Source organism: Crassostrea angulata, chromosome 8, assembly GCF_025612915.1.
Source record: "Crassostrea angulata isolate pt1a10 chromosome 8, ASM2561291v2, whole genome shotgun sequence".
Classification (NCBI taxonomy): Eukaryota; Metazoa; Mollusca; class Bivalvia; order Ostreida; family Ostreidae; genus Magallana; species Magallana angulata.
In genome coordinates this window covers 4165225-4375000 of record NC_069118.1, presented here as the reverse complement: position 1 = coordinate 4375000, position 209776 = coordinate 4165225, and the positions used below count along the sequence as shown (strand labels likewise).

Below are 209776 nucleotides of genomic sequence, written 5' to 3'. Positions count from 1 at the left end.
GAGGAATAATATCTTTGGATTAAGGTGGGGATCTCAATGGTTTTTATGATATTTGATAATTTCAGGAAGAGCACTTGGGATCATGACCTACATACCATCTTAAATGCCTTGAACAAAGAAACAATAATATAATATGTACATGATATATGATTCAATTTAAGAACCCAGATATAGATCAATCATCTGTTTTGTAATACTTCCTATGTATATATACATGTACATGTATTAGTTTGTGTTTTGTTCTATACTATTCATGTTCATGACTGTAGTATGGCTTAGTCTTATTTTAAATTACATTAAAAAATTGTCAAATATATGACTTGGAACCCCCACTCCCAAACAAACTCAAATATAAACTGTTCTCTCTCCCCCCCCCCTCCTTGTCGAATAATCTATTAAAATCAAAATATAATTTGGGTGTCTAAAAACTTTTATAAACTGGTAAAAAATGTTATTCTTAAAAAAAATTACATTACACCTTGCATAATTGACAAATGATCTATTGAGATACGATCAGAGGTCATATTTCTACCTTGGGATCAATAAGTAGTATTCATTGACAAGTTAAAATTAATTAATAACAATAAATGATTCAAATTATAAATGTTTATACTCCACATTCATCCCCCCCCCCCAATCTAACCTGCTTATAAAGATTCAGTCTTCTTAATACATTCTTACATGTGTACAGTAGCAAATTTTAAATCATTTCTTGATTGCTTTTTCTCTCGTGATTCACATTAACATTTTGGAAATTGCTTCATTCAATTTTTAAGATTTATAAACAAAATGTTATATGCATCACTGCCATGTGTATTCACCTATTTGGGGCAATTGTAAAGTCTCCTAAACAAAGCAGTGACATCATTAGGCTAGGAATTACCCACATGGATCAAACACTACTGTATAACATATGAATAAGATAAAATACATTATTATTTCTAGTTCTAAAATGTCAGGGTTTCTCCAAGGGGGCATAATCTTACAATACAATTTTACGCGCAATGACACAAAGAGCAAAAATAAATTAAACGGTTTAGGGATGAGGATCTCAGATCTCAGAAGTTAACAAAATATAAAGTGTATCATATCATTTCCTATTTCATAAAGGCGGGGGGGGGGGGGGGGGGGGGCGGTGGGTTAAAGACAACACCTGGGGGTCATTAATGTACTTTACACCAGTTGATGCATCATAATGACTTTAGAAGATATTTTGTATTTTCCTGTTTCGTGGGGTCAGAACAGTCCCATAAGGTCATGACCTACATTGTATTTGATGCATTATAATACATTAAGAAAGAAATACTCCTTCCTTCCTATTATTACTCATATAAAAAATATAAGTGTCTACACTTACTTACATATGAAATACACAAATTTAATAAGAAATTGTTTATACAGGGTCAATATGGGGTCAACTCAATAGTGCATGCAGTCTGACATATGAAAAAAATAACTTTTGCAACTAAAATGACAGAAACTTTACAAATGCGATAGGATAGGTAACGATGATAAGCTTATTTAATTATTAAAAGATGATGATACAGTATGCTGTCAAAGGGAGATTACATTTAGAAAGTGAAAGTAGAACTTATATACATGTGTATATACATCTAATTCTTTGGCATTTAAATTATATCAGGGAACGATCAATTCCAATTCCTGGACTAAGAAAATTTATGGCATCCTAGACAATTTGGGATTCTCAAACATTAGTAATTATAAAAGCACAATCCAACACTTTTTACCAAACATAAAGCAAAGAATCATTGACCAATGTATCCAAGAGCAATCATCAAAAATTTTTAGTTCAGAAAAACTTTCATTTTTTCAAAAATTATATATGAGAAAAAGAAGTCCTTATGTTGATATACTCAGGAAAAGATCTGAGAGATCCTCTATTAGTAGAATAAGATTAAGTGCACATAAACTTGCAATAGAAAGTGGTAGATATAATGCCACAATTAGGAATGAAAGATATTGTAATGCTTGTAAAACTGGTGCAATTGAAGATGAAACTCATTTTCTTTTTCAATGTAAAGCCTATTCTCATCTAAGGAACAATTATTTTAGTAATTTTTATAAGATAAGTAAAATAAATATTGCCAATAACTTGGACAAAGAAAGATACATTTTACATGTATGTTTAAATAGTGAAATACATACTATTTTAAATATTACTGTTAAATTCATTAATGACTGCTTTGAACACAGATGTTAATTAGTCTAAGGAAATGTTAAACTGATCTATATAGATCAGTAAATATATATATACTGTACATGCAACTATTGTAAACATACAATGATGTTCTTATATATTCATTGGGCCTTTGCCAATTATTGTAATTGTGTCTGTGCCAATAAAATATTTGTATTTGTATTTGTATTTGTGTATGTATGCTGGCAGGAATCCCATGCTGGCATCTTATTATATTGTGCTACTGCTACTACATGTATTATGCTTACCTAAATTGGTCAACATCATAATGATAATCCAATTAAAACACAATAATGAATTCCTTTAGCTGATCTTAACTACCGTAATCCTTTTCTGCATACGGAAAACACAGACATGTATGTATGGGTGTTGCTAAAACGCGGAACGGAAAACGGAACGGAATGGAAAATATCATCACGTTTATCCCTTAAAAAGGGTATAGACTGGCCAGAAACGATTTACTTTGTATCTTTTATTTATATCTAATGAATGATTATCAACATGTTGCTATCTTATTAATATTCATATGAATGTCTATCAATTATAGCATTGTATTCATTCGGCTTTAGTTGAGTACGAAACAGAAAAATCAAATGTATACGAATTGTGAAACATTTACATGATTAAACGAGCAAATTAGCTATAACTTTTTACTTATTTCTCTTATATGGTATTGCTGGCATATTAGCGTAACGTACGCAGTTAGTGAAAGCGTTTTATGCGTGTTTTGAGTATTTTTATATTATTTTCAAATATGATGTACATGTATATACTTACATCAAAATTGAATTTTCGGTGTTCTAGACGATCTTTTATCATACAGACGATACAGTATCATTGAGATGAAAGAAAAAAACTGTAGGACTGACGACATTAAAAAATTAAAATACAGTAAACATTAAAATACCCGGTAATTTGTGAAACTAGTAATTTGTGAAACTAGTATTTTTAGCAATGCAATTTTTTTTACGTTTGCAATACAAAGCATGCAGTTGCTTATTCCAGCAGCTATATACATATGATCCGAATAGAGAGCTCTAGACGTTGCCTGGTTTGATTTTCCGATTATATATTGGGACTATAGTCTGTCGATCCCAAAATATTCATGCAGCACATTTGGACGATTTATAATGGAAAATGTTGACATCTTTTCTCCATTTGGAAGTCACTCAGAAGACCTTGCACAATTTTTCAACACCATCATCCGGGTCTGTTAAAATGCAAAACCCCGTAGACTTCTTTATTTTTAGCCGTGTATTTATACCAGCTGATAAGCTAGAGAGGACGTTTTAAAGAAAGAATAATGAAAATGTTTAATGCTTCTAAAAGAGAATCGCTTGAACCCTGAGGTATATATAAATATACAGCAAAAAGTGAATCGAGGATATTTTGAGACAGAATATAGTGGTCAATGCATGTATTGTTAATTTTGAGGAAATAAATATTCTTGAATAAATAATCTAATATTGCTAATCTTTCAAAAAAAATTAAAAAGGTACATAAAGTATATCGTTTTAGCATACTTAACAAATCTACAAGGTAAATAACATTAGATAAGATTTTCCGTTTTCCTTCCGTTCCGTTTTCCGTTCCGCGTTTTAGCAACACCCATGTATGTATACACGTGAACCCATCTAATCGAAGAGCTGGGTAAAACTAGTACCCGCTAATGAGACATGCAAACCTGTGTTGTGTACGTAACTTCAGACAAAGATCAGTCATTTGTAACATGCATGTATTTTTATGACCTATTCTTCAAATCCACTTGCACTATTTTATTAGGTAAATAACAGCTTTAAGGTGGTGCAGGACACCTGCATATTGTGATGTACATGTATACTTCCTATTGAGATAAACAATAAAGTATGTTGACTATTGATTAAATATTTACCCCCCAAATAATGTTACCTAACATTGAAGCGCACTGGGTTAGAGCGTTTACATGTCTGTAAGAGCATTGGGGTCCAAGGTGTATTTTTGGTAATTTACGAATTTTCATGGGGAGGGGGGTCTGGACCCCTCACTCCCACCCCTTCTCTAAATCTGTGCACACGATGATGTTCATGTAGGCACACAGAAGCAAATCTAAAACCGGCAACCGCCACGGGGAGGGGGCATAATTTAATTTTTAATTTTGTTTGTAATAATTATATAGACCATTATACTTCCTATGACATAAAATGTTAAGATTATTGATTAACTGAAAATTCACTGCAAACAGTTCTACCCCAAATTGCACATAAAGTGCTGCTCATGTCATGATGTGTATTATCATATGGGCAGGGATCTCATCCTTCAGTTATGAAAATTATAATTTTTAAATGTATTACCGGAGTTTGCATGTAGCCTTCATTTTTAATTAAACTGGTATAAAACAGTGTTATTTAGGGGCAAACACATGGTGCGGGTATTACTGTCTAATGACAGCATCTAGTTTATTTTTATTTTTAAATTTTATCTTAACAGAAAATGTTATCATCAAAGTACTATAAAAATTCTTTGTCTAAATAATATTAAAATTGACATCAAATTTAAGATATTGTGTTGTTTTAAATGTTAGAAGGTCTATGACATGTCATTATTTCTTTTGGTTGAATAAAGTGTAGTCTAATTTGAGTGCAGCTTTACTTTGCACATATTTTTATTTTCATGCACTTGTTGGTGGAAAAATGATAACTTCCTTTAGTACTGTATGTTTTTAAACTTAACATTATCCAAAGAGTTCATGTCTTTAAAAACAATTTATTAAATGACCTGAAATTGGTTAAGATGTTAGCGTGGCGCTTATTTTTTGCACAGCCGATGCAGTTATAACTTTTCAAATTTTTTTGGAGGCCATGGATTTTTTATGTAGAATTCGTCCATAATTTGACAGAAAAAGATTGCGTAAGCCTAAAAAGCTTTGTGTGGAGTAATTAGAGAAATAAGATATTTTGATTTACCAATCGACTGTCAATTTGATCTGTTTAATAGTGTTATTAGTCCAATCTTATTTAATGGCTGTAAAGTGTGAGGCTACCAAAACACAGATATTTTAGAGAAAGTTCATTTGAAATAAAAGATACCACATAGTCTGCGTCATTTGTTTCATATTTGGATATTTTACTGGAAATGGACATTGATGGTAACCTAACAACAAATCTTTTTATTATACTTTCATCTTAAATACTGAAATCTGATTGGTTTAGACGCAGTTGATAATCCGTTCTATTACCCTCAGCGTTAGCAACACACTTAGCAACGGGTAACACAACAAATTGTTACATGCGCGTAAATTATGCGTGTACGGTTCGCCGTAAAATTCACATCATTTCTATATAAAAGCAATATAAAAACTCTCTAAAATTAAGACATTCAGTATAATGAAATAAATATTGCCTGTTTGTGAGGATAACAGTTGAAGTGACACCTCTCGAAAACCATTGTCAACCTCCGCTTCGCGTCGGTTGACAATGGTTTCCTCAGGGTGTCATTTTCAACTGTTACCCTCCCAAACAGGCACTATTTATATAATGATAAACGCGATGACTTCAAATTTTCTATAGTCAACTGTCCTTACTTATGTAGCAATATACATTAATCACCTGCATATATTGTTTTTGTCTCTTAGTTAATTCTAATCACAAGGACATGGTCTTCGTATGAACAGTTTCTTAGACGAGGCAAGCTACTGACAATCAAGTTGATAAAACAGGACTACATGTATCAACAGTCTCGTTTGAAGTCATCTTTTCCATGTTTTCGTAAGTTCTATTGTCGACACAACGACCTTGTCAGCAAATACAATCGTCTACTGGGTCGCATGCTGACTGAAGTTTTTCATACTTATTGTCAGACCATAATTATTCACCTAATTGTCTACGGACTTTTCCGGTTTTTCCCCGATTACACAAAGAGCACACGGTGGGTGTGAGCGGTCAGCAAAGGATGCTCACTCCTCCTAGGCACCTGATCAAATTTCTATCCTTTTAGAGGTCCGTGTTGCTCTGCTTTGGATTTGTATTCCGTTTAATGGATTTTTGAGATGGATGACAGTTTGTTATTGTCATTTTTCCTTAAAAAAAATTGAAATTTGTACTATTAATTCTAGAACCTCAATTTGTATGGTTTATGGGGAAATGGGCGATATTCTTTGATAATCTTTATCAAGGTACGAATAATTACATATTGAGCTAAACAAGATAGGTTCAGAAATGTAGAAAATTCATTCAAATGTTTGAATTGCAGAATCTTCAAGAAAAACTTTGGACATGAAATTTATCTTAAGAAACTTCCAAGATGTCATACAATTTGTTCATTATGTAATAAAAACACTTTGGGTGACGAATACCACTATGTTATGGAATGTCAGGCATTTTCTTTATTCCGCAACATATTGGTCAAGAAAAATACTCATCAAATGTTAATACTTAATATAAATTTGGGGATCTTATGAATACCATAGATATTGATTCATTGAAAAAATTTCCATATTTCTTTTAAAAAAATTAGCTCGATTTATTTAATTCCTGTTCTCTTCCCTAACATGACCCTGCATTTGTACATTTGTAAATATTTTTGTTTTTTGTACCTCAAGAACCATTGTTATGGTTTGCGAGAAATAAGCATCCATTCAAAAATGTAACCGGTGTAATAACCTTAAAGGGGCATTGTCACGATTTTGGTCAAATTTTATTTTTCTGTTTTTATTACTTGCAATGCTTTAGGAATGCATTTCTAATGATCAGATGAAATTTGGGTGCCAGTCGTTGAGTTTTAAGCAAGATACAGGGCTTAGAATTCTTCGTCATGTAAACAAGGCTCATGTCCTGTTTTTGTTTACATAGGTTCAATATACCAGTACAAAATCTTTTTGAAGCTGGTTTGTGTATCTTATTATTCATTTTAAGCATAAATAAACAGTTCGTAACGATTAACAGATTCATTTTAGGTCTATTACTTGAATTTTCACTTCAACATTCAAAATGTACACAAACGCATTGTTTACATAGCGAAAAATGGTAAGCTCTGTAACTCGCTTACGACTCATCAAATGACACTCAAACTGTTGCCGCCTGTTAAAAATGCCTTACTTAAGCATTGTAATCATTAAAATCGAAAAGATAATTTTTGACCAAAGTCGTGACCATGCCCTTTCAATGGTACAGTATTCATTATTAAAATAATAAGATAAAACTGTATTAGTTGTCAAAATGGATAACATAAGATTGATTGGTTTCAATAAGTTGACGATTAAATAACAATATGGGAGGATAATTAGAGCGCACGTTTTTTTTTTTCTTTTATTATAAAACAAGTTCATTCACATATTCATTATTACATCATCATCATCATCATTATCATCATCATCATACATCGCACATTTAGTGTCTACAAATAATCACCTATATCGTGGTAAATATCATTTCTAATACAACTAGTCATTTTTAGAACAGTATTTTGCATACACAGATTACTTTTCAAACTAAATAAGAGGTTTTTCTCTGACATTTTCTCATCCTTTAATCTACATTTCATCTTATATTTATACATACTAAAGGTAATAAAAGCTATTAGGTTGTTTAAAAGCAGTGTTTTGTCGCTTACTTCAGCATAGAATCCAAGTACAATAATTTTCCAAGTAATATCAAATTTTAGAAAGGAGCTGACTTTCTCCCAGATAGTCTTGATAATTTTACAGTCATATAGTAGATGTTTAATATTTTCTTCATCTTTACATATTTCACATAGCGGGGATACATCTTTATTCCACTTGCTTACATAAGCATTTTTGTTCAAAATACCATGTAACAATTTGTAGTTAAATTCTGATATTCTTTTCTCATACATACTCTTAATTTTAGACGTATATACATTTTTCCAAATATAACTTTCTGTAATGTTAAATATCCTGTTCCATTTATTCTCTTTGATCGGTTTATGAAATTTCGTATTAATAAATATAGAGTAATAAAAATTGCTTTTTACATTTCTTATTGATTCTACAACATTGTTTTTAAACAAAAAATGTACATCTTTTCTTATGTTAACATATTTTGCATATGAACAATCAAATTTTTGTCTATACATTTTAACAGCTTTCTTAAGCATTAAATATTCACACAGAATATTATTCTTTTTAATCAGTTTGTTTGAGAAATACGTAATTTCATACAATTCCCCTGTTTCGTCAAAAATGTCTTTTACATACAAAATACCACTCCGTATCCAATTATTAAAAATCAATGGTTTTGAATCATATTGAAAAAGTTTATTATTCCATATAAATTGGCTTAAGAACTCATCTCTCGTTAAGTTACCAATTACTTTTTGCTTCTTACAACTATTAAACGCAGTAATCACATTTCCATAAAATTGAGGAAGTTTAAGCATTTCAAAAAATTTCAAATCATTTAATTTACTCTCATTAGTCTTGGTAATATCAAAGACCGAAATATTATATTAGAGCGCACGTTATTTATTTTGTCTGACTACCTGACGGCAGTTATTGACAGGATGACGTCAGATATATATATAAATCATACGATGTTATAATATATGGTAAAATTAAAAAAAAACTATATATATATATATATATATATATATATATATATATATATATATATATATATATATATATATATATATATATATATATATATATATAAACACAAAAATAAGTCCAATGCTCAAACAACTTTTATCTATAGCGCTTTCGCCCTACCGGGCTCTTCAGTAGATTTAAAAATATATATACATGTATATACAGTGTTACCACTTATGTTGATATCAATGTTTAGGCTTTCAAACATGCAATGTTGCAGGCATATCAAATTTAGTCTGATTCTTCCGACATCTGTGTAATTACTAATTTCCAAAGGTCAAAATATTTACCTAATATCACCGGAAATGTCAGCATGCATCAAATAATACCCATCTCATCGTTATCATTAATAACGACTTGAAAAATTAAAATCTTAATGATGCATGGTTTTTAGAATTTAAACTGGATCGAGAAAAGTGTAAAACTTTTTCAACAAATAGAAATGAAGATGCAGTTAACCACATGCTGACTGCTTCAATTAAAAATTAAATGAGTACCATTAGATGTGTTTATTTGGCATTATGAAAGCGAAGTTAATAATTCAAGTTCAGAACATTTATATAAACCCTAATTGATCCATTAAATGAAGATGACCAATTTTCCATGGATTATACAGTCGGCAAAAAATAATAATTTGAACCAGATACATGTATAAATACGCTGAGAGTATTGGGAAACTCCGTAGTGGTCTACTTTTCTTTAAATAAAATGGTCATGTTGCCCTTAATTGCAGTCCTTCTATCTGCAGGTTCCCTCTGTCACTCTCAATTTACATTTAAGTACTCGCTGACAAGGTAAGTCAAAGTGGATAGTTTTCAATAAACGACAATCTAGCTAATGTTTTTCCGTTGGTTGTTATGCTAGATAAATAGTTTGCTATTGAATTAAACAAAGTCCTGAAAATACGTTCTCCGATAAGCTAGGCATACAATAATATAAAAAATCAGTTTTGACATCGTCGGAGAACAGTGATAAAGAGATAGAGGGCAAATATTTAGTAACATATCAACGTTTTTGGTTACTTAGTTCCTTTGGTTTAAGTCTGATATTTGCTGTTTCCAATATTGTACGTATAGAAATTATTTTGCATTTGAATTGAAGAGCTTGACATGTAAGGTGAGCAATAAATACTTTTTTATGCCAAAAGAGATGAGAGTTCATGGAAGCGAGAAGAGACTGAATATGGACATTCAACCTTCAAGAGGAGTCTTGACTGCCCAAAAGACATCTATTTTTGTCCAGAAACATCACCAATGGTCTTGCAGCCAGGAGATCCGAGTAAAGGAAATGACGTCTTTAGAGAGGGTTACTTGATGATGTATGCAGGTAATTCACTTAAAAAACAATAATGTAAAAACCCCTCTATTTCTGGAAAACGTAAGTGTGAACATCAGAGTTACCATACATGAAGTCTACATAATCAGAAATTTTATATCCTAGGAAAAAAAATTGTTTATGTTTTGCATTTGTAGCTTAACTCCTGTTATGATATTTATTTTCAGAAAATTAGGAAAATATATATTCATTCTAACGCTGCAACAATTAATAGATAATTAGCTACACCTTCATTAGCTATTATTGCTACATGAAGGCAGAAACAGCATTTAAATATTGTAGTTGATACACTGCCATTTTGTGCGTGTTATTCAATTGAAATTCCCTGTCCAGAGGTTCCAGGTGAATATTCAATAATGTGCTAAATATAATGAAATGTACGTTTACGTAGATCATGTAGTGTATTTTCTTATTCATTGGTTTAAACGAACACCGTCTCCAATAGAGTTGTCAGCAAACATTGAAACACACATTGAAACACGATTGAAATTCATTTCATATATACAAAGCCATTGATCATTTATTTCAGCTACTTTCCAGAATTTATTGAATGTGCAAAAAATTATCAATATAAATCCAACCCGTCCTGCGAAGATGACGTTCGAGACTACGCATCCATTTTGTCTCTACGAGAGAGAACATTGTGCAAATCGCCTATACTTCCCGGTAAGTATCATCAGAAACAGGCAACTTACATTATGATAATATATATATATATATATATATATATATATATATATATATATATATATATATATAGATAAATCCAATATATATAGAACGGACCAACAAGTAATTTCATTTTTATCATTAATCGTCATATAGATATTTGTTAGTTCCATTAGATTGAATTCCAACTGTGTGTGCACCTACCTATGTGTATGCAATATGTACAATATAAAAAAGTGGTGATTTATCAATTTACAGTTGCAAAAGAGATACGCGAGTGTCTGAATAATAAGGCCACACAGCTACTACCTTTATATAAGCAAGTCATGAATCTGATCCATGCGGCGGTGTGGAATATTGAAAATCAGGCATCCAAGGAAACGTTTTGTCCGTAAGTATACGTTGTATTGTATATCACGTTTTATAGAAATTCCAGCAAGACGTATTTTAATCTAAGTTTTAAAAATAATTAGATTGCTTATTGGCACGAACAATATACTTTTATATACCAAGATATCATCGATTCACATTTAGCTTAATTACTCGAAATACTTCAGGGTTCAAACAATGTTCATTCAAAAGTATGAAAAAAGTTCATAATTTCTTCTTTGAAACGCCCCTTCTAGCTTATCACGTTTCATTTCATTGCTAAAAAAATGTAATGTCTATTGTGATTTTGCATTGAAGTAACCCCGATGTTAATGTTGGAAAATAGTGCGAGGGGAAAAGATGTAAACATTTCCCTTTATAAATCTCCATTCCTGTTAATTTTTTGAGTGAAAAATGATAATGTCTGAAAGAAGTTCTCGTGGATATTATCCCTTTCATCTTTTTCAATTACACTTCGTTCACAGGTATTTGGGTGTTTTTTTTATATCAAAAATCGTCCAAATTTGCTGCATAAAAATCATATGACAGATATAGGATATACAAATTATGTAGGATATATAAATTACCAAACTTGTTTTTTAATACCCATCGTTAAAAATCTTTTAGGCATTTGAAATTAATTTTAAGATTTTTATTGGTTGAAGTAATAATTTTTATTTCTTTATTTTGATATATGAGAAAATTAGAAACTTCTGTTTAATATCTTCTATTTTAACCGAACAGGCCCTACAAAACGATAATAGAAGAAACAATCACGGAACTGAAAACTTGTGACAAATACAGATTCCAGTGGTCAGAAGAGAAAGAAACCATCCTAAGGAACTACTATTACCCAGCTCTTTCGTATCTCGCTTTGCCGTTTCACTACGACGATCTGTAATCTTTATAGTGTTGAAAGAATTCTTTGGAAAAAAAAAATCAAAACAGAAACAGTTTCCAAATCCTCAGTTAAATATTTCTTATTTTGGTTCATTTCATAAACCTTCCAAACATGATTTTGTTTAGTTCTTCTTATTTATCAGTGTGCTTTCGTTTGTAATTTTTTAAACATTTATTTAAACAATAAAATGCTTTCTTTGGTGATTCATACGGGATATGAATGTGGCGACATTGGAGAAAAAAGACGTAACCCGCGTTAGCTGGTAATGTAAACTTTTTTTTTACAAAGATTGCTACCTTCATAACCGGGCGTATAAATAATCATAGAAAGCGTTTTATTTTTTAAATTTACATCTTTCTTTTAACAAATTAATAAATTAACTGCAAAACGTAAGTTAAGTTAACTAAATGTCTGTTAATGTACATCAGTACATTAGCTAAACGAGTCAGCAAAATCGTCTCGTATGTGAATTTGAGTCTGACATTATGACGATAGTTTTGTGCAATCCGGGATTTTTCTTAGGTCATTGTAGGTTTCCAGTGACCACTTATCGATAAACGGGGCATGTAAATTAATTAACTTTGAATTTCCGTAACAAACAGAGGGAGAATTCTACTTGGTAGATGAAAATTTTTTAAAGATGTCACTGATATGACAAAATTCAAAATATTAGACATTAAGGTCAGACGAGCCATATCTTTTATAACTCATCATTTTTAACGTGAAGAAGTAACACATATTATAGACCTGGGTTTTGAATGAAAAAAAAATGTTGGTAAATTGGTTCATTGTAGATCCTAAATCAGTCTCTGATATACGGTTTGTATAATACATTAACATTTGTCTGTTAAATTAAAGTGCCCTTCGTTTATTAGTAGGCGAGCAATGTAAAAGAATTAAAGCGTTGTTTTAGTATATTTTTATTTTGATCTACATGATATGGAAAATATAAATATTGAAGAGCAATTATTTTTCAGCTACAAACTTCTTGTTTATTATGGAAATGCATAGTTTTTATTTGCTATTTTGTTTGTGTATAAGAGTGGAATAGCATGGAAGATATTCACCAACTATTACTGACAGTAAATTCTGTTTTCTTTTTTAAGTTATCAAATTACCCGGTATCTTAAATATTCTTAATCTTGACTCCTTCCCAAATATCTCTTATTCCTATTCTTTTAAATTTAAAAACGGTCATTAATTCTTTTTTGGCAATTTGATAAACCCCTTCCATGTATTTTGACGAACTACTCTTATGTACAGAAACATTGTCCCAGTTTATGACAAGGACGTGAATGTCGACCGACGCAGGACAGCATCTTAAGAAAAACCTCACTAGGTTAACATTAAAAAAAAAGATTTTAATAATTTTCGAAGTATACCGACGTATTTATAACGTGTGATATATTTGTACAAAATGTTGTATTATGTAGTATTCTACCGAATTGGAGTCTTAAAAGTAAGTAATGTTTTGAACGTCGAACAAAAATTGATCGTTTGCATGATATAAATAACCAGGAATTAGTTCTTGTAGTGTTGCTTCATACTCTAATGTGTCAACTTTTAAGAGTTTTCTTGTCTCACATATTTAGTCGTAAATGCTATTGTCCTTTTTCAAGTAATTTACTTTAATTACTTTAGGTAACAAGTAGTTGCAGATTGCTCAATTATATACCCTTCAATTCATTTGCACAAAGAAAATAAAATCTAGTTCATGCATATTTTTCTTTTAATTCTCAACAGATCTGATCAAGTAGGAGTTACATTTTTGAAAACATCTTGTTTGATAAAAATTTGTTAAGTTTTAAAAATAGCCTTTCAACACATGTCTCTGTCACAGCTTTTCCAGCAGTCATTCCTCCTGGAACCACATTTTCTCCGATGACCGAAAATTACGCCCGTTTTAAAAACAATATAACTCCTCTGACAGCCTAGCTTGCAGTATTTACATTGGATCCGTCGGATGATAGAACCCTCTGAGACACCCATTGTCATCATAAAAACGGAAAACAGAAGCAGAACGGCAACCATCTACGAACAGAGATACACATTTTAAAGATGACCCTACACACTGCTTTATTTAAGTGTCTCCCAATTTACCCAAAGGAGAGCTCTGTGTGACAGAGATGGGACAGGAGACAGTGAGGCTATGTATAAAGGAATTGATTCAAAGTAGTCATCCTACTATCCCTCTTTAAATTTACATCGAGTTTTGGGGCCTTTTTTGCATTTTGAAGCGATTAGCGTTTCATTTAAACGCTTTATGTCATATTACCCAAAGCATTACGCAGCCGAAGGTGCTATCTATATTGAATCAAAATATTGAGAGCACCAAAGCTGAACTAGTTTAATGTATATATTTAAAGCAAGAAAGACAAATGATCTATTTTATACTGAAATAGAGATTATTCTTTTTAATAAAATTCTTTGTCAGAATTTGCCAATGAAAAGATATATTTCATAGAAAAATCCTTTGTGGAAAAATTAATATAATTGTAGTTGCGTTACACTGCGTTTAAAAAAGTTTAAGAAAAAATATGTATACTTGATGACACAAACCATATTTTATGGTATATAACCTAAAAATATTTTCTCAATTTAATAAAAGTGTGATCATAAATTAAACACATACATTTTGTTCAAAAGCGTTTGTGCTTTAAAATGAAGTTGAACACATATTGGGCATATTTTACTTTCGTTTTCTTTTGTTTTGTTTTTTTAGAAATCGCGAAAATAAATTAATAGCTAGGTGATTGCATTTTTTTTACTTTTAATGTAAGACTGACTTAAAAGATGATTTAATTAATTTGAAATGTAATCCTTTATGCAGTACTGTGTGAGTTTAAATTTAAAACGCTGGGTTTTATTTAAGGTGCCTCACTCCACCTTGAAATAGTTTCTCAAATCAGCAGAAAATTACTTGATTATGATAGAAAGGATGATAGATAAGAAGTATATATGTCAAAAGGCGAAAAAAATGTGCAATTTTAGATAAAAAATGATATTTTCAAAAATTTCATTCAGTAAACATGAAGAAAAGCCGCAGGTGGAATAGAGCTCGTGACCTGCAGATCACAAGCCTAATACTTTAACCACTGAGCTATGACAATATACATCTGAATCGATTGATACGAACAATTTATCAAAACATTTAAATCGCCATCTTGTGACGTAGTGTCTAAAAAAGTATAAGTTTCGGTGTAGTGAAGTACCTTAATTGACAATCGCAAAAAAGTATTAATAATGAGATGATTCCATCCCCCTATATCACCTGAAAGATAATTTTTTAATTTAAAATGCAGTCCTTTTCTTGGTGCAAAGTGATTTTAAACTCAAAACTTTTAAACTAATCATCGGTAGACACTACATAATTGAATCTTTTGAGTCGGTAGTTTTTCAATAATGTTAGATATAAAACATGCTTGTAATCTAAAATAGAGAAGATATTGGCAGGTCTATCACTAAATGTTTTAAAGATCATTTATTGAGACAATATACATTGGGCCAAACTTTTTCGGTATGAAAAATGCAAGACATCAGTGTAAACTCAAGCAGGTCATAAATATTCAATTGATTATTAAATGTATTTACCGACTTTTGCATGGTATTTTTGTCTTTGTTCCTAAAAAGAAATGTACCTCGCTGTATTGTACTAAGTGAAAAGTGGTATAGAAGATAAATAAAGAAACAAACGGGACACAAATATATATATATTTTTTTCAATGTATGGTCCTCTGTACTCTGGAGATGAAGGTCTTCGCTACAATGGCGAGTTCTACTTGTATTTATGTATAAAATAGACAAGCGTGCGTTATTATGAATAAACACGAACAACACTTGTGTATGACACGAATGCTAATATTACTTATTAGGTGAGTTACTGACTCACTACGGAAATATATTGGGTTGATCAATCTCATAGACGGCTCGGCTTCGCCTCGCCATCTATGAGATTGATCAACCCAATATATTTCCGTAGTGAGTCAGTAACTCACCTAATAAGTGTTTTGTTTTCCGGAGGACTATCAAGCGACATATTAATTCACAAATAGCGATGATCCACGCAAACCCATGTACAAATGTCTTACATCTCGTCCAAGTAAATTCATTTAAACTCTTCAAAATTATCAATACCACCTTTCAAATACTCTTTAAAAATCTTCGCTTCACCCATATTACTTATAATGTTTTGTTGCTATTCAATTTTAAACATTTTCTCCCTTTCCTATGCAGAGATTTGAGCAAATTTCGACGCTGCCATTTTGTTCTGCTCCAGACAAAACAATGTGACGTCAATATTCAAATTTTCTCTAATTTAAAAATAATTCCAAAAGGCAACTACTCTAAATATTTTAAGAACTTACGGAAAACGATTTTTGTGTTAAATTATATGAAATGTCGAGATGAGTAGGCGAGGCGGCAGCCAATGACGGCCATATTGCCTAATATTAATCCTCACAGAACCTACATAGAGATATATGAGGCAATCACGTGCCATGTTTAAACCAATGAAAGTGTGACATTTCAGTCTGAGGGAAAACAAATTAACGTAGGTGAACAGATTTGTATCTATTAACATTGATGAATGCATGTCATTTCAAAACACGATATTGCTTCGTGTTGTTCTAAATCAACTTGGTACAGTATTCCATCAGTCCTGATGACTATATGCTGGCGCTACGTGAGCGAACCAAAATCTTAATAAATCAACAAGTGCTAGAAAACAATTGTGTCAATGATTGCGTTGGTAACTCCAAATTTTTTTTTTCATTTTTTTTTATTAAAATGTCCATTTATCAGAGAACGTTGCTATCGACGAACTATGAAAAACCTATGTCGAAATAACACTAAAAATGACATAAAATCTTAAAAGAAATTGTTATGATTTAAATGTTACAATATAAACTGACTTGTTGATTTTTTCAAATTATTCAGAATAATGCATAAACCTTGACATCATGTTGCAACCTGAAATGTTGACCTTTGCTAAATATCACTAACACTTCCGTTTAGGTTATATTTTGCTTATATGTTTTGGATTGTTTTGAGTTGCCGATGAAAATGATATTACGCTTACAAAATAATATATATATATATATATAAATAAATAACGTTTCCCTTGCATTGCTTGATATTTAAAACAATATCAAGATCAAGACAAACGGCAAATTTAAAGTGAATACGATCTCTTGTGGACATAATGCAGACACCAATCAACTGGCTGTGTTTGCAGTGATTATGTTGGCCATGTGAAGTGGTTTTCCTTTTTAACTATCACTAAAGACTAAAACACATGTAGTAAAAAAATAATAGCATTCATATTTAGCATGCGCAGAAAAATACCAATTTTATGTTTTGACGTTTTGTCATTCGTAAATGAAAACTGTATTTGTTGATTTTTAATAGTTAAACGTTAGTACTGCAGGCAAATATGTATGGCGTTTAATAAGTGATCCACAGACAATTGTGCAACTACTAATTTCAAAATGCCAAAAGTCCACCAGATGGCATCAAAAATGTCAGTATCCAGCAAACTGAACAATGTCCATCCTCATTATCGCAATTATGATAATAATAGTTACGACGAGATAATGCCTTACGGGAATTTAATCAGATTTGTGTAAAAAGTTCAGTAAAGATAATTCAAAATTAATTTTTAGTTTCAGTTTACAAATGCATTAAGTTTTATGATTTTGGTTTTTTTACAATCCTTAGTTTAAAATCTCTTCTTTCTTATATACTGCCGCAAAGCTGAATCACGAGTTTATGTAACTATTTAACTATTTAAAATACGTTTATTCAAAGTAAATTATTTCCGTCTGTCAAAATTATAGAAATATATTCTTTCCATGTGCAAAAGTGAAGAGAACCATTCTTTTAGACGCCGGGTTTACTTAACTTACATGTTCGGGGTTGACATTCAATATTCTGCATACAAACCATTAACAGTTTTTTGCGCGTGGCTGATCACTAATTTCTAAGAACAGATTTTAATCGCAGAACTTCCAAAACCGGTAGTTATGAGTAATGAGTTTATATGGGAAAATTGGAATTTGTAATCTCATCAAATTTATAATAGCATACAGTTCATTTTAAGTTCAGAACAATTAACATTATAAATGCAATTATTGATTCATTTAATTTACAGATCCAATTATCTTTGCACATCGATGAATAATGATTTGAAGCATATAAATATATAATTAAGTTTAAGACACTTTTGTAGCAAAAGATTTTACTATGCTTAGAATGAATTGGTTTTCTGTGAGTATAGTCCTTCTAAATTCATGTTCCCTGTCCGCGGGGGTGTTAAGGAAGCATATGGAATCTGAGTTACATGTTATTCCGTAAAATCACAAATCTTACTAATTATGTACATATTCAAATACCAAAACAAATAAAAAATACTGAAGACAATTTTTTTTTCAGAAATTAGTGTGTATTACGTAGATTTACACATTGATGACGTCATGACTATAAGTTGAATGTCGTGTGAATTTAATCGGAAAGCATTGTAAACAGAGTCAAAATATAACTAATCTAAGAACTCTAATAAAGTATTGTGGTGTGATTTATTGAGAATTGAACATAAGAATACTGGGAAAGAAGTTAGTTTTATCAATCATTCGCTAAAAGGTATGTAAATTTGCTTTTATTTATCGGCCAGGCTTTCCTCTGTCGTTGTTTACGATATAAAAATCCGCCTAGAACAACACTACCCCGTATATATTGAACTTGAAATTTTATACGTATCGTTAGTTTGATCAATGCTTTATTTGAAAAGTGCTGCTAGAATCCCATGGTTTGTGTTGTTTTGATGGAACATACCGTTTTCCGTGCAAACTTAATAAAAGTTGGGAAGGTTTTACGAGAGCCGGATGAATAACTATTTAATTAAGAAGAACATAGAATTCTAGCAGCGGTTTTGATTAAACTGAGATGATTTGCCTTCACTTGGTATGTTTATTTTATTTTAGAAATCGCGGGGTAGTGTTGTTCTATCACGTTTTACGTTAAGGAATATACGTAAGCTATTTATAGTTGTCACGTGATAATGCACCAATGTGGCAGTAATGTACTACCCGATTTTATTGCACGGACATCTGTTTTAAAGGATAATACAAAGTTTTTGATCTTATTCAAAATATTTATTTAATTTCACGATTTTGAATATAACAGTCAAAATAAGACGCTAAATTGTCCATATGCTTCCTTAACACCCCCGCGTCACTCTCAAAGTACTATATGGAATAAAATCTTAATAATGCAGTGTTCAATTTAAAAGCAGTTTTTTTCCCAAACATTCATAAGCCATTGTTTCAACTTCTCTGTCAGCCTGAAAATAATGAAATCATACAACAACACTGTGTGTTGCATAATGTTTGAGTTGCTGGTGTTTTCTTCTAGGATATATGTAACTTTATTCTTATAGACTTAAGTAGATAAATAATACTCAAACACAACCTTTTACAAAACAGAATGAACATTTGACATTCGTTTTTACATACATGAACATTACCTCACTGTCAAATAACTTGAATCTATAAACACAAATATTCATTGCAGGATACTCTAAACGAATGGATTAAAGAGTCGTTCTTGGTTAAAAAATTTTATACTGTTTATCAATTATATGGTATAGTTGAAAAATTTTATTGCAATCGCATCGAATGTGTTATTTAATATTATGAGAGCAAAGTTCATATCACGTTCAGAACATTTATGAACCCTTTAACTGATTCATTAAATGAAGTTGACCTTTTTTTTTCACAGTCGACGAAAATAATTGTTTAAAGCAGATACTTGTATAAATACGCTGAGGTCATCTCTATAGTGGTCTATTTTCTTTTGAATAAAATGGCTATGTTGCCCTTAAGTGTAGTCTTTCTAACCGCAGGTTCCATTTGCCACGCTCAAAGTACTATAAGGTACTTGCAGATAAGGTAAGTCGAAGTGGAAAGTTTTTAATGTACTTATATTAAGCAAAAATTATTTTCCCTTGTTGCAATGTTGGAAGGCAATATTCTTAACTACCTTGATTTACGATTAAAGCTTTGTCACAATGGGCAATGAAAATAAAGTTTTGATAATACCTTGTTTAATCTGTACTGTATACAATGATTTGATATTGGACCTCAGATTTGTCTCAGAACATATTGATAGTGAACTTGTGTAAAATGAGATGTAAAAGTAAATTGGTTTGATGACTTGACTAGTTCATATAAGCTACTATTTGGCAATCACTTCTAACAATGATGAGTACTACAAATATCACATTTTAAAAAGACACGGGCGAAGTGCACTTGTTAGCATAGGAGATTCTAATGATTAATGTGCTATCAAAAGTCTCTTTTCATGCAAACAGAGAGGAAAGTTTATGGAAGCGGAAAGAAGCCGAACATGGACATTCTATCTTCAAAAGGGGTCATGACTGCCCTAAAGACATTTACTATTGTCCCGATACCTCGCCACTGGTCATGACACCGGGAAATCCGAGTACAGGAGAAGAACTTTTCAGGAAGGGTTATTTTGATGACGTATGCAGATATTTTTATTAATTCAAAGCTGATTAAAGCTTTCTTGTTCCTTAAAAAGGACTCAGCATCATCACATTAACAGAAAGTTTGTTTGGCTGAAGATATCCATCTGTGTTTTGTTACATAACTTGTTTGCGTTGCATTATGACGCGCATACAAAACGTATTATTAAGCTTGATGTAAATTTTAGATAAAATCTACGTCCTTTTAAGGATAATGTGTCTTTTATCTCTGAGCATAATATTTAAAAAATAAGTTATAAGGGATGTTTGATTTCTGCATATGTTATATATGAGTATGATATATCTTTCAAGAGTTTATGGTATTTTTCATAATCTACGTCACAATTATAACATCCAAAGTTAATGTCCCAATACCATTGATAGAAATTAAGTTCATTATTTAAAGATAAAGAGATCGGGGTTTTTGTTGCATACTTTATTTAACTTATATCAGAAATATACGTTCGGTAATCACGTATTGCTTCTAATGCTACATGAAATATCAACTCAATGGTGAACTGTTTCCTTATCCTCTGGTGAACTTGCCCAGCAACACCGTCCTATAATTTCTCATAGACACGCGCCTGACATTTTTGACCTAAAATTCAATTTACATCAGATATAAATGAATTTAAAAAAGATGTTTGCCTTTATCTCGAATTTTAGAATGTTGTGAATTTCACAAGATATTGTTAATCGGGATATCTACAAATGTATAGGGGGGGGGGGGGGATTTTTCACACCATGTTATTGGCAAAACATTTTATGCACTTGTCGAAATCAACTATACCTGATGTTTTTATAACCTAATACCCAATAAGAAAAGCAAAAAATTCTTTTTGCATTCATTCACCGATTAACATTTCCATTTAGATAACAATACCGTAAATGATTCTCCAGGTACTTTCCAGAGTTTATTGAATGTGCGAAAGATTTTCAAGACGAAACCAACCCATCTTGTGAAGTAGGTGTCCGATCATCTGTCGCATTGTTTTCTTTACGAGAAAAGAATTTGTGCAAATCTCCCATGCTGCCCAGTAAGTATCTGTATGCACAGATTTTACGGTCAGTCTGCATTATGTTTCAGGATACATATTCACAAAAATCGTACGTTCCAATGTGGACTTAAGATATAATTTCTTTTGGAAAATTTTCATCATTCACAAATAGTAGTTTGCTTAAGCAGTTTTAAACACAGGCGACTGTAGAATATACGATTTGAGGCGAAAATTAACCCGATCCTAAGTACGTCAAACTTCAGCCAAATTTGAACGATAATTTTACATGACATTGTGTCTACAAACTGACCATTGAGAATAAACATCTTATCTTTTAAATGTCTTTGGAAAGAGACCTCTAAACAAAAACATAGTCTTTATTAGGATTTTTGTAGTCATAATCGTTGTCTGCCGCAAGTTTTATTTGCACTCAGGATCTTTTTGTTGTATTTAAAATCGTAGTATGTCGTAAGTTTTTGTTTTATTCATAATCGTAAGTTTAAGTCATACATAATAATGTAAATGTAGCATTTTCTTGCTATTAATTTTAGGGAACTAGATACAGATAAGATACAAGCATGATAGATAGTGTCCACACATTTTGTTGTTATTATTTAAATGTTGTCAGAATGACATATTTGAAGTGTTGAGATAGAGGTTAATATAAAGAGTGCATTTTAAAAACTCAGTCGCGTGTATGTTCGTAATGGGAGTTCAAAGTGACATTTTTTTTAGATGATGATCTGATGTTTCATATACTTAATTGTCTTTATATGAAAGTATTAGAGCCTTTGAATTTCAAATTACTAGTTTTGCCATTTTACAGTTGCAAGAGAGATACGGCAGTGTTTGAACAGTAAAGTCTACCAGCTAGAACCTCTTTTCGGTCAAGTCATGGATCTCATTTATAAAGTTAAGTGGGACCCCGAAAACCAAGAATCCAAAGAAACATTTTGTCCGTAAGTATGACCGTTTTACCAGATAAGTTGTCTGACATATCTTTCAAGTTTATAGAAATAGATTTTTAAAAGGATGAATAAAGCGGACAGTGTCTTTAAAGAAGGCTGATAATATAAAATAATTTTGTTTGTTTGTTAAGGAACCTTCTTTTTTGCATGCTTTTTGTTACGAATAATTTTACATGTGTATGTATTATTAGTATTTTATCTATAAGATAAAAGTATATATATATAATCAAATAAGAGCAAAAACCACAATTTGATTGGTTTTATTTGTACCGAACAGGCCCTACGAAAAGGTAATTGAAGAAACAATCATGGAATTGAAAACTTGTGACAAGTACGGCTTCCAGTGGTCAGATGAGAAGGAAACCATCCTGAGGAATTACTATTACCCTGCTCTCTCCTATCTCGCTTTGCCCTTTCAGTGCGATGACTTGTAACCTAGAAATGGGTTGAACAAATTCCCTTCAAAACGGAAAAAGGTTTTATCTATGATATTCAAATCAATAAAGTTTCTTGATACATCTTGAGTTAATTATTATTACATAATATAATGAATCCACATTTATACAAAATTATATGTTACCGCAGGCATGTAGCATCGTTTTTGAAAGTCGGGGGGGGGGGGGGGGGGCAGACTCATCCAAAAAATCTTGACAAGCAAAAAAAAAAAAAAAAAAAGGACATAAGACTTTCACAAAATCTTCAAAATCCTAATCCGTGGAGGGGGGGGGGGGGGGGGGGCTGGCATAGTATATAACTTCAATTTCAATCCTTATTTCCATATCAATTTTTTACACCCTCAAAAAAAGTGGGGGGGGGGCACTCCATGCTAATTCAATTTTTTATATGTAAATTTTAAAAAATTATTTGCTGTGAGAATAAGTGGGGGCAGGCCCCCCCCCCTGCCCCCCCCCCCCCCCCCCCTGATGCTACGTGCCTGTACCGAATAGATCAATAAAAAGGTTTTGCATAAAGCGACAAAAAATTTGAAATACACTTTGAATACTTGATTTTAAACTTTTGTTAGATATGTAAACAAAAAATACTATTTCAAATTATATAGAAATTTAAATTACTTCAGGATAGTATTATTGTTTGAAGGATTCTTGGCGCTTGGTGCTAAACATATGTTTAACAAAAAAGTGGCTATAAAATTTTTGGCACACATTTTCTAAGCATGCGTATTGTTAATTTCAGTGTTTAAATTTAAAGTACCAACCATCGAACAAGAAATTGAAACATCGATTCTTGGTCAAACGTGATTTTTAACTTAAAACATTGTTTTAAGAAATAATATAGCACACATTCTAATAATTTGGGAGGCATTAGATAACAATCTATCGATTTGGTAGTTTTTGAATCATTTTACACTTAAAAAACGCGTGTAATCCAGAAAAGAAAGGATATTGGCTGGTCTATCACTGAATGTTTTAAAAAACATCTAATTGAGGCAATAAACTTGTACAACCTTTTAAGTGTGATAATGCAAGACCTCGGTGTAAAATCAAGCAAGGCATTAATATGCAGTTGATTATTAAATGTACTTACCGACTTTTGCATGGTATTTTTGTCTAATCCTAAAAGGAATGTACCTCACTGTATCATGCGCAGACTAGTTAATAAAAAAAAATGATGTAGAAGTGAACAATAGAGGCACACAGATACGATACCTTTTTTAAACAGCTGTATGGTCCTCTGGGGATGAATCCCTTTGCTATAATGGTGAGATACACGTATATAAATACCATATAGACAAGCATGCGTTGTTAAGGTCAAGATCTAGTAAATGATTCCAGAGTGTCTTTTTGGTGCTAAAACCATTATGACATCATAATTGATCTGAAGATTCTTTTTCCCGTACTTTACGGCTTTGAAGGAATTATGTAGAAAATTAAACAATCATGGTTAAAATAATCCCGGTACCTATATTCAATTTGACATCCTTTTAAAGAGGTCAAGAGCTTGTTTAATTCCGGTTGTGGGGAGACTGTAGGCATTCTAGATATATTTTATTTGTCCAAGATGGACAAAAATCCTGAATTTATTCCTATATTCCTTCATATTTCATTGAAAATGACAGTTTAAAACATGATTTTTCATTTTGTATACCAGAATTGTTAGCCCCGGTACACCCTGTCAAACAAAGCTATTGTTATGAAGCATCATCGAAAGAAATTATATCTTAAATTTTATAAAGCTGTAGACACCTTACATTTACTAAATCTTGACCTTACGAATAAGTTACGAACAACACATTTATAAGACATGAATACTATGACGACGTAAATAAACAGGTTTGTATTTACTAACATTGATGAATGCGTGTCATTTCAAAACATGACATTGCTTCGTGTTGATATGTACTGTGAAGAGGGAAAATGCTGAATGATTGATAATTAACTGATGTTAGTGTCAGCCGTTGCGTTGATAATTCCTAAATTGCATTTGTTTTTATTTTATTTTTTTCTTAAAATTACATCTTAACAGAAAACGTTGTTATCAACGTACTATAAATTTTCTTTGTCAAATTAAGATTACAAATGACACCAAAGCTAAGATATTGTTTTGTTTTAAATGTGAGAAGGTAACTGACATGTTACTAGTACGAGAAAAGTTCGCGGACAAAGTGATTACGGCAAAATTACTGTGTACTTTGTAGGATGACGTATGTTTTATTAAATGACTATCAATTAAAATTAGTTTGCAAAAAATCATATGATTTTGAAGTTGATTTCAAAAGATACAGCGACTTTTATTTTGCATGAATTGGATTTACGGAGCAGCAATTCATATTTTCACGACGTCAGGTGACGTCCATGACGTCAGGTGACCTCCACGACTGCAATTTGAACCTGTCACTCCTTTTTAAAGTAAACACCTTTTAGTTCAAACACCTTTCTTGCCATTAACTTATTTAAAAACGCATGTTCACATCATCATTTGTCAATTTTTTGTATCATGTCTTTTGTGTCATATCGTAGGTCATTTAAGTCCGAAAGTCGCCGTCCACGCAGTTTCGACTTCAGATAAGGAAATAAAGCGATATCCATTGGTGCAAGATCCGGGCTGTAAGAGGGGGGGGGGGTCGGGATGCTGCAAGAGCTGATCAAGATATCAGTATTCCCATTTTCAAACTTTCAATTCCAATTGTGGTCCCAATTTTAAACCTTTGTCCTATAAAAAAAGCAGCATCTAGGAACATTTTGGTCTTTTTTGAAGATTGAACACAAAATTAAATGACGGCCTGGTGCTCCGTGGTGTCCAATCCATTAACGTTTTTGACTCATTTTCTAGCGTTGGTCGTCTATATTTGGCGATGAAACTGAAAGAAATTCTTCAATTTAATTGAAACTTTCACAAAATGACCTTCATAAACTACTGTGATCTCATATGAAATATCGTTTATTTACATGCTCTTAAACTGTACATTTACTTAATAAGAAAATATGCGTATAAAAAATAAAACGATTAAAAACTGACATGCTCTGTGAAGCATATCTTATCAAAATAATTAATCTGTATATTTTTAAGGTGCATTTAAAATTAAAAAATATTTTCATATTTCTAAGAAAACACGTCAAGATTAAATATGAAAAATTTCGCTGGTATCATGCGAATCGTCCGCTCACAATCAATCCGCGAACTTTTCTAACAACCCTTGTATTTATTCCTTCTGGTTGAATAAAGTGTAGTCTAATTTGAGTGCAGCTTTACTTTGCACATATCTTTATTACAAAAAAATGCATTTTTTTGGTGCAAAAATTATAACTTTCTTAAGTATTATATGTTTTTAAACCTGATATTATCCAAAGAATTCATGTCTTTAAAAACACTTTATTAAATGACATTAATTTGGTTAAGATGTTAGAATGGTGCTTATTTTTTGCACAGTCGATGGAGTTATAACTTTCAAATTGTTGAGGAGTCCATTGGTTTTTAGTCCCCTACCGGTTTTCACCGGAGGGGACTATAGCTTTCCTCTGCGTCCGTCAGTCCGTCTGTCCGTCTGTCCGTCCGTCTGTCTGTCCCACTTCAGTTTTCCACTCTTTTTTTCTTTATGCGTTTGGGGAATAATATGAAATTTGCTGAACAGCTTCAAAATGTCAAACTGCAGATCAAGTTTTGACTTTTGCAGCGTCTGGTTGACATATTTTCGAGAAAATTAATTTTTTTATATTCCAATTTTTTAATGTTCGGGTTCGATATTCTGCATAACAGTGCATTGTTTTCACAATTTCCACAAACCGGTAGGGGACGTGTATTGCTTATGCAATACTCCCAGAATGCTTGTTTATGTAGAATTCGTCCATAATTTGGCAGCAAAAGATTAATTGTGTAAGCCTCGAAAGTTTTGTATGGAGTATTTAAAAAAATAAGATATTTTGGTTTACCAATCGACTGTCAATAGTTTAATAGTATTATTATTAGTATTATTAGTATTATCTTATTTTACGGCTGAGAAGTCCGCCTCGCCTTCTATGGACTTTACCCAACAAATTTCTGTTAAGAGTTAGTATCAAATTAAACCTAATAAGTGATTTGTTTTGTCGAGGACCTAAAGTTTTATATGTAAACAAACAAAATATCATATAACAAATATAATGAACGTTATAAACTCTACAGTGATAAACAGTTTTTAACAATTTTGTTTTGAAGAAAAACAGCCACATTTTTTTTGATTAATTGTAAGTTGATGGATGGGAACAGAGCAATTGCTGAACAGGGAGGTTGGTTGAAGGCTGGTCTTATTTACAGAAATTGATTGGGAACATGTGACTTCCTAGGCCTGATCCTCAAAATCATTAAACAGCTCATTCATATTGATGTCGGTCAGCTCAATATCAACATTTTGAATTTCCTGGAGAGCTTTATTTTTGTGACGGACAGCGCAAGCTAATGATGCGGGCCCAGGCAGAATAGCAGGCTTGTTTAAGTCTGGCAACGCTGGCATTGAAGGCAGAATGTTTTTGGTTATAGAGTCGGCCATCATCATCTTTCATTACTGACTCTTTGGTACACACTTAAGCTTTGAACCGATTTATGTCCTGTGACTACCATCACCTGTGACGAACCAAACTTGGACTTTGACAAAATGGACGCACTGGTTGCTCTAATTGAATAGTTGGTATATATTTTAGAGGACCAGCTGCTTTACTAATTCGGTTTAGAAATGTGATGAGGTTTTTTCACCAACCCGTGCGTTATAAAACCAAATACTATCTGGGTCAACAAACGATTCTAGTGGTCTTTGCCATAGTCTGAAAAAAATTCGACGTTTAAAATTGACAGGCTGAATTTGCATTACTTTCTATTTTTATGAAATCTGTCTTTAATTGTGTTAAATTTATAATATAAACAAATACATGTATATACAATTGATCTAAAAATCTATTTTTTTAATTGTTTTTACACTTACTTGTCAAACTCTGGATGCAACTTTGATATATATACATCACATTGGAGAGTACTGGACAAAAAATGGATCCTAAAATATGATTTAATATCCATGTAGAAAGTACACTTAATAACAGTTTGTTGTACATTATTTGAATCTATATTTTATGATTCAAAACAAAGATGAACAGTTCACCTACCTGGCACTTCTGGCATTGTTCATGAAGACGATTCTTTGTCAATTTTATGGTTTTTCGTTAGCTCGTCCAATACCTCTTTCACGTACTTTCGGCCAGTTTTGTCATCGGTGAAAACTTTTAAAGTGTTTTTTTGTCATCCCGTGTAAGTTTTCATTGTCCTTGCTGCGACAGAAGAACATCCGTTCATCAAACTAAACTTTGTTGAACAGTCCTTGTGGAATATTTATGGAGAGGTGCATGCTTGTGTACAGTTTCTGTATATCAGGCTCTGAAATGATTTGGGTAGTGCTCAACATCCCCTTTTCCGACACCCTTTGTCTCAGCAAGAACAGCTTTCAAACAAGTATTACTGTCCGTAAAAGTAGGGTCCTTGATTATGTCATAATTCTTGTTGAATGGTGGAATTTTCAGGTGTCCGTTTAGTCCGTGACGAATGCCCTCAAGTGAGTTTACCTTGTAGTGACTGTCATCCACTTTCCTGAGATCCATATAAAAATAGCCAAGGCATTCGTCCAGTCTCACGTTGTCAAATTAATGTTTCAAAATCCACCGATTCCCCTTTTTGTTGCAAATATTCTTTAAACACTTTCGCTGCTCCTTTGTTTGATTGTAATGTTTTCTCTGAACTGAGCTAAATTCTCTTATTTTTTTGGCTCCTCGTCCGTCGTCTGCACGGACCTGGATGCCATTGTATGTGGTATTACGTCACGGGCAAAGGGGGTCCACTCTAAATATTTTGGGGCTAAAAAACCTAGAGGTATGGTGAAACGTTTGTGTAAAAAATCAGCTCAAATAACGTTCCACGATGTTGCCGTATAAATTTTGACGTTTGCCATGTAAAGAGATTTATAAGGCAATCACATGACGCGATTCATCAAATGACGTCTTGACATTCTAGTCCGAGGCAAAACAAATAACAATATGGGAGGATAATTAGAGCGCACGTTATTTATTTGTCTGACCACTTGACGGCAGTTATTGACAGGATGACGTCAGATATATATGTATAAATCATACGATGCTATAATATATTTGAAAAAAACGAAGTTATATTTATACAGTGTTACAACTAATGTTGATATCAATGTTAGTCTTTCAAACATGCAATGCTGCAAACACCTCAAATTCAGTTTGATTCTTCCGACAACTGTGTAATTACTAATTTCAAAAGGTCAAAATATTTACCTAATATCACCGAAAATGTCAGCATGCATCAAATAATACCCAGTTAATCGTTATCATTATTAACGACTTGACAAATCAAAATCTTAATAATGCATGGTTTATAGAATTTAAACTGGAGCGAGAAAAGTGTAACAGCTTTACAACAAATAGAAACGAAGACGCAGTTAACCACATGCTAACTACATCAAATATTATTTTAAATACCATTAAATGTGTTTATTAGACATTACGAAAGCAAAGTTCATAATTCAAGTCCAGAACATTTATATAAACCCTAATTGATCCATTAAATGAAGATGACCAATTTTCTATTGATTATACAGTCGACCAACAATTATAATTTGAAACAGATACGTGTATAAATACGCAGAGAGTATTGGGAAGCTCTGTAGTGGTCTTTTTACCTGAATAAGATGGCCATGTTGCCCTTAATTACGATTCTTCTAACCTCAGGTTCCCTCTGTCACTCTCAATTTACTTTTAAGTACTCGCTGACAAGGTAAGTCAAAGTGGATAGTTTTCAATAGATGACATTCTAGCCAATCTTTTTCCGTTGGTTGTTATGCTAGATAAATAGTTTGCTATTGAATATAAAAAGTCCTGAAAAATAAGTTCTCCGATAAGCTAATTATACAATAATATTTAAATCAGTTTTGACATCGTCGGAAAACAGTGATAAAGAGACAGAGGGCAAATATTTAGTAACATATCAACGTTTTTGGTTACTTAGTTCCTTTGGTTTAAGTCTGTTATTTGCTGTTTCCAATATTGTACGTATTGAAATTATTTTGCATTTGAATTGGAGAGCTTGAAATGTAAGGTGTGCAATAAATACTTTTTTATGTCAAAAGAGATGAGAGTTCATGGAAGCGAGAAGAGACCGAATATGGACATTCAATCTTCAAGAGGAGTCTTGACTGCCCACCAGGCATCTATTTTTGTCCAGAAACATCACCATTGGTCTTACAGCCAGGAGATCCGAGTAAAGGACATGACTTCTTTAGAGAGGGTTACTTTGATGATGTATGCAGGTAAGTCACTTAATCACAATAATGTAAATGCCTCTCTATTTCTGGAAAGCTTAAGCGTAAACATCAGAGTGACCATACATGAAGTCTACATAACCAGAAAGTTTTGATCATAGTAAATAGTTTTTTATGTTTCGATTTTGTAGCTTAACTCGTGTTAGGATATCTATATTAAGAAAGATTGGAATATCTATATCTATTCTAACGCTGCAATAATAAATAAAATAATGAGCTGAACTTTTATTAGCTATTATTGCTACATGAAGGCAGAAACAGCAACTAAATATTGTAGTTGATACACTGTCATTTTGTGCGTGATATTCACTTGAAATTCCCTGTCCAGCAATTCCACATGAATACTCCATAATGTGCTGAATATAATGAAATCATGATATACGTTCAGGTAGTGTGTTTTCCCTTTTAATGGTTTAAACGAACATTTCCTCCAAAAGAATAATCAGCAGACATACAAACACACACAACGATTGAAATTCATTTCAAATCAACAAAACCATTGATTATTTTTTCAGCTACTTTCCAGAGTTTATCGAATGTGCAAAAAATTATCATTATAAATCCAACCCGTTCTGCGAAGATATTGTTCGAGACTACGCATCCATTTTGACTCTACGAGAGAGAACATTGTGCAAATCGCCTATACTTCCCGGTAAGTATCATCAGATACAGGCATTTTTCATATAGATATTTGACAGTTCCATTAGATTGAATTCCACCTGTGTGTACACCTACCTATGTGTATTGAATGAGTGCGATTTTAAAAAAAATTGTGATGTATCAATTTACAGTTGCAAAAGAGATACGCGAGTGTCTGAATAATAAGGTCACACAGCTACTAACTTTATATGAGCAAGTCAGGAATCTGATCCATGCGGCTGTGTGGAATATTGCAAATCACTCCAAAGAAACGTTTTGTCCGTGAGTATACGTTGCAATGTATATCACGTTTTATAAAAATTCCTGCAAGACATATTTTAATCTTAGTTTTTTTTTTTAAAAAAGATGGCTTATTGCCACGAACAATATATTTTTATATACCAAGATATCCTCGATTCACATTTAGCTTAATTACTCGACATACTTCAGGGTTCAAACAATGTTCATTCAAAAGAATGAAAAATGTTCATAATTTTTTTCAATTACACTTCGTTCACAGGTATTTGGTTTTTTTTTTTATCAAAAATCGTCCAAATTTGCTGCATAAAAATCATGGGACAGACTATAGTAGGATATATAAATTACCAAACTTGTTTTTTAATACCCATTGTTAAAAATCTTTAATATGTTGTTAGGCATTTAAAATTAATTTTAAGTTTTTTATTGACTAAGGTTAATGAATTTTTTTTATTTTGATATATGAGAAAATTAGAAACTTCTGTTTAATATCTTCTATTTTAACCGAACAGGCCCTACAAAACGATAATAGAAGAAACAATCACGGAACTGAAAACCTGTGACAAGTACGGCTTCAAGTGGTCAGAAGAGAAAGAAACCATCCTAAGGAACTACTATTACCCAGCTCTTTCGTATCTCGCTTTGCCGTTTCAGTGCGACGATCTGTAATCTTTAAAGTGTTGAAAGAATTCTTTGAAAAAAAAAATTCAAAACAGAAACAGTTTCCAAATCCTCAGTTAAATATGTCTTATTTTGGTTCATTTCATAAACCTTCCAAACATGATTTTGTTTAGTTCTTCTTATTTATCAGTGTGCTTTCGTTTGCAATTTTTTAAACATTTTTTTAAACAATAAAATGCTTTCTTTGGTGATTCATACGTGATATGAATGTGGCGACATTAGAGAAAAAATACGTAACCCGCGTTAGCTGGTTATGTAACCTTTTTTCTGCAACGATCGCTACCTTCATAACCGGGCGTATAAATAATCAAAGAAAGCGTTTTATTTTTTTAAATTTACATCTTTCTTTTAACAAATTAATAAATTAACTGCAAAACGTAAGTTATGTTAACTAAATTACTGTTAATGTACATCAGTACGTTAGCTAAAGGAAATAGCCAAATCGTCTCCTGTGAGACTTCGAGTCTGACATAATCTTGATTATTTTGTGCAATCCAGGATTTTTCTTAGGTCATTGTAGGTTTCCAGTGACCAACAATCGAAAAAAGGGCATGTAGATTTCAGTCCTGTTAGTTTCTATAGAGCTTTGAATTGACTATGAATTTCCGTAATTCTTCAGTTTCTGATTTCTGAATATGAATATACTTTTCAATCTTGTATCTTTGATTTAAATAATGTAAAAGCCCCACAAACATTCGGCGTCTGATTTTGTTTTAAACATGAAAATAATATATAGTGCTTCGTATATAGGATTACAAAGTTTAGAATTTTGTAATCCCAATCAAGGGGATAAACACCAAATAATACATTACAAACATTAAAACTAACATTTTTGTTTTATTTCGCATATGAAAATATATGTGAATTCCATAGAGGGTGTATTTTCTTGCATGTTGCAAAAACATGTTGTATAGTTTCAAGCGTATCATTACAAAAAGTACAGCAGGCAGAGGTAGTAATTCTGATTTTTTAAAGATAATATTTAACAGGAAGAATTCTATTGAGAATTGTATATTGTAACCAGTTACCAGTTGAATCAGTTACCAGTTGAATCATTGGATGTTCTAAAACAGATTTTTAAAACATCCTGTGCACAGAGATCATTTGGCAAAATATACATAGCTCAGCATTTCATTTGCTGGTAGCTGTAGGTACACAATTATTGGAGGTTAGACATATGAATAAATGTTATGTTACCTTTTCTTTCAAAAAACAGACTCATAATAAATTGGCATAAATGCAGTACAGTCTCTCTTCAAAGTAGACTTATCAATGGACAAATAGGTAAAGTACTTCGATATTGCACTTACTACACTATTATATAACATTGGAGGTTTATATGAAAAATGGAATTTTTCAGTAAAATTTATTCTTGATAATACATTTAAATTTTCATTCAAAAAATCTCCAATAATTTTAACCCCTTTCTTATACCAATGTTTGAGAAATACATATTTAATTTTTATATTAGAGTTGTACCACACAGGAATATTGAAAACATTCTTTGTATTTGATGAGCTTTTGATCATTTTCTTAGTAAGCAGAGCCAAAAATCCTGCCAAAAAATATTAGTTCGTTGAACAACCATGTCTGATAGGAAATCACCACCAAAATCAATAAGTTTGTTTACAAAGTCATTAGTTTACAAAGTCATTACCATTTATTGATAAAAAGAAAAGTCCATCCATGGTTTGTACCCTTGAGTAAATTTCTTAATCCATGAACATTTAAGAGATGCCATAAAGTTAGAAATGTTAACTATTTTTAAACCACCTTTTAGATAATCGAGAGTAACAATTTCTCTCTTAAGTTTGTCATACTTTGATTTCCAAATAAATTCGAACAGCCTTTTAATACGAGATGAAATAAGATCTTGTTTTGGATTTGGAAGTGAAAAAAAAGTGGTTTTGGAATAATCAAACTTTTTACAACTGTGATGCGACCAGTGGGAGTTAAAATTCTCCTCCTTCGCTGAATCGGGGAAAAACTTTTGACAATTGTTTGTTGTAATTTATTGATGTCACTTTATCTAAATCAACCGAAAAATCTATTCGAAGTAAATTAGAAGAAGTGGAGCCCCGATCAAGTTTCCAAGGCGAATGGTGAAAAACTTTGTTAGAATTTTTTTTACCTATCTATACAATTTTTGTTTTAGAGCTCTTTATCCTCAAACCTGAAATGTGTGGAAAAAAAAGTCTAAAGTATCAAGAGGTGCGAGAAGTGATATTGGTGAACCATCTAAGATGAGTGAAGTATCATCTGCATACTGAGAAATCTTATGTTCGTTGCCATGGACAATCATACCTCTAACATCAACGTTTTGTTTTATAAGAATAGTTTAAATTTCTGCACATATAAAAAAAAATAAGGAGCTACTGGGTCTCCCTGTCTACATCCTCTTTGGATTTCGAACTGTTCTGACAAAAAGCCACATTGTAAAACAGAAGCCTTAAAATCTTTGGTGAGAATCTTTATCCAATTTATAATATTATTTCCAAATCCAAAGTATTCTAACGCTTTGTATATAAAGGACAATGAAACAGAATCAGGGGTTTTTCAAAGTCAATGAGAACTAAAAGACCTGGTATGTTTTCATTTTCAGTGAACGACATTAAATCGTAAATAATTCTAGTATTTTCTATATAATGTTTAATTTTCTAAAGATGTCACCGATATGGAAAATATTAAACATAAGACATTGAGGTCAGATGAGAACTATCTTTTATTACTTTTCATGTTTCCCTATCTCCGCAATGTGAAGATTTCCACAACGTTATTCCATAATTATATTAAAACGATATATGATATTTTTCAATTTGAATATATAGTTCCAATTGAAAATATAATTATATAATATGACTTTATTAAGCATTATTTAATATTGCATTTTAAATGTTATTATAAGAAAAGTCAAAATATTCTAACACCACCAAAAAAAATAACTTTTTCATTTTTTTTAAAAGAAAACTTTTTTCATGAATTAAAAAGGATGCCAAATTATAGAGAAATCGATTTAGTATGCGTAATGGAAGTTATAGACGCTAGGCATTTACTTCTATAAAATCGGTGGCTATAAGAGTTTTTTCCTTGTACACCTTCTTTAAGCATATTAGTGAACCCATCATTTTTAACTTGAAGAAGTAACACATTTTATAGACATCGCCAAATACATTGCAGACGTGGGTTTTGAATGAAAAAAAAAAACTTTGTGTAAATTGCAAACGGGTTCATTGTAGATCCTACATGTAAATCAGTCTCTGATATACGATTTGTATAATACATAAACAATTGTCTGTTTAATTAAAGTGACCTTCGGTTACTAGTAGGCGAGCAATGTAAAAGAATTAAAGCGTTGTTTTAATATATTTTCATTTTGATCTATATGATATGGAAAATATTGATACTGAAGAGCAATTATTCTTTCAGCTATTAAAATTTTCAGCGTGACAACGGGTGCGTTTAGAGTACTGCCGTTGGCAGACAAAAGTTACCACTGGCAATTTTTTTTACCATTGGTATACCAACGGTACCAATGTTTGCCGATAAAATTTACCATAGGTAGACATTTCTGCAGACAATCTAGAGCTCTGTTAGCGATGGTAAATTTTTTTTATGACGTCACAAAAATGGCGGATATTTTGTATGTACTGAAGGCAACAGATGAATTTTACAGCTTTTCCACCTTAAACCTTGTTGTAGCTGAACAATTCCTTTAAGCATTGTAATATTCCAAAAATATATTAAAAAAAACTTTCTGTATATGTAGGCATGTTGCAGGCGTATGGGGGACATTGGTTGGAATATGACTGCCATCTAAAGCACCAAAACATTTTGAAATTGAAAGTTTTCTCCAATTATTTGCTTAATTGTGATGAAGGCTATCTATTTGGCCTTAATATTTTTTAAGGAGGAGAAAATACTCTATAAAAAACTTCCTTTTGGAGATGTTCTAAAACCGTTCAGCCATACATCGAAAGTTCTCAAAAACACCAATAGTTCCTTTTCAACATTAGGGGTGGGGCCATTTAGATTGTTGTCGGTATTAAGCATTGACTTTCAAATGTGTCCCTGGACAAACGGTATCAAAATCATCGGGTGTCTATATTATGGTATTAAAGTAATCGCATAGTTATGACTCGCTCTAGCCATGTTTTTCCAAAGATATATACACACGTTTTGCGGGAGATGAAAAACTGTAAAAAAAAATTCTTTATTGTACACAAATTATAATGTTGAATGTATCCTTTTGGTGCAAAATGATCAACGAGGCAAAAATATTGCATCTTGGTTTGACATTTTCCGCTATATAGGCTAATCAGCCAGTGTTAACAATGGTACACCAAAGGTACCATTGTTAACATTGGTAAATTTCCTACTATCTGTACCCCAAAACTCGTTCAGAGTATACATGGGTCCAATGGCACCAATGGCACAAATTGTTACTATTGGCAAACTGGTATTGGTACCACTGGAAATACTCTGAACGCACCCCATGGTTTTTTTAACACTCATTGACATGTCTATTTACAGCCATACAAGTACTGAAATTTACAAATTCAAAATAAAATATGATAACCCGTTATTATGTATGTGATTAAAATATTTATGCTCTTGAACATGTTGAACTGCTGACATATTAAATATTATAATGAGTGATTACACTGACAGCTGTGTAATTATTAATTTCAAAATGCCAGAGATTCAGTAAATGGCATCGCTGATGTGAGTATGGAGTATAAGAGAAATCACGGTTCGTCGTTGTTAACAGGCTATCATAGATTATAATAACCTTATTGTTGTATGAGTTAAAACTGAAGCGTGAGGAGCACAATGCCTTATGAACAAATGGGTATAGACAAGTAATTTTCCTCGTGGAACTGCACCCGTTAAAGATTTAAAATATTACGATACGCCATAGCTTCAGTAAATAAGTGGTGTGCAGTGGTTGAGTGAATGATTTCATGATATCTTCAAGATCTGGTCTTTCAAAGACGCCAGGTTAACTTCTAAACCATTTGCATGTTCATATGGCAACCTCTCAACTGCAATTACATCAGTTTGTTTTACTAATCTGAGCTGAAAGCTCAAGTGATCTATCCTGATCTCTTTTTGTCCGGCATCCGTCTGTCTGTCTGTCTCTCCGTCCGTCTGTTTTATCTTGAAAATCATCCGAGGCACTTGGTCTGAAAGGTGTCTATCCTTTTTTCCTATGTCTTGGTGAGCATCCAAGTGTCATGTTGTAAATTTTGAATTTACTGGGCGGGTGTAAATACAAAATTTACGACATGACAACTAAATTTTGTATTTACACCCACCCAGTAAATTCAAAATTTACAACATGACACAAGTCTCGCATCCATAAAGCAATACAGGCAGGACCAGGCTCTTGTAGGGGAAGACTTTGGTCTTTCTACCTATATCCGTGGTGTTCCAGGTGTTTGTAGCCTCCTGAGGGATGTGCTAGCTAGTGCTTTTCTCTCTACTATATCAACCATGCTCCCGCCGGCCTTGGTGACATTGGCGCAAAGGTGTGTGAGCTGTCAACTTCAGCTTCACTATTTCTCACCGTCAGGCTGGCTTTGCACTTGCTGTTAACCTTCAGAATTAGCACTTTGCATTTCTTGGCATTTATTTTCTAGTCCGCTTTTGCTGAGTTGTCTTATAGCTTTGCTGCCTTGGATTGGAGTTGGCTTATTTTTGATGACAGTAAGACAATGTCGTCCTCAAAGTCAAGGTCTTCAAGCATGGTGGTGAAGTTCTAGCAAAGCCCTGTTCACTCATCTTTGGTTGTCTGTTCCATTACTCCGTCTTTTATTATAATTTATTCACAAACTATGCATGTGCAATTGTAACACAAAAAGATGAAAGAAAATTGGAAACTCAAGTAACTAATATTTTTGAGATGATCCGCCAAATATCCTTTCTTTATACTCAGTCTTTGATGAAGAGGAACAAGAAATCTCACAGGCAGCATCCTTATTTGACCCCTTCATCACATGAAATGGGCTATAATCTCGTTGTCCTCAATCACAAAGCGCTGGAGCTCATCATATAGGGCTTTGATAATCTTAATCAGTTTTTGGGGTATTCAATATTTTTTCATGATAACCCATAGGCTGTCTCTGTGTCCGAGTCGAATGCTTTCTCGAAGTCTACAATATGGATGTACATGGTAGCATTCCACTAGCTAGCTTGCTTCAGGATGTTCCTGGGGAAAAAGATCCTACCGACAGTCCCTGTCCGGATCCCTGCTTGTTCTTTCCAAAGGGCGTGGCCAACCCGACCTGTATTCTGTTGATGAGAATTCTGCTAAGTACTTTGCTGACTAGTGGTAGCAAACTAACTCCCCTCCAATTACTGCATTACTGTAAGTTGTCTTTCTTGGAAATTTGGCATATCAATCCCTTTTTCCATCCCTTTGGCACCTTTTCATTCTTCCATACTTGGTCAAAGTTGTGTTTTAGGTTTTTTTTGCTGGTCTGGTCAATATCTGCTGAAGCATTTTTGCTGTTATTTGATCTGCTCCAGAGGCCTTCCCATCTTGAGTAGGTGACTCTGGGGTGTTCCTGTTAAGCACTTCCTCGAAGTGTTCCCTTCATATAGCAAGGCTTGCGTCTTTATTCTGCAGTAGTTCCCAATTCTTGCTTTTTACCGCCGCTGTTTGTCGGTTACGCCTTCCTGACAGCTGTGTTGAGGTGTTATACAGCTCCTTCTATCTTCCGTTTTCTGTTTCTTTCTGCTCTCTTTCGGCTTTCTCTGCCATCCACCTCCTTTTGTCATCTCTCACACTTAAATTTTATTGACAGTGGTCATCCATCAATCTAGTCTCGACTCTCTCGGAACTTGTGCTGTCTATCTTTGTCGTGATGTTTTTTTTCTTTTCATCTATCAGCTTTCATGAGTTTTTGCTGATCCTTGGCTTGTTTTTTTTCCCTTTCCTGGGGCCTACTTCCCCTGCTGATTTCACATATGCCATCTACTGCTGTTCTCACCAATCCTTGATACTAGTTTCTGCAGTCTCTTCTCTTAGTATTTATATCTTTGTTCTTGAGGCACTCCACATCCAGTCTTGGTTTAAACTTGTTCTTGTATGTACTGAGTTGCAGCCTAATTAGGGTCTTCACCAAGTAGAGGTCACTGTTGGCATCTGAGCAGCTTTGGAGTCTAGAACAGAATATCTCCATTGACCTTTTGTGAGAAGATGGTCTAACTGATTTTTCACTCTTCCATTCGCAGATTTAATAATGATGTCATTCTTGTTGCATCCATCTAATGTGTCCTGTAGCCTCTGATAGAACTGTTCATTTTCTTCCTCTTCCTTTTCATTATGTGGTGCATATGCTTGTATTTTTGACACTCTCATGTATCTGGTATAGAATCGTGCTGTTATGATTCTGTTATGATTCTGTTGCTGATGGATGTCCATTCCTTGAGTGGGTTTACTGCTTGCTAACTGATCATTATGCCAACTCCACCCTCATATGTAGTTCTTCATTCCCGCTGTAGATGGTGTAGCTCCTGTCCATCGGCATTCACTGATTCCTAGAATGTTTAGTTGGTATCCTTCCATCTTTCTCGCAATTTGTGCTGATGCCTTCCTCTGTACATATGGTTCCTACATTCCAGTGTCTGATGGTAAATATTTGTTTGGGTGTCACAGGGGATCTAGTCGGATGTTGAGCATGATGTTCATTGTTTCTGTAATTGTGTTGTTTTTTCCAGGAGGAGGTAGTTGGCCTCCCGTCCAACCCCACCCCCTAGCTTTAAGGCCCAAGGGTTTTTCTGTTAGGGTGTCCTTCTCTTAATCACGTGTTCCGATGATTTGGAGGCGCCGGAGGCTCGACTTTCGGCACTGTCACTCAGTTGCCATAGCATTACCAGGGTCACACCAAGGCAGGGAGGTGCGACATGTGACTTGAGACGGTTAACATTTACTCGAAGTTTTGTTGGCGAATCTGAGCTGTGACCGAAAAACACCGATGGAGATCCTCATCAGCATTTTGGAGGGGGGGGGGGGGGTACACCTTCCCTTTAACTTCAATTTCACTGTTATTTCCTAATTTTCATGCATGGTCCCATAAAAGTGAGGGGGGGGGGGGGGGCAACTCCATGTTAATTCAATTTTTTATATGTAAATTTAACAAATTTCTTTGCTGCGCATCTTGTGAAAACGAGATATTATCTTGTGAAATATCGTGACCGTAAAATATATCTCGTTCTTACAAGATAATACGTTGTTTTCACAAGATAATATTTTTTTAGAAGATATCATGATGTCGTTTTCACGAGATAATCAATATGCATGTCAATTTCACAAGATAATAAATCGTTTTCAAACGATAAAATCTCTTTTTCACTAAAGAATTACCGATTTTCACGAAATATTTTTGCCTGATATCTTAAAAAATAAAATAATTACGTGTCATAAATGTTACACCGTAGATACTCAACCGGTCCAGTCCATGTCCTGGACACGCCCCCCCCCCCCCCCAACGGGCAATTTTAACTTAAATTATTATAATGTTCTCAGATATATCTATTGTCAAAAATAACCCTTACTTTTCCCGCCCTGGATAAATTATCCGGATCCGCACATGGTGGAAATATTTGACTACAAGTCATTACTTGCGCTCTTCATTGTAGGAGGTACTTTTGGTGGTTTAAATCGAAAGTAGTCAAATTTGGTTGTTTTGAGTTGAAGCGACAGACCCGGTGTAGAATTAAGGTACTATCGAAAAATAAGTGATCGAATTAAGTAACATAATCTTGGCAATAATATTTTTACACTGATTTTTATGTTCAATGTGTCAATGGCTGAATTCAAAGCATGGTCTTTGATATAACTTATCTGGATATGTCGTAAATTCCATAATTTATGTATTTTAAAGGTTTATGGACAATTGTTTTCTAAATAATAAAACTATGTGTCATGTTAAACCAAACTTCTGACTGGAAAACTCTTTTGCAATGTGAAAATGAATTGTTGATTCATTTTGATAGTTTCATTTAGATTTTATCGCCAGCGTTTTTACTGTATTCTCGGCAAGATGTGACTTGGATAGTATATTTAGATTCAAACATTCACCAAATCTTGGAACAGTTCCTAATAAGCTTTTCTGAAATTTGAAACTTAATTGTTTGCTTGTTGTGATGGAAAAAGGGTTATAGAAAATTTTGGCCATTATCAGATTATTGCATCTCAATGTTTAGGTCATAAATTGCAGTTGGAAGCACTGCGTCGTCCATCCGAACTTTTTCAGACCAGGAGCTACAGACTTCAGCTATGCTTAGGCCAAAATAATCTTAAACATTTTTCTTTTTTTGGCCAATATTAAAACTGACATGAATTCATAAATGTATTTGGTTGCCATATTAGTTTTGATTACTCCTCAAATGTCACTGGGGTTTATATATTCTGGTTGCATGGACTTCTAAATATTAGAACTACACAATGTAGTAATATGCTTGTTAAAAAATGAATAAAAAAAACTATCATCAATAAAAAATAAAGTATCGTTTAATCTTAGAAAGAAATCCCAATGTATCTGCAACATCTTGCACAGACAGTGCTTTGCTGTCTTACTTCGCATGCAAATCAAACACATGTGTTGTTCATTGAGAGTGCATAACGTCTGCATCTTTTTGTAGACCCCGGTCGCACTACATCCAACACAGTAGATAAGTGATAGTTAATCCTAGAATGTATGTAACAACGTAATATCGCTTTTATTAGTTCCTAAAAACTCCGTTTTCTGAAGTCAACGCTGTCACTGAACGACCTGCTATAGTGTGTGGTTTGAGCATGTGCGATAGTATAACAGTACAACACTGGAGAGCGTTCTACAATGATCAAGGATTTTTTAAATATGTGTACCTGGATTACATTCTATTTTGTTTTGTCTTTTATTTGATATTCCTCACCAGTGCAGTGATTATCATATTATTTTTGTACAAGGTGCTTTCATTTAAAGCTTTCTGTCCAGTGTAACGTATTCGGATGAATGAAATAACCGAATGCGGTGAAGCATGAAGAGTGCTCTCGGCCTTATATAGGGGGTGTGTAGCGATGAGCGAACAATAGAAATCCACTACTAATATGATGGTAGTCGGACAAAAAAGGAAAGTAATGCATATTTATGAATTCATGTCACTTTTAATATGAACATTCTTCTTCTTTTGGCCAAGTTTCTGGCAGAGTTAAGAAGTGCTAGCCAAGTAAAATCTTGAAGAGAATAGCACGTTCAATATTCTCAAAGTTATTTTTCTTGTTGCCGTTGTAGATCACCTGTGAAGGAGATCACCTGTGTAGGAAATGCATCAGGACTATTCTGAAGAGGATTTTGACCCTGATGATCAGCTCAGAGGAAAAGACGTAGGAGTCAGAAGTCCTACCCAAGATGTATGTGAGAGAATATCACAATGTATATTACATGTACATATATAACTTGAAGCTCACTACAATGTGCATATGCATGTGCCCCGTGCTAAAATTAATTTTAGGTGTGACCTGTGGAGTGAGCACAGAATCTGAGGAGGAAGAAGGGGGGGGGGGGGGTCTGAATCTGTTTCCTTACAAGAGGATAACAGTACCCCGGTAATTGTAGTCAAAATGAAGAAATGTACATACTCTACTTTTACACAGAAACCATTATGATATATTCTGAAAGCATTCAGGAAAATTCAACTTTACAAATAAAAGGGCAAACCAATTCAGCTATTTAGAGCTAGGGACCCCTTTTTAATTTTGTTTGAAAAATTAATGAAAAAAAAATATCTAGGACTGGCAAGCATCAAAACAAAAGATTATCAGTTCTTCCCTTTCACTTGATGTAATTTTAATACATGTATTGGTATTGGTTAGCATGTGAATGAGAGTGAATTTATAATTTGATAAAATGATAACATAGAAACTGGACTTATACATCTGTTGAAATTTTATTGGACTTCAGGTGAACCCTTCAAGCCAGGAAGCCAAAGACAAAAAAATGTCCCTTGAAGAGCTGAAGAAAATGGGACGGGCAGAAAGACAGAGAATGAGAGAAGAAAGGAGGAGACAAAAATCGGATAGTGACTCGGAGTCCGAGTATTTGGTCGGGAAACTTGCGGAAATCGTAAGAGTTAACCCCATATTAATTAATTTTTTTTTAAATTAAATAAATTAATAAATTATAAAAAATATAGTCATATTTATCCCTTTGTTGTGTTATTTTACATCATGAAAGATAATCTTAGATTTAAGTATGATAAGTTGAACCAAATCATTTTGTTGTTGATTTGTCATGCTTTAAATTTGTAAATATTTTTATTTTGTGTATTTTTTGATTATATGAATGTATGAGCTCTTATTTGCAGGCCTTGACAGTAAGAGAACCGGACCCTGTTGAGGGGTGAGTGTGAATTTTGAGCCAAGGGCAAAGCGCAAGAGGGTGGGTAGGGCAATCTTGATGGAATCTGAGCCCTGGTTACAAAAGAAGCAGAGGATGGGAGGGTAGCTGCAGGGCAGAAAGAACGGCCAGGATATTCTTTGAATTGTGAAACACAATTCAGTCCACATATTGATATGTTTCCTAGGTTTGGATTAGGGATAGTAGGATGTTTCTGTTTATGTTTTTTTCTACAAACTCATGGTCCATGAAGCACAAGAGATCAAATTTCACGAAATTTAATGAATTAGCTGCAGAGTGTCTCAAGTGTCTTTTGGTATAAGATATTTCCCCAGAATGTGTTAGGAAATTGGAAAATAATGTCTTGATCATAACAATGTCATATGTTTTTGCGCACTGTATTGCTAGTACCGGTATTTAGCATGAATGGAACTTTTACTCTATGGCCCAGCACCCAATATTTTCCCTGATATTCCCAGATATACATCTAGACTGAACTATGAAGTTGATACACCGTTTTATTGAAGGACTGGCTTGATATATGATGAGCGGATGTTGAAACACAAAAACCTGTGGGATGACCATCACCCAGAAAACCCGGCCAGAATCAGTGGCCCATTCAAGCGGTGCTGTGAGCTCGGCCTCATCGACAGATGTGTTCGGCTGGAGGTTAGTAACCTTAGATCTATTGAATACCGGTACATGTAGTTAGAAGATACAATAAACTTTTCAATTTTAGATAAGATATCCTTAATTAGAAAATAATTATTGTGTCTGAAGTGATTTAACAACAAATTCATTTGAATTATCAAAACTGAAACAATTTTGTGTGTTGGAAGTACCGGTAATTTGGGAACTTATGTTGCATCGATAGGCTCAGCATACTAAACTGGAGTTTCATTAACTTTTTCTGTGGATTTGTAGGCACAGTATTCTACAGAAGACATGATATTACTGCAGCATTCACAAATGTTGATTGAGACATTGAAACATACAACAGAGATGAACTTAGAGGAGCTGAGAGCTGAGGCCATTAAATACGACTCGATCTACCTCAATAATGTAGGCCATCACTCTCACAATATTTCTAATATGCATTTTTATCAAAAGTCTTTTATAGAAAGCAAATATTATCAATTTTTTTTTCATATGATTAATATGATTTGTTATAGTTTTCAAATTACAGAAAAAAGATGATAAATTTGACTTATAATTTGCTTTATAGCAAAGTTATAATTTACATGTACCTGAATTAATTACTTTAGATATCTATTTATGTCCTTTTATGAGGGTTTCAGAAGTAACTGTTCCTGAATGTTTGAACATATTTTGATTGAACAAGGTTAAGATTATTGAAATAAATATTATTTGCTTTTATATACATGTACTAACATACACTTACATATGTATATGTGTAATACACAGAGTAGCTATGAGTGTGCCCTGTTGTCCCTGGGGAGTACAGTGGAATTAATGGAACAGATCCTCAAGCGGAAGGTCAGTGTTAGAGCTTTCGTTTGCCTGGTACATCATATAATTGTAAATCTTAATCAATAAACCACATATCATATTTTTACACAGATCTTTAAAATCTAGAAATGATGTTGTCTGGCATGTTGAATTTCAGAAAAAAATAGCAATCTATTTCTTTATCTGACTACTACCGTAGATTCCTAATTACACGCAAGGAATTAATATCTGTGTAAAATTGCGAGAAGGACATCTCGCTAATTTTACAATCCTGCTTTAATTTTACGGATACATGTTAATTACAAAAAACTATGATACTTAATTGGCATTTGCAAATTTTTATTCTCGCCATTTGATGAATTTGAAAAGTTTGAATCGCGGAATGAAGTACCCGCGTAAAATAAGGAATTTACAGTATTTATTTGATCTGTGTACGCAATTTCAATTTTCTTTCCCAGTTTCTTTAGAACAATAAGGGAGAAAGGTTGAAATGATGATGTTAATTTACCACCACAATCATGTGACAATGGTGACAATTATAAATAATGTTAACAATATTGCAGTTATTTTTCTTATCCTTATTTTTTGTGTAGGTGCGGAATGGTATGGCTATTATCAGGTGTGTATAACTCTTACACATATTGTACATGATTCATGATCTAATCTCATGACCAGAAGACTTGAAGCTTTTCCCACACTTTTCTTGTTTACATAGTTTTCATCAATATTCGTGGGCATCACTTTTCTTTGATTTAGTTAAAGTAACAGTTTTAAGGATACAGAAATCTGTAAAATGTGTATTTAGATACTGCACTTCATTGAACATTTAATTTTGTATATTAACTAACAACGCAATCAATGAAAATTGACAATAAACAAAATATTGATATAACCAGAGTATGTTGTTGTAATGGACAGGGTTCTAGCTACCTGTATAAGTTACATCTAACTTTGTTATTCTACTGTGATTATTTGTGGAACATCAAGTAAAGCAGAGCATAATCCAAAAATATCAGATTAATTTGATGTTTAAATGATATGGCATCTCAATATTTGTGACAAAGTTTGAAGACTAAGAACGGTTACTATGATGATTTCTGTCTTATGCAATGCTTTTCATGCAATTGTTTAAAGCATTGCTCTTTCTAGAATGGGGAAAAAAGATAGGGTCTATTATTTGTTAATCAATCCTTTATATCCATTTTTAAAATCATATTTATTTATAACTTTTCGTACTATTTACCTTATCTATAAAAGCAGGTTTAAAATGGAAACATATATTACAGAGTACTAAGATTACTTATAATATTTTGTTTTTAGACCGCCTGGGCATCATGCAATGACTGAGGAATTCAATGGATTCTGTTTCTTCAATAATGTTGCCATTGCTGCTAAACATGCCTTGGAAAATCTTAAATTGAAAAAGTGAGAAAAGGTTTAATAAAAATTTTCAACTGTACTTGCCACTTGTTCGAAAAGAAACATTTATAGTAATTTTTTCATCATTTTTTTCATTTTTATATTTTTAACTAAAAATATTAAAGATGTGCCTAAAAAGTAAAGAAATTTAAACCATTGAAATATTAGAATCAATGTTAAACATCTATAGTTCAAATGACAGTAGGTATTGCGGTTTTATGGTCTGGTTTTTTGACAGGATTTTGATCATTGACTGGGACGTCCATCATGGGCAGGGGACACAACAGATGTTTTACAATGACCCTCGGTAAGGGAATAACCCTCGTCCTCGTACTACTCTAAATGAATTTTGTTTATGTGTGTGAAAAAAATTGTGAAGAGAATATATCTAATTAAAACAAGAATAAAGCCGTATCTTGAGACAAAGTTGTTTTTTTATGACAAAACAGAAAATGAAAGGATTTCGTATGTAAAATAATATTAAATTTTTCTTTGCTGTGATTTTTTCTGATTAGTGTTTTCTTTAAATCTCATGAAAATTTGCATAAAGGAGAATTAGAATGATAAGATGTATTAACTTAACGTTTCATATTATTTGATTAATAGGGTGCTGTACTTTTCCATACATCGATACGAATTTGGAAAATTTTGGCCGAATTTACGTGAAAGTGATTATGACTTCATCGGAGAAGGAAAGGGCCTGGGATACAACATAAATGTCCCTCTAAATCAGGTCAGGGCGAGTACTGCCTGCTTGTTTAACAAATTCTGGCGGTATCAAAATCATTTTAGTGATATGTTTAAAAGATTTAAGTTTGAATTTCTAAAAAGCTTTGTTGCCATGACCTTAAAAGTGCATAAAATCTAATGCGACATTTGTGCATGTGTAATCGGTTCATGTTTGATTATGAAGATACATGACTTGTATATAATTTTTACCTTTTTTTAACTGATAGGAATGGCTAATTCTAAATAAAAATTATGTGCATGTTTAATGGGTTCATGTATAATTATGAAGATATATAATTCTTACCTTTTTACAGATAGGAATGGCTGATCATGACTACTTAGCAATTTTCCATCAAATTCTCATGCCTATAGCATCTGAGGTAAATATCACATTAGTTTTGGTATACATTTTTGTTCAATAATATCTTAAAACTCTATCAGAAATTTAGAAAAAGAGAAATTTCATAGGAAATAAAACTGAATACCATTTTGATAAACTGACATGTATTTGAAAATGATGGAGAAATTTTTCACAAAGTAAAGGTTATTTTATTTTAATGTTAGATAATACAGATGTGTTGTTTTAATTTTGTCACATATTACAGTTTGACCCAGAACTTGTGTTGATTTCGGCTGGCTATGATTGTGCAATAGGTTGTCCAGAGGTAAAAGAAGAGACAAATTTTAAGCTATTTCCTTTGTGAATAGTGGGATGCTGCAGCTATTTAATTGGCCTTGTGGATGGAAATTAGCTTATTTAACTTTTTTTCTACTAAGTTATACCTGACTGTATTAAGAAAATTTCTGTGCAAATATAAAGTTATACAGGTACATGTATTTTTATAATTTATATGTCACTGGGTTAACAGGTGTGTGACTATCAGTTATATATCAGGTCTCAAAAGCTCAGTGGTTAGAGTGCTGGCACAGAATGCCAGAGGCCCTGGGTTTGAGTCTGGATTGAGACTTGAGTTTTTACCACCTGTTACATATAAGTGAAAAGCAATATTTCTATGGCAATTAATTGAATATTTATTTGTATTTATATCTGTCAGAAAAACATATCAAATTTTGATATAGAGAAAATATTTTCAAACATATGTGTTAGATTTGAGCTTGTAAAATGCAATGTACATGTAATGGTCATTATATTTTGCACAGCAATTTTTGTCCCCCGCCGCAACGCGGTGCGGGGACATAGAATAGCCGGGCGTCCGTCCGTGTGTCCGTGTGTCCGTGGGTCCGTGTGTCCGTGGGTCTGTGTGTCCGTGGGTCCGTGCGTCCGTGTGTCCGTGCGTCCGTCCGTCACACTTTTTTGTAAGCGCTCTCATGCCTACAAATTTTGACGGATTTTCATTAAATTTATACCAAATGTTTATACAACTATTATCTTGGTCAAGTTCGAAAATCAGCATTGGTCAATACTTTTTGTTGGAGTTATCGAACTTTGACCACAATAATGACTCCGTTTTATGAAAAAATTGACCTTGTAAGCGCTCTCATGCCTACAAACTTTGACGGATTTTCATTAAATTTATACCAAATGTTTATACCACTAATACCTTGGTCAAGTTCGAAAATCAGCATTGGTCGATACTTTTTGTTGGAGTTATGGGACTATGACCACAATAATGACTCCGTTTTATCCAAAAATTGACCTTGTAAGCGCTCTCATGCCTACAAACTTTGACGGATTTTCATTAAATTTATACCAAATGTTTATACCACTAATACCTTGGTCAAGTTCGAAAATCAGCATTGGTCGATACTTTTTGTTGGAGTTATCGAACTTTGACCACAATGATGACTCCGTTTTATCCAAAAATTGACCTTGTAAGCGCTCTCATGCCTACAAACTTTGACGGATTTTCATTAAATTTATACCAAATGTTTATACCACTAATACCTTGGTCAAGTTCGAAAATCAGCATTGGTCAATACTTTTTGTTGGAGTTATGGGACTCTGACCACAATAATGACCCCAGTTTATCCAAAAATTGACCTTGTAAGCGCTCTCATGCCTACAAATTTTGACGGATTTTCATTAAATTTATACCAAATGTTTATACCACTAATACCTTGGTCAAGTTCGAAAATCAGCCTTGGTCGATAGACTCGATACTAGTATACTGCTTGTTTTAATATATATGCATGTATATAGCACAGTATGTGCATTTATAGACATTCTATATATTCATGTTGAACAGATGTATGGGTAACTCTGCAGCATCGAGTGTGCATGTGATTAACCAGTGCAGCTTTTTGCAAACTATCACTTATCTAAGTTTCTGTTATATACACATATTTGTTTATAAATTGATTTTGTTTGTTGTGCAGTTTGAGCCTGAATTAGTCATTGTATCGGCCGGTTATGACTCTGCTATTGGAGATCCTAAGGTTATAAAACTATTTGTGATGATCATCATAGAACTTTAAAGTCAGACTTTAATTGAAACAGTTACTATGAAGGACTAAATAAGAAATAAAGATGATAAGAGTGGGAGGGGTTATTTGGGCTGTCAGTATGCTGTAATGTCATGTACTGCAGGAACATAACAAATTATAACAATAACTGAGAATTCAACTTGAAATATGGTTATTAACTTGATTATATTCAGTCAATTGCTAGTTCAAATGCACACTTTTGAATGATTAGTAGTTATGTTGTATAATTTTCTATTATTTAACAATCATATATATTATAACTTTTGGTAGCTGGCACATCCATTTGGATTTGAATTTTAAACACTGTTAATTGGGAATCGTTATATGATTTTTCTTTCATGAGTTAAATTTTGTTTATCAAGTTAAATGCTTAAATTCCTTTAAATACATTAATTTTATTGATTCAACTCATATAAGTATGAGACTTTATAGTTCTTATCTCCTCCCTGCAGGGGCAGATGGGTGTGACCCCGGCAGCATTTGCTCACCTTACCCACAAGGTCATGTCCTTGGCTCAAGGTCGTGTAGCTGTTATCTTGGAGGTAACATCAGTCATTCTATTTTCTAAATGACACTAACAGTTACTGTACATGTTTATGTGTTTTATGTTTAGATCTGCTCTGTTTGGATATATATGTAAACATGTACATATTACAGGGGGGATACTGTTTGAAATCTCTAACTGAATCAGCAGCCATGACCCTCAGAACGTTGCTTGGCGACCCATGTCCCAGAATTCCTCCGTCACAGGAACCATGTGACAGGTATAAGTGTACTCAAATCTTACAAGACTACATAATTAAAACAGCTTATTATTCTATTTTTAGTCAACTTCTATTTATAATTAACTTTGGAGTAGCTGAAGTGTGAATATTTTGCGTGAATCTTTGACTTGGCAGCGTTACGGAGTCCATACTGAACGTGATCAAGGTGCTTCGCCCTCACTGGAAGTGTCTGCAGTATCAGGGATTCACCTCTGACCCTTGCCCTTATGAAGAGGTCAACCAATTACCTCCAAAGTAAGATTATGAAGACAACCAACTGAATATGACTTTTATTCCTTCTTTTTCGATTGAAATTGCATGTGTCACTGACAAATGAGATATATGCAGTAGTTTAAGAAAAGTACTAGCTATATCAAAGTTTTTTTTCAAATCACCGGTAATTTTAGTGAAAGTATTGAGCCAAAAAAAAGAGTTATTAGTTAGATGAATCATCATATTTATAGAAATTTACATATGAATATTACGTTTGTAAATTCCAAGTAACTGAATTATTAGTAATGTTAATTAATTTAGGTTAAATACTTGCACACTATCTATCCTATTTTTATCGTCAATACACGTATTTGTTTAACATCAAATGGCATATTCTATTGAAGGCCTGATGTTCAATTTATGGATGTGGAAAATAAACCAAAGGAATACCCAGAATGCTTGGAATCGTACCCAGTGGAGGAGTACTATGAAGAGGACAGGAAATGCTCTCCGGTTATTGATAGACTTATAGCTAAAACGAACTTAGACAAGGCCAAACATAGGTAAATTCCCTATCCATCGCAAACAATGAAATTTTAATTCTGTGTACGATAATTTAAAAAAAATGTAAATTTAAGAAATACAGGAATCGTCCTTGAATTTTATGGGAGAAATAACTACTCAAACTTTTAAGCTAAACTATGGTAGGATTTTTATTTATGAAATGACATCTCATATTTAGAATTTTAAGTTAGATTTGATGGGTAAAGTGTTGCATGTTAATTCTGTTACAGAACCTGCATTGCCTATGATGAGGGAATGAGGGCACATTATACCAGCTCTTCCTACTAGTGAGTTATCAACATCATCAATCTTGTTCATAGTTAGAATTAGAGACCATATTCATGTACAAACTGAATTTTTGAATGTTAAAAAGAACAGATTACTGTAACTCTGATAGGATGCATAAAAATACAGTGAATGCATTTATTGCTCGTAAAGAGTCCAATTTCTTCATTACATCTTTAAAATATTTTTTATGAGTGGGGAAAGGGGATATGTAAGGAAAATTTAAAAACCATATTTTGAAAAAAATTATTTAACACCAAACTTTCTGCAGCCACCCTGAGGCCCCAGACAGGATAACTCGGATCTTTGACAAGCACACAGAGTGGGGACTGACCCAGAGATGCACTAGGGTTGAGGTATGAACTTCTGGTATTTAGGAACAGGATTATGTGAACTAGGAGAACTGTAGGACTGGTGTAGAGAGTATGAACTAGAACTGGAGGACTGGTGTATGAAGTATGAACTAGAACTGTAGGGCTGGTGTAGGGAGTATGAACTAGAACTGTAGGACTGGTGTAGGGAGTATGAACTAGAACTGTAGGACTGGTGTATAAAGTTGGAGAACTTTAGGATGATGTGAACTAGGAGAATTGCAGGACTGCTGTAGGATTGTATGAACTAGGAGAACTGTAGGACTTGTGTAGGATTGTATGAATCGGTAGAATTATGAGGTAAAATATACATGTATGAATTCCAATAAGTATAGGGTAGAGGTATGGACTTGTAGAGCTATAGGTGTAGGATTTTATGAACTGGGAAAAATACAGCTTAAGGACTATATGAACAACAGGATCTAAAGGTGTAAGATATATTGTCTGAACTAAGAGGACTGAATGAACTAGGAGATCCAAAGGTCTAGGACTATGAACTAGGTGAGCTGTAGGATTGTATGAACTAGGAGAACTCTAGATGTAGGATTTCTTGAACGAGGAGAAGTATAGGTTTTATGAACAATGAGAACTTTACATGAAGAATTTTGCAAGCAGTGATATAAAAAACTTTTGAGTTAGGTTACAAATGTACTAATATATTGTAATAACTATTGTCAAAAGTTGAAATTTTAAATTTAAGTAAATATTTGATACTATGTGTTTTTAGACAAGGATGGCAACAGAAGCAGAACTGGCCTTAATTCACAGGTTAGCCAATTAATAATTCTAGAATATATCTTGTGTACAATATATACTTAGTCTTGATTGATCTTACAAGTATACCAAATAATAACATGCTCCAAGACAGATAGCTCGATTCATACTAAATTTAAAAGATTTTTACATATTTATTTGATGAATAGAAAATTTCTTACTCTTTGAGACTTGAGGTACATGTATATGCAATCATATTTTGATAATACATGATATTCAATGACGTCAATTGTTTACTTGAAGTACCACCTACTTGGATGAGATAAAGAGCCTTGAAGACAAAAATCCATTTGAGCTGAAGAAACTGGAAAGGAAGTTTCAGTCCATCTACCTCTGTCGGGTAAGCGTTATGGTCATGCATGTATTAAGTGGAATGTTTCCAAATATGTCTACAAATTAAGAGAGCTGAATGGCTGTGACCTTTTTTTCAAAGACTGTATAAGTCTCCTTTAAAAGAAGAGCCCTGTATAAAGATACAGGAAAAAACTCAAATTCAAAAGCTATTTTCCTTTAGTTAGTTATGGTGGCATAGATCTGCCACCACTTGTCAGATAATTATGTCGACTTGTCAGATGATTATGTCGACATGTCAGATATTTATGTCAACTTGTCAGATCTTTATTTTGACATGTCAGAAAATAACCATATTGACTAGAAACTCAATATTTTGATGTTAAATCGTGTTAGTGCCACTAACTGCCATTTACTTGGCATCTTAATTTCTGACAGGTCGACATAAAGGTCAGACAAGTTAACATAATTATTTGACAAGTGGACATAAAGATCTTGCAAGTTAACATAATTATCTGACAGAAAAAATATTATGGCCACTAGTTTAAAGAAAATTATCATTCAGATTATAAGTCGACTTGTCAGATATTGATGTTGACTTGTCAGATGTTATGTCGTCTTGTCTAATAATTATGTTGACTCGTCAGATTATAATGTCGACTTGTCAAATAATTATTTTGACTTAATAGATGACTATGTCGACTTGTCAGATCCTTATGTCAACTTGTCAGAAAATATTATTTCAACTGGATGGCACAAATTTGGCGTGGAAAGATTATAGTGTTAAATTTTCAAACACGTGAATAAGTGACAAGTCGACTTAAAGAACTGACAAATCAACATAATTATCTGACAAGTCGACATCAAGATCTGACAAGTCGACATAATTATCTGATAAGTGGTGGCATATCTATTCCACTATAGTTAGTAAACGTTACAAATTAACAGTTTATACCTAAACAAATCCTTCTTAAAAACTTTAAGGTACATTGTAGATCTAATGAATAATTTGTTGACTACCAAACCTCCATAAAGTAGACATTGACTGTTCCTTATGATGCTTTAGTTGCTTAATCAACATAATTCCAGTATACGATTGTGTGAAAATTACTGGTTTTCAAACAATTGTTATGTATATTTCTCATGGTTATAAATAAATGTTACAATTACAATGGTGAGACTTAAATGCTTGGAATCAAGTCCATTATTGATATATGATGCAGTAGGTTTATTCTTTAAATTGGCATGCATCAATCATATGGTGTTCCATAGGGTGTTCCACTGGGGCAACTCGAACCATTGCACTTAAAATTCAGCGAAATGCAACAGTGAAATGCAACTATTAAATTCATTAGGATTTCTTAAGCTACACAATTGTTAGTATATATATTTCTCATGGTTATCTCCTGCTGATTGTAGGACTCGTATTTCTGTGCGCGGATGGCTGCCGGATTTGTGCTGGATGTGGTGGATAACGTGATGACCGGACAGGTGGGTGTGTCAACACTTATAACGAGTGTTAGGTCGTGGATTTAACTAATTTGATGATTTAATCTTAACATATGTACTACAATTAGGAACAGTGCCCTTCTGAAACAAAAATAACTACTCTTTAATTAGATGAATAACTTACTATTCCTTACAAAATTGACAACTCTCAGACTGATCACGGGTATGATTACTTAAATCTTTACATGGAAGGTTTTACAGTCAGGTAGAATTTATTAAGCTATTTTAATCCACTTTTAAATTAGCTTAATTTCATGTGTAGTTCAAGAAGGATATTGCTACATAGATTGTTTTTTGTGTTGTGAGCTATTTATCACTGGCAGATGATCTGTATTTGTCAGATGATACATGTAATTTGTGTAATTTCATAAAAACCCAAAATTGTATTGCTTTGTAATAATTTGCATTAGATAGTATCCAAATACAAGACAAAACTGATATTACTGATGGCTGGATGTTTTTCATTGTTTGTGAGAACATAATGTGTTTTCTTAATTCCTGTAGAATTTCTGTTTAACTCAAACTGTGTTTATTTTGCTGTTGCCATTATCAATTTTTAATTTTTTGGTTCTCTTCTGGCTTTATGGATTACAGAGCCAAAATGGAGTTGCAATTGTGAGGTATGTGAACTAACTTTAATACACTAAGTACACTAAGTAGATGTATTCCATATATTGTTGAAGTAACAAAAGTAATATTAAACAAATGATTTCCATGAAACTACATACTTTGAGAACAAACTCATTTTTTAAAACATGCTGAATATTATTGTTTTCTGAATCCAAAGAAATTTTTGAATGAAATTCCAGGCCCCCGGGACACCATGCAGAATGCACGGAGGCCATGGGATTCTGCTTTTTTAATAACATTGCCATTGCTGCCAAATACGCCCAGAACACATACAAGGTCAAAAAGTAAGATACTGTAAACATGGAAACCACTAAGTGCATCCAGATATAATGTGATGTGAAAAAAGTCAGATTTGTGAACATTGAAACAAAGAATTAAAGTTAGAACTACCAGGTTATTTAGGGTTGGCATGATAATGTACAATAAGAAAAGTCATATATGTTAACATGAAAACAACAGTGTACATTGTTGTAAAATACCACAAAATGTAAAATGATGGACAGGTTGGAAAGGAAATGTTTGATTCTGAATCAGTGTCAAGAAAAATACATTTCTGTATAAAGGTGTGAAATTTTTAAACTGTCACACCATTGATATTGTAGAGTTCTGATTGTTGACTGGGATATTCACCATGGAAACGGGACACAGCGGCAGTTTTATGATGATCCAAGGTAATGTCTGATGGTCACTTGAAAGGCGTCTTCTGTACATTTGTATTCATAGAATTTTTACCCTCTTCTCAAAAACATAGAATATTATTGTCTTAGATAACTCATCCCAAACCTTGATAATAATATCCATTACAACAATAATTGATGGGTGTCAAATTTGGCTGCTTTCTGAATGCAATAGTTTAATGTTTAGATCTATTTCAATAACTGTAATTTCAACTGTTTTATCATTCTCTTTTATGCAAGTAGAGAATTCAATTTAACTAAGAACTTTCATTGTCTTTAAATTTTGGCTATTTGATCTTAACTGCTTAAATAAGTAAAAAAAAATTTACCATTATCCTACTAAAATAACCTGTATTGTGCATGTATAACACCTTTATGAATATTCCTGCTGGAATTTGTAATTGAATTTTAATTTTTAATTTTTTCCTGAAACTTTGTAGAATTTTGTTTTAAATATGATTTTGTTGCAGTGTGCTGTTCATTAGCCTCCACAGGTACGACCGTGGGTTCTTCTATCCATCCTCACCCCAGGGCTGCCCTACCATGGTGGGGAAAGGGGAGGGGACAGGGTTCAACGTCAACATTGCATGGGACAATGTAAGCTATAGTGTTACAACAATGTCAACATTGCATGGAACAATGTAAACTGTAGTGTAACTACAATGTCAACATTGCATGGAACAATGTAAACTGTAGTGTAACTACAATGTCAACATTGCATGGAACAATGTAAACTGTAGTGTAACTACAATGTCAACATTGCATGGAACAATGTAAACTGTAGTGTAACTACAATGTCAAAATAGCATAGAACAATGTAAGCTTTAGTATAACAACAATGTCAACATAGCATAGAACAATGTAAGCTTTAGTATAACAACAATGTCAACATAGCATGGAACAATGTAACCTTTAATGCTATTACAATATCACATAGCATGGAACAATTTTAGCTGTAGTGTTACACAACAATGTCAACATAGCATAGAACAATGTAAGCTTTAGTATAACAACAATATCACATAGCATGGAACAATTTTAGCTGTAGTGTTACACAACAATGTCAACATAGCATAGAACAATGTAAGCTTTAGTGGTACAACAATGTCACATTGCATGGAACAATGTAAGCTTTAGTGTTATAACAATATCAACATAGCATGGAACAGTGTACCGGTAAGCTATATTGTTACTACAATGTCAACATAGCATGGAAAAGTGTAAGCTATATTGTTACAACACTTTCAACATAGCATGGAATAGTGTAAGCTTTAGTGTTACAACAATGTCAACATAGCATGGAATAATGTAAGATATAGTGTTACAACAATTTCAACATAGCATGGAACAATGTTAGCTAGGGTGTTACAACAATGTCAACACAGCAATCAAACAGTATAAGCTATCGTGATACAACAATGTCAACATAGCAGGAAAAACTGTAAGCTTTGGTGTTATTTCAATACCAACATAGCATGGAATAGTGTAAGCTACACTCTGTCTGTGTACAGTGTTGTTTGTTCATCCTCAAGAGGCCTTTGTATGAATTGTGCAATACATTGGATACTGTGGAATCATCATTTTTTGTTGAGGACCAATGTTAGTGGTTTTTGTGGGTAACCCTTTCACACGAATTTACATCACAACAAACATATTTACAAGAATTGGTTTGATATCTATTTGCAGAATAGAACTTGCCACTGACAAATTAAGTCCCCATGAACCAGGAAAATTTTGGCTACCCACAAACATCAACTTCCACAAATAAAAATGATTCCACAGTATCAAGTATAAATGTTAGATTAACCTATTGTCTGATTTGTGCAAATATCTAATAAGTATATTTTGATTATATGCATGCAATTTTGTTAGCCTTTCTTGACAAATCTTGCAAATTTGCAATTGCCTGAGTGTATATTTAAAGAAATTACAGTGCACGTTTGTTGAAAAAGACGGCCTCCAGATAGCAAAATTAACGGGAAACTGTATATGATCAAATGTACTAATTAAATAAAAAAATTCAGTGAAAAAAATTCAATTAGAAATTGGTTAATCTTTTACAGGGTCCTATGGGAGACTCAGAGTACATTGCTGCATTCCAGCAGATAGTGATGCCTATAGCCTATGAGGTAACTCATAATTAACCATCAAAAACATATGATCTAGTTTAGAAATGATTTGATTTGCAATGCTCCCACATTTATGTTGTTTCCTTGCCCCAGGATCATGAAGCAGACTTAAACTTTATGTACTCTAGCTGTCCTAATTTCTATTGATTGAATACATTGACGAATATGAAATGCTATGAAAATAGTCTGATTAAAATTTTAAGTTAAATTTGAAATTGTTTTATGACCCTATGACCTGAACTTATTCAGCTTTGGTTTACTTTTACAGTTTGGTCCTGAATTGGTTCTGGTCTCTGCTGGATTTGATGCAGCCTTAGGTGATCCTTTGGTAAGTATAGGGATTATTAAGGTTTTATTTGATAAAGGAAACAGTGGGATAGTTAAGTAAAATTTCAGGTTACATGTATCTAACTGATTACAGGGAAACTACTTAGTGACACCTCTTGGATATGGTCACATGACACACATGTTGTCTTCATTGGCCAATGGGAGAGTGATCCTAGCTTTAGAGGTAAAAAAAAAACATGCAGTTTTCTGTAAAACTCAGTGCTTTATGATTAATATTTCAGAAAAAAATTAGATTTTTTTTTCCATTTTTAAAAATTAGGAGAAGCTTTATTTGCATGTAAACTGTAATTAATTGAACTATTGAAATGGTGTTTTTAGGGAGGGTATCATCTGGCAGCCATAGCTAACTCGATGGCAATGTGTACCTCCATTCTCCTGGGAGATGCCTGTCCTCACCTTCCTTATACAGAGCCTAAAGACAGGTAAGTAAGAGAAATAAAGGAGATAACTAATGAGCCTAAGGACAGGTAAGTAAGAGAAATAAAGGAGATAACTAATGAGCCTAAGGACAGGTAAGTAAGAGAAATAAAGGAGATAACTAATGAGCCTAAGGACAGGTAAGTAAGAGAAATAAAGGAGATAACTAATGAGCCTAAAGACAGGTAAGTAAGAGAAATAAAGGAGATAACGCTTCATACATATTGGCCACATACACATGCATAACCTAAATACAGGTCAGTAAGGGAAATAAAGGAGATAAAACAGACATTGGCCACATATGCATACACTGATACAGAGCCCAAAGACAGGTAAGTAAGAAACATAAAGGAGATGACACTTTATACACATTGACCACAAACACATACAGAGTCTAAAGACAGTTGACTCAAATAGTCAGGTAATTAAAAATTTTATCTACAATGACCAAATATAGAACATAAGTTATGATTATGATTGGCAGGTAAATTACGCTACCTCATTTAATATTGAATTAGAAGCAGCACTAAGTCTTATACAAAATGTTTATTTGGCAAGGTCTCTGAAATCAGAGAAAAATTTTAGTTGTTAGACATACTTTTTACACATTCTGTTCTATTTGAATCAGGTCAAGGTGTAACATGTATAGTGCATGTGTAGTTATTTTTTTTTTTTACACCTAAAATTAAAAAATAAGGCACAGTATTTAAAACACTTATGTTAATATGTGCAACATTAAAATGTAATGTCAAGAGGATTAATATTTTTTGCACGTGTCATATTGCGACGTAGGCAAGTTATGTTATACGATATAAATGAATTTGTTTAGCCAATCAATTGAGGCCTGATAACCAGTATAACATCATAAAGAGATAAAAACAGAATAATGTTAATCAAGCAAAGACAATCATTTGTATAGCTTGTTTAAGAAAAAGGCATACTATTTGATATGATTTGGAGCTTTCAAACTGTGACATGAATTGGTGATTTAGAAATGTTTTGTATGTGTAAAAGTTTAAACATCTTTTGGAAATCTAATCATCATATTAAAATTTTGTTAATGAAGTTTTTTTAAGTTTTGGCAAACTCAAAATTTTGCTATTTTTATTCCATATTACATTAGTTTAGTAGTTAAACACCATGCAATATAAGGTTCAATGTTTTCTAAAACATTCCTTGTACAAACTCTGCCTCCAAAGCCATCAAAATTGTTTCTCTATAAAATGGGTTGTCTTTCTTCAGATGACCAATGTAAATGAGTAGGAGAGCTTATTTTAGTCTTTAGGCTATTATATGTGTGTGACCCAACACAGCATGAAGTTGTTAAATCTTTAAAAGTTTGTATTTTCATATCAAAAAGGAATTTCCCCCAAAACAAAAATGTAGTTAAGCTTTATATATATCCACCATACACTTGACGTTCTGACAATATTGCCTGTGCTATTCCTTTCATTTCTAAAGAAGACCAAGAGAAAGTGGGCAATGACCTACATTTATGACCTTGCAATGTCAAGGTGGTTTATATGAAGGTCAAGGCCTAGATTTTCAGTAATCCAGTTAAAAGCAGCAGTAAGAATTGCTTTAAATCATTTTTTATAACAGAGATTTTATATTGAATGAAAAAAAGCATCTGAATCATTCTTGATTTTAGCTTTACGTATTGAAACCTCTCTTTGGGGAATTATATAATCACCTTAGACGAATTCTTACGCAAGAAAATCCAACAAGATAAATCTTTAGTGTCTAACAAGAAGTGAATGTTAATTCATATGATACAAATGAAAGTCCTTAATTCTTAAGGGTTTGCCTCATTTGTGTGGGTAAGATGCAATGGTTTCCACTCTTTACACAATTATATAATTACTGATGATGTAATGGTACCAATTCATTCCCCAGTAATTTGCTGTAATTTTCATTCTCAGTGCTGTTCAATGCATCAGAGATGTCTTAGATGTACAGAAGAATCACTGGAAGTCATTAAAATTCCGAGGTAAGACCTTTTGTCTGTTTGGAACGTGGAAGCCAAATCGGTTCAGAGTCATGTAAACATTGACAGCATTGCGGATTATTGATGCAGACATTGAGATCAGCAGACAACACCTGCAGTAGGTGTACCTTGTACATCTCAGCATGTAGATAAAAACCTACACAGACACAGAGTAAGCTCCAACACCTGTTAATGACATTGATCTCCAATATATCATTGAAATTTTAATATTGAGAAGAAAAAAATGCAGACCATGAACACAAGAAATTGATGTATCAATGATTAAGTTCTTGTTGTGATGTATTTCATTTACACAATAAAAATGCTTTCTTTGGGGATTCATTTGGGATATGAAGGTAGCAAGATGAAACAGCCAAATCGTCCCCTAAATGGATTTGAGTATGACATCAACATGATTATTTTGTGCAGTCCATGATTTTTCTTAGGTCGCTGTTGGCATCGACCAATTGATAAACAGGGCGTGTCAATTTTAGGCGTGTCAATTTTAGCCCTGTCAATTTCTTGTCAGTTTCAGCCGTCGTAGATTTCGACCAATCCATAAACAGGGTGTGTAGATTTCAGTCTGGCTTTTCTATAGAGCTGTGAATTAACTATAAGTTTCCCTAAGAAACAGAGGTAATAATACTTGGTAGATGTAAATATTATTCTATAACTCTGAAAGAAGTCTCAGATTATTGCAATGAAGTTTTAGTCAACAACCAGAAGAAATTGATGTAAAAAAAATCAGTTGTTTTGATCTCTCTAAATGTTTAATGCTAAGACTGCAATCTCAGAATCATTATTGAAATTCGATAAAAAATTGTGGTAAAAACAACAAGAAATTGATGTAACAAGTAATTTAAGTTAATGTCAACAGAATGATACATTTTAATGATATTAATTGATAAATATCTACTTGCAAAGCATGTATATGAAATTCAGATCAAAGAATTTGGGTTTATTTTCTATGCTCATTTAATATCTCTTTGCAGTGAACATAAAGACAGAGGAAGATAATGAGGAAGATCATCTTAAAGTGAAAGAAAGGTCAGTGGAGTAATGATGCAATGATTAAACAAAGGAGGTCCATATCAGGCCATATCAAAAAAAGAGTCGATAGCTCTACAAGCAATGAATTGAGTGGGAGGCAGTTTCCGGGTTCCTGATGTCAGGTTGTAATTAAGTGAGCAAAGACTGAGCTCAGCTATTATGTAATTCTTAGAGGCACTTTTAATTAGATAAAGTCATTCTTTGTTGGCCTTGCATGAGGAGCCACAACTTAATTTCCAGAATGTGTCAGCCCATGATAAAGTCACACTTTATGGTTGCTCTCTTTGACTTACTTTTGTTATATGTGGGTTAATACCAAACTAATCAATTTGTGACTTGGAAAGACCAGCTTTATATGCCTTGTTTTTGAGGTTTGGTGATATAAGGAAATCAATTTGTTTTTCATTGGCAATAAAAGATCACTTAAGGGGCTTCCACACGTAAAAGTACCTTAAACCAGTCCGAACAGGTGAATTTTTTAAAAATGTTACCTTCTAGCATGTGTACCATTTGAAAATGACAGAAGCAATTGCAATTGGTTAAAATAGCAAAATTGCTTAAAGTTCTTTGGAATGGATGACTGAAGTACCTTCTTGTGTATTCAAATTTGAATTCTACAGTTTCAAGTGTGATGCAATTTTTGGGAGGGGGGGGGGGGTAGTTTGTTGACCCCTAGCCTTGTTTATCGACCAACATGTAGATACATGTAAATTCATGCATGGGTACATGAAAATGAGATTTATATATATGTTGACATAAGAAAAGTCATCTGCCCCACATATACCTTTAGAGACATTGAGAGAACACATATGTTTATAATGTCTTTTGTGAGACATGTTGGATGTTAGTAGATGTCAGTGATAGTCTAGTTTTTCCTTATAGGTCTTTCTGTGTCAAATATGTGGCATCATTTTGTAATCAGTTCTGTTAATTTCAAATGTATTGTGCGTTTAAGAAATCAATTGTTTCAATGTCAGATTTGTGTTGTCATTTGGAATTCAGGTGTTTTTTTATGTCAGTTAGGTGATGCCATGTTGAAATTAGTTTGCTTATTGTGACATCATAAGATCACTTAACAAATAATAAGATGTGGTGACATCATGGTACATGTAGTAACAATTAAGGAACTACTCTTACTGGTATGTTTGACAAAACGAAACTAAATTGTCCCTAATATTATGAAACTTACGCTAGAGACCAACTTGTTTGACTTTCCAAATGTTATTTTTTCTATATGGCATGTGTTAACATTTTTAGAAGTCAATTTTGTTCTTCGTGAAACAGTGAGATGTACTATTTGACCTGTGAATGTGCGTAGTTTTGATATTTGGTGCCATAAGTAGAGTAACATGTCTATCACCTTTCGATGTGTCTGCCTTTTTCCTGTTAAAAACAAAGAACTGGAGACATTAGAGTGATACCGGTAATATCTGCAGAGAAATTATTTGAGTTTCATATATCCTTATGTTGTCTTGATGTTGTAACAGTGTGAATATCAGTTAGAGCAGAGATTTGCCTGTCTATTTCAGTGTCATGTTGGAAGCCACAGGCCAATCTTCTTTTATCTTTGGGAACTGTAGTATAAGAAGCCTACCATGACAACAGATTCTGCAAAATGACAGTCTGCTTGTCATTTCTTTTATCAAGTTCCATTAAAAGAGGTTGTACATCTTAACTGTTACATTATAACAGTTCTTTTTGTACTTTTTGGTGCAATTCTCCATACTGTTAACATATATCATAAAACTATCTAGAGCTAGCCCATTTATTAATGCTATGGGAGTAGGTTTTCCTGTTGAATGAATTTTTTATTCTCTTAAAATATCTCTAATCACTGCAAAAAGATGATGATCAGTTACATGTATATAGACTCCAGTTTAGAAAAAAGTACAACTGAAGTATATATACAATATTCATGATCATGAAATTGATATCTCATGATACTTGGCTGGGTCATGTAAACTAATAATGATTTGTAAAGGTTCAGTTTTTCACCCAAAAAAGTTCTGAACAAAATTCTTATCAATTGGATACCTTATTGGACCTTTGAAATGAAGTTTGCATGATAGCTTGTGTCATATTAGCTTGATCATTTTTAAAAGTATGCTGCGTTCTCAATGAATTATTGATAACTCAATGAAATAGAAGAGGAATCTGGGTAGAAAATTTCATTTTGTCAGGTTACCTGCCTCATAATCGATGAATGGCAGGAAAGTTCTGAAACTGACACCTGGCTATCAGGAGGTAGTGTCTTATCACCTGTCATTTGTCAGGTTCTAGGGTGGTAGTGCCTTATCACCTGTCATTTGTCAGGTTCTAGGGTCGGTGCAGCAGCCTATAGGAAACGCCGCGAATCATCTGCTGTCCTGTTATTACCGGTGCTGTGGAATCATTTGATTTCGTATTGGCTCAATTTTCACAGAATTCATGGGTACCTCTTATCCACGAATTTACATTCTCCACAAATTAAAAAATTAGGGTTTTAAAGTCAAATTTCCTTGTGTTTGCATAAGAAATTATGTCCCCACAAATCTGTAAAATTTAAGGAAGCCACGGAAATGGCCCCCCACAAATTTAAATGATTCCACAGTACCTGTAGATGGAGTTGAAGGTAGAATTTTTTCACTTTCACTGTTAAAGAGCTAGATTTTGTCACCAAGGATGTTGATGCGCTAGATTTCTCTCACATTTGTTGGAGTGTTCTTGCATTAGACTCCTAAGTCTGTGACTTTTTTAGAGATCTTAAGTTTTAAACTTTTAAGGCACTAGATTTCTGCCACCTTATATAAGGGGTCTTAGGTCTTAGGTTATTGATGCAGTACTGTAGATTTCTATTAGCTTATTTCTTTGGCTTTAGGCTGTGATGTAGTAGCTTTGCAGGGGTTCTGAGGATATCAATGTAGTAGATTTCTGTCACCTTTACTGGAACATTGAGCAAGATGATATATCTGTCAGTGACTGAGGTTAAGCATCCGATGTCCCTCTGGGAAGGTGAGATAAATCAGGAGCACTGAGAAGGTCAATGGGGAGAGAAGTACCTGGTTATTGTCTTGTTTGTGTTGATGGGGTTGTTTGTCTGTGTTTTCGTACTTGCACTGAAGAGGTACAGACATTAACTGACTGGTAATCTCAGGAATCGCTCTCACCGCCAAAACACAACATGTGGTTTAATTATCTGAAGTGGCTCTAATTATCTTGATTACTTGTGTTTCTCTTTGTCACTTGCAATATGGTGAATTTTGTCACACTTCATTCATGCTGTAGCAGCATGGGATTAAGTTTTGTTCTCTATCCAACATACCGAGAGGTGATGAGCTGTTCTATTATCAAATCAGTCATTCTGTAAAAATTCTGCTGATAATGGTAAAAATATAATGGGTACTAAATGAAGAAACTGATTCAGAAATTGTGGGCTGTTCAGCATCTCTCCTAGAATATACTTTTCATATTCTGGCAATGATTTTAAGAATTCCTATGATGATTGAGAAATCTGACTGATTCAGAAATTTTATTGTTAGGTTAGTTATCCATAGAAAAATGGTTTTCATAATTTAAGTAAATAATAATGATAGGAAATTCTAATAAGCAAAATTAATTTTGACTAGCAAAGGCACTAAAACTTTTTTGTCTTATATTTTTAACTTTTATTTCTGAAATAATATTACCACAATCAATGAATAAATCATGAGGAAAAAGGTGCATTAATAATTCCTGAGGACAAAATTTCCTGTACAACAATTTGTAGAATTTACAAACTCAAAAGAGTTGTGGATCACTTAAGTCTACATGTACTATTCTTATAGATCAGTTATGCACTTTGTGTACTTATGTAGAACTCACTTTGTACTATTGGTGGAAAACTTCACAGAAAACAGCTACAGAGGAATCATCACTGATTTAGTAAGATTAAAAAGAATTACAAGAGCGATCTTGCTGCCTTTTTTGAAAGGGTTTGCAAATGATTGAATCATGGTACCCTTATGATACGATGAAATGAAACAACCAAAGGAATATGATGCCAAATCTCTTTGTTTCAGATTTGTATGAAATACAGATGTATCAAATGTTGTGTATGATTAAATGAGGGAAAGGTTTATCATTATATTGTATTTCTTTAGTGTGCATTTTTCTTCCTTGATCATCCTATCCAATCAAATCAATGATTATTTCTTTCTTTTGTTTTTGAATTCAAAGACCTCAAGTACCCAATGTAGGTCACTGTAGCTAAGAAACAAGTCAATATTTTAGAATCAATTAGTAAGCATTCATTGATCCCATCTTCTTTTAATGTGTTGAAACAAATTTTCTCTTCCTGTCAGTAAAAAGGACCATTAAAAAGATTGTTTACTATGGTAACATCAGAAAAATCCATTGTCATCCTAGAAATTTATTGATAACGATCAATTTATATGATATTTTGATTTACATTAATTTTACAGTTTCATGATTTTTCCTTGTCACCAAGAAATTTAAGTAATCTTTTTTCAGTAAATTGTATTTTTCGCTGTTGCTAACACAGAAAGGTAGTCTTGTGCCAATTTTTATACAGTCACAATCTAACTGAAATATGTTCAGTTTAACGTGCACAACCTCAAAACACTTCAATTTGTACATTTAATAGCTCTTCCATATTTTGTTGGGTGCATGATGTTATCATATTTTACATCAAATGGCAGATATGACTCAAACTGTGCTAAATACCACAAATTAAACTAGAACTCGCTTTACTGTACACTCAGGGTATTGAGAGACTCTAATCAAAACTAATGAAACAGAAATTTAGTATCAAAATGACTGAAATTTGGTACAAGAATGTCATTTTGGAATCATTTGACAACTAGAATACAGAAAATATGCTGTAACATTATTATCTTTTTTGTTGTTGTTAATGTATTGATATGGTACAGTTATGAGCATGTTCCACTGAGATCATGTTGTTAAACATTGGAGTGGAGGGTGGGTGTTTAGGGGTTTTAATGATAGCTTAATGAGGACATGTGAGTCTTGAAATATTAAACCTAAACAGATATAATGAAATCTTCATTTTTGTTTTTTTACAGTAAACATACTGTTTTGAACAAGATGGCAGCTAGTTCTTCTTGGTTTTAATAATTGTGAATTTTAAGCTTGCAACTTTGATAGATGGAAATATAACACAAGTACTAATAACATTACTTAGATGATGTTATAATTACAATATGTTCATATAACATTGGGGCTAACGAACTGGAAATCCTTGGAAACTTGACTGGATCAATAATGGATGTTTCTGATCCTCGCACCTCCTGGTGAACAAAATGTCCAACAAGCTCTTAATACTAAATTAGAAAATGATGTCCATTTACTAATCTCCCGTCAGGACCGCTGGTAGATGGTGTGAAATGTAGGATAGGGTCGGTCCTTTCTTCGTATATTAGCCTGTCAATAGAAGATTAAATTGGGCTACTGTGGCCTAGTTTTAGGAATTTAAATGATGACTGCAGCTATAGGGATACTAATAGAATCTCATCACATTATGTTAAATCACCCAATTTATTGCATTTTGTACATGATAGAATAAGGCAATGATTTCATGCCTTTGAATATAGCTCAGTGAACTCTCTGATACTTGCAAATGTGGCTAAAGTCATTTTTATCTAAATAACAAGATTTTTTATTCATTTATAAATTAAAAATGAAATATGTCTTTTTAAATTTTGAAGTTTTTAGTTTTGATTGGATCTACTAGAATAAGAATGAAGATAGTGTTGCCAATATAATATCATGAATATCAAGAGAATTTGAACTATGTTTGCAATGATGCTGAAGGTATAAGGAATTCCGTGCAGTGCATGTTGGATATCACTGGAAGAACGTAAATACGTAGATAGAGTAGTTAAATAGATAGAAAAGCTGACATGCCAATGCCCCACTCAATTAAGAGGCTTTCCATCATTTTTCCAATCATTTTGAGTGAATACATTCTGAGGTTGCCCACTGGAGTCAGAAGGTGAAATTTTCTCATCACCCAAGAAATATTCATTTGATGCGAGTTTTAACGGTGGAACTGGATGCTAGAATTCTTTTTTTATCCATGTCACTCACAGTGATGTCATTATATATGCTGAATCATCGGATCCGGGGTGTAAATGTCTGCGACAGATGAAGTCGCAAGGGGATTACCAACTAATATACCAGCTCTTTTGTATCTAGTTTGATGATTTATATTATATAATTGTTGTTATGTTAGAAAATATTCTCTGGGAGAAAAGAGAATTTGAAAATGATAATATTTCGCAATTTTTTTTTTTTTCAACAGTGAGGTTAAAAGTTTCATGATTATTTAGCATCTTAAATGATATATTCTAATCAGAAATTTGGTTTCCTCCTCATAAGACAACATTTTCTGTAGCAGCACAACATTTTTTTTAAGTTGAAAGATATATATCTCTAATCTACCAAAGGTCATTTACTTGATATACAGTTTAACCAGCTTCATCAGAGTACATCTGAAACTCGGTCTTAAGTGGAGAGAAGATTTGCATCTTAATAAGATACCAGCAATAAATATGCATCACAAACACATTTTGTATTGATCAGGAAACTCAAGTGAAACAAAAGAAGACAGAAATCACAATAGTGGCATTAACAAGAATTGGTCTAAGTTATTCCTGGCCAATGTCCTCCATAGCTATGAATACTAAACACTATTGAAATCATTGACAATCTAGGAAACAGGCATCAAAATCCAAAAGTTCTCACCAGCACTTTCAGAGTCACCCAAGTTATGAGGTTATAGGGTCTTGTGAACAATGCTATTTGTAATTAAGAGTAAAACTTTAAGATCTTCGTAATGGTGTGTAACACTTGTACTTTTCAACACACTTTTGATTCTATTTTGTTTGTATATAACCTTTATCAGTTGCCAAGTGAGTCAATAGATCAAAACTTTAACACATCTCAACTGTTTTAAAGAATAAAATTAGTCATGATCAATTAGACAGAGCCCATAACCAGAGAGATTCAGTTTGTTGGACTCTTTATGTGAGGTTGGCAGATGTTAAGGAAGAAAGTTCTTGGCTGAATTTATCCGCAGTTTAAAAACAAAATGGTCTTGCGGATAATTTGTAAATTTGTTCAGGATCATTACATTTTTTTCTCCTGCTTAATATTCATTTGGCATTAGACTATTCAAATGATGCTTATATATTATTAAACTAGGGTAAATAAATCTATTTTCCCCCTTAAATTCATCTGCTGGTTTAAGAAACAATTATTGATTTGTCATTTCAGTACACTAATTTGTTCACTGAGACATTTTCCTTTCATCTTAATATGAGATGACAGTAAAATTCACAGGTCCTTTTTCAAAAGAAATGGTGAAATGTCTTTTTTTGAAGTTATTGCCTAAAATACCAATTATTCTTGAATGATATCTATAATTGATAACATGATTGAAAAAACATTATATCAGCCAAATTGATGAAGAAATATTATTCCTAGTATAATCATACAATGTACAGTTGCATTTTTTTATTTGCCCAGTGCCAAATTTTTGTGTCTTAAAATAACCTTTCTGTATTATAGTAGCTTGTCAAAATTTTAATTTTTCACCTAAATTTGATCACATGATCAAATCCTGTGAAGCCCAAAGAGTTTCTCAGGAATTGTTGGTCATGTACATGTACCATCCAAGTTCATATTCCAGTGAACTTTTTAAGAAAGCTGTTATTAGTTAATTCTAATTACATTTCAGTAGTAATTTTAATTGAATTGTCAATTTTTGATCTTTTAAATCCTTATAAGGTGACACAATGTGTTTATTTCCCTAAATAGTGGAGAACAGGAAAGTTGCCTGGCACTGTCAGTATTTTTGTATTATGGACTACACCTCACTTACAGACCAGCGTAAGAGTTTGTCACACTGATTTACAGGATTTGTTGCAGGAAGTTGATGAGTATAAACCAGGCCATACTGACCACGGTTGCAGTGATTTCTGTAATGACTTCTCCTATATATGAAGGGATCCCTACAATTAAGGACACCATCTAATATGTCTACATATGCAAGTCTGTAATTTGTGGTCATTGGAGAGCTACGCTCAGGGTCAGAGAGAGGGCAGTGACAGACCGCTGGACTGCCATTGGTCAGATCCCCTCAGTGTAAGGTTTCATTGCTTCATTAGGTGTTATTGACCACCAATAGAGAGCCACTGTTTGCTGATTAGTGGTACTGAATGCTAATGTTTGTGCCAATGGAGTGGGTTATTTGTTTGTGAAGGAGATTTTCAGCTCAGTGTGGAAGTGATGGTTTCTTAAGTAGGGGATTAATTGCCCCAGTCTGCTTTTATGTTGTCAGAATCTTCTAATGTCGGGAATTTGAAAGTTTTTTCTTTCACAGTTGGAAATTGTATATTTGCAATTAAGAAGAGCAACTAGCTGCCTGCTGTTATTAAAAGTACCAAAGCTAGATTCAGTAGATGTAATGTATTATAGCAACCAATAAACTGATGGCTAGTTCCTTTTATGAAAATGAATACATTAACAGAGCTGGCACATGGATTTTTGTTGCAAAATTTTAAATCACCGGTTTAAGATGCAGTATGCAAAAAATACTATTTTTAATTTGTGATTCACTAAAACGAGTTGGATATTGAATCATTTAGCCTTTGTTGCATGGTTCCAAGGTTTTCTTGCTTTATCTGATAAATGCATTGAATGAGTTTATTATTGATGCAATAATGCATATTTTATAATGTAATAACCATAAAGTCCATTACAAAGGTCACATTTGGCAAATTATTATTTTTGATAATTATCAGATTCCTTTAGATAGAATTGTACGAGACCATACTATAAATAACTTTGGTTACAAACTGGTTGAATTCTGTAAGAATAATGATATTTATATTATGAATAGCAGAGTTGGTAACGATAAGAATATTGGTGGTACCACCTGTAAAGATAGTAGCACTGTGGATTATGTTTTAGCCAGTGCCAATTTCTTTGCAATTGTAGAATCCTTTAATATTAAAAATTTTTGTGACTTGTTCTCGGATGTCCACAATCCAATTTCTTTCTCATTTTCCATTTGTATTAATGACGCTAAAAATAACATTCCAGGTAAAAACCAACCAAGCGTGAAACTCTGGTGTGCGGACAAAGCAGACGATTTTCGCAATAATATTCAGATGTCTGCGGTGTGTGAAATTGAAAATGAACTTAACGTTCTTTCCTCTTGTATCGATAATATTTGTAAAGATAACATTTCCAAAATAGCAAAAGATATATGCACTGTATTTGTCAACACAGCCAGAGAAACGTTCGGCATGAGTAAACACGTAGATAATTTTAGTAACGAAAAAAGTAGTAAGCCGTGGTTTAATCGGGTTTGTAGAACAGCAAGAAGGAAATATCATTTAGCAAAACGACTATATAATAGAAATAATTCAACAGATAATAAAGAAAATCTGAAGGTACTAAGTAAGCAATACAAGAGAACAATGGATGGCTGTATCAAAGATTATAAGAAAAATATTACTAAGAAACTTGTCAACTTGCGTTCTACTAGCCCGAAAGACTACTGGAAAATTTTACATGGTTCAAGACGGGATGAAAAATGTGCTGTTAGCATTGACGATATGTTTCAATTTTTAAAGGATATGAATGAGGGCTGTGAGAACGATGAATCTAATATTGATAACCCTGATTTTATTGGTACATGTATGTATGACGATATTCTTAACGGTGACATTTCTGATGAAGAAATTGTTGCGGCAGTTAAGAAACTTAAAAATAGTAAAGCCGCTGGGTATGATCTTATTGTAAATGAACACATTTCATCTACTCTGTCTATTTTTCTACAAGTGTATAAGAAGTTTTTTAATATTATTTTCTGTAGTGGGTTCGTTCCAGATGAGTGGCTAATCGGTATTATCAAACCAATTTATAAAAATAAGGGGGATCCTACTCAGCCGGAAAATTACCGCCCGATATCTCTTTTAAGTTGTCTAGGTAAACTTTTCACTAGTATTTTGGCCAATCGTCTGGAAGCATACGCCACTGAGACAAATCTTATTTATGAAAACCAAGCCGGGTTTAGAAAAAACTACTCAACTTTAGATCATATTTTGACATTACAATTTCTCTGTGATATTTTCATGAAAAGAAAAAAGAAATTATTTTGTGCTTTCATCGATTTTAAACAGGCGTTTGATACTGTATGGAGGACCGGCCTGTGGAGTAAACTTATTTTGAATGGAATTAACGGGAAATGCTTTAGATATATTAAAAACATGTACATGGGTATAAAGTCACTAGTAAAATTAAATGGTATTGCTTCTAATTTTTTTGAATGTAATGTAGGTGTTAGACAAGGAGAAAACCTTTCCCCTTTCTTATTTTCTTTGTACATTAATGACTTAGAAAACTTTCTTTTGGAAAAAAATATTGTTGGTTTACAAAGCATTAGTAATGAAATCGAAAACGAGTTATTATTACATTTGAAACTACTTATTTTATTTTACGCTGACGATACCGTCATAATGGCGGAATCGACAGAAGACCTTCAAAACGCCCTCAACGAATTTTATAGTTATTGTACTCAATGGAAACTTAATGTCAATGTTAATAAAACAAAAATAATGGTTTTCTCCAAAGGTCCAACATCGAAAAAGCTTTTTTATTATAAAGGAGAAGTTATTGAAAATGTTAAAGAATTCAAATACCTGGGTATCGTTCTGTCAAGAACTGGTTCATTTATTAAAGCAAGAAAGCATTTGTGTGAACAGGCTCAAAAGGCTATGTATGGTGTTATAAGAAAAATTAGAAATTTTAATTTACCAGTAAATTGTCAATTTGATTTGTTTGATAAGGTTGTTTTACCAGTTTTATTGTACGGCTGCGAAATTTGGGGCTTTGAAAATCTAGATATTATTGAACGTGTACATCTGAAATTTTTGAAAACAGTACTTAATTTAAGAAGCACAACACCGAATTTTATGATATATGGAGAAACAGGGCGCTACCCGTTGTATATTAATGTTTATACAAGAATAATTACATATTGGGGGAAAATGCTAATAAGCCCCGAGAACAAAATTGCATATACAGTGTACAGATACTTATTTTCACAACATTTTAATAGCGATTGTAAAAGCCCATGGATTGATTGTATTCAAAGAATTTTGAACATGTGCGGGCTACAATATGTCTGGCAGAACCATAATTTTGTCAATATAGAATGGTTATCTGCTACTGTAAACCAAAGATTAAAAGACCAATTTATGCAAATATGGTCAAATGATATAAATTGTTCTTCCAGAGGTCAAGTGTATAAAATTTTAAAACCATATTTTGGCTTTGAGAAGTATCTTGATATTTTACCTGTAAAACTAAGAAAAAAATTCATTAAATTTCGTACATCAAATCATCGTTTCCCTGTAGAGACAGGCAGATGGTATAACATTCCTTTGAATGAGAGGTTATGTCTTTTGTGTAATAAAGGTCTTATTGGAGATGAATTTCATTATATTTTAGAATGTTCGGCGCTAGAAGAAATAAGGAAAAAATACATAAACACAAAATATTGGAAAAGACCAAATTTTTTTAAGTTTTCTGAACTCATGACTAATTGCAATTGTAAATCGCTAAGAAAATTATGTGTATTTATTTCAAAAATTTTTGATGCTGTCTGCTCCTCTTAGCTGTTTTCCTATTATGATCCTTTATACTAAAATCTAATATAAGTAGTGATTCTATAGTCTGTTCTTTTTTATTTATATTTTTTCCCTGTATGAAAATGTACCTGTTTGTCTGTACCTCTGACGATTTGTATTTGTATGTATTATATATATGTTCCTCTTGTACCAAATTATTTGGTCTGAGTGAATAAACTGAACTTGAACTTGAGCACAGCGCTTCATCCACAGTCCGTATTAGCACTGCACTTATCTAGCTGAAATATGAATGAAAGGCGTGCAGCCCATACAATTTAACAAGCTGTAAGAATGTTCAGGAATCTGGGCAATTCGTTATAAACAACGAAGAGATATTAACTTTTGATATTTCTCTTTAATGATGCTCAATTCAGATTCCAACGTGGAATGTTAAACATGAACTAATACTGGAACAAATCACCTCATCCTTCCCTCCACTCCGAAAAATCAAAAACATCAACATCATTGTCTTTGTAATTAAAAAAACATAAAAATAATTGAACTGATCAATAAAATATACAAACAGCAAATATTACAATGAGAAGTGGCACAGAAAAGCACAAATTTGTAGCTAAAATAGATTCTCAACTGTCCCAATTAACAGATCCACCAATATTGGAATCAATACACTATCATTACAAAATTGCAACATATGAGTTTTTTAGCACCAATTAAAACAGTCAATATGCACAAAGAAAATAATTTCAGGGCTCATGGCAAGTGACTTCATTTATGTGCACATGGGAATTCTCACTGTGAGCTATTTTGATTGAAACAATACTCCCATATATACAAGGATGTACAAAAAAAAATAGCCAAAAGCTATAGGCTTTTTGTCCTCATTAAAATGCAACTATGTCAAGGTTATCACTAATTTTAGCTTTATAGACACAGATAAATCAGCAATCTAATGATGTCATAATCAACAATTAAGTAACTGTGACATCATAATAATCTCAGTATCAGAACCATGGCGGGTCATCCAGGTAGCACTAGACAGGTGTGGGTGGTGGAATGAATGACCCATGTCTGTGCAGTGGTGACCGTTCACAGTCTCCCATGAGGAACCGCCGGTAGGCGGTGCGGAAATTCCGGTCCATGACGGTGTACACCACGGGATTCAAACAATAGGACAGCCATCCTAGCACCGTGGTCCACAGATGATGGATAGGCTGCTCAAAGTTCCTGTCGTAAACATTAACTGTGAAATACGGAAATGTTCCCACGAAAAATATGGCAAATATACACAACATCATGGCGGAAAGTCGCAGAGCTTTAGTCTGTGTGGCGTTGGTGCTCCATTGTCCAATACGTTTGGAGCTTCCGTAAGCCACGCAACCTATCCGCGCATAGCAGAACGTAATGAAGAAACAGGGAACTATAAATCCAGCAGTCACTGTCACATAGCGATTTGAGTGGCTGGCCTCACCATTATCAAAGAATGTACAAGCCAGAACTTTTTTATTGAAAGAGAAGGACCCCCATATTGACAGGGTAGGAGGCAACGTGAAAAAGAGGGGAAATATCCAACTAAGAGCGATGGCTATCACCAGGGATCTGGTGGTGGAAAGTTTGTGGTACAAGTTAATGTGGACAATGTTCAAGAATCTGTAGAACGCTATTACACTCAGGTTCATCAGAATTGTTCCCACTAGGCTGTATCTCATCCCCGCCATCACACGGCAGAAAATCTCGCTGGTAATGTCCTGTACTTCAAAGTATATAACCGCCTGGAGAGGAAGAATCACGGAACAGTACAGAAATCCGCCCATGCTTAAACTTCCGATTAAAATGCAATTCACATTACTTCTTAGGTTGGAGAAAATGATGGCCAAGATTGTGATAAGATTTCCGAAACTTCCAATGGCACAAAATGTGATGGCAATCACCATCAATACAATTAAACTGGTCTCCTGCTCACACCACCAAAGTGCATCCACGGTTTCACACAAACTAGAATTGTTGGACCGCATTTTGAATATTTGCATTCTCTGCTCATCAATTTTGAAGAATGTTGAACTGAGTGCTCAGCTTTTTTTTTTTTTCACTTTTTCTTAATCATATAATCTTTTAAATCAATTCTTCATGAATTGATCAGATGCTGAGCCTCTAAGTTTTCTTTTTCTTTCCAAATTCACAACACCCATAGAAATGGGAGGATTTCTTTATTCCTTGTATTTTACTCCACTGATATTTTCCTTATTTAGTGATTTGTAAAACCTTATATAAACCCATCTTGATTACCTAGAAAGGAAAAAAAATTATTAAAGTTTACTGTGAATTATTTGTGAAATTGATAAATAATTGAAAATCACACAAGCCTAACAATCTTAGATAGCATATCTATTCAAAAAAATGGCTGGTTTTATGTTGAAGATAAATATGTATCATAAGAATGATTTAACATTGTACCATGCTGTTCTTACATTTACCGAAGAAAAAATATCATAGATTGTAGATATAGAGCGATGTATTGAAAACTTTAGGCTGCGTGATAGATACACTCTGTTGCTTTCAATGGGGGGTTCCAAATTTAACCTTCAAATCATCAGTTGGTTCGATAAACTGATTTTTTTCTTAGATAGTGAAGAAGTTTTGAATAGAAAAATGCAGTATTTAAAGCAGACTTTATAATTCTCCCTTGATCTGCTCATGCAGAGAGGAAAACACGTGGGTTTGTTTAGAAGTGGTTTGCATACCTTGTAAAGCGGCCTGAAAGTCAGCCATTTATTCTCATGTTGTTTTATTCCTATACCAAACTCTCAGCAATTGTTCTCTTTTAACTCTGACACCCTCGTTGTGCCTTTTGTCTCTGTGTCGGAGATTTATGTAGAATCCCCGGGATTACGCAGTGAGAGATTTTCCTGTCGGTTCTAATTAGCTAGTGTTTCCTAATCCTCCGTTGTGATAGAAATTTTTTTCGGAATATATGTCTTCGAATACCAACTGTTCTCTGATGTCTTTCCGGTTGTCACAGCTACAATTCAATGTATTCTCCAGTGAAAGTCACAACCTCACTTATATCAATTTACAGAAAGAAATAAGTCACCACAGTATGCTAAATATACGTCTGCTGTTGTCAACTTCTCGGTCATTCTAAAGGAGTGTCAAAACAGTGTCTTCTGCTTATCTAAACGTTGTCTCCAAGTGCTGTCTCTTGGACTTCATCTGGAAAAGACAAAAGGTTCAATAATTTCCCTGTAGAAATATATCTACCCCTAAAAAGATGACCTGTAGATGACAGTATGACATTAGAATGTCACAATGTTTATCATTCTTTGCTTTTCGTTTCAAGCTATGTTCGCATCTGCTAATTGAAATCCCAATAAAATTAACAGTTTGATTTACAGTTTTGTTTTTTACCTGGATAAATATGCAGGTAGAAATGGAATTACACAGGTGTGTTCTATTTTTCAAGCTGTAGTACTAAATATCAATGAGTAATATTTTAAATCCTAGTTATGTACCGTAAATGTAAATTCCTAATTTTCAGGCCATGCTAAGTGAACCTTAATTAATCAGTCCTTCATGATGACGTCTGAATTGTCTTACCTTTCTCTTTTGATATGTGTGGGTTTTTTTTATTTTGATGAGATATATATAAAAGTTTAAAAGAAATGTAAATTAGGTTCCTTGAGATTTTAAGGAATGGCCTTTGTATTAATTCCTTTACACTTGTAATCCTCTGAATGCAATTGATAATCTAGAATCTAACAGATACCATTATCTCAGTTAGCTTGCTGCAGCATTATCTCTCAGGAGGCATTATCTGTATGATGGTCTTCAAGAGAAAAAGTAAATCCCAAAGTTTTCATCATTCTCCTAAAAGGTGTTATTAAAGCATCAAATCACCAGAAAGACCTTCAGCTCTCAGACGCAATTGTCAATATCATTTCTGAATTATGTAACAGACTTCATATTTATTTTGTAAATAATCAGAGTGTTTCAGCAGTGGTTGAGTAAAATCGCATATTTTTTTCCCCTTATGATGAAAGCTTGACTATAATAAAGTGATTTATTGCAGTCAAAGCCCGCCTGTTTTATGAGAATATGACAGAAGGATAAATTCACTGCTTTATTTTCCCAGAAAGATTCACCATTGATATATTCGGAGTGGGCAGCTTTCATTTTTCGTTTAATATGCACTGTTAATGCTATTTCTCTGCATCTGACAGATTCACTGCCAGTTTATGAGAAGAGTTTGAGAAAAGTCCTCATAAAGGAGCATGTAGGAAGTGCATTAAACTGCAAACTAACAACTGGAGATAAATCAAAAACTGCAGGAAATTATTAAAGATGCAGAAAATCAATAGATCCTGCAAGGCATAACACTGTATTTGTAAGCACTCTTTCCTCACGGACCTAATAACATCAAAGCAGCAGAGATGGAGCTTATAACCTTGCCACAAAAAGAGCTAAAGGAGGATATAGATCACACTCGTTATTAGCTAAACATTTTGAAATTAACACAATGTAAAAAAAAAAAAAATTAAATGGCGATCGATGCTTTCATGGGTAGTGTTGTACCCAGATCAGACTTGGTGTATAATCTTTTTTTACATCTTAAGCATCAAACAAGGTTTTGTGTACAAACTGATTCAGCATCTATCATGTCTAATAATGCAGGTTTGATGAATTTGATGAGGATGAATAGCAAGGTGATCAATGTTTTTTGGAATCATGCATTATCTGGGGAATACCCAGAAGTATGAAGCATTAAATTTTACCCAGACTATTACAGCACTATATAATAGCTGAGACCTTTACTAGCATGAATTTGAAGTAATGTTTTACTCAGAGTATCAGCTAATATCTATGCGACCTTGACCTTTAAACATCCCAAAGCTTGTACTTTAGTAATAAGGATATTCAAAGCAAGCTAATTATAAGTGTGACCTCTCAGAGTCTTATATATTCGTAAAGAACTCATTAACTGTATACTCAGTCTGGTATTCCTGGTTTGAGCTCATATATTTCAATATGCCCTTTGTTTGATTCATTTTATATTATGCAATCGATTTGAAAATGTCTCAAGCTGAAACAATATACAAATTTTAAGTGTTTTTTAATGATTCATTATTTAGAGAATGGAAAATTAACAGACGTGGCTTGTAATGATTAATAAGACATTCACATTATGATATAACAATTACAACATCAAGAGACCTGGAGTTAGATATTATTTTGATAGCTGTTTGCACTAATTAACTTTCCAAAGATATATCTTGTTCAATGTTATAGGTAGACATCAAATTTATTCATAATTTCATTACCTATAGCATTAAGTTTAGAAAATTAGATGTGCTATTTAAAAAAAAAAATGAAATTCAACTTGTACAGAATTAAATGTATTACTTTGAGTTGATTAAATAATTACATTAACTTTGGCATTAGCGTCGTACACATTAAGACATGATTTAGGTAATAATGGTTTACAATGAGATTTGAATTTTATCATATATATAATTGAAATACTCTATGTATTACGGTCTATCATAAAAAAGATATTTTAAAAGTATATTAATTATTATATATAACAAGCCAGCACGCATTATTTAATTAGTATGCACACACCAATTTGCAGTAACTATGAGACAACTTCTTTTAAAAAATAATGATTCAATGCTTAACGAGGCCGGGTCTAATTTGTTCTGCCCTAGATTTTTGGATGAAACTTTTTACATGAATTTCTACTGATATAATTATTATTTTAAGATTAAAATATAAGACATTTACCACACCGTTTGTTTAGAGGGTCATCTCAAAGTGTGTTAATCATAAACATAGGACCCTATGGGATTTTGCTTGAAATGTATCAATTTTGCATATTTTTTACATTTTTTCAAAACTTCTGCCCTAGGGATTTCTTTTTCTGTGCTTCATATTAAAGTTACTACTAAAAGGCATATAATGGTCAAATAAAAAAAAACTTTTACCTCCTGGTTTGTTCCAGGGGTCTTATCAAAGTTGATTTTTGTATGCCCAATTTCTTAGATTCGTCAGATAATAGCTATTTTTTATTTGACAAAAGCGGAAAAGGTGATCTAAATAGTATTATTAAAACATTCAGACATATTTAAGTAATAAGAAAATATATAACATCACATATTAAGGGTCACTGATATAAAGTACATGGTTACTGTCTTGAAATATATGAATTAAGCTATATTTACGCGGGTTAAGAAAACGTGACAGAAGGCTAGGCTTGCTGAACCCTCTTCACGTTTTCGACCCGAGCCCAAATATAGCTTATACTTCGAGACATTTATGTTCATTCCACAATATAACATTATTTTTATGCATCAAACGAGATATTTTCAACAATATCTGCAGTTGAAACTATCACGCCATGGCGTCAACCAAGCAAAAAGATGACGTCACAATACAAATGAAACGCTGCGCGAAAGCGTGCGTACTCGTTCTGTACTCGGCCTCGTTAATGCCAGCATTATATCTATAGCTGCCTTAACACTGCACTATAGTGCTAGTCCTTTTGGGCAATGTGTTGCTGTATGCTACAAGTTTATGGCGGTCCTGTTGAGAGTTCAGGCTTCCGCCAGTACGTGCCAATGTTTCTGGATGTGGCTCTGGATGTGGCTCGATCGGTTGTTTTATGGAAATATCTACTCCTGTGGGGGAACTATTGTATGCACCTTCTTGTTTTCTCTCCATTGCTTGGTTCCAGGGACACTTTATTGTAGGGAGAAAAAAATGCTTGCAAAAAGCAGGCAATCACCTCTCTGTGTGGAATTTCAGGCAATGTTGAGAGACAGAATTAAACAAAATCTTGCATCTGTTCAGTGTACAGAATGGAATGATTGCCATTTTATGGGCCTCCAGACAACCATAATTCTGATGGGTGGCAATATTGTGTACAAAGTATGGATATATTATATGATATGAGCACATCAAGACAACCTAAGAGAGAGAGAGAGAGAGAGAGAGAGAGAATTTAATTTGAACATATGTACTACACTATACTATTCTTGTACTATGTAAAAGAAATCTGAGAGAGAGAGAGAGAGAGAGAGAGAGAGAGAGAGAGAGAGAGTATTTAATTTGAACATATGTACTATGTAAAAGAAATCTTATAGCTATTATAGCCCTCCTAGAATTTGTTATTTGTTTTAAAATGTCAACCAAGTTAAATTATAAACACCAACATAAGAAGTAAATAAAATGAGAGCCCTAGACCAGCAAAAAACTTTAACAGTCAGACCACAGCATATACTCAGTGCTGATAAATATTGATGCAATTTATTTTTAACCTTGTTATCCTTAATAGATCACTCATAAAGTCTGAGGAATTATGTGTTAGGTTGGGGAGGGGGTCTGTGAACTTCCTCATGCAGTACTCAGAAATTGGATGTTAAAGAATGTACAAGAAAGTACGGGAGGTACTTGAACTTGTGAAATCCCCCTGAAGACAATTCATAGAGACAGGAAAATGTGCGATGTTTGGCAGATTTGTGCATCTGTGTGGCTTCGTAAACATGCAGCATCATCAAGCAATGGTTACATAAGGTGTCGCTTGCAATTACTACTAATCTGAATTCTTTGTTATACCTATCCTAAACTCTGTAACCCTATCACAGTTTGCTTCCCTGTAGGATGTAATGTTGGATGTGATATCAGACTGCAGAGTTGTGTTCTGTGTCATTATCTTCATACTCAGTATCCTAGCTTATAAGATGTTGCATTTCTTATTTTTTGACTATAAGATTCAGTCTCTGAACTGAAACTCATATAACAATGCATTTCCAAAAAAAAATCTCATTTGAAATAAAAACCAACAATTATCAGGCATATTGGTAATTCTTTATCCAATATGTCTGGTGTCTGAATATTTTTTTTCTTGCCACATGCAAAATAAAAAATTCCAAGCATTCAAGACATGAATTCTAAATTAAAAGTGGAAATGACCTAAAATTCAATTTGCAACCAGACAAATGCCAGGGCCTCATGTAAGTCTATTTACAAAGCTATGAATTTGAGGCCAGCTGATGAGTGCTGTGGTAATTAGTGAGGTCTTGAGGAGCCACAAGCTCTAGTGGCTGGCTTATCTATGAACTTAAACAAAAGATTAACTACTGGTGATAGGAAATGGACATGAAAAATGTTTTTACAGATGATATGAGAGTTATTTCAGATGATGGTTATCAGAGGGGCTGGATCACCCAGCCACTATAAAGATAGACAGAATATAGAACTTAGCTATAGTACCCAGCCACTATACAGATAGACAGATTATAGATACAGGGTGTATAACTTAGCTATAGTACCCAGCCACTATAAAGATAGAATATAGATACAGGGTGTAACAGCTATAGTACCCAGCCACTATACAGATAGACAGAATATAGATACAGGGTGTAAAACTTAGCTATAGTACCCAGCCACTATAAAGATAGACAGAATATAGATACAGGGTGTAACACTTAGCTATAGTACCCAGCCACTATAAAGATAGGCGGAATATAGATACAGGGTGTAAAACTTAGCTATAGTACCCAGCCACTATACAGATAGACAGAATATAGATACAGGGTGTATAACTTAGCTATAGTACCCAGCCACTATAAAGATAGGCGGAATATAGATACAGGGTGTATAACTTAGCTATAGTACCCAGCCACTATATAGATAGGCGGAATATAGATACAGGGTGTAAAACTTAGCTATAGTACCCAGCCACTATATAGATAGGCAGAATATAGATACAGGGTGTAAAACTTAGCTATAGTACCCAGCCACTATACAGATAGACAGAATATAGATACAGGGTGTATAACTTAGCTATAGTACCCAGCCACTATAAAGATAGGCGGAATATAGATACAGGGTGTATAACTTAGCTATAGTACCCAGCCACTATATAGATAGGCGGAATATAGATACAGGGTGTATAACTTAGCTATAGTACCCAGCCACTATATAGATAGACAGAATATAGATACAGGGTGTAAAACTTAGCTATAGTACCCAGCCACTATACAGATAGACAGAATATAGATACAGGGTGTAACACTTAGCTATAGTACCCAGCCACTATAAAGATAGACAGAATATAGATACAGGGTGTATAACTTAGCTATAGTACCCAGCCACTATAAAGATAGGCGGAATATAGATACAGGGTGTATAACTTAGCTATAGTACCCAGCCACTATATAGATAGGCGGAATATAGATACAGGGTGTAAAACTTAGCTATAGTACCCAGCCACTATATAGATAGGCGGAATATAGATACAGGGTGTAAAACTTAGCTATAGTACCAAGCCACTATACAGATAGACAGAATATAGATACAGGGTGTAAAACTTAGCTATAGTACCCAGCCACTATAAAGATAGGCGGAATATAGATACAGGGTGTAAAACTTAGCTATAGTACCCAGCCACTATACAGATAGACAGAATATAGATACAGGGTGTAAAACTTAGCTATAGTACCCAGCCACTATACAGATAGACAGAATATAGATACAGGGTGTAAAACTTAGCTATAATACCCAGCCACTATACAGATAGACAGAATATAGATACAGGGTGTAAAACTTAGCTATAGTACCCAGCCACTATACAGATAGACAGAATATAGATACAGGGTGTATAACTTAGCCATAGTACATGTACATGTAACAGTATACAATTATTTAATGCTTGAGCAGTCAATAGACCAGAATATTTTTCCCGAGGTGCAGGGAACAGCTTAGTATGATCTATTGCCCGAGGCCAACGGCAGAGGGCAATAGATCATACTGAGCTGTTCCCTGCAAACCAAAACAGCGTCTATGTAAAGCAATATACATTCCCTGAGAACTATCGAAAGGATGTAATATTAACATTCCCGCGTTCTGAAATACGTTGCAGGTTCAATAAGTCGCAGTCTATTGACCGGCGGTCCAATAGATCGCAGTCTATTGACCGGCGATCCAATAGATCGAAGTCTATTGATTGGCGGTCTAAGCTAGATCGCAGTCTATTGACCGGCAGTTTAAAATAGACGCAAATATTTAATTTGTAATAAAACAACAAAATCCCTTTGATTAGGTAATAAAGTCAGATATTGCATCTGCACGGGTTTGAACCTGGGTCCTTCTTACAATCTAGGCCAGTGCTAGAGCTACCAATTCAGCCAAAGAGTTAACCCACAAGCTCATAAATCCTAGTGGGAATGTCATATGTCTGATTCTACCATGAACGTAGCAATATGAATAAGGGAGATTACTCTGTCAAAAGGAATTGAATTTAAGGAGAGAGAGGAGGGTCATCAATATCAAAGGTAACAAAATAAAATGTTTTAAAGTATTGATATTGCAGACTAAGTACATACTACAGAACCTTAGAAAAAGGGGGGGGGGGGGGGAGAAATCTCTCAGAATGCATTAATTTTAATCAATAATAATTATTTTCATTTTTAAAGGAGAAAATTACAGAGTGTCCTTGATAATATTAAGTCTCTGTGTTGATAAGTGAAGAACTCGGTCATATTTCCTACGCCGGAAAAATATTGTGCCATAAAAATTACCTGATTTTAATGTGAAAATCTTTTATTAAAATAAAAGCTTTTCATACAATTACGTAAGTAACAAAATGCTAGTTCACACTTTCAAAATTGGCATGCTAGTGCTGTAGAACTTCCAGGGATTTGGTTTTAAGGGGTGCTAGCATATAGAAGTTTTACTGTACTTGGGCTGAACTGACAGAATTTAATTTTGCTTAAGCTTGTAGTAACACAAGTTTATAATTTGAATGCCACTCTTTTATATTTTTAAATAATCTATTTTTACCTCTTAATAAACATTTTACAGTCACTATAATAAATCTAAAATGTGAATAAAATTTATTAGTTGAAAATAAAACTGATTTATTTTTTGCTATCTTAGCCTTAAAATGAATTGGGGCTGAATTTCGTGAACTGGTAAAACTTGTGCCGACAGGGAGAGATAAGGGGAGGCAATTTATGTCAGTGTTGTCTAATATGTGATTCTCTATTTACGTCATCTTTTTGATGTAAACAACAAAATTCCTCACGTCAAACGCTGTTGATTGCTATCCAGCATTATATTTGGTCAACATAGGAAAACGGCATTAATGGTGTTCCACCTGTTTAGCATCCAGATCGGCACTTAGAAAATATGGCAAAAGAGCATTTATATATTAGGTCTGTATGATGTGGGAAAAATCATTAGGCTAGTAAGAAATCTTTAAAATCATGATATTGTGTTTACTTTTTAATTTCAAGTATTTTTTTGGGGGGGGGGGGGGGGGGGGGATAATGAATTGGAGCCTCTTTGACAAATGAAAATAACCAATGGAAGCTTTTTAATTATAGGGACAGGGTTGCTAAAAAAATATACTGTATATGTACTCAAATGTGAACCTCTAGAATTATGATTAAATTATGAAAACCTAGTTATAATTAGTTTTCTGACAGAAATAGTTCAGTTTTAAAACAAGACCAACTTGCAGTCGACAAAACATTTTGTTGCTATTTCTATATGTAAGTTAAGTTAAACCCAAGTGTACAATTACTTTATGCAAAGGTTTAATGATTTAATTCATTTATTCCCGGCAATGCTCCAGATAAATTGCAAGCAATCAATCCAATTTGAATAATTCATTGTGTTAGATATTTAAGAGTTGATTCAGCTGAAAATTACAAAATATTATTAAACCTGCTATAACAACTTGTCTCTACAGGTCTCAGCATCATTCTTTATTTCAAAATGGTTTTTTCGCGGCCATAAAATACTTGCAAAAAATGAATGTTTATTGAATTTAAGAGATAAGAAGTAGAAGCTATATCTCTGAATTTTGAATGTCTGATAGCTGCACCATGACAGCTGTTGATAGTTGATAGTTATACTGCACCTATCTGTAAGGTCTTTGATTGAAAATTTTATTTGGTTCTTCACTGGCAGAGTTGATTGTGTTAACCTAATTTTCATTGGTTGGCTTTAAAGGGTGGCAGTTATCAATTCTATAGATTCCATTTGAAAAATCGTCCATTGGGGAGGGGGCGTTTGTTTGAGGGTAAAAATTGTTTAATTTACAGAATTTACATTCCATGAATAAATTTAAGTGAATCCTCCATTCCATTTACAATTGTTGTAAACTCTTTGATTACATTATAGTTTTGATTACATTATAGGTTTCATTTTTCAATCAAGTCACTTATACTAATCTTATTTCAAGTCTATAAATCAAAATATATCTTTTCAAGTCTTAAGTACTGTAGAAGCCCATATTTTAGTTGGGTTAATATATATTAACTCTATATTTATTAATACTTGGGTTAAAAATTCGTCTTGGATTTTATTTCATTGATTTTTACTGCCAACGAAAATAACGAAATTAAATCTCCAAAGAATATTTCTGCTTCTATAGTATACCTTTGATAAAATGCAAACTAGTTTTGTTAGTTAATTGCAACACTTAGAAAATTACATTAGTTTTCAAACTAATCAAAGTTATTCACAGATGGAAATCATCTATATTATAGTTGAATAGCTGATTTCCATTAATATTATAATTGTCATTAGATTAAACATTTAATATAGAGATAATAAAGATTCAACTTATTTTTGTGATACATAATACCTGGTAATTGTTAATTCTCCCTATGAAGTGTCCCTGCCCCTTTCATTTAAATTGCCATGGCAACCTGGACCCATGAATCTGAATCGGCATTAATTTCATAAAGTTGCAATTCTAATTCAGATGTAACCTTTACCATTGTGATTCTCCGTTTCAATATATTTCATTATAGACGAATGAAATGTTGTTTTTATTGGTAATATTAAAATAAGATTTTCTGGAGTCTTTGGGAGTTAATTTGATATTCAACAGCTGATACAAAGTCTGTTTAAAATTAAACAATTTAGTGATACATGTAGTTAAAAAAAAAAGATGCACCAGTTGTTAGATATCCCATAACTGTTTTGGTTTTAAGATTGATGTAATTATAACACTAATAATCAGACGTTAAGAATTCAATCTTTTTTTCTTAATTTTTATTTTGTCAAATGAAGAAACTCAAGCCTTTATTTAATTTATATGATAATTCCTTGTCTTTTTACATTTTTTATGCACCAAAATGGCTTATGATAAAGCATGAATAAAGATATATAACTGAAATCTGCATGTCAATTAAATTACACATAATAACAGAAATTGTTTTATTAATGTATAGAAGCAATTTGACAGATACTGTCAAAAAATAGTTTTTGTTATTTTCTATGGAGATGGAATTATTAAATTTCATAATGTGTTTTGATTGAATGCAGAATTTTAAAGAAGCTGTAACTCAAGGGACAGACTCTAATGAAGAATTCACTAGGGAGTTCATTGGTAAACGATCCTTAAAAGGAGGTTTATGCAGTGATCCTTTAGTCAAGTTGAATCGATGTGGAAATTTTGTGATATTTAAATATTAAGTGGTAAAAGAAGTTTGGAACTGAGTAGAAGTGGGTATTTTGATCACCTATTTGGTAATTATTTTTATAGATCATTGAGAATTCTGTTTTGTTGAGAGAACTTTCACTGTGAGGTAAAGTGAGAAGTTTAATCAATGGAAAAAAACATATACCGCTAATACTTCTAGGAAATATAAATTTAAGAACTGGTTTTCAAAAGATTTGAAATACCTAAATGCTGCAGTCTTAGGAGGTAAAACACTATGAAGTATTACTGCACACCTTTGAGTGTTGCATCTTTCTTACCTTACAGGTTGTATTTTTTTTATGTCCCTCCTGTATATTGTCATAGTATTGATCATTAACAAGCACTACAAAGCATCACTATACACAGACTGCAGAACACCACTACAATCGCCTATTTATACCCAGCATCCTCTAGCTGTGAGTGCATCGCAGACACTCATGCCTCTATCATACCACTGTAAAGTGGGCTTCTCCAGTCACTTAGATCGCGCACCAGCGGGTATATACCAGCGATGTAGATAAATTTACTAGTGATAGCGGGTTTTAAAATAGTGCTAGCATCATGGTGAATCAAATAAAACTGGTATTGGAATTTTTAAAAATTAAGATGAGGATTAGAATTATATGGCTTTAAATGAAGTTTTGTTGTACAGGCTTTCAATGCATGGTCCTTTGAGAAAGAAGATTAAATGAAAATTTCTCTTGTGCTGAAAATGGATTTTATGCTAATACAGGAAGGAGAGAAATAGCTCTCTCTTTCCTCTGAATCTTTATTAGGTCTAGATATTAGAAAAATCGTTACTTCAATGGCTTTTTCTTATTAATTTTTCAGAAGTTTAATCAATCTATTGATCGAGATATTGGGAAAATTTAGGATAAACTTTGAAAGCATGGAATCATTTAGTAGTACTGATAATTAAGATACAGTAAATCACTTGGAAAATTGTAAGCTTAATGCACATGTAATCAAATATTCTCCAGATTTGCATATCAAATGTTCTAAATTTTTGAATTAATGCTAGTATTACAGGTATTAATATGTGTAATAGAAATGAATGGTTTTTTTCTTTCATCAAGATATATATATAAGCTTATGATGAATTTAACATCCCAATTTAACATTTAAACATCCCAATTACAGGTAACTTTGAATAAAGTATATTCATTGAACCAAATTTGATATGATGTTTTTAAATCATCATTTTGGGATCTAGATACATGTATACTGTTATCAAATCTATCAAATAGCAAGTATCAAATGTTAAAAAGAAATTTGGAATGTTGATACAGTTCTGACAATGTCTTTTTAAGTAAAATTTCCTTTATCATGATAATACTAGCTACATGAATTGTCCCAAATGTTCTTAAATAATCATTCAAATAATAGTAAGCTTTAAATAATAATCATTTAATATTAAGCTTAAAGTAATACATCTGTAATTGCCTTACCTTTTGAGTGAATTGAGAATGTATAATGCTGCCAAACTCCAGAACATTAGGATTAAAATGCTGAGAATGAATGAACAAAGATGTACTTTAATAGACTATAAAGACATCACGGAGGACCAATGATTGATTCGCACTAGTATACAGTGTACATTGTCAATTACTTTATGGGAGGTTCGACCATGACTAATAAACAGGTGCTTGGAGTTTCCCTTGGTATTGACCTGCCATATTATAGTTTGGGTTGAATTACAGTAACTGTACGTCATTATAAGGGGATGTAAATGAATTGTTGAGCGTGTGTTTATGATGTATGGACAAATTCTTGTGTCTTTTTATGGTTTATGGTGAGCAAACATCACACACATCAACTTGAATGCATGTGGAATTCTACGTATACATTTCAAGACTCGGTGATGCATCACTGTAAAATATAAAAATTCAAATAAAATTTCTTGATTATAATACTGTTAATGTTAATTATACATGTACATTGAATATATGCATGTATTAATATAAGCTCTATTGCACAAATGCGGTATTCATCATTTAAAACTATCGGTATTTGTTTTTTGTATACTCAAGTGGAACAATTTAATCATTTTATGTGTTGCCTTGCTGTCTATAACACAATTTGACTTTAAAAGCTTAAAAAAAAATAATCAATACGTTTGTCAGTACGTGTACCGGTGTATGTATTTACATGTACCTGGAATAATACTATTTCATATCACTATTTCCTTTTCCTCACTGCAATTGTATGGTAGAAAATAAAGAATTTGCAGTTTACACAAATGTGTAAATTACCTTTTATTTAAATAACCTAGATTACTTTCATGCGATTGGGTTTCCTTTATTGCATAGGAAATGTTTGATATCTATAAGTAATATGTAATACTGAACATTATAGTATGTGGTTATGTTTAAGTGAACAATTAATATTGCAAGTGGAAAATTATTTCCATGTAATTACTCTATAGTATTGTTTATTGGTCAACAGCTGTATACAGCTCATTTAAACAATAAAATGTTTTCTTTGGTGATTCATTTGGGAAGATAGCGACATTGCAGAATTTTTTTTTTTCTGCAATGATCACTACCTTCATAAGCCGCATGAATCATTAAAGAAAGCATTTTAAATTATTGTTTATATTAAATTAACATCTGTCTTTTATCTAAATGATAAAGTGAATATGAAATGTAAGTAAAATTCACTGAATTACTATTAAATGACATATTAGGTACATTATCTTAAAAAAAAAAGGCTAAACCGTCTCCTGTGAGACTTTGAGTCTCAGACATCATCATGATTATTTCGTGCAGTCCGTGATATTTCTTAGGTCGCTGTAGGTTTTGACCTTTCGTTAAACAGGGCGTGTCAATTTCAGTCCTGTCAGTTTCTCGTCAGTTTCAGTCGCTGTAGATTTTGACCAATCATAAACGGGGTGTGTAGATTTCAGTTTGCCTGTTTCTAGAGAGTTATGAATTTAAAATTTAAGTTTCCTTAAGAAATAGAGGGAATATTACACTTGGTAGATATAGATCTATATTGTAAATATACACATATACAAGATTAATATACACATGTTTATACACATATGAACGGGTCAGTTGAAAAAAAGCAAGTTTATACTTGGAGTTTTCTGAAAACAAAAGCATTCCTAATACTATTTATCTAAATTGCACAAATCTCTTACATTACATTAATTTAAAGACAGGAGGTTTAATGTAGTAAAACTTAAGGAATTTTTCTCTTAAGCTACAATAAAAGGGACATTTACAGTTGAAAGCACCACACAATTAAAAACCTTCAGCAAGATAATTTTAAGTACATATTCATGAAAGTGTTTTATTGACAAGAATTTAAAGGGAAGCTAGGTACAGCAAAACTGAGGAAATTCAGACTTTTAAGCATGATCAGAATTTAACCAACGATTGACCTCAAGATGTTGGTTTTTAGTACAGCGCTTTGATTTTGAACCTTGCAAACTCGGAGGGAAATCATCAAAGTGGAGGTAACACAGGTCTGTTTAGACACCTGACTTTTTATCTGTGAACACTATCCCTACAAAATCCTGATCCCCCCAATCACTCACATCTCAGCGACCACAGATTAGGGAATAAAACGAAGGGCAGAAATTACGTATATACATTAATGCCAGGCTTTTGAAGATTAATTTTATTTCTTTATTCCCATTGTAATGATTACAGTCTGAGTGGATATATATATATATACAGCCATTGTGTAAGATCGAAATTGCTTTCTGATAGACTTTACTGGGAGGATGAAGTCAGAAGATTACAGCAGTAATGTATGTTATATGTATGTAATGAAAATGAAGTCTGGGTGGCTTTGTACTGTAGGGATCTCAGTCATCAATCCAAACTGCTGATAAAAAAAACTGCGTATCAGGTTAATCTTCCTTAATAATATAATTTCCTGATCCCTTGATTTTATTTGTACATGTAATAAGGTTTCTTGGTAAGCAATATACCTAACAGCAGACAGTACATCATTTGATTTTTTCTGCTAATTAAGTTGTAGTTCATTAATCATGGGACAGTCAGTTGGAATATATTGCTTAAAAATTGTTGGAAGGATACTTATTTTGTTCAAGTTCAGGAGGCAATTGGCTTCAAAAAACATGATTTGGTTTTGTTATATTTTATCTTGTACAAATATCATCATGGTGTTGTCTTTATAAAATTTTAATTAATTTGCCATTTTGAAAAGGGGTACAGTAGTTGGTTCAGTACTTTGGACTACAAATGAAATCCCCCGATTGTTTGCTAGATTGGTGCTATAAGCATGATACATGTTATGTTCTCTCTTCACATCAAATGCAATGAATCATGTTGACGTCTGCTGATCTGGCTCTGGTTAAACATTTCAAGTACCAGTGATGTGAAGGGGTATACATTTATTTTGATTTAAATGATTTGTATAGATTCTATTTAGAACTCTATGACCTGAAAGCCAGTAAACTCAGACATATTATTTTTGCATCTCTAAGTCCCACAAGCTTGACCACATCTTATTTATGTTGAAAATGTTAAAGTGATATATGTATTATGGACATTTGAACCCATGAGTACATATATATAAAGAAATCTATCTCATTTTTGGAGGGAAATCTTGTCTCAGTGTTTGGAATATCAGCGTTTGATTAACTTATATATAGATCATCCTTAAATTGACATGAGTGATTACGAAACATTATCAGTGTTATCATATAATGAAAGATTGATGCTTCGATCACCGGGAAAAACAAATGGTTGTGATATATATCCTTCAGTACAGCTGTAGTCAATATTTCTTCAGAAAAATGAGACATCTTATCTTAGTATAAAAGTGATCAACATCAAATGGGACCTTCAATACCAGATTAAATGTAGAATTTGAGAAGAATGGAAACATTTTAGGATTGTGACTGATATATCATCTTGATCGATTTTAACAGTTCAGAATGTTTGTCTATACATATAAAACTTTCTTTAGTTATAGTCATGAACCATGCTCTCATATACTCTCACAGAAGTAACAGAATTCTGGTTTTATATGTATTTTTAAGTGTTTAGAGTGATAATCTAAGAGTATAAAATAATAACAGTATATTAATCAAGAATTTGACAAATTCAATGGTGTGAATTTCTGTCTGTCATTTTTATAAAACAGAATTGTATGACTTCTGGTACATGTGTATTTTAGATTGAATTAGCACCCAGAAACATCTGACTGTACAATCTGCAGTTGGCACATCAATTCTCTTTCAGTTTCTTTTCAGTGACTAAATGTTTGAGTATTTTTCCATTAAACAGTAGAGAAGTTGAAGTGACATGAGTCTGTATCATTAGATCAGACTGTCTTTGAAAGTTTTCCGACTGTTTCAGTTTTGTGGCAGTTTCACATTTTCACTCCTGCTTGTTAAACTAAATAATGAATGACTGTCTAACCTTGATTTACATCAGTGGGGCCCAGGAAAGTGAGATCCAGTGATTTAAGGAAGCAAGTTAAGAGCTTTCCATCACAATTAGAGTGTACCAAAGCAAATGGCCTAAAACACAGCTTCCCTATCCATTCTGTGAATGAAAACAATATGAAACAGACGGATTCCCACATGAGGATCATACATTTAGAGCTATTAAAAGGTGGACACAACATTATTGGCATAACTTGTATCTTGTCTACAATTTTCAAGGGCCCTGATCTGTGGTAATTTTTACCCTTCCAGATATTTGTCTGTCCATCCATCTGTCAGTTTATCCATCATTACTCTTTCATAGCATATTTCTCTCCTCTTGGTCAAATCTTGATAATACTTCACCCAAGGAGTATTCTTTATATAATGGGCATGCAGTGACCTTGAACCAAGTTGCTGATTTCAAGGTTAAAGGTACAGCAGACCTTAAGTTTGAAACTGTGTAAAATCCTATTCTCCTGATAATAATATATGTTCTCCCCCCTTGCCCCAGTCATGTATTTCATACTTCACAAAGGAACCTTTGGTTTAAGGATATGTTATCTGGACTCTTTATAAAGTCCTTGGCTGGACCAATACTATAATTCCACTTTATTCTATGTGGCTCATACATTAATTTACTTAACATTAAAAGTGTTTGTGTGTAAAGGGTGTGCAGAGACCTTGAACCTAAATTCTATCTCTTTGAAATCCACTTTTGGACCAATAATTAAATCTTTCCCCTTGACTTAATCTTGCCCAGAAATTACCATGAAGCTACTTGCTAATCAGGTAAGGAGTGTACATTGACCTTGAAAGTTTAAATCATGAATAAAGAAGAATTTTCAAAAAACATAAACTTTCTATCAATGACTTGTGTCTTATATATTACATGTTCAGTACAAAACTACAAAATTTACTGCAGCAGCTGATGATTTGAAAAGAATGCGAAGTTAAGGAGGCCAGTTTGGGTTTTTTTGTGTAAAAACTACAATAGCAAAACTCTTTATTATTTTACCATACATAAATTACACCAATTCTAGTAAATTTGTGAAATTTTAAGATAATCTGCCATCTGGTTCTTTTTAGGAGTCATCTCAAAATATTCTTTCAACACTTCGAAATAGATAAGAAAAATACTTCAATTATCATAATGATTTTCCTCAAATTGTAATATTTGATTAGGCTAAGTAATATTATTTCTACTATCCAGTGTAAAAAACTATATCTTGTTTATAGTGTTCAATTTAATAGAATGATGGTAAGTAACAATTTCACCAAAGGTATATATTATATATACTCTGTATTTTACTTGAATTTGCAAATATATGTGCAAAGAAAACTTAAAAGTTGGCCGCCTTGAATAATTGGTATTAGTTCTCAACAGTGACTACATTGCTTCTTAATTTGTTTGACTTATAAAATTGAAAAGTTGGTCTTACCATCAAAATATCCATGCCTTCCAGGCCTCTAGGGGTGCAATATAGGAACAAAATGGTATGATGAAAAGTAAATAATTGACAAGAGAAGTGAAAGAGTGACAGGCACTTTAATGTGTTGCTAGGATTTTTGCGTCCAGAGTCAATTTGTGAGTGCAATCTCCTCATCTTTCGTCTCTAGCGGTCCAAGCAAAAAGCCACTGGCCTCCGTGATACGTATTAAAACACAGAGATGTATGATTTTGTGTCAATCAACGACCAAGGTTAGAGGTCTGTTGGGAAGATTTTTTAAGGTCTTCATAAAGGCGCAGCAAATCAGTGCAAAATGAGAAATACCCATATAGATTACACGGTGGATGATATTAGTCCATCGGATTAATTTAATCTTATGCTGAAGCAATCAGCAATAGGAAGAAAAGAATGACAGAAAACAAGCATCAGCCGATTCCACAAAGAATCAAAAGACATAAAAAAAAATAATTTCACTGGAATGAATAGAAAATGGTACTCAATAGAGTAATTTCTAGTCTGTGTCAAGGAGATTGAAAAATTGGTCCGATTCTTGTTTCTGAACATATCATGAGAAGGCCAATTACTTGTTTTGATCTGAAGAATGTCGCAGAAATTTTCATGGTTAATGGAGTGGTTAATAAATCCTTAGAAATTGCACAATGTTCCATGGAAAGAAATTGTACAAGTTCCGGCTCTAATGAAATTTTAGCGAAGCTTTTAATGTTATGTCTGAAAGGGTCTCTCTGATTATTTTCATGATGGAAAAATACTGCATAATCAAACTGATGAGTCCAAATTAAATAAGTTCAATTTGGTTTTGCATGAAACTGCTGGAAATTAAAAACAAAATAATCATTGCTTATGGTAACCTTGCGTTACCTAAAATGGCGATAATTATTATTTAAATTTAAATCCAAGAAATCCTCTCTCAGTGAACTTTCTGTTTGGCTTGTCTGTCTAATCAGTCAATGACCATTACCTTTTGAACTTATAAGTATGCAGAAAAAATTCATACTTGATCAATACATGAAATCCCAGTGGGTCAAATTGTCATGAGAGAAGGCAAAGGTGTCATTTGTTTGTTGGAACTTTGGCATCGTCTTAACACATTTAGTGTTTATTTTCACACCATTGACCTTGTAACATATTGTTAATATCAGTTTAGTCTTACTAATATAGAAAGCTATACAATTCAATCACCTAAATGGCTGAAATATCCATTTAATATTATACAGTATGATAGAAATTTATTTCAACAACATGTTTACACTGTTCTTATTGTGACAATTTGACTTTATTTCAGTCAGAGGACCATGGAAGATGAAGAAGATGAGGAGAAGATGAATGAGTTGGCAAAGAAACTAACAGATATTCAAGGTAACTTCTCTACTGCAGTTATCTCCCTTTGTTTCTATGAAAAAACTTGTATTGTTTTTGAAAAAAATTAGATGCTTAATTTGTGTTTTATACAGTTACAATGAAATGCAAGATATGTTATATTCATTGAACTCATTGAACTTGCAAAAAAAAAAAACCCAGCATTTTAAATTTTTTTTTTTTTTTTGATTAAGAAATATTTAAAGGAGAGCTACTTGTTAATATGAAATAATGGATCTTTTTTTTTTTAAAATTGCGTAACATTAAGTAACATTTTACAACATTTATTTTATATGAGAATTTTTATAATCATCAAGATTGTAATCAAATACCATGATGTGCAATACTTAAACCCACAGGATATAATTAAATGAGAACGTTGAATTTTACATTGGAAATTCCAATTGATTTTCCTCAATGTAAAATGAAAGAGGAAAAACTGTTTTAAAGCCAAAAGAAGCAAGAGTCAATTAAGGATATTAAACTATCTGCTGCTTTGTGCCGTAAAGATGATATTAATTTTTAAAAAAGTTTTAATATTGGTGTTGATTTTCCCCTGACTAATACCTTGATGGGAGTGGAATTGTTTTGTGGTGCTTTGAAATGAGACTCTGATTTTCCTTTTTATAACTGCGTAGTTCAGGTGACTCTAACTTAAAGAAATTCTGAGAGAGAGAGAGAGAGAGAGAGAGAGAGAGAGAGAGAGAGAGAGAGAGAGAGAGAGAGAGAGAGTATGTACTATATACATGTATGTAGCTTTGAGCCTTTCTGAAGGAGTGTTAAAAATATGACCTTTTATCATAAATTGGACAGAATTTACATAGAATCACAACAGGTGTCTTGGCAAGCTTAGCTGAAGGAACTTTTACCTTTTAAGAAGTCCTTCCTTTGAGTTTCTTTGTTTCTAACTAGCAATAGTTAAGGTCACGCTAATTAAACTCATACGCATAGATTTATTCGCAGGATGATGGCTAAAAATATTTTTTACAATTATTGCTGTTTTGAGGTCAGTACAATGATTATAAGCTAACCAAGAAGTACAATCATTCATATTATAGTCGAGTTACCTGAGAAGTACAATATTCACTAAGTCGAGTTACCTGAGAAGTACAATATTCACTAAGTCAAGTAGTTACCTGAGAAGTACAATATTCACCGAGACAAGTTACCCGAGAAGTACAATATTCACCAAGTCGAGTTACCAAAGAAGTACTATATTCACTAAGTCGAGTTGCCCAAGAAGTACAATATTCACTAAGTCGAGTTACCCGAGAAGTACAATATTCACCGAGTCAAGTTACCTGAGAAGTACAATATTCACAGAGGCGAGTTACCCGAGAAGTACAATATTCACCTAGTCGAGTTACCCAAGAAATACAATATTCACTAAGCTGAGTTACCCGAGAAGTACAATATTCACCGAGTCAAGTTACCCGAGAAGTACAATATTCACCGAGTCAAGTTACCTGAGAAGTACAATATTCACAGAGGCGAGTTACCCGAGAAGTACAATATTCACCGAGTCGAGTTACCCAAGAAATACAATATTCACTAAGCTGAGTTACCCGAGAAGTACAATATTCACCGAGTCGAGTTACCCGAGAAGTACAATATTCACTGAGTCGAGTTACCTGAGAATTACAACATTCACTGAGTCGAGTTACCCAAGAAGTACAATATTCACCGAGTCGAGTTACCCGAGAAGTACAATATTCACTGAATCGGGTCACCAAAGAAATACAATATTCACTAAGTCAAGTAGTTAACTGAGAAGTACAATATTCACCGAGGCAAGTTACCCGAGAAGTACAATATTCACCAAGTCAAGTTACCAAAGAAGTACTATATTCACTAAGTCGAGTTACCCGAGAAGTACAATATTCACCGAGTCAAGTTACCTGAGAAGTACAATATTCACAGAGGCGAGTTACCCGAGAAGTACAATATTCACTGAGTCGAGTTACCCAAGAAATACAATATTCACTAAGCTGAGTTACCCGAGAAGTACAATATTCACCAAGTCGAGTTACCCGAGAAGTACAATATTCACCGAGTCGAGTTACCTGAGAATTACAACATTCACTGAGTCGAGTTACCCAAGAAGTACAATATTCACCAAGTCGAGTTACCCGAGAAGTACAATATTCACTGAGTTGGGTCATTCAAGAAATACAATATTCACTAAGTCAAGTAGTTACCCGAGAAGTACAATATTCACCGAGGCGAGTTACCCAAGAAGTACAATATTCACTAAGTCGAGTTACCAAAGAAGTACTATATTCACTAAGTCGAGTTGCCCGAAAAGTACAATATTCACTAAGTTGAGTTACCCGAGAAGTACAATATTCCCCGAGTCGAGTTACCTGAGAAGTACAATATTCACCGAGGGGAGTTACCCAAGAAGTACAATATTCACCGAGTCGAGTTACCCAAGAAATACAATATTCACTAAGCTGAGTTACCCGAGAAGTACAATATTCACAGAGTCAAGTTACCCGAGAAGAACAATATTCACTAAGTCGAGTTACCCGAGAAGTACAATATTCACCAAGTTGAGTTACCTAAGAAATACAATATTTCCCAAGCTGATTTTGATTTTTTTTAATGTTCGTAAGACTTGTATTAAGCAACATTGTTATATTGTTAAAAATGTAAGGTATATATAGGGAAACCATGATATTTAGATATTTAAGTTGAGATCAAAATCTCAGCTATAATTCATGAGCACGCAGTGAGTATGACAGTATCATAGAATCAAAACACTGACTGTTTTCAACATTGTTTTTCAATGCTTACAGGAATAAAACATTAACTGCTCATTACAGATTTTGTTTGACATTTTGAATCTAACAGAAAGCTTGTGTATAATTGCATTTTACCCTGTGAATGCATGTACGTGACAGCTACTGTCATAACCGGAAAATTCTTGGTGCTGCTTCACCATCAGATGATTATGTCTTGGGGTAGAAAGGATGTTTACTGGTAGTTATGTTGGACAGAGATTTAAGATGTAATCAAGATAAAACAATTTGTTAATTCAACTTGTGTCTGCTTTGAAGTTTCAATAAAAATTTGATGAGTGCTGTCACAGTTAATGATGGTATATCTGCTGGCGAAAAAACCCCCAGATGGGGCAAAGTACATTTCTACAAAAAATAATGTTGTTTGTTCTGTGCAACCACATTCAGTGCTGATGCGTATATATCTTTTATAGGATCACTGGACAATGCAGCATCAATATGATATTTTTTTGTCTAACACAATGCACATCTAAGCTAGGGTCGTCTTGGGATATGAATGAATGAATGAGAATAAGAGATGAACCAGGCATCTGGCAGCAGATATGATTTAATTTCTCAGAAATTAAGGGTATAGACCTAAAGGACCTGTACCATTATCTGCTGATTATCTCCTTGCTGTACCTGAAGTCCCTTTCCAACGGCGCAGTTTCTGAGAGACAATTCATTTATTTTGAAAATAAGGTGAATTTTGTGCGTAATTCTGTACCCTAAGGTTTATACCATACATGATAAGCAAGTCTGGTTGTTTCTCAGGCTGTGTACAGTTTAGGGAAAAGGGGCTTTAGATAGGCTTCCTGCTACTACATTATTACCTTTTCCTGATTAAGAAAAAGGTACTTGAGTATTGGTTTAATATTGCAGTGACAGAAGATAGCAGCAATCCCAGAGAAGATGTAGTGATCCAGAATAGTGATGGAAGCTCAGGTGTGTATAGGTGTGTTACAGGTGTGTATGAGTGTGTTACAGGTGTATATGGATGTGTGGCAGGTGCTTGTTGGCACTCTCTGTAAAATATTGTTTCAACTGTACGTTCAGTTGTACAAATTGTAATATACTTTAGATTAGCTTCAGGTTAATTGCTAATTTAGTGATGCTTTTATTTTTTTTTTTTTTTTGGGGGGGGGGGGGGGGGGGGTTATGAAGCTGACAATTGTTATAATTGAAAGTGAAATATTTAAGACTTTTACCTGTACATATGTGTACATACGCTATTCTAATCTGTTAGATTGTGCACCATTAAAACGAATGTTCTTAACACCAGTAGCTTTCATTTGTATAAATTATTTTCCATTTATGCCATCTTTAATTTTGTTTCAGAGAAAAGTTCTAAAGAAATCATGGATGAAATGAAAGAACCCATGGAGGCAAGCACTAAAGGGGCAGATAACCCTGTAACAAAAGGAGAAGGTGGTAAAAAACACACTGTTGAGGGAGAGGATCCAGGTTCTCTCTGTGCGAAAGGAGGGGAGGTACGGAGAGCAGAGGGAGGGAGACAGCCCTCAGACGCCACCCCTTTGTCAGCCAATGATGTTCTCAAACAGTTAGAAACCCAGGTATCAGCTTACAGATTTACACAAGGAAATTTGGAAATGGAGTTTTTCCACAAATATACACTTACTGATTTTCACATTCATTTAAGCTGAGTTTAATTACTGAATCATAGGAATTTGAATTAAAGTTTCAGTCCGTCATTATCATGAAAGTAGGGTAGAATGGCGGTGAACGCTTTCAAAAATGACTTTTTTACCCATGGCTTCCAGTGATTTTTATTTAGAAGATTAGCCAATGGTGAACCTGTTTATTAATTTGAAATAACTGCCTCATGTTAGGCAAATAAACAATTTAGACAGGCATCTGAAACAACAAAGAACTGCAGGTGAAAGACAAAAAGAAGGAAATTACGAATTGAGGAGAAAAATAGTTGAAGACAATTAAAGGGATAGGATGAGGGAGGGAATTTCCTTGTTGCTTTTATCATGAATGTATAAACAGTATAACTGGTATCCATAAACTTTTATTTAATTGAAAGTCTTCTCTTTTTATTTTCCTCCACACATTTATGAAAAGTTTTTCCATCAGGCCCAAACTGGTGATTTTTTTATTTTTAATGTATCGGTGGCTGGAACCCATTTACCTGGGTCTCACTGGAGCCACTAAGCCAAGCAGTTATTTGAATACCTGATCCTTATATTAACATAACAAGACTAATTAAATTTGTCAATATAAAAAGCAGATATATGGTATGAATAAAAAAATCCCGAATAATTTAGAGTTATTGAACGTTGCTGAGGATCGAAGATCATTAAAAAGAAGTTAATGAGTTAATTCTGAAGGTCTTCTTATCTGTTATTACAGAAAACCTTAATTTTTTCATGTACATGAGAAATGCATGAGATTCTCTAGTGTTATCGCAATGTCAATATTTGATTTTTATCAATTATAAATGAATAATTTTGTAATCAGAAGTATTATAGATGCATATAACACTTGATACTTTATATGGACAGGGACACACCCAAATGTTTGCTGTGACCCCCCTCCCCTGGTGCGCCCACCTAGATTCAGTGACCCCTGTCCCCAGTGGTCGGATTGATACAGGTGCCCCCTGTGAGGAGTGTGGGGATGTCACAGAGAACTGGATCTGCTTGGTCTGTTATAAGGTACGACTTCTTCAATGGAGTCTAAACTCATATCAGTACTTACCTATTGTACTTTTTACTCAAATTCTAACGAAATGGGATCCTAGAGTAATCAACGACAAATAACCCTGACAAACACATCCCCCATATTTCGATGAAGCCAGATTCATATCTTTAGATCTTGTATTCTCCTTCAGATCTTATCATTAATCACCTGTCTAGCTTTTGTCAAAATTTCAACTTGATAGTGGACAACAAAATGATCAACTAAAGAAAACACTGATAATATGTCTGAATCTAGTGAGCAATCAGATATTGCTAAATTGTCCATTCAAAGAAAAATAACTCTAGTGTGTAATGACTGTTACAGGTTTTCTGTAGCCGCTTTGTCAATGAACACATGTTGATGCACGGGGTGATGGAGGAACACCTGATGTGTCTCAGCTTCTCCGATCTGTCCGTCTGGTGCTATGGCTGTGACCATTACATAGACAATGTGGTAGGTACTTCTCCGATCTGTCCGTCTGGTGTAACGGCTGTGATCATTACATAGATAACGTGTTAAGTACTTCTCCCATCTATCCATCCAGTGTTATGGCTGTGACCATAACATAGATAAATGCATAGATAAATGGTAGGTAACTCTCCAGTCTGCCTATCTGGTGTTATGGCTATATCAATACACACGTATAATAAAAACCGATTGCTTTTCATACTGAAATGGGGGAGATTGAAATCTACACGATTCAGATTAAAATCAAGCTGTTCTTGTATGCATTCTTGTAACTTTTAAAAACTGCTTTCAAAATTGTTAGGCAAATGATTAAACATCTCTAATTGTATTGTTTTTCTACTTGCAGGCCCTGTTCCATGCCAAAAATGCTGCTCACTGCGACAAGTTTGGGAGCTCCCTACCTACCCCTCCGTCCCTGTCCCAGACATGAGTGAGGCGCCCGATAATCTACTCCTCGTTACTCCCGAGGATCTGCTTGTTTAACATATTCAGAACAATTTTCAGACAAAAGCGCGACACAGATCATTTGTTATATGAAAACAGTTTGAGCTGGGATTGTGTTCTTTGTTGAGGATTTTTCATTCATTGTTACTAGCTTGGACTAACACAGAGAGACTCCCATCCAATGATGTTTGAGATACCTACCGGTAATCAGAAATACATATACATGTACCACATGTAATAAGAAGATAGCTGTACTGATTCTAACAACCTGTCAAGAAAATGTAGAATACTGTATACAGGGTTATTTTTGCCCAGTGTATTTTTAGCCCTTCTACCTTTTCTAACAGTTGATTTCGCCCAGACACAGTTTTGATTAAAGAGATATAAATTGAGCCATCGGAATTCACCCAGTCTTAAATTTGCCTGCTGACGAGGATGAAAGGAGCGGAAATAAGACGGTGATGAATAATTCCCTCTACACAGTATCAAATCGACTTGTAGTTAACTTTCTATTTGATATTATATAATCTGCATACTCATTGAATGTACATTATGGTATTTATTACATGTTAGAATAATATGATCATATCTGTTTTATTTCTCATTTTAGAAGCTTATACTTATAAGTACCTGGTACCTCACTACATCAAGACCTTTTACGACACTATGTCACAAGATAGCTATTTAATTGTTTCGTTAAATTGTATCGTCATAGTTCAGAGGTTACAGTATCTGGCTTCTGAACTGCAGATCACGTTTAAATCAATTTTTTTTTCGAAAATTGCAAATTTTCTTTGCCTTTTTGACTTGCATGCTTCCGAGGCATAATGCTGTCTTTCATAACCAAGTTATTTTCTGCTGATTTGAGAAACTATTTCGTAGTGTAGTGAGCTACCTTAATGCAATTTTTGGCAGATTTCAGTAGACTACCAATCAAGTCATATTATGTTTATTTGCAAGTATTACCCAAGTGGGTTTATACTGGTCATTTGATAGATTTTTAAAAGCATATAGTCTATGTGCCTCTCACTACAATAAAAAGTAAAACTCAATGTTATTGATATTTTTAATGGTAAAATTAAAAATAAAATATTTGGGACTATATAGCATTAATATCACATTATCAGTTCATTTACTGATACTCTATATAATATACATAACAATGTTAAAACTGTTCATTTAATACATGTATAAATAAATGTATTGCACTTTTGATTGCACATTAATCATTTAAAGTAAGACAATTTCTCATCAAAATTAGAAGAAAAATGTTGGTAGGATTGATACATTTAAAAATCATATTTAAAAAAAATCAATGCAAAAGCAACAACAAAGACAAAAACAATTGTGTAAGCACTAGTACAATAGAAACTCAATTTTTGATTAAGGATTTTCAAAGATGATCTGCATGTACAACAAAAATCACACTTTTTGAAGGAGGAGAACTTCAGTGGCATTACATGCTATGTAAAACAAATCCAAGGGTTTCTCTCTCTCTCTTTCTCTATAAAATACATTTGTATCACTGCATATTGCATAAACATGTACAACATATTGTCTGGAAACCAACTTATCTGCATTGAAGAAATTTCCGTGAGGTTCGAGAGAGCCTCGTCGTCGGAAAGATTTCTCGCTGTGAGCCAGTCCTCAAATGACCCCTACAATTGTTCATTTAATTTTCCATATAATCTACATCTTGGTTGAAAAAAATAATCCCTGCAGCCAGTTTATCTCTGGTAATTGGCAAATTAAGTTGTTGATTAAAGTATGGAAAGATGTAAATTGAAGACCACAGAGATATGCAAACAAAACGCTGGTAAAAATGACAGAGAAATGTCATGCTGCTGCAGTGTATAGTCCTTTGAGAATGTCTTACCTATTATTCTAGTATAATATTCTGAATATATGAATAGTATTATTCAAGAGTATACCGGTACTCTGATATTTTTTTTTCATCCAGTTTCACGATAATTGATTTTGGTATATCACAACTTTCTAAAATTTAAATTTTCACTATGTCACTTTATCATCACATACAACATGCATGCAAATGGTTAATAATCCATGACGAATATTATTAATAATCTCATACGGCAATGAATAGTCTTTACATAGGAATACATTGTTTAACTTACAACTGTTACATGTACATGTATATATAATTAACAGAAGTACTGTATGTGAACTTACACAGAAAATGCTGTTTAACTGTTCTGAAAATTCATATGAAACATTGGTTTGAAGACATGCCTAAGACAGAGGAAACATGCTGTCCAAACAAGGCCTAACAATACATGTACTCTCTTTCAAAGTGAATCAAACATTTCATTTTCTTGCAGGGATTGCTCTGCCTCATTTTGACATTGAGGATTTTCTGGGCTCTCCTCTTCAGACACTTCCTGTGTACATTGTTCAAAATTCTGCAAGGATTCTTCGCTCTCACCATGCCTTAGTCCCGAGTTCAGATGAATGGGCTCCAGAGACTTGCTCAGTTTTCCCTCTTGGAAAGCCTTCACAAAAGCAGCCCTTCTTTGTACGCTGGTCTGAAGTTCTTTAGCAATCCTCGCAAAGTGTTGGTCCCACAACAGAACACAGCCTAAATCGTCGTCTGAAATAAAGGACAGATAATATCAAATTAACACTGGAAAAAAACTGAACATGAATATTTTAGATTGATTCTAATAACAGAATATAATCATGTTAAACTTTCATTTATGACATTGTTTACACTGTATAAAATACATGTATACTGAAAAAAAATGTTTATACCTTCAGAAATATGGGAATAAATAATTCATTATCTTTATAGAGCAAGTCCTATAGAGAAAATACAACCATATAATAGGCCCCCTTCTATTTTCAGTTATTACTATCGTTCCTTTAAAAAATGGTATATCCATTCATTTTCATAATTTGATTTCCCCTTCACCTAGGAATGATATAAGTTTGGTTGATGTCGGCTAGTGGTTTTTCAGAATGAGTGAAAAATGTTATTTGTTTCCAGAAGGACAGTTGTATGGATGATGATCCTTCAGTTTAGTTCACCAAAATTCCAATTACATAATTACCTCTGTCTTTCTTGTCAAAGTGTTCTTGGCTGTTATAGTAACCAAAACCTCCACTAAGCACACCACAGAAGTTGCCTCTCGAATGTTTATTTTCTGAAATAATAACACACATCAAATATCTTTATCTTTGTCCTTAGATGACTTTCCTCTGTATACTGCCTAAATCATTTTTTTTAACAAAACTACAGAATTTTTATTCATGCATAAGTTGAAATCTGTATTTTAAATTTGCTAACATTTGCTATAACTAAGGCTGTACTCTTCTCCAATGAATCTTATGCATATAAGATTAATGCGACTAATTGAAGGCTTACTTTTACATGCGCTAGATTTGAGTGCTCGGATCGGTCCACAGTATCTGTGAGTTGAGGCGATGGTTGTTCCAGACTTGCTGTCAATCAAAACAATTCTACCATCTCCTGTTCCTGCCCATAATATCCCATGATTCATTGCTGCAATTCCGTGGTTTTCTTGAAGATAAAGGGCAGTAAGCCTACACTGTGTGGACTTCAGTCTGTCAACAAAGTGCTTAAACTGTATTACCAGTATATCCTCAGGACTTGTACATGATTGTATATACCAGTAATAAAAAAGGCCATGCATCTAACAGAGAGATACATTGAAGTGAAAAAGTGGTTATCCGATTATCTTAACGTTGCAATATCATTTATCTGAGCAAAGATATTCCTTTTTCACATCTATTAATTTTGATAATCATTTAATACCATAATATCATTTGTAAAGAGTCTGGCTGATAAAAGGTTAGATAGAAGACCCTAAAAGTAGGTTCTCTTCTTGTGTGTTCAACAGAAACTACATGATACAGAAACATGAAGTAGCATGAAAGACAAAATGAATGTACCACAATAATCAAATAAAATTGATACACAGAATTTCCTTGAATTATACATGTAGAATCCTGACACTGGTACTTACCCGACCAGTGAGGAGACATCAATCTGGGCCTTGAGCATTTCCTTGGTGATGTCCCACACCTGGATGACAGGTTGACCTTTGTGACAGACAAACACCTGGGACTTGTTGCTGACACACAGACCATAGATCGGCACTGATCGGGGACTACAATGTCAAATACAACAAGATATCTGTGAGCCAATGCTCACTAGTGATACCCCCGCTCTGATGTGAATATGCAAAATAAGCAAAGTCGACATTTAACAGAAAGCTGGCATCCGATTGGTACAGAAATATATCCCACAATATGGCATGCCTAAACAAATAGTGTGTTAAAATTTCAAGCATCTGCGATAAATAGCTGCTGAGAAATCTTTGAGGAAAATTTGTTTGAAAATTTTGGCTAAAATAAACAAAGTACTCATTTAACAGGAAGATGACGTCCGATTGGTAAAAAAATATATCCCACAATATGGCATGCCTTAACAAACACTGTGTAAAAATTTCAAGCATCTCCGATAAATAGCTGCTGAGAAATCTTTGACGAAAATTTGTTTGAATATTTTGGCTAAAAATAAACAAAGTCATTATTTAACAGGAAGTTGACATCTGATTGATACAAAAATATATCCCACAATATGGCATGCCTAAACAAACACTGTGTACAAATTTCAAGCATCTACGATAAATAGCTGCTGAGAAATCTTTGACGAAAATTTGTTTGAATATTTTGGCTAAAAATAAACAAAGTCATTATTTAACAGGAAGTTGACATCTGATTGATACAAAAATATATCCCACAATATGGCATGCCTAAACAAACACTGTGTACAAATTTCAAGCATCTCCAAAAATAGCTGCTGAGAAATCTTTGATGAAAATTTGTTTGAAAATTTTGGCTAAAAATAAACAAAGTCATCATTTAACAGGAAGTTGACGTCCGATTGGTACAAAAATACATCCCATGATATAGCATGCCTATACAAATACTGTGTAAAAATTTCAAGCATCTGCGATAAACAGTTGCTGAGAATTCTTTGACAGAAATTTGTTTGAAAAGTTTTGCTAAAAATAAACAAAGTTGTCATTAAACAGGAAGTTGACGTCTGATTGGTACAAAAATATATCCCACGATATAGCATGCCTATACAAATTCTGTGTAAAAATTTCAAGCATCTGCGGTAAACAGTTGCTGAGAATTCTTTGACGGAAATTTGTTTGAAAAGTTTTGCTAAAAATAAACAAAGTCGTCATTTAACAGGAAGTTGACGTCTGATTGGTACAAAAATATATCCCACGATATGGCATGCCTATACAAATACTGTGTAAAAATTTCAAGCATCTGCGATAAACAGTTGCTGAGAAATCTTTGACGAAAATTTGTTTGAAAATTTTGGTTAAAAAATAAGCAAAGTCGTCATTTAACAGGAAGTTGACGTCCGATTGGTACAAAAATATATCCCACGATATGGCATGCCTTAACAAACACTGTGTTAAAATTTCAAGCATCTGCGATAAATAGTTGCTGAGATAAATGCGACAGAAATTTTTGTTACGGACGGACAGACAGACAGATGGACAGATGGACAGACAGACGGACGGACAGACAGACACACATGGGTAAAACAGTATACCCCTTCTTCTTCGGAGCGGGGGTATAAATACATATGGGGTGTTAATGTATAACATCAAAACAATATCGAACTAATGATAGGCACAGCTTGTGAACTGTATGGCAAATGTTTTCACCATACATCAACTTAATATTAATTTTAAACAATGTCCAGCCTTCCACAAGGTTGCCTATCACATTTATTTAACATTTAACATATCATTGTCTTACTAAATCAAGTGTACATTTGTTATCCAATACATTTGATATAAATCATTTTGTCTGTCCTACCCTTCTTTCCTGGTTTCCAGGATCTTCTCCAGGGCTATTCCTTTACGGACACTCAGCACCACGATCTTGGAGCCACAGGAGCTGTAGACCCGCCTGGTCCGGGGGTGGGCCTCCAGGCACCGCACTGCCTCATGCTTCTTCCCTGGAGACAAGTACATGGGGGTGGCATTGGGTTCCTGAAATACACAATATAAAAGTATAAAGATCCCATAGAAAGTTTTTTAACATTTATGACCTGGGTACATGGAATATGGTCATTTCATTAGTTCATCCAAATCTGTTTAGTATATAAACATTACAAAACAGAGGCCTTTTCTCTACTGTACATCTAAGGAACCCTATAAATGAATAAGCTTCATTTCAATTTTTAAATGTTGTTGAATCCATTCCATATATCAGAACATAAAGTATTGTACTTTTTAAACTGAACGTATACATCAGGTAATGCATTCAGATACCCTCTAGATAACAAAATTAAACTTACATAAAGTAAATCAGATTGTGGGAAAACTGCCAGTGTGCCATTGGCAAGGCCTACAAATATCAGATTGTCCTTCCTGGGTCTGAAATAGAAATAACCATTGGCTTTAATAGGAAAATCCACATTATATGACTGTGTAACAAAACGCAAAACTAATAAGAGCTCTGTCATACATGTACTCATTTTTCTAATTGGAAGCAAAGAAACAAGTCCCTTTATCGTATACAATGTATACTGTAAATTCCTTATATTACGCGAGTACTTAATTCCGCAATCCCGCTGGTTTGTATCAAATCGCGAGAATATAAAATCGCGAACGTGGAACTTTTCTCCTTATTTCTTATAGTTCTGAACTCTCTCATATAATAATGGCGAGATTTTAAAATCCGCAAAGGGTGCTTCTCGCGATTTTACGTGGATATTAATTCCTCGCGTTTTATTAGGAATCTACAGTATAGAGGGCACTTACATGCTGACATTAAGCATACAGAGTACAGCGTCAGGCAGCAGTGAGGTACAGTGGAGGAACTCCTGTCTGACCGTGTCGTACAGCCACACCTTACACATCTGTGTACCGACCAATAGAAAGCCCTGACTGATGGGCAGCAGGGCCAGGATCCGCCCATAGCGAAACATGGCCCCCTACAACGCAATCAACCAGTGTTAGTCCAGTCTGTCAATAGTATTGGGTTATAACAAGCCAAGCTTATAACAAGCCAACTTTGGTAACATTAAATAGCAAGTTTTCATGTAACTTCTTTAGCTTTACATTATTCTAATATCAACTAATGATTAAATACACTTCGATTTTCATATATTAAAATCTAATACAGATTCATTCATTTCATCAAATTTTCAATACCAGTACAAATAATAGGGCTGTCAAGTTTAATATATCAGGGTTGATTTTGTTCCTCATTTACCAGGTATACATTTATATCAGCTATAAATTGCCCTAATACAAGACATCAGAATTGTTTGATCTGACCTTGACCTCCGGCTTGCTGTCCTTCAGGTCGAGGCGTGAGAGCTGTACGTAGTCACAGTCCCCACTGGCCACCCACAGATAAAGTCGACCCCCCTCCTGCTCCTACAACACACAGAATAAGACCGGTTCACAGCACAAAAACATTTAAGAATATACATGTAAAATCATAAACTTTTACCTGAGGATAATTTGAAACACACACTTGTTTTAAGGTCGTTCACCCTCTTCTAAGAGAGATTACTCTTTCATAAATAAATGACCGAAATTCCTTAAAACTGTAAAATTTAATGGTAACATCCGTCATTATTTGCTTTGCAAGGTAGATGCCAAAGTCTTTACATTTTAACTTTATTACATGACTGTATAGAACTTATCATTCTTGAAGCGAAATTTGGAAACGATGCAGATACTGAGGTGATGCACCAAACAAAAAACCCATATACTGGTAATTTTTAATGCATATACATGACTGAATGCATTTACTGATTTATGAATATTTTATTTTTATTTCTGAATTTTTTAAAAATCAATTCCAAAGTTATTGAAAGGATTTCCAAATTTATTAATAGAGGGACACATTCAATAAAGATGTGTACGTATTATTCCATCTCCTGGACTCCTCCTTACCTGGATGGTGAAGCACTCCACCGTGGTGCCCTTAGATATAGGAATGATTCTCTTCAACCCCAGAATCTCTGGATTCTTCAGCTGCTCCCAGACTTGGCTTGACTGACAAAAAAACCCATAGAGATAACGTTTATAATAAAAAGCATACACTCTGGTTATTCTGTATAATTTAATGCCACTCTAAAAATTTTACACAGTCTTCCATATTCAAACAGATATAACTAATATAAACCTTTGATTTTTTCACTTAAATAAGCATTTGATTTTCTTAGTAGCACTTCTATCATTCACCGACCAGAGTATTTTACACCAGACAGTGAAGACTTACAGTTGGCCGTCTGTCAGGGGATTGGTGCATACAGCTAGCCAGGATCTTCTGCATGTCAGGCCAAGGGGCACAACCCTTGTGTGTGATGGGCGGCGGCAGATGTCCCTGTCAATAAAGACAAGAAGTTTAAGTTTTAACAGAAACCTAACAAAAATTAATGTAAAATAAATAATCTACAGCTATTTCTTCAAAACATTAGGCAATTAATTACCTCAGCTACGACTCGATCCATTTCACTTTTAAAATCATAGTCATCAAAGGGGTGACGGCCGCCAGTAACCAAGGCGTACAGTGTGATACCAAGAGAGAAGACGTCGGCCTTTTGACCAAAATAAAACTTGTTGTAACATCTAACTAATGCCATTACTGTATAAAGCCAATAATTTATCTTGTCTGTAAATTGTCTTTTCAAAATAAGAATGATTTGGTAGATGTACCTTAAATGAATAAGTCTCCCCCCGGATGACCTCAGGGGCACGGTAGGCAGGGGTTCCCTCCTGGGCCATCAAACCGTCAGGTGTGGAGAACCGGGAAATCCCATAGTCTGAAATCTTAGCATTTACCTACAACACCAAGAATCACACTAGTTAAGTCTTAATGGCTCTAGATTTACTCTGATTTCTGACAGTATAATTGACCTTAAGTAAGTATCTGGAAATGATTGGCAACTTATTATGCTATTTTCATGATACAATGTACTGTCTCTGACATTGAAGGATAACTTGTTAGATCCAACATTCACTTCTATTCCAACAATGACAGGCATTCTACTACTTACTATCTCTGACAGTGACAGACTATAGATGAGGACGTTGTCTGGTTTCATGTCTCGGTAAACTATCAAGATCTTGTGGAGGTAAGATAGGCCTTCTGTCACCTGAGAACATAGAATTACTAACAGTAAGACACTGAACTTAAACTTTAACCTTCATAAATGTCATAATCATGTCACTTCAAATTTCACTTACATGGAAAATTGAACCAAGAGCTGATAAAAAAAAACATTGGTAGCGATAAAAACTACCATTTGCAGCATCTTCCTTTAAAATCACAATGAACTTTACCTCTTTTATTAATTAAGTAACAGCATTATTCTATTAATATTTATTTATTTCTTATCAAAATAAATCTAAAACAGTGCCTGTAGAGCAATTCTGTGTCGCGCCATTCTATCCAGTGGCGATTTTCTCTTCAGAATGGTTGCCATGGATCCAAGAGGAGCTAACTCCAGCACGATGGCTCTGGGTTGGATAGAGACCCCCAGCAGAGACACAACACTCGGGTGACGCAGACTTCTCAATATGGTGACCTGGACAAACAACATTTGTATTTCAGAAAACTCATAGCATTTCAATAACAAAGATTAACCTAATATATATATATATATTACAGTAAAACTTGTTTAGAATGATCACATACATGTATACATGTATATTGAATTCACAACTACAGCAAATTTTTGTAGGGTCGGCTGCATTACTTTTGGCAATGCCTTTTTTCTATTTCATTGAAACAAACTTTATATGATCAATTTATAGATACAGAAATTTGATTTTGAGTCCCGAATAAGGGAACATACACAAAATAATGTACATTCATGTGGAGTTTTTCTGTTCCAACTTAATCAAAGTAAATCTTTAACCTCAATCATCTCTATGTGCATTTAATAACTCCCCTGCCACAGTACCTCTTGTCGGAGCATCTTATGTGGATGGATGTCCCCGATGGCGGAGAATATTTTGACAGCTGCATCCTGTCCCATGTAGTTCATCTGGTAGACATTACCAAAGCCCCCATCTCCTAACAAGTTGTCAGCACTGTCAAGTACAAAAAAACTATGTGTTCACTCTACAACTGTATCAAAATAATTCTCAGCAAAAATGTTCTTATTTCCAGTTTCAGTGTGTTCTTTCAAGTACCAATGTTTTAAGAAAATTCGAATGGAAATAAACACAAAAAGTCTTACTCTTATCTAAATCCATTAAATATGTCTTAAAGGAGGGCAAAATATTCCAATGAACAAAAAAATAATACAACATAAAATTCTGACCCTGCTTCTGTATAAATGTTTAAAAGTTTTTATCTATACTTTTATAGAGTTAATACATTGTATAATTAATGTTCTACTACACAGCCCCACAGCTGTTCTGCTGCTACACAGTTCTACAGCTGATGTGCTGATATACAAACCTTTCCTGAATGTCTAGTCTTCCTATAAGGAGTGAAGAAGGGAGGTCACTCATCATAATATCTGGTACCTGAAATTTTCAGAAAATCATTTTATTTGCAATGTCAAAATATGAACATTCTCTTGTCAATATTGATTAAGAACTTTGCCAACAATGACAACTTTAGAATATCCCTATTAATCATTAATCATGTTTACTGGGTTGTTGTAAAGTATATGTAACCAACTGTAAGATCAATTCAATAATTAGCTTGATTCATCTTGCATATATATACATAGGTACTTCAAAATTTTAACGAATGACAGAGGGGCAGAAAAACTGATCACAAGGTCCTCGATCTTAAACTCTGGGACGTAAAACAAATTACCTCTAAGAAAACAAGAGATTTTTGTAAAACACTCATGCCCCCCTCCCTTGGAAACATCTGCGAAGAAAATGAACGGAAACTACAAATAATTGAAATTTTTGTAGGTCCAAGGGGCATAACTCTGTCAAAAAATGCTTGAACATACCCACAATTAAACTTGACCTAGATATTATTATGATAAACCTGTATACCAAATTTCATTTCAATATGTGCATCCTATGCGAAGAAAATGAACAAATACTGCAAATAATTGGAATTTTTGTAAGTCCAAGGGGCGTAACTCTGTTGAAAAACTTGATCTAGATATTATTATGATAAACCTGTATACTAAATTTCATTGCAATATGTGCATCCTCTGTGAAGAAAACGAACGGAAACTGTTGGTGGATCGACCGACGGACGGCAGCAAAGCAATATGCCTTCCCTTCATCGAAGGGGAGCATAAAAATTATTATAATCTGATGGCAGTATAAAACTTACTAGCTGAGCGAGAGGCACCAGGTTCTTGCACTGGTCACACACGGCATCAACACTTGTCTCAGATATCTGTAACAGGTCCTCTACTTTGAAGAGGAAAGGGTTGTCATCTAAAAGTCGACGAAAAATCAGTCTGATATTATTTGTTGAGTAAAATAAAAGGAAAGCAAAAATAATACACGCATCATTTCATTTACCTAGTGAGCCTCTCTGCTATAAACAGTTGAACAGTCATTAGATGCTCTGAATTTTTTAACTCTTTCAACACAATCAAACTCAGAAAAAAAGTTTCACAAAGTAAGACTTTTGACAGTTCAACAGATTCTACGCAATTCGTCATCAGACCCTTACCCTTACAGTCAACAGTATGACATACCTGTACACAGACATACCTGTACACAAACATACCTGTACACAGACATACCTGTACACAGACATACCTGTACACAAACATACCTGTACACATGAAGCAGGGGACATATTTCATCATCAGGTCCTGTCCCTGCATCGGGTCAATTGTGGTCAGTCCCGGGTACCATTCCTCTATCAGACCGTCAATGTGGTCCACCACCAGCCCCAAGATCCTGAAGAAAATCATATTACATATAAAAAAATCGCTACAGTAATGTAAATTGTTTACCTAGATATGGTGATCTTAATGAGAATTGGGGCAATAACTTTAAATGGCCTTCTGTTCCAATGGAAGACCTTGCTGTATTTCTATCTATTAATTTTTTTTGGAGGGGGGGGGGGGCAGCAGTGTGGGGTATTTATATTCATCCTTTTATAATCAAGATTTGCTTTACCTAATATCAGAAATTAAAGATTTTTTTCAATATTTCAATGTTAAGCAATAAAATTAACGAATCAAATATATACAGACACATATCATACAATTTCATCATTTGATAGAAACAATCCAATTCCAGACCAAAACCATGTGAAGATGTAGTAAATCTTACATGCTGCCTTGTCCAGAAATTGGAACAGTGATGGCAATTTCCTCCTTGTTTTCAGAGATGCCCTCGCAGTCCACTAGACAGAAGGTCTCCTTATATATTTTAAAGTAAATTATCATAAACAAAATTTGAATAACAACTGTGAAATTTCCTTGTACAATCATGAAAATTATAAAAAGTTTCTTGAGGAACATGTGTATATTAATCCAAGTAATAAATTCTGAATAAATGTCAACTCAATGGGTACAGCTACACTTAGTAATTACCGGACTCCAGAACATGTAGATTCCTTTGTTCCAGTAGGTTAAGGTTGGCTCATGTCTTCCTACAAGCACCTTAAATAGAAATCACAATTGTATAAATAAATGCATGCAAATATAGGATATAAAACACAGATGTACTGTCAACACTAAATGGTCACTACTTTCTGTTACCTCGGTGACTTGACTTTTGGAGAACACGATCAGCCTTGTGATTAGTCGAGACCACATTCCCAAGGGAACGTACGTCATCTCATAGTAACGACATATCTTTTCTGCAATGGAAAACACATTACCCATCAGAACTACATTCAAAGAGAAAAATACCCAGTTTTTCAGCTTTCATTTTGATTACACATTTCAATGGCCAAACATGCACTGATAAAAAAACAAGTAGGAAAGTATGACCTTATGTTAAGACAATTATCTTTATACTAAAAATACAACAAGCATTTCAATGCAATTCTTTTCTTCCCTATTAAATGGTCAGAACTTGACTACACTATAACCTTTGATATCTTAGATAATCTCTCAGAACACATAAAAGTTTACCATTTCTGGATAATACTGGCATATTCAGCATGGGTTTCCTCTCAGGCAAATGGCAAGGCACCAGAAGTTCTTGTTCAGAATGAGGTAAAGCAATTTCAAATCTAAAAGCGATAAAAATGATATAAACATTACCTCAGACCTGATATTATGATAGAATGTTTTAAACCTACAAACACATACCTCCTGTCTTTAGCTCAAGTAAATTAAAAGTCTATAAAAGTTTTAGAAATAATTTCCCTTGATATATGCTGTAAAAACTAAATAAATGTTGGTAAAATTCAATTAAAAAAAAGAGATAATAATTGACTCTTGTCGATTCAGTTATGCATGCGTCATAAACTCACTTTTCCAGAAGCCGTAGATACTGGGGAATCAGATCCTTTGGAAATACAAAGTTTTCCAACTTCTTTCCAGTAAAAAGCAAGTTCACATCTTTCTTTCTCAAGATCTACAATGTGTACAATAATTCAAAGCATAGAGCTGATAAAATTTAAGCAATAACATTGTTACTAAATAGTATAAGTGTAGCTTGAAAATATTGAAACTGTAGTAAAGAGGTAGAATATGAAGTACCCCATTTTTGATGAATGGGTTGATCTGGTGAACCGTGACGATTTGGGCCATCATCCTACACAGCCAGCCCGGGTCTATAAAGTAGAGGTCCCTCAAGTTGAGTGCCTTGTCTGGGTAGTGTAGGAGGACTCCACACTCGTGTAGAAATCTCACCGCCTGTGGTATAGGAAAGTCATGTTTTAGAGAACACTAAAGGAGTCCTGAATAGCATCCCAATATATGTAATGATATCTATGAAGACAGACACGTTGCAGTTTTAAAAAAAACATTATCAATCATATCTTAAATAACCTGGTGAATCTCCTGTAAATTATTTTTTGTAACTACAGATTAACGCTCTGTAAAGTTCTACAGATTACCTAGTGTATCTCTCTGTACCTCTCTGTAACTATAGATTACCTGGTGTACCTCTCTGTAACTATAGATTACCTGGTGTAACTCTCCGTACCTCTCTGTAACTATAGATTACCTGATGTACCTCTCTGTAACTATAGATTACCTGGTGTAACTCTCTGTACCTCTCTGTAAGTATAGATTACCTAGTGTAACTCTCTGTAACTACAGATTACCTGGTGTAACTCTCTGTAACTATAGATTACCTGGTGTAACTCGTCCTCGTCTAGATCCAGTCCTGCCTCCTGGACCATCTTCAGCAGCTGGTTGTGTTTAATGACTGGGAAGAAACTCTCCGTCTTCTTGGCTTCTGCCAGCAAGTCAGCCAGTTTCTGTAACATAAAAACGATATGCTTGTTAACTATCTATACTCTTTTTTTTTAATTCTATATTCAATGCTTCTTATCATTCAATGCTATTGAATGTACATCAATTACCACATAACTGGCTGGCACCTTCTGTCCCATTACGTATTGTCCTCTGACTTTGTACCTAAAGGAGTGTAACAAAAACGTTCATACAATAGTCTTCCTACCCAACAGTAGTAATGCAGATACTGTAATACATAAAGATCACAGGGCTGGCACATGTTTTTTTCAACACTGTATACAGGGTTATTTTCGTCCCATGTAAATTTGTCCTCCAACAATAGTAAAAGTTTCACCCAGTCTTGAACACAGTTGTGTTTAAAGAATGATAATATGAGATTTTGGAATTTGCTCAGTCTTAAATTCGCCCGCTAACAAGGAGGGCGAAAGGGGCGAAAATAAAACGGGGGCGTATATTTCCCTGTATACAGTATATGACAGAATCACAGCACTGAAGGTAGCTTATGATACTCGTCCCTAGGATACTCACTCGTCCACGACCTTCTTGATGGTCTCCCTCAGCTGTTCTATCAGGGCGTTTTCTCTGGTACATATCACGGGCACACAGTGTCTGACCTCTGGATACCCTGAAATATACACAGGACATGTTAAATATATTACTCAGTCATTTACAGTCACAAATCCATATTTTTCGATCAAACATTAATTTTTGTAAAATCAAAGTTGATTGAGAGTATATCTATATCTACTTATCTCCATTACGTATGGTCTGATTTGATAGATTTACATTTTGTAGTTTATTAAGAATGTACCTACACCTACTAAGTCCCTTATTCATAATCTGATTTAATATCAACACCTACTTACCTCCCTTACCTTTGATCTGATTTTGATTTAGTTGGTTTGGAGAATATCGACATCAACTTACCTCCCTTACTTACAATCTGATTTAGATTTAGTTGTTCGGAGTATATTGACATCAACTTATCTCCCTTACTTACAATCTGAGTTTGATTTAGTTGGTTCGGAGTATATTGACATCAACTTACCTCCCTTACTTACAATCTGAGTTTGATTTAGTTGTTCGGAGTATATCGACATCAACTTACCTCCCTTACTTATGATCTGATTGAGGCGGTCAGTCATAGCAGTAACCAGCTCCACCTGTTTATCATCAGGGACCTTGTCTAAGTGGGTCATCACCACGACAACCGGACACCCCGGGGCCCGGGCCTGTATGTTACACAGCCAGGGCTTCAGCCGATCGATCTCAGAGGTCCCTCCTTTAATGTTGCAGACAACCTGGAATCAAAGTATTCAGCATATCTTACTAAAAGTCAAAACAGGGCTCCATCATCACCCAAATTCAATCACTCAACTAAGATCTCAATTTAACTAAAATTCTTTAAAGACTAGTTCATACATTTGAGGTCAACACTCAGATTTGAGGCCGAGAAGAAACTCTGTAATGGTGAAGTCTAAGTTTATAATTCAAAGCCTTTTGTCTGAAGCTTACTGAGCCTCAATTTTAACTTGAAATATCAATGATTTTAAGATTTAGAGATTAAATACAGAATCAGTGGTTCAAACTTACTTCCACATGTCTGTGGTATTTTAAAACACAGAAGTCTGACTGGACATAAATTGTAAAAGTTGTTCAAATTGAATTCTAAATTGGTTTAAATTCATGTCTTGAGTAAAATAGCGAGTAATCCTATGAAACAAACTAATATTTGAGATTATTTTAAGCAGATAGAGGGGCCTATTAGACATGTAACATTTGAGATTATTTTTACCAGATAGAGGGCCCTATTAGACATGTAACATTTGAGATTATTTTTACCAGATAGAGTGCCCTATTAGACATGTAACATTTGAGATTATTTTACCAGATAGAGGGCCCTATTAGACATGTAACACTGGTGGGTGCTGTAGAACTCCTCCTGACCAGCAAAGTCCCAGGTACTGAGGGTGTAGGTCACCGTCCCCTTGTTCTCTCGCCGTCTCTCATACCTGTACAACACATTCAGTCACTGATTCATCTGAGATAAAATATCCTTAAACTTAGCAGTCTCTGATGCAGCGATAAGAACTTTTTTTCATGATAAAATAGAATATAACTGAAACAGGCTTATGATATGGATTGGTAAAGGATATATTGAAAAAGTTTATGATAAAGTCACCATGAACCAGTTAAGCCCTGATCAGAACTAAAGTCATCACAAAGGAAAGATAGGTTACAGTTGATTGGAATTGTCTGATGTTGGATCAGAAAGTGTCCAAGACATGTGTAGAAACTAGGGCTTACACAGATGTACGATCATTATGATTTAAAGTATGTATTAAAACACTGAACTCGTCCTTACTTCCAGTCCTGCACTATGACCCCTACAGTGGCCTGGTTTGTGGTGGAAGTCTTGTACTTCTTCATCAAGGCCTTCAGCAGTGTGGTCTTCCCTCGGCCTCCATAACCAATCACCATCAGCTTCATTCTGTAGTACTCCGTCGCCTGTCAGTATTATGAGATTCACAACCATAATGACTATAGTGTCATGGCAAAACATTACGGTCTCAGTTTAGCAAATGAGTAGCAAGTAATAATATCAGTAAAAACAATTAACAGACATGAAGATCAAGAAGAAGTCGATCACAATTTTTTTTAGTTTTGAAACCTACCCTCTTGAGGCGGTGGTGGAGGTATATGATCAGGTCTTTCACCTTGCCCTTCAGGAGAGCAGGGTCAAGGTCAAGATTGAGGCCACTCAGAGGAAACTGGAAAGGGAGAAGTTCTTTACATAACACTATGTCAAAAAGAGATTGAATAAATGTTGATGACTTATTTACATTACATGTAGATTGATGTTACTGTATACACCTGTCAACTCGGTGACATTTGCTAGTAAATTTTTTCCAGAAGAAGAAACAAAGACACAATGTACAGTGTACCTCCCACATCTTGTGACACTTTCCGAGTTCGTCGGGGAGAGTCGTCAGGGGATTGTGGCTGACATCTAGGGATGTCAGAGAACTCAGCAGGCCAATGTCCCCGGGGAGCTGTACAACATGTAGTACAGGTACAGTAAAGTAATAAGAGGCACAGGTAACATGTGCATCTTCATTATAAAGGGCACAGGTAAAATGTAAGTAATAACAGTTAAAGTAAATGGAGTAAACTTTCTCTGTTCACACAATGCCTCTGAAAATGAACAACTGACACAAGTCATACCTCAGTCAGCCCATTGTTGGAAAGATGTAGAGACTCTAACTTGCTCCAGCTTTTTCCTCCCTCAAGATTTATCTACAAACAAAAACATGTACAATGACAAAAAAAGGTTACTTAGAATTTGCCTTATATTGTCATATTTTTAAATATGAATGGATGTATTTGATAAGAATAAGATTTGCCTGCAAACTACATGTAATTAAATATCAATGAAAATATAATGAACCTCATTGCTTAGAGGAATGTGTCTAACCTTATTAATCTGATTTCTGGAAACCAGCACTTCTTTCAACATGGTAGATTTCCAAGATGGAGGACTGGGTAGACCAGTCAGCTTATTACTGCACAGATCTATGAACTTCAACCTAAAAAACATATCAAAGCATGAATCATTTCAAATTTACTAAAACTGATATTCTAATGCTTATTATTGGTTTAAAAATCATTAATCTATTAAGGTGGCTCTATACACCACTTTTTGATGACGCAGAACGCAAAAAAGTAAATCTGGAAGCATGCAATTCCGATACTGGCTGATTTAAACTGAGGCGAATTGTATGGGGTCCGCTCTATTAAAAAATTTGTTAAATGAATAGTCTTAGATTTAATTTGTTAATTGGAAAAATCATTACTTACAAGTTATAAGACACCTTCATGTTGTGACGTATTATTTATCGTAAAAAACAATAAAATCAAGTATAATTTTTTAAATGGTTTCTTTCTGATAATCGATATCTTACAGCGTAGCTTAGTGGGTTAGCGGGTTCACTACAAACCTGAAGGTCATGAGTTCGAATCCCGTTGAGGACATGCAATTAAATTTTTACCTTTCCAAAATTTTCTAAAACGTATTTTTGGTTGAATACTGGGAAAGAAAATTCTAAACCGGTGAAAGTATTTTGATTATAATATACTTTAATCTACATTAATATTGACAGATGTTCCTAACCATCATAAGAGGGTGGGAGGGTAGCTTTGCATTTCTCTCAGGTTAGGATACATAAATCCTAATAGATTAGTTAATTTTCCCGTTTATTTATTTGACTTAGTTTGCATTAAAGCGAATAAATTCACTTGTATAGGCCTATAATGAAATATGTATGTATTCATCATTCCATCGTGATGTTTAGGAAATTTTCTTTCACTCAGAAATGAAAAGTCCCCAAGATGTTTGGGACTTGGGACTTAGGAACGATAACTCTTACCTGAGGAACTTTCATACCAAATAAAATTTAAAATATTTTTTGTATTTATTTGCTATGATTTTTATTCAAATTTGTTATGTCACAGTTATTAAAATACATTTTCTTATTACATCAAGCAGCTTTTTCAGATGATTTGTCAACAGAGTAAGAAAATATGAAAAATTATGTTCTGGGGAAATACTAAAAAAAATTGCAATAACAAAATTTTTGAATGTTAAGAAGTATAATATTTATTTTTAGGTGTCCGAAGGAAATATCCATCATATGACAAAAAAATTTCTCTCAATTTTTTAATAGTTAACTTTTTAAAAATTATTTAACAAAAACACGATAAAACATTTGAAAATTCTTTATACCTATAATATCCCTATCATCATTTTAATATTTGATAAGTATAAGTTTTGTGGTCTTCTATTGAAAATTGGAATAAACTGTGGGTGTATAGAGCCACCTTAAATGTAGTTTAGTTTCTTTAGTTTTTGCAGGTTGTCTAATATCATGGAAGAAAGTCTTGAGCTTACGTAGGAAGATCAAGGATAAACTTGGGCAGAGACAGCAGGTCGTTTCCAGTGATGTTGTTGTTCCTCAGTTTCAGACGAGCCAGTCTGGGTAGATGCTGGGCAGCAGACTCAGTGGGAAGCTTCTCTGTAAAACAGTTATAGAAAAATATTCAACACTTTTATCTTTCAAGCTATTGTCAACTATTCAAAATCCAAATTCTTGTTGAGATAAAAATTTTCTTTTTCTTAAGACTAACATGTATTTTTTGCTATATTCTTTTCTTATCTGCACACTAACAAATGTAAGTTACTAATCAATTTATATATTTTAAAAGTTTTACTATTAGATATTACCTATCTTGTTAAAGGCAGCCTCAAATACATCTAGTTTAGTACAGGCGGTCAAGAAATCCTCTGGGATTTCTGTTAAATTGTTATGATTTAACTCCAGTCTCCTTAGATGAACCAAACCCAGCGAAGAATTCAAATTCTCTAGGTTGTTACTACAACAAATATTCATTACTATATAAACCAACAAAAAGAGTGTTTCTACAACTTGTTTGATTGAAGAGTATCTTACAACTCAGAAAGAAATGATTTCTGACATTTTGTTTTACTTCTAATGCATATAGAAGAGAGGTTTCTGTAGCTTGACCAAATCTTATTTCTAATATACTTTATCAGATGGCTCCTTTCCAAACTTGTAACTCTGATGTTTCCTGAATACCATAATGACTTCCATATTTCATTAAGCTTGAATAATTAAATCCAGGACTAACACATATCATTCTTTGAGGAAATTTTTAAAGTTTCTTTTAAAGCATTATGATTAAAAATTTTCATTTAAAGTTTTCAAAATAAATAAAAAAAAAGGTTTTTTTTTCCATTTCGATTTTTTTTTTTTTTTTTTTTTTTACAAAAGCCTGTTTTTGACGAAATTGGCCTGAGAACCAAGTAATTAAATTTTTTTAAGGGACAACTAAAACTCAATGATTCTGGGACACTTACCTGTTCATCTGCAGCACCTCCAGACGAGGGAGAGCCCGGCCAATCTGAGAGGGAATGGCAGACAGAGAGTTATGATTCAGAGTGAGTTCTGTCAGCTTTGAGTGGACAATGTGAGAATCCAAGTCCCAGTGAGTCATCTACATAAATACATGTACAATGTTATCATTAAAGAACTCCCAACGTGCGTAGAAAATTGCATGCAAGAATACCAAGTTTGTAATTTATGATAAAAAATGTTTTCAGAACAGTAGTTGGGACTATATAGACAATGGATATTGGACAGGGTAGCTCAGTGGTAGAACTCCTGACTCAAGTTGCAAGGGTCCCTGGTTCTATTTCTGATCAATCCATATATTTTCATAGTATTTATATGCTCATTCCTCCTTTCCTACAACATCAGTTTTGTTTGAGAGACCATTACATTGTGTGTATGTATACATGTAGACTTGCCTCATTGTGTGTCAGGTCCAGTGAGGTCAGATTTGGACAACACAGCAAGACCTCAACAGGAAACCGTGTCAATTTATTCCTCCTCAGGTCTACTACATGCAAGTTCTCCATCGACTATAATAGAAATTCACATATTACAGTGTATAAATATATCATAGTTATTATATCACATGGAAGATTTTTCACAGGTATTAAATTTGGCATTTTCATTGCTTGAAGATACTATGTCAATCATTTTGGCAAATTATGATTTCATGGACATAGACATTCAATATGTTGCTTGTATGTTCTGATACTCAAGGGTAAAATTCAGCGGTGAAAATTTTAGCAGGGTTGCAACAAACTGAGAAAAAAAATCAAAATTAGCATCACTATATGGTATTACATGGGTGTCTGCTAGCAACTGTAAATTAAAAATAAAAACTCAATATTTGATTCTTACAAATTCAAAACCGAATTCAATTCAATTTAATTTGTCCTCAAGGGGCAACAGAATGATTGTACTATCATAAAAAAACACTTTGAACAATAAACACATACACAAGAAGAAAAGAGTTCAAAACTTACTTTAATATGTTAAGCAACTGCCCATTCTTTTACATTTATCAAATAAAATTATATTCATGTTTTAATGTTATTAAAATTCAAAAGCTTTCTTTTCAATATTTGGATTCAAAAATAAATATGATCACACTCTTGGCATTATCCTCAATTCATAAACCCAGCAAGAGTCCTTCATACATAGCAAACGTAATATCCACATTGATACCGACCTCAAAGAACTTGTCAGGGATGGTCGTGATGAGGTTATCAGTAAGAGCAAGTTTTTCTACGGAGGAGAAGAATCGCAGGTGGTGGTTCTTGGTGTCCGAGAGATGATGCAGTGACTGAATGCCATTGGACGAGAGATCCAGTGACACAAACAGGTCAGCATCATATGATTCACTCTCTCTTCTGGACTCATCTGTAAATGCAACAAAGTTCTAATTAACTCTTTACCCTTTCAGGCCCCCCTCTGACCCATAGGCCATAGAGAAAAAAATACATGTAAGTTCAGTTATAAATATCTTTTACTCTACTGAAAAGCTATGTTCATAAACCATTTCATCTGAATGTAAATTCCAGATCATCTGTCTGCATATATAACTGTTACCTAGGAAATCCACATCCTCTGTTTGCATAATACATATTCATCTTATTTCTTAGTAGTTGCTTATATAAAATATATATATATATATATTAGTAAAGTTGTGTTTGGTCCATATTATTTGTTTGCATGAAATACCTGATCCAGATTTTAATCCAGATAATGTTAATCAAACACACCTGATCCGGCCGTATTATCCAGATCATCAGCCGATGGATAATATCCGATGTCGCTGGACTCGCCATCACTGGATTGGTACATGGTGTGGGAGCGCCTCTATAAAGTCAGATTAAACTACAATTAAATTGATTCAAAACCTTTTTTTCAGCTTATCAAAAAAATAACATTTTAACATTCTTTTGTTTTCACAGTTTCACAGATAGATAGAGACTTGTTTTTTTTTCCATTCATTTGATAAAGTATCTAACTGGTATCTAACTGGTAATAAGTAAAGAACACTATACACTCACTTTGGCAGGAAGAAAGACATCTTCTATGGTCAGGTCAAGGTTGGTCAGGGAGGGGGAGGGGCTTCTCATCTTTCTGGACCAGGGCCCTGTCAAAAACCAGAATTAAATATCAGTCAAAATGATCTAGTTAAAAGATCACCAGCGGTAAAATTCAATCAAGCTTCAACATCAGTCAAAACTAGAACTGTCCTAATGGGACTAATACCCCCGCTAGGCTAATTTCAAATGGGACAAATAATTGAATTGAATAATAATTAAGGTTTGGAACACATAAAAAAAAATATTCTAGAATGATAAAAAAAAAAAAATAGTTAACAAAGAAAAATCAAAATTGTCAGAATTTCACTGTAAATACATATCTATAACAGTAATACATTTACAAATGTATGTATTTAATGATATATTTTTTTTAATTTAATTGATTTAAAGAAAAACCAACAAAATGACAAAAACCCCTCCCTTTGCAGTGAATAGAAATACCGGTAGCCAAGCAATGCTCTTCTGTTGATAAAACTTTCAATATCTTTCTAATAAGAGTCTTGACAGATGCAATTAGTTGTTTCAAATTTTCCTCACTTTCTCCTATGGCACAATTGAACTCCATATCAGAAAATTGATCCCATAGGACTATGATTTTCTTTGATGAGCTTGTTAAATTTATTAAACTCCCAAAACATTACCATAATTACCATACTATGTAAAAATATGTAAAAAAGAAAATTATTACAAACAATTTTAAATTGCCAAAACACTACAATCATATCAGTAATTTTGAATTTCATTTAAATTAATGCCCAATAGGGTCACTTCATCAAATTACTTGACAAATAAATTTAAACAACCTCTAAAAATAGTTTAACTTCTGTATTAATAATTGTATTATTTATTTCCTTATAATGATAGACCTTTTGGTTTACATGAAACAGTTTTAAAATAGCCCCAAAACCATCACCCATTTTACAGATTATCAATTTCCCCTAAACACATGCTCCATCTGAACCATGGCTCAGATAATGGCTCCCTTGGGACAAATGAATTCAGCCACACTTGTCTTTGATGTTCTCATTAGCTCCTAAGAATTTATCATTGACAAACAAAAACTTTGCATTGACAGTTGATAGAATACTTATAAAAAAATAATTTTTTTTTATTAATTAAGACATAAAGACAAAAAACTCCATCTGGATGTATTTATATAAATATATTTTAGAGTGTTTTCTATTAATTAATTGATAAAATCTGTAAGGATTACCTCCCTTACTTTTCAACATTAGTGTACAATATATAGAATAAGGAAAATGAAAACTGTCACAAAATCATTAAATCTTGTCTGATCTTAAAAAAAAATTGCAGGTGCACATCTTCAGATGGTGTTCAACATATGTACAAATTTTCAAACTGTTCCATGCAGTAATAAAAAATTCTATAAGGGGGACAAAGTTGCGTCTACAGACAGACGGACAGACGGACAGACAGACAGACGGACAGACGGACAGACGGACAGGGTGAAACCAATATACCCCCCTAAACTTCGTTTGCGGGGGTATAATGAATCGACAAATCTACTCAATAGCTACATGTACAATCTAAGAGAAAATCAAATACCTGAAGTACTGGTACCTTGCAATGAGAAGGGCCGGCTCTGGGGGGTGGGGGTGACCCGGGGGTCGTTCTGACTGTAGGGGAGATTGGCCCCAGTAAGGGACATCTGCTTCCACTCCTGTACTTCTGTCTGGGAACTCTCAAACATCCAGGAATTCTCCTCATTTTCTGGTGATTTTGATCAATTACATGTACATTTATTAATTCATTATTTTATAAAAAATAAACTGTAACACAGTCCAGTTTACATACTGGTGTGTCAACACACTAGAGGTGACATAGGTGTACTACATACTTGTAATAAAACATAAGAAAGAATAACCCAAAGACAAATGTCAATATAAGATTAGCAAAATAAATAATTCTTTTCTTTTTAACTGCTACAATACTAAACAATAGGTTCACATATGTGTATTTTATAAATATATATAAGACTTCTACAGTCATCACACTAAGAGCATTACCATCGGTCTCACTAAGGAAGAACACAGGTTTGAGTGACTCGTCCGTTACTGTGATGCTACTGGCTGGACTCCCTATGGGAGACAGCAGTTTCCTCCTATATGGAAGGTCACGACCTCTTGGGGCGTCGTCAGGACTAGAGCGGCGGCGGGGAGACTCTAAAACAACAGGAACAGCTGATTTGTAAACAAAATCATATTAAATCACCAAAATTATCTTTGTTTAACATAAAAAATTCTAAATATAATGTGACATACAGGCATCCTAATTTTTAATTTCAATGGAAGATTTGTAAAGTGGAGTTACTGAATTTTAATATTTCAAATAAAATTTTAAAATCGAGTAATTCTTCTTTTCAATGTGGCAATAAATGAATTTATACAAAGCATATGACCTGATGCTGTTGTGTCTGAGAATAAAAAACCATTATACCCGGTAATTGAATGATGTATAGCAATTTTGCTCCAATTCTATGCATTTCCTTTGCTATAGTAAAATTTTCTGTTATAGTTTTACTTGCAATATCCCATGCCATTTAACTAACAAATATATCACATTATAATTACAATGGTATTCTCCATTGATAGATTGATTTTCAATTTCCTCATTGTGATTTTAAGTAACAGTATGAATCAATGAAAATCTAAGTCAGATCAAACCTTGGGCCCCGGAGTTGATGATTCCAGGGAGATCCTCATAGCTCTGCTTGAAGCTGTATCTGAACTTGTGCCTGTTGGCGCCGATACTGGAGTCACTGATGGAGTGGTGGTAGATGTTCTCTTTCCGCTTCCTCCTCTTCTCCTCGCTCTCCTTCACCTGACTTGTTATGTGTTTCCAGGACCCATCGAACACAGCTGTTAAAGCCAACATCTCTTGTGAGTTATCTTATTGATCCATAAAATTAGTTTTAGCATCTCTTCAATATAACTTTTCCCAGACCATTATGCAATAAATCTAATAAATAACAAAAGCTTACAACCCAAATAAATAGCAAGATCAACCTTACATAGAAGCTATTTGTGTATACATTATAATTACTGTAAAATTATATCATATATACTGTATATTATTAATTTTTCATTTTCAAATGCCGCTGCATAACTATTCTGCAATGATAAATTTCTGTTAGCAAGTTGATATTTTGCATTCAAATCTCACCAATATTTATTGCAAAGTGTTGTGTCATATACTCTGTAAAAAGTATTACTATACACTATTTGAGGGCTATTATAATTACTTATTACACTAATACTGTAAAGACATTTTTGAACTCTTGAAATACTTTGTTTACTGTATAAAGTACATTATATACATTCTTTCAATTGATATATTTTAAAATGATACTCAATTTACAGTAATACTGTAAACAAAATTTACAGTAATATTGTTAACACAATTTACAGTAATATTGTTAACACAATTTACAGTGATATTAAACCACAATTTACAGCAATACTGTAAACACAATTTACAGTAATAATGTAAACATGGTGATACTGTAAACACATTTTACACTTATACTGTAAACGCTTACAGCTGGTACTGCTCCTGGTGGACGGTGACCAGTCAGCAGTTAGTGATCGGGGCAGAGCTACCTCTAGCCACACAGTGTTAAAGTCCGATGTCCCCAGTCCCAGTCCTCCCCATGGAACGTGGAAATCTGTTTAAAGTCATACAAACGAGAATGATGGTCGCTTTCACATGATAGCTTTAGAAAATTATGGAGCATTACAAAATTAAATCAGCCCAGCATTGACTTAATTCTGTATAAATAAATAATTATCATAATTTCATAATCAATCATTAAATTCTTATTCTAGACACAGTTGCACTTTGATAGCTCGAACAATGATATTTCGAATACAATGAATATGTCGAAGTTAATTGTAAGTCCCAACCAATTATTTTTTAAGTATTTTACCCTCGATATCTCAAATACTCTAATATCTTGAAATTTTTAAACAGTCCCATCTAGTTCGAGATAACGAAGTTTGATTGTACTGGTAAATGATCAGTACAAAGATATATGCTTTAAATAAGTAAATTTCAGAGAGCAAAGTTTCTGGAAGTCTTACGTGATCTCTTGTGGCACAGAGCCCCCAATAGCAGTCCCGTGATTCTGTCATTCTTTTGTTGTAAACTTTTTGCAAGAGCATCTTTTAAGTCATTCACACCCTAAAATCAAAGCAGTAAATCTACTGTATTTGAAGAATCTAGGACTTCACATCAAAAGTAAAAAATGTAATGATAGCAATTTTAAGTATATATTATTATTCCTTTTTATGATTTGTTATCTAGACGGTATAATTTGTATGACATAATATTCATTCAATTCTAAAATTGATGGAATCGTACAACTGTAAAACAACTTAAATACATGTATGGTGGATCCTGATGTTAAACAGTAATTGAGCCTTTTCAGTGCAATACTTTTGACTGTTTAAGGAATACTCCAACTGAGTCATCGTGACAATGAAATTCCTGCTCGTTAATCTAACTGAGCTGTCCACTGGCTATGAAATCCAACTTCCTTACCTATCTAAGCCTTCCCCTGACAATAAATTCCTGCTCCTTTACCTTTCTGTGTTGCCCCTGGTATAATATCCTGCTCCTTTGCCTACCTGTGTTGGCCCTGGTATGATATCCTGCTCCTTTGCCTACCTGTGTTGGCCCTGGTATTATATCCTGCTCCTTTGCCTACCTGTGTTGCCCCTGGTATGATATCCTGCCCCTTTGCCTACCTGTGTTGGCCCTGGTATAATATCCTGCTCCTTTGCCTACCTGTGTTGGCCCTGGTATGATATCCTGCTCCTTTGCCTACCTGTGTTGGCCCTGGTATGATATCCTGCTCCTTTGCCTACCTGTGTTGGCCCTGGTATGATATCCTGCTCCTTTGCCTACCTGTGTTGGCCCTGGTATGATATCCTGCTCCTTTGCCTACCTGTGTTGGCCCTGGTATGATATCCTGCTCCTTTGCCTACCTGTGTTGGCCCTGGTATGATATCCTGCTCCTTTGCCTACCTGTGTTGGCCCTGGTATGATATCCTGCTCCTTTGCCTACCTGTGTTGGCCCTGGTATGATATCCTGCCCCTTTGCCTACCTGTGTTGCCCCTGGTATAATATCCTGCTCCTTTGCCTAGCTGTGTTGCCCCTGGTATAATATCCTGCTCCTTTGCCTACCTGTGTTGCCCCTGGTATAATATCCTGCTCCTTTGCCTACCTGTGTTGCCCCTGGTATTATATCCTGCTCCTTTGCCTACCTGTGTTGCCCCTGGTATGATATCCTGCTCATTTACCTACATTGGGATTTTTCTGACAATGAATTCTTGCTCCATTACCTTACTGAGGAGTCTCCTAACAATGAATTCATTCCCAATCTCTACAGCCCAGGCCAGTGGAGTCTCCCCAGTGGAGTTCACAAAGTTTACATTGGCATCCATCTCCAGGAGACATATCACACCCTACATAAATAAGATGATGAACTCAATATCTCAAAGTAAACTTATTTTAATTTTGGCAGCATATCACAAAGGTTGGAAAGAGATCAATAATTAGTTTTGAGTTCATTGTTAGCAAGGCATGATCCAACACAATGCATATTATTGTTACTAAGTTTTTTCTTGTGACAAATTTTTACAACAAATTAAATTCAAATACTGCTTGGTTAAGAAATTTTAGCATCATCCCAGATCTTCAGAACTTTGCAAAACATCCTCACACAAGAAAATTTTGATTATAACATAAAAAAGCCTTAGATTTAAAGACATATATCATTTTATGTATTATACATACTGCTAAGTTTCCTCTTTTACACTCAGCCAGTAGCATGTTCCCCTTCACAGTTTCATTGAGACCAAAGATCACCAGGCACTCCCCAGCCAGATCCAGTAAATCTGAACAACAGACAGCAAAGACTCCAAACACTGACACGTCAAGAGTAAACCAATCAAATATCAAAATCAATTCAATCATTTTTTTTAAAGAAGATAAAGAAGCTAACACATTTTGGCGTAACAACGGAAATGAATGCTCTAGACGTGTTCTATTAATATTTTAAGCCCTGATTTCACTACTGAAATAATTAAATATTTTTTGAAAGAAATATATACTTTTTTTTTAAAATTCAAACTACCCTGCCTAGAGACAACTACAATGTAACATGTCTATATACTACTCTTTAATTTTATGACGAGTTTAGTTAAAGACTATTGGTAGTAGAAAATTAATGTATAAGCATCAAGAAAGGAAGTAAAAGATGGACAAAAGCTAATTACTTAAGGAATGAATTTAATTTCCACCTACGTTATACCTTATAACATAACTAGGGGCAGTTTACGCTTAAGAAACAGCGAAGCGGTTAATAAAAAAGCATAAACTGTCCCAAGTTACGTTATACTCGTATAACATAGGTAGAAATTAAATTCACTCCTTATAATTTAATTTTTTACAACTAAATAAATCAAAGTACTGAAGAACTGACGGGAGTTGATTTTGTAGTTGTTTATTTATTTTAAAATCAATGATATGTTATTTTGCATGACAAGTACATGTAGTTTCTAATTTGAATTACGCACATTTTTATAATATGAATTTTTGGACTTTTTCGACAGGAATGTCGAGAAACCTCCATATGAATCATGTTAAAAAATATTTAAAGATAAAATTAATACAATCAAACTATGTATCAGTAATAGAAATATTTCGCGAAAATTGTATTGCTCCAAGCAATATTGAACTCTAGTCTCGTTCAACCAAACGCTCGGCTGACACCGTAAATCTCCAACAAGGATTTACGGAGACAGCCGAGCGTCGAGTTGAACGAGACTATATTGAACTCTGGCGTAGGAATACATACGACTACAAAAAATATTTAAATTGTTCGTACCATTTAAAATCTGACTATTTTCAAGGTATTTATCAATAAGTTTCCTTGAAAAACAATGCTTTTAATTAGCATACATTACATCGAATTTATCATTTATTTTCAAGAACTAGGACTTGTCAGCAGCAATGGTTTGTGCTGATGTCCAAACACTGTTTCATTTTCGGTACGTCCGAGTAACTGCATAGGAGAGTTGATTAAAATCAACTCCCAAAAATAAGGACAATTATTTAGTAAAATGATGTTAATTGGTACAAAATTTAAACACAACGTCAAGCGGATTAACACTTTTCGCCTGCGCGTCGTATTGTGACGTAGGCAAGTTATGTAATATAATATATATGAATTTGTTTAGCCAATCAAATCAGGCGTTACATCCAGAATTAAATTTTTAGTAAACCTTAATGAAAGATCGCAAGTATCAAGACAATTTTACCGGTAAGCACTGACCTTGAATAAACTTGATTGAAAATACTATATAATCTTATTGGTTTATACTACCAAGCACTGTAGTGAATGCTGATCAAGTGAGTGACATCTCAATTATCAAGAATTATATGTAAAGCTGCACAGTAATAATATAATGTCAAAGCATGAAATGCTGACAAAAAGAGACATACATGTAGTCTAAGAGCATGGTACTGAATTCTGGCAAGTAAAAGACAGTGTCAACACACAGAATGCTGATAAAGTCACATTGTCAAAGCATTGTATTGAATGCTGGCAATCATTAAGACAATGTCAAAGCATTAAAATGCTGGCTATAAACTGACACTAGTCTTGACAAAGTGTTGGTCATAAGGGACACTCTCAGTGCATTACTGTACATTTAATGCCAGCCAAATGACAGCAACACTGTCAAAGCATTGCTCTAAATAAATACCAAGGGAATCTGACAATGACATACAATTGTATTTGATGCTGGCCAAAAGCATTAAACTGAATGCCGACCTAGAGCAACACTTTCAAATCATAACATTTAATGCTGGGTTTAACTGACAATGTCAAAGCATTGTATTGAATGCTGGCCAATAGTGACACTGTCAATTTGTCAAAGTGTTATATTTAACACAGGCCAAACATATGCAAAAACCATCGAAGAACCGAGTTAAATGCTGGCACTATTCAAGCATTGTTTTAAATGCTATTTATCATTAAATGATGTCCCTGTCAAAACATTGCTTTACAAAAGAGAGAGACACCGTTAAAGTATTGTATCAAATTTTTCTCACCTTTCTGATGTTCTATTTAGAAAAATGAGATAAAAATTGATCAAAAAGAAAGACTATATTCCTAATATCATGAAGTGCAAAACCTGGCAGTTTAAGATTTGCAAGATGCTTGCAGAGCAGATAACTTGATAAATTGTACTGTTATGTGTAAAAAATAAAAACCTTTTAAATCACTGGGTACAGTACCTTGATCAATGTGGTCGGCTAGAATATTGAACATCAGCTGGTGGCAGTTGACCTTGACAAATTCATCACAAAGGTCATGGCCAAGTTCAGATAACAGGTGAACAGCAACACAAGCCTGTAACACGACAGAAATTTCTGTGGACAATTTCAACAAAAAATTCTCATAGTCATAGGTTTTTTATACACCTAAGTAAAAGATACAAAATCCAAGGATAACTTACAACAAACAATAAGGATTTCTTAACTCAATTATCTTATTCTTAAAACCAAATTTTATTTGTGACCACTTTATTTTGCAATTCAGAGGGGGGGGGGGGGGAAATTTTCATGACAAAGCATACTGTAAATTCCTAATTAAACGCAAGGAATTAATATCCGCGTAAAATCACGAGAAGCCAGTCTCACGAATTTTAAAATCTCGCTTTTTTGGGGGGACACATGTAAACAGCATAAAAGTAAGATAAAATTTCCGAATTCGCGATTTTATGTTCTCGCAATTTGATGGTTGAATCATGGAATTAAGTACTCGCGTAAAATAAGGAATCTACAGTAAATATGTAGCATAACCAATACTGAACACCGTGAAGAATTAGTTCAAGGCAAGAACAATATGTGATGGTGAACTGTCAATCTAAGAAAGGCATCAAGATACCCCAAAGTTAGTCATTAATTATACCTCTTTGAGAAGTCCCACATGTGATTGGTAGTTTTCCATGGTCTGGGTTATGACCTTGATGAGACGAGAACAAAGGTCAAAGGTGTTAAGAATAGAAGGCTCACACAACATCTGGATCAGCACCAAGCCTTTCCTTTGGACATCTGAAAAAAAGGGCAATGACACAGAATAACAAAGCAGCACATTGTCAAATATGCTCCAACACAATGAAATAACTATCTATTGAAATAAAATATAAAAAATATTATCTTTCTGCAGATATACATGTACATATTTCAAATTTTTTAAACAAAAAAATAATACATGTCTCACAATTTTAAATTTTAATAATAAATTTAAATAATGAAATGATAGAGAGTTTTAAACATTAACATATACAAGCGAAATTTGAAGCTTACATAAAATATCCGTATATTTTTCCATTGTTTTAATCACATAATCAAGGGCACCTGCTGAGTTGAGGATTTCTGCAGCTTTGTCTGAATTACAAAGCATATATGTACAGTAATATATAGGCAAGTGAACATGTCATGCTAAAATAAATATTATAAACTTAAGCGAAGTTATTCTTATTACTCAAAGTTCTAAAATGATTTAAAAAATACAGGATATAAAGAATCACAATTCTAATGAATCAAACATTTAATAAAGGCATTGTTTTATTGTTAAACACAATACTGTTTGCAAATTTAATAATATTTACATCTGAAATAAAGTGAAACGTGTGCTAGAATAATGCAGAAGAAGAGAGGGTAAATGCAGGAGAGGATTCCAGAGAAGTTAAGAAGAAAGACAGCATGAAGAGAGAAAGAATAAGGGGCAGGGGTCAGATGGATGATATGTGGGGATAAGATCAATGATGTTGAGATGGAATACAATGGACAAGACAAGATTGAGGGTGGAATAAAATGAATGAGATGAAGAGAGTATGATGGATGAGATGTGGGGAGAGAAGGATATTAGAAGAGGCAAAGAGATGTGGGGAGGAGATGAGATGTGGATGCGGATGAGATGGATGAGACTTGGAAGAAATGATATAAATGAGATATGGAAGTGAATGAGATATGGAAGGAAATGAGATAAGATATAGAAGAGGATGACATGGATTAGATGTCAGATTAGAGGATGTTATGGACAAGGGGTGAAATAGGGCTGAAGTTTTCTGACCTGCAGCAGACAGCACACACAGACACTCCAGGCCGGCCTCCTGCATCAGCTCATTACTGAGAGACTTGTTAAGGGCCGCCAGGATACGGACATGGAGCCTCTCTACCAGGCACTGATTACAGAAAATATCTGTAACAAGTCAAGTCTCAAATCAAACACTGATTACAGAAAATATCTGTAACAAGTCAAGTCTCAAATCAAACACTGATTACAGAAATTATCTGTAACAAGTCAAGTCTCAAGTTAAACACTGAATACAGAAAATATCTGTAACAAGTCAAGTCTCAAATCAAACACTGATTACAGAAAATATCTGTAACAAGTCAAGTCTCAAATCAAACACTGATTACAGAAAATATCTGTAACAAGTCAAGGCTCAAATCGAACACTGATTTCAGAAAATATCTGTAACAAGTCAAGTCTCAAGTTAAACACTGAATACAGAAAATATCTGTAACAAGTCAAGTCTCAAATCAAACACTGATTACAGAAAATATCTGTAACAAGTCAAGTCTCAAATCAAACACTGATTACAGAAAATATCTGTAAAAAGTCAAGTCTCAAGTTAAACACTGAATACAGAAAATATCTGTAACAAGTCAAGTCTCAAATCCAACACTGATTACAGAAAATATCTGTAACAAGTCAAGTCTCAAATCAAACACTGATTACAGAAAATATCTGTAACAAGTCAAGGCTCAAATCGAAACACTGATTTCAGAAAATATCTGTAACAAGTCAAGTCTCAAATCAAACACTGATTACAGAAAATATCTGTAACAAGTCAAGGCTCAAATCGAAACACTGATTTCAGAAAATATCTGTAATGAATCAGTCTCAAATCAAACTTTGGTTAAAAAAGATATGTGTATTAAGTCATGTATATTCAGATAATTAAATAAATCTTTAACAACTCAGATCTCGTGCATACAAAGTTAAACACTGTTGACAAAAGTGACTCAAGTTTAAGCACTTGTTACAGAAAATATCAATAAATAAATAAACAAATATAAAAACAAAACATAGACACCTAGAAGTAGGTTAAAAATAACTCACAATATGATAAGTAAAGAGAAGTATGAGTAAAAAAAACCCCACAAATATCCATGCATCCATATCATCACTTCATGTTCATCAAATGATACGAATTTGCATTCCATCACACCTAATAAGCCACAACAAGGTTAACTATTTCAAACCATGCTTCTTAATGCACAATCACCATCAACTTAACTTTCTGACAGTCTTGTGGCCATCAAAATTATGTAAAAATTGTAAACTTAAATAAGATAAATTTGTGGCAATTAAAATCATAAAAAAAATTGTTAACTTGGATAAGAAAAACTTATTTTGATTTTCAGAAAAAATATTTATTCAATTTCTATAAAATGTTCCAAACTCCCCTTTTTATTTTTCTCTTCATGTAAGTTTAAATGACACCAGCTAAGAAAAACCTGCAGAATACCGTGTATAAATGGCAATTATAACAAATTAGCATGCTATCACACGTTTCTTGATTCATAGTATACCTTATCATGAGCTGAAAACCAAGTCATGAAATTACAGTCTTCATTAAAATTCTATTTGACAGTAACTGAACAAAAAATTCTTTTCACATTTAATTTCTTTTGAAGATTTATTTTCATACACATACGTACATAAGACATAATTATTTGTACATGTATTCACAAAGAGCAAGTTCTTATATATTACAATTAAGGTCTTTTTTGATTACTTGTTTTTTTTTTTCTATTTTCCAAGAAAACTTCAGTCGGTAAAATTTATAGTGCATGTAATACACTAGCCATCCTACACCCCAAATGATTGAAAACATATCCTAAGAATATTTCCTTTCTTGATGTGTTCTAATCTTATTTCATATACCCGGGTAGGTATGACAATTTTTTTATGAATATGATTTACTCATCTATATCCACACACAATTTTTTCCCCCCAAATTTTGTATAATTTGAGTCGGTTGGCCTTAAAAATAACTAAAAACTACTAAATTCTAAATAGTATCAGAAAAGTGACCCATTGATATACATGGATTATTTGACTTTCTTACCGACTTCTGCAAGGCAAGCAATGGTGCTGACACACTCCATCACCACATTGTCTATGTGAGCATGCTGAATAAAGGCTTTAGTGAGAGTTGCCTGAATTTCCTCTAAAATCAACTTTCGCTTATTGGCATTACTGCAACAGAGCAAACCAGCATGCACCTGATGTCTAAACATACACGGAGTGAGTAAAACATGAACATTCTACTAACTTACAAATTAGTTACTGTACTTCACACTGAAGTCATGCATGCATAGAGTGTAAAATAAATTTAGATTAAGGAATATGATAAATCACTCCGAACAAAAAAAATTAAATAGCATGCAAATATATATTTTCTTCAAAGCAAGATACACACACACCAAAATATACTGCAAGGATTGAGATGATAATATCCTTTGAACCTTGAACTTATTAATTCCTGTTACCAGATGTTAGAAAACTACGATCATAACTTCAATGAAAGTCTAATCAATAAAATAAAACATGACACACAAATGGAGGGCTATTCAGCTGATGATGAATCACTCACTGAAATATGATCATGGCCCTCAGTCCTCGCAGTCCGCACTCAACCACGGGACCATACACAAAATGGCGCCGAATCCCGTCCAGTACCACAATGTGGGCGTTCTTCTCCATCAGGTTCTCACAAATACGTTCTGTTGAAACAAGATGAAATTATAATCGGGTTCTGTTAAAATAATCAATGACAATTTAGTTTCCTCTATATTTCTTATTGCTGTAGAATCATTTAAATTGCAGGGGGCCAATCATCTTTGATTGTCAATTTTTAAAGTTTTTTAAATTTAATGGATTTAATATGTATAATAAATATAAGGGGTTCCATAATTTGTTTGGATGATGATACATGGATAAGAGGAACATACAAAATCCAGGACATTTGAGCCCCAATGAATAGCAATTTGTTATTCTACAGTAAAAAACAATATGTCTCCTCTTTGAAAGGGGAGACATAATAATGCTTTATGTGAAATTTGCTTCTAATATTTTGGCAAATCCTATTATAACATATAACATTTAACATTACCATTATCTGCTGCTAGCCAGTACAAAGCTTCACAGGCGCAGGCAAAGACTTCAGTGTCAGTTTTATACATCAGTATGTTTCCTACACACATAGAGTGGAGAGGAGACCTACAGCAACAGTAAAACATGTCACAACATAGAGGTCACTGTGACAACATTACAAGAAGGTAACTCCATTCGGTTAATGTGACAACATAGGGGTCACTGTTACAATATTACGAGAAGGTAACTCTGTAAGGTTACTGTGACAACATATGGGTCACAGTTACAATATTACGAGAAGGTAACTCTGTAAGGTTACTGTGACAACATAGGGGTCACTGTTACAACATTACAAGAAGGTAACTCCATACGGTTACTGTGACAACATAGAGGTCACTGTTACAATATTACAAGAAGGTAACTCCATAACGTTACTGTGACAACATAGAGGTCACTGTTACAATATTACAAGAAGGTAACTCCATAAGGTTACTGTGACAACATAGGGGTCACCGTTACAATATTAAGAGAAGGTATCTCTGTAAGGTTACTGCAACAAAATAAAGCTCACTGCAACAACATGACCGACATTGTAACATGAAAGTTAATAACAAATTAACATCAAACATATTAACATAAATAAATTTTCACTGTAGAATTATAACAACATGAAAGTTAAGTACTTTAAGATCATTAAAGTCTTTGTTACAACATAACAACAAAAATGTCATTAGACAATGTAACAATGTAAAACAATGACGATCACAATCACATAATGAAAGTCACTGTAGTAACATGAAGGTAACTGTATCTATATGAAGATCAATCTTACCACAGCATATTGTCTGTACGACTATAACATGTACCCAGGCTTAATAACAACTAAAGAAAATGTACACATAACTTACTGTGGTTTATTGTTGATAATGTTTTCTCCTATCTCACTGTGTGCTTTTGGACAAACCTTCAACAGTTCCACTACTGCTTTACAACTCAAGATCTGTGTACAAAGCATATTTCTCATTCTTAATTTTAATTCATGCACAGTTTAAAACAATACACTAGAATATACAGTATTTGGTAAACATTGAAAACAACATCAAGTTCAGTTTTAAAAAACATTCCAGTATGACTCACAAATAAACTTTTCACTTCTCCAAAAATAAAAAAATTAAAAACTGTCAATTTGAACCTGTAATGCATTGAAATCAATATAAACAGTGAGCCTATTACCTGCACTTTTTTGTGATTCATCAGTTTCCGCATGGCATTAAATAAGATCTCACACCATTGCTTACTCAGCCTGGATTCCTCTTCTTCTGTTCTATCTGCAAACTCATTCTGACCTGAAACAACAGAAATATACAATAAAGAAGCAACTTGGCATTATCACTTGTAGATCTCTTAACAATTGTTCTCTAAAGTTAAAATCTTATGCAAACACTTGTTATGGAAATCAGGTTAAAGAGTTTTCATCAGGAATTTTTTTTTTAGAAAATTAAATGTCACATTAGGTCTTCTAAATTGAAACAAGAGGCCCAGGGGCCACATCGCTCACCTGGGCAACAATTGCCTTAATTCTGATCAAATTAGCATAACAGTATCAAAATATCTTGACAACTAAGTACAGTAGATCTTGCTAAAAAAAAATGAAAATCTGCCAATTTAATTTTTATCCACCTCTTTTTTTTTGGTAAATACCAAGCCCCTTTTGTTGTTGTACCTGTAAGAAGATTTTTCTTTATTCCTATATAACCCCCCCCCCCCCCCCCCCATTTCGTGGCCCCACTTTTCGTTATGGAATCATGGTTTCATCAAACTTAAATCTGCATAACCTGTGCTTTCACACTAAGTACCGAGTTTAGGACCGAAAACTTTCCCAGAATATTTCTAAAGATTTTCTCTATATATTCCTATGTAAAAATTCAAACTGCCATCACAGCCCCGCCCTACCACTAGGGACTGTGATTTTGCAAACTTGAATTTACACTACCCAAGGATGCCTCTACACAAGTTTAAGCTTTTCTGGCCAAATAGTCTTTAAAAAGAAGTTTTTTAAAAGATTTTCTCTATATATTTCCTATGAAAAAATTCATCCCCCATTGTGGCCTCACCCTACCCCTGGACTTTTAATTAAACAAACTTGAATCTATTCGATCTGGGGGTGCTTCCACTCAAATTTGGGCTTTCCTGGCCTAATAGTTTTGAGAAAAAGATTTTTAAAGATTTTCTCTATATAAAAATTTATCCCCCATTGTAGCCCCACCCTACCCCAGGGACCATGATTTGAACAAACTTGAATCTACACTACCTGAAGATGCTTCCATTTTAATCTGGGCTTTCCTGGCCTAATAGTTTTTTAGAAGAAGATTTTAAAAGATTTTCTCTATATATTCCTACGTAAAACTTGACTTCCAATTGTGGCCCCACCCTACCCCCAGGGACAATGATTTGAACAAACTTGAATCTACACTACCTGAGGATGCTTCCATTTTAATTTGAGCTTTTCTGGCCTAATAGTTTTTTAGAAGAAGATTTTAAAAGATTTTCTCTATATATTCCTATGTAAAACTTGATCCACCTATTGTGGCCCCACCCTACCCCCAGGGACCATGATTTGAACAAACTTGAATCTACACTATCTGAGGATGCTCCCATTTTAATTTGAGCTTTTCTGGCCTGATGGTTTTTGAGAAGAAGATTTTTAAAGATTTTCTCTATATATTCCTATGTAAAACTTGATCCCCATCTAGTGGCCCCTCCCTACCCCCGGGGACCATGATTTGAACAAACTTGAATCTACACTACCTGAGGATGCCTCCACATAAGATTCAAATTTTCAGGCCTAACAGTTTTTGAGAAGAAGATTTTTGAAAAATACCAACAAATTTTCAATAATTCTCAATTATCTCCCCTTTAAAGAGGGTGTGGCCCTTCATTTGAACAAACTTGAATCCCCTTTACCTAGTGGTGCTTTGTGCCAAATTTGGTTGAAATCTGCCCAGTGGTTCTTGAAAAGAAGATGAAAATGTGAAAAGTTTACGACGACTACGACAACGACAGACAACGGACAAATTGTGATCAGAAAAGCTCACTTGAGCCTTTGGCTCAGGTGACCTAAAAACTTACAGAAAAGACAGAAGAGTTCCACCCCTGCTGCTACGACTGATGAACTGTAGGGGTGAGAGGACATCAGCGGAACAAGGGTACCGGACAGGAAGTTCACGGAACTCAGCGTCTCCAGTACTGAACCTGGAAGGGGAAAAGCATTACTCATTACTAATAACACAGAGATCTACACAGTTTGTGTTATACTGAAAACGTTAGTCAATATGAAAAACACAAAGAAAACTAAAACTTAAAAGAACTTGGTATCCTGTACAGTTCCCGAAAAAGTAAGCATAAAAATCACATTATTTTACTCATAATGAAAAATTAAATTAAAGATAAGAGACTTTTAGAAATTCACCTGTATACATGTTGTTATAACTGCAGAGAAAGTTCCCCTGAAGTTTTAGTACATGTACTTACTTTCTTTTTTCAATTCCATGAGCAGATCACAAGCTGCCTCTATCACGCGAAGGTCTGCTGAGGTACTGTGGAATGCGTCTATCACAAATTTGTCTACATCATGTGACATCAGGCACTGGAGGTGACCTGAGAAATCAAAATTGGTTTAATTCTAACGACAACCTTAAATATAAAAGCTGTTCAAAATCTAACTGAAAAGTAGAAATGGTAAAATGGCTTAAAGTCCAACATTTCTCGGGCATATATAAAAGAATTCCAAATCAAACTATACAAAACTTTAAAACCCTCTGAGTTTTATTTTTTTCCATTTTAATTTTTTTTGGGATAAAAGTGATGATTGCCATCAAGAATTATTCTTCTTAACCTTGTTTGCTTTCTGTTTATATTGAATTTACATATTTATACGGACAATATAGACAAATGGTTTTGTACAAAAAAACACTTACTTATTTACGTGGACAATATAGACCAACGGTTTTGTACAAAAAACACTTAGAATACTTATTTATGTGGACAATATAGACAAACGGTTTTGCACAAAGAACGCAGACGTAAACCACAGTCTTCAGGAGGATGTATTAAATTCTCCTATAGAACACTTACTGTAAGCTTACTACATATGGCTGTGTGTTCTATTTATCGCCTTTGGCGGAAGGTGGCTTCCGCTAAATCAACTACATTGCTAAATGCCATACATATGTGTATAAGAATAGTCACATTCGGGAATACGCTAATTTAAATCCACACCAACTTGTTCAAAAACTAATTTCCACCAAATATTGTACATGCCAAATATAACAGGTTTAAAGTACCTTCTGATCTGGCGACAACTTCTAAAACTTTAAACATGGTTGGTAGGACTGAGGCTTCTGATAAGAATTCCTTCAGGTTCTTTATGAATGATTCCAATCTCTCCTCAACAAATGTATCCAATATATCGCCATCTATAAAGGAAGCAGGTACGCTAACGATAAATCAGAGGTTCATACAAATTATGCCTAGTGTGACAATCACTGTTCATATCAAACACACCCGATTTTTTTTTCCCCATAATTCTTTGCAACGTGCTTGGCCGACCCTAACAATAGGCGCTAAGTTATACCCGGCCGAGCTGTCCAGCGATTAAGACGTGCTTACTGTGTGAAGGGGGTATCGTGTTAAAAGCCTGTGTGGCATGTTTTAGTTTCACAAGTTCAGCATTTGACGCGGACACGGATAGCTGACCGTGGTAAGTATTTATTTAGTTTGGTGTAGTTTATTTGTAAATTTTTGCCTTTTGATTAGTTTTACGCAGTCGTTCTATAAAGTCACCTTGACCATTGTTCACTGTAGAGTCACCTGTGTGTTCACTGATGTGTGACTTTAGCGAGAGTGTTTAAATGGAATTCGTCTTTTTCTATAGTACAGTTTTTGCTATTGCTGTATAAAGAAACGGTGATTTAAAGGGCTATTTTCTATGCGTTATTTTATTTTACAATTTATTGTCACTTTTTCAACTTAACTACTTGGGCGGAAGTGCGTCACCGGAAGTTTCAGACGCCATATTGTTTACTGTAAACAATAACTTAGTTACCATATACTTACAATATTTTGAGATGTTGCCATTAATATAATACTATTTATACATTATCATAGTTTGATACTATCAGTGAGATACTTATATAATGTATTATACAATATTGTTTTTATTATGGTGTTATGGTGTCACTTGTACACTTATTGTAGTGTCATATTGTTGATGTTGAGAAGATGACGATGTGATGGTGCTGTTGATGACGACGATGATGTTATGGTGATGTCGACAACGATGATAATGATGATGATGGTCATGTCGATGATGATGATGTAGATGATGTCGTTCATGGTGACGTCGGTGATGATGATGAAGTAGATGATTATGGTGATGACGATGATGTCTATTATGATTATGGTGTTGTAGGCGATGATGTTGACGATAATGTCGACGATTATGACGATGGTGATGATGATGATGATGATTGTGGTGACGTAACTACTTTAGTTGTGGTTGTCCGTAGTTGGTCCAGGACTACAGCCCCGGAGATTCGGACACTCTTCTAATATATTTTTGGTCATTTGTATAAACATCATATTTTTTCTTGTTGAGTGAAAGGTGTGTGAGTGTTTGTGTGGTTTAGTGTTTATATTTCTGTCTTTTCTTTCTTTCTCTTATTTTTTGTTAATAAATTTTGTTAAATTTAAGATGTCTTGTTGTTGTTTGGAGTAGCCTCCGCTCATCCTGTTACATTACATGGTTTATTTCAGATTTTGAAATTCTTGGTGTCTACAAAATTAAAGCTACTTATGGTATGTAGCAAAGGAAAAGATTGAAAATTTGTTCAATATTTTGCAGATCCTGGTCTTTTAAATCTCTTATCAATAAATTTTGAGATGCCCAAATATTTTTTTTTCCAACTACTGATCCCACCGTGGATTCCTTTTTTTTTTTAAATTATGCATTCTAATAAAACACGCTCCTCTACCATTCAGAATCTTGTATTATTGAGAGGCCTGATACACAAAAGCTATACCTATATTAAATCTAATTAGACAATAAGAAGTTATGTACCCTCCAAGAGAATATAACGTAGCACAGCACAGCTGGAGCACTGGATGGCTGTATTGTGGTTGTACATTTGCATGGCCACCAAGGAACAATCCAACACGGTCTCAAATATGTCATCCACTAATAAATTGTTCCTCAAGTTCTCTATCGAAAGATATCAGATGCATAATATATGGTACAGTTAAAATATAGTATATATATATATATATATGAAAAAAAAAATATTTAAGGTTTAATCTTGTGTTGTTATGTTAAAAAAAAAACACCACTGATGAAGTCCAGTAACATTGTCAAAATCGATATTTCAATCAGTGTTTGAAAGTGTTTTTTAACAACAAAAAAAAGGTATACGTTCTGTAAAGGAATTGACAAGCCTAAAGATGCTATTCCCTTACCTGATTCTAAAAGAAGACAAAATATTTGTAATCCTGTTTCCTGGAGTTCCTCATCCCCTGAGAAATTTTCTAAAGCCTTCAGTAAGACTCTACAAATTTATAGCAAGGAATCAGTTTTTTAGTATTTATTTACAAATAAACCAAATTGATTAAATACGGTATAAATTGTTGTGGTACCTGTATGCTATGTCGGAACACTGGAACTCATTGCAAACGTCTGGGGACAATTTCATCAGAATTTCCATTAACTTCAGGCCAACCTACAGACAGAAATAAGGTCAAGGTCTTTCTTCACAATGCTGAAAGAATTTTTAAACGGCAAAATGCTTTCACTTTTTATTCACCTAAGAAAAGTAAAATTATTCGTGTCTATGATAAAATTGAAAACTTTATTTTTATTTATGTTTTATAAACTATATAAGACAAAACTTTACTTCGCATGAAATTTAGAAAATAATTGTTTTATAATATCAACACATTCCAATTTAATTAATATGCATATTAGTTGAACCAACAAACTGATTTTTCATTTTCTTCATCTAATCAAAAATTGTAGTCCAGTTTTCTTTAAACCTTTTGAATTTCAGTGCTTGATGAATATACATCTAGGATCCTTGTTATGTGTTTCTCTATATTTCTGCTCAGCAAGCCTTTCAATAGCTCATCTGTAGAAAAAAGTCTACATGTATCAATAAGGTTTCACTCACAAATACAAGTTCTCATTTGGCTTGTTTTCAAATCTGTTTGCATCTTTATCATAAACTCTTAATGAAGTATGTATCTCCAAGCAACATCCCCGCAATTTGGGCTATCTTGGAAGTGAGAGTAAAGAAAATAAATAAACTAAATTTTATCCATAATCTGTATGCCATAAAATATTTTACTTATACATGTACCCGGTACAAAGAATTTAAAATTTTACATTTTTCAATCTTCAATATCAATGAATGAAATATTTTTTTTTGAACTATAAATGATGATCAGTTTTTTAGTAATTAAAGAAAAGAGTTCAGAAAAGACTTTACAGTCTTTATTCTTCAAAAACGATTTGACAAATATAATGATATTCCAGGGTTTATTCTTTTAATATAAATTCATCAATTCCTAATTAACTCTTACATTTATTAGAAATTAAGTAACAGAATCCTACCATTATTGAGACTGTCCTTGATTCTGTAGAGAGTCAGCATCAGTAGTTCCTCATTCAGCGACCGCTGCAGGGTCAGTACTATGGACTGAGCCTCCTCTTCCTCCATACTGTCTATGCTATCACCACTGTCCAAAGCAGAGGGCAAACCAGCTCGCTTTAAGACATTGGTCATCACTCAGACACCACTTACATCACACTGAATAGAAAATCTAAGAATTAAAATTACTTTCATATTATCGCGATCTACTAATAACACTGATCAGGATATCAAATGACAGCTGATATTTATCGAATACAATCAATAAAATCAGGTATACATTATTACATATGAGTACAAAAATAGAAGTGGGCAAAGGGCTAAATTACAATAAAGATAACATTGTTTATAGTCTGTCCTAAGTTATTGCTTCCTTCACTTTTTGATGATTTTTAATAAAAATACACATACCTGTGAAAGAAGTACAGTTGAAATTGACAAAATGGAAAATATCCAAGATATCTTCATTGACAAATTATCCCTTTTCACTCATTAAAGTTTACAGGAATGAAAACAAATTTCTTACGGAGATTTATAATGGGAAATGTTTACATCTTTTCTCCATTCAGAAGTAATTGGGTTACCTCATGCAATTTTCAACGTTATCATCCGGGCTTATTAATGGCTGATGCAATGCAAAATCCCCGTAGACTTTCTATTTTCGGACGTGTATTGAAACCTGAAGCAGTAGAGGGACAAACAGATAATCTGGACATTTTTCATATAAGTGGCTGATCGTAGTTTAAGCACAAAGGTATTTAATTACAATATTATTGAAATATCAAGCGAAAAGTACTAGAAGCAAAAACTCGGGACAGAGTATGTATTTATATATATGTTGATCCAAAACAAAAACCGGCTTAACATGTTATCTCAGTTCAGCATCCAAGAGGTATTGTATATATTTCACTGGTGAAGTATCAAGATCATTGCACCCAATGTTAGAAAAATGATCAAAATATTTCTATCTTTGTAAATGAGGGCTTCCATTGAAAAATGTTCATGTTCCATCATTCTTAATTCGTCCGAATTCACCAGTTAAATTGTACTGTACAAGTCATTATTACTCGATAAATGAAAGAACACTGACCGAACTAAATATCCAAATAAGTTATACATAATTCGAAACATAAGTAAAAGTTCCCACGATATAAACTGAAAATTCGTCTATTTGAGCTGTACGGTAGGCCTACAGTTTAATTTATTGTAACCGGCTTACAAATTTGACGTATTGGGAAACTGAACCTTTTTCTTATATATGCATCGGCCCGAACCTTGGGTAATGGAGCATCAGAGACATCGAAATACCACTTCGTCAAGAAAACCTCTCCAGCAGCCGACTTTCCCGCGATGTTGCACTTTCCAATGTTTATTTCCGGTCATCACTAAATCACATGATACGCCAACGCCACCTTCAGGGAAAAAATGGCGGGAATTTTAAACACGACAGCAATGCACATGTTGTTATTCTGCAGACTCGTGGGCGTCGGTACCGTCTTTTTTTGCAAAGTTAGACCTAACCATCAGGCACATAGCATCAAGGTGGGTCAGACCCCCCCCCCCACTTTTTCTCCTAAATTTACCTTTAAAAAACTGAAATATTAATAATCATATAAATTGTGATCATGAAAATCAAAGTACTGAAGTACTGACGGGAGTTGATTTTATCGATTATCATTTACTTTAAAATCAACTTATTTTTCATGGCAATTAGTTTCTATACTCTGTCCCGAGTTTTTGCTTCCACCACTTTTTGCTTGATATTTCAATAATAGTAAATACCCTTGTGCTCAAACTACGTTCATCCACTAATATAAAAAATGTCCAGATTATCTGTTTTGAAACGCCCCCTCTACCGCTTCAGGTTTCAATACACATCCCGAAATTGAAAGTCTACGGAGATTTTGCATTGCAACAGCCATTAAAAAGCCCGGATGATTACTTTAAAAAAATGCGCGATGTATTCCGAGTGTTCCGAATGGAGAAAGGTGTAAACATTTCCCATTATAAATTTCCGTAAGGAATCTGTTTTCGTTCCTGTGAATTTTTCTGAGTGGAAAGGGATAATTGTTCAAAGAAGTTACCTTGGATATATTCCCTTTTAACGATTTCAACTGTATTTCTTTCACAAGTATGTGTAATTTTATTAAAAATCATCAAAAAGCGATGGAAGCAATAACTTGGGACAGACTTATAGTCTGTATTTGAATTACGCACTTTTTTATGAATTTTAGACTTTTCCGACAGGAATTTCGAGAAACCCTATAAATGAACCATGTTGCCAATGTGTAATATTTAAGATAGATTTCAAACTATGTATAAGTAATCGAAGCAATTCTAAAAATTTTATGGATCAAAGCACTATTGATATCGAACTCTAGTCTCGGTCAACCAGACGCTCGGCTGTCTCCGTTAATCTCCGAAAAGCAAGAGAGCCTTTCTGCTTGTCGGAGATTTACGGAGACAGCCGAGCGTTAGGTTTATGGAGGGTAATCGTGTTCAAAAATCCAGACATGTGAACTTGTAAATCCGAATATGTAATCGTGTTGGTGTGTGAGTCTGAGTATGAATGTGTGTTATTCTGGTCGTGTTACCTATAAAACTTTGTTGTGTTCCATACAAACCATTTATCTTAGAAAGTTATGGACTTTCTCCTATTTAAACGAGCAGAATCGGTCTTCTTTCAAAGTTAGAAATATTCAAAGTAAATGAAAATAATTTCTCTTTGGGCAAATGAAAAAAACAAACTAAAATGCATCATGGGATGTTTAAAAAAGGAACTGTTTGGTTTAGCCCCCCCCCCCCCCCCCCACGAATGATTAGGGTTATTCAATCAATAATTCAATACACAGGTTTATTTGTAATTTGTTTGAACATTACGACATTTATTGACAGCGATGTCAAAGTCGTAACACAACGAAGTCAGGGGTGAACTTTAACATGAGGCGAAATAACGCAATACCCTATTTATGTCGTTTAATTTGTTAACAAATTTTGTGCATATTTTTTTCATTGAAATTTGTCTTAATTGACTAAGCAAACTACAGCAATGTCTATTATTATAAATATACTTAGCATACCCATCGTTTAAAAACGTACCCAAAATTTGACATCAAATCGGACCAAGCAGCTTTAATAACAATAAGTTAAATAAACTGTTTCATAATCTTGGTGAATTTCATCATTTCACAACTTGTACAGTCATATACAGGGTCATTTGCATTTCAAGATAACGAATATATGATACAATCTTAAGAATCACATTAATCTATCAAGATCAAGGCATATAAACAAATTTGAAACTCAAATTCTACTCTATTTACATTGCGGGCATAGATAGTGACCCCTTATCCGGACTACTCCGATGTCAGTGCAGTAATTTAAATGCACCCAATGTTTACATTTGTCACACTGTACCCACTTTACAAAAATAATGGATGTGCTATTTCGAACAGTATGTGGGGTGAACATTTTACAGATACAATACAGTTCTTCCTCAGAAATAGAGACGTCCTCAGAGTCTTCGGATAGGAAGTATTGCCTTGAAGATGTGTTGTCAATTGGCTGAACATGGGAGGGTCCAGGTTCCTGTGAATGACTTTTGTTTGAGCAGGTGTTTTCCTCCTCTTGTTTCCACACTTTAGGCTTTTTCGTAGAGGTGGTAGGGAGCTTCTGATTTTTTATGTTTTTTCTCTGTTTTGGGGCTGCTGCTGCTGAAACATGCTCCATAATTTTTGCTGATACCTCCGGCTCAGTAATTGCTCTGCCTAATGTAATCTTACTCAAGGTTTTGCGTTCTTTTTTGGCCTTTAATCCCTCGGATTTTATAGGAACAAGCTCTCTGGTTCGCTCTGCAAAAAAATCCTGACTGTTGTTGTTTTCATCTGCATCCAAATCAGAGTCACTCTTCTCTTCTTCCTCGTTCCTTTGAGTCAATACCGAAGAAGGGGCAAGAGCTTCTGCTGGCACCACATCAGCATTAAAAGGATAAATTCCACACTTGCGGAAGGCAGACTGAAGATTTTGAGCTGATAAAGCTTTGCAGTATGCCAGGGCACAAGCATCCTGTTTGATGATTACTGTTGACGTTGTTCTCATCTTTTGGTGGCACAAATTGTTATAAGTTTTCTGTTGAGGGCCATAGCAACCAACATTCATGGGTTGAAGAATGTGACTAGTGTGCTCTGGCAAATGTAAATACTGAAGGAATATAACAGAATTTGACCATCCACTCTCGATCTGTGACATCACCAGCTGCTCCAGGTGTTGAACCTTCCATCAACTCTGACCTCATCCGCATGCCAGGAAAGACAAAATATGGTGGAATGGCAACCCCACAGGCACTACCACATCCCAGTATGGTAACCGTAGAGGACTTTCCTGTTGTTACGGCTTGTGGCGTGTCTCCAGTGCCGGATACTACATGAGGAGGTGCATGGTTGTGTGTAATCTCCTTCTCTTCCACATTAAAAATTCTATGGAGCTTATCAAATAAGTTGTACTTTGTGAGGATCGACGACAGTTCAACAAAGTATCGTTTTACATTTCCTGGATTTGATGCTTTTGCGCGTTGATACACCAATGCCCGTGACTTAACAACCTTCAGATCTGGCCATCGCTTCATGAACCCTCTAAACCATTTTAATTTGAGAGTATTTTGCTGCTTAATTGGTTCTCTTACATAGCTGAATGACATAGTCAGATGCCATGTGGGTCACCTCTTTTCGGGTATACCCATAACCAAATGATGCCATTGCTTTCAAATGTGAACGAGCATAGCCTCCTCTTTTTGTCCAAGCAATGGTGCTGGCCCCATAGTTACCTTCTCCAGGTCTACTTTCCCTTTGGCCGGCCGGTCACGAAGAGTTTGAGTTGGAACATTATACTGCATTGCAGCCTTGCGAACACTTGTCCCATTTTCCTTGACAGCTAGATGTGCATTAATGAGTCGAGTCGGACTGTACTGTCTAAATTTTATTTTGGGTTTTTTCTTTGGGGTCTAAAAATATGAAAAGGGATCTTTAACTTGCTTTTATAATTTTTCTTCTTAATACAAAGGAATTATTTTATTTAATGAATAGAATAAACATTTGTTATAGATATAAACTGGACAAATATTTCCTTATTAAAATGTAAATTCATTCAAATAACTTCTTTTTTGTATTGTAAATATAAATTTGAATATTTTTTAATTCATATTAAAGGTATAAAAGTGTTTTTCCTTCAGTTAAGATTATTGTTTATAGTCCCTCTCTCTATTGAATTTATTCCTGCGTTATAAAAACGTCTACAAAAAATGTAAGGAATATCAACATTTTCATAACCCAACAATGAAAATGTTTGGCCTGTAGAAACAGTCGATAAACATTGTGACCTCTACATTTAGATATGCTAATTAGCCATGTGCCTTTCATGTCTGGAATGTACGCTTCAACCCATACATTTTTATAAATAGTAAATTTGGTACTAACAAAATGGCGGATTTTATATACAAAATATATGCGTGTATAACTTCCTACCTGTTTATTCCGCATATTTAAATCTTCGTTTCTGTTTATACGCACTTGATAGCAACCTTTCAAAATCAGCCGTTTATGACGTAATATTTTGGCAAGTGACCAAATTCGACAACAAACAAAATGACGCACGACCACAGGGCACGCACGACTATAGGACCTTCAACCATATATATATATTCTTGCTATGAATATTTGTTAACAAAGTATGCCTAACTTTGAATCTGTTTCATTTAGGCAATTTCGTCCACATATACATGTACAATTTTTAGCACTGCTTTCTTTGCGATTTATTGAGAGGATCGTAAAAAAATGATGGCGTCACATATTTTTAAATATAAAGGAATTACTAAGTATACAACTAGGCGTACAGCTAGCGCTTTCAATACACATGACCAGAATTATCAAAAACACTTATTAAATTCTTACATAAAATAAATCGTCAAATAAAAACCAACAAATATTAGCATGCAAATCGGGCTCTCGCTTCTGTATAGTTCAGCAATTTAATTTTGGGTCAAGGAAGCATTCATTAAATATGTAAAAATTCGCCATTTTATTTTAATTCCTGATATAAATTATATAGTTCTTGATATTAAAAAAAAAACAAGTCTAAATTTCTGATATCAAAAAAATGAAATTAATAATTCCGATACCAGAAAATGATTTTTGAAATCAGAAATTTGAATTCTTGATACATGTATTAGAAAATACTAAAAGCGGCGCCCCATAGAGCCAATATCCATAAGACGTCGCGCACGGTGTTGGTGTTAATTTCGGTAACGTAAAAAAACGTCAAAAACGTCATTTTCACTCATAACGTAATGATACATTTCATTAACCACAACATACAAATAAATTAAAAAATAAGACCGTTAAATTGATTTTTGTCCACATGTAAGAGATTTTATATTTCAAAACTGTTATATACATGTAAATAAATATTTGTAAGAAATATCAATGTTCAAAAGCATGCGATTCGCTCACAGCTTTCAATTCTTTTTCTTAAATTCTTAAATGAACTTCCTCTGAAATTAGTCATGTATTGTAAAGAATAGCTCTTGATTCAAAAAATGATATACAAAACTCCTTCATTCCCGAGTCTGTTCTACCTTTCTATGTTTCCGTTTTTCTTCATTAATGTTAATTCGTAGTGTAGCAGTCAAAGATCCCGTTGAAATCATCAAAATACATGTTCATCGTCGCATCACGTTTAACGTCATTGCGTCATTTTACATGTACCCATGTCGTCTATATCTTATTCGTAAAAAAAAAATTAATTCGACCGGTTATGTTCAGATATTTGAAATCAATTTTGTCTTTTATTTATTATTCCTATATTTTATTATTATTATTTTTATACTTTTGCTACCTTCTTCACAAAATAATTTGTAGTTATTTATTATTTTCTCTAAAACTGTTTTTATGAAGAATAAAAACCCGCACACATACTGCATGCCGTAACGTTTAAGTCCTTGCGTCATTTTACGTGCCCGTGACATATGATGTTGACATCATTTTTTTTCTAAAAATCAATTATTTTTATTCGCAATACTTGTATATTTGGCATTGAATTGTTTGGGAGAAAAAGCACATTTCTAACTGCTATTCATTTTTGTGAATTTTCTGCGCGAATTTTTAAAAGAAGTGTCTAAGTTACTTTCTCTTTTCATTGCTTATGTAGTTTAATGTGTTTTTATGAAAGTGTGACATTTCATGTTGACATTTTAAAATGTTTCTATTAAGAAAATTTGCGGACACATTTGCTTCTTTTCAATGGCTATACAACCTATGAAAATGCACATTCTAAAATGATTTCTATTATTATGAAATATAGCCAACATTTTTTTTAATGGGCATGATACTTGTGATCGCCATGCTACGCATAACGTTCGACTGTGAAATGTAACTCTTGTGACACGTGTCTTGAATAAACTCTAGCATAACGATTTTTTTATCATAGAAAATTAAATTATTATAAAATATATATTACGAAAATTTTACACAGAAACAATTTCTCTTAAATTTTTTTTAAAAAGTCATATATTTAAAAAAAAATACAATAGATCATTGCTAGTTCCTGAATCACAATTCATATTTTGGTAATTAACTCATCTTGCCCTGGCCATTTTCGAGGATTTTTTACGCATCTACAACTTCATTCTGGGAATTCTTTGATCCGGCGTCGATTCCTGGCATTGATTACGTCAAAAACGCTATGACGTATATCTGTTACATTATCAAAATAATAAGTCCACCAAAAATTTCCCTCCCAAAATTAAAGTTCACCGAGATACTGTTGTTTATTTGAGATATGTACCCAAAAAGTGTTACCTATCTACATGCTATTTCTAAAAAAAATTTCAGTTTTTAACACCGATTTATGAAATATAAAAAAAAATTCCTACATTTTATTACATGTTTTGTTGAAGTCCGTATACATTCGAACAGATCGGTATATAAAATTACATATGTCCAAATTTTTGTTTTTAAAAATAGTCAAATACTGTGCGCGCACCCTGAAAGGACATTTTAACACCAACACCGTGCGCGACGTCATAAGGAAGCCATCTCCAGCCAATATGTTACAAGCTTTTGTTGACTGAAATCTGTTCACTTTTATCACCTCTTTAAAAATTATATCTTAACCAGTATACTAGTGCAAACTTTGCTAGTCGTGAAAGTCCCCGAATATAGGACACTTTGGCCACAATTGATCATGCATACACTTTAAACCACATTACTATAGTCTATAAACTGAAACGATTATCGATTTTTACCTAGGTATAGCAAATGCTAACATGTTTTTTTTAAATTGGCAGATTTTAGACCTTGACCGACTAAGTTAATTTTTTTTCCACCTGTTTGCTTGGATATTGAGCTATCTTAATCTGCTGCATTTTGTTTCATTGTCAATGGGCAGAATAGCGACATACAATTTTTAACCCTACGTGTAAAACTGTAAATAGCATATACAAGGGTCGATTCAAAAGTAATGTCACATTATGCACCGCATTTCATACTGGCGCAAAAGATAAAACAATTTTTTTTATTATTAAAATTCTAATTTGAAGTAAAATGTTGATTACCTCGATGAATATTTATTAAGATAATGATGTTTATAGAATGATATATATACGAGACATTGTCGCATCATGAATTTACGTATTTTTTAAGGTTTGTATTTATGTATGAATTACATGCTTCAAATTAAAAAAAAAGACCCAAACAACAAAATATTTTGAAACAGATATATCATAGACTTTTTCTAACTGTTTCAAAAAACAAAAAAACAACTAGGGAATGTTACCGTCCATTTTGGATATTTACGCATTGCCTTTTGTCCCTAGATCAAGGAAGAAAAAGACTGGACATGTGAATCATGATACGAGCATTTTTTTTTTTTTATGAATAGAAATCACAAGAAAATGTACTGGAATTGACACATCAACCTATAATTAAGAACGAGTGAACAGAATACCCTAAACGTGGTTCCAATATCTGATAAAAGCATATGTCATGTTAATAAATATTTCAAATAGAGAGAAGATATACGCTCTGAAGGAAAGTTAAACTAGGTTTTTACGTCATTAGCTATATCCGGTACCGGACACCTCATCGAAAAACAACTCATCGAATGCGACAACTCCTCGAAAGTCAACTAATCGGAAGTAGAAATCGCCGACGCGACATGTCAACGAAAGACAACTCGTGGATGACGACAACTCATCGATATAAAAATTAAAATGTTTGAACATTTTACAGATTATTTTCTTGATTTTATACTCAGTCACGACATGGCATACTAGTACTTATTAGCTATTGTGTTTCATTTTTCACTTTTGATGAGATTCGATGAGTATCGATGTGTTGTCGTATCCATGAGTTGTATATTCCGTGACTTGTCGTATCGATGAGCTGTCTATTCGGTGAGTTGTCACATTGATGAATTTTTTCGATGAGTTGTCATAGACCCGATATATCATAAAGCTACTTTTATGACTCCTTGAAGAGATCTTAAATGGTGGCATATCTCTGCCCCTGGTGTGCAAGTTATTTTTCTACTAATTATGTCGACATGCAAGATAAATATGTTGACATGCAAGATAGTTACTTCAACATGCAACATAACTATGTTGACATGCAAGAAAACTGCAATCAAATAAGAGTTATAAAAAATCTCAAATATCGCCAACATGTGACATCCAAGATGCTAGATACGCTACTTATTTATGTTAACATGCAACTTCTTAATGTCGACATGCAACTTATTTATGTCAACATGCAACTTAGTTATGTTAACATGCAAGATAAATATGTTGACATGCAACATATTTATGTCGACATGCAACTAAGTTATGTTGACATACAACTTATAAGTTATTTATCTTGCATGTAAACATAACTAAGTTGCATGTCAACATAGTTATCTCGCATGTCAACATAAGTAAGTTGCATATTAACATAACTTAGTTGCATGTCGACATAAATAAGTTGCATGTTGACATAAAAAGGTGGCATCTAGCATCTTGGATGTCACATGTGGGCGATATTTTTTGACATTTTGTATAATTCTCATCTAATTGCAATTTTCTTGCATGTCAACACAGTTATGTTGCATGTCGACATAATTATCTTGCATGTCAACATATTTATCTAGCATGTCGACATATTTGATAGAAAAATAACTTGCACACAAGGGGCAAAAATATGCCGCCATAGATCTCGACAAACGGATAGCACATTAAATAATATCCAATATACTAATCCATCGATTACAAAATTATTACATGTAATTAGTTGCTTTTTGAAAAAAATGTAAAATAGAGCATCGTGGCCACTTTTATTGAGTATTAAATTATGATATTCTACTAGAACGCCAAAGATCTAGAAATGAGGTCGCTAGCGTGCAGCGACTAGCCTTGCTTCACGCTCAACAAAATATATTATCTTCAGAAATCTTTGTCAAGATGCATTAAATTTTTCAGATCTGAAATGAATTAGGTAGATATCTCAAAGCACATTTCTTGTCACTTTACGCGGATTTTTCCCGATTTTATCGCATCTGTGACATTACTTTTGGATCAACACTTGTATGTATGTGGACCTAGTAACGCGACCCTCACTGGCCTGCTATAAATTTAAAAATATAGGCCAATTGACAGAGTTTGGGAAACCAGAAAGTCAAGACAACTCACCCCCAATAAAAAAAGATATATTTTATAGGTATTTCATTGACATATAGTGTTAATTTTTCGATGATTTTTGAAAATTTTAACAGGAAGTCAAATATTAAATTTCTAAATTTCATTGTTAAATACATCATAGGATTCAGAGCTTGCAAACATTGATAAGTCGTCATTTTGAAGAATTATGTCACTCTAATTATTTACAGCTTGGGTTTTATCATATTTTTAACTAATTATCATTATCGCATGAATAATATAATGCGATTGTTTGATCGCTGATTTCATAATTACGCTAGTCATAATTAAGTTATTTTAAAACTTAAAGCAATGTGCTCAATCTAAGTTGCTCCGGTTTCTTATATCATAATTTTTAAAGTATATAACTTGCCAGGGTTTATAACAGGAAAGAGAATGACGAAACAATATGTTTTAATCATAATACATACAAACTTAGCTGATTACAGATGAATTTGAATAAAACTGCTTAAGTAAACTGTGATTGAAAGTTTTAAAAGTCTGTTAGAATTTCAAATTAAAATCTATCAAAAATTGATATAAAACCTAAAGAACATAAATTGCGTTGCGATATATGAGGGAAAATTAATTTTCATTATAAATGTTGTCGTAATACGAAAAAAATGCTGGGAGCTAATGTTTTTATGTTGGGGGCGAGCTGTCTTGAGTGGTGGCGAGTTGACCTAAATTGGTTGCGAGTTATCTTCGGTTTTACTGGGGGCGACTTGTCTTGGGGGCGAATTGTCCTGATTAGGGTAATTAAAATTGGAGCCATTTCCAACACGGGTAAGGGTTTGTAGAACCTACAGCCTTGGGGGAAAACACTGCACAAGATCATGAATTAAATTTGGCTTTGTTGATTCTATTCGGTGCTATGCTTTATTATGTCCACAATATCTCGCACATATTTAGCAGTTTGCATGTAGAGACTGCATGTATACATAAACGAACGAAACAGTTTAGAATATTTTCATCAATTGTTTAATGAAAGTCAAAGTTAGTACAAAACTGAAAATATAGATCTATGAATATTTCGATAACGATTATAGAATGTGGAAAAGTGCATATTTAATTGTAAGTTTATTCAAACTCTGATTAAAATGTCCATTAAAATGCATGATAAAGTTTACGGCAGAGAGTCGATGTTTTCATGAACAGTCGTATTTCTTTTTGTCAACTATTCCAAGGATGATCTGTCGAATTGCCCTACGATTTGGCTTTCCATTTGCTAACAGTGGAAATTCTTTCAAACTTATGATCACATGCGGGACATACAAGCATCCAAGCAGCTTATTCTCTGTAGTTATGTTGAATTCTTTTCGGAGGTAGTCTTGCATACTCTCAGTGGAGTCCTCACTCTGTGGTCGGTAAATAATGGCTGCGCTGGGAACCAAATCTCCAGTTTTCATGTCCTTAATTGGCATCACAATGGCTGCGATGACATTGCCCTTGGATTTGATAACATTCTCAATCTCGACAGGATATATTTGTCGACCAAACACTTGTATCATCTCTTGACGCCGTCCCTCTACAATCAAAAAGTTATCATCTGTCACAAAACCGCCGTCATCTAGTGAGAACCACCCGCTTTTCCTAAAATATTCCTCGGATTCAGATAAAATTGTATGATTGAGATATCCAGGAAATCTTTTAAAAGACCGAATCCATATTTTGCCTTGTTGACCTACCGGCTGAAGTAATCCGTTGTCATCTGTGACTTTGATCTCCACTCCAGGAACTGGTCGACAGCTAAGGACTTTGTATTTAACACTAGCCTTATCGTCTGCAGTGTAAATTCTGGTCGATATAAAGCCCAATTCTGTCGAAGCGTATACAACTTGATATTCATCACAAATTTTGCCAATACTTTCCAAACTTGAGGAATATACTACCATGCTTCCCGTGATAATTCTTTGTACTTTTAAATTTATGTTTCTCTTCAATATCAAATCTATCATAGAAGGAGCTAGAAGAGCTTGTGTTGCGTTCTCTCTTGCTATGATACCACAGGCAGTTACAGCTGCTTCAGCCATCGAAGTAAGATGGAGTGTATTTTTTAATGTTACCCGAGTTCCACCACTACCCACCTCCCAATAAGGGTACCCACCGCCCCAAAAGAACGGCCTGTCATTGTACAGTACCTCTTTTTCGTTATTTGTTTTGAATCCATTAACGAAATGAAAAGAAAGAACAACCAGGGCATGGTGTGAATGCGGTATTGCTTTAGGAAGGCTGGTAGTACCCGAAGACATGAGAATAATTGCAATGTCCTCGGGGTCAATTCTCGGAAGAGCTGCGTCGATCTCATCGGAGCACAAATCTTGAACATTGTATAGGGATGGTAAAGACTCGTGAGGGAAAAATAAAATAACTTGTTGTAACCCAGGAACATCCCAAGAATCCATTTTATCAATGATGCTTTTGACAGCGTGATGATTTTGTCCATCGGGACCTGGATCAGTAATGAGTAATTTTACATTACCAATGCTATTGAACAATAGGACACAATCCTCTTCTTTTTGTTGGTATGGCAAGCACAGTGAGCAACCACCCGCCATCTGCACTCCCAAATCAGCAATTAACCATTCTGGAACATTTCTTCCACTGAGTCCAATTATGTCTCCTTTCTTAATTCCCATTTGAACTAGTGCTCTTGCAAACTTTGTTGCTTTGTCGTAAAGTTCTCCGCATGTTAAGACGGACCTTTCATTGTTTTCATCAAAGAAAATGCATATCTCTTTAGTTGGAGTATCCTTTGCTCTCTTCTTGAGTAAGTCTGGGAAACTGATGTACGGAACATCCAAAACATCGTTAGAACATAAGTAGCTGACAGACATTTCGATCGTTGAAGAGAGGTTAGGCTGCTAACATTTTACACCTGTTTGTATGAATGAACATATACACGAAGAGTTCTTAAATATTATAAATGAATGTAAACGGAACATCGCTATCGGGGTCAGATGTTTCTAAAACGTGGAACGGAATTTGGAGTGGAACGGGGAACAAAAAGATATCAAATCAACAAGAGAAAAGAGTTTTAAGACAGAAGTTATGTCTGTTGATAGATAAATCATCTAATCAGTTGTAAATAAGATGTTCTTTAAAACTCCCACATATACAGCATACGATCTGAGGAAAATAGTTTTAGATTGACTTACAGCAATACTTAGCATTAATTCGAAGTTTTTGAGGTCCGTTCCACTTTTCGTGCCATGATTTAGTTACACCATGACCGGATATGCACAATCTAATAACCTTTCATCATCAGTAGGTTAAAGCCCTATATAATTCACCCCTTTAGAAAGCCCTATATATTTCACCCCTTTCGAAACGTGCAGACGAAATGTACATGATTAAAAAATTAAGAAAGACGAACATACACACTATTTACAATTAAATTTTAGTGATTATCTACCAATCTACCAATCACACACACTGAAATTGCAAATTATAATACATAATTATAAAAACTGAAGAATTTTAAAAAATTCCTGTGGTTTGATTACCACAAATGATTGAACATATTGTAGATTCCTAATTAAACGCGAGGGATTGATATTCGCGTAAAATCGCAAGGAGCACCCTTCCCGGATTTTAAAATCTCGCCATTATTTTTATAGAGTTAAGAACTATAAGAAATAAGATGAAAAGTTCCGCGTTCGCAATTTTATATTCTCGCGTATTGATAGAAAACAGCGGGATCGCGGAATTAAGTACTCGCGTAATATAAGGAATTTACAGTCCTTTGACATTCTATCTTATATCAGCGGCGTAGCTTTGGTTTGTTTAATGTGACAGCAAGGAAGAGGGTTTGGGGCCGCCTTGAGGCCCCCCAATGAGTCCAGGGCGAAGCCCCCGGAAGCTGGCGAGCTTTTAGCATTTCAGACACTTAATTTTGAGTATCCAGAAAAATGAGTTTCATCAAAATAACTACAGTTTTTATGTTTATAATGCTTACTTCATCACCATCATAAAATTAACGATAAAGAAGAAAAAGTTGAGTCTGATTTATGATGAGATTAATTTAATTTTTATCAGATAAGTCTGTGCTTTCTCTCCTACTGGTTTATAACATTTTTGTCCACAAAAATACTCTTATAATACAAAAAAATAATTATATGTTTAAACTTTAAGATTCCGTTAATTAATTCTCGATAAGCTATTCATAATCATTGTCAACCTGTCACTCAGGTTATGGAATTGTATGCAAATAATAATATAAGATATCAGAAGAGCAATTTATAACTTTTGTTATTTATTGAAAAAAGGCAAGTCGTCTTTGCTTTTTCTTGGCAAAATCTGAGATAACAGCTGCTACATTGACTGGTATGCCTGTAAATGTGTATAGTTGCTAAATACGACATTCTTTGTCCACTCATTGTTGACCTGAGTTTACGGGCATACATGCAAGCATTTCCAAACATTTGAAAATGTTAGGATAAAACAAAGCTACAAGCGAAAAAATGAAATCAAACTTTGTAATTGAACAAGCTTAAGACCTAGCCATTGCCCTGTTGTTCAAGATCATCTAAAGAAGATACGACAACGTTGTATGCGGCTAAAAATGTACTCTTATTTATATTAATTTATTTGTGTTCAATATTTATAATATTTTAAATACTAAATTTTTTTTATTTCCCCTTTTTTTTTAATACAAAACAATGTGGAAGCACGTGCTTCCGTGCCTCAATGAAAGCTACGCCACTCTATATTATATGAATTCCATGTACTCTCTGAAAAGAGAAATGATATATTAAATGAATGAAAAAAGAATAAGTGAATGAATGAATGAATGAAAGAATGAAATAACATTCGATGTTAAATTATATTTATTTAACTGCATCCGAGTCGCAAGGTTTTCAAGATATGGACATGTGCAGTGTTTAATCTTTAGAATGTCTTTTTAAAATCGGTTTCTTCTTACTTTTCAGGGCCATATTTTTTGCTTGGCTAGAGGATGTTATACTGTGCATGCCTCCGCTGAGCATGCCTTCCAGTACAGCAAGACCATGCAATCTGGGGATCTCGTAAGGGCATCGTCTGTCCGTTAAGCCGCCACCGCACCGCTAAACGCATAGACACACAAGTCACCGTTCCGGATCACTGGATAAAACATATGGAGGGTAATCGTGTTCAAAAATCCAGACATGTAAACTTGTAAATCTGAATATGCAATCGTGTTGGTGTCTGAACCTGAGTGTAACTGTGTGTAATTCTGATCGTGTAACTTATAAAACTCGGGTATAAACACATGTAAGATTTGACTTAGTTCCTTCGTATGATGCTCATTATGCAGCATTGTTGTTTTCATTAGTTTATTAAACCTTCAACTATGCACACTTTTAATCCGTAGTTTCTGCATTTGTATCATCAGAATCGGCAATAGCACATCTGGCATGATACGAATTGACAAATGTAAAAGTCTACAAGTTTGTCGAATTTTGACATGACCATATATGGCAACTGCCTTGCTACGGGAAAAGGCATGCCGTAATCGCCGGAATGGACGAAAATAAACATAAAATTCAGCTAAACTGTTGTAATAAGCTTTTAATGAACGACATTTTTCTATCGAAAATACCGGTATTATTTTAAGAAAAATGATTGAGGTATGATTGAAACTGAACCAAACAGGAAGAGGTTTATGTATATAAAAATCGTTGCCGATGTGACGAATGCGCTAATTTCTAAATTTTTCTAAATAAAGTAACAAAACTGTCAAAACTGCCAATCAAAGAGTACGGATGTAGGATTTCAGTCTCCGAGTCCTGAGTCTCCGAGTCCCCCACCTAGGTATGAGGCATCACTTACTCATAATACGTTCATTCATACATGGCATAAAAGGTTACAAAGGTTAATATATAGAATATGCAATACATGACTCAATATAGAGTACTAGGGATATCGTTGCAGACACAGAATCGCCAGATATGGCACTTGTTTATAAACTTTCAATTTGGATATTATTAAGCCCGTATTATTCACCTGGTTTATAACATCATTTAGGAATACTACGCAGTGCTACAAGAGTCACAGAGTTCATTCTGTTAGTTAACATTACCACCATTCAGTGCGCAGTACCTAGGTATACATAAGTGACCAATATGTAATACTAGCAATTCAAGGTCATAGCATGGCTATCTGTTTACATATAGAAATAATTATTTTAAAAAACGTACATATTGTATTGCATGACGATTATTTTACAAAATTAAGTAGCTGCTTTATGGTAAACAGTACATGTTCACGAGTGGCTGTAATGCTGTATTATAATAGTTCTCCGGAAAAATTTTTATCAACCAACTTCATTAATAGAACCGACATTCAGGACGTCATACTCATATCCCGTAATGATTGCTTGAAATAAAAAAAATTGCATATTTTCATCTGCATATAGGCTTTTTCCCTGTATGTTGCTGATAATGCCAAAACGAATTTTAAACTTATTTAAAAATAAATTATACACATTTTAATTTCACGACAGTTAACCTTTAACCTTTGGAATGTGTCGCTTCTTATGTCTCACATTAATCAAATTCTTAAAACCATTGCCTTTAAATATAGTTTGTTTTTCTTATTGATAACTTTGCAACTCGGTTATTTAAATGACCAGCTGACCCACCCCGTGTAATTTTTCGCAGGGGGGGGGGGTGTCTTGTCCAAACTTTGTGATAGCGATAAGGATATTTTCTTTATTCGGCCGAGCTCTATACTTTAACAATTTGTTGCATGTACTCTTATAAATTTATGTATTTTTTTTTCCAGTTCTAAGAAGATATCTGAAGCCGATCGAATTCTTCACTCGCATCTTTTATAAATTCTCTTGATCAGGTGTACACCAAGCTCATAATTTATTTTTCAAAAAATCATTCTTCCTAGATAAGAAAGTTTGTTATCCAGAGATGATACATTCAATAGGCCTACCTAATATTTTTTTCGGTGACGTCACTGTTTCCATATATGGTCATGTCAGAATTCCACAAACTTGTAGACTTTACACTTGTCGATGTGTAACATGTCAGCCGTGCTATTAAGAAAACGGAAATATCAATGCAGAGACTACAGAGGAAAAGTGTGTATTATAGTGGCAAGTAACATGTAAATAACAAACAGCATTTTACAGCAGCAATATTGTGCATCTGTAGGAAAAATTAGATTGAAGGCCTGCGGGGTCAACTCTAAAGTGTTTATGCCTGAGTTTTAAAGGTTATACGATCAAAATTACACTCATTCATACTCAGGCTAACACACCAACACGACTGCATATTCGGATTAACAAGTTTACAGGTCTGGATTTTTGAACACGCTTACCCTCCATAAAATCAACGCGAAGGCATTATGCGTAAGGTGTTAGAGGCCAAATTCGATCAACTGATTGAATTCAGAGACAAGATCCTCTGCAGCTGGGTCATCCACTTTACTCATGGAAGCCGCTTTTGACGACTACTGGGGATCCGGGCTCGACAAAAAAGGCACAATGTACACAGAGATGAAGGCATGGCCAGGCAAAAACATCATGGGTCAAATTCTTACCGACATTGGCCGATCACGACGTCCGAACGCAACGCAGAGGAAACACTTGGTAAGAAACCAGAAGATCAGATCCTAATTATTAATAAATTTCATAATCGCAAGTGTAACTGTACGTGTTAAGTCAAAAATGCACACATGTAATTAATCAATGGATTTTTTAAAACATTTTGTCACTTACTTGTAGAGGGCTTAACTCCTTAGAAAAAAGAACAAAATTATACACATGGTTAAATGACATTGATGCTGATTTAATATTATTACAGGAAACACATTTTATCGAAAAACATGAATTTAAGTATAATGCAAGGTGGTTTGGAAACTCGATACACAATTTTTCTGATTCGCCATTTAACAGAGGCATCTCGTGTTTAAGAAAAATATTGAATTAGAAAATCTTGATACAAATAAATCAAATGATGGAAGGATACTTTTTTAAACTATATTTTAGAAGACAAAACTTTTTCAATAATAAATATTTACGTCCCAAATAATCAAAATGATCGATAAACGTGTTTTGAAAAAATAAATTCATGGATTCGAAAATTCTCTATAAATAGTGAAAATATCTATATAGCCGGATATTTTAATTGCAACCTAGAAAAAATTATTGACGATCAAAGTATAAAGACGTTTAAAAAATACTAACAGGTAACAGTTTAATATTGATGCATGGTCTACCCTGAGACCACGGATATAGGATACACCTGGTGTGATAGGGAAACGTACCCAAAAGCCGCATTTACTATGTTCTTGTCTTAGATTCCTATGCATATTAAGTAAAAAACATTGTACTCCGAGAGATACCTGGTACGCACTCTGGGGGAACGAGAATGTCTAACCAAAAATGTATTAAAGTAACTTTTGATATCAATTCTAACCAAAGAGGACCCGGATATTGGAAATTGACCACCTCCCTTCTAAAAGAAAATCAGTTTGTAAATGGGATGAAACAACTTATACGGAATTTTGATACAAGTAGCAATGCTCACGCAGACTGGGATACTCTAAACAGCAAAATTAAAGAATACTCAATAAATCAAAGTAAAATGATAAATAAATCCTTTAAAATTAAGATTAAGGAAATTGAAAATAAACTGAGTGAAATAGATGGGTCAAACACAAATTCAATAAATATAAACAAAAACGGCAATTAGAAAAGGAACTTAGATCTTATCGATAAGAAAACAAAAGGTGCTCTAATTTATACGTTCACGCGCAAAGTGGATCGTTGAAGGAGAAATTAACTCTAAAGACTTCTTATTTTCTAAAGCTAGAGGCAGCACATTAGAATAACTGTTCCGGTATCGATGTTTATGATAAATAGACGATAGATGTGAGAGGAATAAATGGTCACAACTCGTGATGAGTTTTCCATCTTTTTATTTCATAACCGGAAACTAAAACTACTAAATACGGAACCAACATGGTCGAACATTATCGATCCGGAATTCTGGTCAGACTATCATATTACAGATATGGTACATCCCCGCCGTGTGAAAAAAAAATTGGAGAATTTTTTGAAACAACATCAAAGACCAGAATTCCAAAATCAAGAAATGACATAAATGATAAAGATCAAGTGAATCTCAACAATAGGTGAAATATGGACATCCGATGAAAGTACATTGTTACAAAAAAAAATAATTCCATTGTTAGTAATACTAGTATTCCATGGTAGTCAACCTGAAGAAATGGACATTCTATAGTAATGAAATCAGAAGTGAATAAAATGTACGAAACATGTATACACCATTCATTGGGCCCATCAAACACTCTCACATTTACACAACATGATATTCAAATCAGAGTACATTAAGAAGAAAACTAATCTGCAAATGCCAAGTAAACAATGTAGATACAATTAAGTAAATGCAATTGTGTAACACACTGACATTTTGAAAGCTAGAATTCATGGAAAAAGTAAACATTGCACATTGGTGATTTTCTGAAAAAGCATAAGTTTCAGCAATAGCAAAGTACTATACTTACAGTGCTATAGTATAAAAATGAAAAATGGTTTTGAATATGTATCAAAATGAAAAGACACAAGTTGAAAATACAATGTATAATCTCAAGATAAAACAGTCTATGTTCTACATGCACATTATAGGGCAATGTGCTCAAAAATACATGTAAAAAAATAGTTAAGCAAGTAATGGTGGGGGATGCATGTTAACACGCTGTCGTGCCTTTGCATCCAAGTCATTTTTAGAAACCCAAAACGAGTTATGGGAGGGTTCTCCACGCAAAGTGACCTTATACTGTGCATCATCACCAACTAGTCTTTGACCAATAACTCGTTTGATCTTAAACTGACTTGAAGAGTCCGAGGAAACAATGTCACCAGCTGTATGGTCTGAATTCCTGAAACGTAATGGTTTGCGAATAGAACCCTTTGGTCTCGAGATAGGTGTGGGTAGCGACGCACTATCCTGGGATAATCCTGCCTCTTTTGAGACAACTTTGGTTGGTAGGTGCCTATCCTGGGATGGTCCTGTCGCTTGTGTAAACTCTAAGGTGGATTGGGGTGGTTCTGGAATTGGTGTCTCAATTCGAGTAACAACTTTATCCATGAAATATGGCATAGGTGAAGGTTCACGAACAAAAGCCATTTTTAGCCTGTCCATATGTACAGTATCCTTGCGGCAAATATTGGTGGTTGGGTCCTTGAGAGTGACCATATGTGGGCTAGGTATGCTGTGTACAACAAAAGGTCCTTCAAACTTGTGTTGTAGTTTCTGTCCTTGTCCTTTTGGGTCCATTGATAAAGTACATAGTCACCTACTTGTAAATTCAGTGGAAATGCTTTTGAGTTGTATCGCGAGACCACTTGGTCTTGAGCCATATGGATGTTTCCAAGCACCTGCTCGCGCATTACCGTCAACTTTTCACTGCAATTCTGAACATAGCGGTGTAAGTCTAAAGGAACATGCTGAAGGTCAGGCTCAAAATGTCCGAATCAAAGCAGTAGACACCGTCACTGCATCTTTAGATGCTAAGGGTTCAGCATACATATATTTACTGAAGATATCCACAGCTGTAAAAATGTATTTCGAACCATTGCTGGAGATAGGGAGTGGTCCATAAATGTCAACTTGCCATACATCAAACGGCTTAGTAGGTGTTTGAAATGCTGTAATGCCCGATTTGGTGGGTATTTTAGTCTGTTTTCGTTTTTGGCATTCCAAACATGACCGGATGTAATCTGCTACTTTTTGGCCCATCTTTTTGAAGAAGTAGTGCTCCCTTAACCTGTCCAGAGTGTCCTGAATTCCCGAATGTCCCGAAAGTGGTGAGTCATGATACAGGTTAATGATGGTCTTGATCATGACATCTGGGAGAACTATCTGAAAATGTGTCATAGTCAGTGTTCGTTTAGCTTTAGCATGTCGTGACTTCAACAGAACACCATCAATTAATAAGTAATCACTTGATTCCAACATAAACTTTCGACTCTGTTTTTGAGAGGCTGGTAGAGTTCCATGTTGAATGTATTGTATGAGGGGAGACAACTCCTCATCAGCAGCCTGTAATGCACTGAGATCATTCACAGTGTATTGAGTCTTCTTAAACAACTCCAGAGACTTTAACTGTGAAGGTAAGTCTTGGTCAACAGAATTATCACTGCTGTTTGTATGTAAAACATTAGCCGAGTTATGTGAATCGCTGCAGGATACATCTTTGCTTGCTGTATCGTCACTGTACAATTCACAAATGTTAGAATTATCAACATGTGTCACTGTACTGTCAATATCAGTTGTGCACATAAATTTATCATCTTTGTGGGAATTATCAGTCTCTATCTGTGTCTATAGAGTATTTCACATTACAGTCACTATCTGTATAAACACTATATTTCACGCGAGAAGTATGCAAATCTATTTCAGTGTCGGCATCATATGGATCACTGTAACTGTTGGTTTGCGAATTGTTACGCACACGTTTACAACGGCCTTTTGTGAAGACTCTTTGGGGTTTGAACTGTTGTTGGTCAGTCGGTGAAGTCCCAGGATGAACAGCTGGTAGTTGAACAATTGTAGCTCTGTTAGCCTTTACGTCAGTCTTGTTTTGTAGGAAATCGCAAAACTGAATTCCTTTTCCCTGTGTGCTGTTTCCAACGTTGTCCTGCACATATGGAAAAAATGCATCATCCTCTTCAGGACTGGAATGAAGGATGTTGTGTTCATCCTCATGAGTAATCCTAGATAAAGCATCTGCGACACTCATTTCTCTTGCACATTTGTACTTTATCTCAAAAGTAAATTGCTGCATTAGTGTCAACCATCGGTCGTATAACGCGCCTTTCAGTGGATTGTTGTAGAGAGGGGCCAGAGCCTTGTGATTACACTCAACATAAAATCTGTGTCCTCGTAAGTACTGTGCGCAATCCATAATACTAGTCACCATGCCAAGCAGTTCAAGTTTTGTTGGTCCATAAGATTTTTGCCACCGGGAGAGGCCCTTTGATCCAAATCTGATCACACGAACTTGCGAATTCATTTCATGGGAATCCTCTGGTGGTAGAATTTGGTATAGCATGTATCCAATACCATGGGAGGAAGTATCCACAGACAGAACGAAAGGCAAGTCAAACCGTGGGAAAGCCAAAACAGATGACTGGAGGAGTTTGTGTTTTAGGGTTTCCACTGATTGAGTATGCTTCGGCATCCACCGGAAAGTAACATCTTTATGCAAAAGTTCATGTAGGGGTTTAACAATAGCACTGAAATTTGGTATGAATTTACGAAACCAATTTAGGAGTCCCAAGAATCGTTGAAGTTCTTTTGCACTCTTTGGAATGGGGTAATCCTGAACAGCATCTCTTGATATCAAGTGTCCCAAAAATACACATTCTCTACGAGCAAAAACACACTTCTTAGGTCCTAACTTCAGTCCGGCTTAACGAAATCTTTGGAATACTGTGGTAAGGTCTTTAAGATGCTGTTCAAAAGTGGATGAGAAAATAAGACAGTCATCTAAGTAGCACAACACAGAGATATATGAGAGTCTATGGAATATCCTATCCATGAGCAACTGTAGGGTGCCTGTGGATGTGCGAAGACCCATTGGAAGTCGATTGAATTGGTAAGTTCCAAAACATGTATTGAAAGCGGCAAGCTTACTGGAAGCTGTGGCAATAGGAAGCTGAAAAAATCCCTGAGACAAGTCTATGAATGTAATGTAATTTGGAGGGTTGTCAGCAAATGATTCCGTCAACTCCTGTAGGTCGGCTATAGGATACTGAAATTCCTTTGTTTGAGAATAAAGGTAACGGAAGTCAACACAGAATCTGTACAGCGACAAGCTAGCTTCCCTAGAACCAGGTGTGAACTCCTGCTCATTTTTATTGCGCTTACGTACTAAAACTACAGGACTAGTGATAGGTAGGTCCTCTTTCTCTGAAACAGGAGAGATGATACCTTGTTTTAACAGTTCATCTAATTGATGTGGTAACACTTCTTTCTTGTCAGGGGTCAGACGAAAAGGACGTTGCAATTTGGGAACAAAATTGTCTTTTAGATGAATATTGTGTTCAACTAAAGTAGTTTTCCCAAGTTGAGGGGATAATTTTGTAACAAAAACATCATGATTTTCAAACAAACAACTTTTCAAAGACTTCACCTGAACTGAGGATATCATTGTCAAATTGAAATTCATCAAACAATTTCTCAGAATCATCAATTTTACATACACCATTCACATCTTGCATGCTTGCATGATTACAAACATTGGGATCAAAATTATGAACAGGAGAAATGCAAAATGTGCTATCTAAAGGTGTAAATGTAGAAATTTTGGTACCTTTAGGAATAACAATAGTAGTGTCTGTAGCATTTAGCAATTTCACAGGAATAGTGTTCTCAACAGAAACAACACCAATACATTTGCATGACACTACCTTTGACGTTGCTAGATTATGGTGTTTACACAAGCCATGGACACCTGGATATAAACAAGGTCCAGAAATAGAACCAAACACAACAGTCTCGGATTCTGGGGACAAAACAATTGCAGTCTTGTTGATAACTTTATAGTTTCTGTGGTAAATAATATCTGAACATTTACTAGGCTCAGAAAAGCTGAGTGAAATACCAGACTGGGCCAAAAAAATGGGTTCCCAGAATTACAGGCTGAGATGTTTGCTCTAGTACATGAAAAACAACATGCATGTGTTTGTGAAGCCGAGGCACGTACAACTTCACCCTAGTAGTGCCAAGCATGGTAATCAAAGAACCATTAGCTAACTCTAGTTTGTCAAATGATAATGGTCGCAAAGCAGATTTAACTGATTTTGGCAAATGACTGTACAACGAAAAAGACATCAAATTTGTAGTGCTTCCTGAGTCTAACAAAGCTGCAACTTTAAAGTCATTAAAGTGTAAAAACAAATACAGCAAATAACCAACAGGTTCACTATCAGACAATAAATTTTGATTACATGAATCATCTAAATCATATGCATTTGATTGACAAGTCATATAATGTTTGTTTTCGAGGGGAACACATAAATGAGTGCCCTGACATGGACGAGTCGGCTGTCCGCATAAACTCCCAAGATGGCGGGCGTCATTCCTGGGACTGCTTAGTTTTTTCGCTGGGTGCACTTCACTGCGCTGTGTCCAAACTGTTTACAGAGCTGGCACTTCACGTCCGGAGCGTATCGACCCTCTGCATTCCAGTTGCATGACGAATGATCATGACCTCTGCCACGACACTTGGAGCACGTCAGTCCAGAGACGGATTCTGTATGTTGATGCTGCGATCTTGGCCGGAATCCTCCTCGTGGGATGTGGCGGTCCTGGGTGCGAGAGTTAAGCTGACGAAGGTCGTCTACTTGAGTAGAGAGCAACTCAATCTTCCTAACGAGGTTGTCAATGGAGGGCTATGTGGCAGCAGCAGCCATAGGTATGGTAGTACAAATCTCTGGGGCAGCAGAGGAACTCTGGAGGGTCAGATTTCCTGTAACCACTTGCGGCGCCAGACAGGGCGGATTCAAAAGCCTGGGTCAAATCGATGGGTCGGCCTGCCCGAACGAAAAACGCCAGCTGGTCTGGGAGGCCCGCGATGAAACGGTGCATGATGTCTCTGTCAGCAACCTCCAATCCCGTTCCCAGATCGACCACTGTTGCATAAAAGTCTTCAATGCGTTGATTTGGTTGCAATCTTAATGAGTGGAACTTCTCAACGTCAATGTGGAAACAACGGTTGTTGTTATACTGTGCCAGGAAAGCTGCACGCAAATTATTCAAGTTATACTTTACTGTGTCGGCCAGTCGTTGGTACCAGGACAAAGCCGGTCCTCGTAGATGTAGGTGAAAAGCAGCACACTTACGGTCTGTCGATGTTACTTTAATGCCGTGAAGTATCAGGTAGCTATCCAATTCATCGAGGAACTTATGGGGGTCTTCGTGTACATGGCCGGAAAATCTCGTAATATGAATTTTCTGTGAATCCATCATAGACGGCCTTGTTGAAATAACGGGTGTAAATTAACAGTTAATGATTCTCCACCAAGTTCCGGTATCGATGTTTATGATAAATAGACGATAGATGTGAGAGGAATAAATGGTCACAACTCGTGATGAGTTTTCCATCTTTTTATTTCATAACCGGAAACTAAAACTAAAACTACTAAATACGGTACCAACATGGTCGAACATTATCGATCCGGAATTCTGGTCAGACTATCATATTACAGATATGGTACATAACAACAATATCAAAACCATCAGAAAAGGACAAGAATTCATAACTTAAAGTACTGACATTTTAGGGGAACTGTGTAATACAGAACTCTATCAGTCTATAGGCATTCATGAAAATAAAATCAAGTCCTATCTCGATAAAGTACATTTTGGAAATATTTTAAAAGAAGAAAAACAATCTTTGGAACAATTCCCTACAATAAACAAGTTTAGCTTTTTAAAAAAGCTTACCGTCTTTAGAGCAAACCATAAACACCAAATAGCTATCAAAGACAGTTTATTCTTTTTTATATGAATGTCACCTTCCTCTCAATAGCATGGCTAATGGAACATTTTTATGTCATAATGTGTCTTTTAAGCCTGCGTGTCTAAAATTGAGAAATGCGTACCCGAGCTTCTAAGTTGAGATCGACTAAAGTAGGGTAAAAGAGATCTTAGGAAGGGTCGTAGACTTGTATTATTTTGATGAAATCAAGGTTATACCTCTGCATTCAGCATCTTGTTTAACTGATATTAGTTTTACCTATCTAAGGTGCAAATATCTTTACCGATATTAGCCATACCGCATCATTTTTTTAAATCACATTTTTTGTAAGAATATATGAACGAACAATATTAGAAGAAAAACAAATAATTTTAATAGATTTGATAGAATATTACTTTTAACTAGTTGGACCTGAAAATCTAAGACTGAGAATCATTCATATCAATTTGTATAGCTTTTTCGTTTTCTCACTTTTTAAGATTTGAAATCTACGAAATTTGTTAAGTCGTACGTGAAAAAGATCATCAGAAAATTATCTCCCTTGTGCGGAACAGCATTTCAACCAATGATGTAAATGTAAATTTTCACATCATGTATTTTCTACCAATCACAAAGGAGAGGAAGTGCAGAGCCCGGAGACTGAAAATTATTTCAACTCTTTATACCGTCTTCCAAGGAAGACGGTAATTAATGTGATAGAGCAGTTACAATGTTACATGTAAAGTTAAATAAGTCACCTGGACTTGATCAAACTTTTTGGCCAGAACTTAGAACTCGGTTTTATAATTGTCTACTCCAAACCTTTAATGATAAAAATATGAATTCTTCACAAAAGCTGTCCTTAATCGCGCTTATATTTAAAAAGGGGGACAAAACAATCTTGCAAATTATCGACCTATAAGTCTCACAAACACGGATTATAAAATAATCGCTATTGTTTTAGCAAATAGACTTCAAAAAGTAATAGACCGTGTTCATCAATCTGCTTATATCAAAGGGAGATACATCGGGATAAATGTTCGAACCATACATGATATATTTGATTATTGCGAAGATGAAAATTATAATGGAATTCCTCTTTTCCTTGATTTTAAAAAAAGCATTTGATTCTGTTGAATGGAATTTTATTTTTGAAACTCTCAAAAGATTTAACTTTGGTGATAACTACCTCAGCTGGATATTCATACTCTATAACGAACCAAAATTTAGATTAAAAAATAACGGATGGATTACAAAAACATGCTCCATGAATAGAGGCATTATGCATTGATGTCCTGTCTCTGCTCTAGTATATCTTTTTATAACTGAAATACTATCTTTATACATTATGAAAAACAAATTTATGCTGGTTTCAAAACCCAATATATGACAAAAGAAATAAAATTGATTCAACTTGCAGAAGACGCTACATTACCGCTTAGAGACAAACAATCACTAAAGGCTGCGTTAAAATGTATAAATAGTTTTAATACGATTTCTGGCATGTCGTTAAATATAGATAAAACATAATGTTTGTTTATTGGCGATTTGAAAGGAACAGAAAACACAATACATGGAATTAAGATCAACTTTGATTGTACAAAAGTACTAGGTACATTCATTGGACAAAACAAAGAAAAGTGTAGTGAAGTTTTTGGGTTTTAGGGTTCAAAATTGATTATTTATGTTATTACAGACAAAGGCAGTTGAAAATGTAAATATTTCAGTATATATGCCTAAATTTAATGCAGCTAAGCTCTAACCTCAACAGATAAGGAGTGTCCTGGACGGTTATGTTATATTTTTGAGGTGTTTTTCCGATCGCTGCCGGAGAGGTCCAACAATGTTCGATTGGAGCGGTGGTGATCGGGTAGGACTCTTTTGATCTTATAGTGAATAAAAATTATTACATTTAAAATCTTCTCATCCACTTCTAGTCATTAAGCTGACAACCTAATATTAATTTTGTGAATATTCCTCTATACAAAGAGCATATATCAGGCAATTTAGTGCATAGTAAAGTTGAGCAGGAAGATCTCTATCGACACTGCGAATTAATGACCACATATTATGCATTTATCTTCTCTAATTCTAGACACTCCACAGACAAGGTGCATAGCCAGAATAAACAATGAACCGTTATCAAAATTGTGAAATTTACCCAAGGATCAGGGATACTGGTCAAATAAGTAGGCTCTGTGGTTACAAAGTGACCTTAGATAAACTAAAAAATAATCGCCTTTTCTACATAGCACTGGAATTTACGGAACATAAAGCGATCAAAGTAACTGCATTGTTAGAGTAAAGAACATGCATCATCTAGATTAGTGAGATTGGTAAAGGTACTTTGGTTAAAATGGCTGTACCTCAGGTGACCACTAGTAGACGAAAAGTTGTGTGTATTTAATAGTCTCATAAATGATTGCTAAAGTACAAAATAAGTCATTCTGTAGAAGGAAAAATCTAATACCACCTTGAATTAAGAAAATAAATCGACAAACACTTTCTTTTTAGTCCCGCATTGTCAATGCTTGTTACAGCTGTCAAATTACACAAGTCATGTGATAATTTTTTTGCAGTCATTATGACGTAATTTTAAATTACGTGGGGTTCATTATTTATGAACAGCAATAGAGGAAGATGTCGACGTCCGTTCTCATTTTTATTTTCGTACCATCTGTTGTGTTTGCCTTACCCTCTTGGACTGCCCCACCACAAATTCAACAAGGTAAGGTTATTATTTTTTATTTAAGTTTTCCCTAATTAATCATCAACAGTATTGTCTTCTCTAAATTTTTACAATTTTCACCATCTCTACCTAAAATCATTGTTGTCTTTTAAGAGACTCGAATAATTTGTACATAGCGATCGGGCCGGTTTTAAAATGTCTGTGCAATATTATTACATCACGCTTCTGTCCTAATATACATGTACAATATGTAGTTGGTTCGACTGAACTTGTGCTAAGTTTTTTTTATATTAAAGTTTAAAGTATATTAGATTGTGGTATGCAGTGGATTTTCCGCAATTTGAGTTTACTTTAATTTATTTAAGCTTAGGCAGAATAAGACAATGATATATTAATAACAGACAAGGACTGGAAAGCTGCATATTTGATTAGTGGACGATTTAAAAATAAGGCCGAAAAGGTAAATGTACGAATAAATACACAACACTAGTAGGCTAATTGTTCTTGAACAAATAGAGGTCTTTCCAACTTAATATTTTTTAATGAATTGCTAGATTGCTCAATAAGGTATACAAACAATTCTTCTACCTATGATACGTGTTGTACTATAAAATGGGAAAACCACAAAGCCATACAATGATAAATGATTTTTATAGAGATTTTTATTTTTTATTTTCAAGCTATTTCTTAAAGAATTCCATGTTGTATATATCGTTAATATTTATTGAATTACTTTTCTGAATTTTTTCAACTATGAACAAAACTGAGCCAATTGAATATTCTTTACACAATCATATAAACAGTATAGCTAACAATAGAAGAGAATGTTCTACAGGCTAGCTGTCTTTGTACAAAATGAATGGGTTGACTGTAAAAACAAGTTCCACTTGTGTAACCACAGGACTTGATGTGATACCTGGCTGACCCAACTAAATATCTTATTGCGCAATCCAGCAAGATATTTCTAAACATTTCATAAATACATGTGGAATTGATTCTACATCTTCTTTGCAAAAAGAGCAACACTCATCAGTGCTTACATTAATTTTTTAAGATAGTATTTTGTAGCGAACCATAGTTATGTGTGCAAGTGTATGAAAGGGTATGTGAGTGCCCCAAAAAATTACTTTGTTTCTTTGATTTCTTGTAATAATTTTGAAAATGACAATAAAATTTGAAAAAACAATTCTTTCTAAACAAGATTTTTCCAGCAATTTGCAACAAAAAGCTAGTAAATGTATGGATCATTGATTATCCGAATAATACGTCATAATTAAACGCCGACGCTCATTAATCCACGATATATGTCATATGTGTTGTGAATGAAGTCATGACTGCAACATGATGTACAACTGCAGATGTTGCAGCAATCCCTTTGGGTAATAATCAATGCTATTGAAAAATGAAATGTACAACTTCATCATTAAGTTCACACATTGTTACCTGACAGTCATAGTCTCTAGACCATTAGCTTCATCGGTTTTCTGGGCAAAAATTTCAAAGTTCAAAATTTACCATTCTTACTAACATTTTTAAGGCCCCGCTCTGCGGGCGCCCTATAGTGATCAGTCTGTCCGTCCGTCTTTTCGTCCAACTGTGCGTCCGAGATCGCTTGTCCGCAGCATATCTTCTCTCCCCTTGGCCCAGTCGGACTCAAACTTTACCAACAGTGCCTTTAGGTAAAGGGTGTGCAGTGACCTTGAACCACGTTTCTAGGTCTAAGGTTAAGGTCATAGCAGAATGAAATATAAACATCTTGTCCGGGAAATAATCTCCTCTACCCTTGGTCCAATCTTGCTCATACTTCTCTAACGGAGTGTCTATGGTTAAAGGGTGCGCAGTCACTCTGAATAAAGTTTGTAGGTCAAGGGCAGGGTCATATCGGACCACCAAAATTTCTCTTTCTCAGAGCATATATATTTTCCACTTAGCCCAAGTTGGCTCATAAACAGAGCTTTGGAGTAAAGGATGTGTTGTGACCTTAAACCAATTTTCATTATAAAAATTGAAGGTCATAGGAGAATTATATGAAAAATCCTTGTCCGGAGCATATCTTTTTTCCCTTAATCTGGCTCATACATCATCCACATACATTTAGTGCCTGTGATCAAAGGATATGCAGCGACCTTGAATGATGTCGGTAGGTCATGCATCAAGCTCATATCGGACCACACAAAAATATCTTTTAACGGCATATATATATATATATATATATATATATATATATGTGTGTGTGTGTGTGTGTGTGTGTGTGTGTGTGTGTGTGTTGCAGGCTGGCCGACAGGCTTCAAAACATCTCCAGAATTGATAAAGGAAAACACCAAAAGTAACGTTTTCACAATTTATATAACACGAAATTTGAGAACAAATTCATGGGCTGATAGTTGTCAGGACAGTGGTACACCAAACTTCACAGGTCACTCCATTCCTGTACACTAACACTACTCGGTATTCGCTATTCGGGACCTGCGTACACAGAATATACACATTAAGTTACACATACACATAAAGTTCCATACAAGTAATGACCCACATGACCCGCCGTACATAACAGTGAGACAACGTGGTACATGTGGCAGCGCTGCATTACATTTACTTGCATTTCACGATACATAATAATAAACCAAATTACTTTACCCGTAACTTAAAATACTGTAACGACATTTACTTGCCAATTACACTGTAGGGTCACTAAACACGACATACACATTTACTACTCAAATTACGGCAGCCCTATGAATATACTATACTCACGACAATAGATAACTAAAGAAATACTGAACTATATAACGAACATAACAAACGAATAACTTACGAAAGGGACATTCAAACAATACAAATTACAAATAAAACACATTGAAACAACATAGTTATCCCAGGACTATTTAATAAACAAATAGAAAGAGAATTGAATAAGTAAATTGGTTTACTCACTTTAGAAGCCGTGTCTGTATCATAAAATTAGACAATTGAACTACAGAAACTGATATCAGGAAGAACGTGCTGGTGATTTTACCCGGTCCAAAGAGGCCCTAAAACCTAAACTCAGATGGATAATAAACCCCCTTGCTTCCAATTATGAAAAATGCTAAAGGCCTCGAAGCTCGCCTGAACCTGAAAAATAACATCAAATTTTTCCACGAAATTTTTGCACATTTTCTGTAATAACTTTCGATGTTTAAAAATATTCTCAAAACATGAAACGCAAATTTGTTTTACTTTGCACGGGCTTTCATTTGATATCAAGAAAAAGGGGCTGGCCCCTCAAATTCGGGGCAAAGGGGGCTTTAAAGTCTTCTTACAATAACTCTTTACTGAACAATAATTTAAGCTTAGGCAGAATAAGACAATGAAATATCAATAACAGACAAGGACTGAAAAGCTGCATATTTGATTAATGGACGATTTAAAAATAAGGCCGACAAAGTAAACGCACGAATAAATACACAACATAATTGGCAGAAGCAGTCAATATAAAAATAATACATGGGACGCAATGCACATAATCCATATTAACTTGCTCAAACCGTTAGGAAAATGGTAACCAAGTAAACTAAAACGCAAGGCGGACAGGCCCTACTTGTTGAGAAAAAGTGTTGGGATAAAGCCCTGTCAACACAAAACGACAAAAAGATGATTAAAGTCATGTGCAACGCAGTGAATTTGCAAGAGGTCCACAGGCCTTGACGGTCGACCGAGCACCATAGCCCTTAGATGGACTTATAGAGTCCCCTGTTCACAGTTTAAGCTTCATTTTGAAGTATAAACCCTAACCTCTGACTCCCTGCTGTTATTATTTGATATTTTCAAAAACATTAATTCATAAGAATGAGGTGGGTTTGGGTTTGAGAGTTGGGGTAATCTCGGATTATCTATACTTTAGCTCTAAGGGGAGAAGCACGCAAAATACATACAGCCTATTTCTTCAAGTCTACAACTGTACAATGCACATTTCCTAAAATAGATGACATATTTAATTCAATATGGCCAATGATAATCTACCATCTAATCTACAAGATGAGGTTAAATTGTAACGTATGACTCACAACAATCACGCAGAGTAAAAAATGTTTAATTTGTGACCATATTTATCTTTCCTCCCCCCTTAAAAACCTCTACTTCCATCACATGGCCTTGGTAGTGAATTTTACGATTTAACATCAAGACATTATGCTTTTATCAATGCATGATTTAATCTCCCACCACTATGATAGTAAAGAAAATATTTTTAGATCAATACAATTTGACTGTGGCCAACGCCTTAGGGTTTGAATACTTAACCCAAGGACAATGAATTTCACAATTTTGGTAGAGAACTTCATGGGCATCATAACCAGGCATTTAGTTGAAATCATAATCATGCATTTGGTTTTCTTCAAATATAAATTCGAAAAAAAATTCTGAGATTTTATAACGTTTTACCATATACCCATATTGGTCCCATCCAAGGGCCTGACCCCCTGTAATAGGGTAATGAGTTTCACAATCTAACGAGAGGGCCTCACAAACAATGTATTCAGTTATTTAGGTCACCTGAGTAAACTAAGGTGACCTATTGCTTACGAAGTTTTCGTGAATGTTGCAGAATAACCTCCTCGGTCTCGAAATGCTGTTTGAAATATAAAAGCCTCGGCGTTACCTGCAACATTTACGAAAACAAGAACTTTATTTCTATTCTACTAATAACCCATTATTTCTACAGATCGTTTTTCCTATAGAGAGACGATCTAGGTCATTTTGACGGCTGTTCCGTGTAACCCCAACGGTTTTGTTGGTAATGTTATAATGTGTACGATCAAAGGAATCACATGCAGACGACAGACTTTTTCTTAGGATTTTAATACTCTTCACTTATTTATAAAATATCTTTGAATCACATTCTTAATATTTTAAGGGCAATTGAATACGATAATTACTACTACACGTTACATATTTTATGTAAAAAACACGCAGTGAAGATCTGTTATAAATAAAGATTTGAGGCAAAACACATTGTTTTGACTGGAACTAACACGTGAAATTGACATGGTTTTAAAACTTTTTACGGTTTGAAGTTGTAATTCCATGATCAGAGCGAGACAAATAGGTATTTCTGATCTGATAATTTACTGATGACGTTCGTGGTATATTGGAGAATAATGTCTGCGGCATCTCTTTGATCTCGGCAATAACTGTAGTAGAATATTCGTTTTTGTCCGTCGTCGTGCGTTAACAATTTTACAGTTTTAACTTCTTCTTAAGAACTACAAGTCCAATTGTTACCATTTTTGATGTGAGGCATCTCTATGGTAAGAGGAATCTAAATTGTGAAATTCATGGCTCTACCACCCCCGGGCACCACAGGTGGGGCCAAATATGCAAAAAATCCAATTTTTTAAAAAATCTTCTCCTCTTCTTCCACACATGTGAGAAAAAGACTAGTTGCATGGTTATGATGTCCATGAAGCCCTCTACCAAAATTGTGAAATTCATGACCCCTGGGTCAGGGGTTCTGGCTCTGGGGTGGGCCCAATATGGCCATATACATGTGGTAAAAATGCATTGAATCTTAAAAAAATCTTTTTCTCTACTCCCATGTATATTTGTTAAAAATTAAAACATGATTATGATGTCCATGAAGCCTTCTACCACAATTGTGAAATTCATGACCCTTCTGTCAGGGGTTTAGGCACTAGGAAGGGGCCAATATGGCCATATAGTTAAAATGTATTAGATCTTAGAAAATCTTCTTCTCTACACCCATATACATTTGTTAAAAACTAATTGCATGATTATGATGTCCATGAAACCTACTACCAAAATTGTGAAATTCATGACCCTGTGTCAGGGGTTCAGGCTCTAGGGTGGGGCCAATAGGCCATGTAGTAAAAATGTATTGAATCTTTAAAAATCTTCTTCTTTACTCCCACACTATTACTTATTAGGTTTGTTACTGACTGTTTAAAGAAATTTGTGGGGTCGGTAAAGTCCATAGAAGGCGAGGCGGAGCCGAGCCTTCTATGGACTTTACCGACCCCACAAATTTCTTTAAACAGTCAGTAACAAACCTAATAAGTGTTTTGTTTTGTCGAGGACCTAAAGTTCGATAAGTAAACAAACGTTTGTGTAGAAAATCAGTTCAAATAACGTTACGTCCGCCATGTTGCGCTATAAATTTTGACGCTTGCCTTTTAAAGAAATTTGTAAGGCAGCCACGTGACGCGTTTCATCCAATGACGTCGCGACATTCTAGTCCGAGGCAAAACAAATGTGGACAAAAGACTGAATACATGGTTATGATGCCCACTAACTCTTCTACCAAAATTGTGAAAATCATGGCCCTTGGGTCAGGGGTTCAGGACGGGGGGGGGGGGATATAGTGTTAATGCATATAATGTTTAAAAATCTTCTTCTCTATTCCCACACATCTGTATGAAAAACTAAATTCTCAATTATGTTTACCAGGAAGTCCTCTACTAAAATTTTAAATTTCATGTCCCCTGGAATATGGGTTTGACTCTAGGGCAGGGCCAAAATGGATGTATAGGTGTTATTGCATATAGTGTTTAAAAATTATCTTCTTTACTCCCACACACCTGAAAGAAATTTTGTAGACCAGATCTTTAAGTTTTTCACCAAAATTATAAGTTTCATAGTTCTTTTTTATAGAGTTCAGGCAGGGAAGTGGTCGCCATTACAAATTTTTAATTTTTCTACTCCAGAATGAAACCTAATTAATTAAATGCATATATGAGACTCTCCGACAAGTTATATGCTACTCAGGTGACCGTTAAGGCCAATTGGCCTCTTGTCTTAAATATACATGGGAGTACTGACGAAGATTTATAAGGTTTTATAAGTATAGGGAGTTTTAGTTTCCTGTGCAGTTACTTTGGCAAATCGGAAGTGAAACACAGCTCAACGAAAATTACTACCGCGGACAAGACTTAGTACTTAAAAATAACATAAATTCGAACCAATGTATCCAAAAGCATTGTTTTTCATTGAAACTTATTTATAAATACCTTGAAACAGTCCGATTTTAAATGGTATGAACATTTAGATATTTTTGTGGTCGTATATGCTTGGAAACAATCATTTAGAAATACTTCGATTACTACATGTAGCTGGGGTAAATGCTGCTATTATTATACATATCATATAGGTTAATGACGTTAACTTTATCCCTAAATACTACACAGCATGATGCATGTTGGGTTTTCCCGTCTATACATGAGCTCGGAATTCTTTTTGGAAAAGCCTGATAATTCATATTAGAAAAATATACGCAATTTTTCATATACAGGTAAGGAACTTCTTGCCAAACAAAATAACAAACCGTTGATTTAAGTATAGAAATAATCAATAAAATCAATTCCAGTCATTACTTTGATTACTAAAGGCTACACTGGTCCCATCTAGGGTCTGTACCCCTTACCCCAGTGCATGGTCATTAATTTCACAATTTTGGTAGAGGGCTTCATGAAAATCATAATGTTTACCATTCATTTAGTTTTCTCCCCACGCTAAAGATACTTGAATATAAAAATCTGACCTTTTGCGTTTATGTTTGGCCCACCAAAGAGGCCCCGCGGGTGGTAAAGCCACGAGTTACTAAATTTTGATTCCTCTTACCATAGAAGTGCTTCACATTAAAAAATAGTAACAGACGAACACCAATTGCAATAAGTCACCTAATAATTCAGGTGACCAAAATCTTAAAAAAAAACCTTCATAATTAAATCAGGTCCAACCCCAGCACGAGGTGTTAAGCAGCACGATAAATTCCCGGAGAAGTTACACTGTATACATGAATAGGGATGTAGGGGTGTTTTCTGAATGGAGTTTCCGAAATATGTATCTCATCCTCTTCATTATTATCCCCTCGCGCAACTTGTTGCGAAGGGGATATGGTATCGCTGCTGTGCATGTGTGTGTGTGTTTAGCTTGGAAGCAAGTTTAAAGAAAACCCTTGCACGGATATTAATCAAACTTCGTACACTTAATCGGCATAGTAAAGGGCAAACCCTATTAATTTTCAAGTCAATTAGTTGAGTACTTTTTAATATATCGTTAAAATAACACAGTTTTAAACAAATTTTAAGTGCGACTTGACTAACTACTTCCGCTTTTCTGTGAAACCAAAGTGAAAGTAAGCAGTTCAAATCAACAACTTGATATTTTTTTGGATTTAGATCTAGTACAGGTAAATAAAGAAAAAGTAGTTTTTGTAGTAATGGAGGGTTAGTAGAATGTTGTCTCCTCATTTACATAACTGTATATTCCTAAATAATGCATCCCACACACAATAACTCATGTCGCCAGGGGATGCTCCGCTTAGCGGTGCCCTTATTTGGATATATATTTTGATAAATTTCAGGTTATATATTATATTTATACATTCTTATAATAATGGTTAGTTTTGTAATCGAAAACTTAGCGGAAGTAAATTTCGTTTTATACCTTAACTAAGAAAATATTAAAGCAGTGTTTTGGTTTTTTTAGAGAACCCATTTACAGACCAATTGGTTTTTGGGCGTCAACAACCGTCTCGTTCGCTAGATAGTATTGCATCGCCCAGGAATGCACTTCTAATGATATCTACTGAAGAACGCCAAGATCTGTGTCAAATTTGTCAAAGTTTTACGTCGGAAAAACCCTTAGAATGTAAAACTTACTGTGCAAAGATTCTAAAATGCAAAACGTCAGCTACTAAATCAGGTTGGAAAGGTTTATGCATTATCCGGAGGAATACACTTTTCAAATTCACATACATGTAACAGTTGCTTTATAAGTTTTTTTCTTATTCAGGTTCCTACTCCGACTCTAGGGAACAATCTACAGCAACTAGAGAAGCTGACTCTAGGGAACAATCTACAGCAATTGGAGATGCAGTTGGAGATCCTCTATGTGCCTTTTGCGAGGAATACAAAGAAAAAAAAGATGTAGAAGAATGCAAGACAAAATTCTGCTCTGAATAAAAGAATGTAACTAATCTGCACAAATTGTATAAAACACAACATCAATCTATCCATAAATGGATATTCAGAAATCTAAACTTTCAAAAAAAAAAACAAAAAACAAAACTGTTTTTCTATCTATGAATGATAATATTATAATATTTGAAGAATCTTGTCTTTAAATAAAGGCTTTTGAAAGTGTTCCCTTAATTTTACTTTCTCGTCCAAAATGATTGGTTGTCATTTTTCGCAACTGAACTCCTTAATTATGCCCCCCCCCTTTCAAAGTAGGAAGTGCATATTGCTTTGCTGTGGTCCGTTTGTCTGTCTGTCGGTCAGTCCACCAATAGTTCTGTTCATTATCGTCGCAGAGGTTGTACGTATTGAGATGATATTTGGTATACAGATTTATTATATATATATATATATGAAAAAAAGCACAACACCGAAATAAACTCATAGGACCCTATGAGATTTTGCTTGAAATGTATCAATTTTGCACATTTTTTTTAAACTTCTGCCCTAGGGATTTCTTTTTCTGTTATACATATTAAAGTAATTGCTAAAAGGCATCAAATGGTCAAATAAAAAAACCTCCTACCTTCTGGTTTGTTCCAGGGGTCCTATCAAAGTTGTTTTTTGTAAGCCCAATTTCCCAGTTTGTCAGATAATGGCTATTTTTTATTTGACAAAGACAAAATGGTGATCTGTATGGTATAATTTAAACATTCAGACATATTTAAGTAATAAATACATATTAAGGGTCATTAATATGAAATACATGGTTACTGTTTTGAAATATATGAACTAAGCTATATTTAGGCGAGTTAAAAAAAACGTGACAGAGGGCTAGGCTTGCTGAATCCTCTTCACGTTTTCGACCCGAGCCCAAATATAGCTTATACTTCGAGAAATTTTTGTTTATTCCACAATATAATATCAATTTTACGCATCAAACAAGCTATTTTCAACAAATTTCGCTGAATATCCATACCTGTTAACCTTTCAAAGCTGCTATGTGGGAGAATCTCCCCCTTACCAACTTGGCTAAGGGGGAGATTTTGCGTAAACGACGTTTTTTTTTTACGTGAAATGCAAATATATATTGAAAATAATGTTGGATACCTTACTTTACCATTGTAATTAATGCATTTGCAATCATTTTGAATTTTATTATTTCTATGACTACCAGTGTGCAATTACAACTTGTGTTGCTGTACATGTCCAGAAAACTATTATTTTGTTTGCATCGTACAATACAAGAAGTCAATAGGGCCATTTTTTATATTAAGTCTTCTCATTGTTCAGTATTGAACCATCACTGCATGCTGACACCTAGGGTAATATATAAACACAGAAAATTTATTTTGCCTATTTTGAATTTGCAGTGAAACCCAGTTAGGAAAATACCAGAAAATAATATACATTAATACATTAAAATAATTTTTTGCCTTATGTATAGGATGGATTTTTAATTCACAAAACAACATGTTTATCTCCAGTATCATTTAAAAAATGATCTCTGTTGTAATATCTATAGCATCCCTGTAATTCATAGTACCGGTACTATAAACTTTAAAAACTCTCGTGAAATGCTTTTACACTTTTTCCTCGAGCTTCACTTTATCGGTAGCTTGTATAAACACTCAGTGTTCCAAACTCACTTTGATTTTTACCGACCGTGCTGGCCAGACAGAATTAGTCACGACTCACTGCACGTGGCTTGGGTGCTTTACCTGTGCACCTGTTAAGTGACACCACTGGCTGTTATTGTTTTCTTTGGTGTTACAGAGTAAAATCAAGATGTTTTAAGCTTTCACTTATTTTTTTAATAAGGCCTATGCATAACTAAATACGTAACTGATTTAAGTCAAAACCGGAAGTAATCGTAAAAAGTAAACTGGGCTATAACACGTCATACTATGATTACGGTAGACAGTACTTGGATGGATTTTGATATATTCAAGCTACACAGCAGATGTTTGAGCTGAAAATCAGAAAAAACCCGCAGTGGTTGTTGAAATTTGCATGTAAAGATTCAGAATTGGAGAGGGGGGGGGGGTTATGGGGAAGACAAATACGATTGCGGGAGAAATTTGTCTCCCGCGCGGGAGATAGGTTGGATGCGGGAGATCTTAGATTTTTAGACCGTTTTGCGGGAGTCTCCCGCACAATGCGGGAGGGTTAACAGGTATGAATATCTGCAGTTGAAAATATCATGCCATGGCGTCAACAAAGCAAAAAGATGACGTCACTATACAAATGAAACGCTGTGCGAAAGCGTGCGTACTCGTTCTGTACTCGGCCTCGTTAAATCATCAGGAGTTTGACAACATGTTGCTAAGTTACAAAAATACACATACATACGAATACATATTTCTTATTGTGACGTCATAAAACGCTAGCATTATGTAGCCGAATTGATTATGACGTCATAATATATATAAATATTATATATATATATGTGTGTGTGTGTGAAGTTTGATTTAGGGTACGATCAAGCAATTTTCGACAGTTATGCCCCCTGGGCTTATTAAGATTACGCTTATTTGCAGTTTCCGTTCATTTTCTTCGCAGAGGTTGAGATGAAAGGACTGTGTGCGATATCATGCATTTTTCGCCCCCAAAATTAAAGTTTTAAAAGAGATTTAAAAATATAGTGGAAGATTGTTGAAATCATATTGAAAAGAAGTGTGTAAAAGATTATCACCACAGGGACGTCATAATGTAGAAATAACGTAATGAAGATTGGCCTTTTTTGATATTAAATTGATGTTTTGTAGCAAAATATTGGTGTTTTCCGATTGTTTTTCGACTCAGAAACATCGAGCGCAGGCTTTCTCACGTACCATTTTCTAGTATGATGTGTATACTTGTGTGAACAAAACCATATGTGAAAATCGCACTTGAGCAGATCGGCGCTCTATTCTTCCAAATGCAAAATATAAAGAAAAAATGGCAATATTTTCATTTGTTTGCAAAATTGCGGGAATAAGGACATTTAGGTGACGTCATAGATAAACAGCGAATGAGAAATGATGACTAAAACCAATATTAAAGTGATAGGCATCCTCTGTCATATGATTTATAAAAATTTTATTCGTAAACAATATTATTTAAAAATTGGGGGCAAGTATTTGACTTTACTAAATATAGGCCTTTAATTAACAGATTTATCATGATAATATCTTAGGTAAAGTTTGATTTTGGGTACAATCTTTCAATTTTTGACAGCGTTATGCCCCTCGGACTTAAAATAATTCCATATATTTGCAGATTCCGTTCATTTTCTTTGCGGAAGTTGCAAATGACGATTTTTGTGCCTCACACGGGTTTCAGAGTTTGATGTAGGTTTATATCCCGTTGTATAGATATTTTATATTATGACTCCCTGAAGCTGATTTTATCATGCCTATTGTTGCTCAGGAAAGCGATGTGTCCTCTTGTTTTGCAGTTTCAAGGTTTTCTCCGGTTTGAATAAAAACTAGCGTTTCATTTCTGCAATTTATATTCACCTTTCTATAGGAATGCTTTGTGCCAAATTTGGTTGAAAATGGACAAGAGGTTTTAGAGAAAAGGTTCAACATGTCAAAATGACAGACGGACGACGGACAAAATGTGATCAGAAAAGTTCATTTGAGCTTTCAGCTCAGGTGATCTAAAAACATGGAATATCCTTCTCAGTAGTATTACTATTTATAAAGCTGGGCAAAGGAAAATAGACAAAAATTAAATATGATATATTGTATATAGAACTACATGTACAATTGACTAAGTTCATTTTAATTGGTCGTTTACCGATGTGATACCTATAATTACAGTACCCGTGTTGTACACTTTATCTCCTTTGTGATTGGTAGAAATACATGATGTAAATATCAATATTTATTTCGTTGGTTAAATGTTCGGCGAAGGGATATAATTTGCAGGTGATCCTTTTTGCGTACAACTTAATAATTATCCGAGATTTCAAATCATAAAAAGTGAGAAAACGAAACATTATAATAAAATTTGCTGTGAAAACAGGTTTAGAGCATTATTCTTTCTTATCTCTATAACAGATTTGTTCATTTTATAATGCAAACATGTTATTAATGTGATATTGATTCGGTAAAGTTAACATAAGTTAAATAAAATTATTTTGTAAAGTTATGAATGCCTGTGGGTTTATCTTCGCTAGCCAAGGGTTTTCGGTCCACTTCGCTCCCCATAAACCTTTGGCAGATCTCATTACGAAAAATCGGTGACAAGCTCCGTTTTATGATTGGCTGCAGCTGCAAGTAGCTGTTATTTTGTCATGAATGCTTATACATGTATATATTAATGACTTTTTTACCCCCTGGTACAGGTACCTTCATACACTATAAATAAAAAAGTCCTTGCTTTCTCTACGTTATATTTCCATTCCTATTTAATAGTATTGTTAATTATGTTCCGATTCTTGCTAGTCAACGTGTTTTCAAATTGTATTTAGGCCGAAGCGTGTACAGTGGAGTCCATCCGGACGCTTTCGTTCCCATGTCCAATTGTCCGAATATCCTAAATGTGTCAATTGTTGACATGAACGATAATGTATTTGTACACAATGCTCCCAATGCATTGCCTTTCATACTGAATAGCAACACATTATAGAGTTGTCCGTTGTTATAAATGAAAAGAACACCGCTTTATATTATTTTGTCATGAAATATTTTCCATAATGATAACCGAATCTAGCTAAATTCTTTATGTCCAAGTGATAAATGTGTTCATTTACTTGTACGTAATGTTTTCAACTATCTATTTCTAGACATGGCAATTTCCACAATAATTATTACCCATTGTTTCATTCGATTAAAATGTAAATACGCAAGGGGCGCAACTCTAGTTGCTCGCTAGATAGCACCATCTCATTACCGATTTTTGCAATGAGATCTGCCAATGGTCTATGGAGAGCGGAGTGGACCGAAAACCCGTGGCTAGCGAAGATGCCGCGAGTTTGACTAAGATTAAAACAAGTTGCTTTTTTGCGTGAAACAGAAACCAAATTAAACAAGCATTCTGTGAGTATTAATTGCATAGGCAATACACGTCCCGTACCGATTTGTGGAAATTGTAAAAACAAGGCACTGTTAAGCAGAATATCGAACCCGAACATTAAAAAATTTGGAATATTAAATTTAATTTTTTTCGAAAATATGTCAACCAGACGCTACAAAAGGGTGAACTTGATCTGTAGTTTGACATTTTGAAGCTGTTCAGCAAATTTCATATTATTCCTCAAACGCATAGAGAAAAAAACTGTGGAAAAAGTGGGACAGACAGACGGACGGACGGACGGACGGACTGACGGACGCAGAGGAAAGCTATAGTCCCCTTCGGTGAAAACCGGTAGGGGACTAAAAAGGATAAAATTAATTTTCAGTTCATAAGCTGGAATTTAATGTATTGGATGTTTATTATGTCATTGATTTCTTGGCTGGTGCTGGGTAGCAGTCCTGGAAGGCACTTTGGTAAGTGTATATGTCCATGTTGTTAATGTGCAATATTGCCCCGACAGCAGCGATTGAGACTGTTAAATGCTCTCTGTGGCTAATACCTGTCCTTGTGGAATTGTGGTCGAAGCAGAATCATGCAGAATCGAAGCAGAAAAATGGACAAAACTCTGATATTTGTTACTTTAATCCTTCATATTTCATAGAAATTGAATGTTTAAAAGATGATTTTTCATTGTATTTACCAATAAATTAAGCCCCGGTACATCCTATGAAACAAAAATATTGTTATGAAGCATCATTAAAAGACTTTATATCTTGAATGTTATAAACTTGTAGGCACCTTTGATTTACTAGATCTTGACCTTAATGTTGCGACTGTTGAAAAGCCAAACATTATTAGAAATCAACGTATTTTATGTAATCATATGTTGCTTAGTATAATTAAACGTTTATTGCATTAATGTTCAGGGAATATGAAGATTTATTCCCCAGAAAAAACAAATTTCTCTCGGGCAAAGCCCTCGGGAAATGATTTTTTTGTAGGGAATAAATCTTCATACATGTATTTCCCTCCCCATTATGCAATAAATGTATATTGTAAATTCTGTTCTGAAACAGAGATACTTATACAGGGTATTTATATTAGTAGCAAAGCATGGCATATTGAGGCTAATAAGTCGTGCAATGATAGTAAAACGTTGCAATATTACATGAGACACGTTGAGCAACAGTCTCACGGTCTCAAAACAGACGCATAAACACCAGCGATTTATCTTACGATCTTTATAAATCGTCCATCACTCTTGCGAGTACACAAAACGTTGTAAATCGTTCGTACTAATGCTCGTGCGTTGCACTGCGATAATTTGGATTGCGTTTGGTCGCGTCTGAATAGTATGCATGTCCACTGTTCAGAGGAGACTTGATGCGACCAGTAAAACGAATGCTAGAGCTCGTGCAACGTATGCGAGAGCTCGTGCGAAGCTCTAAATTTTCGATCGCAAAGTGGTGTAAAGTGGTCGTGCGCCAATTGTGAAAGGGGCTTAAGATATATACAGACACGACAGATTGTGATGCGTTACCTAATAAGCATCAGAGGAAAGGTATTAATACCGGCCTCTCGCGTCCAAATATAACATTTTGGACATGTATTTATCTATAATTTATCATATAAGACTGATTTTTTAGTTTATTCATTGCTACATAAATAGGTGAAGTACAAATCACTCGAGTCACCGGTAATATGTGGTCGTCATTTACTACAGCACATCCACATATATTTAAAACATGATCTGAAATGTTTTCTTTTCTCATTTTTTAATTGGTTTAAGGTTTAGTTGTAAATTAATTAACAAATCAAAAGGTGTTCTATCAAAAGGGTTTTTCCAATAACAGAAAATAAGACGGTAAGGCAAGCTCCCGACATTTTATTCGGATCGCCAGTTTCAACATCACGTCTGTTTAGAAAATCAAAGTACTGAAGTACTGACGGGAATTGATTTTATCGATTATCATTTATTTTAAAATCAGCGATATGTGATTTTGCACGGCAAGTAGTAAAGTATTAGTAATCGAAATATTTCTGAGAAATTGTATGGATCCAGGCAAGATTTAACTCTAGTTTTGTTCAACCAAACGCTCGACTGTCTCCGTTTATCGCCGACAAGCAAGAGAGACTCTCTATTTGGTCGGATATTAACGGAGACAGCCGAGCGTCTGGTTGAATGAGACTAGTACATTGAAGTCAAGCGTATGAATACATACGACTATAAAATATATCTTAACTGTTTGTACCATTTAAAATCTTACTATTTTCATGGTATTAATAAATAAGTTTTCTTGAAAAACAATGCTTCAGAATACATTGCATCGAATTAAATTTTATCGATTATTTTCAAGAACTAAGTATTGTCAGCGGTATTGATTTGTGCTTAGGTCCAAACACTGTTTCACTTTCGGTTTGCCCGAGTACGTGCATAGGAGAGTTGATTAAAATCAACTCCCAACAAAGCACATCACTTAGATTGACTTGAATGTTGATAATATCAATTGATTAATATATTTGGTAAATTAATTTGAATTTATCTAAGAACAAATAAATTGAAAGGTACCCATTCACGATTTCAGATCACAAAAAATTATAACTTCACGTTGAAAGCCCCCGACAATTTTCTAGGTCTGCGTAACTTAAGTCGGCATTCTTTTTTTTTAATTTGAAAAGGATATAAAATTATATATATTTCAACCCTTGTTTAGCCATAATGTATTTATTTCTAAACATACGCTATTTTTTTTAACGTCTCAGGTAACGATCTCTCTCTCTCTCTCTCTCTCTCTCTCTCTCTCTCTCTCTCTCTCTCTCTCTCCTGAGATTCAGTTAAAGCTATGTAACCTCCAGTATGTACCCAATGTTTCAAACATTTAAAAAAAAAAAAACAATCAAAATAGTGTAAAATTGATAGTTTACAATGTTTCAGAAATCGGCGATGCAAGTTTTGTCGAAAACTAAAGAAATGATTACGGTCTAAGAAAGGAAATTAAATTAAAATATTTTTTGTAACTGTTTTAAATCTTAGTAACTTTTCTAATCCCATATAAAAAAAAAACCAGCAAAATAATTTATCTGGTCAGCGATAATCTCCGTCCGTATTCATCGAAAGACATTAGGTCAATAAGCCGTATATGGAAGTTGCATGCTTATTTCACGGTACGGTACGCTTTTTTGTCCGTCTGGAGGCGGGTCTTGCATAAATTATCTTGCACGCTTTTTGCACGGTACGGTTCGTTTTGTGAACGGTATGGTTCGCTTTGTGAACGGTACGGTTCATTTTTTGAATGGTACGGTACGCTTTGTGAACGGTACGGTTCGTTTCTTGCACGGAAAGGTACGGTTCGTTTTAGAGGTGTTGTAGCAGGTTTCAGGGGCTGTAATTCGAATGTTAACCCACTTTTCCAATGTATTTTATGCATTAGTGATCAACAACATATCTGTAAACAATATCTGTAAACTCAGTGTTGCAGTATCCGAGATTCCAAATCGCGTCGGCTAGAGTAACCTCATAAATCCGGACGAATCAAACATCGAACATCGAAGCAAATGAGGGTCGATTTTTGCAATTTCAGGTTTTGCATCCACACAAACTGGTTTGTCTTAAAGTGTGATAGCTTGGTATTTCTTTTTGCAAGTGAAATCCAACACGCATTTACCGTCCATTGATTGTAATATCCTCAGTCCAATGTCTTTAGCTCTGTCCGCATTAACACCTGGTGTTGCTGCAGCACCCGTTTCTATGTTTCCCAAACCCGGGCTTATTCTTCAACAAAGGGGTTTCTCTCCTCAAGAATGGAAGCAAATATCATTGTATCTTTAGATTCCCTCTTTTGACGACTTACATCATTTTCTTTATGCTGATCCGACGAACATAATATTGTCCCTGTAAATGACATCATAGCATTGTTTACCTCAGCACAACCAGGCATAGATAAAATCCAGAGTGCTCTCTGGCTTTCACTGATTTCTCGTCCTCTGGTAATTCCACCTGTAGTCTTAATGCTTCGGATCAAAGCTTGCTCTAAAGCCAAATCAGATGAAATAACGACTAACAGATTCGTACCGAACGCTCTAACCCAATGCTCTATTCTGTTCGCTAAGATTTTTGAGAACGAAAACATTTATGATTGGAGGTACATTAAAACATGTTTGGTGGTCTGGAAAGAATTGTGACTTTTAGACAGTCTGTGTTGGTCTTACCACAGTTTATGGGCAGGGATGGGAGTCCTTGGAGATGGTTTACATCCTGACTCTAAACCGGAAGTTTTATTGACCACAGCAAAATTAAAGTAAACTTAAGGTGGAAGGCTACATCGTCACAATGTGTCTGACATCCGTTTGAAACGCCATTTTGTTCCGGATTGATAGCATTATGTCGTGGTACAAAATAGCTATACACCGTTCTATTGAACTCTTCTAACGAGGGAGATGAGATAAGAATGAAATCACCTAAACGCTTAGAAAATACATATCAATTCCCTTCGTGATTAAAGCTTTCAACTAACATTGATTATCAGCTGTTACGTAGAGAAAACGTGAAATCGAAATAAAATACTGTTTCCCTGCTAATGGCAAAACATATTTGTCATGTCATCTGCAACAGACGATCATAAATATGTGACGGATTATCGATAAGGGTGAGCAGATGATTTTAACCTGAACCCTATATGCATGTTTAACTATTTAATATAAAACTAAAGTTCTGTAGTACCATCTCTTGTATTTATTGATTCCAACTTCCCAAATTTAAAACATTTGCAGAATAAGACTTGCATTGAATTGAAAGTTTGAAACTTAACTAATGTATTTTAATTAAAATAGATACAGCTAGGTAGGCTAGCAATAGCAGTGGAATCTGGATTTGCGATCCAAATGAGCGAACGACAGAACCTTGAAAAAAAGCATGTTTTTAATTACCACGTACATGTGTATCACTATGGACATCTAATGTATGTATAAGTATGCATATGGTTGTTTATAATGTGTATTGTAATATATAAAAAAGTAAAAGGCAATGTAACTACTAACATTTTGTTTTAAAGAGTTAAATAAAATGCATTCTTCAAAAATATAATTTTTCAGATTCAAATATTATCATAAGCACTACTAGCCTTATTCCTACATTTTAGCATATACTTTTACTTTTTTTTCATTTTTTCTTCCTGATTTTTTTTTTAAATTAGAAAACTGGTCCAAAGATATTTGAGAAGAAGTAAAAGCAAGAAAGACAACTCTTAAACAGGATCTTTCAAACCAAGATTTTTGAAATAATTCATTATTTTTTTTAATTTTTCAATTTCATTCAATTTCTTTTTTCCATCTCATTAACCAACGAATATTGTTTCTATTTCCAGATTTTTGTGGGATTTCATCCAGCAGTTTGCCTTAAAAGAATTTTTTAATATTTTAGTTTCATATTTATGTGGATTTCAATAAAAATCATACAAACTTCATTCATGATTATTTTGTTTTTTTATTTTCAAACTTTATAACATTTCACTTTCATTAGAGTTTTAAAACAGAAATGTTTAAAAATTTGACATATAAGGGGTTATCTGGAAGCAGACTGATATTTTAAAAATTCTCTTTAAAATAGAGTACTGTACTTTGAGGTCTATTATTGTTGAATACTGTGCCTATTATTAGTAACAAATGCATGCAACAAAAATCTCCTACACTTATTTGGTGTAGACATCCCCGTTAAATGGAAGATATTTTTCGGAGCACATTATACGGTTTATCGCGCAGCTTTTTTTCTACTTTCTTTTAAAATTGTCAGTGATGTCAAGCTTCATTCTCTTGTCACCTACTTTAAATTTTCACGTAGACCAAACCATTAAAATATCGGGCACTTTCGATACTTTGTGCTCTGAGAGACGCTTGATTAGACTCACATTGGCTTTTGTGACCTCATCCACTAGTCGGAATCCGTTATCTTTGACCGCGGACCTTTTTTCATGACCCTGGACATGACATCAGTGTTGATAACTTTAATCAAAATCGGTCTACCTTTTCCCTGGGATTCTATGTGCTGCTACGATTTCTTGGTCGTTTAGACCGACTCCCGCGTTTTCCTTAATAAAAGTTTTCAGTTTTTCCCTTGTATTTTCCTTCTCTGTTTCCTTAAGATTAATGATTTTAAATATGTACTTTCTCGAATACTGTTCGTTATGGTTAGATCTCCGAAGGGCCTCGACTGCCGCTTCTTGAGTTTCAGTTAAGTTTTCTTTGTATTCTTTGAATTCTTATTTGCACTCCTGTAATTTTTCTAAAATTTTGTTGTTAGGTTACCATCACTGTCTATTGTAACCATCTCCCCAGCGTAATTTCAGACCACTTGCTCCCAAGTTTATTTATATCGTATACCAAAGAAAGATTTATCGTTTGTCCTTCTACTTCTAATTAGCTTCCTTCTCAGATAAACGTTAATTCATCTAACATTTTCGTTATACCTTTGCTATTGGACATTTTCACATAAATCAAATTGATATTCATAGACGGATAAAGTATTGATTTATAACATGAAAAATTTTGTTAAAAACAACACAACTAATGGAAGTGAAACGAAGGAAGGAGGGTGTCGTTTGACGAGTTGTATGCCTTTGGTGTAAGTAGCATCCATTGGAAGTACCATAGAAAAGATGAGAAATTTAACCTGTAACGTAGAACATGAAAGCAATTGCAATAGGTGCTTCTGTTTAAAAAGTACTGGGGCATTTTCTTTTTCATGAACACTTCAGAATCAATATCTTGTTCTATAATGAGATGATTACTGGTATATATGTTGAAGTATGTGAAATGAATTGTACTCGTTTTTTTGCCCATCGCCAGCCTTTTGTATTTTACTTCTTCCATGTTAGGTTTTTTTCAGGAATGTTTGAATGTTTTTCTGTCAGTTTGCTCTTGTAATTGCATTGATTATGCAGCTAATGTCAGCTATCAATTTGGTCCTTCTGTTTTGCTTTTTTTCCCCCTTTTTTGTACTAAGGATATAGACATCCTTTTTTAGCTGTTCATTCCTTGATTGCGCTCATCCTCCCTACGGATCAGATGACGTTTGTTTGGAGATGCCATCTCTACGATCCTGATACAAGTCAAATTTAGCTATGTGACAATTGTACTCCGATGTAATGTACCTAATTCATTGTTTCAAATAAACTTATATCACATTAGACATTTTTGTTCAGTCATCAAATACATGCTGATTTCATAGATCATAACTATAAATCAAGTAGTTATTATTATGTTTAATTATAATACCTTTTATGTGACATGTGTTTTTCTTCTTGTTTTTATCACATATGATACTTGTTTACATTTGTTAGGTCTCCTATTTGGGCATATGACGGTTAGGTAATTAACTGGTGTTATCTCTGGTTCAAGATTCTAAATTTAATACGATCAGGGTAAGATAATATTTAAACCAATCAGCGTGGCTCCTCAATACCACGTGACCATTTTTGATCTATTTACTAGAGGAGTACGCTACACTATATTTTTAGAAGATATTTTTGGAGGTTGATATATATTTTATGTGATGTCTGTTTTGATATTCTCATGTGTCTTATTTAGACATTTATCACTTTTACATCGCGTGTTTGTTTATGTCTTGTTGATTATAAATTCAACTGCATCCGTCTTTGTATCTCGTTATTTTTATAAAGTCTGTATTCCTTTTTCATACTTGTCGGGGAGAAATCCCATAATCTTTTAAAATGATCGCTTAATGTTTTGCGATTATTCATAGTTGTTATTTTGTGATAAATCGAAATTTTGCTTAGAGTAAGAGAACATTTTCTGGGGAACGACTTTTAAATCCTTCCATCATTAGGCAAGTCCCGCTTGATTCCTGTGTATTAACCAGTATTCAAGATTCGTTTGCTAATATGCCGAGAACCTTCCATATGGAATGATCTGTTAATACTGGTACCAACCGACAAAATTCGCTTATTCAGAATAAGATGACGTCACCGTTAATGTAATTCGATGTACAGAAAGTCTGAACATATTTAATGGTTATGTCTAAAATTTCAGATGCTTACTATGAAAGAAACACACGTTATACAAGACAAACATACATTTTTGAATGATTTAAGGCTAAATTGCACAAGGAACAAACAAATATCTTTCAAATATAGGTTTCGAATTTATCAAGACATGCTGTAAATTTGCCTCGATTTTTTTTTTCTGCCCCGAGTAAATGAAGGGTATGATTTATCTTTATTTTTCTAAGATAATAGAGTGCAAATAGGTCTGACAGAGAAATGTGCCATTGTTTTGTACATTTGTTTTATAATGAAAGTGTGCTATTATTCCAAATACACAACTGTTTCATGGATGACCTCCCTTGCTTGGACATAGTTTTTTGCAATATTTTTTAATATTTGTTTTTCAGCTTTTAGCGTAAAATGAAAATTTTAAGATGTGCCATACAATGTTAACTTCGTTATATTATTTTATACAATCTCTCTCTCTCTCTCTCTCTCTCTCTCTCTCTCTCTCTCTCTCTCTCTCTCGCTCGCTCGCTCGCCCCCCCCCCCCCCCCCAATAAAATTTGTCTTCTTACATACAAGGGCAACGGGGAATATAGGTTTTTGAATGCAATATGTTTTTGAAAGAAGGACAGAGGCAGAAAATCTATTCAGCCCAGGAGGATCGAACAACCCTGTTTCCGGATGATGTATCATCTAGTCCAAAACACGCATATCAGAGCTGACATACAAGGCTACAATACAAGGTATATAGGAATGGATTAATTTGTGATCAAACGAAATTTAAATTCTTTTAAAAGCACGGACTCGATAAAAAGATAACAGTTTCAAATAAGAAATTAAAATTTATAATTCGGCAAACAGTGTTTGCTCACTGTGTATTTACTACACGGTGAGATTCGCGTATTATTTTCCTAAGAACCTTCTATACATGGAGGAATCAACTATTACACCTATCCTGCATTCTGATTGACTAATATCTTATTTTAGATACACAGGTTTGTATGTTGAATGTATATTTAAACAAAAAAAATCAAAGATTTGTTAATATCAATGGTAAAATGAAATCTTTGATGGACTGTTCGGGTTGGGAAGGTAACTTCGGACACAACACACCTATATTTTTATAACGATACCTAGTGAACAAGTAATTTTTGATAAAAGTTGATGGAGAGTGAGCTTGTTTACAATATGTGTATACTTTGAATATGTAGTGTCCCGCTTTCTAGAAGTGGTACATATTAACTGTAAAAAGAGTTAAAATCTTTAGAAAGCATTCATGAAAACACCCACAAAAAACTAAGCAACATTATTACAGGACCAACAGAATCAATGACAACTAAGAAAGATAGGGAAAACAAAAAGGAGCTAAAGTAAACATAAATGACACATTCATTTAGAAACAGTTCAAAAGATTTAAATCCCTTAATAACGTTTCTTTCGGTAAGTATTCCTTCGTTCGGGTATGTGCCTATAGAACACTTCAATATCCCTGTTCCAATGAGTTTAGATATACTCCTTATTGGAAACTTCATTGCGACTGCACATCATTAAAAATAACCTTTGAAATTTTTAAAATCCAATTGAATTTAAATACGCAGTGATTTTATGACGGAAGGTCTATTTCGTCCCGTCATTACAACACCCTATCGCAAAAATGAAGAAACTGATTCTGGAATTGATTATCACAATACTTTGTAAGTCATTTTCGTATGTTTCGATCAATATGTATACAATATTATATCTTAAACATATATATCTAATTATTAACTTTTTGTAAAAGGAGAATAAAAGGAATCTAAAAAAAATATAGAATAATATATTTTTTTCATATGGATATGTAGAACCGCACTTGACTGGTAAAATTCCCAACTATACTGAATATTAAGTTAAGAAATCTCTGAAAATATTTTTTTTTTTTTATAAATCAATGTGGATTTCAAATTTCAAAGGTTACTTTGTTTAAAATTCAAGTTCCTGAAAGAAGCAAGGTGCGGTGTATGTTTAAAATAAAGCTGTTATGGTTTCTTTAAGGGTTTTGACATTGGCTTAACATTTTAAACATTAGGCGAGGACTATTTTATATCTTATTATAAAAAGGTTTGAGACACACAATGCTCTGATTTACATTATATGGACCGATGTTTTCAATCAAATCGAAATCTGATTTAAATCTTATAAATGGTACGTAGTCAATAAGAACAAAAATAATAAAAACACATTGTAAATGAACAATTTTAAGCTTTGTGTCAATATGTTTATTTAACATAATTATTTGATCCTAAATGTAATATTATGTTTCAAAATCGTGAACTTTGGTTCCTTCATATCTAACAGTATTGTCGAACACTAAATTGATTTATGTTATCAATTTGTTTATTGTAATATACATTAACATTAGTCATGAGTCATTACTCATAAAATTAATCATGAGCCAATAGTTATTAGATTAGCCAAGATCCATTAGTTATAAAATTGGCCATGATCCATTAGTAATAAAATTAGCCATGATCCATTAGTTTCTAGAAATAGCCATGAGTCATTAGTCATAAAATTAGTCATGAGTCATTAGTCAGAAAATTTAACGTAGATCAATCTAACATAAAAATTACATGCATATTTCTGATAATCAATCTTAAATCAAAATGTATAGCATATTTACGCTTCATGACTCATTGTTGCTCCTAAGGGAGCGTTTGGTTTTGTCTGTCCCTTAGCTTAGTGTTGTTATGATTTTATCATTTTTGTACACGTTTTCTTATAATGTATTTTTTCACTGTCATATATTACTGATTTCGATAAGTGGAATTTTTATTCTTTAAAAAGGTTACGTTTTTCAGTAGTAAATATTGTCTAATGAATATTGAGGTACATGGAATAAAATTAATGTTTCTACAAACTGACTGAGTTACAAAATAATATTAATAACAGATAAGTCCAATACTGAACTCGTTCGTGCCGTAAATTTTAAGTCTTGCCTATGTTTGAAAACTTCTGCACACTTGTAGAAGTAAGTGTTGCATTGATCGATTGACGTTCATTAAAATTCAATTCATATTATAGTTATTGTTATTATCTATGGTGAATTTTTGAAATAAGTCATAAAAAATTATTGTCCCAACTTGAATTGATGTGTTATAATAGATTAAATTTATCGGTGAAGCATTGTGCTGAAAAATGAAATGGGAAACCTGTTTAAACAGTGTGTTTTTGACAATTATTTACACCATAAGAAAAACAAGAGACAATTATTGTTAGAACACTTGGTCAATTATTGCAGTTATTTAGTTTTGCAGTCATCAAAAAGAATTAAACGTCCCAGCTGGCGGCTTGTGCATACATTAGCAATACTGCGTAAGCAGGTAAGAGTGGGCAGGTACTCAATCGGCCAATTAAATCGCTTCTTCTATAAACTGTAACCCCTGACTCGACATGTTTAACTGTTCAATCAAATAATGTTGTCTCTCAACGCAGCGCTAGATCGGCTGAAGTGTATACTTTCAAACCAGTTTTGCGATAATTAAAGCTTAGAAAGGCAAGCAAACATCAATATATTTCTGAATCAATAAATAAAGTACATTTTTTGCAGGTCTTCCTGGTCTGACGTCTGCTGCCTGTTATTACTATTATTACAGCTACTACTGCTACTCTTACTACTATTACAGCTACAGCAGGTTGGTAATTGTATTCACATTTAACGTGTCTTATGGACCTTCTATCAATTAGGTGTTGTTAATTTTTTTAGCAGCAAAAACGGTATATCATATGATGCTACAATTCAAATCTTTATGATTATGAATATTTTAAAAAATGTACCAGTAAAAGTGTTTTCTACTTAGGAGTATAGAGTAAACTAATTTCTTTTTTATGGGATGACAATTCAATCACAGCTTGTTCCACAAAACATGGTAAACATAAAGAACTGCGAACGCTAACCCCGTTTCCCGCCTACATTTTACATCCAAATATTTCGGAATTTCTGTCAGATATTCAGATAACTATTCAGATGTCAGATAACTAAGTTTTCTACTGAAAAGTCTAATCAAACCCTAATCAATTTATATCAAAATAAAATTTGTAATCAGATTACTTATTTCAGCTTCATATCTGTTAATTTTTTATCGAAAATTTACAAAGCAAAATTCTTTTTTTGGAATTTATTTTGGTCTGTAGACATATGCCCCCCCCCCCCCCCCCCCCCGTGAAACAACAAACCCTTTGGTAAAAATATCCTAAATAACAATGATTAAAACCCCTCAAAAGGAATTTTGTTTCACGGGGGGGGGGGGGGGGGGGGGGGGGGGGGAGATGTTTTAAAAACATTTTCGTTTTCCGTTATTTTCTATTATGAAATGATCTATTTTATCTCTCTTTGTTTGACCAATTATTTATATTTAATGAAATTTTACATAAATGTGTACATTATCATAAAAAAAATTACTTTAATTAGACAGCTTTCAAAAAATGACTTTTAGTTAGAAGGCTAGACAATGCTATCATTCGCAGTCCTTTATAAACCCTATTGTATTTGTAATTTTAATGGTATATTATAAATTTTGACTAGAATATTGCAGCTCATTTTTCTTTAAAATACACGTGAATGTTCTAAATGCTTAACAATTATCTTATTTATTTATATGACATATACAATTTTAACTATAACTGCGCTCTTTGTTTCAGTGTGGGTACATACGTTGGTGCGGCCGTTGGGGGAATAGTGTTCCTTATCGTAGTGGCTGTAGTCGTCGTGTGTATCTGTGCCGCTAAAAATAACCAGAGGAACCGCGTGGTCACGAAGCAAGGGGGAGGGGCTACAGTGACTAATGCCCATAATGTCAACACAATTCAGCACCCTCGTATGTTATCGTGTATTTCTTTAAAAAAAATAATCATTTTATATATTCCGTTGATTAAGATCTAATTGAATCTTATTCTCACATATCTTTAATAATTTCTATCAATTTAAATCACTTGCAACTATACATTAGTTTTTTTTTCTATAACGCCATATAAAGTGATAATGTTATGTTAACACTTTCATCATATATAGATCATCTGAGTATTTGCCGAAGAAAAAATTAAAAATAACAGAAACTGTGGTGTCTAAAAGTGTAATTTTATGCTACCTTAATTAAAACTGTTTTTCTCATTTAACAGCCCCGCCTGCAGGTTATGGCTATGGAGCACCGCCTCCACCAGGATATGGTCCAGGATTAGGGCCAGGATACAGCCAACCCTCTCAGTCCATGTTTGGCGATCCCGCCTATCCCCCTAACCAGTACCCTCCCCCAAAATATTAATTAAAATATGCTCTTACAAAGAATTTCATTTAATGTCCACACATCTTTACAAAACACTTGGTTTCTACTTTATAATTTACAATTTAAATAACCCTTGTGTTTTCTTGATCACGGAACTGTACATTGCTTGGCTTATTATTAAGTTTGTTAAAAGTAGCGGGATGGTCCAAAGATCTTGCTTAGAATTTGCGTATGGCATTTACCCCATTAACTGTCTCATTGATGAAAAAAAATTCAGAGATTTAGGGCTGTAAAATTTGAACGTTTTCCTATATCTTTATACTTATTATCATAGTATAAAAATGGTTATAGCCATCCAAATCTCTTAAAACATGAGATTGGGAATACTGGTATATTAGTTTTTCTTTTTATAAACTATCAGTTTCATTTTTATTCCTTTTATTTGTAATCCAAAACAAAGTTAAACACTATTTATTTTTAATACAATATTTTTGGAATCCCGGCCTCGGTAAATAGACTTTTGCCACTATGTATTGAGCATGATACTTCTATTTAAGAACACTTGTAACTGCTTACTTTTTGTTTTAAGCAGGATATTATAATTGTTTTCATCAACATCAGCTTGTTTTTAATCTTTCGCAGGGCAAAACGACATCGTTTGATGAAGTATGACGTAACATCAATTGTTTCATTTACGTCATTTAATTATTTACCTACTAAAACGTCTGCAAAGTATTCCAACAGTACCTCGATTATTGTGAAGGTGTCTATTGTATATTTATTTTAATGTCGTATTTTCCCAGTTCAATTTTCAATTCAGTTTATTTCGCTCACACCATGGAATGGTACATGAGGTCAATCATTATATACAGTTCAAAAGTCAGAGGTACTTTGTATAAATGCATAGATAAGTAGTAAATAAATAGTAAATAAGCATAAATATACAATATATACAATGAAGATAGGAAAAAGTATAATAATGGAGGACAGACTATAATATCAAACTGTATATTTTGATAATAAAATAACATAATTTTTTCAGGTTTGTAGCATTTGAACAAGACATAAGTTCACAAAACTTAATAGTATTTGGCGCTGACCAGTATTTTTCATCAAGATATTTACGTCTAAATGTCAATAGTTCGTTACATTCCAGAATATAATGAAATTCGTCAGCAATTTGACCAGAATTACACAGTTTACACACTCTTTGGTTTAAAGGTGTATTGTAATACATGTATCTCCCAGTCTCCACTGGGAGATGGTGATTTGAAGTTCTAAATTTCATAAAAACCTTTCTGAGCCTAAGTGGCAATATTTTAATGTAATTTTCATAATTAAAATTTTTCTTAAAAATCTTGTAAATTTGCCCTTTTGACGAGTCATTAATGTCACTAGACCATTTTTGGATATATTGGTCTTGTAACCTTTGTTTTACAATTGTAGAAATCCTCTTTACATTTACAATATTATGTTCATACCAAATATTTGAAAAACCACACATATCTAAAATATTTTAACACCTACAATCCAAGAGTTTGACATATTTCCCCTTTGATATTGCAAGACCAAAAACTTATATAAAACAGATACAATTTTGCTTTCAGAGTTTGTAAATAACTTTAACCAGTAGGAAATCCCAAAGCCTGTGATAAGTAGATTGCTCTCAAGTGATCGGGCTGATGAATTCTGTTATCTATACTACTGTATTAAAATAATAGACTCGAATTTTTGGTCTTTAATACCGAGAAATCGGAAGAATACTGTCTTTTGTTTTATATATTTTAAACATCATTGGTACTTGAAGATTACCACTTTATTTTTATTTTTTCTCAGTTAAGCTTCGGTAATTCATAATAAACGAAAATTCCTCAAAAATCCCGGAAATCACCTGGATTTTTTGGATTTTACAATCTTGCGCTTGCGCAATACATTCACGCTAACGGGATCTTTAGTTTATGTTTCCACAATATCACATCTGCATGAAGAAATACAAATACGGGTAAATTTTCATTGGACTTTTGCTATATATTCTGTTCATATATAATAATGATTGCTTATGAGAGAAAGTAAAAATAACAAATACACATTTCAACTAAGTACTTACTTTTGTCTTCGTGATGACAAAAAATATTTGATTACATGCAAAAAAGTTACATTATATTTGTTAGGAGAGTGAAGATAAAATATGTTTTATCGTAAAAATGAATAATGTCCTACGGACCAAGTTTAACGAAGAAAATACATGTACGTTGGTGAAAAGGTATTGAATTCTTTCATTCTATGGATTAAATGTTTTAGTTGAAAGGTATTTGCATTCTCAAAAAGGTTTGTTGTGATGAATTTGACTGTTAATTTCAAGGCAACTTCATTAACTTTGAATTCTCCAAAATCGTTCCGGAGCGATTCTGAAATTTTCTGCGACATTACGGGTATAAGGGAGGCATTCTAACTGTGGTGAGTGCCTTTCCCGAGACACGGTTAGATTAATGAAACTAAGGAAAGTGTAGTGAAATTTATAGCTTCATTGTAGGCTTATAGCTTTGTTTTGTAAATGCCAATAATAAGGTGTGTCGATGTACCTATTTCGTAAATGTCTGATGTGCAATGTCAACCCGTGCACGCACGGGTCAAAGTCTAGTTTACCTTACAATACTTTAAGGACGTTGGATTCTGCGATTAAAAGTCTCTAAGTTTTTTTCTAAAGTATTTTTTATATATCTACACACATATCTAAACCAAAATTCAAAACAAAATTTTGGGGTCTATATGCTCCTTTCGGTGCTACGGTGTATTTAATATGACCTTTTTGCACTGAGAATGCAAATTGCACATAAATCGCTTTTCCCTCTATAATTTTTTATCGAAATGAACCATGGTATTAAATACAAATTTACATTATTTAGAATTAATAAAATTAACATTGTCATAATGAAAAAGTTTGCATTTTTTCACCTTTTTGATATTTTGACCTTTTTGCACTGAAAAAATACTATTTTTATTCATAAACGATTCAACATGCAATTAAATAATTTAAAAGTCTCAAACTTTTTCTCAAATTATGACAGACTTGTCAAAAGAAACTTAAATATTCAGAAAATAAAACCAAAAGTATGGGTCTATGATGTAAATTTTGAGATATGGCATGAAATAAGCTAATTTTAGGGGGAAATTGGAGTTGAATTTTTCTTTACTTTTATGAAATATCACTTAAACATGCCAATATATGTCGATAGAAATATTGAAATATTGTTGAAATATGTTCTTTGAAACAATACGAAGATACCCCAATGCATAAACTATCTGAAAATTTGGTCTGCACGGAAAATAAGAAAGCTAAAATTACGGTACTCTAAAACAACTGAGTTATGAAAAATGTTCATTTTCTTCTTAAAAACCTTCCGCCACAAAATATAGTCCCTTACTACACTATCTAAATATGGAATTTTTTCTTCACTATTTTATTCAATAGAGTTTATTTGGCATTGTAAAAAAGGAATTTACAAGTAGAATTCATATATGACACAGAATTTCCAGACTAGAGGTAACACAAAATGGCTACCCAAAATCAGAGGATCGAACCTCTTTAAAAAATAGAAAACGTATAAACCTTACTATACTAAAAATAGATTTTCATAAAATTTAATAAAAGATAAAACTGAGTGAGTGAGAGAGAGAGAAAGAGAGAGAGATAGAAAGAAAGGCAGACAAATATCAGTTGTAAATCTACATCAGTAAAACAGTAAACCGTGTTTGCATACACCCAAATCCTCCAATGTGCTATTCGCTGTACATCGGGCTAAGTCCTCGGTCGAGATTATCTCATTGGGTCTATAAGACCTCATTAAAAGGCTATAATTGTTTAATGATTTTAATAATATTAATAATTATGATTGAATAAATTATCCTTAATATCTTATGTATACTACGGACACTACAGACCTCGCTTTTCATCCTTTTTAAGAATTCGAAAAAAATGAATTTTGTATTTGATATCGAGTAAAATGTAATTCAATGAACAAGTCAGAGAAGTTGTTATTTGAAAGGAGCAATTTTTTGACGAGTTTGATTATTATCATGTGTAATTATAAATTAATTGATATACAATATTGTAAATCGATTTTTTATGATATCCAACTGAAAATGATAAAGGGCTAATAATAAAAAAAATGTAAATCTTAACCTGCTCTTTCCTATTTATAACTTACATTCTTTGATTTTGTTACCGTTCATTTTAACAAATAGAATTAAATAACAATGATCATTGTAAAAAGCAACTTAAACGATAAATATGTGTACGGTATCAAGAAGGGTCCAATAATTTGTTAGTCCTTGTTAGCCTTCACAAGTGCCCTAGGAGAGCAAAAGAATTATTTTGTTTTTCTCTTTTACATATTTTGTAAAAAGGTTATATAATCTTTCTCACATTGTTTGCCACATGAAAATTATTTTCTATGCTCTGGGGCCCATATAACCTGCTTGTTGACGCAAAATGTTAGTGTTTCATCCTTTGACATGATATTTTTGTTTACCCCGAAAATGCTTTTTAACCATAATATTCAAAAATAGATAAGATAAGGGCAATTATCTCAGTTGGGCATAATTTCAAGATATATAACTCTAATTCATTGTATAAAACAGAAAGTTGACTTCTTGTATCCGAAACACTTGACTAATGAAGCCCTAAGAGCTAGGAGATTTAGGTCAAAGGCATTATTATTATCCAATCAATAAACTTAAAGTAGATGTATTAGGCTATTAGACTGTATGAGTTTAATAACAAATAATATTGATAGTACATGCATATAAATTTACTTTAATATCTAAATATCACCACTTGGCTCGAGAGCAATTGTATTTCACAATTAAATAGTCATGAAACTAACGAGAGAGAGAGAGAGAGAGAGAGAGAGAGAGAGAGAGAGAGAGAGAGAGAGAGAGAGAGAGAAGAGAGAGAGAAACCAGTACAAAGTTAAAAATGTTCGGCCAAATAGCATTGCCAAACACTCAATCAAAAATTGTTTATTCAAATGACACTAAAGCCTCTGGAAATATAACATCTATACTCAAACGTTTAACAGGTAATTTCAAATCAACAATGAGAGAAAAGCAAGTCAAATGGAGAGCGAACAATAAAAGTATTGAAGTTGAAGTGCAATAAAATAAGTAAAAACGTGCAAATAAGATTCTTATGTCATCAATATAAAGAACTTAACAAATTCAACTTATCAACAAAATAAACAATCTCGCATACAACATCAATAATTAAAAAAATATGAGGGATTAAAACGGTACATAAATGTCGTGTAAACATGTTCAAATATTCATTCAAAGTATTTTAAACCAAAAGTACAAAGGAAAAATACAAAATACGGCAGCAGAGCAAATACGAACCTCAACAAAAGTTGGAAGGTTTGATCAATCCCATTAACTAAGGCAAGCTCACTTTTAACCTCAGCCTCATTTTCTACTAAATGTTTCTTTTGGTAAAAGTGAAACTGAGATCAATAGTGAGCTCGTCCGAGTTTTATGGCCCTTGGGTCTGGTGTCACGGACCGTCAAATCATGATCATCATGAAAATCATTCTATTCAGTGTAAAAAGTAGAATTAATGTAATCAGCATTTTATTGACTTTTCCGATTAAATATCTAATACAATATAAGAAATTTGGAGACAATAATGATATAGATAGATCAGTGAAGGTTGTATTTAAAAGAACAATCGTAATTTTTCTTACAATCAGCGTTTTCGAGAATGATTTGTCGAACTGCGTTACGATCAGGCTTTCCATTTGCTAGCCGTGGACATTTTTAAAGTTCTGATCACATGCGGGACGTATATATATCCAAGCAACTGATTGTCTGTCGTGATTTTGAATTTTTTTTGGAGATATTCCTGCATAATCTTTACGGAATCCTCACAATGTGGGCGATATATTATGGCAGCAGTTGGAACCAGATCGCCGGAATCCAAGTCTTTAACTGGCATCACAATGGCTGAAATTACGTTGTGCTTAGACTTGATAGCATTCTCAATCTCAACAGGATAAATTCTTCGGCTTATGACTTGAATAACCTCTTGACACCGGCCCTCTTCGATCAGAGCATTATTTTCTGTAACAAAACCAGAGTCTTCGTGGCAAAACCATCCATTTTTTATAAAATTTCCCTCCATCGGTTTTTCGTGATTAAGATATCCAGAGAATTTCGTTATTGATCGTACCCATATTTTGCCTCGCTGACCAACCGGTTTGAGGTATCCATTCTGATCAGTTATCCTTATCTCTACTCCAGGAAGTAATCGATAGCTAAGAGCCGCGTGCTTTTCCTTTGACTTATCGTCTACAGTAAGCAATCGAGATGCAACAAAACCAACCTCTGTTGAACCAAATTCGACTTGATATTCGTCACATATTTTGCCAATACTTTCTAATATTGAGGATGGAACAACTGAGCCTCCAATGACAATTCTTGGTACTTTCAATGGCATATTCTTTTTAATTATAACATCTAGTAAGGATGGAACAAAGAATGCTCGAGTTGGTTTTTCTCTAGCTATAACCTCACAGGAAATCATAGCTGCATCTGCAGTTGAAGCAAATTGGAATGCATTTGTCTTTGTGACTCGTGTTCCACCGCTACTGATTTCCCAAAATGGATACCCTCCACTCCAAAAGAAAGGATTGCTATTGTATAAGATCTCATTTTCGTTATCTGTTGGGTATGTTTTGGAAGAGTGATACCCTAGCACAACCATGTCATAGTGCGAATGAGGTATTGCCTTTGGTACACTTGTTGAACCCGAAGACAGTTGAATAATTGACGTATCCTCTGGATCAATTCTCGGCAGAACTGCTTCAGTCTCAAGGGAGCACAAATCTCGAACATTGCTTAGCGACGGAAATGCCTCATGTTTGCAAAATAATATAATTTGTTGTAATTCTGAAATTTTTCTGCCATCATTTTCGCCTGAGGTTAAATTCTTGTGAAGTAAGTTTTTGGTCATATGACAGTTATGACCACTTTCATCTAGATCAATGATGAGTATCTTTACCTTCCCTAATACATTAAACAATTCTACCATGGTTTCTTCTTTTTGTTGGTATGGCAAACACAGCGAGCAACCACCCGCCATCTCACCCAAATCAGCAAAAAGCCATTCTGAACATTTTTACCACTGAGTCCAATTTTATCATATCTCTTAATTCCAATTTGAACTAGAGCTCTTGCAAAATTAGTAGCCTTGTGGTAAAGTTCCCCAAATGTAACAACGTATCGTTCATTGTCATCACCGATGGTAATACAAAATGCTTTTTCTGGAGTTTCATCTGCTCTTCTCTTAAGTAAATCTGGTAAAGTAGTGTATGGAATATCCAAATCAACGTTACTTCTTAAGTAGCTGTGTTCCATTTATATATAAATGACAGGATTTCAAGTTTATTAAATTCAACACCACCGTCTTCGACCACAGCTTTAGAAATAATGTAACTGAAACTTATATTTAAATATCTTATAAAACTCAAACATGCCTTGAACTTAACCTTCGTCTACCGTCCGTCGGTATTACATGTATATATTGTACTGTGTAAAATTCGTTCACAAAAGATGTCACTGAAACGTGCTACTATTCCTTTAAAACAAACTGTAGCGTTCCATTCATGATAGTAATCGTACTATTTGTGACTGTAAAGTGCAGAAATCGAAACGTATCGTTTAAGAAACGTAATGGAATGTACATAAAGCGAACTATGTAGTGCAATGGTATCAAATACAAGTCCAGCCAAAACGACCCCACAGAACCGAAACTACAAAAAATAAAAACAAAAACAAAAACAAAAAAATGCATCCTACCTTGCAAAGAGCTGTCATAATCAATTTCTTAAAACTTAAAACTTAAACAGATTGTCACATAATGCTTTGTGTTACTGAGACAGAGAGACATGCTCCTATTTTTTCATCAATTTGTAATTTTTTTCATCTAATTTATTGAAAAGATCGTATCGAACTAATATTATTTAAACAGTTAATGTGTATGTTTATTTGATATATTCTTTCTCAACTGTTGTTCTTAAGTAGAATGTATATAATTTTGAACAAACCAAACGTCAAACAATTGATTTGATCCTCATCCTATAAAGCCATGGACGAGTTCATACAAAGCATCGGATATTTCATCCTTTTGCTGAAAGTTAGAGCAGGACTTTGTTTTATTTAATTATAATGTTTAAGCACCGATAGAGAAAACGAGTAGAATGAATGAAGAATTAAGAGCGTTGGAAGACAAAATTGATTCAATATTAGAGAGTTTTCGCAAAGAAATACACAAGCTCGCTCAAGAGCCGATTACAAGTAGTTGAACGATCGTGATCCGCCATGTGGTTGTGGTTCGATCATTAGCTGCACTAAACAACCCAGTCCATGTGCCTCTAAGGTAAGCCTGGATATCCCGGGTGAGTTGCAGACATTAAAAGATACTTTGAATAGAGTAAGCTTTTCTCTGAACTTAATGTAAATGAATCACGTCAAAGGATCCGGTTTACCACGTGTGCTGCTTGTGGAGTTTGCTTCGCCGCTCCTAAAAACGCAGATCGCCGTTACCATCGCCGCTCAAATGAATACAAATAGTCTTTATATAATTTCATTTTAGCCTAATTATAAAAAAAGGACAAAAATCATTTTCCGGCAAAATTATTGGGGCGGCGGCCGCCCCTGTTCCGACGCCCTTCCTTATCATGTATCAATCGTATCGTATCCTAGGTGTAAACTGTTCTATCGTGCATGGATCCTATCGTTTATCTAGCTAAAAATAACAATGCAGATGCGTTAGATATGCAAAAACCTCCTTTAAAACAACTTTCTACAATAGAGATTGGAACGAGAATTTCCTCGGAAATTCCTTTTGATAGATCAAGCTCTGATTCAGTATCTCATAAAATGCATACGCATCCATCTTTGTCAACAGCCAGTTCGACTCAACGACATCAAAACTCTTTCGAGCACTGCAAAAGAACATTCTTGTAATTAACGCCAGTTCGATAGACGA

General features: G+C 33.9%; 9 protein-coding genes and 2 pseudogenes across 13 annotated transcripts; 6 read left to right on the top strand and 5 right to left on the bottom strand.

Moving 5' to 3' along the window:
* Positions 1-9509: 9509 nt before the first annotated feature.
* On the top strand, positions 9510-12582 carry LOC128159188 (uncharacterized; annotated as a pseudogene).
* Positions 12583-19869: 7287 nt separating this feature from the next.
* LOC128161527 (uncharacterized) lies at positions 19870-23098 on the top strand. Its single transcript, XM_052824825.1, has 5 exons — positions 19870-20018; positions 20441-20620; positions 21515-21651; positions 22439-22571; positions 22858-23098. Exons 1-5 carry the CDS (start codon positions 19933-19935, stop codon positions 23012-23014), a joined length of 693 nt encoding a protein of 230 aa, XP_052680785.1. The 5' UTR covers positions 19870-19932; the 3' UTR covers positions 23015-23098.
* A 6621-nt stretch (positions 23099-29719) lies between these two features.
* On the top strand, positions 29720-32080 carry LOC128160285 (uncharacterized). Its single transcript, XM_052823574.1, has 5 exons — positions 29720-29855; positions 30208-30387; positions 30915-31051; positions 31191-31320; positions 31809-32080. Exons 1-5 carry the CDS (start codon positions 29770-29772, stop codon positions 31963-31965), a joined length of 690 nt encoding a protein of 229 aa, XP_052679534.1. The 5' UTR covers positions 29720-29769; the 3' UTR covers positions 31966-32080.
* Positions 32081-40574: 8494 nt separating this feature from the next.
* LOC128160597 (histone deacetylase 6-like) lies at positions 40575-102709 on the top strand. 2 transcript variants are annotated; one of them, XM_052823931.1, is made up of 38 exons: positions 40575-40702; positions 42258-42376; positions 42927-43088; positions 43330-43364; positions 43889-44030; positions 44286-44423; positions 44787-44858; positions 45425-45450; positions 46152-46256; positions 46489-46557; positions 46857-46983; positions 47294-47359; positions 49317-49376; positions 49877-49966; positions 50082-50188; positions 50324-50443; positions 50806-50964; positions 51196-51252; positions 51522-51606; positions 52349-52389; positions 52639-52735; positions 54106-54177; positions 54790-54815; positions 55005-55109; positions 55428-55496; positions 55973-56099; positions 57566-57631; positions 57900-57959; positions 58053-58142; positions 58298-58401; positions 60319-60386; positions 61376-61430; positions 94738-94811; positions 98474-98536; positions 98930-99165; positions 100120-100272; positions 100622-100750; positions 101112-102709. In XM_052823931.1, exons 2-38 carry the CDS (start codon positions 42290-42292, stop codon positions 101193-101195), a joined length of 3426 nt encoding a protein of 1141 aa, XP_052679891.1. In that variant the 5' UTR covers positions 40575-40702; positions 42258-42289; the 3' UTR covers positions 101196-102709. The 2 variants fall into 2 exon arrangements, with proteins under 2 accessions (XP_052679891.1, XP_052679892.1); XM_052823932.1 differs by lacking the exon at positions 49317-49376 and adding an exon at positions 47585-47644.
* Positions 73465-88341, bottom strand: LOC128160598 (G-protein coupled receptor moody-like). 2 transcript variants are annotated; one of them, XM_052823934.1, is made up of 3 exons: positions 88028-88341; positions 75829-76297; positions 73465-75373 (listed from the first exon to the last, which is right to left on the bottom strand). In XM_052823934.1, exon 3 carries the CDS (start codon positions 75115-75117, stop codon positions 74122-74124), a length of 996 nt encoding a protein of 331 aa, XP_052679894.1. In that variant the 5' UTR covers positions 75118-75373; positions 75829-76297; positions 88028-88341; the 3' UTR covers positions 73465-74121. The 2 variants fall into 2 exon arrangements, with proteins under 2 accessions (XP_052679894.1, XP_052679893.1); XM_052823933.1 differs by lacking the exon at positions 88028-88341 and adding an exon at positions 86858-87170.
* Positions 102710-102849: 140 nt separating the features above from the next.
* LOC128160596 (leucine-rich repeat serine/threonine-protein kinase 2-like) lies at positions 102850-146016 on the bottom strand. Its single transcript, XM_052823929.1, has 67 exons — positions 145868-146016; positions 145207-145301; positions 144586-144781; positions 144009-144100; positions 143613-143695; positions 143436-143524; positions 143044-143184; positions 141269-141400; positions 140457-140582; positions 140055-140177; positions 138159-138271; positions 137834-137925; positions 136945-137051; positions 136426-136555; positions 135898-136061; positions 133830-133958; positions 133061-133141; positions 132663-132805; positions 131987-132101; positions 129479-129579; positions 129025-129147; positions 127761-127860; positions 127220-127345; positions 126345-126539; positions 125688-125843; positions 125227-125391; positions 123622-123707; positions 123331-123427; positions 122778-122968; positions 122005-122118; positions 121555-121691; positions 120901-121049; positions 120568-120691; positions 119095-119206; positions 118845-118916; positions 118565-118672; positions 118295-118390; positions 117985-118127; positions 117508-117631; positions 116728-116920; positions 116148-116244; positions 115727-115781; positions 115496-115621; positions 114897-115052; positions 114668-114771; positions 114324-114424; positions 113946-114046; positions 113778-113846; positions 113515-113603; positions 113009-113136; positions 112556-112662; positions 111710-111777; positions 111207-111336; positions 110661-110828; positions 110298-110396; positions 109957-110082; positions 109731-109838; positions 109520-109624; positions 109192-109293; positions 108565-108666; positions 108046-108218; positions 107580-107658; positions 107096-107271; positions 105214-105357; positions 104592-104791; positions 104278-104370; positions 102850-103817 (listed from the first exon to the last, which is right to left on the bottom strand). The coding sequence occupies exons 3-67, from the start codon at positions 144755-144757 to the stop codon at positions 103516-103518; spliced, it is 8052 nt and encodes a 2683-aa protein (XP_052679889.1). The 5' UTR covers positions 144758-144781; positions 145207-145301; positions 145868-146016; the 3' UTR covers positions 102850-103515.
* Positions 146017-148262: 2246 nt separating this feature from the next.
* On the bottom strand, positions 148263-149513 carry LOC128159187 (uncharacterized; annotated as a pseudogene).
* Positions 149514-156468: 6955 nt separating this feature from the next.
* On the bottom strand, positions 156469-158179 carry LOC128157915 (uncharacterized). Its single transcript, XM_052820573.1, has one exon. The coding sequence runs from the start codon at positions 158177-158179 to the stop codon at positions 156491-156493; it is 1689 nt and encodes a 562-aa protein (XP_052676533.1). The 3' UTR covers positions 156469-156490.
* Positions 158180-162800: 4621 nt separating this feature from the next.
* LOC128157925 (uncharacterized) lies at positions 162801-182569 on the top strand. Of its 3 annotated transcripts, XM_052820598.1 has the most exons (4): positions 162801-162924; positions 173454-173553; positions 181999-182214; positions 182305-182569. In XM_052820598.1, exons 2-4 carry the CDS (start codon positions 173466-173468, stop codon positions 182472-182474), a joined length of 474 nt encoding a protein of 157 aa, XP_052676558.1. In that variant the 5' UTR covers positions 162801-162924; positions 173454-173465; the 3' UTR covers positions 182475-182569. The 3 variants fall into 3 exon arrangements, 2 of the variants coding, with proteins under 2 accessions (XP_052676558.1, XP_052676557.1); XM_052820597.1 differs by lacking the exon at positions 162801-162924 and having other exon boundaries at positions 173385-173553; XR_008239884.1 differs by lacking the exons at positions 162801-162924; positions 181999-182214 and having other exon boundaries at positions 173385-173553.
* Positions 182570-197077: 14508 nt separating this feature from the next.
* Positions 197078-201611, top strand: LOC128161382 (uncharacterized). Its single transcript, XM_052824663.1, has 4 exons — positions 197078-197169; positions 199062-199146; positions 200153-200328; positions 200630-201611. Exons 1-4 carry the CDS (start codon positions 197130-197132, stop codon positions 200770-200772), a joined length of 444 nt encoding a protein of 147 aa, XP_052680623.1. The 5' UTR covers positions 197078-197129; the 3' UTR covers positions 200773-201611.
* A 4553-nt stretch (positions 201612-206164) lies between these two features.
* LOC128160455 (uncharacterized) lies at positions 206165-208029 on the bottom strand. Its single transcript, XM_052823774.1, has one exon. The coding sequence runs from the start codon at positions 207866-207868 to the stop codon at positions 206513-206515; it is 1356 nt and encodes a 451-aa protein (XP_052679734.1). The 5' UTR covers positions 207869-208029; the 3' UTR covers positions 206165-206512.
* Positions 208030-209776: the final 1747 nt, after the last annotated feature.

What these genes read in the sequence shown, in the direction of transcription:
- LOC128161527 (XM_052824825.1), top strand. Translation starts at nt 19,933, where the DNA reads ATGGCTATGTTGCCCTTAAGTGTAGTCTTTCTAACCGCAGGTTCCATT. An exon ending in TATTTTGATGACGTATGCAG is followed by an intron (nt 20,621 to 21,514) that starts ATATTTTTATTA and finishes ATGATTCTCCAG; the next exon opens with GTACTTTCCAGAGTTTATTG. An exon ending in CAAATCTCCCATGCTGCCCA is followed by an intron (nt 21,652 to 22,438) that starts GTAAGTATCTGT and finishes GCCATTTTACAG; the next exon opens with TTGCAAGAGAGATACGGCAG.
- LOC128160285 (XM_052823574.1), top strand. Translation starts at nt 29,770, where the DNA reads ATGGCCATGTTGCCCTTAATTACGATTCTTCTAACCTCAGGTTCCCTC. An exon ending in TACTTTGATGATGTATGCAG is followed by an intron (nt 30,388 to 30,914) that starts GTAAGTCACTTA and finishes TTATTTTTTCAG; the next exon opens with CTACTTTCCAGAGTTTATCG. An exon ending in CAAATCGCCTATACTTCCCG is followed by an intron (nt 31,052 to 31,190) that starts GTAAGTATCATC and finishes ATCAATTTACAG; the next exon opens with TTGCAAAAGAGATACGCGAG.
- LOC128160597 (XM_052823931.1), top strand. Translation starts at nt 42,290, where the DNA reads ATGCATCAGGACTATTCTGAAGAGGATTTTGACCCTGATGATCAGCTC. An exon ending in CTGCTATTGGAGATCCTAAG is followed by an intron (nt 49,377 to 49,876) that starts GTTATAAAACTA and finishes TCCTCCCTGCAG; the next exon opens with GGGCAGATGGGTGTGACCCC. An exon ending in TCACAGGAACCATGTGACAG is followed by an intron (nt 50,189 to 50,323) that starts GTATAAGTGTAC and finishes TTGACTTGGCAG; the next exon opens with CGTTACGGAGTCCATACTGA.
- LOC128160598 (XM_052823934.1), bottom strand. Translation starts at nt 75,117, where the DNA reads ATGCAAATATTCAAAATGCGGTCCAACAATTCTAGTTTGTGTGAAACC.
- LOC128160596 (XM_052823929.1), bottom strand. Translation starts at nt 144,757, where the DNA reads ATGACCAATGTCTTAAAGCGAGCTGGTTTGCCCTCTGCTTTGGACAGT. An exon ending in ATGTCTTTCTTCCTGCCAAA is followed by an intron (nt 123,428 to 123,621) that starts GTGAGTGTATAG and finishes CTGACTTTATAG; the next exon opens with AGGCGCTCCCACACCATGTA. An exon ending in CTTTGACAAGAAAGACAGAG is followed by an intron (nt 103,818 to 104,277) that starts GTAATTATGTAA and finishes CCTTTATTTCAG; the next exon opens with ACGACGATTTAGGCTGTGTT.
- LOC128157915 (XM_052820573.1), bottom strand. Translation starts at nt 158,179, where the DNA reads ATGTCTGTCAGCTACTTATGTTCTAACGATGTTTTGGATGTTCCGTAC.
- LOC128157925 (XM_052820598.1), top strand. Translation starts at nt 173,466, where the DNA reads ATGTCGACGTCCGTTCTCATTTTTATTTTCGTACCATCTGTTGTGTTT. An exon ending in CCCACCACAAATTCAACAAG is followed by an intron (nt 173,554 to 181,998) that starts GTAAGGTTATTA and finishes TGGTTTTTTTAG; the next exon opens with AGAACCCATTTACAGACCAA. An exon ending in AACGTCAGCTACTAAATCAG is followed by an intron (nt 182,215 to 182,304) that starts GTTGGAAAGGTT and finishes TTTCTTATTCAG; the next exon opens with GTTCCTACTCCGACTCTAGG.
- LOC128161382 (XM_052824663.1), top strand. Translation starts at nt 197,130, where the DNA reads ATGAAGAAACTGATTCTGGAATTGATTATCACAATACTTT. An exon ending in ATTGATTATCACAATACTTT is followed by an intron (nt 197,170 to 199,061) that starts GTAAGTCATTTT and finishes CATTTTTTGCAG; the next exon opens with GTCTTCCTGGTCTGACGTCT. An exon ending in TACTATTACAGCTACAGCAG is followed by an intron (nt 199,147 to 200,152) that starts GTTGGTAATTGT and finishes TCTTTGTTTCAG; the next exon opens with TGTGGGTACATACGTTGGTG.
- LOC128160455 (XM_052823774.1), bottom strand. Translation starts at nt 207,868, where the DNA reads ATGGCGGGTGGTTGCTCGCTGTGTTTGCCATACCAACAAAAAGAAGAA.